This window comes from Rhipicephalus microplus, chromosome X (assembly GCF_043290135.1).
Source record: "Rhipicephalus microplus isolate Deutch F79 chromosome X, USDA_Rmic, whole genome shotgun sequence".
Taxonomy (NCBI): Eukaryota; Metazoa; Arthropoda; class Arachnida; order Ixodida; family Ixodidae; genus Rhipicephalus; species Rhipicephalus microplus.
This window is the reverse complement of record NC_134710.1, coordinates 135,983,961-136,272,318: the sequence shown is the minus strand read 5'-3', so window position 1 is coordinate 136,272,318 and position 288,358 is coordinate 135,983,961. Positions and strand designations below refer to the sequence as shown.

Genomic DNA, 288,358 nt, shown 5'->3' with positions numbered 1-288,358 from the left:
TTCTCTGGCCGCTTGGACGCTTGCGATACGGCAACTTTCTTGAAATTTCGCTCCGCCATTTGAATACATTCCTCAAACGCGTCGCGATTTCTGCCTGCCTGTTTTTACGGCGCTTTCTCCGTTTTGCACGTCTCTTGGTGCCGTCTACGGAGCCTTTCGCCCATCTCTGATGCTCACCAGCACCCACATGCTCATCTGATTTTTCGCGCGGACTGTCTGGATAATTGCCTAGCAATCTCTCCTTCAAACACTGCCGCGTACGATGCGCTTTTCTTTTCCGGCGGTTCGGACGCACACGATACAGACCCGTCAGAGATGACAACGGCACTTTTCTCGCGATTTTACCACGCCGTTTGAAACCCTTACTCAAACGCGTTGTGCTCATCTCGAGCTTTGCCTTATTGTTGCCCTTCGGACGCTCTCTCCCCTGTGCACGCTTCTTTGTGCGGACCTGGGAGCCTTTCGTCCTACTCTGACGTTCTTCATCACCGATATGCTCCTCCGCCATCTCGCGCGCCCAGTCCTGATGATTGCCTATCAGTTCATCGTAAGACCGCGGCCGCGTAGATTGCGCACTTCTGTTCCTTACTCTCCGGCCGCTCAGACGCCTGCGATTTAAGCCAGTCAGAGAAGACAACGGGCCTTTTCTCGCAAATCCGCCACGCCGTTTGAAGGTCCTCGTCAAACGCGCCGCGCTGATCGCGAGCCTTGCCGCGCTTCTGTTTTTCGGACGCTTTCTCCGTTTGGCACATTCCTTGGTGCCAAACCTGGAGCCTTTCGTCCGCCTCTGACGCTCATCAACATGGTCTACAGGGCTGCAAGGTTCGATGGAACACTCTGTTAATCTTAACTTCGTTTCCCCCACCACGGAACCCTCACACCCTGCTGTGACCGCGAGCTCTTTTCCCTCAGAATGGGTTAAAACCTGTTCCATTCCCTTACAGGCACTAGCCTTCTCTTTGGCCTCAAACGGCACCGCCGCTATATCTACAGATATCAGACCCGCAGCACTCTCTTCGGCCCCAAACGGCACCGCTGCTGAAACGCACCGTTCGTGCGGTACATCTGCAAATTTCTGACCTGTAGCCCTCTCTTCGGCCTTAATCGGCACCGCCGCTACGTCGCACCGTTCGTGCACTTCATCTACAGATGTCTGACCTGTAGCCTTCGCTTCGGTCTTAAACGGCACCGCCGCTACATCGCACCGTTCGTGCGCTACATCTACAGATGTCTGACCTGTAGCCTTCGCTTCGGTCTTAAACGGCACCGCCGCTACATCGCACCGTTCGTGCGCTACATCTATGGATTGACCACTCTGCTGCAATGCCACCAATTCACAATTAAGCCTTTCTATCTCTTCATCTAATTCCTGCATCCTTTTTATATGTTCTTCATGCCTGCGCTCAGCTTCCAATTCCTCCTGGCGCCATCTTTCCTTTCTTTGCGCCCTTTGTACTTCCTCCTCCTGGTCCAATAAGTACATATTCCCGAAGTGCTCGATTTCCTCATTGTCACTATTGCTTTCGAGAATCACTTCGCGGAGTTTAGAAGCAGGCATATCATCATTAAAATCTAGCTCCAGATCCCAACACAGGTTCAGCAGGTTCTCTCTCGTCAATCTCGTAAGATCCATGGCGACTACTTTGCTTTGGCTCAGCTGTGACAAAACACAAACCCACCAGCGCTTCAATTCTGGGTCTAGAGAAATTGAAGCCTGGCAAATCTCACAGCGGAGACCACAAGCTTAAGCACCCAAGTAGCACTACGTGGCCAACATCCCTCTCTACTTTTTCTTGTTAATTTTTCACTCCTGCTTTTTACAACATCCTAAAATTTAACCCGCAACGTACCCTTAGAAATTTTGAAACATTACCCCTTGTTCCTATTGAATCATCTAAGCTTTCCTGCTTTAGCGTACTTGCTCAGATAATCATCCAGTGCTGCCTTGTGCTGAGATAACAACCACAGTGGCCAGGCAGTTGGTTATATCTATCTTTTAACGAATTTAGGCTAAAAGACTCGATATATCTCAAGCACAAAGCCAGGCACTCACCCCATTACGTGCGGTGGTGGTACGCTGCTTCGATCCCGCCGAGTTCCAGGGCTTTCGGCTGGCCTCCGGTACATGTCGCTCTCCGTCGCAGACTCGTATCCCACCGCTGCCAACCAGTTGTTGCGACCGGGGTTTCCAGACACCGGAGGTCCGGGATGAAGTTGTCGAGGCAGGAGGAAGAGAGACTTGAAGAGGGTTTATTTACAATATGTACATTGCGAACTCCCTACACGGTGAGCTCTCAAACGTGGCAGGCCTCTACATGTCTCCTAACATAGCGCTACATGGTGCTTGGTTCTACATGGTTCTGCTCGGTTCTGCTCTCGAAAAAAAGCACACACGAATGAGCCGTGGGGGCTCATTATAAAGGGTCTGTCCTCCCCAGATCCCTAGATCGGGGACCGCGTACAGAGGGCACCGTCCAACCACGGATCACACATTACCCGCGAGGGTGACGAGCACGCACGGTCCACGTGAACGTTCAAAATTGAAGCGTGGTCACTGCACGGCCATGTGGCACGAACGTGGCTCCTCCTCGTCAAGGGGTGTCGCTGGGCGAGGGGGTCTGAAGTTGATGACTGCATCCATCGAAAGGGCCGCCGTAAACAAGCTTCAAATGGTCGCCGAACGACTCGTTCAATTAGCGGGACGATTTCCGGCCGCCGCCGCCGCCGTCATCTTCCAAAGAAGAAGCGGCACTTGTGGTCTCCCGAACTGCTCACGGTGTCGTGGCGGCAAGACGCCGCACCCTCCGGCCAGGGGGGAACAATACATGGCGGACACAGGCCGCCAACCCGTTTGGCGACTAAAAAGGAACATCAAAAGGAACGCCGATCCATTGTCAGACCTGGCGCCGGTCCTAACAGTAGGCAGCCGGTCGTTCGGTTACTTGTTTGAAGATTAAAGGAGCGCCGCTCCCTCTTCCGCTCTGGCGCCGGTCACAACACTACGTAGACGCATGCTTGGTTAATTCAGTGGCTGCTGCCACTGATGAGGATGAAGAATGGCTGTGCCCTTTGTATGTATAGTTGACGGGCTGCTTCAAACCACCCACTCGCTATAGTTATAACGTGACGGTATGCCTAGGGCAATTCTACGCTTCCGCCACACAATGTGGCATGTTTTAACGTATTTTTCTATCAAATATGGTGACTGCATATTGTCTTTAATTTTTCGAAAAAGTTTCAAGCACTTGCGTAGTTTTGGCGTAGAGTATTTGACTCTCATACGGTGTGTTTTTTCTTTATTGTATGCGAAAGGTGCGATGGACACCAGTGGAGACGGAGAAACACATCGCCACCAAGCTTGGCTGCTGTTGTGAGCTTATAACACATTACGATACGAAAAAAAAAAACATGACAGATTCGCCGGCACGCAAGGATTGTGGGCAGTAGTACCGTTCCCGTGTAACATCCCTTCTGAAATCACGCCTTCGCTTTTGTACCATAGCGCGCAACACAACCGTTCAGCAGGGGCAAGAGCATGATGGTGGTACAGCTATTCGTAAAAGGCGCTGACATCAAAGTGGGCGAAGGCGAAACAGGCCAAGCCGCTGCCTGGTCGCCGGAATCCCCCACCTCAGAATGCATGAAGCCGGTCTGAGGGCGCTGCAATTTGGGCCCTTATGCGGGAAGAAAAAGAGGGTACTTTGACACCCTCCAATTTAGAGTTCTAGGTATAACGCCTGCTGGTCGAGCTTCGTACAGGAGGGTGACGGCCTACAGTGCTCGTCACTTCACTGACTATGAACCGGGAGTGAATCAGTGTGAACTCACCCGGGTCTTCTTGTATACGTGGTTACATCAGGGGCGGATAAAAGGCTTCCTCAAAGGAGTAGACTGGGAAAAAAGAGGGACTGTTAAGTGCACGCTCTCTGTTGTCAGCGCTGAACTGATTATCGTGATAGGGGGAGGGGGGGGCGAAGGTGTGTACGGCTTCCTTTTGTATGCGACAGCGTGTTGCACGACGTTACTGTCTCGCAATACCACGTAACCATACAAGACACGGAGCCCACATGAGGAACAGTATAGCACGAGCGCATGGGTCCAACAGATATGCGGCTCAGGCAAAGTCGAGTATTTGAAGCTTTTCAGCATACACGCACTGATCCCTGCCCCATGTGCGCAGTCATGTGCACTGTTGAGTTGAATCTGAGAATACGTAGACAAATGTTGGGTCTATTTGGGTGACTTCACAAATAGAAAAAGTTCGGTAGGGCTTTCAACACATGTTGAGATGTTGGAAACGGGAGTGTTATATATGTGTATATACCTCTAAGCATTTTTTTCTCTAACGCGATAGGTCACGATGGCACATTTTTGGGAAAACAGGTTGTCTTAGACGGGGTAGATATGCATGAAATTTGTGCGAAGTTATTCGCATACACGTTCGTTGCAATGAAGCTCTCTATTTAAGACTTCCTGCTTTAATATATTTAGCATAAGCGTTTTGTGTACTCCTAGATGGCGGCTTATTGCGCCGAAGGGTACGTTTGGAATCGTCCAGTAACCTTGCAGCCTACATATGCGAGTGTTTAAGAGGCAGGATTCAAATACCGCATCTTGCGAATCGGTATCGCAGCCAGAAAGTTCGAATACATATATATATATATATATATATATATATATATATATATATATATATATATATATATATATATATATATATATATATATATATATATATATATATATATATATATATATATATATATATATATATATATATATATCTGCAGCCTTCTAATAACGCTATTAACGCTATAACCTTCGAATAACGTTTTTCGAATGTCGCAGGTTCGGTTCCTGCCCACGGCAAGTTATCTTTTCACCCACTTGTCTTTCTTAACATTTGGATTAAAATTTGGTTTAATAACTTCCTCTATACTTACCTTGGCATTATTGTCTGATATATATATATATATATATATATATATATATATATATATATGTGTGTGTGTGTGTGTGTGTGTGTGTGTGTGTGTGTGTGTGTAGGTGTGTGTGTGTGTGTGTGTGTGTGTGTGTGTGTGTGTGTGTGTGTGTGTGTGTGTGTGTGTGTGTGTGTGTGTGTGTGTGTGTGTGTGTGTGTGTGTGTGTGTGTGTGTGTGCGAGTGCGAGTGCGAGTGCGAGTGGGAATGGGACGGGTTTGAACCCTCTTTGGTTACGAGAGTGCATAAAATTCGTGCGTTGTGCAAATGATGAGAGCCTCAGTTTCACACAGCCGACTTAATATGTGCGATTAACACAAAACACGGCAGTGACTTGTCCTGAAGTGCAGAACGATGAGTCCAATAATATACATGCTTGAATAGAGCTACTGGAGCTTTCGCTGTCAGTGTCACTGTGGCGTAGGTTAAGACACATAGGCTCTAATTGACGCAGTTAGATGAAAACGACTATGCTTATTTCGTCGCTATATATTTCCACTTACCATATGTGCATGCACTATACGTTAAAACGTAACGTGCACGTGAGAGAAGATGTCGTATTGAAATAAACGTGCACATCTTGTAAGCGTTCGTTTCTAAACCAAGGATTCAATTTGATGTAGGTACCATGCACTCGCGGAAATAACGCAGGACAGGCACAGCAGGTGTCATACCGCAGCAACGCTGTGGAGTGGGGGATGGCATCTACTTGAGAAGATATGAGAAAGACAAAAATGAGCGTAAATTTAGCAAGGCGGTCGAATATTTGACGCAAGAGGTATATAATCTGCCCAGCATTCGGTTGGGCGCAGATAGCATGCGAAACTGGCTCGCCTTTGCCGACACCTTTACATTTAGCGAAAGGAAGCGTCGGAGGTGCCTGCGTATATACGGTGCGGCGAAGACCTCCGCGAAGCTCTTATCTTGACTCTGAAGGCGTCCGCTGCCTTCCTCTGCAGCCCGAGAGTCTTGATAGGCGCGCATTTAGGAGAGCGAAATGTTGGCTACTGCGCCACATGAGACCTCCGGCGCAGAGCGCTCCGCGTCCGAGTTATTTCGAGACGGGCCGCTTGAGATTCCCGACATTCCCAGAGTTTTCGCCGCTCAGGCCGCCTCGAACGACTTAGCTGACAGGCGTTCCTCCATCTGAAGAGCCGCTTCGCAGCATGGGGAATAAAAATGCGGTATTTCAGGCACGCTGAGAGCACTGCATGCGCTACTGTACATCTCTGTCGCTGCGCAGAACCTCCGCCTTGCAGTTGCGGGCCTGCCGAGAAGAGCGGCGGAAAGACGCTCAAAGAAGCGCGGATATGTTTCACGCCGTCCGCGGCTGCCAGGCGTATACGTTAAGGCGGAAACATTCTCCAGCGAGCCTCTCACGACAAGTAAAGCCTGCTATAAGAGCCCGTTGCGATAGGAAAAAAAATAATAAAATGACAAAAAAACAGCTGCTCTCGTTTTTCAAACTTTTCCTTCAAAGAACCCTAAATGGATAGCGGCTGTCGCTCGCCACAGTGACGCCGACAGCTAGGGGAAAAAAAAAACAGAGACATGCGGCTCTGCCACGTGCTGCCATGTCAAGCAGACTTTTTAGTGGCAACGCTTTGAGTCAGCAATATCAACAAGGTTTAAACGTGCATGTGCCGTTATTATATTTCGTTCTGGTATGACAGCGTTCAAGCCAAAGAAGTTGATAAATATAATACTTAAACCCAACTTATTAATGCTGTTTATGCCGACAATTTGAAAGCATGCGATATGAATATAGCCGTGACACGACGAAAGAACAGCTAATGCTTTGTGCAATTGGTATAGAAATGGTTGGTAGTTTATGGAATCTTATCCAGAAATAAATGGCGGCGCCATCGTCGTAATTCCTCTTGCCTAGAACTCTTCATTTCTTCTGTTATCTTCAGCAAGCGTCAGAGCTAATCTGCAGTTTCCCAGCTAACTCGAGCCAAGCTATTTCAAGAAAAAGTTGAGCAAGACACGAATAAGATACCAACCTAATTTTATTATGGCAGTCTCATCACGCATACTTGTATTTTTTTTTTACTGTCACGCTTTGTTAATTAGTGAGAATCAATTGCCTAAATAGGTGATGGCTCGAATAATTTCCATAATTCAGGCTTATAATTCTGTATTGTTCAAGAAAACATCAGACTAAAAAACGTTTGCCCACTGCGTCATTTCTAATTAAGTTTTCTTCGCTTTAAAGTTGTGGTGCTATGGGGGTGAAGAAAGATATGCGATGCGGGCACGCTCCCGCTACGCACTATTTTCCATGTTATAAAAAAGGGCGTGGAAAAGTGATTTTATGAAAGTGCTCTCATACTTGGTCTGTATGTGTCTTTTTCACGCGACCGCGTTGTTTAGTGAAGCACCCCGGCGTGATAATCCTTCATGAATTATTTTTGATTCAATTGTCATTGTTTCGTACTTCCTCTTTCTCCATATTTGGTAAAGGTGACTTCGCGCCGTCCTAGTGTCAGTAACTTGAGGTATATACACTTCGAGGTACTTTAAATGTATGTGACATCATTGATTAAGGACAGACAAGATAATCTTACTGCGCTTTGAGGCCCGTCTTGTTACAATATACGTGTGAGTTAAGCAACCAGCTAAGGCGTTTACCGGGACGGGCACAAGCTGATTACGGTATAAAAGTCTATATATTGCCTTATTGCCTCTTCCTTCAGCCACAGATACTGGCGTAAGGAATCTTGCCCTTGCGTCATGATGGTGTTCAACGCGAAACATGCATGGATAAATAAAGGAACTCATAGAATAAGAAAGACACAGCAGAATGAACGCAAACATTTCACTGTAAATGTTTGTTGTCAGAAGCAACAAGATAAGTGCATCCGTACACGCAAAGAGACCAAATTACGACACATGAAAACCTGATTGATTGGTATGTGGGGTTGAACGTTCCAAAACCACCATATTATTATGAGAGACACCGTTGTGGAGCGCTTCGGAAATTTTGACCACCTGGGGTCCTTTAACATGCACCCAAGTCTGAGCACACGAGCCTACATCATCTTTGCCTCCATTGAAAATGCAGCCGCCGCAGCCAGGATTCAATCCCGCGACCTGCAGGTCAGCAGCCGAGTACCTTAGTCACTAGACCCCTGTGGCGGAGCCACATGAAAACCTGCCACGTTTAAAAAGGCGGCTTCATTTGCAATCATTTGCGTAAACCGCATTGTTTACGCATGAAACACATGTAGACTAATGCTTCTTTACAGATTATCCAAGTGTTTTAGCTAACGGGACTGGGGCCTTGCGGATGCTAATTAATTTCTGTGGAGCAGAAAGCAGCACATATTCCTTTAATTTCCGTCCATTTTTTTATAAAGCATGTGCCACGTTGTGCACGTACGGCACGACAAGGCTTTTTTTCATTTCACCAGAATTTCTCGAGCACATGCCATTCTGTCTAACTTCAAGCCATTTCTGCCACTGAAAGAAGTACAGGGGGGGGGGGGGGGGGTCAAACTTTCCCAGGCCACGCTCCTATCGGATTTCATGGTATAGTGCCCTGGGAATGAAATCAACAAGTACTGCTAACCGGGCGAGTTGGTGCAGGGTAAAATGATTTTGCTTTATCGCTGCTCAGTTTGAACGTGAAGAAAGAGAGAGATATGGTATGAAGAAAGGCAGGGAGGTCAACCTGACAGCAAGTGTCTGGTTTGCTACTTTGCACTCGGAGAGAGAAAAAGGGAGACAGAAAAGTAAGAAAAAGGGAATGAGCGAAAGAGAGCGGGACAAAAGCAAAAACACACAAACACACTAAAACTTCACAAGCGTTCGACGAGGCGGGTCGATCGCATAAACTTCAACTTTCACGGAGATCTCCGCAATGAAGAAATAAAGTATGCTGCTACGGAACAACACCTGTTCCATAGGGCCAAGTCTCACACATTATTCGTAAGACAATTGCTACACATCCGCAAATAACAAACGTGTTTATATTAGATTCAACATAAGGCATACGTAATCAGCAGATCTTTCTTGTGTAAGTACAAGGTCATTCAAAATTTCTTAGGCCATTATTCCAACTAATTCTGTGGCAGCGTCACCTATTAACTTTTGACTGCACCTGCACATGCTAAAAAATTTACGAAGTGAATTCAAATGTTTAAAAACCATCAAGGACAAGTTTGCTATTTATTGAAATCGAATTTTATTTTCCCATGATCATAAAACGAAATACAACACATACATGCTAGAAACTGTGTGAACAAAAAATTTCAAAAAAAAATTATTTTATTTCGCGGGCTTTGCCTCTGGAATTTAAAGTACGAAAAAGCAAAATCATAACTTTTAGATACCCAAAGCACCTGTGTTGTTTTCCTGTTGTAACAGCATTAGCAGACTTCTTTTCTGAAAAAGAGGAAAAATATTTTGTCATCACAACCACACCAGGCGAGTGCACAGCGAAAAACAGTGTGAGCACAATTATTTACTCAGTTCAAGACTTCTAATAGGCCTCGTTAGAAGCACTGGCTTGCAGCACAAAAATATATGATCACACATAATAAATAATAGTACATATAATACAAAAAAAATGGCAGAAAGCAGAAACAACTTCATAAACACACAAAAATATTGGCTAACAATATTAGTTGAGGTAAAAGGAGCAAAGGAGTAATTCAATGTAGTAAACAATACAACGATTAGGGTTATGCTATGCGAAATCACCTGGCGTTTTTCTGAACATCACAAATATGACGGAAAAAGCTTTCACATTTCTGGAAGTACGAAACTCTTCCTGGTCATTTCATTCCATCGCCAAAAATTTTGCTCCCTAGTTATGAGAGTCTGTAGTATGGCGCCGACTGAGATAAAAGTCGTCAAAAGTCATTTTCAAAAGTCATTTTGGAATGCACCTACTTAATGGCATTTCCAGCAAAGTAATCAAGTGATCTAACTAAAAATAATGACTTACTTATGTATATCAATTTTGGAACGCTTTTCCCACGAACAATATTGAATAATGTTGCCAGGTTTTGGAGTTTTTTTCTGGTAACAGAGAATTCCAAGGACACAAATAAAATATCTGCTGGTGACCTTTTTGACATGCTACAAATTAAAAATAATTTACACACTGAAGTTTAGCAGATAGTCTAAAAATTGTGAATTTCACTTTTTGTGGAAAAAGCTCTCTGTATTCGCTCTCTGTATTCGCTTTCTCCGAGTATCTGCTATAACATTGGCGAGAAGATTAAGTGAGCGTCAATAAGCGATCGCAAAGCAAAGTGTCTAAATTGACGGTTATAACGGCTAGAGAAACAGTGTCGTCATTGAGGGCATTGTCGAAATAAATGGTAGATGTGCTGTCTGGTGCATCGGTTTTCGTTTCGACAGATAAATTAGGCAGATTGCATCACTCCACGGTGATTATCATTGGCTGCTTTTCCAAAATTTTAAAGTGGCTATAGACTTTTCGTAGAAAGGAGTTGAATTTGCCCATTTGACTCGACCAGCTACTACCACTGCTAAAAAAGGTAATTGTCTTAATTGCTATAATTAATGCTGCAAATAATGTTTGTGCTTATCTGAAGATTCATTTTGTCATAGGAAAGGTAACGCCTCAACTAGCACGCAAGTACCTCCTTTCTCTAATGATTGATTGATATGTGGGGTTTAACGTCCCAAACCACCATATGATTATGAGAGACGCCGTAGTGGAGGGCTCCGGAAATTTCGACCACCTGGGGTTCTTTAACGTGCACCCAAATCTGAGCACACGGGCCTACAACATTTCCGCCTCCATCGGAAATGCAGCCACCGCAGCTGGGATTCGAACCCGCGACCTGCGGGTCAGCAGCCGAGTACCTTAGAAACTAAACCACCGCGGCGGGGCCTCCTTTCCCAAATTTTTAAAGAATATTGGACACATTTCTTGAAACACCCTGTATTTAATACACATGTAGACAATGCGAGGTGAAAACAAACAATGAAGAACGAGCAAGAAGAAATAACGAGCTCATAAAGAGACAGTTCTGTAGCCAGGAATGTTTTTCGGAGGGGGGGGGGGGGGGGGCACATGTTGATGGCCATGAAAAATGACTTTCTTCAATACTTATGCTGAGTAGGACCACCCACAACATGTGAATTCAGAGGGGGGGGGGGAGAACTCCTCGGGCATCCTTCTGGGTACAGGCCTCCACTGAGCACACTTCCTTGGAATACAGCAGATGTCACACAAGCAGAAGCATAGTTGTCATTATTAAGAGATGTAAACAGAAGCCTGCACAAAAGAAAGTCTTTAACCCAAGTGAGCACATTCAGAGGAATGTTTTGTGGTGTTAGTAAAATATGTAGTGAGAAACCTTATCAAGAGCTGTAGAAAAATATGGAAACAATGCTTCAACCTGAGAGCCCATGTATAATGTCAAAAAGGCCAGCAAGTCTGGTGTCACATGAAAATACTTACGAAATCCGCACTCATATTTGAAAATGATGTTACGAACTTGCAGCTAGAGGCCTTTCCTTGCAACAGGAAAGCTGCTACTCATCACAGAATGAGCTTCTTAATTGTTATACAAGTTGGCAATGATGCGTCTGATGACTCTGATCTTGATGGTTGAATAGTGGCCTAAGCATGCGCTCTCAAAATCAAGGTATAGTTGCTGACTTTTTATACAAACTTCTTCATGGCGCCACCACTCGTCCCACTGAAGTAATGTGAAATTGCGAACGAAAATTTGGATGCCCTTGTGGGTGCTGTTTTGATTTTTGTGCTCTAGCTGACTAATTTGGCATGCTGTCAAACACAGTAACAATGTGCCAGCGATGTTTACAATACCCATGCTAGGTTACCAGTTTTAAATGTTTGCACTCACTACGGCTCGAGGTTGCCAGTGTGAAATTAAACACAGAAATTACAACTGTGGGTCTTGAAGGTCACCTTTAAAAGGCTATGTTTTGAATTTGCCATGTCAAAAGCAAATTTCAAACTGGATAATGACAACAAAGTAAACATCATGTACATGGTACAGGTTTGTTTCACACTCACTTACATAGAAGAACACTAACAATGAGTATGAAATTTTGACTGTAGTGCTATAACCTCATGCAACGAAGGTATGGGTGTGCTTATGAGCTGCTTGATCACCTGTCACTGTTCCATGCTGCTAGACTGAACGCTGAACCGTCCAGAATCGGCAGTGGAGGATGCAGCGAAAATGATGGCGCCTGATGATTTTCTGGTGGTGCGGTGACACAAATTCCTGCAACATCAGGTCACCGAGGTGCTTTTGGCATGAACAGTCATAGTGGCGCTCACTTGAGAGGCGACAGCTGGCTCAAGAACAATAGAAGCAGCACCTGAAAGAGAATAAATTGTGAGTGTGACATTGTAACTGCTGTGTCATGACCCTGTGCCATGAATAATGTGGCATGCTTGTCTAACACGTTGTCAAACCTTTTCATCAGTCACGTGGGTGCATAACTGCACACTATATGTATACTGGTTTGGGATGTGGGTATGACCAACATGTGATTCACTGCCTATGTTAACTCAGGAACAGCAAGAATGCACTTTGAAAATCTCTGAGTAAGCATTAAGGAGACAGTACAACAGTACATATGTTGTCAATAATAGCAGCTTCACAACGAGTGAAAAATTTCAATGAAAAGATACAGTATATATCATAGTTGTGGCTGCATTTGAACCTTGGAATTCCAGGTGGTGTACATAGCCACACTAGTGGTTGTAAATGCTCTACAAAAGATTAATCAGGCATCGTATTGAGGCAATATCGAGTGTGTTTGCTGTGTTGGCTATACTTGTTTAAAACTATGTAATAAACAATAAACATGTACTCATATATGACTCAAGAAGCTACAATGACGCGCTGTTTTACCTGACAGAAATTATCATATGTGCATCATGTCACCGTGGCATGTACCTGATTTTGATAAACCTTAATTCTGTGCTCTAAAAAACAACAGTTGTGAGTGCAGGCATAATATTCTACCATCAGCTACTCTTTAGACATCAGTGTGATCGACTTGACTGGTAAGCCCTTGGTCGGCTGACAGCTCCTGAGTTTGCATAAAAATATACATCCACTTAGTAACAATTGACTCAAGGAGTAAAAAAAAATTTAAGCCAAAACAGCTTGCCATTGAATCTTTCACATGAAATCGATCTCCACAAATCATGATCTTTTCTGTATTGTATTTGGATTCATTCCATCAGAATGTTTAAAACCACATTTTTTTAAGTTATTTTTCTGCCCTCTGCTGCACTGTGAATAATAATTATATCCCAGGTACAACACTAACAGAACTAAAAAAAACAGTATGTTTATAACGAGTGTGTTTAATCAAATATGTGCAACAAAATATAAAAGTAAGTGTATATGAGCTTCAAAAACATCTTGACACTAATTACCTGAGCCAATTACTTGCCCTGTAAAATTTCAGTTCTCTCTGAAAAGAATACGAGCTTTCCAATTCAGTATACAAGTGTTGGCACTATTGCAAACCATGTAAACCATTTTACTATTTATAATCTAGTAATGACCAAAGCAAATAGACTTGAGAGTGTGCAAAAAAGGCATACCTTTTTTGAATGTAAAAGCTTCTGCTGAAATAAATTGAAAGGTTTTTATCCTCAATTGAAAAAAATAATTGATTATATTTCAGTCACAATATTAAGGTATCAGTTCTGTTCCTGTTAAGGTGGAAGTGAGATCGAAGATATCAAGTAGCTCTCACCCTGCAAACTTCAAACAGAACTGAAGAGAAAGAACACAACTTTATAATGAAACTTTCTTCAGTTGAAAGTTCTCTCTGGCTGTTCGCACCTCGGTGCTACCTGCGACCAGCCGCCTTTTATTAGACAAAGGAGAGGAAATGGAACTTCGGCTTAACGGTGAGAACCCGCCTGTATAGGCTGCAGCGCGGGAAGATTCCACGGTAGATGTCGTCTCGTCTTACGGCGCCACGGAGTACTGGCACCGTAAACAGAGGCTCACCTAACGCGCCAGCACAAAGGGAGACGCACACATCCCACGGCTGCACTACGGTGCTGACAAGCCCGATCACTGTCGGCATAGAGTAATGCGACTGCTGTGGACAAGTAATCAGAGCGAAATGAAAATGTAACGCTCGAAATGTAAACACGACCAAGACAATCAATCCGCGATTTGCGTAAATGCTGTATTTTTCTGCTCTCAGTACGCACTTCGTTTTAGAAAAAAAAGATGAAAAATGATGATATGCGATGGATATACTAGTATAAATTTCTGGAGGTGATCTGTATTGCAAATGATTACTTTCGTCTATATTTTTGTTGACGGAGGGGACAGTTGTTTTTTGCACTATTCAGTGAAACATCATTGGTAAACGTGTGCTCTATCCCTAGTATTTTCGAAGTAGTGAAGTCTTGGATTCTTAAACGTGTGCTGTATTCTTGATGTTGGTGAAAGGGTGGAGCGAGTTTATTTCCTGTACACTGTGTCCGCTTTTTTGTCCGTATAAATACGCGAAATGTTTTGCAGTGCACTTTTTTCCTCCGAGGAAGTTGAAACGTTGGGAGATGGCTATAGGCGCTTTTTCAGTGTGGCCGCATGGGGATTCTAGCAGAGATTTCGATCAATTGCGACTCCCAAGGACCTGTTTGTGCGGGTGTAGCAGACAATTTTTCCACTGGTGGTGATGGGATATGACGCCATTGCCTGCCGCGTGAACGCAACCAGCGCCAATTTGTATGGAGAAATCTCGAGGCTTTGCTTTCTAAAGTACGCCGAAATAGCGTTTGCAGCTTTCTGAAGTTTCGCACGTATCTGCGGACGTATTACACCAAATGCCCAAACACCAATATCGTCTGCATACATACATATCTGCACTGACTGTGGTACAGTTTCCACGAGGCCGATCATGACAACACTGAATAGTGTGGTGCTCAATACAACACCTTGCGGAACACCACGTGAAGAAAGACGCGATACGGTCAAGAAGGGGAGAATAACACGACAGTATGAGCGCTCATAGTGTCGTCTGTTTTTTTTTTTTTTTTTGTCCTTCTTGACCGTATCGCATCTTTTCTTCACGCTCAAACTGAGCGGCGCTAAAGCAAAATCATTGGCCTGGAAACGTTTGACTCTCCCCCCCCCCCCCCCCGTGCATCGCTAAGGTAAACTCTTTAGCAAAAGGCGCTCCCCTTCTTTATCAAAGCTACTAGACATATTATGACAGAACAATATGTGAAACTCGTTGTCGAAACAAAGATTAGCCAATATTAGCCAAAAAAATAGAAAAGAAAGATTTGCAATCAGTGCGTCCAGTACGGTAATTGCTGTGCCACAATTCCTTGGGCGTTCTTCCAGCGGATAAAAATGGTTGTTTTGGTTGTCATCACAGAAGGTGAATTTGCATCAAAAGCCTATGCAGTAGTGATGTCTATAATAAAGAGATCTCATTATGTTTTACTGAAGAAAGTGAATGTGGAATGGAAAAGGTTGTGTTCTGAGCTCCACCTTTAGTGGCCTCCCAGGATGATAGTATCAGAGACAGGCACCTGGCAGAACGCGCTGAGCAATTTTCTTCGTGATTTGTTCCGCATGTTGCATATCCCTGATTGATCCATGGGTTTCTAATAGCTGCAGTCATGTAGTACGCTTTTTAAAAAAAAGACCACTGACAACGGCACTTCAGTCTGATACATTGACGTAAATTAGTTATATTACTCCATGCCCCTGTACCCCTTTTGTCGTGCGTTCAAGAATATATTGATCATTCTGGTGCAATCACGTTTTAAAGGGGGACAGGCATATGAGCTAGCAGGGTCTTAGATCTTAATTTATACGTTTTATTTAGGATCACCTTATGTTAATTGTGATGGACAAGCCCACTTTGACGGACATATCGCTCGCATATGTACAATGCAATGCCAGGTTTTGGGCCCAGGACCACTCAGCGAGGTATGGAGTCGAGTCGCGAGTGCACACATACACAAACATATTTACAAAGGGAAAAAAAAGGATCACAGCATATGCACGGAGTGAATGATGATGAATGGGGCGAAGCGTCCGTCAGTCCATTCGCGCTTCCGTCTGTCCGTTCGTGCGTCCGTCTGTCCATGCATCTGTCCATCCGTCCGCGCATTCGTCCGTCTGCTTGTATGTCTGTCCGTCCATGCACCCATCCGTCCGTTCACCTAGTGAACAATCCAAGTACCCCCATATTGCATCTTTTCATCATATAGTGATCATTTAGAAGTACCACCACCCAGCGGACATTCCAAGGACTAAACGGGAGGTGGCTACCTACTCCTCCTCCTCCTTCTCCTCCTCCTCCTCCTCCTCCTCCTACTACTACTACTACTACTACTACTACATACATCACGGACGCACGACCCATGGCTTAAGGAGCTTCGCCCTTAAGAACGGAACTAGGAAGGAGCAACACCTGAGGTGGTAGAAACATACGATCCTAGCAGTGGTAATTGCCTCTATGAATAAATAGTGTCCCGCCATGTTAGCTTGTTGGACGCCGATGCCTGATCGCTCGGCACGGCGTGCCGTGTGGCTCGTTGACATCCTCAACGTCAGTCGACCCTTGCCATGACACGGTTGCAGCAGCAGTAGGGTAGCTTTGTAGCTCATGAGCAGCCTTCAGCTGCCACGTTCGTCGCACAGCACACCAGCGTCGTGTCAGCCTCCCGGAACAGCAGCAGTAACAGCGGCCACAGTGCACCAGGCACCAGAACTCGATGACCCACTGTCGACGGCAGCGTCACCTCGCCTGATACCTGGGTAAGTCACCCATCCAAAGTGCAAACCTCGTTGTCGCTGGTTCAGCTGTCAGGAACGGCAGCCGGAACCCCCGCGCGTTGCCTGGTCCCTGGACCAGGCACCCAGCCGGAGTCCAGGAATGGTAGAGCATTTAAAGGACGTCGCCTAGTTTCTAGGACCGGACGTCCAGCCGAGAACCACCGGTCTTTGACCGCTGCGCTGTCTAAAACCACCGCACGCACACCGCTGCACGCGTCTTAATTTTGTTCCCCTATAAGCTGCGGCGCACAACCAGTGTGGGGGATCGGCACGCGTCGCACGTACACCCACTTCGTTTTTCTTCATCGTCCCCGCACGGAAACCCCTTAATTGTTTTTTGACGTCTCTGTATCATGACAATGTGTCAGCGGGGAAGATCACGAATGTATTCGGATATGTAGATGGTCATCTTTTATTGTTTGACCCCACCCAACTTGTGATATAGTTGACATATTTACTTACTGTTGAGAAGTTTGTGATAACACATGAGCTATCTGTTACCATTCCAGTTTTAGGCTGAAGAAATTTTCTATTTGAAGGCCATTTGTGTTGGGACTATCACCCTCGTGATAAAAAGATGCTGCGTATCAACTATTCTACTCTAAGGTAATGCAAGGAGCAATTTCTAATCTTTGTTTTGACTACGCGATTCGCAAATCATGCACCGATGAAATGTCTAGTGCTTTGATAAACAAAAGGAGCGCCTTTAGCTAGCAGGTTACCCCAGCCATGTATTTATTTCAGCGGTAGAAAGTGCGTGAAAAAGTAGACTGGTACGTGTGCGAGCAGTTTTGATGGCTGGAATAAGGTTGTCGTGCCGTACATGCACAATGTGACCTACGTTTTACAGAAAATTGGACCGAAAATAAAGGCAGGTGTGCTGTTTTCCACTCCAGAGAAATTCATCAGCATCTGCAAGGCCACTGCCCCGTTAGCTAAGAGACGTGCGGGATGTGTAAAAAAGCATCAGTCTTCATATGTTTCACGCGCAAACAATGAGATATATCGCTTCCCGTTTTCTTGCGGAAAGTTTACTTTGGGCAGTCGGGCAGGTTTCTGAACAATAGTCGTGTTCTGTCTTGCCCGTCCGTGTTTGCTAGTGCTAGGTTACGTTTTGATAAATTGGCAAGGCCTGTTCTTTGACTCCCACTTCTAACTGGAACATTTTCTTCATTGTTGCTACCTTCGACTAGTTCATTTGTTTGCTTGAGTGACGTTTAGGTTTGATTGCGATAAATATTCGCTGGTAATTATGGCTAATAAATGCAGTCTTAAATATTGGAATTTCAAGAAACCTGAATTCCGTTTTTAGAGTTACTGTCTTGTTGCCAACTAGACATTAGCTTGAAGACAGTTACCAACAAGACAGAAATACACCATATATTTCTTTGGTTAAGCGAAGTTTGCTTCGTTTAGCCAAAGCTTAGCTCTCAGAAGCTTTGTGGCATTTGTCATTATTCATATGGCCTCGAGCTAACGGGTTCTCTGCCACTGCACAGCCACCTTTGCCTCGAGACATACGATGTCGACAAAATGAAATAACAACACACACGGTGTTTCCCAGAAAGGTCAAGGTGTGAAAACACTTTACGCGCCAGTAAAAGCGAAAAAGAAAAAAAACAGCGCCCGTCCAAGTGGCACGGGAAAGTCAATTTCAGTGACGAGATTATACCTACCACCTTTCACACAAAGAAACATGCGCACACAGACAAGAAATGCACTAAGAAAAAAGCAAGGGGTAGTACATATACAGGAGAGGTTCAGAGACTAGGTATGTATACTTTGAGTCTCTGAAGGAAGCGACAAAGCCACGCGGACGGTTAGCGGCCAGACGTGCTGGCATTGTTGAGAGGTCAGAGCAGTCTCTGCTGACGACGTGAGGACGGACACCCGCTGCGCGCAGGAGAGAACCCTGGCCCTCTTGGGTGGCCTCGTGCAGCGCTCGCGGCTCCGTTCTGCGGTGCACCCCACTCGGCCACTGGGCACAATGGTCGCGCCGGACCCCTTCCTGGAGGAGGCGTTTGGCGCCTCTCGCCCTCTCCTGACTCGCAACAGCGGGAGTCCGACGCCGTCGCTCTTAGGTGATACTGCGCCGTTCGAGATGCGCCATCGCGAGCGTAGCCCAGAAAGGGTTCCTTATCTCCCGGACGCGTTCTCCAGCGAGGAGGTGTCCCGCGTGCTACGGTATCGGCAGATTGTATCGACTCCAACTCGCGAAAGAATGAATGGGGAGCGTGGATGCTCGGGTGTGCTCAGCGGCACATGGCGAGGAGAAAAAAAAAACGCATAGGCCAAACTGCCTGCCGAATTGACATTCAACTGAGACTACAAGTACAGTTCGCTAAAGGAGACAGCCTGTTCTCACCTTGCGCAAGTTCGAGTGTGAACCAACTTTATCAGAAGGCTTCGGTTGTCTGTAAGCATGCTTATCAATAAGGAACTGAAATAATTTAAGGTTTTCCAATCGAGCGACACTCAGTTCGAGCTCCAGCACACTGCCCGTGGTCTATGAGAATTCATGGGTAGATACGCGGCGATGCCGATATACATGCAGGAAAAAAAAAGTTTAAGAAATGCCGCCATTTGGAAATCTGTGTGATGCTCCTTTTTTTTTTTTTTTTCATGTCAGATTCTGACTCGGAGCCACCACAACTATATGTCGCAGCTCAATTTGACAGAAACTAGATTGTCACCAACAACAGCTCGTAGATCAGGTTTGATTATGTGGGCAGACTATAATTGCGTTTAAAGCGTGGAATTAAGCCGTTCTGACGGAAACCCGCCTCAGGCAGTGAACCTGTGACTGTGAGCTTTCAACTGGAAAGGCTACAGAGTTTAGCAATCGCTGAGCAATTGAAGCATGATAAGCGACCGTATACTCATGGCGCAACTCGCTTGGAATAGAATACCACGCCATGTAGCTAATTATTTGCTGTGGCTATGTGTTCCTTATGGTATGCTTCGTAGGCTGATTCCTGGTTTCATTTCATTACGTTTCACTGAAATGGGAATTCAGATTATCATACACCACACTCTGTAGTAGTGGCAAATCTAGGACATTAATGGACGTTAATGGTAGGTAAAAAAGTAAATAACGATAACGTGAAGCACTCGACTGCGCCGTTCCTTGATGCACCTATGTCGATCGCTCTGAAATGTTGAACACCATTCACTAATTTATCGCGTGCACTTTCTTGCATCGTGCTCGTTACCAACCTGCCTTCTCACCAGGACAAATTGGAAGAAAAAGAAAGTTGTCACCGTTTCATTTGCTTTTAATCTCGGCACTCTCTCCTGTTTTAGGAATTGAGAATGTTGATATAAAGAAAGGGGGTGGGCTGGTAAGATTCCGGAGTATCGATGGCTGTCAAAATTCTTCGCCAGTTGAAAGGAAAAGCCCGTAAACTCGTGCAATACATGCCGTCGCACAACCTGGCCGCCGCTCATTTCCTCGCGGAAGCGCGTGCCGCGCGTGTGCTATCGGATGCGGGTTCGGCGTGTAATTCTGGTGGCCCGGCGCAGCCCTGCTTAGTGTCCTAAGCCGGCGGGGCATTGACGTTCGCCCCGCTCTGATAGAAAGAACGGCGTCTTCAAAGGCCGCCAAGCCTAGGCGCCTCTCGGCATTTTATGCGCGCGCTTAGCCGCCAGGCGCGTCCCTAAATCGGGACGACTTCTCGTGCGTCGGCGGCTCCCGGCGGGCGCCGGCAAAAGAGCGCGGGACAAGGCGGCGGCAAAACACTTCCGATCGTGTTATGGCGTCCGTAACCATCTGCCACTGCTCGCGCGGCGTTATCTCAATGGCAGGATGCACTTTGAAGCTCAAAAGCGGAAAACCCAAGTGGTCGCCGCGCCCCGCCACCGTGAAAGAGAACAGGGCGCCCTCACTCGAGCGCACCGCGGGAAGAACGCCTAGGCGCCAATTGCGACATCAGCTGATAGGCGCCGGTGGCCCTCCTCTCGCACAGCCGAAGCACGAGTTGGTGGACGCTGTCACCGACTCTCCTCCCTGATCAGGCGCCGCGGGCGGGCCTCGCCGGTGGAACTAATGGCGTCCGGCGACGATAACAGCAAGATGCAGCCGCGACACTTCGGTCTAAGAGCACCGGTACCAATTAAAGGCTTCGCTATTTCCCGCGGCCATTCTACAGCAGCAGCGACATCGTCTCGGAGAATGGAGTCGTCGCTACGCCTGCCACATTTGTGGCCCCTGTCGAAGCACCGGATCGGAACCAACGTCACTGTATGAAGATTAATCCACAGGTAAACCTTCAGGGAAAATAAACAACCACAGCAAACTGATAAATTCATTCTGATATATAGAAATAAGGTGAGACACGTTAAAGAACCCCAGGTGGTCGAAATTTCCGGAGCCCTCCACTACGGCGTCTCTCATAATCATATGGTGGTTTTGGGACGTTAATCCCCGCATATCAATCAAGAAATAAGGGGAGAACATAAACTTAGATTTGTTCACAATGCTGTGAAATTGACAAATACCGGTGTGACTGCGGGGCAAAATCTCAGATTCGTACAAAACGCGATAAGCCTTAAAGAAGTGTTATCAACAAGACGCGCACACACGCATTTATGTATGTACGCGGGGGACTTTATACGAGAAGGCTGTACTGCGCTCTGCAGCAGAAAACGTTCTACTTCGCAACACAGCGCCCATTCGCGTGTGATGTGTGCCTGCCATATATATATATATATATGTATATATATATATATATATATATATATATATGTATATATATATATATATATATATATATATATATATATATATATATATATATATATGTATATATGTATATATATATATATATATATATATATATATATATGTATATATATATATATATATATATATATATATATATATATATATATATATATGTATGTATATATATATATATATATATATATATATATATATATATATATATATATATATATATATAGACCAATTCTAAACAGTATACTAATGTAGCCATTCCATTTCGCATATACATTTGTTTCAATACAGTGTACAGTGGAAGGGAACTTTTTTAAAGGTTTAACGCCAACACATGTCGTACTCTTCTGGATCCTGGTTTCTCTGGATGAGTTGTGAGTGACTGTAACAGGGCAGTGTGTGTCGCATGGCATGAGAAACGAGCCCGCCCATATATCAGCCTTGAATGGCGCCAGCTCCTTCCTCCGGTATGAGCAGGAGCTCTTTTCGCATAGACTACTTCTTTCCGGCATCTTGTACAAATGACCGCAGTTTCGTAGCTAATTTATTTATTTATTTATTTATTTATTTATTTATTTATTTATTTATTTATTTATTTATTTATTTATTTACAGCAAAATGTTGCTGGAGACCAGGGGAAAAAAGCTGATACAATCAGCCTGAGGGTGTGCCGGCCACCCTGCACGTGTTACAGCGCAAAAGGGGGTAACGAACGAAAAAAAAAAACTAAAAAAATGTAATGCACACGTAATATGTGGTGCATGAATATCCTTCATGCAAAAAAGTATTGTGTTTCCATAGACATAATAAATAAACGTAATAAAGAAATAGATTGTTTTCTTTTAAAAAGAGCGAAAAATGAAAAAGAAATAGACGGCGTTGTTTATGAGACATACTTATGATAAGGATATTGTGGTGAGAAGTCTCCGTAGTTCTTTAAGGGAGGTTTTCGGAATGTTAAAAAGCTTCTCCTTACTAACTATATTTAACGTGCTGGTAGCGTGAACCGAATCATTTGTTGACGAAAGGTAGTGCGAAATTTCTTAATTTGCCATATTCTTCAGGTTTGTGTATATTATACTTTATTAGGGCGGCCTGTAATCCTGCTAGCGTTTGTAGAGTACTAGTTTTTTCATTAAACTGGATTTATACTGCTGACATAGATCATAGTTAAACATTGACTTTACCGGGACCATATTGTGTGCTATAAAGAGATCATTGGTGTGTGAGAGGTATGAAACCTTGCATGCGAATCGAATCACGTGTTTTTGTAAAACTGCGAGCTTGTCAATGTTTGCTTTTGTAGTAGTACCCCAAACTAGCAATTCATAATTAAGTATGGATTGCTAGTTAAGCAGCTTATGGTGGAGTTCCATACGGGGGTGAGCGGCGTGACCATACTTACTGCCCATACACCAATTCTCCTTCTTCTCCTGCCTCGTCGCAGTGATCTATAGTGACTATGCACTTGGCTGCTGACCCGCAGGTCGCGGAATGAAATCCCGGCTGTGCAGGCTGTATTTTTGATGGAGGCGAAAATGCTGTAGGCCCGTGTGCTTTGATTTGGGTTCACGTTAAAGAACCTCAGGGAGTCGCAATTTCCTAAGCCCTCCACCACGGCGTCTCTGATAATCATATGGTGGTTTTGGAAAGTTAAACCCCACATATCAATCAATCAATCTCCCTTCTCCTCCTGTGAGTGTGAAGAGGTGGGAGGACCCACTTCTCACTCTCACGGGAGGAGAGGGGGAGAGTTGTCGCATGCGCAGCGGGTCGCCGAGGGCCTTGGGAGGAGGTGGCGGTGCCTCCACTTCGTTTCTCCTCCCCCGTTTTATCTCTTCGCCACATCTGCGTGCTCTTATATAATAGAGTGCTCGTTCGCACCGTTGCACTCTCCTAGCAGCGCTGGGTGTTCACTTTGCGCCACACACGGCAATATACACAAATGGGAGGGATGGGGAATTACATAAACAGTACACAACATATACACAATATCCACACACAAATCAAACCTGCACGGAAACATGCAAATAGAAACACAAGTCAACACCAGCGCTGCTTCGCAGTCACACCTATTGCGTTAGATCAACTCTATAATGTTCCTGAAGATGCCAGGTACGCCGCTACTCAAAATATTTCCGAAAACTTTAGTCGTGCACAAATAGCCAGGCCTATAGTACAACTTCGAATATATTTTTAAGTTTGCTTGAATTAACCAATAGCAACCATTCAATTCAAAAACAAAATCAAATATGATTTTACGTTAGAGATTTTTTTAAATACTTGTACGCTTTATACATTCAACAAGTAAAATCACCTGGCATTGCCAGGTGATTCACCTGGATGCCAAGTGAATCCCCCTAATATTGCTAATTAAGTGTATACCGCTGTTGAAAGAAAAAGAGAGCGAGGGAGAGAGAGAGAAAACGTCAGTTTCCATCACTGTTCAATTGCAACTGTCACAAAGCTCTGGGCTGAACGGGAAACGCTCCTGGGTGGACCTCTGCTCCTGCAGATGCTTCGAAGGATATAGGTGCATCTCTCATTGCATCTGCCTCACTCCCTGCGTATCTTGCCGACTGTTTCTGTAGAAATCGCGACATCTGGAGTCTCATATGAAAGTTCACATCTCATTCATTAGGTGAAAGGTCAGGCTTACTAGATCTTTTCTGGTCAGCCACTTGTATTGATATTTCATAACCTTCCTTCGTGACCCGATGGGGTCTGACTATGCCCTTCTTTTTAACCTCCCCAGCCCAACGTTGAACATCTGCGGGAAAGTGGTAGAGGAAACAGACGTATGCCTCATTGTGGAAGTTTCATGCACAGAGATCTAAATTGAGCTCGGTGCATCATCTGAATTTCGCCTTTGTTTCGATTATGGTCGCATCCAGTCCTCGGAAGATCACGCCCGTGGCTACATTACTCCCGTTTAAATGTGATTGTCTACATATACACATACGCTGACCAGACCAATATTTGTGACTGCATAGTCTCCTATCGTTGTACTGAAAACACAATTTCGTTCACATTGTCTTTCTTAGGTACACCAAGTGGCGGCGTTTGCCTATCTTCATATGGTAAAGCCAGCTTTTCGGGATTTCATCACTGGAAGCTAACACCACGGAGAGCCTCGCAAATTCATAGGTTGTGGGTTTATGCAGTACAAAGCCTTAAACGCGCGTGAAAGGAGGTTCTCGCCGAGTACATGGCACACTTTCCTTTGAAAAAAAAAACAGAAGAAAACATCACATTTAGTTGTTTTCGCCAGCGAGAATTCCGGCAGCGATTTCCGCATTGCCCAACCATTATGAAGTGTGGTTGGCCCTGCCAGTCCCTGCCACCCAGTTGCATATTTGCGCAGGAACCCCAGACACGGTCAAACAAACATACTCTGTGCCGCGGTGTGCGCGCGTGGCCGAGCCCGGCAGCCAGTGTGCGGCCGTCACGGCCATCGGGCAGGTGGCGACTGCCGGTATCTCGGCCGGAGCCGCGTCGCCGGCGCCGATTAGCAGGGCGCCTGGGCTCCAGGCGACCGGGTGCTAAACCGAGGGAGCCACGCTGGCGCCGGCCGTCGGTGGGCCGCCTCTCCGGCGCTTTTTTTATCGCGTGTAGCGCAAACACCGTTTTCGCATATTCGACGCCGTCCGGGTGGTCCTCCAGCCGCTGTTGGTGCGAGGCGGCCAGCGAGCCCCTCAGCGCGTTTATGGCGCTGCGCAGCTTATGGGTCGCCTATCGAAGCCCTCCGCCAGGATCCTTTGAGGTGCCCGCCTTTATCCCGCGGGCCCTGGTTACGTGGGTGCGCGTGACGATACGGACGTCTTATAAGGTCGCCAGGGGCAGCGTAGCCGATGCGCTTTACAGCTGGCGGCACACTCTGCGGATGATACGCCCGGCGCGCCTGCATTGAAAGTCGACGCGCGGCGCGGACTACAGCACTTCAGCCGCTCTGGAACGCGCTGTCTGGCTGACTTCGGGAGCACCTCTCGCTCCTGTTATCGAGGCCGCACTCCTGGCCAAACATGCAGCAGAGATCGCGGCGATATCCGTGTCCGGGTCTTCTTCCCCTCGCCTGGCGCATGCCGAGAGAATGAAGACAGCCTTTATGAAGTCATAATAACATAGTGTCTATCTCGCCAACTTTTGGCACCTGTCTTGCAACATATCTATCGGAAAATGATTGATAGACAATCAAGTATGTCGACTGTTTCATGTAGGCGAACATGGAGCGGCATTACTTACTATTTTCTATCTATAGTAAAATTATCTTTATGAACAAAATAATATGGTTACGGAAAGTTAAATTGGAGTAGGAATCAATGGAAATCCTCGATTTCACAAGGTTGTCTGTACGTAGTATTGCGACACCATCGTGACGAAAATTCGCGAATTACTTACAGAACTGGCGTGGGCAAGCCATGGACGCTCCTCCCACTGAGGGCTGCAGGTGGCGCCTATAACGGACACCTCGCGCAATCATGCCATTCTGATCATTTTCTTCACCGGCGACTAGCGCACAGCCGGAAGGGCTTGTCGGCTCGCGTGTCGCGGGCAGCAGCCCCAGGGCTGGAGGCGCACCACAGCGCTGACCTGCGGAACCGTCGCGCCGAGTGCCACTTAGGGGGAGCCCGCTCCCCAGACCGATAAGAACCGAGGGCGACGCTAATAGCTTGCCAGACGTACGCTTTTACGGCTGTCGCTTGAAGATCTGCTGACAGACGACCCGTGTTCTTGAGCGACCACAGCGTATCTTGGCCCAAGACCGACAGAGACGTCGCGCAACCAGAGCGCACTCAGGGTTCTGCCGACGGCGCCTAAGTGCGACGGCGCTGAAAAATAACGTTCACGCATGAAGGAGCCGGTCCCGAGCCCTGTCTTCTGCCCTCTTCCTTGGTGCTCGTCGCCTTGTTTTTGTTTTGTCTTCCTTCTCTAATCGCGGCGGACCACGGTGTCCTCCTGTCGACGCCCCCATCTGGTGAGTCGAGGCGGCCCCTGCGTCTGACCAGGCCGCACGTAACTTTACCGCGCAGATACTACAAACAGCAGACGCGTCAGTGACTCTCAGCTCCACTTTTGCGGAACCATAACAACGTTTTAAAACGAAGACTAGAATGACTTATTGACAGCGCTGCTAAAACGTCGGAATGGGCTATCGGGAAATGTCCAATAGTCACTTCCATGTCACTTTGGGATTCCTAAGCATCGCAGGGGTCAGTAATCGAGCTTGTGTTGTTTTAATGCATCTTTTACTACTGCAAAGATAACCGGGTTTATGATAAGCTAAGTGTAACTTTAACGGTTATGACGATAAAATAAACCTGATGAGTTTTCATAGATTTCGTGGCAAAGGGTTGCGTTACTCTGAGAACTTAAGTATATCTTAGCTGTGACATAGAAAAGTTTTTTCTCTCAGGAATACAGGTAGCGAATTTTCTGCAATAACCACCAGGATTGGTAAAGCGTCAAAAATTAATAACTGCTGACGAGCTCCTAAAAAAAGGACGCTCGCACTCGGCCACGCAAGACTTGATAACGGCGAAGCTGGTCGATTCAAGTAGGAGGCTTTATCGGCGAATGCTGTGCCACTTAACTAAGTTTCAAGCTTGATGTTAGCAGGGCTATTCTTCAGCTTTTTATGGCTCTTAGATAGATCAGCTTCTCTGTCATCCATTCTTGCGTGGTCGAGAGCAAGTTTCATCCTCTAAACTTGGCGCGGTTACATAGCCATTTCGGTAGCTTCGACGCGGCTCCACCGCGACTGTTGCTAAGGTTCATGCGCGGCTTGGGATCACGTGCATGCGTGGTTTAGATTGACGTCACACCAGCTGGCGCGCTTTAGCGAGGCGAGGCAAGGTGGGGCGAAACTGTGGCGTCGGTGGTTGCTAGGCAACGGCGCGGAGAAATTTCTTACGGGGAACAGCAGTTATGCAGTGCTCAAAAAAGGGCCCTGCAACACTTATTTAAAGAGCCATGGAATGGATTCAATGAAGGAGCTTGTTGCCTCACGAGGTCACCGCTGCAAAGACTTTTTAATTCCGTCAAGTACGAGTGAAGTTGCAAGATTTGTCGCACACTGCAATCGCATTCTCCCTCTCGTCCCAACGAAAGCTCTGAAAACTAAGCAGAGAGGGATGGCACGGGGAAAGAAAATACGTCACGTGCGCCTGGTGACCTCCCTCCCCCCGAGGACTTTCTTTTTTTTCTTCAAATACGCTGCTTTTCAGTGCAATCGCGCGCGCATTCGCGCATGTGTCGCAGCCTCCCGCGGCGGCCCTAACGACCGAGCGCGCCATGCTCAAATCAGCCAATGGCTGATCCAATGGTTGTCACAAGGGATTTTTCAGCTTCTCGCGTAATTCGTCGAGAGAAGAGAAAGCAGTTTTCAGCTGAATGAGAATTTATTGCAAATTCCAGGCCACGTGCTGCGCTATAACATTTGGCTCGCACGTTATCAGGAGCCCTAACTACCGATTGGCAGCGTTTTCTGATCATGCTCTAAAAATGTTGCAGGGCCCTTTTAAAAGCTATTTTTTTAAGTGGAAATGGAAGCTTTTCTATATTTCGCTGCTAAAATTTTTTCTCTGGTAGTTCATATGGCACAAACCTTGTCCACGAAAATTCATGCACTTCGTGGTAGTCTAATGTACCTTACATAGTACTCTTTGACGGAACTGGTGGTGCCGTTTTCTGATATCTGTCCCCGTGTTTTAGGCAAATATATAAAAAAAGCTTCAACTAAAAAAATTAAGTGAATGTTACTGACGGTAACCTTACAATTACCAAATCAGTGCTCAGGCTGGTGACCTTTAAACAAATAGCAATTTGTACCTCTATGAGCGCAATTTACGAGGTTGCCTAAATTAATGTTTATATTGACCTTTGCGAGTATGTATTCGACCACTTTGCAGTTTCTCCTCGACATTGTCTTGTCCGGTGATTGCAGTTTGAACGGCCCAATTCTTGCGGGATCGGTGCGAACTAATAATTAGGTCATTTCATTTCGTAGGTCGGTTGAATTCAGAGCTATGCGTGCTCCTCATCCCTTTCTCCTATTCTCTTATTTCACTCTGCTGGCCGCCATTCAGGTTTCATACGTGATGCTCTGTATTCAGTGTGCAGACAGCAGGAATATTTAATTCACTTTTTTCTTTGTCTCATCACAGCAATCAAACAACCACTTAGTATTAGATTACGTGCTACATGAAAAGGAGCATGAAATGGCGCCCAAACAAACGTCCCTATATTTTATAGTATCTTATTATTTTCTTTCCACTTTGGGACATTATACACATAGATAATGTAATATTCGGTACTACCCATCGAACGTCTATTGTAATAAAAACTCTATGGAAACTCTCGACGAGTTTCTGCAATCGCAGTCACCGTCCTATTCCTTACAAAAAACAAGCCTATATAATATCGACTTGTGCATCGTCACTCGCAAGTAAAAGCGCCAGCGCTGGAGACGGACGTGGCTGATGAAACGAGTCTGCTATCTCCATCGCACCAAAGGTACGTGCAATAAGATCAAGACGCGCGCAATGATGATGATGATGAGTGGAATTTAATGGCGCAAGGGCCAATTGATGGCCAAAGAGCGCCATTTCAATAGACTAGAGATATGACCAATGATATGATGCGTGGCTGTAAAGGGGCCTTAACATTCCTCGCGCTAACATGGGTAAAAACGTAGAAGTAATAAAATCATGACAGTGGCGTGAGATATGTGCAGTGAAAGTAGATAGCACAATGTCCTGATAATAAAACAATGATGAAGATGTAGTCACCGCAGCCACGACCACGGTACAGAGGTCGTGCTACGGATCACCTCGAAATATGGGGTGAAAGATATGAACATTTTTTTTAATAACGTGAAAAGCGATTGCAGTTTAAAAAGCGTATCCCTGCCGATGAGCATCCCTGCACTGCAAAAAATATTTTCCCTTGATTACCTAAAAAGGCGTAAGTAACATGCTGCCAACCACTTCTATAATAAGAAAATAGTACACCAGATATAGAACGTACAGCCCGTTCCACTTTCACGGAGATCTCCGCAATGAAGAAATAAAGTAACGGCTGCTACGTAAGAACACCTGCTTCGTAGGGCCATTTCTCACACATTATTCATAATACCATTGCTACATGTCCGTAAATAACAAACGTGTTTCCATTAGATTCAACATGGGGCATGCGTAATCAGCAGATATTTCTTCTGCAAGTACAAGGTCATTCAAAATTTCCCAGACCACTATTTTGAACTAATCCTGTGGCAGCGCCAGCTGGGAACCTTAACATCCTAAGAATTTTATGAAGTGAATTCAAAATTTTTATTTTTTTATTTTATTTTCAAATACTGCAGCCCCGTTATGGGGCTATCGCAGGAGTGGGTACACAGCAAGAAATAATAAAAAAGGTACAAAACAGAACAGCTGAATACACAATTACATTGGCAGATCATAGAAATACAAAAATTTTACAGAGTTATACAAACAATGAAAGGTTTACAGCACACCGTCTTTTAATGCCTTCAAAAATTCATCTTTCTGCAAAGGCCGAATGTGACCTGGTATGAGGTTCCACATTTCAATACATTGAGGAAAAACGGTGTATTTGAAGAAATCAGTACGAGGATGAAACACAGATACATTAAGTGCGTGGCTGTTTCTGGTGGATGATGGTTTCGCAGGTGTTATGTAGTTGTTGTGTGGTGAATATTGCGGTGAATTAAATAAAGAGTGAAAAAGTTTCAGAGACTCAATGGCTCGTCTTTTAGAAAGTGATGATAGACCAAGCTGCGCTAGATGGCATGATGGTGAAAAATTACGATCATAGCGACTGTAAATCAATCGAATAGCTTTTTTCTGGATGAATTCAACGCGTTTTATGTCAGTGATTTTATAAGGGTACCATACAGTGGCTCCATACTCAAGGATCGGTCGTACGAGGGTTTTGTATGTAAGCAGTTTTGTTTCCCTTGGGGCTAAACGTAGTGAGCGGTTAAGGTATCCAAGTTTCTTCAGAGCTTTGTTGCATGTTGTATCGATGTGACTAGACCAAGATAAGTTAGTAGTGAAAAGAAGACCAAGGTACTTATATTGTGAGACCCGCTGCACTACATAGTTATTAAAAGAATAATCAAACACAGATGGGGTTTTCTGTCTACTGAAACGCATAGCAGCTCTCTTTTGAAAGTTAATGCTCATCTGCCAATTTTGGCAGATGAGCATTAATGTTCCTAAGCCAACAAGGACAAGCTTCCTATTCACCGAAATCAAATTTTCTTTTCCCATGATCATAAGATGAAATACAGCACAGACATGCTACAAATTGTGTGAACAAAAATTTCAAAAAAAGATGTATTTTATTTCGGCGGCTTTGTATCTGAAGTTTAAAATACGAAGAAGGAATATCATAACTTCCGGATACCCAAAGCACTTGTGCTGTTTTCCTATTGTAACAGTATTGTGCAGACTTCTTTTCTGAAAAGAAGGAAAAACATTTTGTCAACACAGCCACACCAGGCGAGTACAGAGCGAGAAACAGTGTGAGCACAACTCATTTATTCATTTCAAAACTTCTAATAGGCCTTGAAGTAGGCACTGGCTCACAACACAATAAAAAATGATAACACATAATAAACAATAATACATATCATACAAAATAAAATGATTGAAAGCACAAACAACTTCAAAAACACACCAAAATACTTGCTAACAATATTAGTTGAGGCAAAAGGAGCAAAGGAATAATTCAATGTATTAAACAATACAACGATCAGAGTTGTGCCATGCAAAACCACCCAGCGTTTTTTTTTTTTGACCATCACGAATATGACGGAAAAAATTTTCACGTTTTTTTGAAGTTCGAAACTCATTCTGGTCATTTATTTCCGTTGCCGAAAATTTTGCTCCATAGTTATGAGAGTCTGTAGTATGGCGCTGACTGAGCTAAAAGTTCTCAAACAACAATTTTTTTTATCAAAAGTCGCTTTGGAATTCACTCATCAAATGGCATTTTCAGCAAGGTAATGAAGAGATCTAACTAAAATTAATGACTTACTTATGTATAACAATTTTTCGAGAGCTTTTCCCTCAAGCAATTATGAATAATGTTGCCAGGTTTGGGATTTTTTCTGGTAACATGGCAAATTTCAAGGACGCAAATAAAATATTTGCTGGTGACCTTTTTGACATGCTACAAATTAAAAATAATTTACGAACTAAAGTTTAGCAGATAGTCTAAAAAAATTTTGAATTTCACTTTTTTTTGGGAGGGAGGGAAGCTCTGTATTCAGCATCAAAAAGCTTGCCTTGGTGGTCAGACAAAAAATATGCACAACATTTCATTGTGAAGGTCTATGCACTACCTCAATATAGGTGAAGTTACTAAAAGGTATAATTTTTTAAACTCGAGAAGTATTGTTTAATTATGTATGTCTAGCAGCTTTACCCCTACTTAACTCAAGCAGCATGAAGCACTCGCAAGGGCAATTCTTAACATACTTCCACAGACCTGAAGCACACACAGCAAGCTTGTTGTGGAGCAATTGAAATTGGAATGGGGCTATCATCTGCATTCCATTGCCAACAGAGGTGCGCTACGATAAATATCGCTAGAGTGTGGAGACCAGTAGCGTAGCAAAAAGATATTTTTCGCGTGGAGTGGCGTGATGGAAAGGCGACTTCGGTCATACTTTATGTACATTCTTATGTGTTTGTATGTGTGCATCTAGGTATGCACATGCAGAACTAATAAAATCATAGTATATCTATGAAGTGAATGATGATGTGTGGGGCGAAGCTTCAGAGGATTTTATCTGTAACCGTGAATCTGTCTGTCTGTCTGTCTGTCACTCACACTTAGCACCTTCTGCTGAGTCATCGATAAACTAGGCAGTCATGAACCGGTCACAGTAGAAGGACAATCCACAGCTTTAAGATAAAATATACCGGGACTGTGCGGGGGGGGGGGGGGGGGGGGGGTTAAGCAGCTCCTCCTGCCTTCCTGGCTACGCCACTGGTGATGACTGCAGATGAGCCATCAAGCCGTTAAAATGTATACAGTACAACAATTATCACTTACGCACAACATAAACGAGACTATCGCCTTGCCTAACAGTTCTTAATTTAAGGTTTCTTCCCCTTCTGTATTCATATGACAGGCTTTGGGTCTCAGGATTCTCTCCTGAAAGCCAAAAAAATAAGAAACGGTTGTTTTACGATAGCGTACTGCATCAGTGCTACTAGCATGCTATAAGACATACGTACTGAATATGACTAAATATTTTTATTAGGTGTATAAAACACACCTATTGCATTTGCAGAACTCCCCAGTAAAGCAGGATGTCTGATTTTATATCTATAAAGCTGCATGGCTCACCTGGAAGTCGCCACACTGAACCCAGTCCTTGTAGCACCCCTCTATTGGCAAAGGAATGCAGATGATAACCCTGTTCCCATTTCAATTGTTCTGTAGAGAGCACTGAATTCCTTCTCTGTATTCGCTCTCTCTGAGTATCTGCTATAACATTGGGGAGAAGATTAAGTGAGCTTCAATAAGCGATCACAAAGCAAAGTGTCTAAATTGACGGTTATAACGGCTAGAAAAACAGTGTCGTCATTGAGGGCATTGTCAAAATGAATTGTAGATGTGCTGTATGGTGCATAGATTTTCATTTCGACTGCTAAATTAGGCCGATTGCATTACTCCACGGTGATTATCATTGGCTGCTTTTTGGCCATAGACTTTTCGTAGAAAGGACTTGAATTTGCCAATTTGACTCGACCAGCTACTACCACTGGTAGAAAAAGGTAGTTGTCTTAATTGGTATAATTGCTGCCACAATTAATGTTTCTGCATATATGAAGATTCCTTTTGTCATAGGAAAGGCAATGCCGCAACAAAGACGCAAGTACCTCCTTCCTCTAATTCTTAAAGCAAATTGGACACATTTCTTGAAACACCCTGTATTGCATACACATGCAGACAATGCGAGATAAAAAGAAATGATGGAGAACAAGCAAGAAATAACGAGCTCATAAAGAGACAGTTCCGTAGCCAGGCATGTTTTTCGGAGGGGGGGGGGGGGGGGACATGTTGATGGCCATGAAAAAGGACTTTCTTCATTACTTATGCTCTGTAGGAAAACCCACAACATGTGAATTCAGAAGGGGGGAGGGACAAACTCCTGGGGCACCCCTCTGGCTACAGGCCTCCACTGAGCACACTTCCTTGGAATACAGCAGATGTCAGATAAGCAGAAGAAAAGTTGTCATTATTAATAGATGTAAAAACAGGTCTGTACAAAAGAAAGTTTTTAACCCAAGTGAACACATTCAGAGGAATGTTTTGCTGTGTTAGTAAACTATGTAGCGAGGAATCCTATCATGAGCTGCAGAAAAAATGGAAACAATGCGTCAACCTGAAAACCTATGTCAAGTAACAAATGTATACAGTCAAAAAGGCCAGCAAGTCTAGTGTCACATGAAAAGACTTATAAAAGCCGCACTCATATCGGAAAATGATGTTACGAACTTGCAGCTAGAGGCCTTGCCTTGCAACAGGAGAGCTGCTACTCACCACAGATTAAACTTCCTAACTGTTATACAACCTGGAAATGATAGGTCTGATCTTACTAGTTGAAAAGTGGCCTAAGCATGTGCTCTCAAAATTAAGGTACAGATGCTCACTTTTTATACAAACTCCTTCATGGCACCGCCACTCATCCCAATGAAGTAATGCCAACATTACGAACGAAAATTTGGATGCCCTAGTGGGTGCTTTTTTGACTCTTTGGGCTCTAGCTGACTAATTTAGTATGCTGTCAAACACAGGAACAATGTTCCAGAGATCTTTACAGTACTTTTGGTAGGTTGCCAGTATTAAATGTCGGCACTCACTACGGCTCGAGGTTGCCAGTGTGAAATTCAATGCAGAAATTACAACTGTGGGTCTTGAAGGTCGCCTTTCGAAGGCTATGTTCTGAATGTGTGATGTCAAAAGCAAATTTCAAACAGGATAATGACAACAAAGTAAACATCATCTAGATGGTACAGGTTTGTTTCACGCTCACTAACGTGAAATGACATTAACATTGAGTATGAAATCTTAGTGTAGTGCTATAGTGTCATGCAACGAAGATATGGGTGTGTTTATGAGCGGCTTGATCACCTGTCACTGTTCCATGTTGCTAGACTGAACGCTGAACCGTCCAGAATTTGCAGTGTATGATGCAGCAAAAATGATGGCGCTTGATAATTTGCTGGAGATGCGGTGACACAAATTCCTGCAACATCAGTTCACCAAGGTGCTTGTGGCATGAGCAGTCATAGTGGCGCTGGCATGAGAGGCAACAGCTGGCTCAAGAACAATAGAAGTAGCACTTCGAAGAGAATAAATAGTGAGTGTGACATTGTGACTGCTGTGTCATGACCCCGTGACATGAATATTGTGACATGCTTGTATAACAGGATGTCAAACCTTTTTCATCGGTCAGGTGTGTGCATACCTGCGCACTACTGTGTTTGGGATGTGGGTATGACCCGCATGTCATTCACTGCTTATGATAACTCGGGAACAGCAAGAATGCACTTTGGAAATCTCTAAGTAAGTATTAAGGAGACAGTACAACAGTAGATCTGTTGCCAATAATAGCAGCTTCACAACAGGGGAAAATCTGTAATGACAAGATACAGTAAATATCAGTTGCGGCTGCATTTGAACCTTGGAATTCCATGTGCTCTACATAGCCACACTAGTGGTTGTAAATGCTCCAGAAAAGACTAATCGGGCATTGTACTGAAGCAATGTTGAGTGTGCTTGCAGCGTTGGCTATCCTTGTTTAAAACAATGTAATAAACAATAAATATGTACTTCTATATGACTCAACAAGCTACAATGAAGTGCTGTGTTACTTGGCAGAAATTATGATATGCGCATCATGTCACCGTGGCATGTACCTGATTTCCATAAACCTGAAGTCTGTGCTCTTATAAGCGCAGATCTGAGCTAAGGCATAATATTCTACCATCACCTACTCCTGAGGCATCAGTCCGATTGACATATCTGGTAAGCCCTTGATAGGCTGACAGCTCCTAAGTTTACATAAAAATATACATCCACTTAGTAACAATTGACTCAAGGAGTAAAAAAAAAATTCAGCCAAAACAGCTTGCATGCCATTGAATCTTTCACATGAAATTGATCTCCACAAATCATGATATTTTCTGTATTGTATTTGGATTTATTCCATCAGAATGTTTAAAACCACATTTTTTAAAGTTATTTTTCTGCCCTCTGCTGCTTTGTGAATAATAATTATATCCCAGGTATAACACTAACAGAACTTAAAAACAAACAGTATGTTTATAACGAGTGTGGTAAATCAAATATGCGCAACAAAATGTAAAAGTAAGTGTATATGAGCTTCAAAAATATCTTGACACTAATTACCTGAACCAATTACTTGCCCTGAAAATTTCAGTTCTCTCTGAAAAGAATAACAGCTTTGCAATTCAGTATACAAATGTTAGCACTATTGCAAGCCATGTGAACCATTTTACGATTTATAAGCTAGTAATGACCAAAGCACATAGACATGAGAGTGTGCAAAAAGGCATACCTTTTTTGAATGTAGAAGCTTCTGCTGAAATCAATTGAAAAGTTTTTTTCTCAATTGAAAAAAAATGGTTGATTCAATTTCAGTCACAATATTAATGTATCAACTCTGTTCCTTTTAAGGTGGGAGTGAGATCGAAGATATCAAGTAGCTCTCACCCTGCAAACTTCAAACAGAACTGAAAAGAAAGAACACAACTTTTTAATGAAACTTCACCTTCAAAGTATCAACTACCTTCACGATAAGTGCCCCACTATGGTTTAAATGTTCTTTCACTTTTGCAATCTTTGACCAGCATTCTTTGACTGGAGATAACACCAGCTATATAATCTGCAGAGGCTTTAATAAATGTCAGTAGTTAGCAGTATCTTCACATTCCTTTTTTTTTTCATCCGTGCATCTAAACATTGCTGCAAATACTGAACGGCGGGTAGCATTGCATTGTCACTTTAATAGCAGGCACTGTTACTTTAATACAGCTGTATTGGTTCGTTACAAATAATTTTTTTCTGGTTTCAATAGATCCTTTTCTTATTTGTGGTGTTCTTGCCACTTCCAAATCTTATCGCACAGGTAATAAGTTCTTACATGTATCGGTGTCACTTACCAGTGTTGCATAAGCACACTATTCGAACAGCCAGAAGATAGCTGCATGTGGTTAAATGCACCCTAGTACGGTTTGGATCTCTCGTTTACTCATGCAGGATAGTACTAGACAGCAAACTATTAAAGTAAACACGGACGAAAGTGATATGTTGTCTAAATGTTCGTCATGCCTGTGCAGCTAGTACTCACCGCTAGGACACATTTCTTCAAGGTATATACACGGGCAAGCACCGGGACCAGCAACCACATCAAAAAAGTTTTAATCTCCTAAAATAAAAGTGATTTGATGACTCTCTCTGACAATAACCAAGGAAGGTTAATACTAAATTGTGTTATTTGCCATAGGTTGTTTCTAGGGCCACCTCAACGCTCAATTTAGAACCAAACATGTACAAAAAAACAACAACTTTCTAACTTTTTCACTGGCTATAAAAATTATTTCGCACTGTACACATATCGAATTACTCTTTGCCGACAGAAAAAAAAACTCTGATAATCAGCTAATACGAACTATCATATTTCACCAAATGTTATCTCTATATAAAAAAATCCCCAATATAAACCATTTCCTTCATGTACCGAAAATTCTACGATTGTTCTACACAGAAAATTGTGTACTAACCAAATTGGAGAATAACAGATTTTCAAGAATAATTCCTGGGGTTTTACGTCCCGAAATCACGATATCATTATGAAGGACGCAGTGGTGGAGGGGCCCGGAAATTTTCACCATGTGGTGATCTTTATAGTGCACCGACATTGCACAGTACACGGGCCTCTAGCTACCACTACCCGTCCATCACAACGCGGCTACCACGGCCGGCATCGAACACGTGGCCTTCGGTTCAGCAGCCGACCACCGTAACCACTATACCACCGCGGCAGACGAAGCACAGATTCTTTTTTATTATTTTTAGAACGCGTTTGACGAGTCGTGGTTTCTAGCTTTCGGGAATAATTCACATGCTGTTTTAGATTGCTTGAGTTGAAAGTTCTCTCTGGCTGGTCGCACTTCGGTGCTACCTGCCACCAGCCACCTTTTATTAGACAACGCGGAGGAGACGAACTTTGGCCCGACGGGGAGAACACGCGTGTAGGCTGCAGCACGTCAAGATTCCACGGCAGATATCGTCTCGTGTTACGTCGCCGCGGAGTACTGGCACCGTAAACAGAGGCTCACCTAACGACGCCAGCACAAAGGGAGGCGCACACATCCCACGGCTGCACTACGGTGCTGACAAGCCCGAACACTTTCGGCATAGAGTAATGCAACTGCTGTGGACAAGTAATCAGAGTGCAATGAAAATGTCACGCTCGAAATGTGAACACGACCAACACAATCAATCCGCTATTTCCGTAAATGCTGTATTTTCTGCTCTCAGTACGCACTCCGTCGCATAAAAAGCATGCATGATACAAGCCACACGAAAACGACATCGACAGAAGAGCACTGCGTTTATGGCGTCGCCTTTACTCGAAGCAGCCTAATCTGATATATTGCGTAGGTACTACATGACACAGATCATTAGTGGCACGAGCTGTAACCCAGACGGCGAGTAAATGAGAAGTTAAGCACTCACCTCCAAGATGCAGAACAGATAAAAAAGCAGCGCCATCCGGGTCCCATACCGTGTGTGCGCTAGAGTAGTGACTGCCGACGGATGAGTGACGATGGCGGTGCGCCCGCCGTGGTGGAATGATTCCTCTTTCCGCGAGGCCCGCCTAAACCATCGTTTGGGAACAAATACAGTTTTGTAGAATAAAAGCGGTGCAGAACATGTCGCGGCGATGGATTCAATGACGGTATGCGATGGCTATACAGTATAAATTTTTGGAGGTCATCTGTATTGCAAATGATTACTTTCATCTAAATTTTTTTTGACGGAGGGGACACTTGTTTTTTGCACTATTCAGTGAAACATCATTGGTAAACGTGTGCTTTATCCATAATATTTGCAAAGTGGGGAAATCTGTGATTCTTAAACGTGTGCTCTATCTTTGATGTTGGCGAAGGGGTGGAGCGAGTTTATTTCCTGAACACTGTGTCCGCTTTTCTGTTCGTATAAATACGCGAAATTTTTTGCAGTGTGGGTGTGGTGGGAGCTCCTGTCAGTAGGGCAGTAAAAAGTGCTTATTTTTTAGAGCATCCAACTCATTGCACTGGACGAGAATGTGGAGAACCGTAAGTGGGTCTCCGCATCTCTCACACAATGGTGGATTGCCGGTGGACAGAAGATATTATAGTGTAGAGTGTGTATATCCTGTTCTTAGTTTTGTAAGTGTTACTTATGTGTATCGTGATTTTGATAGTGGTGGCCAATTACCTAGTTGCGGCTTAATAGCATGGAGTTTATTGTATGTGTGTCTATCCCACGTGCTCTGTCAATATCCCCTTAGCTTTCCTTTTAGAAAAGGTTTCAAGTCAAGTGCAGGGATCGGTATTGATGCACTGGAAGTAGTGTCGTTGGCGGAATCAGCCAGCTTGTCGGCCAAAACGTTCCCTTGGATCTCACGGTGCCCTGACACCCAGCAGACAACGACATGCTGTTTTGATGTGTACGGTGTGCTCAGAAGTGAGTAAAGTGACACCGGCACCGGTTTTTGTGTTTTTTACGTGCTTTCAGGGCTTTAACCACACTTAGGGAATCTGTGTATATTAGCACCTTTAGTAATTTTATCTGTTTGATGTGTTTTATGACCGCCAGTATTGCATAAGCTTCTCATGTGAAAACTTGCATCAGGATGAATAACTCCGGCCTAGTAAAAGGATTGGCCTACCGCTGCATATGACACAAAAGTGTTGGACTTTGAGGCATCGGTAAAAAACTCTTGGCTAGTGTATTCATGTTGTAGTTCTAGGAAGTATGTATGTATGTGTGCAAGTTATGCGTGCTTTGTGACTTCAACAAAAGAGACATCAGAGTCTATAAGCTGCCACTGCCATGGTGGCAGATATGCCTCAGGAGCTATCAAACTGTGTTCGAAAAGCGACCCACCTGTTTCTTCGGCCAGGCCCCTTACACGGAGCGAGTAGGGCTGCCTCAACGAAGAATGGTTCTAGGACAAGCCAAAACAAGACAATTCATTAATTGTGAAATGAGAGGGGTGTTTCTTGGCTGCCTTCACCTTCAGAAAGTACAACAAAGACAGTTAACATATTTGTAGGTGGAGTGACCATTCATTCGAATCCACGTACAGGCTTTACACGGGGCTAGTTCGAAAAGCACCCGTAGAGAGGCGCATGCCTATAGATGGTGGACAGGGTCGAGAATATTCAAGGCTGAAGGTGTTGCTGACTGATAGATTATAGCACCGTAATCTAGGCGTGTGCGTAGGAGGCTTTTATATAAATTCATCAGACATTTCTTGTCATTGCCCAACGTAGCGCGTGACAGCACTTTCGAAATATCCATTGTTGTTAAGCACATAGCATTTAAATGCCGTCGATTTCTCTCAAGCAGTATAGCATGAAAAAACGCCGGTGAAGAGGGGAATGCATCGCTCGAGCAGTAACTGCGAACTTAGATCATATAGGGTGCGGTCGCGAGCGCAGGCGCTTTATCTCGGCAGATTTGATTGATTTGTGGGGTTTAACGTCCCAAAACCACCATATGATTATGAGAGACGCCGTAGTGGAGGGCTCCGGAAATTTTGACCACCTGGGGTTCTTTAACGTGCACCCAAATCTGAGCACACGGGCCTCGACATTTCCGCCTCCATCGGAAATGCAGCCGCCGCAGCCGGATATCTCGGCAGACATCAGCAAAGGGTTTCCCTTGTACACTGTCGTTCTTTATGAAGGGCAACACGGGAGCGGGCGATCTGCGCTCTTCAACGACTGCGCACCATCAACCGAGAGCTGAAGAAAGCACGTCCGCTTTTGGCGGCATCGACCACTGCGCGTCCAAAGCGGGAGAGTAATCTTGCAGTGAATGTCCACTGGCGATAAATCATTATTTTCTTTTCTGAAAGATGACCTCGAAAGTGGGCATGCTTTATTTAGCTGTCGGCTGACGGAGGCATGGGCGGCTGCTGAAGAGCTCACACCACAAGCTAGCGTGTTGCGTTTCGTAAAGGACGACAGTGTAGTGCGGGCTGGGGTCACACCACTTACCTTTCGCTGGGGCAATAGGGGCTTTTAGCTTGAACGCACACTTTTATGCGTTACCGTGTAACCGGAATACCGGATTGCGTTTACGGGGTCACCGAAACAGCTGTTCTACAAAGCTTCAGCTCCCCGTGCGTAAACGTTTGCGTACGTTCGTAAACGTATACCTACACGTTTGAGCAAAACCATAAATCGTGATGATAACTACATTTAAACTATAATTCCCGTGGATAAAATGGAACCACGACTGCGGCAAAGTCACGAGAGCCTCATTTATTGTGTATGAAGTATTCTGGTGTGCGCAAAAGGGTGAAGAAATACAAAATTTCTGCAACGATGGTGTAGACAACTTGAAACATTCGTGCTACCACAGTCACAAACACGTTGGCTTACCCCCAATGTTTTTCAGATGAAAGTGATTAAAAAGTAACTCATTCGTAATAATGCCGCTGCGAGGTTTTTACGCCAGACGTAGAATGCACGATGCTTCTTGCTTCTGCAATAAAAATTTTGTGATTACCTGGTTCCATCTGGCACAGCTAGATGGCGCCACCTATACAGCCTGTCGAGGGCTCGCACATTTCCTGCTTCGATATTCTATGCCACTCTAGCTTTGTAATCCGGCTGTAACAATATAATCGGTATTGGCATTCGCACTTCGGCTTATTTTGACTCGACGGCTGGGGTCTCAGCAATCCAGCTATCGCGAGTTCCTACGAAAAAAAAAGGGGGATATGAGAGATAAGGGCGCCAACGTAAAGCCTATCTGGCGGGCAGTTTACGTTACGTAGAGGTTTACGTTCCACAAAAACCCGTGCATACACAAATTCTCTCCGGTATCCGGTAACGTTATGTACAAGCCAGGGGTCGGCACACTGGGCACGTGCCTCCCCCTCCTCGAAATGTTTTTTTTCGCTATAGAGCGAAATTCGCCATTTTCGGGGGTGCCCCTCTCGTAGTCAAGGTGCCCCCCCCCCCCCGAAAAAAATTCTGGCTACGCGCCTGGTACAAGCTAAGTGCATCCGATAAATAGTGGGACAACCGCTTCTCCCCTGGAGTGGCTGTATTCCCATGCACCAGCATTTTGTGTAGTGACGCGAGGTCGTATCGAAAAAAAGTCAGCTGCAAACCTTCCTTCGTATAACGTTATAATAAGTTGACATCATATTCATTGCTTTGCCCTTGAGGCAAAACTGCCATTTTTCTAGCAGCATCGAACATTGACAGTGGTATCGACTCCTCTTTCTTGTCTTAAAGAACTGCCATAGTCATGTTATGGGCGTGCTCGTTACACATAGCACCACAGTGACTTAGAAGCCACTGTACGCATACCAAACGTGGTATCTTTTCGAGGTACTCGCTCGCTGGATTCCGTGCCGACCGGTTGTGCCCTCGCGATCTCCGACGACAGCGCAGCTCTGGCCGACTGGGCTGGTCCTACGCCATCTCCTGTCGCCTACAAGAGCTCTCGCAAGTGGTGCCCCATCCTCGGACTCCTGTGACCGTGTTTCCTTATGTCGTCTCTCGCTGTCCTTGCGCATCTCTCTCTCTCTCTCTCTCTCTCTACCTTTAATCCTATCCTTTTAATCCCTCCTCACCCCCATCCCTTGTGAGCTACTGTTGAGGTGACGCACGCTGATGCAGACAGTTACCGGGCTCACTTTTCTCTTCTTTTCCCTCTTATAACCACAATCTTTTCGAGGTGAAAGTATATATCAAATCGGTAATCTCGTGTGCCTTTAATAGTATGTCGAGTTTAACGTCCCAAAACTACCGCGGGACTGTAAGAGACGCCGTAGTGGAGGGCTCCGAAAATTCCGACCACCTGGTGTTCTTTAACGTGCACTGACACCACACAGTACACGGACCATTTCGCCTCCATCGAAATGCGACTGCTGAAGGCGGGATAGAACCCACGACCTTTGGGTCACCAGCCGAGCATCCTATAGCCATTGGTCCGCCGAGGATTTCATATACCTTTACGTGCCGCCCCGCAGAGCTGATTGCAAAGATGTTTGCCGTCGAGTTGCTATATATCGACCATTACCGAGGTCGTTTACGTTTACCAGTAGAATAACGTAATGGTGGGGACTTTACATCCCAAAACGAAAAAAAAAATAATATCAGACGCCGTAGTGGTAGTGTCGCTCTCCTCATTGTGTGGCTTATGCAGGAGATTGGCCGAGTAGCGGGTGGAACTTTCCATTATTTTCTGTAAGGTAACATTCCTAGATGGTATAGTTAATATATTGATTTCAAGTGCAAATTAGGTGAAGTGGAGGATTCCGGAAATTTCGGCTACCCGGTGTTGTTTAACTCCCAACTAAATCGAAGTACTCAGGCCTCAAGCATTTTCGCTTCCATCGATAATGCGGCCACCACGGTCGGGATTCCACCATGCGAAGTTCAGATCAGCAGTCACGCACCACCTTGGCAGGTTGCTTGACAGTACAAACAAAGTACGTTGCGAAGATGGGCAAGTTACGTGACCATTGACGTCGTTGTGAGGCAAGCCATGAAACTGATAATACAGTAGCTCTATAGCACAACCACTGCACAGGAGAAGCACTAGGTAGGTGACGGGGCATTGATTATAAATATGTACTTACAAACACGAGTGTCTTTAGTCGCAAGCCCTGAGGACGAATATCTCAGTACTGGTGGCAAACTTATCATTCATTTCAAGTGTTAATGACATCGGGTTAACAATGCTTGAATTGCCATATATGCCACGAAGTAAAAACCTTCTTATCAAATGGATAAACATTGTTTCTTTATAAAAAAAACATTACATCTGATATGTCGCGACAACACAGTCCGCCTCTGAGATCAATTAAACTTAAGTGGAACAGGGCTACTGGCATTGGGTTATTTCTTAAAATTTTTTAACAATTTCAAAAAGAAACACCCAAGATATGTACGACTGTGAAAGTCATTATCAAAAGTCTCGCTTGTATATAGGTGCGAAACAAATCATGAAACGGCCGCATGTCTCCTGCTCCTCGTAATGGCGTCTCAATCCTTCGAGCACCTAATCAAAATGTTTCTTTCTCGTCTACTTGGCTCATTGTTAGAGGTGGAGCTACAGTGCAAACCGACACCCATGTGCATGTGTGTATGACGTCGCTCTCGAGATCGTTAGCAGCTAACGTAGGTTCGTCTTGAATTGAAAAAAGCTAACAAATCCACAGTGGCATCTGGATACATATAGCTGCTCTCGGATCTACTTTATTTCAACAAACGCCAGGGAAAGAATTTTCGCATCAGAAGTATAACTGTCAAGTACGACGAAAACATCACCCAAAGACGTTAATTTCGCACAGACTCGCCCTGATCCACTATATGTTTTTTCCATTTCGCCCTCTCACTCTCTTTTATCAGCGCGTTGAAATTTCAACGCGTGCTTTATGACTTGAAGTTTCTTCGCAAATGTTCTGTGCATACTGACGAAGGGAAGTATTTACTGTTAGCAGTGACATTTTTACATTTACAAAACTCAATAAATGAAAAACTTACATGCAGCTTATGACGAACGTTTCAAAGTTACACTATATATGATTCAAGCTGCCGTGCCGTTTTGGGATGCATAAGAAATGTTTTTTTTTTTTTTTGCCTTATTGTTGTGCCAGTCAAAAATGGGATCCTCGTGGCAGGAAAAAGGGTGACTTCGTTAAGAGAGGCTGATTTCTGCCCAGCACAAGAAATAACGCATGCAACAAAGAACCGCCAAAGTGTGCTGTTTGTGCGTCAGCGCTGGAGTATTTCAAACAAGGCTGTCGGTTTGCATATAAAAGGAAGTGCGCCAGGCGCAGCACGTAAGCATTTTGACGACACTCGATCGGGGATCTGTTGTCGGGTGCTCGAACGCCGGTGTGTGTGTGCAGGAATGCATGCTTGATTTTATCCGCTAACGCGCCCGGTGAAATATTGGCACCCGGGCCGAGACGGAGCCTTCCCTGCATGCAGCGCGCGGTGCAACAACGCAAGCGGCCGGAACAAAAAGAAGAAAACGGCAGATTTGGGCCCCAGCATCACAGCCGACCCCGCGGCGGATCCCCCGCCGCGGAGACACCTGCACATTCCATGCCAGTTGACAGCGCTGACGCGTCCTCTCGCATTTCGCTGCTGACGCGCTACCTGTTTGCTTCGTCGCTGCCGCCTTTTGTTGCGTCAGCCGCGCCGCTGCTCTTCTTTCAGCCGCACGGAATGCTGCCGCGGTCACATGCGGCAGGAAAGAAAGCACCGCCGACGTCGGAGACACTGGCTTCACGTTCACGCCCGCGGGGGCGAGCAAAATGACTCCTCGGAGAGGAGCGCACAATGCCGTCTATCTCCGGGCTCTTGTCTCTCCGGACGGAGTGTGAATAAAGTGCTCGCTGTAGTCATCAAAAAAAAAAAAACCACCTCTCTCTCACTCTCACCTGCGCACACAGACGGGCTCCTGCACATGGTACGTGACACCCATTCTCTTCTCGGTGCGATTTCAGAGTTCACGCGACAAAACGAATTTTAGTGGCACAAGCTTCTCCCTCAAGCGCTTCCTGCCGAGCGCTTTCGGTTTGCCGAATATTCATAAAATGGGTTGAAAATTGAAACTGGTATGAATCGATGGTTACGGTTCAAAATAAGACGTATGAAACGTATACACCGCATCGCACATTTACTTAAGGGCAAAAAAGACTGTCAGGATTCATAATAAAAATTAATTGAGCGTTGAAATGGATAACACACTTCTTGTGAACAGCTGGGATCGTTGCAGCCTCTGCCGGAGCAGCTTGGAACCACGTTCTTCCTTCTACGTGGCCTCCGAGGTCCGCTTCGGTAGTCTTCACTGCAAAAAAGCCACAGCTTTGCCGCAAAGGCGAAGCAATGAACGTGATAGAAACAAATGGAAAGGTCACGCGCAAAATGGCAAGCAGATCGAATTGTGTTCCACGTTTCTCACGCACAAATGACGCATGAAACGTACACACAGGTACACATTAACGCGAATAAGCGTCTCAGTTCTTATACTTCACTATGTATGAAAAGCACGCCTTTTTCGCAATTAAAGACTGTGCAACGAATGCAGTGATCTTTGCGAACCCGGTAACTACAACATAATCGTTCCGGTGAAAGCCCAAGGCCAGCCAAGACACACACACACACACACACACACACACACACACACACACACACACACACACACATATATATATATATATATATATATATATATATATATATATATATATATATATATATATATATATATATATATATATATATATATATATATATATATATATATATATATATATATATATATATATATATATTTATATATATCTATATATCTATATATATATATATATATATATATATATATATATATATATATATATATATATATATATGAATCTTTACAAGTAAAATTATCAAAGCGGCAATGTTGCCAAAATTTCACTATGTTGTAACATAGCTTCGTAACAATTTTATTCTCCCATAGGAACACAATTGAGTGATTGCTGTTGTGATGAAAAACTACACCTTGTTGGTTTCGGCAGCGTGTAGCCAAGAGTGATCATGCACTGTCGAAAGGTCGAAAGTGAGGGGGGGGGCTCAGCCCCCCAACTTTTCTCTGTGGGCTGGTGGGGGGCACACGCCCCCTTGTCCCCCCGGCTGATACGCCTATGCAGATGAAAGCGTGCGCCACCACGTCGTGACGATGTGGCGACGCGCGCTCATTGCGCTATTTCGCTGGTATTATTTAAAACACGATAGTTCCCCCCGAGATGCTCGTCTCCAGCGGTAAGTGATAGATATAAATAGCTTGCCGTTTGAACGTTGAAGGAGGTGCTCCTTCGTGGATCAGTGGCGAAAGCCGCGCAATTCAGAGGTTCGACGTTCCATTCCACGCGCTGAAGTCCTCTTTGGATTTTTCTTTCTCTCGTTTATATATATATATATATATATATATATATATATATATATATATATATATATATATATATATATATATATATATATATATATATATATATATATATATATATATATGTGATGAATGACGACAACGCCGACTTCAGCGGCAAAATCCAGCATAGAGTGTCCATGTATTTGCTATCGCAATAAAAAGCTGGTAAGAATGCCTGTCCAGCCCGGACTCTACACAAGGGTATCGATAGTTTCGCTGCAATCCAGCCCTTTGGTAATGCAAAGTTCGTGCAGCAATATCCCTAAGTGACGTGCGGTCAGAATCGTATACTCAGTTGGACTGAGCTAAATATGTTTCTCTGAGCACTGATAAAACAGGCATAAAAAGGCGTCCGCCAACTTTTACTGTCAACATCGCGAAACGGACCTTCAGTGTTGAGATGTATACATTAAAAAGCACACTGTTATAGCACCTTTGGTTGGGTGTTGCATTCGCAAAGGCGTATTCGCATCGGTATGACAGACACCTCTACACGTTACTCCAGCGGAGCTCAAGAAACCATCGAACACGTCTTGCGCAGCTGCGCTCGCTACGACGCCCAACGATGCCCGCTCCGGATGGTTTTGAACCAACTGGACTCCGGACCATTTCCTGTGCAGAACATTCTAGGACCTTGGACGTGTGCTTAGATAGCGCAGAAAGCAACTAATGATGAATTCCGTTGAGAGAACAGGAGCAGGAGCCAGGGCACTGGGGAGTGGGGGACAGAGCACTGAGAGCAGGGCCACTCAACCTGCCACTGGAATGTGCCGCACTCCCGGAGGGCAGGTGAGAAGGTGACGAATAGGGAGGCCATGCGACTGAAACATTCCAAGCCCCGGCATATTTCTTGTGGGACAGCAGAAAAATACGCGTGATATCGGTCAGCCACATATTCTTGTGCAACGACTCACCTAGTATGCTTGTGCAACGACTCATTCGACAACCGTCCACCTGCCCCGCCGTGGTGGTCTAGTGGCTAAGGTACTCGGCTGCTGACCCGCAGGGCGTGGGTTCGAATCCCGGCTGCGGCGGCTGCATTTCCGATGGAGGCGGAAATGTTGTAGGCCCGTGTACTCAGATTTGGGTGCACGTTAAAGAACCCCAGGTGGTCTAAATTTCCGGAGCCCTCCACTACGGCGTCTCTCATAATCATATAGTGGTTTTGGGACGTTAAACCCCACATATCAATCAAATCAACCGTCCACCTGTCATTGTAGCCATCCGTACCAAACAGTGCTGTAAAACTACACATGGTTGCTACTGTTGCCGCTGCGCTCACCGGCTGAAAAAAACATTCGGAGGCTGTGACGTTCAAGGACCACGTGACTCGGCGTACTGCGCCTACTCCGCTTTCAAGGCGAGAGCATTGCAAACTGCTCCTGGCTGCTCTCGGCGCAGCAAAAGGACTCTCGCTCTACCAATGGATGACAGTGCTCCTGCACCTGTTCGACCAGTGAAACACGCCTGCTCTGAAGAGAGCACTGTAAGCGTGCTTTTGAGTGCTCCTGCTCTCCCAATGGAATTCATGGTAATAAGGGCTGCAGCGCGTGTTGTCTTCTTTGCTTTCCTTGCCTCGCCTTTCGTTTCACGTTTCTTCTTCCACCTTCGTGCTCGCGCTGCAGCCCTTATTACCATGAATTCAAACCAACTAGCCCAAATAGCCGTTCTTCTCCAATGTAATTCGCCATAAAGCGCTACTGCAGTACCTGAACTCAACAAATCTGAGCGACCACCTGTACTCTGCATTTGCACCTCCAAGTGTGATCATGATTATGTGCATCTTTCTTCCCTATCATCCATTTATTTACCCCCTCCTTTATCCCTCTCTCCCAGTGCAGAGTAGCAAACTGGACGTGCTTCTGGAATTAACCTCCCTGCCTTTCTATGCATCTATCTCCCTCTCTAAGCAGTAAGGTCGCACCCACTGCTATATGGTTTGCCGTATTCAGTAACCTATTCTTTGTGTACCAGTAGTCACATTGTTCCCCCATGTTTCTCGTAACATAAGAATAAACGCATCAATCAGATATTCGTGCCGGGGGTGCATGGAGAACACGCGTAAGCAGAAATAAGCAGACGCTCTATCACTGACGCATGTTTGCATAAACTTTGGGTCTACACTTTTTATACATACGATTTCGCCTCAGAAACTTTGTTTATTCCATGTTCTGACTTCATATAAAAAGAAATTTCAAGATAGCAGTTTCTGGGCCACGAGCTTGGCAGTCGGTGCCGTGGGACTACCGAACGTATCTAAATGCTGCGTGCTTCCTTGTCTAACCGCTGTAAGTGAGAAGAACGGGTGTGGGTGTGCCTGTAACACACGACGGAAGCCGACCGTGAAAAACTTTCGGATGGGCCGCCAAATTAGCATTGGGTGCTCGCTTGGCTGCGACAGTGATCTCTGGCATTCAGGGCGCGCCGCCGCTCGGGCATGCCTCGCGATCCGCCGAAAGTCATCGAGCATTTCGGGCCCATCCATTGTCTCTGGCGCCGCGGTTTATTTCCGTGCCTATTGCGCACAAGCGCGCGCCTTTGTTTTTCGCCCAGTAGGCCCGCGAGCAGACGCGGTGTTTACTCAAGTCATTAGGAACGGGGTAATGACGGATGGAAATAGCCGCTAAATTCGTCTGCCAGCCCTGCCCCGAGCATGCTTTTTCCTCCGCGACGCACCAGCCGCAGTGGTCTTTGATCCGTGAATGCGCGGCGGCTGCCGGCGCAGCGCCGCCGGAATAACCTGCTCTTCGCCTGCCCCTTTGCTCTGACGCGATCCGCCAGGACTTTCCGAGAAATTCGGTACCAGTCGATGTATTGGAAAGAGCAAATCCGAAACGGCACCGTATGGCTGCTTGCATTCGGCGAAAAAAAAAATGAGGGGAGAAAGATAAATAAGAAGAGAGAAGTCGGATTAGTAGATTCTATCAGTGGCCCCCATTTAGTCCTTCCATTTTTTTAGCCCTAATCTCGCGACCAATGCGTGATCGCAGTAGAAGGCGACGAGAGAAGATAGCCGATCTTGCACGATTTCGAAGGCGTTTTTCGCTCGTTTCGTTTTCCTTCAGTGATGTCGCTTCCATCTTCGCTGATGGCTTCTTCGATTTGTTTTGTTGGTCTTGTCCTCTTTTCTTTCCCCTACCGAATCTCCTGAAAACACGAAAACAGCCTTGAATAATATCGCGCGAAGAGTCGTTACGCCTCGCGTGTACATTATACACCCCGCGACGAGCTTACGATAAAGACGGCAGTCACTGCAGTGCCTCCCGACTCTCAGCCATGTTTCGAAGACTCCGCGCTTGACACGGAAATGGCCAAGTTTATTTGACGTTCAAATGCAGAGTAAAGGGAACAAGGGGTACGACCGGGAAGACGCGCTGGTGCTACAGATCGCGTTTGTCGCCGTTCCTCTCCATGCGATGTGGCAAAGCCTCCTAATGCCATGCGAGTCCTCCACAGGTTCCGCGACGTGCTCCCTTTGGATGCCGCTACACGCACTCATCGTATATGCGCATGGCAAGCAATCTTTCGGATACCAATGCTGCAGAAACGCGCTGGTACGATGGATCGGACTTTGATGTTTCCCAGCTCCGACACATGCTGTAGCGTGTTCAGTGCACTCAGGTTCATCACGTCGATTGCCAAAATACTCTTCCTTGTGTTTATTCTGATGTCGTTAATCTCAATTGGCACAATGTTTTCAAGGTACAAGGACAGTGCTTGCCTGTTGAGGATGCGTAGATTGGCAGTAGTGGTCTGCCACACAAACAGAATGGAGTGAGGCCATCGCTGAGGCGCAGTTCTCACAGTGGCTGTACTTGATGCCGATGACGCGTTCATGATTATTCGTTTGGCCTTGCGGTAGAGCTCAGGTGTAAGGCCGTCATCCGAGGACTCGTCGTCTGATGCGGAGTACAGCTCGGTGTCCTCGCTTTCACTAGGTGCATTACCACGCTTTCTTGAAGCAATGCCCGTGGATTAACTGGTACCGGGCGGGATCTCCGGGGATTGTACATCCATCGCCGCGATGTAGGGGGGTGGAGACCCCGCTGTTGCGCTGTGGAACGCAGAAAATACAGCACAGACGGCAACATGTGTTCCACAAGAGAAGCACTACGTCTTCGTTTTAATAATACAATGACCTATAAGGAGGAAACTGTCGCTGTGATCCCTGTACCACCATGGGAACAATAGAAAGTAGAGGCTTTGGATTGGATAGCGTTAACTAGCGAACTGTCAACGGGTCTTTTTGTGCAGTTTATGTTTTGTTTTTCATGCAGCATGGGTATGCGGTGCAAAGCTCTTAAGCAGCGACTCCGTTGTTCAAAAAGGTTGAAGACCACCAGGTCTTTTCGTTTGCTGTGACGTCACTGCTTTACAAGTCATACATGACTATTTTTGCAAAGCATCGTGCACTCACCGATGCGCATAGATATAGCGTTCTATGCCAGGGCGGAATATCACATAGAGTTCACTTTTTTTTTGAAGAGCGTGTCGTGTTAAAGGTTGTCCAAGTCGGCCGTCACGCTCCTCTGACTTGTCTTCACAGCAAAACGAAAAATGCGTTGCGGGCAGGCCACTAATTACAGAGACGAACCTGGCATCGCAGCACACAATACCATGTTTCCAACGCAATGTAGTGCTGTTAATTTCATAAAACGTGTAACGCGTACTTTCAAAAGAAAAACACGCACCTTTGTTTTCAAGTGTTGTAAAAAATGATTCATCATATCTTGAAGCCAAATGGCAATGGATACTTTGGCAGCTGAATTAGTCCAGGTTTCACTTCTATCTCACGGTCACGGAAGCATTTTCCAATGAGATTTACGTACGAAAGAATGAAGCAAGCTTGAGTTAGAAATAACGTTATATCGCTGTTTCACACTCAAAAAAGATGCGCCGTGAATCCCGACAACGAAAACTATCCGAAGCCTGTAGTTCTCATCATTCACACGCAAGCTCTTCTGAAGAAGCCTGCATAGACACTAGCGCCAGATTCTCCTCTAGGTATTACAGCGAAAGCTGTTATGAAACCAGAACATGGGTCACATGCGGTGCCGTAGTTGTCCGCCGCCGCCGCCGTCCGTAACCAGGATCGCCAGAAATAAGAAAAAAATTCAGTAAATAAAATAACACCAAAAGCACAATGCGATTCGTACCGGGGTCCGCTGCGTGCCAGCTCAGTATGCTACCACTGAGCCGGGGCGGGGCTTGGAACTCGTTCCTGAACTGGCCTTAGGCAGGTTTGTTGTCGGGAAAGGAATTGCGTTATTATCAGTAATAAAGCGTTTCAGAACGTCAAAGCAACAACCAGGCGTCACACAATGCGAATTGCGTAATGAGTGGGTCGTCCAATGCTCCAACCTATTAGAAAACTTGTTCTTGATTTCCTATTAAATGTGGCGCATACCCACTTCAGGCATAACCCTTCATCGTCGTCAGCCACTGCATTAAAAAAATGCGCGAAATTCCTAGCAAGTGGGTAGCGGATACCACGCTTCTCTGAAGAATGACGAAGGATAGCACAGCGAATGCCGGTCTACTATACAAAGATTATGATTATTTATGGCCTAGTGGGTAGCCAGCAAGTGTGCTTGCAGCAGTTACCCAAAGAGTGCTTAGAAAAGACTCTGAAAGGCCACTCTTCCAGCTTTCGCTGTGACTCAGCGGCACGTTCCGCTCAGGTTTGGCGTTTTTTATATATAGTAAGAAACTCTATGTGCCCAGCCAACTAACCGACATGTTCATTCTTATGAAACATAGAAACTGTGTTGGTGTTTCTCTTTTTTCCACTTGCTCAATTCCGTGTTCGAATGTATTCGGAGCAGAACTCTTAAGGTCGAGGTTGGTCATGCGTTGTATAAAGAAAATGATCATCATCTTAAACCTGCACGCACCAGTTTCATCCTCTTCGTCAGCATCTTCCTCCTCTGCTTCCCTACCAAATGAAGTGCGCTGATTTGCCCGGTGAATGATCCAGCAACTTTACGTGCAACAGAACGAGCAAAGATAAAGAGAAAGAGAGAGAGGAGGGAATAGACAGAAAGAAAGAGAAAAAAAGAAATTCTTAACGAGTTTCATTTTTTGCCCAGGCGAGATTTGAACCGGCGCACCCACGATCCAAAGGTGATCGTCCTAACCGTCGGCTATTCATTCACGCTGGAAGAGATTAGCATAGCCATCTATAGTAAAGCAAGGTGATAAGAAAGTAAACTGCACGGTGAGGAGGAGATATGTGAAGGTTACGAGGAGTGAAAGGAGAATCGTAGAAAGAGTACAGAGAGAGAGGGGGGTAGAACTAAATAGAAACAAAAAAAGAAAAGGTCAGAGACCAACGACAAAAAGAAAGAAATAAAAAGAAAAGAAAAAGAGAAAAAAAATAGAATGTGAGAGACCGACTACACACAGACATAGATAGAGAAACAATTGCATAACAGAGAAAGAGAATTAAGAGGAAGAAAGCGAGAAAGACAGAAATACAGCAGAAGAACAAGACAGAAAAAAAAAAGAGTCTGACAGCAACACAGAAACATAGAAAAAAAATCCCAGCATATCCACGGAGTGAAGGAGGATGAGTGGGGCGAAGCGTCCATCAGCCCATCCGTGCTTCCGTTCGTCCGTTCGTTCTTGCTTCTGTCCGTCCACGCGACCATCCGTGCGTCAATCCATGCGTCCGTCCGTCTGCCCTTGCGTCCGTCTGTGAGTCCGTCCATCCGTCTGTTCGTCCGTTCGTGTATCCATCCGTCCGTACGTCCACTCATCCTTCCGTCCGTTTGCTAGTCCGTCTGTCCGTCCGTCCACGCATCCATCTAGGAAACACTCCAAGTACCGCCATCTCCCTTCTAGCAACCCCTGTGGCGCATACCCGCTCTAGAGCAGGTATTTGCCACTGGTGGCTACATACATACATACATACATACATACATACATACATACATACATACATACATACATACATACATACATACATACATACATACATACATACATACATACATACATACATACATACATACATACATACATACAAATTTACTGAGCCCCTGAATCTGCCACAGCAACAGCGGCTGAGTTGCATCGGCGTTACTCATGCTATGTTCCAATTTTACGCTTCACCCATTCTCGAGTATGGGCGTACTCCGAGCCCAAATGGCAACTATTTTTAGGGTAAGAAGATACTCCTGAAAAATCAACAGTACAACACGGAGTTACATAAACCACTATTATCGCCTTAAACACGGTAGGATTAACCTTTCGCAAATTGATATGTCTAGTTAGGTGTGCGGTAAACTGTAGAATGGAAGTAAAATGTACGTGTGGTAAACGTGTCACCCTCGAGTCACGCGGTTTATTTGAGGTCTGTAACTGCTGCACTGCTGATATACGTGATGTATAGTGTCCGCTTCGCACGAACATTGAGGGAGCGGACCTTTTACGAGAGCGTATTGGGCCCAAGGACATACCGTGGCGCCACCATGTGGAGGCGTCCCTGTGACGTATACCTGTTGATTGTTCCACCGCTTTCTCGTACGCCGGCGCTTTCGCGTCTCCTTTTTAAAGACGATAGTCTTTCTTGGGGACATTCGACGAAAAAATATTGGTCTTTCTGTCGGTCTGTCTGTACATTTGTCGGTTTGTCCACTCTTAATGGCGCCGGGTACTTGAAACGACCGACCCCATCCGCAGTGCCCACCAAAGTTAAGTTTCTCAAGATTCAGCGTTCATACTTGTGCAATTGGAAATTAAAAATCACTTATTGCACATGTCTGGGGCACCATAACAACACCTATATAATCTGCATGTGCGTCTTTTACTAGAAAAGGCATACTTACGTAATTTTAGGGACCGTAGCACTTAACATGCAACCCTTGCGCGAAAGGGCGAGTGTTTCCAACGCTTTGCTAAGGTGGTGGCACCTACCCGTCACCTTGCGTTCTACACCTTATCACCTCTGAGACGGGCGCGCACACTCGTCTCTGAGCCACGCGCTTCGTTTTTCAAGAAAACTGCCAGGAGGTGCTCATGTCTCACGTGTGGCGTGACTTTATGCGTTCGTTCACTTCCGCTGCATGCTCGAGGCACTCTGACGCAGTGCCTCCAGAATACCATCCACTGATTTTCTTGCGCAGAACATCAAATAAATGTTTTGTTCACTCTCTCCACACACAAGACTATCGTCTTTCGACGACATTTGCAGAGTACATGCAGATACATGGCCAACTTTTTTAATTGTTATTCTTGTACATCAATCAACAATATCAGTAAAACACTGCTGAAGCTTCTTCTCTGACTGTACGAAGTGCTAAATAACTTCCCCGGAAAAGTGTTAAGCTTCTCACAATGCCTGACTGCCGGCGTCATCGGCTCAGACCACCTAAATGAAAAAAAAAAAAAGAAACACGTTAGCCGAGCGTGCTGCCTCTCTAAAAGGTGATGACTCATTCCGCGTCGAGTTGATTGATACGTGTGGTTTAACGTCCCAAAACAACCATATGATTATGAGAGACGCCGTAGTGGAAGGCTCCGGAAATTTCGACCACCTGCCTCCATGGGGTTCTTTAACGTGCACCCAAATCTGAGCACACGGGCCTGCAGCATTTTAGCCTCCATCGGAAATGCAGCCGCCGCAGCCGGGATTCGATCCCGCTACGTTCGGGTCAGCGGACGAGTACTTTAGGCCCTAGACCGCCGCGGCGGGGCATCCTGTGTCGAGTTGAAGCATCAAATGGGTATTAACGGTAAAGAAACTTATCTTTGCTGCAAGAAGGGCGCGCAACCACGCTACTTCATCCATTGTAGGTTTGCATCTAAACACAGGCCGCGGTTGACATGACAAGCATGCGCAAATTACATTTATGTTTAGCACACATAACCCTACGAAGCACAGCGCCATCGGATTCCCCGCTTTGTGGGAAACAACACATGATTGCGGGCAATAACGAGAATCACGCACGAGCGTGTCACATTCAGAGTTGGAAGTTTTCTCTGGCACGCGTCTAATATCTATTGAGCGATATTTCTGCGGTGGTCACACGTTGCACATTCGATCGCCATCTAGCCACACATACATCATTTATGAATGATTGGTTCCGTTCCAGAACTTCTACAGAGAGGCAAATCGTGATTTAAAAAAAAAAACTGTGGTCAGCCAACCATATCATTTTACACCCTTGAGCATGCTGGGAGGTCTTGCGTATATACTGTGATCTAAATGGCAATTTCATGTTTCAGGAAAATCGCCTGTGCCAAGTTTTTCTTTTTTTTTTTTTGCAGGTTCATTCATAAGCTGCGTGATATTTTACGGCAGCTCCCCGAAGACGAATCAGTTTTCGAAGCAGACCACGTTTCCGCCTGTAAATCAAAACATTACCAGGAAGTGGCAGTGGCTATGGGCCAATTTTACAGGCGTAATCTATAAGCAAGGAACCAAGTGAACTGAAGTCGTGGACGGCAGGTGCGTTGGCAGGATTTTTTTTTTCGGAGGATGGGGGGGGGGGGGGGGGGAGCAACCGTAATTTTGTGCGCTATATACCAAGGGAAAATTTGGGAGGGGGGCGCGGGCTTGGTGTACTAGTACTCCCCTGGCTGCGCCACTGGCGAAAAGAAATTCCGCGTGGTTGGGTACGCACACTGACTGGGACGGACTCCAGGTGAGGAGGGTGGTGGTGGCGCAGACTACGGTAAAAGTTACCGTGGCGAGAAAAATAAGTGTAGCAAAAATTAGCGTGGCCTATATATATATATATATATATGTGTGTGTGTGTGTGTGTGTGTGTGTGTGTGTGTGTGTGTGTGTGTGTGTGTGTGTGTGTGTGTGTGTGTGTGTGTGTGTGTGTGTGTGTGTGTGTGTGTGTGTGTGTGTGTGTGTGTGTATCGTGTAAAAAGAGAAGGTTTCGTCTAATGCACTGGTTGAACACGCAGAAGCAACTGAACACAAAATATATCTGAATAGGGTGAAAATAACGAAAGCAAAGGAACTGGACTTCGGGGCGATATCTTGACTATCTGACAATTCAGAGTCCCATTTTAAAATATACATAATAGAACTGTTTGCACATTCATTTTTCATTTCGAACGAGGATTCATTCCGCAAACGGAAACGTTCTGCTTTTATGTGAACATTCATGGGCTTTTCTAATTGTAACCCCATGGGCCCAAAATAACAACAACAAAGAAAGAGAGAGGTGAGAGTGGCACTGCTAGCGGATGCGACAGTGGCATCGCGTACGTACGTAGCGCACTGTGGCACGCCGCCGGTAACGTTTACTGCAACTTCCCGCATTGTGTAGTCAGCAGAAGTCCGCACAGGTGAAGTCGGAGCAATGCAGCGCTGTTCAAAAATGAAAACACCGCGAAGTCACCGCTAAAAACAACGCATCTAACCGCCAGCTTTCCTTCATCAGAGCAAGTCGAGATCACGTGATCCAACCATAGACGTCACAGCGATTGCAGTGCTCGCGCCTCCAGTGGTGGGCCTCGCGCCCAATACATGAAGTGTGTAGCTTGCAACGGCGAAGTCTGGGATGCGGCGGGAGTCTACCTTAAGGCGATTGAAAGAGAGCCACGGTTGCAGCTTCCGGTGCCTATAGTCGCTCGATGCCAGTCGTCGACTGGAAGTGACGTGAATAGCACGAATGTACAACTTACAAGCACGCGAACAAGTACAGACTCCTTCACTCCGACTCGCCCGTTGTGTTTTCAGCCTGATGTAAACCTCATTAGCCGATTTGACCCGCTTCAATACTGTGAAAATGGTTGTCTTCTTTGCCCTATACTCTGAATGATCATCTCTCCCGATCTTTTTGCTCTCTCACTCCCATCCAGCCGCTGTTGACCAAAATTGTGCGGCCAGCTTTCTACAATATAACTATTTTGTACTGCAATGTTAACTGTTGTACAGCATAGCTATACTGTAGATGCAACGTTCTCCACCTGTTTTAGTCCACTGCAAGACGAAAGCCTCTGCCAATGATCTCCAGTTTAACAATATAAATATATTGTAGAAAACTTTTTCCTCTTTCAGTTTCTTTTGTCAACATTTGGCGAGTTTACCATCTTCGCTTCTCGCCATGTGACATATCATCGAATCCTCGATTATGTGCACAAAAAGTGACAGTGCGATCGAGGGTAACTACTTTGCTTCCTTTTAATATACTAATAAAGAAACAATAATAATGAACATCGCCACCACCATGATCCAGCCTCTACGCGCGTTACCTTATGCATATGATCCTTGCAGACGTCCTACGGGGGTCGCGACCTGAAATCGTTTTATTTTAAGTTACGCGGCACAGAAGAGGAGTCAGTCGTGTTTCGGTTTGTCGGGTGCGTGAAAAAACGTTCGTGGTTGTGGATAAGCAAGCTTGCGTTCAAATTCATGCACCCCACCGATCTGCCCAACTATAACGCAAGTACTTCGTATTCCCGCTAGCATTAGCTACAGGGACGCGCACAGACGACAGCGGCGCTCAGCGGTCGACATCGGTGCAGCGAAAAGAAAAAAAAAAATCTGTTCCCGCCCGCAAGCGTTATATGGTCACAGGCGAAGATGCGCAACTCTCGATTCTCTTCGTAATAGCGCGACTCGCTCGCTTGGGAAGGGTCAAAGGCTGCCGGCGGATAATTCATTCTGAGTTGGACGTTGACTGATCGTTACGCCGGCGCCTTATCCCAGTTTTTTTCTTTATTTTAATTTTTCCTGCTGAGATCAAAGAAGGAAGCGTTGCGCGGAAGCTTTCTAAGCTGTCTACAAATTGTTCCTTAATGCTCGCGGTATCCCCGCGCGTCGCCGGTCGCAAGGCCTTAGCAGATGCTCGCCTCCTTTTCGGCCTAAACCCGTAACGCGTTTCTCTAGGTTTTCGTTTCGTTTTTTTTTTAAGATCGTAGTTTTTATTTACCGATTCAAGTCATTCAACATCTATTCCGACTGTGTAGCCGTGCTTTGACACATATGGATTATCGGATGGAGACACGTCGCCGCGCTTCTTACAGCTTTGAATAAAACTTGAGAAATCTCGAATCGTGCCCGCCACTGCTTGTATAGCTGATGTGGCGAGCGGCAGCTTCCTTTCGGTCTTTTATTTTTCTTGCCCTACCACTGCGGAGGCAGATAAACGGTGCATTAATCGTCGCAACTACGACTACTTCAGAATTAAGGATCCATGATTTATTGTCAGAGTATTGACGTTCCATCGGATGGCGGGACAGTCTTTCGACGGAGAAACTAAGTTTGCAATAAAGATACGGATAAAAAAAATTGCTGATCTGAAAAGTAAGTTATCATTTGAATGGCTGAGTAGACCATTGGGATATAACGATTGCTAGCGATCACCAGCGATACTGCGGTGCGTGAGATAGAAACTGAAGAAAGATATGTCCTAGACGTGATAATCCCAACAACCCTTCCTTCTGATCTATGTGCGTGGGGACACCGCTCCGTGAAAATGATAAAAGTACATTTGACACACGACATTAAAAATAATCGTTCATCGTTTATCACTGGCAATGTGCTTGTTGTTTTAACTTTAATTCTCTTTCACACTTTCACGTAATTTCTGTCGTCATTCAACAACCCGTTACTTCTCTCTTGTGCAGCTTGAATTTTCGCATCTAGATTTTGCCAAACTCTGCATTGCCCTCTACTGCTTGGATCCCACTCCCGCTCCCATACGGAATTAGGTGTGTTTCTTGCAGATGTTATAACTGATGAACTATGAGGTGCAATTTTGCGTACAGAAGTTAAACATGAGAGATACGCTCAAAAAAGCAGGCGCCCTGATAAAACGTCTCTCCAGCTACTTTTTAAGAGCCTTGGCAATGCTTATTGACTATTTTTTTGGCGAAAATAAATTATATTTTTTATTGACTGCGATTTGTCAAAAAATGTCAATACATTAAGTTTTCAGGAATATTATTGAGCCAAAATGGCTCAAATGCGTGGGTCACAGGGAAACTTTATAGCTAGTGTAGTTACACCATATACAAGAGGTATTGTGATTTTGGCAAGAAAGTAAAAGAAAAAATCCTGCGTTTTATGGGCTCAACTATGAACCGACTGACACAAGTGAAAATCTTGCTTAAAAGATGCCCTTTACTTTCTCGTTAATAATAAAGTTGTTATAAAATAACAGACAACTAAACATTCAATTTTGAAGGAAGTCCATCATAAAACTCATTTAGCGTGTCACTTTAAAGTCCGCTTAACGTAAAAAAGGCAACACTGATAAACTGATCTTGCGCTATCAGTGAAACATGCAAAATAAAATTACTTCACACTCAAGAATGAGTATGCCCTTGTTGAAATATACGAATGTTCAAAAGCGACAACATCCTGGCTTCATGTACTTGAGATACGTATTCGTCCTCACGTAAAGTTATAGCATAATATGCACGTGCTGTCGATACTGAAGTCGTCAATTTATTTAAAAATCATGAATGACGTCGTGGTATTTTATGGTAACGTATCAGCACCGCTACCGAAGTTGATAGTTGCTGGTGCATAACATGAAGCAAACGTGATCATGCGCTTTTCTCGCTTGTTTCATATCAACCTTACATAAAAAAGACATTGGTGTCTGAGCAAGCAAACTCAAGTCATTATCATGACTGTTAGTTGCTAAAGAAATTGTCCGAAATATGTGTTAAGAGTCCATATCTTTAGTGTGAACAAAGAGATGGCCGAATGTCATCTACCGCATGCGAAAAACAATTTCAAGTGTGTGAGAAATTGATGTCTTTAGCATAAGTTGAAAATACACCCTCCTTTACTTTTGTAACATTTCCTACAGATGTAATTATAGTCCTTGATTATCAATAAAAATAGTACAAGAAACAAAGGCACCGGGATCATTTTTTTTAAATATCCGTGCTGACTGCATGTAAATATGCGTGAATTCAAGTCCGCGATTTTTTCATCAGTATACTTATGGACCGCAGTACGGCAACCAGACCCTAATGATGGCTTATATACAAAACGGATGACAGTTCTATAAACTCAGTATGTGTTTGAGTTTTTGATTTCTGCTCACTTATAGCATCGAGGCACGAGTTACAGCATGCATTCTGACCCTCCATCCTAGCAGTTAGCACTTTGTTATCTTAAGCAAGCAGTTCGCGGAGTGCACTAATGGACGCGCGGCCATCGAAGGGCGCAACCAACAGTAGCAGAAGCACCTCGAGAGGTTCATCGCGTCGCCGACCTCGGAGACCACGTAATCCACACGTCATACCGAATGTACGAAGAGATCCCTCTCCGCCTTTGGAATATGGCGAAGGGTGAATGTCGGGAGTCGACCGCTTCGCGATGCCGCGAGCTGAAAAACAAAGGGGGCGCCGCGACGGAGACGGGCACTATGCGAGAGCACGAATCCCAGCTCAGCGCTGACAACAGACACCTTCTATCTTTCTTTGGCCCTCGAGGCGGACTTATTTTTCTTGTTCGTGCCGTTGCGGCTCTCCGGTCGATCGCGGCGCTGATGAATCAGTGCTCGTCGCAATAGCGAGCCTCAGTCTGGCTTCCACAAATGCCACATTCCAGGATCAACACAGGGGCTGACAGTGCTAGGCACGCAATAAAGCAGCCACCACAAAGGGAACCGACTGTTGGCTGCCTGGTCGAGCATCTCTCCCATGCACGCGGACTCGCGTCGCATCCGTTCGGGCCGAGATGTCATCGTTCGGCTTGATACTCGAGACCGACGTCGACCGCGCCTGTTCTTCTGTTTTTTTGTTCCCTCCCTGTTATTTCTCCGTAGGCGCCCTTGCGAACAAATAGGCGAACCCCGTGTATGGCGAGCTTTGTGCTCGCCATGCACGTCAACGCCTTTCACTCATCACTGTCGCTCTTTGTCTGCGACACGAACGACTGGTAGCAAGAAAAACACGGATCCTGCCGAAAGTCCCACGAGTATATCGCGTACAAGCGAAGTCTACACATTTCGACGATTTTTCGTGTCCGCTTCTATAGTCGCTGTTTTAGTTCGTGTGGTGATTGTCGTTATAAATACAATGAAATAAAAAAATATAGCACTCTGTAACTTTGTTCATGACTGCAACAACGGTCTGCAGGGCCAAATCAGAAGGTTCTCGTCCACTCATCCACATAAAAAAATAATAAATAAATATTATAGCAGCTTTATACTATGGGTACTAATAAGCCTGAAGGAAGTGCAGAGCTCTACAGCCTTCTTTGTTTACTCTTTGATTTTCTCCTTATTTTCCTCTTCTCTTTTGTTCTTTTTTGTATTTTCTTGTTTATTTGCTTTCTTTGTCTCTTTATTACTATTTATTACTGTTTTTCTTAACTTTTTATGTATATCTTTCTTTTTCTCGCTTACTTCTTCTTCTTCAATTTTTATCTGCAAGCCAGAGAGTTTCCCTCTGGTCTGCTTCCGGTTCTTCACAGGATATTCCACTGGATTGACATCTGCGCAATGGAATCAACAGCGTTCCTGTGGCGGTGGTGCCAACGAATTGAAGAACCCCAAGGCCAACCAATCTGAGCTACGCATAGGGACTCCTCATTATCTACAAATAACCGAGGCTCGTCAGTTTGGATGTGGCGGCATCCCCTGCTGCTCTCATGACCAGGCCTATATGAAGGACCTTCTGAAGTGTAGCAGTTCTGCCTCATCGTCAGTGAGCTGTTTTTCCCCCTCCCCTTGCTTGTTGTAAAGGCCTAGTTCGTGGAGTAGACGTCAGTTTAACTCCAGCGGAAATCTTGGATATTTTCTCGCAGGCAGGTATTATATCTGTCTATTGTTGCAACAGGATTGTCAATAACGTGAGAGTTCCTTCCAAGAGGGTTATTGCCACATTTGCCGGGACACCGCGTCCTTCAATGATCAAGGCTTGCTTTATTCTATCGAGTTGAACCGCTTGCCCCACGCCCTCTTCAATGCGGAAAATGTTGGAGGTATGGACATAGCATGAACAGTTGTCGCTCTAATGTCCGATGTCGCATCTGCGGGGTCGATCACAGTGCAAACGACTGCAAGTTTAATAAGGAGTTGTGCTGCTTCTGTCAAGCCGATTGCGAAACCGACCACTCTGACTGCCCTGCTAGATTTAAGGTATACTGCAAGTTATTGACATAATTTAAAAAAGGCGTTGCTCGCACAGGGAAGCTCTCGCAAAAATACAGAGCAGGACTTAAGGATATGCAGGAGTTAAAGCCCGACTGCCTCTCGCTATGGATGAGTCTATGGCTCAGTCAATTTCTTCACTCGTGGAGAAAGGATAAAAAAGTCCCTTGAAACACTGCTTCATAACATATCTGAGGCCTAGGCTCAAGTTACTTCTTCGCAGCTATCTGGTATATCGGAGCAACTATCCAAAAGCTTGTAAAACCCCATACATCTAAATAATTCATCACTTGGATCGCAGTCGGATGCTCATAGTGATAAGGAGATTCGACCTACTAACTTTCGAAAAACTGAGCAGGACTGTCTGTCTGATTTCGGGTCTCAAGATATTCAGGATGTAGAGATTGATACTCGAATCCTTAAACCTACCAGATCCCTGAACAGCAAGAATCAGAGTTCTAATTCGAAAAATAAGAAAAGTGTGCAATAGCCTTTGACAAAAAATTATTTATTAAAGAGTAGTATTTTGGACCAAGCAGTTGCGGCTGCTTACCTATCATCAAAATAGGGTACCTTAGAGTCCTTCAATAGAACTCAGTGACCGTTCCATACCTGCCGCGATAACAGATCTATTACTCCTCATCTCTCAACAATCTCCAGATGTTATAGTATTACAAGAAATTTGGTTCTCATCTCAAAAAAGGTTTTCATTTACAAATCTTAAACGTTTTTCTTTGGATAGGAATGCGCGAGGTGGAGGAGTAGCATTTTGTATATCATTCAAATTTTGTTATAGAGTGAACGTTGTTTTGCGAGCAATATCATCTGATTACGAAGTTCTAGTAGTGGAACGTGTACTTCCAGGCTGCGCGCCACTTACTTTCGTGAGCAGCTACTTTCCGACTGGAGTAAAAAAGGAAAGTACTTTGGACTCCATTCAGAGTTTCTGCAGACCTACCACATTAAAACAATCCTGCATTTACCGACACTTTCGCTCTCCCTTTGTTTCACTCGTGCGAATTAACGATGCACGATAACTATCTGTATGCGTGTGATATATCTTTTTTGTACATGGAACCCTTAGTTATTTATTTTTTTGGACCCCCAAATAGCCTTCGGCTATGGGTCCAACCAGTCGTAATGTTTCTGTAATGTTTCACGGTTTGCAAATAAAGAATTGAATTGAATTTATGGGTGATTTCAATTCACATCATGCAGCATGGGGATGCCGTACGGATGCATTAGGTAAAATTGTGTTGAACTTAATTAGTAAAAATGACAATAGATGTATGAATTCTAAGGAACCCACATTTATTTGAGGTAATGCCAGATTTGTGTTAGACTTGTTCTTTGTTAACTCTAGTCTTCCAATTTTTTCTCGGGCGGTGGTTGATACCACCACTAATAGTGATCACTGCCCAATAGTGATTGACGTCAAATACTCCTTAGTCTCATTGAATTATCAGACTCAATCTTTTGTAAACTCCTCAAACTTTTAAAAACGTTCGCAGTCAGCTTTGGCCTCTTGTAATAACTCTGAAACTGACATTAAAGCCATGAGTCTGTGTTTGGTGCAAAAGCGCTGTATGAAAAACACACAATTCACCATAGGCTCAGCACAAAGGAAACCTGTAAGTGTCTGGTGGAACTCCAATTGTGAAAGAGAGTGCAGGTGCAGAAAGGCTGCATGGAAAAAAACTTCTTATTGACCCGTGCCCTACCAATTAGAGCAATTATAAGTACGACAAAGCTATGAATAAAGTAACTGTTTTTATGGTGAAAGCTTAACATGAGGAAAACTTGTATGCATTTCTCTCTAAAAGTAGAAACAAAAAAATCCCTCTATAGAGTTCTTAGGTCTACTAAAATTATTCCTTCATCCATCAACATAGAGTCCGTTGTCTTGACCTCTGAAGAATTGGCTGATTTATTAAATATTATTGCAGTGGGTTCGCAAAACCGCTTTACATCTCAAACACAAATAGTCTTTCCCAAACTTTCTTGTGTGGACGATTTAGCGAGAGTATCTATAGACGAACTTTATCATGTCGTCCGGTCTCTCCCCAATTCAGCTCTAGGTCCAGATTGTATTATGACGTGTATGTTAAAAACGCTATTCGAGGAGTCTCCTCCAAATCTCCTTAGTCTCGTCAAACATTTACTTAGGAATGGCTGGATTCCTCCAGATTGCAAGATTGCATAAATAATCCCCTTGCTTAAAGAACAAGGTGCAGGTGCACATATTGATAACATAAAACCTATCGCATTCACTTCGCATGAAATAAACTTAGTTGATGACTATTATACTTTGTAATTAGTAAATTTATAACAGATAACTCAGTACTAAGTCTTTGTCAAATATGGTTTAGACCTGGATGTTCCATTTAGGATGTACATATAGATTTAAAGGGACGCGTTAGGCTCGCTCGTCACAGGCGTCACTTTTCAGCATTAGTAACTCTAGATTTGGCTAAGGCACATGACAGTTTAAAACGTGCCACCCTACTCAACTCATTACAAAGCTTGAACTTCCCGCAGTATATTATTAATTGGGTGTATACGATCTCTTAAAGGATAGGAAATTTCATTGTTCACAACGGGGGTTATCTTCTCCAAATTATAGTCAGGACATAGGGGTTCGTCAAGGTTCTGTCCTTTTTCCCATTTTATTTAATATCTTATTAAGTTGAGTTCCGCTCCACAATAACGTCCAAGTGCATTTATACGCAGATAACATTGCGTTCTTCCCTGCTGCATGTGATGTACATTCCTTGCACTCTACATTAAAATCATATTTAGCAACATTACAAGTTCGGTTTCCACGTATTTATTAGACTCTACATGTCAGCAAAAGTTCACTGACTGTTTTTTTCTTTCAATTCTCCATTTAGTAACCTTCAATATCGCCAAGAGGTGATTCCACAAAATGATTGTGTTAAATATTTAGGGGTGTTTTATGATGAAAAACTGACTTGGCGAAACCAAATTGAACATATTAAATCTAAGGCAACTGATGCAAATGGAACAATTCACAGACTCGGTCGACACCCCACTGGCCTACGCAAGGACAGTGTAATCATGATTTACCGTATGTACGTTCACCCAATTCTAGAATTTGGTTGCGTTTTATATTACGGGGGGGGGGGGGGGCAGCATATAAGATTAACACCTTCGTTTTCTTAGAACGAGAGGCTCTTCGAAGTTGGCTGGGGGTTCCGAAAGTTACTGTGAACAGGGTGTTATATCAAGAATCCCGAATCCCCACCCTAGTTTGTAGATTCCGCATGCTTACCATTAAAGCATATTTAAAATTTTACGCTCATTCAATTAGACGTTCACACTTCGTATTCATTTCCGAACCGAGAACATTTTTAATGAGCTTTGGTCTAGAGTGCATAGACCTCAAGTTTTGTTTGTTAAAGAGCATGCAGCTAAAACCTTCAACCGGTAACATACGCAGAATTGTTTCAAATGACTCAATGGCAAAAACCAAAATTGAATTTGATAATATATTCTCTTTGAATGCCTAACTTCTACCCATTAGATATCTATAGGCTTATTAGAAGGCTATTTACTTCAATTGGGAATTGTTTATGTTATTTCTCTACGGATGCATCCATGTGAGAAAGCGGGTGTAGGCATCTTCTCGATGATTGATTTGTGGGGTTTAACGTCCCAAAACCACCATATGATTATGAGAGACGCCGTAGTGGAGGGCTCCGGAAATTTTGACCACCTGGGGTTCTTTAACGTGCACCCAAATCTGAGCACACGGGCCTCGACATTTCCGCCTCCATCGGAAATGCAGCCGCCGCAGCCGGGATTTGAACCCGCGACCTGCGGGTCAGCAGCCGAGTACCTTAGCCACTAGACCACCGCGGCGGGGCTGTAGGCATCTTCTCAGAGACATTGTTTTGGTCATTCTCAGTACGTCTTCCAGATTACATTCCTATATTTGAAGCAGAGCTTTTAGCAAATATTTTGGCCCTTAGGAAACTTTCAATCAATGATTCCGCAGTTGTTATTGTTGCTGATTCACTTTCCGTATGTAGATCCATAGCCTCAGCTTCTTCATTCGAGTGTTCCTCTTAGAATGCTTTCGTTTCTTTAATCCCAAAACAATTAAGTACAGTGCGGTTGGTGTGGGTGCAAAGTCACCAAGGTACCCACCCATACATAAATGAAATGGCTGGTACCCGATGCCAGTTTTGTCACTGAATCCAGATTTCATAAATATTTTTCACTCCAAGATTTTATAAAAAATAGATTACCAGTTCAAGAATACGGTCATCTTTATTTTGCTTGGAATAATAAATGGTGCCCCTCTCGCTAATTGGAAGTGTGCATCACAAAATTTCTATGCCGCATACCACCTCCTAATTTCTATTTACACAGGTCTGGTGAGGTGCCATACCTCCCATTTACTCTTACTATCAAGAGCCAGAAAAGATCGATCTTTTTTTTTTCTTATTTGCCGACGTTTCACAAGCCACAGGAAGAAAACATTTAGAAAATACAGTCAGAAAATTAAACATTACCCTTAATTCTGAAAATATCCTATCCCTTGGGGCTTTTTCTCTGGGCCACCGCAACAGGAGCGTCTGCGTAGCAGTTTGTAAATTTCTCAGGGAAGAAGAGGATTTGCTTGTTAAATTTTTTTCATTCTTTGTAACTAATGAAATTATACTTCTTTGAAATTACCATTCATTTATTTTTTCAATTATTAGTTAATTACCTACTTTATTCGCAAGTATCCTTATGATTACATCCACTCTTATATTCCCTAGATGACTGAATAGTTTTTTTTTCTTCAAAAATTAAAAATTCGTTTTCTCCATTACAATAACCGCCGGTTTATAGGCCACTCCCTCATAGTGGGTACGAGCCAAAGCATATAGGAGCAAGCAAGCAAACAATCACGCTCAAATGGTTACGGTGCAATCCAAGAACCGACAGTGAAGCACCCTCGGGGGTTTTAGTCTATAGACCCAGTACTAACATTTTTCCCAGGCTCTAAGTTATATGAGCGACTACGCGCCAATGCGGGAAGGGCCAGAGCAAAAGAGGAAACGCTACTCCTTGTGCTAGTCACAAGAGACTTTCGTGAAACAAAAGATTTTGTTTTCTCTTGCAATGGTAATCACCCTGATATTGGGCTGAATAACATACTTGCGGCAGCAGCGCACACTCTCCTCCATGTACGCGTCTGGGGAGACAGATATCCAAAAAGTACAAAAAAACTGCAGAAACATGGCAAATGAGTAGGAGCAGTTTCTCTGCATGTTCTAGATGGTGTGTATGTAAATAAATAAATAAATAAATAAATTATAAAATTTACCCCATTTATTTCGTCACTTTGTCGATTCATCAAATGTTGCTCTTATACATCGACTACACGTTCGATAACGCACAATCTTTCTTACTTCTTCATGAAAGACATGGATCACAGATAAATATCCAAACGGTTTCAAGCGTAATGCAATACTCAAACCAGTGCCTTTTCTGACGCAAAAGGCAGAATAAAGCTGTCATTAAACCGTACATATCAAAATAAAGCTGTTAAGCATGTAAAACTCGCCGCGAACGCTTTATCTTTTAACGAGAGACAATGGTGACGACAAATTAACAGCCTCCCGTATACGCACGCTCGCTGCGGCAGAACGAGTGACGTCACGGCGGCAGTGAGCAGGTCTGTTCTTCAAGGTGGCATTGATTAGCCCGTGGAGATGTCACAAACCCAAGAATGAGCTGCGCCTGCTGGACTAAGCCATTTTGAACTGCGTAGCGTTTAAGGGCGTCCATCCACTGACTCACGTCGCATGATCACGTGCAGTGGACGACGAAAGCCTAAAACAAGGCAACAATGCTCAAAATTAGTTAAAAGTAAACTAAAAAAGGCTTAAAATATTATGAAATACCTCAATACTAAAAATCGATCACTTGAACTTAGCTAACATCGCGAAAAATGCTATTAAAACATCCGGCTTACACCTCCGCTGCGCAAGAGACCACCTCGGTAAGCGCTAATGCCAAGGAAAATGTTGAGTTTCTCATGCTACGCACTTCAAGTTTCACTGCAATGAACACGCATTAAGCCCATGATTTAGAACTACACCATAACCTTCCCAAGAGCGACACTAGCACATGATCTATATAGCGTGTTTGTGGCTTCTGGCCTATTCCACAGGGAACGATGGCACTGGGCTGTGTGCTCTCGCAAAGCAGCAGTGAACCACACCAGTCTATGGATGTTTGCTTAACAGACGAAGCTTCACGAGCAATGGGCTTATATCTCCGAACATAAGCGTGCGCCTCAGACGGAATAGTTAGGAAAAAAGTGAACAGATGTAACGAACATGTAAGAATTAGTGAAAAGGGGGAACCTTGGGGAAAGGGAAGTCCTTTAAAATTTCTAGCAATGCCTACTGCCCAACGTGCAACATCCACAGGATTTGGTGATGTCGGGACGTGGCACCATCTCTCGGCGGCTGCAGTGGCACCCTGCCTGAACTACCAGAAGTTGGCGGAAAAAACAATCATTGACAAAAAAAAATGTTGTCAAAATCAACTTCCAGTTCTAAGCAGCAGGTGGTCAGTTTAAAGCAGTGGTAAAATGAGATAAGCAAGATGAACAGTATAAAAGTGCCGCAGGCAGGCTGGCCGACGTTTCGATAAAGTGACCTATCTTTGTCAAAGATAGGTTCTCTTAACAAAACGTCAGCCAGCCTGCCTGCGGCGTTTCTATACTGTTCATCCTGCTTATCCCACTACACGTTTCCATCTGTCGGCTCCCATCTTGACTTTGGTAAACTCATATTATCATGCTGCGAAGCGCGTGACTTCACAGGACGTTTGAACACCACCTGTAGGAATCACAAGGGCCAAGTTGTAAAATAACATAAAATATAGGTAGTTACACTCGATTCGGAAGCTGTAGGAAGGGTGGGGTAGTGACTCGTGGCTCTTCAGCAACGCTGGCGTTCATGGACAACCAACATTTGGCGTTGCGAACGCGCATAGGCGTAGTCGGCGTTCATGACAGGAAAGACACCTCCGTTTGTGATGCAGCGTTGCCCTCTCCTTTTCTCCTTTCCCTCTTCTCATTTTCGTATTCCTCACATCACTTCTCGTTCCCACCCATTTGCTGTACTCTACCGTTCACGGTTGTTCTATGCATTACCATCTCCCTCCTTTCTTTCCTCACCCTCACCATTCAACTTGGCATCACCTCTTTCCATGTTATACGACAAAGGGCTACGCTATGATTTACTCTTTCCCTCTTTCTCACATTCACATATCTCCTCCTTACCTTCTTCCACATTTCCCACCCCGTTTCTGTACTATACTACACTGCAAAAATATTTTCCGTTGATTACGCAAATAGGCGTACGTAACACACTACCAACCACTTCCGTAAAAAGAAAATAGTACAGCAGAGATCACGTAGAACACTTACAACGTACAGCCCGTTCAACTTTCACGGAGATCTCCGCAATGAAGACATAAAGTAACGGCTGCTACGGATCAACACCTGCCCCGTAGGGCCATTTCTCACACATTATTCATAATACTATTGCTACATGGCCGTAAATAACAAACGCGTTTCCATTAGATTCAACATGAGGCTTACATAATCAGCAGATCTTTCTTCTGCAAGTACATGGTCATTCAAAATTTTCTATGCCACAATTCCAACTAATTCTGTGGCAGCGTCACCTGGGAACTGTTGACTGCACCTGTACATGCTAAAAAATTTACGAAATAAATTCAAATGTTTAAAAACCAACAAGGAGAAGTTTCCTATTCACTGAAATTGAATTTTATTTTCCCATGATCATAAAATTAATACACCACAGACATGCAATAAATTGTGTGAACAAAAATTGTCGAAAATTGATTTTATTTGGGCAGCTTTATATCTGGAATCTAAAATACGAAGAAGGAATGTCGTAACTTCCAGACACCCAAACCACCTGTGCAGTTTTCTTAGTGTAAGAGTATTGTGCAGACTTCTTTTCTGAAAAACAGGAAAAACATTTTGTCAGCACAACCGCACCAGACGAGTACAGAGCAAAAAACAGTGCGAGCACAATTAATTTATTCATTTCAAGACGCCTAATAGGCCTTGTTAGAGGCACTGGCTTGCAGCACAAAAATAAATGATCACACAGAATAAAAATTAATACATATCACACAGAATGAAGTGGCTGAAAGCCCAAACAACTTTATAAACACACCAAAATATTGGCTAAGGATATTAGTAGAGGCAAAAGGAGCAAAGAAGTAATTGAATGTATAAACAATACAACGATTAAGGTTATGCCATGCAAAATCACTCAGCGACCATCACGAATATGGCGGAAAAAAATTTCACGTTTCTCGAAGTTCGAAACTTATCCTGGTCATTTAATTACGTAGCCAAAAATTTTGCTCCCTATTATGGGAGTCCGTAGTGTGGCACCGACTGAGCTAAAATTCGTCAAAAAATATTTTTTTGCAAAATTCGTTTTTAAATGCACTCAATAAATGACATTTGCATCAATGTAATGAAGTGATCCAACTAACAATAATGACTTACTTATTTATATCGATTCATCGAGAGGTTTTCCCACGAGCAATATTGAATAACGTTGCCAGGTTTTGGATTTTTTCCAGGTAACATAGTGAATTCCAAGGACACAAATAAGATATCTGCTGGTGACCTTTTTGACATGCTACAAACTAAAAATAATTTGCTCACTGAAGTTTAGCAGATAGTCTCAAATAATTGTAAATTTCACTTTTTTGGGGGAAAATCTCTGTATTCAGCATCAAAAAGCTTGCCTTGGTGGTCAACAAAAAATATTCACAACATTTCATTTTGAAGCTCTATGTACTACCTCGATATAGGTAAAGTTACTAAAGGGCATTATTTTTTAAACTCTAGAATAACTTTTTCTTGAAATTGTGTGTCTCCACCAGCTTTGCCCCTACTTAACTCAAGCGGCATGAAGCACTCGCAAGGGCAGTCTTCAACGGACTTCCACATACCTCAGGTACACACAGCAAGCTTGATGTGAAGCAATTGAAATTGGAATGGGGCTATCATCTGCATTCCATTGCCTACAGAGGTGCGCTACAATGAACGTCACTGGAGTGTGGAGATCACTAGCTTAGCAAAAAGAAATTTTTCGCGTAGGGTGGTGTGTGAGGGGAAGGTGACTTTGGTCATACTTTATGTACATTCTTGTGTGTTTCTAAGTGTGCATGTAGGTGTGCACATGCAGAACTAAGAAAATCGCAGCATATCTACGAAGTGAATGATGATGTGTGGGACGAAGCTTCAGAGGGTGTTATCGGTAACCGTGAATCTGTCTGGGTGTCTGTCACTCACTATAGCGCCTTCTGCTGAGTCATCGATAAACTATCCGGTCACGAACCGGTCACACTATAAGGACAATCCACGGCTTTATGATAAAAAATACTTGGACTGTGCTGGGAGGGGGAGAGTTAAGCAGCTCCACCTGCCTTCCTGGCTACGTCACTAATGATGACTCCCAGATGAGCCATCAAGCCGTTAAAAAGTATACAGTACACAATTATCCCTTACGCACAACATAAACGAGACTTTTGCCCTGGCTACCAGTTCTCAATTGATTACTTTTTTTTCGCTTCTGTGTTACTATGACAGGCTTTGGGTCTCAGGGAGCAGGGTGGTCTCCTGAAAGCCAGAAAAATAAGAAACTGTTGTTTTACTATAGCGTTTATCAGTGTACTGCATCAATGCTACTAGCATGCTATAAGACATATGTACAGAATATGACTAACTATTTTTATTAAGTGTATAAAATACACCTATTGCATTTGTGGAACTCCCCAGGAAAGCAGGATGTCTGACTTTATATCTATAAAGCTGCATGGCTCACCTGGAAGTCACCACACTGAACCCAGTTCTTGCAGCACCCTTCCGTTGGCAATGGAATGCAGATGATAACCCTATTCCCATTTCAATTACTCTGTAGAGAGCACCGAATTCGCTCTCTGTATTCCAGGTCGGTAGAATTCTGCTGAAGCTTGCCCTTGTGAGTGTTTTTTTCAATTTCCCAGTCTTTGACCAGCAGTCTTTAACTGGAGATAACACCAGCCATATAATCTGTAGAGGCTTTAATAAACGCCAATAGTTAGCAGTGTCTTCATATTCCTTTTTTTTTTTTCATCCGTGCGTGTAAACTTTGCTGCGAATACTCAACGACAGGCAGCATCACATTGTCACTTTAATAGCATGCATTGTTACTTTAATACAGCTGTATTGGTTCATGACAAAAACTTTTTTTTTCTGATTTCAATAGATCCTTTTCCTAATTGTGGTGCTCTTGCCACTTCCAAATCTTACCGCACAGGTAATAAGTTCTTGCATGTATCGGTGTCACTTACTAGTGTTGCATAAGCACACTATTCGAACAGTTAGAATATAGTTGCATGTGATTAAATGCACCCTACTACGGTTTGGATCTCTCGTTTACTCATGTAGGCTAGTACTAAATAGCAAACTATGAAAGTAAGCACGGACGAAATTGATATGTTGTCTAAATGTTCCTCATGCCTGTGCAGCTAGTACTCACCAATAGGACGCAGTCCTTGAAGGTATAAACACAGGCAAACATAGAATCCTGCAACCACATAAAAAAAGTTTTTATCTCTTAAAATAAGAAGTGATTTGATGACTTTCTCGGACAGTAACCAATGAAGGTTAATCCTAAATGTTGTTACTTACCATAGCTTCTTACTAGGGCCACCTCAACGCTAAATTTACAACCAAACATGTACAAAACCCACAACTTTCTAGCTTTTTCACCAGCTATGAAAATTATTTCATGCTGTAGACATATCAAATTACTCTTTGCCAACAGAAAAAAAAACTCTGATAATCAGCTAATACGAACTATCATATTTCACCAAATGTTATCTCTCTATAAAAAATCCCCAATATAGACCATATTCTTCATGTACTGAAAATTCTACGATTGTTCTAGACAGAAAATTTTGCACTAACCAAATCGAAGATTAACAGATGTTTTAAAAAATAATTCGTGGGGCTTTACGTCCCAAAATCACGATATCTTTACGAAGGATGCCGTGGTGGAGGGGCCCGTAAATTTTTACCATGTGGTCATTTTTATAGTGCACTGACAGTGCACAGTACACGGACTTCTACCACTGCCCGTCCATCACAACGTGACTACCACGGCCGGCATCGACCACGTGGCCTTCGGGTCAGCAGCCGACCACCGTAACCACTATACCACCACGGCAGACGAAACCGAGATTCTTTTTATTATGTTTTTAGAACGCGTATTACGAGTCGTGGTTTCTAGCTTTCGGTAATAATTCACATGCTGTTTTAGATTTCTTGAGTTGAAAGTTCTCTCTGGCTGTTCGCACCTCGGTGCTACATGCCACCAGCCACCTTTATTAGACAACGCGGAGGAGACGAACTTTGGCCCGACGGGGAGAACACGCGTGTAGGCTGCAGCACGTCAAGATTCCACGGCAGATATCGTCTCATCTTACGGCGCCGCGGAGTACTGACACCGTAAACAGAGGCTCACCTAACGACGCCAGCACAAAGGGAGGCGCACACATCCCACGGCTGCACTACGGTGCTGACAAGCCAGATCACTGTCGGCATAGAGTAATGCGACTGGTCTGGACAAGTAATCAGAGCGCAATGAAAATGTCACGCTCGAAATGTGAACACGACCAACACAATCAATCCGCTATTTCCGTAAATGCTGTATTTTCTGCTCTCAGTACGCACTCCGTCTCATAAAAAGCATGCATGATACAAGCCACCCGAAAACGACATCGACAGAAGAGCACTGTGTTTATGGCGTCGACTTTACTCGAAGCAGCCTAATCTGAGATATTGCGTAGGTACTACATGACACAGATCATTAGTGGCACGAGCTGTAACCCATACGGCGAGTAAATGAGAAGTTAGGCACTCACCTCTAAGATGCAGACCAGACAAAAAAGCAGCGCCAGGCGGGTCTCGTTTCGTGTGTGCGTCCTGGCCTTTGAGGAGGGTAGTCGGTCTAGTGACTAGCGTAGTGACTGCCGACGGATGAGTGACGATGTCAGTGCGCCCGCCACGGCCGAATGGTTCCTCTTTCCGCGAGGCCCGCCTAAAATGCCGTTTGGAACAAATATAGTTTTGTAGAATAAAAGCGGTGCAGAACACGTCGCGGCAATGCATGCAATGATGGTATGCGACGGCCATATTAGTAGAAATCATTCGTATTGCAAATGATTACTTTTGTCTAATTTTTTGTTGACGAAGGATACACTTGTTTTTAGCAATATTCAGTGAAACATCATTAGTAAACGTGTGCTCTATCCCTAGTATTTGCGAAGTAGTGAAGTCTAGGATTCTTAAAAGTGTGCTGTATTCTTGATGTTGGCGAAAGGGTGGAGCACGTTTATTTCCTGGACACTATGTCCGCTTTTCTGTCCGTGAATACGCGCAATTTTGTTGCGTTAGCTACACTGACCTCGCTGAGTCAATTTCGCGTGGCACTGGTCTGCGCATGCGCTATGATACTCCCCCGCCGCCGTGCGCGGCTCGCCGCCGGTGTGGGCGCAATTCGATGCGCTGCGCAGACGGTCAGTGGTGTCACGTACCGGAGCCGGCACCTCCCTCGCACTCGGCCGCGGCCGCGCGTGACTCGCCGCCGCCGGTGTGCGCTTTCCAGAGGAGTGCCGTCATAGCCTTGGTAGACATATGGACGCCGACGCGCGTGCCTTCCCTGTGCAGTCGCCATCTGACACTGCGCTGGAGCCGCTTGATAGCGCATTTTTTGCAGTGTACACATGGCTATCATCCTCCCATCCTCACCCTCACTTTCCTTTCTTGTTCCCTTGCTATATTATACCATGTCTATGCATACCCTAAATGCTATATGAAGGTACAGCATATTAAGGCTGGTTGTGCCGGAATTATTATGCTTATACATGGTTTCGCCCGCATGACGCCTACAGAGGACATCACTTTAAAAAAACAAGGCACTGTACTTACTAGCTTTGAGGTAGTAAATTGTTGTCACAACATTCACTATCTAAGTAGTAACTGCAGGTAGTAGACCACACATGTTCACTATTTTATAAACAACAAGAGGTAGTAAATGTCTGCGGTCTACTACCTGCAGCTATACTACATTGGTAGTGAATGTTGTGACAACAATTTACTACCACAAAGTTAGTAAGTATCACTGCGTTTTTTTTCTAAAAGTGATGGTGTGAGAGCAGACAGATGTTATGAGACATGAAGCCGACAGCCTGGTTCCCGGTAGTGTGATATTCTGGGAAACTGGCTAGTCTTTGCCACGCAAACGGAGTTTTACCAGACTTTTCGAGCAGATCTGTGGCTTAGAAAGCCCCGCCGGGGTGGTGTAGTGGCTGAGTACTCAGTTGCTGAAAGGCAGGTCGCGAGATCGAAATCGGCTGCAATTTCGATGGAGGCGAAAATGCTCTAGGCCCGTGGGCTCAGGTTTGGATGCACGTTAAAGAACCCTAGGTGGTGGAAATTTCCGGAGCGTTCCACTACGGCGTCTCTCATAATCATGTGGTGGTTCTGGGACACTAAACCCCACATATCAATCATGTGGAGCAGGAAAATAAGTCTATCTTCATGACTTTTTTTTTGCCATACATCTTTTTTTCTTGCTTTTTTCTCATTCAGTTACGTAAACGCACCGCTTCCACCACCATGAAATTGGGACGTGCACATGTGCCCCAATCCCAGTCATGTATTGTACATGTCTACGCACTACACAAGTTATATGCCGGAATACAAACGCCCAGTAAGGCGTAAGCGCAGTGTGAGGTGTCTATATACGCAGCGAGACGGGTTATACATGTGACGCTCGTTGAGAGAAAAATATTAATACCAACTGCATGCGCAAGTCCGACAGGTGCTCTTAAGAAAACGAAAAGAATAGCGGTGACAAAAACTAAATTAGACAAATCTCACGGAGTGTTGGAATTGGTTTCGCGCGATGCAGGCAGCGGGAAGCTGCCCCGGCTGCTGCTTTGGCTTTGAGCCATGGAGGCGTGACCAGATAGATCGATGCGTTTTTGTAAATGGTTTATACCAAGTTAAGTGGGCGGGGGACTACGATTGTAATCAGACGAAGGCGGCTACATACAGTGTGTCCCAAATATCAGACAGCCTTAATAAAAGAAATTGGTAAATCTCGCGTACAGTGAAAATCGATGATATGCGAAGCACGAATGAGGAAGGTTGATATGTCACTTTAAAATCATCGTACACAACGTTACGAGGTGGAGGTAAATTATGCCGTACACGACTTTCGTGTCATGATTATCATGTTTGAATGTGGCGGTTACCTTCGTCATCTATTCACGTCACGTGATGCCAAATTTAGTATATACGAAGCTAGCAACGGCCGCGAGCACGCTATGAACGTGGCATGTTGTCATGTTCTTGCGTGACACGCGTGTGATTATTATCATGTCTGCACCAGTGATACACCTTCATCATCCATTGACATCACGTAACACCAAATTTGGTATATGTGGAGCTAGCGAAACGGCAGCGAGTGCATCCTGAAGGGTCCAATATACTCCAACGTGACGTTGACGCACGCGCACGCTGGGCACAGCGACGCTGTACGTTAGCGAAACGCGAGAACCTTATCGTCTCATGCCAGGCACAACCGGCGCGACCAGCGTCCATCGGCGCGGCCCGATGGCGGTGCGGCCCGATCGGCGCGAAACGCGACATGCTGCATTTCACACCGATGCGTCACTCAGACAGCACTGCGTTTGCCTCTTTTCGTGACGGAGGGATGCTGGACGCGCGGAAACGCACATGCGTGAAAGCAACGCAGCGCGGCGTGCGCCTGCGAGTATACGGCAGGACCAGCGCCTGGCGTGGCAACGCCGGCGCGATGCGACGAAATGAACGCCGGCGAGCACGCGCGCCGTGTCACTTCGAAGTGTATTGGCGCCTTCACTGTGGCATGAAGTCATGTTGTCACATGACACGCATCCCATGATTATCATGTTTGCACCAGTCACATACCTTCGTCATTCATTGACGTCACGTAATACCTAATTTGGCATATGTGAAGCTAGCGAAACGGCCGCAAGCACATCATGAGTGTGGCCTGTAGTAATGTTACATGACACGCATGTCGTGATTATCATATTTGGATATGCCGTTTACCTATGTCGTCCATTCGCGTCGCGTAATGCCAAGTTTGGTACATGGGAAGCCAGTGAAACGGCCGCTAGGGCATAATGAGTGTGGCATGTAGTCATGTTCTTGCATGACACGCATCTCATGATTATCATGTTTGCACCAGTCACGACCTTCACAATTCATTCACGTACCGTAATACCAAATTTTGTATAAGTGAAGCTAGCGAAATGGCCGCGAGCGCATCATGAACGTGGCATGTAGTCATGTTGCTACATGACACGCATGTCATAATATTCATGTTAGGGTCTGTCACTTGTGTTCGCCGTGCAATCATGTCATACATGTCATGTGAACGAAACCACAGCAAGAGCTGCAGGTCCATCAAATGTAAATCATGACATTCATGACGTCCTGCCATGGTTTTCATGTTATGACTAGTCAAATATGTTCTTCATACAGTCATGTTATGCCGTACCAAGTTTGGTATCGATAGCATTATCGAAATGGCCAGGAGAGCTAAAAGTCGTAAGCGGATAGATAGATAGATAGATAGATAGATAGATAGATAGATAGATAGATAGATAGATAGATAGATAGATAGATAGATAGATAGATAGATAGATAGATAGATAGATAGATACGCTCAAAGTCACCGAAGTTCGCTATGAAATGCTCCGCATTTAAAAAAATGGGGGGGGGGGGTGTATAGGCCTCACGCCAAGCAAACCTGGTACATATTGTTGATTGATTGATACGTGGGGTTTAACGTCCCAAAACCACCATATGATTATGAGAGACGCCGTAGTGGGGGGCTCCGGAAATTTCGACCACCTAGGGTTTTTTTCACGTGCGCGCCCGAATCCGAGCACACGGGCCTACTTCCGCCTCCATCGAAAATGCAGCCGCCGCAGCCGGGATTCGAACCCGCGACCTGCGGGTCAGCAGTCGAGTACCTATAGCCACTAGACCACCGCGGCGGGGATGGTACATATTGTTGACAGTATAGAGTGGAGTACCCAACATTAACTATTTCGTTAATGAGGTTTAACTAATTAATTATATTTACATTTGTTACTTGTCAAACACTCACCTAATCATCGAAATGCTAATGAGGCATATGTATGCGATACCAATAATGACCAATCTGACGGGAAGTAGCGCGTTCCCACGTCGCTTTAATCGCTCGTGTTATGCTTAATGAACATGCAACTGGTCGTTTCAGAGTGCTCCAAGAGTTGCGTGATGTAGCAAACAGGCTTTTTAGTCGGTACTATCCAGGTTGCTATGGTAATAATGAAAGGTGAGTGTAGCTCGTTACTTGCTCGTACTTGAAATAAAATTCAAACGTGGCCTTGGCAGAATAAGCATGTCGCCGCCGGTGCGTCGCTATACCCATGCTATTAAATGGAGGTGCAGGTGATCAGGTATACGGATCAGGGAGCCCAAATGCAGAAGCGCTCTTCTCAAACAGGTTCGCCTGAGCACTTCAGTAGACTAGTAGTGAAAACTTCCTGCCACACCTTTCGTTAAATGCGTTCCATACATGAGGGAGAGATTTTGTCTTGCACCCGTGCATTCCGGCTATCGGGGACCATATAGCTATCGAAAACTTGGCGGCCTGTCATGTGGTGCGAACAGGGCTCGCATCGTAAACGAAGGCAGGGACGAGTAAAACCAGCAGCGCTGAGCGGATGCTATATATGGTTAAGGACGAGGACAACTATCAGCCGACTGCCCTGACGAGAGGGAGAGGGGCGACGATATGGTGCCCGTCCGCCCGAATGCGTGGCGGGACCAGTGCGTCTACCAGGGGCGCTCTCGGATACGCGGTAAACTTTATCTCTGCGCTAGGTGTCAATGTTTGGAGTGACCTTTCCTCGGAAAATACCAGTCGCGCGGCGAAGGTCGGCCACGCAGTCTCTACGCAGCAGGAGCTCCACTGGCGTTGTCGACAGCAGGAATGCGGAACCCCCCCTCGCGCTTCTCCCTCTCCGCGAGAAATATAGTGTGATGTGGTTCAGGGCGACGTTCAGCACAGGTTGCGACCAGCGAAGGCATCGAAAAATAGAACTGGGCGCCCAATCAGTCAAGCGTTTAACGCCGTGCGATTTGTTCGACACGTGGTTCATTCGCCGAAGTGGCCGCAAGTTCGTGGGAAATCGCCAACAGGGACACTATATACTTGTTTCTGCGTCAGAGTAGGGCCGATGTGTATCTGGCTTGTTGACAGAACGAATCAACCAGTTGGGCAGTGTGGTTGGTATTAACCCTAAGCGCCAGTGGTTCACAAGGCATATACTTTCCTTCAATGTGTCAGGGGACGGCAGCGTCCAAGTATGTTCTTCAGTGCTCCCTCCGTGTACATCCCACGTACCTTGATAATCGGTGTTATGCGAAGCACGTGCATGGACGCTGACTGTGTTGTAATTTCTAAATCTTTCTTGGGGACCTTCGACGCAAAAATTTTGGTCTGTCTGTACATTTGTCTGTTTGTCCACTCTTAACGGCACCGGGTACTTGAAACGGTCGACCCGATCCGCAGCGCCCAGCAATGTTGCTCAAGGTCTAGCGTGCATATTTGTGCAATTGTCAATTAATAAGCAATTATTGCGCAAGTCTGGGGCACCATAACAACACGTATATATTCTGCATGTGCATCGTTTACTAGAAAATGCATACATGAGTAATTCTAAGGAACATAGCGCTTATCACGTTGCGCTGACCATGTAACGCTTGCACGAAAAGGCAAGTGTTTCCAACGCTTTGCTAAGACACGATGGTGGTGGCACCTACCCGTCGCCTTGCGTTCCTCACCTTATCACCTCTGCGACAGGCGCGCACACCCGTCTCAGAGCCACGCGCTTTGTTTTGCGAGAAAACTGCCAGGTGGCACTCATGTCTCACGCGTGACGTGACTTAATGCGCTCGTTCGCCTCCACTGCAAGCTCGAGGCATGCTAACGCAGTGCCTTCAAAATACCATTCACCGATTTTCTTGCGCAGAACATCAAATTAATTGTTCACTTTCTCCACACGCAATATCGTCTTTCATCGACATTTGCAGATTACATGCAGATACGGGGCCAATTTTTTAATGTGCTAAATGTTACAACTGAGTGGCGCTAAAGATACGTACAAGCGCACGCACATACATACGTTAAACAGCTGCGTATGTTTTATGTCGCCAGTTGTTTACAGTCGCGTAGCAATGTCCACAGCAACACGGATATCATGCAACACCAGAAGCGGTAAGCTGATATGAAGCGCTGCTTGTGAGGACGGTAGCCCTGAACACCAGGGTTGGCACTGGTGGCTACTATTCGCCAAATTGGCAAATTTGAGAGGCCCATGTGACCTAAAATCATGATTGGTGACATGGTAATTTTTTGGCGATTTTTAGCGTGGTCTCGACGGAGTACGAGTGGGCGACAAAATTTGTTGTATTTTTTGTAGTTTTAGACTATCCAGTAGGAGGTCCACTTTACGCGCAATTCAGTACGTCTGTCCTGTTCCTCGTGTGTATCTCTTCAATTCACCAAGATCCTTGAGGCACTGGTGCACTGGTGCATGCACCATTACCTCCAAGCGCAATTTAGGTCAGCGAACTTCTCGAGTGCCGCGAGGTGATGGTGGGTACTAAGTTCTTCAGGGGCTTAAAGAGCTTTAGGCTTCTTAAGGTTCCCTTTTGAAGTGGCTGGGTGATGGTTACGCCACGTGTTCCGACAACCGCTCCAACTGTTCAATATAGATTGTCAACTTCTTCCCGGTTGTAGTACTCCCTAATTTTTTTATGTAGAGCATAAATTATTTATTACCATTCTTTTAGGGCCGGCCGAGAAGTCTGCTTCTTGGGACTGCCTTCAGAAACTGCACTGAAGCTAATGTTTAGCGTGAGCAACACCGCACAAAAAACGTTTTGGGTGCATTGCGACGTTTGCGCCCTTTCGAATTTATTACCTTTGTTTTGTAATCAAGTTGCTCGGTTATCAAACACATCTTTCCACTCAATCAAATTCTAGAAATTTGTAAGAAGGCTACGCACGCCACCCTTCTCTTGTTGGAGCGGCTGCTTCATCCTGTATCCGCTACAACTAAAACCATCGCAAAGTTTTCTTATGAGGTGCTATAGCATTCAGAGACGCTGATGGTGCATCCATACCCTTTTTGATTGATACCACGCTGAAGCGGCTGATGCAACTGGCATTAAAAAAACGTCAATATAAATAAGGGGTGACAGATGGTATATTTGTTCATAGGTCTATACACAATTAGTGATCTGTATTACTAGGCACACCACAAATATGTAGAGTGGCGACTTTTCTGACGAAATTTGAAGAAAAATGGCGACTTTTGGCGACTTTACGCTTGTCGTTTGACGAATTTCACTCGAAAGTCAGTGGCGACCCTACTGAACACTGTTATATAAATCAACAGCAGCGGATGACACCTAAATACAATTGAAGGTAACCCGACGTGACGACCGTATAATAAAAAAACCTATCAAGTTGGATAGTCAGCGCTCGAACCAGACTTGGCGTTTCACGAACATTAGGGTCTATTTGAAAAGTAGTTCTAAGACTTGGCGTAGCTCTGCGGTAGAATACTTGATGGCCACGCACAATGCTGAGGTTACATTCCTGCTAGAACTGTGACATTGATTCTTTGCATTTATTGAGTCAACACCGGCAGAGCTCTTTTTTAACACTCACGCATTGAAATTACCCATGTGTGTTCTCGCCGTTCCTGTGTAGAAATAAAGTATCAAAATCACTTGTGGCATATTCCTGCATACCAGTGGCACTTAACCGCTGACGGGTATGTGCCACTGTCTGGCGGAAAGTGTTTGACGACGCACGTGACGGGATTGGGACATTATGTCGTGACTAACGAGTCGTATTTGTCAAACCATCTTACTCTCCCATACTAATTTTGTTCACCCCAAGTTAAGAGAGGGATCACGAGAGCAACCATACGTAGCCGGCGAGACAGACAGACAGACAGACAGACAGACAGACAGACAGACAGACAGACAGACAGACAGACAGACAGACAGACAGACAGAAAAACAGACAGACAGACAGACAGACAGACAGACAGACAGACAGACAGATAGATAGATAGATAGATAGATAGATAGATAGATAGATAGATAGATAGATAGATAGATAGATAGATAGATAGATAGATAGATAGATAGATAGATAGATAGATAGATAGATAGATAGATAGATAGATAGATAGATAGATAGATAGATAGATAGATAGATAGATAGATAGATAGATAGATAGATAGATAGATAGATAGATAGATAGATAGATAGACGGATGGATGGACAGGCAGGCAGACAGACTGACAGACTGACTGACTGATTGATTGATTGATTGATTGATTGATTGATTGATTGATTGATTGATTGATTGATTGATTGATTGATTGATTGATTGATTGATTGATTGATTGATTGATTGACGCTCAAAGTGCCTGCAGTACGCAAGGAAATGCTTGGAATTCAACATACCGTGAGTTAACCACTGATACTTATTAGGTTACATTAAATGCGTGTATCTCTAATCGTTCAAATAAAACGTCGTAGCTACCCCAGGTGGTCTAAATTTCTGGAGCCCTCCACTACGGCGTCTCTCATAATCATATAGTGGTTTTGGGACGTTAAACCCCACATATCAATCAATCAAAACGTCGTAGCTGTTATTCCCATTTCACTCACGCCGATAACAATCTCTTATGATAGTGATGCACTTTCTTTTCGATAACGTATGTTGATTCAAGTCACTTGATAGGCACAGCCTATAAGGAAGAACCGTAACAGCACGTCTACTGGGGAACAACTCAGCAGTATTTTGAACACATCAAAAAAATTTCGTAATCTTGTACCACTCGTTCCTTACTTTAATTTTCTTGTTTATAAGTTACAATAACGTTGGGAGTATTCAATTCAGCATTCTCATTATTAGAGCCTTAGAGAGTTTGCGAACCATTATAGGTTTAAGGACTAGACGCTTAGAGGTGGTAAACAGTTGAATTTTTAAATAGAAAATAATACAGAAGGGCTAATATATGAAAACTTTTGTGAACATAGGTTGTCGCTAGAGCCGGCGCTTTGACAAGCAGACTTGTTTTTTTGAAGAAGACAAGCCCCATTCTTCAAGTATTCTATCTTTACCTCTTCCTCGATAGTCTTTATATATGCCGCTCTTGAGGGACTGCGATTGGCGTCCCCCTACGAACAGAACAAGCTTCATTGATTGATTGGTATGTGGTGTTTATCGTCCTAAAACCACCATATGATTATGAGAGACGCCGCAGTGGAGGGCTCCGGAAATTTCGACCACCTGGGGTTGTTTTACGTAAACCCAAATCTGAGCACCCAGGCCTACAGTATTTTCGCCTCCATCGAAAATGTGACTGCCGCAGCCGGGATTCAATCCCGCGACCTGCGGGTCAGCAGCGGATTATACCTTAGGCACTAGACCACCACGGCGGGGCTAGAACAAGCTTCACAACAAATGCATTCGGTTAACACTTTCCATGGTGGCGTTGCGTAATTGATAAAATGAATAACATCGGCTTCAATATCTTTGCGGTCAGAAGGTGCTCACAGCTGGCGCGAGTGCAAGCTCGATATGCAACCTCGCCAAGGCTATCTCCTCTCGGTGAACGAGGCTGCCTTTAAATTTTGAACCGCACAGCGACATATGCCGGTTTCCTGCGTCGCAGGTTTTATTTCGAAATCATTTCCGAAAGATGCAACATGCATACACCATGCTGCACAGCATTCTTTTCAGTACAGAGTAAGCACAGAAGAAGCATCCGGACCACATACTTGACGGTAAGGTGTGATAAGCATTGTAGCACTCTCCGGATACGTTTGGCGGCAAAAATTATTGTTGAGCAAGCTGCCGCTGCGACGGCAGCTTATGGCAGCTTCCTACGTGCATTTAGTGACGTCACTGGCCATTCATATGTCAAAGAACTGGCCTATCTATAAAAACACCTGTGATTACAGTCGGCGACGTTGTTGCTGACGGTGGGTAAATCGACACGAAGGACTGGTTGCTGTTGTTTGTCATGAACAAGTTCAAAACATTTTGTAAATGCAGTGATAGTTGTTGCCAAGTCGTCATGGTGCACCACAGAACGATCGTCACTACATTTCCTCCAAAGTCTTCAGGACTCTGGAACATATTGTTAAGAAATCATGGAATGACCTCGGTGTAGGGGTTCATCGCCTCACGAATCGATTGCCACAAAAAAATTTTCTTGAATCCTTCAAGAACTAGCATAGTTGCAGTGATCTGTCTCAAGCGTTAAGCGATTCCTCTTTTCTCTCGCTGGGAAGAGCACGCCGGCAAATACAAAGGAAGGCATGGCGCGGGGAAAATCAGTTACGTAAGCGCGCTCCATGACCTTGAGCGCACCTGATCATGCTCGATCGCTCTGTCCTATTAGGATTCTTGTGCGTGTATGTGGCTCATTGTGTAATGCTATATAGGAGACAATGAAGCGGCGCCAGAATGCGGTGGCACTCCGTCGCAAAAAGCGCTTCTGGTGCAAACGCCGCTCTTTGTTTATGTCGGCTATTGGTCAATAGCATTCTGTCCACAACCGTGAAACAGCAGACGCCGACAGTTCTGAAGAGGGCGAGCGCAGGCCTGTGTATGAAAGAGGGCGCCTGAGAAAATGGCAACTTCTCTCTCTGGCTTTAAACATCTTGCCGCTCACGACTGCAACATTTGGCCGAGATGTTTCGGCTGCAAGAGGGTATAGTGTCTACTATCGGCAAGAGGTGTTTTCTTGGCAAGCTTTCGGGGTGCTTCATGACCCCTTTAAAGCACTGCAACCCCCCTCAGCAATTGTACCACTGGTTTTCTGCAGATTAGCTGGACGTTCACTTTCGCGGGGCCAGGATGGCCAGTCAATGTTTTTAACATATAACGTATATATTTTTTCATTTAGATGAACTTCATTTATTTTTTTTCCTGGAAGAATTGGGGAAGGGGCCGTAGGATGGTCACCTCGTGTAGCTGATGTGACCCAGCTTTTTGTTCTTGTTCATTACAGCCCTCTTGCCATGGAAGCAAGGCTGTTGTTCTCACCAGCTTGTGACAGAGAGTCATAGTGCACCATGATTCATGTGAATATGATTATCTTTATCGGTATTCGAGGCTAAAATAAAACGTAAATGGAGTTTCTTCCGGCCCTCGAAGGGTATACTAATCCTGACAAGCTGAACACCTCAGCTGCATCGAATCGCGACCACGTCAAAAGCAAAAAGAAAGAAAGAAAGAAAGAAAGAAAGAAAGAAAGAAAGAAAGAAAGAAAGAAAGAAAGAAAGAAAGAAAGGAAGAAAGAAAGAAAGAAAGAGAAAGCCAAGCGAGCTTCTCAGCTGCTCGGGAGGAGACGTGAAGTGTGGGACGGGCCTCGGAGTAACACCGCTTCGCGCGTCAGCTCCCGGCGGAACCCTGTCGGTGGTCAGGGAACTCCAGCTGCGCGTGCGCTTCACAAAGACAGCCGATCTTGCCGCTCTGCTGACCTCCGACGCGCTGGTCTTCTCAAAGAACTCGCCGCCGTATACCGTCGAAAACGAGAGCTTCAGTTTAAAAGCGCAGCAAATCGATGATTAAGGGACGTCAACATCTTCTTTCCCCGCTGTCGAGAACGCCCTTTTATCCCCGACAGTATCAAGAGGCGCATTCATGGCTGCCGCTGTAATGCACTGGGGGCCATCGTTTCGTCTCGCTCGTCGTCCGACCGGGCCGCATTCTTGGGCAGCCGCACTTGGCCTCACGCCCCCCCCCCCCTTTTCACACCCCCAATCACCTCTTGCGGCCACTGAGGACCTCGGGCTCCCGCCTGCACCGCCAACCTCTAAGAGGCACAGCGGCGGATCTAGCACCGGTGCTCCCTGTTGTGCACCCTCTTTCGGCACATCGGGCCATTAACCGACGTGCCAACTCTTCAGCCCGGCTCCACTTGATCTGCGCAGTTATAGAATTGTCGAGCCCGCTTGTCTGCACTTTCATCGACCTGCCGAGTGCTGAGGGATGATCATTGTTGCATGATCAATGCTGGAGAGAAAAAAGTGTCAAATTCAATTAGCTTTCAATGACCTTACATGTGCAGATACAATGTAGCGTAATCTGTTGTGTTGTTTGGGGGCTCGCAGAGCATGCACAATGAGGCACCGGCGCTTTCATTTTCTATATATTGATTACTTGTATTCACCGTTATTAAGGGTAGACGTAGCATTGTCCATTGTTATTTGCCTGCCAGCCTCCCTCCTCCCCTCCTCTTTTTTTTTTAGTTTGTCGATCGCAGTGAAACCTTGAAATTTTCTTCTACTTCAGCACCATCGAAAGGCACTATCCATTGCATGTAGTCGACACTTCACGACTCAAAATGACTCATTGTCAGTGTCATGATTTAAGAGTAGGCCATTTACTCCAACTTGGTGTCTCCAATGTACTGATAAGGTTTTGGGGGCGAAGCTCCCTATATCGTACGTCCGCGATGTATGTAGTAGTAGTAGTAGGTAGCCCCCTCCATGGCCGGACTAGAGGAGTGGCACGCGCCCACCCTTGCTAATTGAAGAGAAAACTCACGCACGTTCGTCATAAATAAAAAAGATAGTTGTTTCTGAATAAATAACTTACAGAGACAAGTATTGGTGACTTAATCTGCAAGAAAGTTTGCCTTGAATTTGATGATAACTAAAAAAAACTAGTATGAGAAGGACGCACATTGACACTATCTCAGCAGAACGTGTTGCCACGGTAAACTCGCTGGGCGTAATCTCTTTGGTTTTAGCATAGTTTAGCGAGGGTTGGGCCACAGTACCATGAATATAATGAACTAGTATATAGCCGTGAACTAGAGGCGGTGAAAGGTGGTAAGTAGACACGAAGCGCAGGCCGTTTAAGAAAGTGCGCGAGTGCTACCTCTCGTTTAGTCCTTGGAATGTCCGCTGGATGACGGTAATTCTATATGCACATCTTGCCTACTAAAAGAAAAGGAGTAGACGGTGCCACTGTAATGACACTAACCTCTCCTATTTCATCTTTTTAATAAAAAAAAAAGATGCGAGATGGCGGTACTTGGAGTGTACGCTAGATAGACGAACGGACAGACGTGCAGATGCCCGGACGGACGCACAGATACTCAGACGTACGGACGGATGGACGCATGGACGGACGAATGGACGCACGAATGGTCGCAGAGACGGACACACGGACGGACGGAAGCAAGAACGAACGGACGGATGGACGCTTCGTCCCACTCATCATCATGCACTCCGTGGATGTGCTGTGACTTTTTTTTTTTCTTCCAGCAGTTTGTTCCCGAAACTAACGTGTGCGTTCGACGGCAAACAGTGACAATAGAGAAATGAGAGCGAATTCAGAATTCACAGCCGTGACACCTCGAAACATGCATGCACATGCTCTCCTGTGCCATTTGATGCGAGATTTTTATATCTCTTTGTATCTCTCCCTCTCTCTCGCTTAATCCACGTGAACCTTTCTGCATCAAACTCAGCGTTCGCGAAACGTCTTGCTGTAACAGAATTTAAAAGAAAAGTTCTCTATATCGCTGGTGTGAAAACTTGAAGACACGTTTTCAACAGGAGATGCGATATACAGCTGCAGCGGCGAACGAATAGCAACGCGTTCTGCGGCTCAGCATGTAGCCACAGGTACGATTCTGCGCCGCTGTCTCATGGGGCACTCGGGCATTCTTGCACTTGTAAAGTGCAAGAATGCTTTTGGGGAGTTGCTTATGGATCCATCAAGGCAACAATTCGGCTGCGCAAAACTTGAGGCATTCAATGCTGCTACTACACTGGCCTAAATAGACCGACAGCTGCCGTGGTGACTTATCGGCTATGTCGCCAACGTTGCTGAATTGTAGTTAGCTGGGCCATATGGATAGATCCATGGTTGTAAGCAACGCGAACACACATGACAGAATGACAAGAGCAAGCGCTTAGTTTTAACAAAGCTTTTAATCACAACTAAAACATATATACAGCCAGCACCCGGGCGCACGATGCATGCACAAAGAAAATTTCATACCCTTTTTTTTTTTTTTCAGCAAGCCGCAGCACACACCTATATGGCACATACCTCATGTTATCCCAGTATACGAAAACTTCCATTTCGTGTAGTGTTACCGACGCCTCAATGCCACATACTTGCGACAGTTTGAAGGCAGTGTTTTCAGCTTCGTTTTGGTTTCTGTGTTCGTACAAAACGCACACGAGCAGTAACGGTACTGCAGTGATAAATATGAACTTGCCAGGTCTTTCAAGCAATTGCCATGCTCCCATAACCGCACATTATAAGGCACCGCTCTATCAGCCCCACACATACTTGGTTACATGTCAAAGTAATTGAATAAACAAAGTTGGAGCAGCAAGATATACATATAGCTATGGATATGTTTTGCAGTGCAACTCACCCTTGAAGCAACCACCTTAATGGTTGCCCACCTTGACGCACAGTTTTCTCAACATGTTCCGCGTCGATATTAAAGCGCATCACATCGTTACCTAGTAAGATGACGCGGGTTCGATTTTTGGCCAATGCGGACATGTATACACTTATTCGATGGGGCGAAATGCAAACACACTCGTGTATGTTTAGATTTGGGCGCGCGTCCAACAGCCCCGGTAGGTAAAAATAATTCCGAGTCGCTATTTGTGCCTCGTATTCATAGCTTCGAATTCAGTTAAAAACCCCAGAGCACAAACTTAGCCAACCCTATTGGACATGCTTTAATTATTAGCTGCTTTTTTTTCTCTGTTTCAAGTGACAGTTCTCCATTCTCGTCAAAATCTGTAAAGCAGTCATGTAAAAGGGAGCTATGGGACCGTTAGATGTACGTGCTTTACATCACCTAGTCAACCTGTCACCTCACCTGAAAAAAAAAAAAAAACATTGGTGGGAATTTGATCATATGCCTGCATTGTTACGTTATGCACTAATTTATAAGTGTATATATATATGACAGAATTCTCGCTTGACTACTTTCTTAACACCTCAATATTAAAAAATGAGCTTGTGACATTGCACTCCCACATTATTCAAAATAACGCTGCTGAAAGAAAGTCAGTACTTGAGCATTTTTTTTTTCTTTGACGTATTCCGCTGCGCTTAGTGCAGGAGCCAGTATGTACTTTGATTGGCTAGTTGACGACGACATGCACTTGTCGCGACTAAAAAGGTGTCGAGCACCGGCTTCGCTACAAATCCTATCCTTTCTCAGTATTACGAAATTTATTTCTCGGTGTGACGTAATTACATCATTGAACTAAAAGCGTTCGATAACCTGGTGGTGAAATGCGGCTCCTCTCTTTTCTTATTAGTATTACGCGTCGAAATATGCGCAACAGCTATGGGAGTGACTGAATTCTTCGTGAAATGCGTGGCCGGGCGCCAAAACAGCATCGAGTCTGCGCCGACAACGGCGTCTCGGTTCGCGCACTCCGGAACTTGGCAGCAAGAGGTCCGGCCCGCTCACGGTGAGAAATGGGCGGCACCGACGAGGTGCCGATCGCCGCCGCCGAAGACCACCGAGGCGCCTGCGAAGGAGGCGAGTGCATCCGTGCAGGCCACTCTGCAGGAGACGCGCCCAGGCAGACGCTTCTGCGAACGCCAGGAGCGAAGGCGTCAAAGGTAATACAAATTAGGCTATCATCGCTGAAAAGCCCGGCTCCATCATGATCGCACAAGGGGAAAATTGCGCACGACGCAGCCGTTATTATGACGTGCCGTGTTGTCATTCCTTTCGTGACGAGGGCAGAGGAACGCGTGACGGCCGGACCCGGCGAGAGCTTGGCAAGCGCTCCATTCGCTTTTGACATGACGACGTTATTCGGGCCCCAAGAAAGATGGATGGCCTCCGCCGAGAAGCGCACAAGCATAACAGTCGGTCCTTCCAGTACCATTTGACTAGATGTCTCTTTAGCGGCCCAGATATTGCGGATGTGCACGAGAGTGGTCATCCATCCTTCATTCGGCATGCTGGCCGTCGGAGACCGCGGCCAAATCCGGATGTTTTTCTTGTGCGTGCGTCCAGCCTATCGGGTTCCTGTTGAGCGGCCCAGCCACCCTTGAAGAGAATTGTGCCCCGGAATGTGGAAACGACAACAAAAAAGCCACTTTATGCTGCCAACACCTTGAACAAGACGACTTGTTATGAAGCTTCTCACGACACACGGGCCACGGCGGCGCCCGCTCCTGCGGCAGGAGCCTCGCGTTTTGGAATGCGTGCACTTCGGGCCCAGTTTAACACCGGTACGCTTGTCAAACCATGGTCATTGACCTCGCAGGGTTGGTTGGCAAATGTCCTCCCATTGCTATAGAATACTATAATTGTTTCTTCGCCAGTTCTTTTCAAGTACCCATGCAGTGCGTATTGTGCAAAATGAATAGGTTAGTTTAATTTCTGCCCATCTGGTTCGCATCTATACATGTATTATTTTCTCCACAGGTAGGAGCACCATCGGCAACTAGAGCGAAAAAACGCACCGTTGCAATATTTTTAAAAAGTGCTCTGACTTGTTTATATTAGCAAGCTGCTACGGACGCTGTATTTTTGAGCGAAGATAATGGCAACCTCCAACGTCTTAAATTTACGAAGGAAAGTGCGAGTCCCAATTATTACTAACCACAATGTCTGTTTGAATTAACATGCATTTTTATCGAATATTTCTTGCATTTGTAACAGTCTCACTGTTCTCGAGCAGTGTAGCAAAAGTAGTTTCTGTTAAGTCATAAACGGTTAATACAGTCCTTCGCACACCAAGGATCGCTCTTTGCATTTGACCCATGCTCTAACTACGAACATGTTTACTTTAGCCCTTCAGTATCTTACAGCACAAGATAAAATTCAGATGTGAACCTGTATACTAGATGCTAGCGGTGCAGCCTCAAGGTCGTAGACAAACGTATTATGCATTTATATGTATGTGGGTTTATGACACACGCGGTTATACTTTCAGGCTAATAAAGCACATTATTTAGTAAGTTTTTGCCGGATTTTGAAAGTATTTGTTCACCCGAAAGGAGGTTAGCGATGATGCATTGTACGTGGACAGCAAACGTATTTTGTTGTTTGCACAACCACACAAAGAAATTACACACTCTTTACTTTTTTTATTCAGATACATTTGTATCAGTATCCCGGTCGGCATCGGGCTAACGTTTGACGAGACGCTGTCATGGAACCTTCACACTGCGGATATTGCCAAACGGCTATGACCAACAATTCGCGCATATTTACATGCACAGAGATGCAGGTCGCGGGCTCGAATCCCGGCTGCGGCGGCTGCATTTCCGATGGAGGCGGAAATGTTGTAGGCCCGTGTGCTCAGATTTGGGTGCACGTTAAAGAACCCCAGGTGGTCGAAATTTCCGGAGCCCGCCACTACGGCGTCTCTCATAATCATATGGTGGGTTTGGGGACATTAAACCCCACATATCAAATCATCAATCATTACATGCACAGAGATATTTAAACGATGAACGAGTTTTAAAAACTGGAGAATCAGTAATTAGTACATTAACTAAATAAGTAAATTTGTTATGCCCTGTTATTGGTATTGACACTTATATTTCGTGGTGAGGGTGCCGACTTCACCACGAGCAGATTCAGTACATATTTAAGTGCGGCACAGATCTTGCCAATAATTTGTCTTGATTTTCTCAACAGTCAGCTTTTTTATGTTCTTTCGCACGTCAACAAGAATATGTTTTTAAACAAATATTTCATTGATAGTTTGCATATTTACTTCTCACATATTTGCATGCGCGGAGAACAACTCTAAAGTGTGAAGATCTCTTGATATGGCTCTAATTTATACCAATCTATTACTGCAAAACTAGCATAATTTTTTTGTATTTCTTTATTTGTTGTTGAGTTTTTCGCTCTGTAGCACAAATCAAATCACATTAGTTTTAGTTCATCACATTACTTAGAATGCGGCCATGTCATCACTGATGAGCAAAATAAAAAAACAACAACAACACGATAATATAAAGGAAAGTTACTACTGTTCATGTGATAACTGCATTCAGAAACTACTTTCAAAATAAGGCGAAAAAAAAACACATGCACGGCATAGGTTTCTCCGAAAACCTGCGTTATTTCCAGTGGAGGACATCAGACCAGACTTCTCTCTGGTGGACCTCCCAGCCTTTCTTCTTATATTGCGATAGGAATTATATAGGCACTCCCGTCGTGTTTTTACCATTGCCGTCTGCACCACCGTGACGTTCCGTATATGATTCAAATCGTTAATATCGCTCCACGCGGGCTATGGTGGATGTGAAAGCTAAAGCACGCGAAGGCTGCTGATGATCGCTGATCAAGCGGAAGGGAAGTGTGCTAGCCGTTTTTCGTCGCGCAAAAAGGCTCTTAGAGGGAGGGGGTTGCGCGCTGCACTTTGATCGGTTGGACCTGATCGTCGCGTGCGCTTTATCTTGGCAGGGTTGAATTGATGGCCGATATCTTTCCACATACTGGTTTCACCACTCAGTTTAGAATGAAAGACAGCACGACGATCACTTCGCTCGCTGCAGCGGCCGCGCTCACTTACGTTGGCGTTTCGTTGTGTTAGGCCACTTTGGATGCTAAAAGAGATATATACTAGATTCCGTATGATATTCCAAGTTGTGGCTTGGCATTCATTGCTTTATCCTTGTGGAAAAGCTATAGCTGACTTTGTTGCTTTCTCTCTTCCCTTCTCTCTGCATTTTTACTCTTTTTTTATATTCTGGCATGAAGAGATTGTTTTAGTACTGCGCTTTTCTCAGCGCATTGCGTTCACGACATGTGATGTGTTTACACTGTAGCGTGTGGGCTTGCAAGCTGTGCTTTGTAAGTGGGGAAGGTGAAGTGTGAGCGTCAGTGAGCCAGTGAACAACACATCCACTTTTCTTGTTCGCCTTTTCTTGTGGCTCATGCCGACGGTGGGGGACCGGCCATTATTTGAGTGGTGTTATAAAACCTTATTCATTTTTAATGAAGGTTATAAAATGAAAACCTTACCAATTTCAGAACAAAATTTTTACGCTCGCTCAAATGTATTAACTATACTCTCGAAGCATAACCACGCTGTGCTTCGTTGTTTTTTTCAACAAGACGCAGCGGCGCGTCTCTCTGACAGTGACTCGTCGCAGTCAAGTCTCCAGTCAGCTTGCCCGCAGCAGATGAGCTCGATTACTCAAGCCGGTGGACAAAAATTGATCGAAAAAATTTCAGTCAGCTTCTTCCTATATAGGGGTGCCAAGCCTGAAGAAAGTGCGCGTGCAACTGGGTGGCCTTCTTTGTTTGTCATGCTTCATCTCTAACAGTTCACTTCTCTCTCTCTCTCTTTCTCTCTCCCAATATATATATATATATATATATATATATATATATATATATATATATATATATATATATATATATATATATATATATATATATATATATATATATATATATATATATAGTTCTCGCTCCCATATTCCTTTTCTATCTCTTTCCACGTCAAGATTTAATTTCTCCCTCCTCCTCGTCCTCACTTCCTTTTCCTACCCGCTTTGTATACTGTATACCATACAAATCGTGGGTAGGTGGGTTCGAATCCCAACTCATCAAAAATTGCTCTCTTTCCCTTTTTTTCCCCATCACACTCTTTCTTCCTCTCCCAGTTCTCGTTCCCTCACCCATCAGCGTTTTTCTATCCTACGCCGGACTAATGGGCGCGCGTGTTCTGGAGAGAAGCAGAACAGCGAAGGGGAAGACGATCACGCATGTTCGTTCACAACGATGCTAATTTTCTGTTCGTTACTTACAACAGACGGCTGGCAAGCACCGCTGTTAAAAATTGAAATACATCATCAACTCGCCAAGTTTTAAAGTAATTGCTTTACAATACAAATTGCAAATGACGAGTTTTAGCCGGTTAGCTTGCAATCAATATTCACTTGAGTTTAATTGGGAGGTCGGTGATGATTCGAAAATGTGCGCTGTCAGGTTCGCGGTAAAAATGAACTGTTGTTACAGTAAACTTTCCTTTTTAAACAAAACTCTGCATTGTGCATCAAAGCAAAAAGCAATTCATTCAACGACTATACTGCCCCGCCGCGGTGGTCTAGTGGCTAAGGTACCCAGCTACTGACCCGCAGGTTGCGGGTTCGAATCCCGGCTGCGGCGGCTGCATTTCCGATGGAGGCGGAAATGTTGTAGGCCCGTGTGCTCAGATTTGGGTGCACGTTAAAGAACCCCAGGTGGTCGAAATTTACGGAGCCCTCCACTACGGCGCCTCTCATAATCATACGGTGGTTTTGGGACGTTAAGCCCCACATATAACCAATTCAACGCCTATATACATTTCTTCGCTCAGTTAAGGAATAAATATCAAACATTCGATCTATGATAGGATTTGCGAGTTTGTTGGATACTCTTTGTTAATTTAGCAAACAAACAATATATACTAAGAGATTTTTGCTTAGCCGTATACTTAAGTTCAAATTCTCGACCAAGTAATTTCGAATAATCTAGCTCAAGAACTACAATTGTGCTATCTCGCAGAACATAGTGTTGTACCTAAAGGAAAAGAAATAGAAAAGCTGGCAATTATTATCTCGCGTTTTTACTGACTTCATGTTTTCCACCATGTTATGACCGGCACCAGAGCTGACGGGGGAGCGGCGCTCTTTTAATCCTCAAACAAGTAGCTGGCCGGCCGGCTGCCTATGCCCGCCAGGTATTGTCTCAGCTAGCTGGAGGATGAGACGTCGTGTCGCCACGACGCCGTAAACCGTTCCAGAGAAGACAACAAAGACAGCATCTTCCTTGGAAGAAACCACGGCGGCCACCACAAATCGCCCTGCTAATTGAGCGAACAGATCAGTGGACCGTTTGATGTATGCTGTCAGGAGCTTGGGACCCCTCGACCAGCGGCACACACGCGACGAGGAAGATCCCCGCTGGTGCCACCTTGCATTGCAGTGATCACGACTCAATATTGGATGTTCACGTGGGCCGTGCATGCTCGTACCCCTCGCCTGTTGTGTGTGTGTGATTGGTGTTCCACTCAAGAAGGAGGAGCCCGACAGGGCTTAAAACGACGCCGCAGAGTGCTGGACGTCGCTCTGAACCATATAACGGTTCAACCACCACGTTCGTGGTTTGTGAAACTCCTAAACTTTCGATGCTGTAAATAAGTGTAAATAGTACCATAAATCTGTTTGTTTTTCGCATCCCCATCTTGTGAGCATTCGTTTCCTCAACCCGAAGCTACACCACGCTACTACAAGAGACCGGGCAGACCCCGGTCCGCCACAACTGGTGATCAGCGCTGGGATTCGGAGCGACTACTGGTGAACAGCGCCGAGAGCCGCAACAACCATTACAACTTATAGCATCTTCCGCTTGACTCGTATTAAAAAAAAAGGCCAGATAGATAGATAGATAGATAGATAGATAGATAGATAGATAGATAGATAGATAGATAGATAGATAGATAGATAGATAGATAGATAGATAGATAGATAGATAGATAGATAGATAGATAGATAGATAGATAGATAGATAGATAGATAGATAGATAGATAGATAGATAGATAGATAGATAGATAGATAGATAGATAGATAGATAGATAGATAGGAGGAAAGAAAAGTCACCGTTGCCATCGCGTGGCCATTCCGCACTTGACATCTGTCCTGCGGCCAAAATTAATGCAGTGTTGTCGTTCCTTAATGCAACTTATATGCGCGGTTACATGTACCTGAAATTTTGTCGGCGGCGACGCCACGGTACTGGTGCCAGTGCTCTCAAGTAATGGAGCTCCAGGCCAGAAACTAAGGAGTTCCTGGTGGGAGAAGAACCCCAGCAGGAACACCAACTCCTTATTAAATTGCGCACTCGCGTGTCTATTCGAATACGCTAAACGAATACATGCCAGCCTTTTCATGGAAGGTGGCCATATTCACAGAATTCATACAGGAACTAATCAAGTACACAAAAACAAAAACAGAAATGTTGCATCAAGCTTTACGGCAAATGTTTTGTGTGCGGGTAGTTGCCTTCCATAAGTTCTATGTCTGCCAACAGAGGTTTCTCGTGCATTGTTCTCCTACCCTTCTGCTGTCAAGCCAGCTAGGCTTTGCCATGCTGACGTCATGACTATAAATTATTTCTAATTACATCATTCGTTTTACCTTTAAGACCAGATATTCTCTCAATGAAATTTCTTAAGGCTCTAACGAGGAAGCAGTCTGAACTGAATGCGTGTTTGTCTCCTGGAAAAGGTGGGCTTTGTCAGCTATTTTGCGCCAAACTCGATGCTTTATGGCGTCGTCTGGCGGCAAAAGTTTCATATCGGCGCCATGGCTACCTTCTGGCTACTCTTAACTCCTGTTTTGGCATATTTAACAGCAATTCATCCTATTATTTTATCACGAAACTTCGAGAGCAAGCCTAACAACTACGATTTGTATCTAAGCTTTTCTGACGTATTAGCCGATAAATGCTCATATGCTCCCGCCGCGAGCAGGATGCTGCTCAGAAAGGCACCTGAACGCAACGTGCGGCGCGCCTACCAAGACGGAGTGACTAAGTCCTTGTTCGCCTATCAAGGTGACTCACACACCTTGTGGGACACTGGTTAAGAATGTTTCGGTTATGAATTTAAACAAAAAATAAATTACAAGTTATAACTCGCCTATTGGGAAAGATAACTTTGGAAATTAAATATAATATTTCAAGGTGCCTAGCCTCATAGATCACAAAGCTGCGTGCATGTTGAAATGTATGCACTAGCAGTTTGTTGACGCTGTCCACCACTAATGCCACATCTTTATATATATATATATATATATATATATATATATATATATATATATATATATATATATATATATATATATATATATATATATATATATATATATATATATATATATATATATATATATATATATATATATATATATATATATATATATATATATATATATATATATATATATATATATATATATATATATATAATGAGATCTAACAGACAGTAATGCAAAGGAATGTACAGGGGAAGTTATTAGAACCAATTGAATGTAAATAAAAAGAAAGAAAAGTGGATGAAAAGATAACCAGCCGTGAGCAGGTTCCTGCTCACGGCTGGTTATCTTTTCATCCACTTTTCTTTCTTCTTATTTACATTCAATTGGTTCTAGTAACTTCCCCTGTACATTCCTTTGCATTACTGTCTGTTAGATCTCATTAATATTGTGTTCAAACACGGAAAAACGAGCCCTTAGATATACACTTCTTTCCCTTATTATTATTATATATATATATATATATATATATATATATATATATATATATATATATATATATATATATATATATATATATATATATATATATATATAGGTGTGTGTGTGTGTGTGTGTGTGTGTGTGTGTGTGTGTGTGTGAGAGAGAGAGAGAGAGAGGCAGTTTCTGGTGCTGATCCACAGCGCGTGTTCTCGTGTGAACATGACGAAAATTGATAGCCGAAATAAAATACCCGCTCGACTGTTCATATTGATACGTGTATAGAATAAATCTCCCCCGTAACAATATTTAACCATATACATCGTCAGTTGAAACTTCGCTGGCTATATGGTAACTCGTAACAATCTTCAAGTACAACCTGTTCTTGGGATTGTTTTTACAGATTGGTTCGCTGAAATATTCGCATGTTACTCTGTATCTGACAAATACTCCATCTATTCTATATATACTATATGCATGAGCACATAGTTTAACTTGTACTCATTTATTTGAAACTTGCTTATGGATTGAAGACCACTCAAAAGCAGCAAAAAATAAAAAAAAAACTGTGCTCTTATTAGTATTTTATGGTGGATTCAAATACACATTATTCCTTCTTCGATAATAATGCCATTTTTTCCATAACTCTACTTTTATACCATCTGGCTACAAATTTGCTGGTAACATTAAATGTATTGGCTACTTTGACTACCTTTAAGCTCGGCAGCGGGCACACAGATTTTGTATTTTCACTTCGCACTGGGGTCATGCGAAAATTGTAGTCGCGTTCAAATCCCGCCACCACCAGAACCTCCAAAAGAAAAGCTATGTTTATTAATAACGACGATGAATGAATAAGGCTATACCTACTGTTACAACAGCTCACTTGAAACAAACCCACGTGTTGTAGTACAAAGAATATATGTATAACGCAGTACAACAACAACACAACACCATTTGCCATTGATGATATGTGGCAAAAGTGCGCATTGCAGCTAAACCAACCGGACAGACCCAACGTCCAAGATGAAGGCCTTCAATGGCTCACACCTATAGCACGTGAGGTCAACTGGTCATGTAGCTTCCTCCCCAGTGAAGCCATTCTTGAAGTGACCATAACCTACCTACCGAGAAGCAGCTTGGAGTCATTCGTTGTGTATGTGGAGGCTGACGCCCCGGCTAATGTCTAATACCTGTTGCGCCCTTTGGCCCATTCTGCTGCCGAGACATGTAGCGAACTGCAGAGGTGGCACGCGTACAGGTTCGCGAGCTTTTTCTCGCCACGTTCCCCAGAATTCGCACGGCCTGCAGCGCTGGGTGGGCTCTGCCGAAAAGAATTTGCCTGCATCAGGAAGAAAGGGAGGCCATTAAGCACGCGGCGTGGTGTCGCGTTAGCTAGTCACAGGGACGGGCTTATTCCGGTGTTCGGCCGGCGCTTTAATTCAATTGCCGGGCCTTGGCGAGGCTGACCGGGTTCCATAGCCGACCCGCCTGCACCGGGAGCGCGGCGTGCATGGTGGCACCGCTTGGAGGAGAGGAGGACCTCCTCGCCGTTCCTCCTTGTTCTTTCTTTTCAATCGGGCGTTTTTCTTTAATGGCGATTGGGGGGCTGTTAGTCGGCTCCCTTTGATGTGCCGCCGCGGTGACGACATAAGGAGGGTATTATAGGGGGCGCCACGGGCGAGGCAACGCCCTCTGCGGACCACCGCTGCAGATTAACAGGAGAGACTGGTTTCGGCAGCCTTCTCGCGCGCGTTTAATGCTCCGCGACGTCTTAACGCGCGGCGACTCTTCCCCCAAGGGCGTCGCGCGGGCCTCCCGCAACCTGGACGGATAAAGTAATTAAATGACAGCTAAAAACATCTCCTCTGTCTTTCTCTTCACCCCGGCTTCGGCGATCCATTATTTTAGCACTTTCTAGAGACAGCTTATGTAATAAGGCTCATCCGCGGCCGCAGTCGCCGGCTTTTGACTGGCAGGGGCCCACCTCGCGGGAACGAGCGGTAATTGTTTTGCGCCTTCCGCTGGCTCGCTGCCCCGGCGGCGACGCCGGCACATCTGCACGCGCCGTCGCATCGCTGCTCCGCCCCCGCCATCAGCGCCGGATGTAGGCGCCCACAGCGCGGACGTGTTGGGCAAAACGGAAGAACAGCCTGTTCGCGGACCTGCTCGAATCTGGAGCTGGGCCACTTACGTCGCCACCGAAGTATGCCCCACACGGAAGGCTTAAAATGCCACTCACGAGCTATTTGAGCGTCGCGGTCCAGTGAGAGAAGAAAATTGCGGGAAACGGTCACTTGCAGTCGTTGAGATGTGTTGCTGAACGTACTATGCGGACAAGCCTATGTATGTGTGTGGTCGAGGGGTAGGGTGTCCCATTATTGAGTACTTGAAAGAGCATTCAGAAAGCGGCATAATGAGACTATAAGCAGGCAAAATCGACGGCCGCCTAGCACATATAATCCTCAGTATGATCTCATGGCATTGTGATCATGATACATCATGAAGGCGATATCAAGACTAATGACTTGTAACACTCGCGTCACGTGTTAACCAATGACTCTGTGCCGATAGCTTGCTAATTGCTCAATCTAATCACTGTCTGTAAAGTTTCTGTCCTCTAGTCTGTTTCACAGCTTTGTCAGACCACTGCCTATCTACTCTCTTAATGTAAGCTCAGTTTCTCCAGCGTATCATATATTTGCTGTCGATTCATAATCCACGGAGTTGTCTTTCTACATCGTTTGTTCAAGTAATAGCATGTATAATGGTTCTTGCAGACATCTCCTCTTTTTCTTGCCGCTCTTCATTCAGCTATTCGTTCAGGATTTCATAACAGCAAGCAGGTAAGCTCAGTTTTTTTCACCTGCGCTTTAAAGTAGTTCAGAGGTTATACGCTATTGAAATATGTTCATGAATTAAACGTCAGTTATTAGTCAGAGTGTCCTCGGGTTCTTTCTTTCTGTCCGTCTAATGTTTGCTGCACGAGCAATGTTACCAGTTCGCATAAATACAAGTCATTCTAATGTTGATTAAGTGTGACTGATAAAGTCGGCAATTCAGCCCCACCGTTATTTTCCTACAAGCATCCCTATTACACTCCACTCCAAATCGTTAACCATATGCTTCCTCACCATATCCAAAATATATTTATTTCATTAATACTGTAAGCGTTAAAAGGATCCTTCAGGAGTGAGAACAAAAAGATACAGATTGGCAACTGCGAAGGGGTGCGGGTGAATATACTTTGACGATTATTTTGGAACCAATACCTTCCCCGGCTCAGGTTCACACAACTTTGTTGTGTTAAATAAGTAGGAGGATGATGTAGGACAATGCCCTTTGCAAACCATATATTGTCAGACAATCGGCAAAGAATACACCTGTTTGTCGCTAACACATTCGGTTTATATCATGGAGGATGAAAACTGCAAACCCTTGTACATTACGCCATGTCAGTGCACGTTAAGGAACACCAGAGGGTCTAAATTTTTGGAGCCCTCCACAACGGCGCCTCATATCGTGTTTTTGGAACGTAAAGCCTCACATATTATTATTATTATTATTATTATTATTATTATTATTATTATTATTATTATTATTATTATTATTATTATTATTATTATTATTATTATTATTATTATTATTCGGTTAAATAAATAACTAAACGACTATGCGCGGTACCCCTGCACCGAGTGCAATGCCTTCGTTACTTCACTGATGTCATTGCAACGTGCAAACGTATATACTGTCGAACGCTGTTCCCCTCCTGCCGCTTCCTTCGTCAAACCACGGCCTCCTGATGAAAACACATCCAGCGGCCGGGGTCAAACATGCCCTAACGTCTCGCGTGCCGTATACGTTTCCATCCACAGCGCGCTATAGGCGGTTTGCCTGCCCACGCCTTTGTTTCTACTTTTTCTTTCCTCACTCTTGTAACACAGGAGGTCGCGGCGAAAGACCCTTTCGTAAATCAGTGGGCCCTGCGGCTGGCGGCAAACCAACCACCTCTGTTCCCTTCCTGCGATCAGCAAACACCTCCCACACCTGCTTTGCAAAGTGCGAAAGGCGCTAAATCTCGTCGGAAGCGGACTTTTTGCAAGTGCCGCCGTCCGCGATCGCTGTAGGCTGCGTGTTTCCTCTTGCGCAGAGCTGCGCCAGTCAGCAGCTTTTCCTTTTTCTTGCCCCCACGAGTTCTCGTGCGTTTTACTCCCGTCTGCAACGCTGTCGCACGCCGCCCCGTAAGGCAAACATCGCATCCCCCGCTAATGCGCCCTGCGAGTGTCTCTTCCCGGCATCTTCATATTCGGGCACTTCAAAAGTACGGCGCGTACGCGTGGTCGCCAGCGCCGCCACCGGTAACGTCGTCCCGCAAACAGCCCGAACGGACATCTTTACATGTTCTGGGCCCACGGGAAAGAACGGCGACGGGTACCTCGAGGCGCTCATCCAAGCGCGGAAGATTCGTCCGGGCAAACGAACGCGCCGCTACGTGCGACTTTGCCGCCGCAGCCTTTCGCGCACCTGGAGAGAGAGGCAGCTATTTCGGTGCCCGCATGGGACGGCTGGGCCTGAAATGAGCCGCGGTGTCCCTAGGGCGTCGCCGCATCGGGGTGAGCTGCTGTGTCTTTCCGTGAAGAAGTGGGCACACGTGCGTCCGGCCTGGCGCGAAGTAGGTGATATGGGGCGAAGAAAGGACCAACACAAAATTTCGTTTCAGCAGAGTGTTAGGGCAACAGCGAGGCCATTTACGCCCATATTTTGTCTAGATTTTATTGAAATTACGGCAAGGATATTGTATGCAGATACATCTCTCGATACTGTTTCTCATATCATCACAAAGTGTTTCCTTTGATATCATGGATAATGTTGACCACAGCGTCACAACAGGGTAAAATTAATGTGTAGTGCACACAAGTTATGAAAATGGCGCTATTAACTTCTTGCTATAGCGTATAATGCAAATATACACACAACGCTTGCCCTACAGAAGAAAAGGGGTTATTTGCAATTATTGCCCATAAAGTGCGGCGTAGCAGTCAAACCAACACCCATAGGAGGAGAGGACTCGCCTTCGATTTTAGGAAGAGCTGACTTCTGGCCTTGTTGATTTACATAACAGAAGTGGATTAGCGCAGGTTTTTTCGAAGCGAGACAAGTCTTAATGCTCTACTCGGGCAACATTGCAACAATGTAAGGGAAGGTCGGGATGGCTGGTTACCCACACATTGTTGCACGCGTGGGTGCGTTCCACTTCTTGATACGTGTTCCATGGCCCGTATGTACCTTGACGAAACCACTCGATTAATCCTAGAATCAGCAGCTATTCATAGGCTGGGTAGCGATTGTGTTAGTACCACGTCACTATCTATGACAAAAAAAAACTTTTTCCCCAATGAAACTGTATGCATGCGGGAGGGTTTTTTTAATGTAGGAGTATGTGTCATTCAAGTTCAGGCAAATCAGTTGTTGAAAGTTAGCACCAGTGTGTCCCCTTCATCTTGTCCCGTTTCGAAAAAAAAACCTGAGCTAAATTTCTACTGCAATTTTAGTAAGCAACACCGTCTAGAGATCATATTTCTCAGAATATTTGAAGGCGAAGCATTTCTTAGCGAACCAAAGATCTATCTATCTATCTATCTATCTATCTATCTATCTATCTATCTATCTATCTATCTATCTATCTATCTATCTATCTATCTATCTATCTATCTATCTATCTATCTATCTATCTAATCTCCATAACTTGTAACATACCAATGTTGGCATATCACGGAATCAGTGTATACGGCGAACACGATTCACTGGTCGGGAGATGAATAAAGCGAAATTCTCGTCGTCTACGTCATGAAACGCCTTCTCCCAGTCACGTGAAGCACATACCCGCTTACCACCGTTAATGTTAGGCGGGTAAGCGCCACAGGTGATTAACAGTCTCAGTGGTAGCATTCCAGGAGATAACGCAACATTATCGTGTAAACAGATTAATCTATCCCTTGGCGCGCAAAAGTTTAAAGGAAAGAGAGGAAATAATTTGGAGGCAGGTGCAAACGCTGCGCTTTGCCGATGACATTGCATTGCTGAGTAACTCAGGGGACGAATTGTAATTCATAATTACTAAACAAGACAATGAGAGCAAAACCGTATGTCTCAAAATTGATCTGCAGAAAACGAAAGTAAGGCACAACAACCTCGGAAGAAAACAGCGCTTCGAGATAGGTAGCAGTGCACTTGAATCTGTAATATAGTACGTTTACTTAGGACAAGTAGTTACCGCGGAACCGAACCACGAGATTAAAGTAACTACAAGTATACGAATGGGGTGGAGCACATTCAGCAAGCATTCTCAAATCATGAATGGTAGATTGCAACAGCTACATCTTACCAATACTTACCTATGGAGCACAAACCTAGAGAATTGCCCCGCCACGGTGGTGAAGTGGCTAAAGTACTCTGCTGCTGACCTGCAGGTCACGGGATCGAATCCTAGTGGCAGCGGCTGCATTTCCGATGGAGGCAGAAATGTTGTAGGTCCATGTGCTCAGATTTGGGTGCACGTTTAAAAGAACCAGGTGGTCGAAATTTTCGGAACCTTCCACTATGACGCCTCTCAAAACCATATGGTGGTCTTGGGAAGTTAAATCATATCAATCAAATCAGGAAACTTGGAGAATCACAAAGAGGGCTCAACTTAACCTGAGCACAACGCAGTGGGCAATGGAGAGGAAAATGATACGCGTAACCCTAAGGGACAAGAAGAGAGCAGAGTGTATCAGGGAACAAACGGGTGTTAAGGACATCTTAGTCGAAATCTATAAAAAGAAATAGCCGTGGGCAGGGCCCGTAGCACGAGGGCAAGATAACCGCTGGCCGTTAAGGATCGCAGACTTAATTTCAAGAAAAGGCAAGCGTGGGAAGGGGAGAAGTTAGGTGAGTAGATGAGATTAGGAAATTAGCGGGTATAAAGTCGCAGCAGCAAGCACAGGACCGAGTTGACCGGTGGAACATGGGAGATGCATTTGTCCTGCAGTGGGTGTAGTCAGGATGATGATGATGACGACGACAAACCAATTTCTTTCCAACACCTTTTATTTTATTGTGAATTAACCCATCAGTTTACTCCGGCAGCTGTAAAATCTACCGAAGAGAGGACGCAACTCTTCACTTTATCCTTCGGGGCTGCCCTAAACCGCATTAACTTAATAATCCTAGGGTTGCGAATATCCCTCAGCAGTGGAAGACCACGCTGCCCAGCTTCGCTCCGGCAACGCAAGTCTGCGTCACCGAACGAGCAGAGGCAGTCATCAGGACCCAAGGTGTCCTGACCGAGCAGTGGACTCTCGCCCGCTGAGCATCAGCGCCATGAATATGGCGCCCAATGAATGTTTTTCCTTCTCAACGAAGTAGCAGGCAACATACAGATTCAAAATTTTCGCAGATCGTGATGTGAGAATCGTTATCATGCATGATGACTCCGAGTCATTGAGTATAGCAAGCTGTGGTGTAACGTCAGTCGTGTTTGTAGCATTGGCTATCCGTTCTTGCAATTCATAATCAGCTGTCTCGATAAATAAATTTATGTAAAAATATACGCACAAATAAAAATTTGGCTGATCCCACGCCTCGTGAGTATCAGTATTGTGCGAACAAATCTGCCAGCTGGCAGATTTGTTCGCATAATGCAGCCTAGACAATCACTAGTGATTGTCTAGGCTGCATTTCTTGGCTTTGAGCGAAGCGTTAGTAAGAGGTAGATCAACGAATTCTCGCGAATTGTCGTGTGCACATCGTGGGATTTCCAAGAACGTATACTGGCGTTTGAAGGGCAACTTATAGAGTGAAGTAATATCCGAGCTCGCGTTAGAGCACAGATGCCAATGTCATCGAAACTCCATTGACTCCATGCTGTTATTATGGGAATATCATGCGTAACTTTAGTTAGCGTGTTCCTGCGAGGTGGAGCATTGCTTGCTTGCTGGAGTCATAGCCATACAAATGTAATACTTTTATAAGACTCCTATAGAAGCGTAGTCGATCCTGGAACCACAATCACCGTTAACCCGACATGAAGCATGTATGATTGTGTGGTGTCATGCGAAGCCTGTGTGGTGTCACGCTGATAAGCTCGGTGCATCATTGCTATATATAAGCACTGCAAACTGGATGCTCAGTGTTTTTTTCTACTCAGCATTCATGTATTAATAAACCATTTTACTGTTCCCCGCTCACGGCTACTCTGGCTCTGCTCGTCCCTCGAGGCTACAGCAATAGGGGCAAATATGCAATGTTTATTGCTTCGTTATAAAATTAGATAGTCAGCACTGTAACCACAAGTGACGTTGCACTGACATTACTTCAGCACAGTGTCTTTGGCCAAAGCAGTTTCAAGACCTGGCGTGGCTCTGTGGTAAACTACTTGATTGCCGGGCTGTTTGGGTTAGTGCCGTTGATGTCAGTTTTTCTTAATGCCCTCACATCCAAATTAGCAATGTCAGTTTTCGCCGTGCCTGGGTATATAGATATAAACTGTCAATCATATCTGGAGCATTCCTGCATACCTTGACCAATGCTATATAGGTATGTGCCACACGTGTCCACGGGAAAGTGGTCGACGACTTACGCGGCGGGATTTTCACGTCATTCATGTCATGACCAGACAATTATAGTCGGCAAACCCTGTGACCACCCTACTCCATTTTTGGTCTACATCAAGTCAAGGAGGCGACCACGAGACCATGGAGACGTATTCGGATAGATAGATAGATAGATAGATAGATAGATAGATAGATAGATAGATAGATAGATAGATAGATAGATAGATAGATAGATAGATAGATAGATAGATAGATAGATAGATAGATAGATAGATAGATAGATAGATAGATAGATAGATAGATAGATAGATAGATAGATAGATAGATAGATAGATAGATAGATAGATAGATAGATAGATAGATAGATAGATAGATAGATAGATAGATAGATAGATAGATAGATAGATAGATAGATAGATAGATAGATAGATAGATAGATAGATAGATAGATAGATAGATAGATAGATAGATAGATAGATAGATAGATAGATAGATAGATAGATAGATAGATAGATAGATAGATAGATAGATAGATAGATAGATAGATAGATAGATAGATAGATAGATAGATAGATAGATAGATAGATAGATTCAAAGTGTCTTAGGTTCGCTTATAAATGCTTCGAATTAAAAAAATAAGTACAAATAATCTTCACCGTATGCAATAACCCATCGGTCGGAGTTGGCATCACTGTGGCTCACCACACAAACAGCTGCCACGTGGTCTGTAGACATTCTGATGCGTTGCTGCCACGTACATTGTCCGCCAGAACGACACCATGTTCCGTTAATTTCTTACGACGTCCGGTCCTTACACTATACATCACAGGACATCGTTTAGATGCGCAGAACAGGGGGCGTCATATATTATTTCTTCGTTGGTGACACCCCCAATTTCCAACAGTTTTACTATACGTAATTCTTCACCACTCATCAACCCTCGTTGCCGCGATCACGAACGGATTCGATAACAAGGCCTGTCTAGCTGATGGTGCTCTATGAACACGTGGATGATGACCTTCTTCAGCAACTTCCAAGAACTCTTCTACACACGCATATGGGCTCGTGAAACGTGGGCGTGTCCTCCGTCATATAACGGACAAATATAAACGCTGGATACCAGCTGACCACTTGTCTTGTTGGCAATACCTATGTTCGCTGTTTGGCATCGTTGCGCAACGTAGGTAAACAACTGACTATAAGTACGTGCGAGTCTTCAACATGTATGCGCCCGTATAACACTTCAGAGGCAAAGCTCCTCTTAGTCTAACCTTGTTCTGCGTCAGGCGTATCCGGCAGTATCAGACAAACAGGCACACAGACAAACAGATACACAAACAGAGAAGACAGGCCGACGAACGGATGAACACACGGACGCACGGATGGACGGATGGTTGGACGGAAGCATAGAGGGACTCACGGACGGACGCATGGATGAATGGACGGATGGACCGACGGACAGAAAGATGAACGCTTCGCCTTAGTCATCATCATCACTGCGGGGATATGCTGTGATTTTTTACATATCTTTAGTGTTATTTCATAATGTTTCACTCGATAAAAAATTGCGCTACATTTACCTCCTTGCCGCAGGCTTTGCGTAACATCAATTCCCACGGTACGTGCAAATTCATTTAGACATTGTCAGAAAACGTTGCCGACCCGTGGTCGAGGCTCCTGAGAACACGTAAGCCGTATATATAGATTATAGCGCGCTGCCGGTAATTTACCATGAATTCTCAAATTGAGCTAGAGATCATTCCCTCTCGTTTCTACAAGTGCTGGATTCGCGCTTTTATATAACCTCCCACTGGTTTGAAAACAGTCAGGTCAAGCTGTACGAAAGGCGGAGTGCATGTTTCGGCAAAAGAAGTTCCGATACTCCCGGTCACATTAGCGCTTGGGAAGACCAGCAATATAAAAACTGAACCTTCCGAAGCTTCGGGGTGTATTCATAGACGCAACACCAGTAATGATCGTTTTGCATGCAGATTTTCATGTAGCGTACATGGTATATTCACAGCGGTGACGCTGAAATATTCTTCTTTGCGCAGATGGCCAATGAAGCATCCAGGCAAGGTTACAAAGAACTATAGGTCGAACACATGCTCGAGCGAAACGCTGAGCCGACCAAACTTGGCACTCCGCATTAGCACTCGGCATGCTCTACCCTCGCGATGATGCCAGCACTGCCGGGTCTGGCACGAAAGCTGCGCACAATTCTTCACTCTGACCCGCACTGCTTCTGCAGTTCTCCTGTCCAACTACCTCCTGTCGCACCGCAGAAGCAAGAGATATGCAGAAGGGTGGAGGCGGTTGCCCGCCATACATCTGAAGACTGAACGTCACGGCGACGGCTCCGGGCTGGTTACAGGCGCGTTTTATATGGTTACCCATTTTCATTGCCAGTTTTACGCTGTGCAGCAGATACGTTGGGCGTTCTAAAAACGAACATCTAAATCTAAGTTTTTCTGAAAGAATGAAACACGCGCTGAAAGGGCATAACAAAGCAGGCACAATTTGCGCTTTTTCTTTTTTCAATGACCTTCTAGGACAAATCCTTAGTTTTCCTTCAGAAGAATGCCATTCTGTTGCACATGCGACCCTACCATTGCTGTCGAGAGTACAGTAAACGGAGATGTTATTGATATTGACATTATGCCACCGAAGCCTAAGCAAAATAAAGCAGACGAAAAAGGACACAATCATAATTCAGGAATTTTGACTGAGAAAGACATGTGGAGTAAAGTCTAATGAAAGCTTACAATATTCCGTCAAGATTACCCACTTCAATGACATGACCAGGACACTCGGTTATCTTGGGCGTTTCTCTAGAGCATAACCATGCTTGGATCGAACACCTCATAAATACATGTACGTATCTGCATGTGCCACGATAGGAGGGCAGTGTGGGTAATTCGCTGATCAAACGTTAGCCCTTTCTCCACCCATAAACGTCTCGAGAAAGGGAGAAGGCTAGAACACTACTATATTTCTTAAACCGAGGTATTTCGCACCGTGGTTAAATGGAATGCAGTGAAAACTACCAGAAATAAATTGATGCGTCCTTACAATAATCTATATCATGAAAATTGAGCAGTTGCCATGATTTCCTTCGTAAATTAGGCCAAAATAAGTGCACTAACAAAAAAATATTTGCTTTCGGTGCACTCAGAAGATCGGGGCGCTGATCCTTGTACGCGAAAAAAATACCAATGTGCACGTTGCTATGCCATGCGTTTTGCTTTCGGTCGCGGTCTGTGCTGCTACCAGAATCCTCGTTTAGAGCGCCATCTCGCGGTAGCCGGACACGCCAGGTGCATTACTTTTTTTCTTTTCCTTTTTTTTTTTGCTGGAGAAAGACGGCCCGAGAAACCCCCCCCCCCCCCCCCCGGCGCGCAATCTCGGAGGCCATGTCCTGAGATGCATAGACAACACATTCCACAAGACACAACTTCACTTCATACACAACACTGGCCGAACGGCGCACATTTAATATACATACATACATACATACATACATACATACATACATACATACATACATACATACATACATACATACATACATACATACATACATACATACATACATACATACATACATACATACATACATACATACATACATACATACATACATACATACATACATACATATACATATATCGCAATAAAAGAGTTGCGCGCGTGCTCGCGATCACACGGAAAGTGAGATGCAAGTTCAAAGAGGGAGAGAGAGAGAGAAAACATTTATTGTATAAAGGCTTGTGAGTGAACATGGGAGGGTTGCTTATTCCAAGAACCCTCTGACCTGGACCGCCCACCGGGCTCGAGCAACGAGTTAAGGCTGACCAGGTCCGGCTTGAAGATCGCAGCCTCTCGCGCTTCACTGAGGAGACGTTCGAAGAAAAAAATAGTAATAAAAAGTGCTCAAGGTAATGATGCGCGTGGGAGGTAACTTCTTTTTCCCGTGTCATCCCTCCCTGCTTAGCTTCTAGCGTTCTCGTCTGGACGAGAGAAAGCAATGACAGCGCGCGACAAATCTCCTCTCGCACGTGACGAATCCTAAACATTTGCGCGGCAGTTGGTTCGTGAGGCAATAAAGTCTTGTAGTTTAGTTAAGTCTATTATGCGGTTTCTTGGCAAAGTATATTGCAGGGCCTCTTTAAAATCAGTCATATAAAGCTGAACTTTATGACATAGGAGCTAAGCTTATTGTAATCCACCAGCGCTAAGCGTAAAACATTATCGACGGAGGTCGACAAAATATGGACAGATGCTATACTACCCCTTGATACAACAGCGTTAGGCGCAGAAAACAGGCTCGTTGAACTAGAAGTACGCCTTAACAAAGTATAGAGGTTCGATTAGGTTGGTGCTCCATAATCCACCAACGTTATCTATACGCTGGTTGATTTGGAGTGCCAACTGATATAATCAGCGAACCAACTAGCTTTATTGGAGTACCAACTATAGCGTAATCCTTAACCGATTGTGGAGTGCCGTCTGGTTCGAGCCCACACGTTGTGAAGCTTATCGTGCAGGCATGCACGCTTCGTTAGAAGCAACCAGCTGCGTTTTCCTTGTTTTGTATTGATCTTATCCGGCCGTTATACATATATAGTCAAAACGCCTGGTGACCGCAAGGGCATGCCTTCGTGCACGGAGTATTGCATAGCGAAGGGGGTCACGTAGGAGTGAGCTGTCAAGCTTGGCGAAGGCCACTGTTTACTCTGAAATCGTTCTCCCGCCGCGCATTAACAAAGCGTTTCTCGGTACTTTTCGGCGTGCACGGCAGACATTACAAAGAGCTCGGCAGCGCTCGCACATGCAGAAGAGAGTGCCCCCTTCCAGTGCTCCGCATCTCGTGACGGCCAAAACAAGTGGCGTGCCACAGCCAGCTACCCCACACGTGGCGCCATTGTGGGAAAGCAGCTGTCAGGGGAGGGGGGTCATTCCGTCCGCCGGAGGAGCTGAGAATCCTTCACATGGCGTTCGCTGCCGTAATTGAGCGCGGCCCCAGAGACCCATCCACGATACCAGGATGCGTCCAGGAAGTGTTGGCTTCGGACCGCGGCTTCTGCTGGTCGCGCGCGGTTTCCCAGAGCGGGCAGTGAAATGCCCCGCCACCACAAAAGAGAGGGCGTTAATGATTGATCATTACCGCTCTGCCGACGCCCGTGCGCCGGTGGCCCGCGACTCGCGCGCAGGCCCTGTTGCGAGGCGCCATGATTGATTTGGCTTTGCGCGTCGTGTCAATACGCGGCCGCCGCATAAAAGAAGTTTCAGGATACGCGGTTCGCTTTCTGCGTACACGGCTCGAGCGAGAGCGGCGGGCTGCCTTTTAACGTCTCCGTAAATGGCGTCATGTAAACCAGGCCGTTGCGTGCTCAGCGGACAAAGAGGGCGCGCAGCTTAACGCCTGACTTCGATGGAATTGCCACTGAAGTGCGCCGGGAAAAAGAATCGAAGACGAAATTTCCGGAAGGGGGCAGAGCAGGCCGGCGCTTCGAATGTTTGCGCTGAGCTTCAAAACTTCTTCTGAGCACCTGTTATCGTCGGACCAAAGTTTGGGTATGGCCTGCCCAAAAAACATTGGCGCTATAGGCGATTACTTGAGGATCCATGATCACAAGCTTACGTTTTGTGTGTGTGTGTTACAGTGACTTTGCTTCCCAAGGCTTTCTGCTAGCAGTCTTGTGCTAAGCAAGCTTGTGTTAATATGTTTAGTAGAAGTAAGCAAGGATGTTAGAGTTTAATAGTGGCGTTCATTATCCACAGAAATCCAAGTAACGAAATTATAGAGTTACTGATGAAAATTGATGAGAAAGAGTGTTTTAGAAGCGACTAAAATGGAATGGAGCAAAGAAAATAATACTTCACCTATACTCATCGCCACTACTACGCACTACTAATTAGGACAATAGGGAGTTTCACAAAAGCGCATCCAAGCGCTTTTGTGCACGCAAGAACCCAAGTTACATATTAGACTCTGCATTTTTATGTAAGTCTTGTGGTTTGCCCCCCTAGCTTATGATCCGTGAAATCGAAACCTTCCCATTGTGCGGTCGAGCAACGTTGGAGCTAATTTGCGACAAAGTAATGATGACTTCCGCCGGCAGAATTTAACAGTGAAAGTGAAGGTAACTATGAACAAAGCAAAAGGTAATATGCAATAACTTTGGAAGAGAAAGAGAATTCGTGACATTAGGCTAGCCTTCGGAACTTGTGCAGCATCATGTTGAACTAGACCAGTTACAGAGCATCCCTCAACCCGATCATGATAAATGATTACGGTAAAAGAAGAACACTAGGTTGTTGAGAGGAGGGGGGTTAGGTGAGGGGGGGACGCGTTGTGTATCGTTAGCATAGCACGGAGCCACGGTGTGGCATCGGGATGGCTCCCTTCCTCCCATCCACCCCCCCCCTCTCCTAATAGTAAAATAAAATCATGCACATAGCTGTGATGACCAGGTCATGACAGGTAGGTTGTCATCGTGTCCAAAACAAAATCGTGTAGTATTACAGGGTAGTGTTTCCAAAGGAACATGATCGTTAACTTTTCATTCACCAAACACTACAATCAAGCGTTCGACACAATATGGACGCCTTAATTTTGCCGTGTGTCTGCTTCCTCCCCCGTAAACTTAATCGGCAGTGGGAAGTGCCTCATCGGAAATTTTGGGCAGTAGTGGGCCTTACACCATCTGTTATCGGGGCAGTAAGATCGACAAAATACGACCAAGTATAGCGTGCCCAAAGAAACAAAGTTGGCTGATGTTCAAGAAGTGTGTGCACTGCTCATACGTGTGAAACCAAAGACGCTTGTTCATCGAGTCTGATCTTACTCGTGGTGGCGGCACGGACTTCATCATTTTGTAATAATAATTGTCGGGGTTTAACATCCCAAAGCCACGGAATGATTATGAGAGACGCCGTGGTAGTGCTCCAAAAATTTCGACCACCGGGGATTCTTTAACGTCCCCCTAAATAATACCGCAGCAAGCACTTTTGCCCTCATCGAAAATGCGACCGCCATGACCGGGATCCGATCCCGTGACCTTTGGGTCAGAAGTCGGGCACTATGACCACTAAACCGCCATGGTTGGGTGGAACTTTACCATGAACATCAATCAAACAGCTCAGTTTATCATCTTAATACGACTCTGAGCACTTGTAACATTAAAATATAAGAGGTCAAAAGCACCGCTCCAATACAGCTGGGCGAATTGACAGCACGTAACGTGAAAAATCAAACTGCATCGTCCCCGACTTGAGAAATCTAAGTGAACGGCTGCATTCACACGCACGGGGAACTTCATCATTGCGACAAGTATCATCGTGGATATATTTATATATGGAAAAGAAAAACGATGGGCTCCCAGGTCGCTTTATGTGGAACCAGGCATTTCCTTGGTTTGTATTACGGAGAAGTAGAGTTATTGTTTAAAAGTTATTAATGTGTGCTTTACATGGAACCGAATATCACATCAACGTAGTTCATCAAAATTTGCAAGCGCACGCCTCCGTATACACTCGATCCTAGTATAAACTTCGTCGTCTATTCCTCTTTCGCCGTGACTGCGCCATGCTTCTAGTCCATCTATTGCCTGGAGCAGCATGCTGAAATGCGCAGATGTTACAGTCTCGGAATGAACAATAGCCTACATTGTGACTTCTGAGAGCACAGTGCAACCGCCGCTACAAAGAGCAGCGCTTTCATTCACACCAGACCAGCTGGACTATATAGCGCCTATACTTTGGTAGAAACAATATTCTTGGACGCTGGCGTATACAAATATCAGCCTAGTCGCACATAAAGGCAAGCGGCGTCCAGATGCAAAAAAAAGTTTTGCAAGGAGAGCTTGACACAGTGAAGCACGTGCATCTCGTACACCTCATCAACAGACACGTCTAGCTTCGGATGCCCGGCTTCCTTTCCGGGAGTGCCTGCTTTCTTAGGACGCCTTATGACTCTCTGCACAAAATCGAACGAAGCCAGGCGATGAACTGCACAGCGGCGGTTGCGCACGGTGCCGCCGTCAGTGTGCACGGCTTGCTTGCTTCCTCTTTTTATCTTGTTTTTTCTATCTCTACTTCTTTCTCTTCCTTCCGTTGATGTTCTCTGTGTCTCTCTCTTTCTTTCGTGCTTATTGCTCATTCTTTCTGTGCAATACTTTTTGCTCTCTATACCCTCCCGCTTTACCTCCTTCTCACCATGTGTCATTTGAGAGGTCGACGCTGCGTATGACTGTGGTGCGTTCGCAAACTGCGCGACAGACAGACAGCTGTATTGTTTATTCTTGTTTTATCTATTTCCGATTTTTTGTGTTTTTTTTACTTCCCACCGTACTGGGCAGCCAACCACACATATCAGATGATGAATTCTGTAGTTTGCCTCCCTGTGGTCACTATGCGCACATGTCTGCCTGCTGTATGTTTGACTGTGCGTCTGTCGGACAGGCGCACAGTCGTGGGATGTGTGCATATTAGCATACAAGAGGCCTGCGCGTCTCCGACGTAAAGAGGCTTATTGGTTGTCTCGCCAGCTGTGCGGCATATAGCGTAGCGCAAGCGACTGTTCTCCTTCAAATTGAGGGCTCATGTCTATCTTTCCGCACTGTTTCGGACGGAAAGCGAACTTCACGACCTCTCCATTGCTCTCCTTCTCCATTTTTTTAGTGCGGAGCTGTTAAAGAAAATCTTTTATGGCTCATCGGTCGAGAAATCTAGTGACCACCGGCGTGGTGAACAGAAATAATTCTAAAGGGTCTCGTGAACTTGAATGAAAATGACGCAACAAGATTAAAAGGATAAGTCCAACTTAATTCATAGTGAATTAAATGTGAACCACTGCACGTTGTGGGGATGCTCACGCGCCATGTTAAGTTATTTTGGCACCACGGCTCATGCATGCGCGTCCGACGGGACGGCTTCACCGCGGGACGGGCCTTTGACGTCGTAACTATCGTGCCCGCTGCCACACGAGGGATGGCACTGTTTTCACTTTTGTGGCATCTTCATGGCGAGGTTTGCTAGGCGCATGAGGAACATCAATCATTCTCTTTGGTTAGCGGCACTGCTCATCGACGGTCGTCTCTGGTGGCGAGGACCGTAGAGGCGAGTACGTGGCTCGTTTCCGCGGACTGCCGTGTAGTGAATCGAACGTTGCCAATGGTGGTGTTGCCTTGTGTGTTTGACATTTGTAGTGTGTTGCCATGATAATGTAGCTAATTGTAAAATTAGGCTGGTGGGCTCACCGTAGCGTAAAATCTGCAAATAAATGTCAATGTGTTCGTTGCATTACGGCGTGTACTGAATTCATTTCCTGCTTTTTAGAACCCGCGGCATTTAAGCGAATCTAGAGTGAATAAAGTGAAGCAAGTGTGAATAAAGAATGAATTGAATGAATTTACTGTGAGTGCACTGAAGTAAAAAATAAACAGTGGATCAACGTACATCAAAGTGATTCAAGTGAATTAAGAGCATGGTATTCCGCCTGTGATATCCTTTAGCGTTAGCCAAAGTGAACCAGTGACTTTTAGCTAAGTCAAAAAGAAAGAAGTTTTTAATTTTAACTTCTTGCTTAACTTGTCATCGTGACGAAAAAAAAAGAGACGAATGAAGAAAGGAGGATAATGTTAGCCAGCTCACGCTTGGTCTGTTAAACTGCACTAACTAAAGACGGGGATAAACGGTTGAAAATTAAGAAGGGAGGCAGAGCGCTGTCTGCGTGAAGAATTGGTGCAGCATATTTAACGATCCGAGGTACCAGTGTGCAGTTATAGCAACACTCTCACAGCTTTCTGCGCTGGGGACGAGCGAGACCAAGGGCCCTACTTCTCTGGAGGTGCTCGACTGGTGAAGCGCTGTGAACTTCCTCTACGTCTTCTAAAATAGACTGATGCTCAAAACCTTGAAGAACATCAAGAAGGCGACAGGACAGCGCAAGTCTTTATGACCTCTGTCCTCCAACCTGCATCGGTTCCTTCTGTAGTTTAGCACACTTTAGCACACTGATGAATTGGACTAGGTGGTAGTCGTTCATGATTTGCTCTTTCGGGAACAAGACAGGTTCTACGAGGCAGGTCGACTGTAGTCCCTGCTCTGTCCACCATTTTGCTAGTCCCTCTCTCGTTCCCGCCTTGTATTTCGAAGCGTAAGAAGTAATCAGTAGTTTGCGCTCTAAGAAAGTGCTTATTCCTCTGAATTTTTGTAAGCCTACTCATTTTGTTGAATAATGACATAATCAGGTGTACGCCTCGAATGAAACTTTTGGCAATCTCACTAATACATTGCCCGTACAGTGTTCGCAATATTTCAGCAGAAATAAAGATCAGCCTTCATCTTCTTTTTTATATTTCCAAATTAGAGTGCACGTTTCTACAAGTGTTATGTGAACCTTTCTGTGATACTTCAGACGCTGGATGTATAGAATGCTAAAGTTCATTACAAGAGGCTTTCACGGGTATCGTGCCAATATTGTAGGGGTGTCTCACTCTTGTTTCTTCTGTTTGTAGCATTTCTCTTCTATTAACTTTTATTACCCCAACTGCTTTCTTCATCCAGGAAGGTTAGCCAGTTTGAGAACTGACTAGCCTTCTCATCTTTCCATCTATTTCTTCCTCGTACTTGTCGCAATTATCAGATATCACACTGCAATGTAAAATAGACGACAAAATGAGGTCCTTCCCAAATCATTCGTTCTTAAGCTCTTGCAATTTACTGAACTGCACTCAACCTAGAATTCACACGCACTGCTTATCCCTTATCGCAGTAAAATAGAATGAGAGGAGATATGCTTGCCAGCTTACGAGCCACCCCACAAAAATGGCGATTGTTCGCAAGAGACATTTACGCTGAAATTCAACACCCCCATTATGTGTTCACACCTGTAACGACTCAACACCGCAATGCGGTGAAAGGTGTGGCGCTCTTTGCCAACGCCAGCGCGGAAAAGACGACCGAGTCAAGCGTCCAAGCAGGGGCGTGCTGTAGAGAAGTCAGTTGCGTCGATTGGCGATCCAACGTTCTGGGACAACGGGCGTAATGACGCAGCGGCCGGCGACTGCTGCAGCCGGGGCATTCCTGCTGGCGCAACTTTGTTAATGACGATTCGGGGCCGGCAGAGGGCGGCCATCGCGGAGTCAGTGCCTCTGCGCACAGCATCGCCCCGAGAAAGACACGCCATTGACGCTTTCTTCGGTCTGCAATTATCGGCGCCGAATTCCGGGACTGTTGGAATCGAGGGGGCCTCTCAAATTAAGCCATTTGGACGAAGCGCGCGCGCCTCCCCCGGCGCTGCGTGCGGCGGCGGGTTAGAAGCGGCCATCTTTGAGCTGGAATTCGGCGCCGCCGCTGCTGCCTGCGCGCCTCCTTGCCTGCGTGTGTTCCAGCCGGAGGTGAAAAAAAGGGGCGTCGCCCATTACCCGGCTCTTGTTTTTTTGTTTGGCCGCGCGCTTGCTAGGCGGGCCGGCGGCGGCGTGCGCAGGCCGGGATCACACTTAACAAGTGCGAACTTACGCCCCGGGCCATTCGCGGTGTTTTGGTGCTAATGAAAAGGGAAGACGCGCGGCGGCTTCCTTTGAGGTAAAGCGGCCTAAGTGGAGGCTGCTGTGGCTATTCCGGGGATGTCTGCACGTGTCCTGAAACGCGCATTAATCTAACCAGAGATCCCCTCCACCTCCTTCTTTATGTCTACTTCGCGCCGCAGCACAGGTGGAACTTGCCCGGGCTAAATGCGCGCTCTATTGTACGCTGTTCGTGAGCACTAAAAGCCGCGCCATGTAGCGAGAAGCATTTCCGTCCGAACCAGTTCTTTCCCTTGCGCCGCCGTTGCACCAGCGGACTTTGCCCCGCGAGTCAGCCACCGCGCGACAGTCGCTGGCCGGAGGTCCAGCTGAGTGCCGAACACGCAATGTTCGAATCGTCGCTGCTAGAAACGGTGGCACTCTGCAACGCCTGCGGGGATCGAATGAGCGTTTGTTCTCGCGCTTACCTTTTCTCGTCAGAGACGGTATAGGAAACAAAAGACCGACGATATCCCTTATTGCCATTCATCTTGCATGCAATGTCGTCAGAAGGTACAGTTGTAAGCGTGACTAGGTGGGTGTAAATAAGTACCACAGCTGAAAGGAACGCAGTGAATAAGCGATAGTTTGAGGATTTTGCGCTCTCAGAGTTATAAGGAACGCTAACCACCGGTCTTCCGAATCAAGTCACAAGAGAACGAAGAACGCAAGCAAGGGCACGGTTCTGCAACGCAAATATACTTGTGAGTGAACATTCGGTGCACAAAACCTATATATCCCGAATAACGGGCTCCTAAGGCCTCGCGAGTATATAAAACACGTCCACAGAAAATATATGACATGATTGATTGATTGATTGATTGATTGATTGATTGATTGATTGATTGATTGATTGATTGATTGATTTGTGGGGTTTAACGTCCCGAAACCACCATATGATTATGGGAGACGCCGTAGTGGAGGGCTCCCGAGATTTCGACCACCTGGGGTTCTTTAACATGCACCCAAATCTGAGCAAACGGGCCTACATTTCCGCCTCCACCAGAAATGCAGCCACCGAAGCCGGGATTTGATCCCGCGATCTGCGGGTCAGCAGCTGAGTACCTTGTCCACTAGATCACCACGGCGGGGCAGTGAAGGGGAGACAGGAAGGCTAACGAGGTTGATACCATTTTGCTACTTTCTGCTTGGGAAGGGAAGGAAGAAGATGTATGGTTGCCTTAGAAAGGTGCGAAGCACAAGACTATAATTAACTAGTAATAATTATTAGGGTTTAACGTCGCAAACCTATGATATGAAAATGAGAAACACGTAGTGGAGGGCTGCAAAAGTTTAGGCCACCTCCATGGGGTTCTTTAACGTACACCTCAATCTAAGCACATGGGCCTCAAACCTATTTCGCCTCCATCGAAAATGTAGCCGCCGCAGCCGGGATTCGATCCCGCGACCTGCGGGATCCACAGTCGCGCACCATAACCAGTAGACCACCCTGGCGGGTGCAACACAAGCATTTGATCCTTAAACAAGTAAGTGGCCAGTTATGTTACAGTTCCCACCCTTTAAACGCGTTTGACGCTGGAGACCCCATAGTGTTTCCAAGCCACTGTTGATGACATAACAAGCTTATACATTGGACCTCGCAGGAGCGGTAAAACTGAGTCTGTAAATATAAAGTTTCTGCAGAAAAAAAATGGCAAATTTGATTTCCATTTGTATATAGCACATAATTTTCATGCGCGTTATTTATATGGCTTACAAAGTTGCTTACGAAATAAGTGCATTTATGTACATAGCTGCCGGAAATAACCAAAAAGAGCGTCGTATATATTGGCAACTTGGTTGAGTTGTCCTACGTCTCGCATAAAACAATGTTTTTTTTTGTTTTGTTTTTCATGATGGACACGTTTCATGAAAGTGCTTTTCCAATGATATAATAATGTATCCTTGTCTTACTTTTTACCTAAGCAACACGCATTTTTCACTTATCAATTCTCAGTCTGACCGAGGGTAAACGTAATGGTATTTAACCTATTTATTGTCCGAATACGTATAATAGTATTATATAATAGCATTACAATGTCTTCGCTACATATGTGGGTATGCATGCGTGTATACATGTGGGTTACTTTTTTTTTCATTTTTTAAAAGCTTTACAAACTTTGGCCGGAAATCTTAAATAATGGCTGTCAAAAATAGTTTGATCAACATTGAAACAATGTATCGACACACAACATTGCCATCGCCTCAGTGTGTCATGTATGAAGCACGTATGCAGCCATGTGCCCCTCGACACCCTCTGGACACCTTGCGCCATCTATCGGCGCTGCTGCGTGACTGGACGTCACTACTACTATTTTGATTACGTACAAAATAATCGTAGTGTGATTATGGTACGCAACGACAATCAGAATATTTGACACTGAAATACGCACAGAAACTAAATTAGCAAAGTAAAAACTAACAAAGTGCAACGGTGCAATCGTTTGGAGTGTACACTAAGAAATTGTTCACAAGAAAAAGAAAGTATAAATGAACATTGATTTGTTTGATTGATATGTGGGATTTAACGTCTTAAAGCCACCATATGATTATGAGAGACGCCGTAGTGGAGGGCTCCGGAAATTTCGGCCACCTGGGGTTCTTTAACGTGCACCCAAATCTGAGCACACGGGCCTACAACAATTCCGCCTCCGTCGGAATTGCAGCCGCTGCAGCCGGGATTCGTTCCCATGACTTGCGGGTCAGCAGCCGAGTACCTTAGCCACTAGACCACCGCGGTGGGCCTATAAATGAACATGAATGAAAAAAAAAACATGAGATGCACTGTAAAAGCGACAAAAAATCAACGACAGTAACTACGAATGATTCAGAAATTCAATTTAGGTATGCACGAAACATAAACAACGCATGGCGTTGCCAAACAAAAATGCTAGAAAAGCATGGTGCACAATAAGAGGCGCAATACTTCGAATACAGCATATCTCAGGGTAAATTCAATGCAAGTTACACAAACACACACTCACAAAAAGAAGAAGAGAAGTATTGCGGCGGGACAATGCATAAATTAACAAAATAAGTTTCGAAGAGAATTGTAACAAAGTTCGCGGATGTAGAGGAGAAATAAGAACTTGATAACCAGAGAAGGCAAGGTATTGTTTAGGGTTTAAAAATCGCAGTGCGTGGGTGAGGCACGTGTGGACAAACACTCGTGGTGCCTTGTAGGGTAGTAGATAATGTTTTGGTGTGGAGGTTAGCGACTCCAAATACGAGCGATTTGCCTCTAAACCTCTGCTTTCTTTGTCCCCCAGAGCTCCCTGCCTTACGATTCTTCGTTGTCACTCTCACTATTTCACATACACACGTCCAGCGCACGTCTTTCGCGCGTGCTGCAGCGTATAGCAGCACAGCCCGAGTAGAGTGTATCAATACCTTGGTGTCTGTGCCGTCAGAACGTTGTCTGAAAGCAAAATATAGTTCAAGTTCAGTCGAAGTATGTTTGATATCGGAACATGCTTCAGAAAGGGAGAATTAAAAAAAGAAATAAAGGTGAAGAAACGCAATTGGTTAATCAGCGAATCCACTTTTAGGCTTACACATAATAAACATTCAGAATGAAATGAAATGAACTTAGTTTGAACTAGGCTCTTTGTACTTCAGCCCTAAAGAAAAAAATATTACTAATAAACCGCCTGCACACGAAGAACAATTGCATGCTTCACAATGCGGGAGACAAGACATAGCAGGCGTCTTTCCAAAGGTGAGTTGACCCTGATGGCCAGCTATTGAGATCTGCAAATTTCCTTGGCAGATTTGTCAGACTGGTGATTGGTGGCTGGTGGTTAAGCCTGGCAATTTTCGTTTTCAGAGCTGGGCAGGTTAACACATATAGCATTACGAAATGTTCAGTCATAGTACCTCGTACTGACATTGCTTTATTTCTGTTATTCAGTTTACACGAGTAAGTATTTGCCGTAGGCAGGAGATGTCCTCTTAATCATATCTAGATTCTGGCATGTGAAACCCAAGATATTATTAATATATATTGTTCAGAAAAAATATACCAATGAATGCTGTTATATGCGCACCTTATCATCAGATGAAGCGAGCTCTAAGTGGTCGTGTTTCGTTGAAGGGAAAATACTGATCAATAGGCCAAACAATGAATCTATAGATATTTTATGAAATGAAATAGAAAAAAATAAACAACTTTGCCGCAATATTTCAGCGAAAACTATGTAGCGGTCGCGGTATTTCTTGTTTTTTTTTTTTTCTCGCCGCTCCTAAAGGAAGAACGCAGACAAACTGCATAAATAATTACGGTGGCGGCGGCCGCTAATCGACTGCATGGCTTCCCGCTGCGCCATCTCTCAACATTTCGTGTGCTCGCGCCGTCAACGTATCCGTATGCCTATGCAAGTCCTCCACCACGACCTGTCCCTCGTAACTGACAGCTCTGGTGGCAAACATGCCCAGTAATTTTGAATATATTGGCCCTTCCTCTACGTGCTGAGCTTCACCACAGTATATCAACGTATACTGATCTGATGAACAGTAGCTAAATGTCTGTATATAGAATTCAAGAGATCACATAACCTCGACATCATATGTATATATATATATATAAGAAAGGAAAGAAGTGTATGCTTAGGCGCTCGTTTTTCCGTGTTTTCACACAATATTATTGAGATCTAATCGACAATAATGCCAAGGAATGTACAAATGTATAAGGGAAGTTATTAGACCCAATTGTAATGTAAATGTGAAGAAGGAAAAGTGGATGAAAGGATGACTTGCCGTGAGCTGTAACCGAACCTGTGACACAGAGAGAGAGAGAGAAACTCACAATGCGATAACGCTGATGTATTGCAGCGAAAACTCATGTTCAATGCTACTGGTCATATAGGCCGTTTTCAGTTGGTTATCGAACGGAGCTTATCTCCCGCGTTACTATATAGGTAAATAACCTTAATATACTCCTGACACCTTTACGTGTGTACACTAAATTATTTCAGAGGCCATGGATGAGCCGATCTCCTGTCATAACTGCTCAAAAGGATGACCAACGAGAATAGAAGGGCTTCTGCCTGTGTGTCCCCGAGGTTCGAGGTGACTATATTGCCACGCGCTATACTGGCAGTCGCAGATGAGAATGAAGAAGTTGGTGGCTGCTATGACTGAAAGTAACCAGCCGTTCGCTACGTCCCGACCTCGTTGTCGTTTCCTCTGGCGACAATATGAAAACAAACTTTGCAGTTGTTTCAGGTACCAGCGTATAGTATAGACATCCACGAAAAATTCATAACGATATCCATCGCATCGTAGAAAGCTGAGCAGGAGTCGAAGTTTTGTCCGCCTCGGTGCATCAGTGGCTTGCTCGGCTACTGATCCGGAGGTCGCGGGTTGGATCCCTGCCGTGACGGTCGCATTTCGATGGAGGCGAAATGGTAGAAGCCCGTGTGCGATGTCGTCGTACGTTAAAGAAAAGCTGTTGGTAAAATTTTTCGAAGCTGTCCCCTACGGCGTCTCTCGAAATCATCTCGCGGTTTTGGGATGCAAAACCACATGTATTATTCTATTGGCAGTCGAAGCTTTTGCATTATCTGATCGGGATGCTGATAAGGCACAATACTTACAGTAAAACCGTGGTATCTAGTGGCTCTAGCGTCACTCTGCAGAGATCGAAGTCGTGAGCTAAATGCCGGCAGCGGCGGCTGCATTTAAAAGAGTGTGAAACTCACAAGTTCTCATGTGCTTTAATTTAGGTGCGTGTTAAAGAGGTCAGTTTGCTAAGAAGTGATCTAGAGTACCTCCTTACGCATGTTTTATAACCAAATGGCTCGCGGAGACGACGATTTTATTTTTCAAGTGGTCCCATGAAAAACTTAGGAATTGGGGAGCATATGCTTGCTTTTACAAGATGACATGTAGATGCAGCCCGTTCAAAACAAGTAAACCGTGATAGGAAATATGTCACGAGTTAACGCCTTATAATTGTCGCTCGCACTGACCGAGTTGTGAGAGTACATGCTATTCTGCGAGTTCTTACAAGTATGAAGAAAGAGAACATAAGGATGAAGAAACATAACAAAACGAAAGGGATGAGTTATTCGTTGGCGTGATGTGGGTCGTAGCCAGGAAGATATTACAAACCTACATACGAATGTGTATAAAAGCTCGACTCCTCTATTTTCTTCTGCTTTTTCATCCTCTTTACTCCCTATATATATACTTTCAGAACATAGGGGGTGAATCTAGTTCACTGGGCGATTTCCTTTCATGTCGAAAGCAATCCTTTCACGGCTAAAGAGGTGTTAAAAATGCTAAAACAATTAAGTTTAAACCTATATGTTCATTCATATAGAGGAAAAGGGAGGATTGTGAATGGGGCTCACATAAGGGAGTATCCCTTCGGTTGAATTTAGCGCCGAAATCTGAGGATTGGTTAGACCTTGTGAAGTAGCGAATTTCAATAAAATTATTTTGCATTCGAATCATCATGGCACCGTGGAACATTGGCAAAATTACAAAACTTGCTACAGTATCTCCCCGCTTTATATATATTATTTTTTAAATAAAATGCTATGTGGTCGTTCTGGAATGATAAACGATCAGCTAGACTCGAGCATACTATCCCAAAATGCATGGTGCAACGGAATCCTGCTGCAAGAATTCCACTGTGGCTTAATTTGTGTGTCTTTTCTTGACTTTTTAAACTTGTCTAATATGCACATTCTCAGGCTCGTTGTGTAAACAATGGACTTTTTTGTGCTAAATAAAAATTATGTCTGCTATTTGTGAAGCCGTAAAGAGATCGTGTTAGGGTTATGCGGCTTGTATGAAACGACGTTGTCATATTGCCAACTTCGTGTCACCTGAGAGCTTGGATCGGCTCAAGAGCATCAGCATGTCAGACATAAAAACTAAAGAAGATAGGAACACAAGAAATGTCGTGATTCTGCCTTTATAAAAGCTATGTCTGAAAACTCGTCTCCCAATACACTATTCGAAACGCTTAATTTGTGTTATTGTGTGTTATCCTCGTAGAAGCGATAAAAAGAGACCGATCCGGCGCATCCCAATTCAAGGTAGGTGTGCGTTATATTGTTTCAGAAAAGCCCGTTTCTGTTCGCCCGTGGAACATACTCGGCGCGCATCTCTTTCTTCGAGCGAGCGCAGTATACACGCGTCGTAGAAGAGACGGAACGAACGCGGCCTCGGAATTAATCAAAACCAAGGAAGAGGTCAAGTCCGCGTAGAGCCTCGTCGCTCAGATTGTTTCTCTACGGGCCGCATTTTACGGTTATCGCGTCGTAAGTTAGTCAGTGCCACCCAGCAGCACGAGGTGGCCAACCGGGCGGGGCGTTGCGGACGACGACGAAAACACTTAGTCACACAATGTGTGCCTTGTCTCTGGCTTCCTCGAGAGGGAGGTGTTAAGAGGAAGCTTTCATAACGTACGAGGCGATAAATAAACGCCAGTGGTGAAGTCTATCTGCGGGTCAAATCGTGGGGGCACACCGAGGAAGGAGGATGTGGCGGCCATGCCTGCCGGCAGGGCCCGCGGCTTCATGTTCATCCTCGCCCCTATGTGCGCCCGGGCGTCGCGGATCTGCGTCTTCGATCATCGGCCGCCTCACGGGGCGCGCTAAAGTGCGCGGCAGCCAGCCAGACAGCGAACCGATGTTGCGGCAAGCACGGTTTTACAGTCGCCCGCTCGTCGCACTCCCAGTTCGGATCAGGAACCCGCGCCGGTGCGTCTTTCAAAGCCTAATGGAATTTATGCCGCCGCTCGAGGCGACGGCTTCGTACGCGCCGTATAATACGCGCCCGCCGTGCCCGCATGTAACCACACCGGCCCGCAGGCGATGCGCCCTGAAAGAACTCCTTGCCGCCTCTTCCCGCTGAGCTGTAGCGCGCAGTGTGGCGGTGGCGCTCGTTGGTGGCTTGACTATAGTGCGAAGATATGATCAAACAAATGCTTCGAAATGCTTAGGTCCCAGTTCGGTAAAGGGCTTCAGTGCAACGCATATCGTTAACGGAAGCTATTAGACTATAGGTACGGTTCATGCGGTGTATACGCACACGCGCAGCGCTATACGTCATTTCGCATCTTAGATGGCGCTGACAACGCATGACATATGGTGAGGAGAGTGAGAGAAAAAAGAAACCAAGCAGGCTTTAGCGCCTCTATACATGTGTGGTTGCAGCTACAACGCCGCAAAAAATGATGGCGGCGTTGCCAATATCAAGCCTGCATATATTTCATAAATGACGGGGGCACAGTCTTCTTTAGTCAATTCAATAAAGAAACAATTAATTTTGCGCATGCAACACGATATCGTACATTGCGGAAAGAGGGAAAGGTTAACCGAGGTCATGTCTTGCTAGCTACACTGTACGATTGGGGAGAAGGAAACGGATGGCGAAAAAAGTGCCGCCATATCCACGAAGTGAATGATGATGAGTGGGCGAAGCTCCGGAGGTAAACCTGGTAAACCCAGAATCCTCCGTACATTTTGCCCACTCGATTTTATTACAACGCTCCCCCTAGCGCACGTCGCCGCACTAAATCGAACGGTTGCCTTCCACCAATGACACGCGCCATATGTGATATCACTCCTGTTTTATAACATCTCGCATCTTTCATCATAAACTACAAGTACCGCCGTCTAGTCTATAACATCTTGCATCTTTTCATTGTCATCTACAAGTACCGCCATCTAGTGAACACTACAAGAACTAAACGAGAGGTGGCTACATACAGGGGACGCACAGCCCACGCCTTAAGGAGCTTCGCCCCTAAAAGAGTGAGTTTGCAGGCTTCGTGCAATCGGCTCGTGTTTGCTGCTAGTGCAGCGAAGCTAATGGCCCACGATTCACGCGCAAGCTTTGGTAATATTCAGCATTGCTGACATTGAAAGCAATCTCATCCATATTAAGTACACGTATAGACTAAAATGCGTTCCGACAGTCGTGGGACAAGCGTAGCCCTGTAAACTACGTCGAATATCGTGCGTTCATCTTTTCCGGCTATGACTATCCGCGCCTTCTACGGCGGGCCACACTAGATCAGCGGAACTGCGCAACATTATCAGTCACAAAAGAAATGTATCTCGATTGTGGCCCCGTGCGTCACTGGCTCAAAGAGTGATGCATGCACTGATCCAGTTTTTCAGGTCATTTGACCCCTATAACTAACTCTCAATTACAATAGCAAGTACCAAGATGTACCTCAAGACATGATGCAACACTACTTCATTGGTGGCGGGTCAGATTAACAGGCTATCGCGCTGGAATGATTGAATTGCCGATGCGCCCTTAGTTCAAATGTTAAAAGGCCATCAATCTCCCCACCTGCTACTGTTCCTCGCTTCTACGAACAATGTAGACCCTTTTCAATGCACCTTGAGCAAACTGGACGATTGGACGATTTACCGCACCTAAGCCTGATCTCTCAGCTCATTGTCCCAGAAAGACGCACGAATGCTGCTTCGGCTACTGAAAGCAACAGACTTCAGTTTCCGACTATGCAGTAACTACAAGCGCCGTGGTTCATCGTCCAGGGCACATGTTCGTTCGAACGCTTGCTTTCCCTCTCTTTCTTTGATTCCGCAACCTCCTCCACATGCCTTGGAGGACAGATCTGGACTAAACGGGTAATTTGATTGGGCTAGCTGTTTGTGGTGGTACCTATACAGTGATGAACTAGACTAACTCTATGGCATCTCAACTCCTGCTTCCCTCTCTGTCCCATGCGCAGCTACGCTATATATAGCTATGCTATATGAATGTGCGCGCACTATATGCTCTCTCTTCTTGTTTTATTTCTGGTCTTTCCGATTCTTTAAAACATTTTTCTGCTGTGTAAGGTTAACCTGGACTCCCGTATTGTTGGACTACTTTCCTTTATTATAAGATCTTTATGTGCATGCGCGTATGTTTTAAGACATGAAAGCTCACAAACTGCAAAATCAACACCTCGTAGAAACAACGAGTGTTTCAGTTTGCGCGAGGACGATACATCACGGTGGTCTATAGTAGCTAAGGCACTCGGCTGCTTACCCGCAGGTCGCGGGATCGAATCCCGGCGGCGGCGGCTGAATTTTCGATGGAGGCGAAAATGCTGTAGGCCCGTGTGCTCAGATTTGGGTGCACGTTAAAGAGTGGTCGAAATTTCCGGAGCCCTCCACTACGGCGTCTCTCATAATAATATGGTGGTTTTGGGACGTTGAACACGAACAATTAATACTAGTTTGCGTGAGGTCAGTCATCAACAAGAGTAGCATGAACGTAGTTTTTAGCAGCTATACCATGCATAGCATTCGAGTTGTCAAAACACTCCTGTATAGTTGTGTTGAGCCTCCGCTTTGTGTGTGAGGTCACACATTCCCACATCGTCGTTTTGTGGTTATCTCTGCCAACAGTCAATGCTGCATTTCCAACGTACCTTATGCGGGTTTCAGCTCCGCTTAACCGTGCCCTAATAATATATGTATACTTGCTCTGGATCATCCAAAACCACGGTGCCCATGCTGCTCTTCACATTTGACGTTCGCGTTGTTAACGAAGCAAAAAAACACAGTGCGTAACACAGGACAGTGACAGAGACGGACGAAGCGCTGACCTGTCTCTGTCACTGTCCTGTGTTACGAGTTGCTTTTTCACTTTGTTTATCATGTACCAATCGGCCCAAATAAGCACTTTAGTGCGTTTTTAACTTTCCCTACCCAACCCTCAGCACATCGCGCATTATTTTTTTTAAATTAATAAGTGTACTGAGGCACGTTCATAATGTACGTTCCACGAATCAATAATTGTCATCGTTCATTATTTTATACGGACACTTCTGCATGAAGAATTGGGGAATTGGAGCAATGTAGTCATCAATAATGCTGTTTTTTTAATAAAACTTGATCTGTTACATGTCTTCTATGCGTGAAATCAGACAGAATCACGTATATGCCCTGAATGATGGATAGCAAAAAAAAAAAAAAGATCCACGGCGATGGAAGGGATGGAGAGAATCGACGTCATGCGCGACAGGAGACAAGAAAGCCCAGATTATAGGGTCACAAATTCCTTCTGCAGAGGAAGAATGATGGAGTGCCGGAAGTACGGCACTTAAAGATATGGATGCCCATTTTCGACGTCAATGGTGCTAGTATTCCTTAATTTACCTCTTCCCCTGGAATAAGATAATAGAGGAAAGAACGGCGTAAGAGCGAGCCTCATGATAACGAGGTCACACATCGAGGCCGACGTGCCTCACAGGAGATCCACGCATGCGCTGAAATATTCATGGCCCCGCGAGCACAAACGCCGCCGTCCGGCGAAGTTGGCGCTCATATTTTCGTCGAGGCATGATTGATCCGACGTTTTTCGCACGTAACCTGCGAAACAGCGTGGATTGGTGCGAAATCTAACGGATAGGTTGGCATCTAGCGTGGACCCCGGAGGCTACTGGCCGACACACGCTTCTGTGACGACAGGGAGATGTACGAGGCGACGGCCGCTGCCCCTAACAAGAGGCGCTCACAGCATCCATCCGACGGGCGCTAAGGGGGAAAAGGGGGGGGGGGGGGAGTATTCCCAGCAAAAGCGGCCGCGTTTCGGCGGAATGCGACGCCTCGTTGCCCCGAAAGACTGTTATCAATAGCGCGTCGCTATTAAGCGTTTTGTGCTTTTGCGTGGGACCAACCGAAGCGGCGTGCGTCCGTCCGACCTCCTGGCGCATCTCACCACAGCTGGGCCCAGAAACGTGTCTGCGGGCGCTTACCGCCGCAAGACGGACGAGCGCGGATGAGACGGCGTCAATTAGGACCCCACACCTTGCCGTGGCTGGGCATTACAATGGCGGAGCGGACCCGCGTGCTGCACGCCAGACGGCGTGCCTCGCCTGCGCTGCTGCCGCCGCGGCCATTATACGAGCGAAGGACCAAGGCGGAGTCGGCAAATCGGCAGGTGCTGCTTAAACTGCTCGGGAATTTGTAATTGAATTTGGAGCAACACTCATTAGCCGGATGTCGCTGCGAGGCCGTCCAAGTCGCGAAACGATTACGAGGGCACCGTGAGACACGCTTTCTTGTGAGGGGGGGAGGAGGGGTGACTGCGGCGGCGATTACTATGCGCCACTGAAATGAGCCCGGTGCACGCTGGGCTCGCCAACGGTTTCACACGCACCCCGCTTGCGCGGTACCAATGTCATCGAGCACCTTCTTCGTCCAGCTGCGATCGGATTCGGACGAGCGGTTTACGACATGGGGAGCTTGTTCCCGGCCCCCCTCCATGGTCGCCGTAGCTTCGAAGCGTCGAGAATGAAGACGTAAAGGCGATATTTATTGCATATATATGTATATTCCTAATTAGGGCTGCCTCCTCGGCCCCTTTTTCTCTTTCGGCTGCATAGCCACGTAAGCAGGGGACCTGTAGCGGCTTCCCGTCTATTGCATCGTAAATAAGCAGGGGTATACAGTCACGTTGAAATTTTAAAACATGAACTATGAATAAGGTGAGGATGAAAAAAATTTTATCAGAAAATTTCACGAGCAGTTCAACGAATTGACATCGAAGCTATGAATTGCAATGCTATAGCGGAAGCTGTAGGCAATACGCCGCGTTATTCATGTTTGTCTTCTCGACGCAGTGCTTTGTAATTTCCGAAATAATTACACACAAACCAAGCAACTGCTGGCCATGGTTGACATGCTCTATAGCGCGGAATTGCGGCAGTTTATTCCTTTAGCTGCTTAAATTTGTCACGTCGCTCGCAGTACAGTAAGTTAACTCATGCTTTAAACAAGACTATACGATGACAAGCTTCCAGTATATACAGAAGTTATACATGCACTTTCATTGACACGTAAGTGCGTTAGTAGCTGTGTGCAAAGAGTTATGTCCATGCATAAGCCTATAGGTAATATGCTTTTGCCTTACATATGAACAACTGCAGTAAGTAAAGCATTGAGTAAGAAGATACAAGGAGATAAACCTGACTAATAATGTTGGGGGTTACAACGCATGCGACTGCATCAATTACAAGGAGAACATTCTGAGTGACCGCAAAAAACGCGTAAACAATTCTACCCTCTTCTTTCACCGTATACTGGTTCATTCAAAGCCTTCTGGCAACCTTGCAAACTTTTTTTTTATTTCTGTAAATGCGATCATGTATGGAAAGTCACCTCTACCTTTTGTGAGTTATAGTGTGTCCGAGCATATGTGGACAGAGGTATGCACAGTGATTTATTATAGGTATGTGAGATCCCAATGTATACCTATACCCGGATATGCTCGGGCACGCTGAGACAAAAACAAATCAAAATTCAATTCCCAATACACTCTTGGGACATCCCTTATTCTTGTCGTAGATAAAATGCAAAAGTGAACATTTTGTTGACTCTAATCATTTTTAATGATTAAAACAGAACGTTTCAAAGATTTAGGCATGCAGTATCTGACGCACTATAAAAGGCTCGTGTTCGTGATTTCTCGGAAATTATATTGAATTATATTGAAATTATATTATATGTAAATTATATATGTGTCATATCTGAGCTCGACCACACGGGCTCGGTTCCGCATCGGCAGCCACATTTTGATGGGAACAAATGCAGAGAACTCACTTTTGTGCATATATTAGGGTGCATTTTAAAGAATACCCAGTGGTGTAAACTAATTTTCAGTCCCCGGCTACGGCGTGTCTCATAATCATATTCTGGTTTTGGCGCGTGAAACCCAAGCAGTTATTATTAATGCCCAAATAATTCACAGCGGCAACTATACTGTCGTAATTAGTTAGGGCTAACAGTATGCTAACATTAGGGCTAACAATATGCTTTATCAAGCTTGTCAAGGCGAGAAAATTGTGATTTTCAGTGATGCCTCAAGTATATTAAATGTCTATGTCAGCAGTGTTGCAGAGATGTTGATATACCTTCCAATGGTGACCTCAATTGTCGAAGGCCAAGTGCACTTGACCCATGTCTGCAGTCAGCGGTTGCGGTGTCTTCGAACCTTCACCACACTTCGTTTGCCAACCCAGTTAGCTAATTGGACCACACACGTAAACTATGAAAAAAGCGGCTGACTGCTTTGAAAAAAACACTATGAAGAAAGCGGCTGCTGACCGGGTATTGTTTATTGGATTCCTGTGATACAGCCAGCCTGCAATATACAATACTCGCAAAACGAACCTGTGTGTACGAGACTCTTAAGATATACCTTGCGTTTACCACGCTGCACATCAACAGCTGAAACAATTGACATTGCTCAGGACTGCACTCGATCACGCCGCACGTCACCCCTGAAACCACCTCAGGCAACATGCCAGGATCCTTTCCCACTACCTGGCGAGCCTCGCTGCTGAAAGACCCCTAGCGACATTCAGTGTAACAGTCGCTACATTGCTTACGTCAGGGTACACGCCTGCGGAGAAGTCGGTATTTCCTGTTCGTACAATCCACAAGCACATCTAAAAATTCCAGAGCTGAAGAAGAAGTCAGGTTTACCTGCCCCAGCCCTAAAACAATGAAGCATGCATTTTTGCATGCGATCTATGGTGTAGCTACTAGCCCATATGCACCGATTGGGTCGACCATGGTGTCCATGCCCGGTGGTGCGGTCGTGAGACGTGAAATAGCATTGCAACTTAACGTACCCCATGTAACTACACCTATGGCGGCAGAACTTACGGCTCGGCGCTGAGCCCTGTGAAGAAACATCGATTCTGAGAAACGAAGCAAATGGACTGATTTTTTTCGACTCGAATCTGACGTTACAATGCGTGCAGTCAGCTCTTCGAAGCGGATGCCATGAACAGCTTACATACGAAATTATCAAGATTCATCACCACGTCAAAGAAAAAGGCTACGAGGATGACTTTCAGTGGCCACCTGGTCAGTGAGGGTTCACTGACAATGCCTCCGCAGGCAATCCGTCTCGCACATCTGGCACAGTGGAACACGACGAGTATAAGACATACTAGACTCCGCCAAACAGCACAGAAACATTTTAGGGAATAAAAAGAAGCTTTTCATTATCTCTACCAAACAGACTGTACGCTGGAACTCCAACCTCCTCTCGGACATCGATGAAGTTTCACTTCTTTGTCGGCTTTGGTTGGGCGTTGTCTTCACAAAGGTATACACAACATTAAGTGGAGTGAACGGCAGTGTGGCATGCAAAGTCTGCGGCACCGAGAAAGACATTGATCATTCAATTTCTATGCCACTGTCCTAAATTTCTCTCCGAGATACACTTTCTACTGAAGGTGCTAGTGTAGAGCGCCTTTTCCATCGCTCATCGGCTCACAATTAAGGAAGTTAAAGCGATTCTGTGTTTTTAAAGACTATACGGGTCTTCGTGAACTCCTTTGACTATTGTACAGTGCCTCCACCACACACGCATCAACGATTTTGTTAATAATTTCCTTTGCTCCTCTCTGTGATCTTTTCACTCCCCTTTCGCTGTCCCCTATAGCTTATGGCTGCCAACCTGGCTGGTGACTGGTTAAGCTCCATGCATTCTTCTTTTTTTTCTTTTTGTCCTTCCTTTGTTTAGCTACAACTAAGAACTAGTAAACCACTCAGAAATTTTCACTGAATACAGTTAAAGCATTTTATTTCGATAGTAAGTATATGGGCACTTCCGGAGGGTTTGTTCCGTCGTTGTGGTGTCCCGTATATGTATATGTACATAAAAGCCACAAATAAAAATAATTCAGAAGAAAAATATAAAAAAAATAATTTGAAAGCTCTGCTGCACATCAGTGAAGATGTTCCGATTGATATGAGGGGTTTAACGTCCCAAAACCACCATATAATTATGAGAGACGGCGTATGGAAGGGCTCTGGAAATTTCGTCCACCTGCTTGGGGTTCTTTAACGTGCACCCAAATCTGAGCACATGGGCCTCAGCGTTTTCGCGACCATCGAAAATGCAGCCTCCGCAGCCGGGATTCGATCCCGCGACCTGCGGGTCAGCATCCGAGTACCTTAACCACTAGACCACCGCGGCGGGTCATCGACGTGAAATGAAACGCGAACAGGAGTGCTCGTGCATCCAGTTTGACAGCGCTGCGAATACGCGCACCTGTCAATGGTGATGCCTGGACAGCGCGCACTATGTGCCACTGTTCGCGATTCACTTGACGCTGATAGCATGTGAGCATTATGGCGCTTTTACACTGCGCGATGGCAGTCACAAGCTGTATACTGTCTGTCGAGTGAGGTGTCGCGTTGCAGTTGTCTTGTCGCCTAGAAGATCTTGGCTCATACCCAAGGATGTGCTGTCTAAACACGTTCAGAACGCGATAAAGAAACCAGACGTTGACATTATGGGATTATATGAAACGTCCTATTCATTCGTTAAACACTGCTCTTTACATATACGCATTTCCTTACCCAAGGAAGTGGACTGGCGAATGAGCGCCTAGCATCCGATGGCACTCGCTGTGCTCAGCGCTGCTCCAGGAACGCACAATCTTTTCAGCCGAGGAGTGAGAACGTAATTTCGCTGACTTATTACGAGTTCTCGGCGTAATGCAAGAGCGGCAAAGCAACATCATAAATAGTATAAGCATTACTCCTAATTTCACAACGATGGCGGCCAAAAACGACACAAACGAAGCCTCTGCACAAGCTCTTCAGAAGTAGCATCGTTGTGCTAATAATTTTGCCCGTTTCATCCGTGAAGGAGTGCAATGTAGGCGTGATATTGTACAATCTAGTATTTAGCCTGTTTTATTTCTTCCTCGTTAAAGCCATCAAAGCAAACGGCTTCAAATTTATACAGTACAGTGCTTCGTGGTAAGGTACTGTGAGGTTTACACTAAAAGGCAACTATACATTAGGTTTTGTTGGGGTTAAAAATTTTGGAAATAACTTGTTTAGCATAGGATTATATTAAAAAATATTTTTTAAACGCCATGCCATCGTACCAATTTACGATCTTGTGTAACAGAGCGTATATATAATGAGATCTAACAGACAATTTGGCAGCGCTCATTGGTCCTTCCATCTTTAATGCATATATACATCTCATAAAATGAACGGGGAGATAGCAACCGTGGTAACTCAGTAGGTAATTGTACGCGTTATTCGGAGGTCACAGGTTCGGTTCCTGCCAGCGGCAAGTCATCTTTTTCTCCACTTCTCTTTCTTCCTATTTACATTACAATTACTTCTAATAAATTGCAAAAGATTGGTATTCTTGTATTGCATTTTGAAAGAAATAAACTTTCTTAGTACGCAGGGAACGTTTCAGAAAGAAGGCAGATAGGACAGAGCGCACACTTACAACCATTTTATTGCACCGTGAAATGGCAGAAATATGTATACATGCACCTTCAAGAGGGCGAGGAAATGGCACACAGAAAAAGGTAAAAATGATGGCGCATGCTCTCAGGCATATAGCACATGATTGCTCACAGGCATAGCAAATGGGTTCTAAATGAATCGAAGCAGGCAAAGAATGCAAAGCACGCATCTCAGCACAAGCCAAAGCCGAAAGTGTCTGCTATTCCTTATGTGCACAAAGTTTCGCGCTGCTTAAAGGCCAACTTCAGCGATTTTTCGACCATGTCAAGGTAATGGTGTTTTTATGTTCATGAAATGCTCTTGTCACGAGTCTAATAGCTTCAATGCTCAGGAACTTTGAAAATAATTTTTAATAAGCAAAAATGTGCAAAATCAAAATGAAAACCTGACCGGGCGTTGTGTCTGCGTATAACGTAATATTTGGTACGAACCGGAGGCGGTATGCTGGTCCCGAGGGCGTGTAGTATTAATACTGTGAAAGACAGACCAGCGAAACGCTGACTAAACACCACAGAGGAAGGAAGAAAGCTTTCCCGCGCTATACCCGTGTGAAAGACCGACGCCGTCTCTTTGTGGACAGCACAATAAACGCCGTAGTGGCCGAAGTAGCGATGCCATCGGCTGCCTCACTTCGGTTGACATGCCAAACATGACGTCACACAGACAGTGTTGCCAATAATTTTGGCAAGCGAGGCGAGCTTCTCGAGGCAATCTTTAAAATTCATTTGCCAACAATCAACGCATCTCTCAAGCCTGTAATTTGGCGTAAATTACGGAAGTGTGCAAAGGAACGCACTCAGCGAATTTCATTGAGATTCATTGACCTCGAAAAATTGCCGGAGTTAGCCTTTCAAAAGAATTCTTGAAAAAACTGGGGTGAAGGTTGTTTTCACGGCAAAAAACAAGCTTGGGTCTCTATGTTAAAGAGTGAACTACGAAGGGCCTTCAAGTGTTGTGTGTAATAAGAATCACGCAAAAATAATCGTAGAATGTAATATAGGCGTTGTGTGTAGCATTTCTTTATCAAGTGGTCGGTACTACATCGGTCAGACGGGGCGCTATCTGAACAATCGCCTTAGGGAGCACGCAAATATAATACTCAGATCAGTAGCTACCTGGGAAGTCACTGTGTCAATTGTAGGTGCACCCATATATTTTCAATGTATGCCAATTGAGTAATAGCAAGAAGCTTGCGGGTATAAATTGGCAGCAGCAAGCACAGGAATGAGTTGACTGGCGGAACATGGGAGATGCCTTTGTCCTGCAGCGGACGTAGTCAGGCTGATGATGATGATGAAGATAGAGGGACAAGAGGGCACGTGAAGTATGGTTGGGACTCGCAATGGAGGAACTTATATATAGTGCGTAAGTGTCCCGTCTATTAATCTGAAGGACAATGAGTACAAATATATTTCAGTTAAAATGTCATTTCAAGATCTGAATAAGATGTTCTGGTGCATGCGCCATCATTTCTCTTTTTTTCTGTGTGCCATGTCCTCACCCTATTGACTGTGTTTATATATTCCCGCCATCTGTGCAATAAAATAGTTCTTAGTGTGAGCTCTGTGCGCTCTGTTTGTTCTTCTTTCTGAAACGTTCCCTGTGCACTAAGAAAGTGTATTTCTTTCAATATACTTCTAGTAACATTCTTTATATTGTCTTTTTTGCATCTTTGTCTGCTATTTCTCATAACATTGCGTAGCTTACATTATATATATATATATATATATATATATATATATATATATATAATGGAGGACAGATGAGGCCTATACGGTGCTACAGAATGGGCACGTCCTTTGCTACAGGGGCTTGGCAGACAGAAGAGAACTGGGAGTGGGGTTCCTAATTCACAGAAACATAGCTGGCAACATAGAGGAATACTATAGCATTAATGAAAGGGTGGCAGGTATCGTAATTAAACTGAATAAAAGATACAAAATGAAGGTAGTACAGGCTTACGCGCCTACATCCAGCCATGATGACGCTTCAGTTGAAAGCTTCTATGAAGACGTGGAATCGGCAATGAGTAAGGTAAAAACACAGTATACTATGGTGATGGGCGATTTTAATGCAAAGGTAGGGAAGAAGCAGGCTGGAGACCAGGCAGTAGGAGATTATGGCATCGGTACTAGAAACGCCAGAGGAGAGCTACTAGTAGAATTCGCAGAACGCAATAATTTACGGATTTTGAATACCTTCTACCGAAAACGAGAAAACCGCAAGTGGACATGGAGGAGCCCTAATGGCGAAAATAAGAACGAAATAGACTTTATAATGAGTGCACACCCTGGAATCGTTAAGGATGTGGAAGTGATTGGCAAGGTACGATGCAGTGACCATAGAATGGTACGGTCTCGAATTCGCCTAGACTTAAAGAAGGAACGACAGAAACTGATACGCAAGAAGCCAATCAATCAGCTAGCACTGAGAGGGAAAGTACAGGAATTCAGAGTGTCGCTGCAGAACAGGTATTCGGCTCTTAGTGAGGAAACCAACCTTAGCGTAGATACAATGAATGATAATCTGACGAGTATCATTACGGAGTGTGCAGTGGAAGTTGGAGGCCGGGTAGTTAGACAGGACACTGGCAAGCTTTCCCAAGAAACGAAGAACCTAATTAAGAAGCGTCAAATCATGAAAGTGTCAAGTACAACAGAGAAAATAGAACTGGCAGAGCTTTCAAAGTTGATTAATAGACGTAAGGTATGCGATGTAAGAAGGTATAACATGGAGAGAATTGAACACGCTCTGAAAAACGGAGGAAGTGTCAAAGCATTGAAGAGGAAACTTGGGATAGGCAAAAGTCGGATGTATGCACTAAGGGACAAAGAAGGCAAAATAACTACCAATATGGATAGGATAGTTAAAATAGCGGAGGAGTTTTACACAGATCTGTACAGTAGCCGAGACAACCACGACCTTAATACTATAAGAACTAGCAGTAACCCAGATGACACCCCACCAGTAATAATAGAAGAAGTCAGAAAAGCTTTGGAGAGCATGCAAAGGGGCAAAGCTGCTGGTGAGGATCAGGTAACATCAGATTTGCTGAAAGATGGAGGACAGATTGTGTTAGAAAAACTAGCCACCCTGTTTACGAGGTGTCTCCTGACGGGAAGAGTACCAGAGTCTTGGAAGAACGCTAACATCATCTTAATACATAAGAAAGGAGATGACAAGGACTTGAAGAATTACAGGCCGATCAGCTTGCTCTCTGTAGTATACAAGCTATTTACAAAGGTAATTGCTAACAGAGTAAAGAAAACATTAGAATTCAATCAACCAAAGGAACAAGCAGGATTTCGAACAGGCTACTCAACAATTGACCACATTCATACTATCAATCAGGTAATAGAGAAATGCTCAGAGTATAACCAACCACTATACATAGCCTTCATAGATTATGAGAAGGCGTTTGATTCAGTAGAAATATCAGCCGTCATGCAAACTCTGCGGAATCAGGGCGTAGATGAAGTATATATAAACATTCTGGAAGAAATCTACAGGGGATCAACTGCTACCATAGTGCTTCATAAAGAAAGCAACAGAATACCAATCAAGAAGGGTGTAAGGCAGGGGGACACAATTTCCCCAATGCTATTTACCGCGTGCTTACACGAGGTTTTCAGAAGCCTAGAATGGGAGCAGTTAGGGATAAGAGTCAATGGAGAATACCTTAGTAACCTGCGCTTCGCCGATGACATTGCATTGCTGAGTAACTCGGGGGACGAATTGCAACTCATGATTACGGAGTTAGACAAGGAGAGCAGAAAGGTGGGTCTTAAAATTAATCTGCAGAAAACGAAAGTAATGTACAACAACCTCGGCAAGGAGCAGCGCTTCGAGATAGGTAATAGTGCACTTGAAGTTGTAAAAGACTATGTCTACTTAGGGCAGGTAATAACCGCAGAGCCGAACCACGAGATTGAAGTAACTAGAAGAATAAGAATGGGGTGGAGCACATTCGGCAAGCACTCTCAAATTATGACAGGTAGATTGCCACTATCCCTCAAGAGGAAGGTATATAACAGCTGTATCTTGCCGGTACTTAGCTACGGAGCAGAAACCTGGAGACTTACAAAGAGGGTTCAGCTTAAATTGAGGACGACGCAGCGAGCAATGGAAAGAAAAATGGTAGGTGTAACCTTAAGAGACAAGAAGAGAGCAGAGTGGATTAGGGAACAAACGGGGGTTAAGGATATCATAGCTGAAATCAAGATGAAGAAATGGACATGGGCAGGGCATGTAGCGCGTAGACAGGATAACCGCTGGTCATTAAGGGTAACTGACTGGATTCCCAGAGAAGGGAAGCGGGCTAGGGGGAGACAGAAGGTTAGGTGGGCAGATGAGATTAAGAAGTTTGCGGGTATAAATTGGCAGCAGCAAGCACAGGACCGGGTTAACTGGCGGAACATGGGAGAGGCCTTTGTCCTGCAGTGGACGTAGTCAGGCTGATGATGATGATGATGATATATATATATATATATATATATATATATATATATATATATATATATATATATATATATATATATATATATAGTTATAAACTTCGAGAATACTGCAGTATAGGAAACAAAACAATAAAATATTTATTTAATCCTAACAGTTTCGGCGGAGGATGTAAGAAACTCTGATCATCTATATATATATATATATATATATATATATATATATATATATATATATATATATATATATATATATATATATATATATATATATATATATATATATATATATATATATATATATATATATATATATATATATATGTTAGCGCACAAGTACGGCACCAGCTACTCCTTAGCTCTTGAGTCAAAGTTGAACGTACATCTTAAAGAAAAACATAAAGATCAGTCATGGAAAATACAACACTTGAGCATACGTATGCAAGACATACACATATGCACATATCATACAACGCTAACACAACGATAAAGAAATGTTCGAAAATCAATGAGTATCATGGTTTGAACAGCGTGCTGCAAGCGTCGAGTTGTGACAGTTGTTAGTTTGCACTCACCCTTTGTGTGTTCTTTTCCCGCGTCTTTTTGTGCTTGAGCAGCCCGCAGAAAGTTTGCAGCTGCTTGCCATTCTTCGTGTGACGTTGCAGTTTCTTACTATCACATTCATTGCTTCACTCTTGAGGCAAAACTGTGACTGTTTTTCGTGGTGAAGCCACCGCTGTCCATGTTTTTTTAAATAGCACGTGCGAGTTCCATGTATTTTTAGGAAATAAGTGGCAATTTAAGGGCTCGTTCTCATTGTTAGACACGATATTATCGAGAACTAACAGACAATGATGGCAAGGAAAGTATAGCGAATATTATTAGAAGCATTTTGTAATGTAAACATGAAGAAAGAAAAGTGGGCGAAAAGATAACTTTCATCGTATGTATATGGACATATATGTATGTTTGCATTTTTAAATATGGAGCGTTCGTCAGCGCCACCAGTAGGCATTACGGCAAGTGTGGAACACAGTTTTTTTTTTTGCTTGTTGGTGTCATATGATTTTATTACAAGTTACGGCTAACCAATATTTTCCTGTATACTACCTGACGGCATCAAGCCGGCCAGAGCGAGACACTTGTTAAGAATTAACGAAATAAGCGTAAATTCAATGGCTAATTTTTTTCGTTAGACACAATATTAATAAGAGCTAAAAGACAAGAAAGAGAGAGAGAAATTTAAACGACGAGTTGGAGATGTTTCTCCGGCTTTTCACCTGACGTGCTACTCCAGGTACTGGGTGATGATTACGATATATGCAGCGATAAACCTATATAACGCATGCAGCCACAGACGTAGAGTATACATTTTTTACAATGTTTCATTCAGGCTTGTGGCCCGCAAGAATGTCAGCAGCGCTTTTGTGGCGTGTAACGCACGGGAGCTGCTTTGCCGGGCGCCCAGAATATGTGTCAACTCCAAGTTCGTGTCCCGTCGAAGATTCAAAGCTTAGGTTCTTCAGAGACCGTCTCTCTGACGCGCACAGCATGCCATCACAAAGGACATGATTCAGATCTTCTGGAACGTTACATTGGACACACAGTGGTGAATCCGACAATCCAATCTTGTTCGTCATAAAGTAATTGGCGTATGCGACGTTTAATCGGATGTGGTGTAAGCATGTTTCCTCCTACCTGTTGAGGTCTCGTGGCTTACCGAAGTGACAGACAATGATGCCAAGGAAGGTATAAGGGATGTTATTTGATGCAATCATAATGTAAATGTGAAGGAAGAAAATTGGACGAAAAGGTAACTTTCGCCCACTTTCTTTACATTTACTTTACAATTACTTGTAATAACAACCCCTATATTATCATTGGCATTATTGATCTCATCATCATTGACATTATCATTAGTTCTCGTTACGTGTATTTTTTATTCTTGAGGGCCTGTTAACCGTAGACATAGCGTTCACACTGACTACATACAGTAATAGATATTATCTTATTATCAGCAGTGCAAAATAATGACGAAACCATGGCCAGCACAATAGCAAGCACTCTGTGCTTCTCGCAAGCCATATGTGTAAGCTATTGCTCGGTAAACCATGCAGGCTTGATCGCGCGACTACGCTGCAGGAAAAAAAAAAGCGTCTCAGCGGAGTCAATTTTCTTTTTTTTTTTTTTTCATGATTTACTCGGCGGTTCGATGGCAACTCAGAAACTGCGGGCGTTTCTCTTGCATCATATGTATAGCTTGTTGCTTTAGTGTCAGGTTCAAGATGTATGTAGAAAACACATGTCGAGACTCGGGACGGTTTCAAATTATGGTGTAATGGTAATCGAGTCTACATCCTTCGGCAATCGCAAGATGAATGCTTGAGGATGAACAGTACGGCGTAATGCGGTTTGTAAGAGGGGGAGTATAAATTTGGCTCAGCCATGCATGTACATGCGGCTACGGGAATGCGACAGCCAAGGGTATACGCCGATTCGTTGCGCCATTCTCGAAAAGGGCTCGGGGTTTCCGACGCGCGGTTCGATTCAGGCGGCACGAATATTTATGTGCAGCATATTTTGGCGCCCGGCCTTTTTGTTACCGCGCAGGACACCCAGGGCGCGCCATCCTTGAGGAGTCGCCCGTAGACGACAGCGGCATGCATCCTCGCGCCGGTGATGGATAATGCCCGTTTTATTTCGACCGTGGAAATCCGGCGCTACCGAAATGGCCGTCCCGACAAGGATCCCAGTGACACGGCGTGAATTTTCCCGATGCTGCCAGCCGATAAAGAGGGTCGCGAATAAAGTGTCAAAAACCGTTTAACTGCCGCGAGCAGCGAAAGCGCGGGGCCGACCCTATAAAACCTAATCTCGGTGGCCAATCTCTCGGCAGCTAGAAATCGCTATTCGCGGCTGTCAATTATTATTCGCCGCGCTTCAAGTCGATAAAGATCGCGGTGCCACTCGCTATCGGCACCCCGGATCAGCGCACGCCCGGCGCTACAAAAGCGGCGTTTTGTTCGGGGTGGCCGGAGTGGCTCCTACCGTGACAAATCGGAGCCTGATCTGCTCTTCCGCGCCGTTTAAAAAGTGTCAAGAGTCGGCGTCCGGACTCACCGCGCGACACGCAGCGATTGCGATCGCTTGCTGCAGAGTCGACTCTCGATCGGCGGGGGTCCCCCTTTGTTGGGGCCCATTCGCCGGCTCCAGATGTCCGCCCTTGCACAACGCCAGTGGCGTGCGTCTTTGTGACGCGACCTCGCCGGAAGGTTGATACAACTCGCGCGCTGACGGCGATCGGCGAGCCGCTTTGCTTACAACATTGCTGGAGGCCGCTGAATATCGGTCTCGACAGATCACCAGCCAAAGGCCGCGGCGGATCCGGAGAACTTCGCTTACGAAACAGGTCGCCTTGGGCCAGCGCCAGTCACCACGACGATAGTTATAGCGCGAGAACAGAACGACGACAAAAAGACAAGAAAGACTCTTTGTCGTCGTTCTGTTCTCGCGCTATAACTATCGTCATGTCATACCAACTAGCCCAAACTGCCAGTCACCAATCACGAAAGCCAATTAGCTGATGAGATTGTATGAACCGGTTGAAGCAACAAGTACCAGATTGAAGAAGTTTTTCTTTCTGTTTTTTTTTGTTTGCTAGACAGGCCTCCATCCATTCTTGTGAACCACGTACGTCAACTAACGGCATTCCTTAAACCTAAACAGAAGGGGCTATGTGGCGATAGAGTACTCACAGAAACGTCCCTATACGATTCTTCGGAAGGGAATACCTCAGCCAGTCTCGATAAATGGACATATTGTCGAAGCCGGCTGTCCAGTGATAATAAGCACTCCACGTTGCGACCACAGATTAAGGAAACTTTTGGTACGCAGGAAGTCTTTGTGAGAGGTCGCATTGATTATTTTGCGATCAGGGGCGTAGCTAAGGTTCTAATTTCCTCGAATATTTTCAATTTTTTGTATATGTATACATGCACACAAGGTATGTTTACATGCACAGATACACAAAGTGTGGAACGGCTAGTTCGAGAATACGCTCAAACTAGCCGTTCTAACGTATGCAGAATGTCCTGTGAATAGGCACCCAAAGCCATCTGGATCTGGAGCACAATCAACAGAGCTGTTGGTTCGTAAGCGTAGTTATTTTTTTTTATTTTCGGTTCACTTTCTCTAATTATCTAACCCACGCCACCATTGGCTGGAACTTGCTCTCAATACAGTATCAGCGTCAGAGTATTATACAAACTCAGGCAATGGCTCCCAATCTACTTGTGTGCTGAAGATATATGCTTTAGTCAGTCATATACAGCGAAGCGCCACCAATATTTGTAGACTATTCCCAAAAAACTTTCATGCTAGATTTGTTCTTCAGAGAAATTTTCATTGAATATTGTTAGATACCGCGAGAAATTTCATCTGGTCATTGACAAATAACGCGCATAAACTAGCAAAGCTTTCTTCATTTAGGATTAAGTGGGAATGAGAAGCGGTGCTTGCCGACCTTTACAGCTTTACTACGAAAAGTACTTTGCTTTATTTCTCCATTTCAGCGACAGATAGTCCGCCTTTTTGTATGTAAACGTTGATGATTTCTAGCGTTCACGCGGTGTTAATGTGTTCGTGATCAGTCAAAAAAGGGCGAAATTCTGCTCGGCCAAATTTTGCGATCAGTGCACTGCTCCGGCCTCAGTACAACAATGTATGTATTTATTTTCTTACATTTTGTGACAAATTTTTAGTTCAATTGATCGCCGAGGTCAAAGCGGATTTTTTTTTTAATTTAGGCTTATGAGCGACACTAAGCACGACGAAAAGGCATCAAATTACCTTAGACAGCCTCTTATAAGTGAACCATTTACAAACGCTCATGATATCGTTTATGTCTTAGTTTAGGAGGGTTCGGACGTACAGTGAATATTATATATGGAGAATCTTGGGAGAAATGCCACATAAAAAAACACTGATTGCTGCTTAAAACAGTACTCGCTCAATTCGCGCAAAAAGAGGCTAGGAAGACGCGTCAGAACATATATAGCCTCCTAACTTTGAACAGACCAAAGAAGTGCAAGTATTCAAGAAAACATAGCATTACTACAAAGAAGGACATGGTGGTGTTAGATCTGCAAGGAGTTTTAGTGCAACCCAGCACCGGGTTCTGTCTGCATTCAATGCATGGAGTGCAAGGACTGCGTTCGTGAAGACGACGTGGGGGTCCACGGAGTGAATTTCAGGTGCTTCTAATGCAAAAACTGAAAGGATGAAATTTTTTCGCTGTCTCGTATTGCCCCACGCAGCGTCACGTTTTGTCCCGCAGGATGGGGCAAAACAAGACACCTGGTGCATTTTTTATTTCTTTTTTAAATAAACATTTGAACTGGGGCAACATGGTCATACTTATGTAGCACATGCATTGTACTGAAACGAAAGTTTCTACATTGACGTTTAATGGTAGGAGTGAACTAAAGATAAAGCTTCGCCATCTTTAATATTTTTGTCGCATCCTTACCCTATACCTATAAACTGCCTCGCGCTTCACTTTCTTCCTTGTTCATGTTGCAACAAAAACTTTAATGTATCCATATCCCGCCAGAAACAGCGTCTTTAATTGCGCAAGTCCGGTGATACGCATGACACAACTGACAGCGTAACCGGCAGACGTTTTGCTTAAGTGCACATAAACGGCGGCGCATGCTGCGGTGTACAATAACGTGTGAACTCCACACGCTGCCGCGTTAAGCGGGACGTGGAGATCACTCCAGACAAAAGTTTCATTAGCGCCTATTATTCGAGCTATTTTCCAGCATTTTCTCACACTAGCACCTCTCGAGGCGGTCAGCTTTTATGAGCGCGCACTCGGAAGTGTGTTTCTTTCGCCGTGCTGGGCGAGGAGGCGCTTCTCTACTTCGAGGCGATAAGAGGTGGCGAGGAAGCTGGAGGTAAACCGAAAAAAAAAATCCCCAGCGCGTGCGAGTCAACACCGTTCAACAATGGAGCGACCGCGACGAGCGTGGACGGTATAATACACACAGGGCCAGACTGAGCTCTCTTCCGCTCAGCGGGGTTTATGCTCTGGGCTCGGAGCACAAAGCGTTGGGGCGCGCGCTCGCGGACACTGGAAAGAAACAACATCCGTAGAAACTGCAGGAAGCAGGTACGCCTCTCCATTGTCGACTGGGAGGGACTGGTGGGGAAGAAAAGGGTATATTTGGCGAGCGAAGAATACGGAAGGGGGCGTTTTGTTGTCGCCCCATTCTAGTCAAGTCAGCGGCGCCGGAGTTTATCAGGCCACTTGAAGCTTCCCCGAATGAACCGCACCTTCCCACATGATCGGTGCCAGCCAGCGCTCACCGATCCGCTCGGCCTCCGCGCGCCCGAGTGCGAAGTGTTTTCAAGCACGATTTTTTTTTTTTTTGCCACTTCTCTGTGGACTTCGGGTATGCACCTATGTGCCGTATAATAGAATATAGTGATGCTGTTTGTACGTTCCTTTCTTACTTACTATCGACTTAGGAGGTGTACCAGGGTGTAGAAGACATACAGTGAGAGATAGCCATGTAGGTAATAACGAGCTGCTCACTTCGGATGAAGTTCACACCATTATAATGTTAGGAAAAGGCAGCACAAAAAGCTTGTTGAAATAACTGCGAAGACACAACGCTGTGCACGAAATATCAAACGCATAACGTCCACAAACGCAGCTGACCTATCCATCCACATGCGTGAATGCATGTATTACCAAAATATTCAGATATACTAAACGTTCGTTGACGTCATTCTCTTATTATTACATAATCTTAACAGACATGAGCGTGCCCGTTACCCGTTGACATGCAAATTTGTACATTCGGCAACGATAGGCAAGATGTCTCTACACGTGGAACCTTGTCTAGTGAATCAGTCATAGTGACCGTGTAAGTGTTAATTAATTTATGCGACTTCCAAGTGTATACCAGAGAAGCGGTTATGCGTTGCCGAAATATCATAACCATTTTTGCAGCTTAAGGCACATGTTGGCGATGCTACGTTAATCATAACCATGTTATACTCACACGCATACCAAATTGCAACGAAAAAGGTTTTCTTTTTCTCTTTTTTTCTTGAGACAAGTCTACTTCTTACGTTCTCTATTCACTCGTTACATAATTTACTGAGCTTGTATGGTGCGCTAAAATTAATCAGCTAAGATGATAACCCGTTCAGTGTAGGAAGCAGAACAGGGGGCAGAACAGATGATTTCTGTACCACCACAGCACCAGCCCAACACCTATACGTAGCCCCCGTTTTGTTTTGTTTTTTGCATTAGCTTATTTCACTGGGTTAGTTGATCTAATAAGTTGTACCTACTGATAGCTGGAGTAATTGAGAATGTGAGCCATATGCGAACATGTATCAACTTCAAGTATTTAGACTTGTGACGCTAAAATGCATTTGTATTTCGCGAGCATAATGTAGATAGATGGTTGAAAACTCCTGCGGCCGCATTTCGATGGAAGCGGAGTGCTAGAGATCCGTGTGCTTAGATTTTGGGTGCTCGTTAAATAAACCCCACGTCAGTAAAATTTCCAAAGTACTCTACGACGCCATGCCTCGTAATCAAATCGTGGTTTTGGCAGTGGAAACCCCAGGAATAGCTATCGCTTGCTCGGTTCCTTTTGGAGAACGTGCTTTATGTCTATTCGTATTCATACCTGAAGCAGCCCTTAATAACCCGAGTATGCCGAAATAAACAAAAACAAATACATAAATTTTTCTTTGTGGCGACAAAGGAATGTACCATAGACGCGGCAGGGCGGGCATCGCCCGCGCAACGTTACGCCCGTAGCACAGTATATACCTGCCCACCCCGGCGGCCCACACGCCGAATGAAAAGCTCCATGCCGGTATGCACCGCAGCATGCATGGTCGCACATGCAGCGTTCTGCCCCTTTTTTGGCCGCACGTAGCCAATGAAAAGGCAGGATCCGCCCAGAGGCCCAACCAACGGCGCGGGGCGACACATGACGACGTCGGCGCACGTCAAGTGGTGTGCCGCGTGCCCATCACGCTGGCGTCCCTAACGATGCAGCGCCACGGGAGAAGTGTGCGTTTCAGCGCCTGCGCTGGCCGCCCTAATAGCAGGCCCGGACGTGTCGCGCGGACCTTGGCACTGCTCTGACGGAAGAAGCGACGGCGTGTTTGTTTGCTCGCACGGAAGCTCCCGAGATTCAATAAACATGCCCGACCGCTCGCGTGCTGCGGGAGCATCAGGCACCTTTCTTCCACTGTGTTCTTCTTCACTCCTTCCCAGCGGCCCCACACACACGCACGCACACGCTGGCGGTGGCCCGAACAAGGAGCTCCTTGCAACAGTGCCGTCAGTTAGGCAAAGTCTCTTTGGGCGCACAGCAAATGGTTGCACGCCCATTCTCAGTCACGAAACGGCTCCCCGTTTCCCGCCCTCCTTCCACGCTTTAGGACACGCGTGCTTTGGCGGCCCCTCAATGGCAACCAGCACGTCACGTTCGCTGAAATCTGCACATGGCGGAAACTATTAAGTTCGGCGTTCAGGCAGTGCCGCCTTTTTTGAAGAACCGTCGCTCAGCAAACAAGGCGTCCCGTGTTTTCCGCCCTCTCTCTTCCTCATCACTATGGCCAACGGCAGTGCACGCTATCGGAGACACGGTACCTGAGAATGGCACCGAGGTCAAAAGTAGGTAGAAGAATTGCGTGCGGCTCTCACCAGATGTCACGACATGTGCAAGTGGTACGTCAGTCGTTTGTATACAACGCCATCCGTAATAGCATGGCGGTCCACGCTAATGAAGTTTGGCCTGAGTGGAACGACGATTGAATTAATGTAGTATGATGCCGTGGTTTAAGAAATCACTCATGTGATGCATGACAACTTAACCAAGTTGTCATGCATCACATGAGTGGCCATCACATGAGGGCAGTCCGATTCATTTCTCGTAATTATAATTTCTGCTGCAGCGTAACACAACTTAAAATGGATTATTCACTTCAATTATTATCCACTCGCCGCAACATTTCTCTTTTATGCCTCTTTCATAAATACGTCAATAGCACTAAAATGACCAGACTTCCAATTGAACGACCCTCCTATTTATCAACTAGACTACACAACCGGCTTAGTTTCTCGCGCATGTACGGCAAAACAAACTCTTTTAACGCTTCCGCTTTGCCTCGTGCCATCACGTTGTGGAATGATCTTCCCGATAACTTGGTAACTGACACTAACCCTGTTTCCTTCCGCAACAAATTGGTCTTACATTTTGGTTGATAATTTCATGTTCATAGCTTCGTTCCTGTATGTATATGACATTCATAATGCTGTGCAAAAAGTTTTTTTTCTAATGCGCTTATTGCCCCTTATTTTTTGTGCTTTATTTTTGTTTGCTTAGGACGAACTGTTCACCCTTCCTGTAAGCGCTTTCATGATTTTCCCAGTGTATTATACCACAATCTGTGCCAATTTAACTTACACGTATTGTACACTTCCCAACTGCTGCGTGCCATGAACTGCATCTTTCTTGTTTTTTGGTAACGATGTTTGATGTCAATTTATACTTACTTATTTCTTGTTTATTTGTTACTCATGTCTCGAGCTTACGTTTTGGCACCTTTCGCCCTTTTACCTGTTGTACATGTCTTTGTTAGCCCCCCTTACTCAATGCCCTAACCAAGGGCCTGTAAGGTACCTGTAAATAAATGTAAATAAATAAGTGATCAAACAAATGAAGCATTCATCAACGCAGCAGTGAAACAAATGCGAAATAAATGTCGTTACAAAGGTCTCTCTGGATGGCGATCTTTGATGATGCGATAGCATTTTTGCGTTACTGTGCCTAACGGTACACGAGTCATCACGCCCGTAGCCAGAATTTTTTTCGGTGTGTGTGACTTGCTGGAGCCCATGACTATTTTGGGAAATCATCTATTTTCATCGCTTATTTTTGGTGAAACACCCTTTCTGACAAAATTTTATAGTCCCGGGCTCTGAAACGACCCCACCCTCCCAAGGCTATAGGGGTGCGTGAGTTGTAAGTTAATGTATTTTTATAGCGACATTACAACGTTTAAGGCGATTCGGGTGCTATACGTCGAGAGTTTGCTCCCATGAAAGTAAGTATACAGCGTACACCAATGTACGCTACATATCTTCACACTTTATTATTATTATTTTTTAGAGGCAAAGCGCCTTACGGGGCCGAGACTTGTCCGTCCACAATGACTATCACGGGGAGACGCAGAAGGCAAGAGGAATGCATGCACAGGGCACTCAAGATCTCATCTGCCGAGATTTGCAATATACGCTCCCTGAAAATGAAAAAAAAAAATTCAGACTGAATGCCGCTTGACCTTCATATCACGGGTGCGCGCCCCAACATGGTGGAGGTGACACATACAATGAGGAATGGTCCTGCATACGTCGAGGTAGTATATATACGTGACACTGCGAAAATTACTCGAGGCGACGTGTGTATTTTGTGCAACCCTGAGTAGAAGTATGAATGTTGACAGAAATACTAAAACATACAGACAGTATCTATGTACGTTATCTTTTTTAAACTTCGTATATAGCGAGTTTCCAGACTAAGATGCCGTCTTTTTTTTTTTTTGCATTGGTGTTCTCGCCGTTTTCGCATCGTGTCAGTGCCATCATTTACGACGCTTGGCATGTTTTTTTGTGCGTAGTCCTCTAGAGCACATCCAGTGGTGCGACGCTGTGTATCGTGGTAAGGACACATGATCCATTCCAGCCTCTCCCAATGTGAGCGCATGTATAAGTATCCATCTCACAAAAACAGGCAGCACAGTACAGAAAACGCCCAAACGACACAACACGGCTTGCGTGCATGACCTGGCATGTGCATGCCATGCAAATGTAACCTTGCGTGCGCATGGAGTCTTGATGCGTCTGCGTCGTGTGCCTTCCGGCTCCGAGTTGCTCCGATACCGAAGCAGGCAGGGAAGGAGTTCGGCTTGCGAAATCTACACCGGGCGAGTGGCAAATGTTTCAAGCTCACCGCCTCGCATCATGCCTTCGCAGCCTGTAATGAACTAATTAAAACTTTCTAGACGCAACTATCAGTGTCCGAGTAAAATTCCTGATGTGACTTAGTGCAGCACCATTTAAGTATACATGATAAACAAAACACTTTTTTATATATTGACTCTCCCGTAAGCACGTGGTATATAGTATTGATGAGATCGTGTCCCCTTGTCTTAGATACTTTTTTCATTAATATTCTGTGGTTTTCTTTATAGAGCACTATGGTGGCAGTTGATCCTCTGTAGATTTCTTCCAGGGGGCTTATATATGCTTCGTCGACGCCCGGATTCCATAGTGTCTGCATGACTTCTGATATCTCTGCTGAATCAAATGCTTTCTCGCAATCTATGAAGGCTATGTATAGTAGTTGGGTGTATTGTGAGCATTTCTCTATCACCTGATTTATAATATGAATATGACCGATTGTTTAGTAGCCTGTTCAAGAACCTGCTTGGTTCTTTTGTTTATTGAATTCTAGAGTTGTCTTAATGCGTTTAGCAATTACTTTTGTAAATACCTTGTATACGAAGGAGAGCAAGCTGATTGGCCTGTAATTTTTCAAGTCCTTGTCGTCCCCTTTCTTATGTATTAAGATGATGTTAGCTTCTTTCGAGATTCCGGTACCCCCCCCCCCCCCCCCGTCAGGAGATGCTTTGTAAATAGGGTGACTAGTTTTCCTAACACAATCTGTTCTCCGTCTTTCAGCAGATCTGATGTTACGTACCTGATCCTCACCAAAAGCTTTGCTTTCTTGCATTCCCTCCAAGGCTTTCCTGACTTTTTCTGTCACGTTACTGGTGGAATGTCATCTTGGTTACTGCTAATTCTTACATTATGGTCTTGGTTGCCCTGGCTACTGTACAGATCTCTGTAAAACTCCTCCGCTATAATTTAACTACCGTACTCATATTCGTAGCTACTTTGCCTTCCTTGTACCTTAATGCATAGATCTGTTTTCAGAGGCCTATAGAATACATGGGAAGAGTTATAAATAACATTTAATGAAGAGTACCTTGTAACCTGTGATTCGCCGATGACATCGCGTTGCTGAGTAACTCAGGGGAGGAGTTGAAATTAATGATTACTGAATTAAACAAGGAGAGCAGAAAAGAAAGTCTTAAAATTAATATGCAGAAAACGAAAGTAATGTGCAACAACCTTGGAAAAGAAAAGTGCCTCGAGAATTTTTACAAAAAGTACGTCTACTTAGGACAGGCAGTAACCGCGGAGCCGAACCACAAGATTGAAGCAACTAGAATAATAAGAATGGGGTGCAGCACATTCGGCAAGTATTCTCAAATCATGACCGGTAAATTGCCACATTCGCTGACGAGGTACAGCTGCATTTTACCAGTGCTTACCTACGGAGCAAAAACTGGTATTACAAAAAGGGTTTGACGTAAGTTAAGGAGCGAGCAATGAAAACAAAAATGGTATACGTGTAACTCTAAGGGACAAAAATAGAGCAGAGTATATCAGGGAACAAACGGGTGTTATGAACGTTATAGTCGTAATTAAGAAAAAAATGTTGATTGATTGATTGATTGATTGATTGATTGATTGATTGATTGATTGATTGATTGATTGATTGATTGGTTGGTTGGTTGGTTGATTGATTGATTGATATGTGGGGTTTAACGTCCCAAAATTACCACATGATCATGAGAGACGCCGTAGTGGAAGGCTCGGAAAACTTTGACTACAGGGGGTTATTTAAAGGGCCACTCACCAGGCTACATACCCAATTTTAGTTAGACAGCGGAAGTTGTTGGGTGTCCAATGAGGAACATTTTGCCACAAAAATTTTTCGAATCGGTTCATCACGAGCGGAGAAAACAGGTTTTTTGAAGCGGTGTGAAACGAGGATGAGAGGAGGCGAGCTCGAAACCCTTGCCGCTCCTCCGCGTAGCCTTCGCAAGCCAAATCTCTTTGCCATCCTTTCCGGCATCCGACCAAGAGGTGACGAGCGCATGACGTGCCCAAACAAGTCCATCCCCCGAGCACGCGAGCAGCGTTGCTTTTTTGACCACCATTATTTTGTGGTATTCTGCCTGTTTCTGCGGGATGGTTTGGAAACGCTGGCTTATACCCCTGTCACATGGGCAGCACCCGCGAAGACCGTTTAACTCCTTCGTCCTTACGACAACGAAGATGTGGTCCGTGTCACACGGCCACCCTTACCCAAACGAAGGTAAACGGAGCGTCTCGCAAAGGACGTTCAACGATCTCCCTTCGCAGCGAAACGAGGTACTCTCGCCCCAGCAGTCTAGAGGTCAGAGAAAAATTTCGAGCACTAAGTGGCCGCAGTGAAAGAATAATACATTTTGGCAATCTTAAACGTTCTTTCGTTGTAGTACTCATTCACAACGCGTGTTTGTTTACATATATTTACGCCCGCCAGAGTTCACTTACTCTCAACACTGATGCTCTGCACTCCGTGCCTCGCACGTGGTGCCTCGCGAGTCGGGCCGGCCGGCGCCATTGAAAAATATTTCGTCCACGCGTGTGGTTGTGGTCGTCGCTGTGTCACTCATGGCTGAAGAACACAAAATGTGCGCTTACGAGGCAAGGAAGCACAAGAACTTTCGTACACAAACATAAACACAGGCAACAAAACAACTAAAAGCACAATGTGGCCAGCGTCACTAGCAGCATCGCTACATTTAGCGAATTCGTTTTTATTTGAAAATATTTTTATGGTTTGTTAGCCTCTTACCTCCTTAATAGTGTTTTTTTTGTAAAAACCCCAGAACGAGGATTCACAAAAAATCAGTATAGAGATGAAATTAGAATACTTTTCCGAAAATCAAAACAGCGCCAGCTGAGCCCCCTCGCGCCAACTGTTACAACCTTTTCATTGCCATGTGACTCTGCCACAACTCCTTCTCCGTCGAACCACCTAGGGGAGATTTACGTTGACGGTGTTCAACGGAGTTTATCGGTGGCCGTGTGACAGGGGTATAAGACGTGGTAGAATAGATGAGCACAATGAGTGCGCGAACGCGTAGGTGGCGTTCCACGGCGATCATCTGCTCAATGCGCTGACCACGGGGACACGAACGCATGCGAAACGCTGGCACATTAGCCCCGCATCATAAAGCATTTCACGGGAAATAATGAAAGAAAAACGCGCACAATTTTTTCTTGCGTCTCATTATTTATTTCAAGTTTTATTAATCTCTTAAAGCAACAAATACATAAACTACGCATGCTGTGTTAAATAATTTTTGCCATGTCACGTGGTATACTGTTGACAACGTCCGAGCAGAGTCATCTACGTAGAAGACCAACGTCACAGCATCGCTGTGTACGTAGGGCCATTCATACGTCCACGTCATGCCCTCATTCACTAGGCGTGTGCCGATAAAGGGGAAGGGGAGCAGCGTTCATCTTGAACTTTGACGCATTTCCGCGGCGCGTAGCGTTGCAAATTTTGGCAGACGTGATCATGAACGCCTCGTCTACGCATTGCGCTTGTCAGCTCAAAATTGTCAAACCTGGTGAGTGGCCCTTTAACGTGCACCCAAATCTGAGCGCACGGGCCTACAGCATTTTAGCCTCCGTCGAAAATGCAGCCGCCGTAGCCGGGATTCAATCCCGCGAACTACGGGTCAGCATCCGAGTACCTTATAGCAACTATAGACCACCGTGGCGGAGCTAGAAGAAATGGTCTTGGGCAGGGCACGTAGCGTGGAGACAAGATAACCGCTGGTCATTGCGGGTAACTGACTGGGTCCCCAGGAAAGGCAAGCGGGTGAGGGGGAGACAGAAAGCTAGGTGGGCAGATGAGATCAGGAAGTTTGCGGGTATAAAGTGGCGCAGCAGCAAGCACAAGACCGAGCTGACCGGCGCGGAACATGAGAAAGGTATTTGTCCTGCAGTGGGCGTGGTCAAGATGATGATGATGGTGATGATGGTGGTGGTGATGATGGTGGTGGTGATGATGATAATGCACACTCTTCTTTCCCCAGATGACACTTCACGCACGATTTCGCATTTTTTGTCAATAGATCATCCTGCGGCTGAGCAAAAGAACCTCCGGTTCTCTACGCATGCGAGCAGACGCCGGGAAGATGCTGAGCAGACGATGCGATGCGAATGAATGCATGTGTAGACTCTAATCAGCCTTCCTATTGGCTAAGAGGCCTTGTATAGCATGGACAGTGTTGAAAGGAACTTGTGAGATGGAGTATAGGTTGCACCCCGTACTCGGAGATCCGAAAGGTCAATTTGACCTGGGTAAATAAATACTGGGCACGAACTATTTGAAAGCAACATTTCATATTAAATGACGTTCATATAGGCTCCATTATGGAAAATATGCATTTAAAGGCACTATAAAACAATATATGCTCCTATATATAAATTAAAGCAGCACAATAGGAACGCAAAAAACAAAATAGGCATTTGCCTATAATGCAGTCTCTAGACACTACTAAGGGATGCGTACAGGGCTCCTATCGATACCATATACATGTAAAAATAAAGCGCTGCATTAACGGAGGTCTGTCTGCGGCGGCTGATGTGGAACGGACCCACGCGCTGCCTTTGGCGGTCTCTTAGTTAGTGGAACGCAGTCACGCCACCACTTACCGCAAAATTAAAGCACCCAAACAGCCGAACTCAGAATTCGCATTAGGTGGTATGACAATCGCAAGTGAATTTTCCAACACACTTCCTATATACATATATAGAACGTGTGCTTTGTGGTGTGGTGGTCAGCGTCGCGCGCTGAGGAGCGCTGCCAATGGTTCGATGCCTCGCTGCCAAACTTTTCCTTCTCGTTCTTTCTATGCAATCTGTTAGTGCGTATTTTATAACGTCATATCCGTCACGGAAATACGTCAGCTGAGCCGTGCTGGAACCCGACCTAAAAGACTTTCGTGCTAAAAAAGAACTTAGGTACCAAGGGTATGAATTGGGCTAGTTAGTACTAGATAACAATTAGCGGGAAACATGAAACACACACTGAGATGCTACAGCCAAAATAACATTTGGAGAAATTTGGAGCAGCAAAATGCTACTTTTGGAGCACTCAAATCTAAATTTGAAGCAAGTTATGAAAAAATTATCTTATGAAAGAACAAATTTGGAGCAGTACGAAAAAGACAGACAGACACGGAACTTTATTGGGTCCTGAGAAACGCTGCTCTTTTTAGATCAACGTCGCGGGCCGCTCCCACGTAGGAACGGAGAAGCCTATCCTCACCGTTGCATCTTGGGCTCTCTTGACAGCCCGTAGTTGTGGTAGTAACTCTGAACTTCGTAAGGCAGAGTCCCAATCCTTTTCTGTGAGCCGACTTCGGCCCCGTAATGAGGGGCACCGCCAGAGTATATGTTCGAAGTCATTAACCTCACCACAATAAGGACAAGTAGAGTACGAAAAAGAAGGCTTACATCTTTAAAAAAATATATGTACAGAACACTGAACCCAACTAAATCGTGCATAGTGAACATGAGCACTGCTATTTCAATGAAATTAGTATTCGCAAATTACCCCACCGAGCAAACAATGAAGTCCGCATTCGCATTTGCGGTGCCGGTGGAATCCTTTGACAGACTCTGCGATTCCAAATGTGGCTCTGCCAAGCTGGAGAGCTTGAAATCGAGGAGATTCGAAAAACCAAGGAGTAGGGATGGCGAAAGAAAAACTGGCACACAAGGTTCCTTTTTTGTTTTTTCGGGGGGAGGGGGGGGGGCAGCAGAAGTGTCATTCGCTGCACCAAATCATTGCTAGAAACTCTTTTAGATGCCATGAATCACAGTATAGTACTCACAATTGTGCTGCACATACACGCATGGGTAATTTAACAAAATCTGCTACGTTGCGTGAGTAGCGCTAACAGCCCCTTCTAAATCACAGTACACTTTTCCGCAGGACATTAGTGTCCTTGCACCAATGACACAGAGTGGCTTCAACCTGGGTCCACTGCGTGCCAGCCTAATATTCTACCACTGGGTTGCGCCGTGCTTATAACTTGTTAGAACTTGCCCTAGGCATGCACGAACTATAGCACCAATGCCACAGAGGGGCGTGGGGCTCGAACCTGGGTCCGCTGGGTGCCAGCCCAGTATTTTACCACTAAGCTACAGCGGTCTTTTTTTTTTCAGCAACGCTTGATGAAGTACCATATGATATGTTTTTCCTCATGGGTTTGCACAGCTTGTGGAAGACACGAATGCAAGACCGCAATGCAGAGCCCACCACCTCTTCAAGCGCACACTTCATTCAAATGGCTATCCACCTAAAAAACATTTACGACGAGCTAGACTTTAGACCGGACTAGTACTCCGTCTTAGAGAACTGTTTGACCTCACCCCTTTTTTGTTTGTATAACACGATGTGAAGAACTCTCCATGTGAGGAACTCGCGCTGTGTTAGCCATTTAGTGTTTATGAGTAACGCTTGAACGCTTACTTTCGCGATTTGATTGTACTTTTGTTCGCTTGATTTTGTCTTTATTGCCCAAGTACTTTAATAAATACCATGAAAAAAAATAATAAGCTACAGCGGTCCTAGTGATTTGTTGTCAAACTTGCCTTAGGCAGGCTTGATGTCGGGAACGCAATCGCGTTAATACGACTTATAAAGCATTTTGCAACAGTGAAAGAACACCAGACGTCGCATGGTGCGAATAGGCTAACGAGTGGGCTGTCCAATGGTGCAAACCATAACAAAAGCTTGTTCTTATTCCCCTATTAACTGTGGTGCATACCCACTTCAGCCATACCTCCTCATCGTCGTCAGCCACTGCATGGACAATTGGCACGAAATTCTTTGGAAGTGTTTAGCGGATACCACGCTTCTCAAAAGAATGATTAATGCCCTAGTGGGTATCAAGCAAGTGTGCTTGCAGTAGTTACCCAATGAGTGCTTTGCCAAGGCTCTTAAAAGGCTGCTCTTCTAGCTTTCGCTGTGGCTGTGCTGCGCGTTCCGCACAGGCCTGGCGTTTTTTTTTTTTTTTGTTCCACACACTTCAGAAACTTTATTTATTTAAGCTCTCAAAAGAGTTGCTTTGTCATGTGGTATGCAGTGTATGTGGTGTTGTGCAGTGCATCGACGAACATAACGAAACAGCGGAAATAATGAAAAAAATTATTTCGATCATTAGCAAGCTGGCATGAAAAGAAGAGAGGATAAAAAATAAGGCATTGCAGCCTATGAGAGAGGAATTGAAGGAGGCAGTTCCAGGTCGCAGGAGCTTGCAGTGTCCTTTCGCCCTACAATGCCCATTGGGCGCTGTAGGTATCTCAGTAAATAAATCCTGAAGCCTATAGCCGCTACCTAGTTGATCGACTTGCCTGCCTCCATTTTGCTTGGAACTTCCAGCTCCAATTCACTGTACCATTATAGATCTGGGACATACTCCAGACCTCTGCCTTCTTTCTGTTGGCTGTCTGGCACTTGTTTGTGGCACAACTTTCCCGACAGTCTATGCAAATAAGTTTATCGCGAGGAGCAACCCACCGACCTATCGACACCATATCGCCAGCTAAATGTGAACAGTCATAAATTTCACTACAGGGTGATGTATAGCTTGTTGGTGAGGCTTCATCAGTGTGAAATAGTGCACAATGAAATGAGGACACGGAAAGAAACGGACAGGGCTGAGCGCCTAGCATGTCTGTTTCTTTCTATGTCCTCGTTTTTTTTTCTTCTTCGCACTGTTTCACACTGATGGAGTCAAACACTATGCCTTTCAGTTGCAGACTACAAAATTAATTAAGTTGATTCTTTGGATAACATAAGCCTCGTGCAATCCTTGCCGTGCATATTTGGTGGTCACTTACATGTCATTCCTCTTTTTTATTTAAATAGCCGTTTCAAATGCGAATGATTAAGCTGCTGTGATTCCGCGAAACTTCCCGCGCTTACCGACAGCATCAACAAGATGACCAAGCACTGTGACCTATACATGACAAAAATGACATTTTAAACACTTTAGCTTAATACTAGCATTTGTAGAGTGGATATAGTCAACTACATGCCTTGTGAACATAGGTGAGAAAGGCCGATGTATTAATTAGGCAAATAGACAAGAGGAAACAAAAATTAAGGAACCGATCATTCATTCAAATGCTGGTACTTTAGGTAATACAAATGGCATGCCTTAAACTTGTACAGCCAAATTTTGGTAATGAAGGTGCTCATCTCTTGCTTACTTCTATAAAAGACAAATGATGAATAGCTGGCCTGAAGGTCTTCTAGAGAAAAGTAACACAATTTATGAAGTGAATCATCTATTCGTGGCAAAAAGTTTAACATCCTTCATGCCAAACCAACTCCCTCCAAATTTAACGTACTGGATAAGCTCATTACTCATGGACATCATAATCTCGCTATATTAGTCCACCCGCAGTCGACGCCAGGTCACTCTTCTTGGGCAACTCCCAAACCCACGCTGAGGCCTTGATACCTTGGTGTTCCCATATACTTTCCAGGGTTGGCCTGAAATTCATCTGCCAATATTAAACTGTGCAGAACACCACAAGGAATGAAGGGCCTGTCTGAAATCCATCTGAATGACCCGAAGACAGTTTCCTATATATATACCGCCTGAAGCTTTTTCTAAAAAATAAACCACGCTCTTGTGGCAAGCACAAACACACTCCTTGCCGGATTGCTTTACAGTGCACAAAATGTAAGCCCCGAATACACCTCATTACGAAGTGTGCGGTTCCATACCGACTCTATCCCACAAATACTGGCACAGCCCCAGAGTGAATATTCCACAACACCAATCGCTCCACTCTAACATATATTTACATAGGAGGCCTGGGCTGCAAATCTGGGCAAAACAACCTCCTCGTGGACAATCCTCCTTAACCATGTACTTAGGGGATTTGAGTAAATCCTCATCCTAGAGCTGAGACAAAGACTAGATCTGAGGCCAAGATTTTGTAAACTACCACTCTAATTATGCAGTGGTCTGTGGTATCCGCATAAACTGTGTGACATGGAGGCTCTTTGCTTTTTTTACAGCATCAACACTCTCTTATCTAATCGTGCCAACGGTTCAGCAGTCTTTGCGTAAAAGTACATTAATGTAGTCACAAGCAATCTCCTTTAGTTTTGTCAGCTTCAAACATTTCTTTGTCCACTTACCAACATAAAGCAAATATGCAGCCCCAAATGGTGATGAATTTGTCCTCATTTGTTTAGAACCACACGCAGGCCATTCCATTCATACAGTATGTCATGTTAACCAATATAGGAGTTTGGTGACACCTGTCAGTCTTGTTGGCTTGCTTCTACTTTATCAGGTGATCTTTAACAAAATACACATTATTGGTACCGCAGAAAGTGTCAGGATCTCTGAGATCAGTCAGAACAGTCTGGGTTATATACTTCAAGACGAGCTAGTTGGTATGAATGTGTAATAACTTCCGGTGGTGTTGTTCCCCCTGTTTGTCCGTGTGCGCTAAGAAAAAGTTATTATGCAGTCTGCATGGCTGGGTTGAGCTATGGCAGCTATGCCCAGCGGACCTTTCAGAACTGACATGATAGAACAGCCGACGCATATGTCAGCTTCAATTGAAGTTTTATGTGCTTTCGACATGCAGATGTTCTCCACCTAGGCTGTTGCAAGAATATATATGCCAGAAAGTAGGTAGATTCAGACTGTATAGACAAGGACGGAGAACTATATAGACCCAACAAAAATAGGCAGGTTGGAATAACGTAGGTTCGCAGGCGTTGCTTTAGTTGCGGGCACTATATGAGTTTTAGAATAACGTTTGCTCCCCCAAGAGAAAAGTCTAGGGATTTTCACCCCGACCGCAAATCCAAATGCACGGAAGCTACACACAGCACTTTGCAGGCCTCACGGGCCGCGATCGCCGAAAGCGTGAACGACGGCTTGCGTTACGACACATGCGCAGTGGCAGTGACCGCACCGCAAGGGCTTGCTGTGCGCTATAGAATAGCGCACCGCGAGCCCTTGCAGTGTGGTCGCTGCCACTGCACATACGTTGTAACGCGAGCCACCGTTCGCGGCACGCCCGCAGAAAATCCGAAATTAGCGTGCGGCGCTTGCCCCTTCCTTTTCTTGTCCGCCGTGTATTTTTTCGCGCTGTTAAAACTCCCTATTTTAAAACTTGACTTTAGCATTCACACACGTACGTATATCCACTGAATCGGCACAGCGTTTTGCGAGTTTCAAACGTTAAGTGGTCCCTTTGACAACATGCTTCCGAAAAAAAAATCCGAAATAGCGTGCAGTGATCGCGGCCCGCAAAGTGCTCTGTCCGTGCATTTAGGTTTGCGGTCGAGGCGAAAGTACCGAGACTTTTCTTTAGGGGAAAGCTCATATGTTGCCCACAACTAAGGTAACGCCCGCGATCGTTAATTCATCTGAACAAAATGTCACGGCTCCAGCAGCGGCTCTTATGTCACGCTTTGCAACAACAATTAGCCACATCGTGGTCTAGGCAGAGCTAGGGCAGCTAGAGACAAAAGGTTGAAACATTGTTTTCCTCAGTTGTGCCACTTTGTACCTAAGCGATATTGATATGTGAGGTGTAACGTCCCAAAACCACCATATGATTATGAGAGATGCCGTAATGGAGGGCTCCGGAAATTTCGACCACCTGGGGTTCTTTAACGCGCACCGAAACCTGAGCACACGGGCCTACAACAGCTCCGCCTCCATCGGAAATGCAGCCGCCGCAGCCGGGATTCGATCCCGTGACCTGCGGGTCAGCAGCCGAGTACCTTAGCCACTATACCACCGCGGCTTTTTTTTTTCTTTATTACCACTAGACCACCGCGGCGGGGCTGTGAAACACCGAAGACGAGGCATCCCTAGACAGCGCCTCTATTTTTATATGCCTGCTGCGTGGCCGCCGGTGAGTCTGCCAAACCCTCTCCCGTTTTCTCGTTTTCACGTGCTTGGCTCCCGCAGGGTGGCGCAACCATATGACACTACCTAAGGTCCCTATACCAACACTATCGGCCAGCCGCCAACGTACCGGCGCCAGTGCTAGTAAAGTACAGGTGTTCTGTGGAAGTGCGTTGGTGCTCTCTCGGCGTGTCTGTCGGTGTACAAGCTCTGGTGTGCTGCTTTGTGTTTTACTGCACACCACGTGGTTACGAAAAATGCTTTATTGTTGCGTGCCCTTCTGTGCATCGAGCCAACGTAAGAAAAAAAACCCGGCGTATCGTTTAACGAGATCCCTGCGGAGACAACGCTGAGGGAACAATGGCTCAAAGTGATATCGAAGAAAAACTGGCAGCCAAATTCAACGTCCAACTATTCTGCTGTCTGCAGTCTCCACGTCCTCGAAAGCGACTTCCGAGAAGACACCAAGAGGCGCATGTTGAAGCAAGGTAGCGCGCCCAGCGTTTTTCGATCCTATCCTTCGTACCTCCGGCCAATAATACCACCTAGGCCGCGGAGTGACACGAGCATCGCCAAACGCAAGCGCGAACCATCGCCGGTAAAGACAGCTCACGTAGAGCGTATACTCGCGCTCCTAATGTAGACCTCCGTACAGGACCAAGTGTTGTGGACAATGCGACTGTGGATTGCTTGGATGCATCTGCACCTTAAACAGCAGCAGCAGATGCAGAGACTGCGTGATGCGGCGTTTCCTGTGTCACAAGTGAGTTTTTGGAAAATCATCAACTGCCTCAAGCCAGCAATGTGCCGCATCTCGTGCCTACGGCGCGCGCTATGAGGTCTTTTGGCACACAAACGAACGGATCAAACTCGTCAGCTGCCTACTTGCAAAAAAAGAAGTGGCGCGAGAAAGAAAAAAAGTTTGAAGGCACAAAATGAAAGGTTGCGCCTCACTGTAGATAGATATAAGAAAGAGCGTGAATGCCTGAAAGACGAGTGCCATGTAAGCAAGTTTCTGCAAGTTGTTGAAGACTCAGAACTGCCAAGCCTTAAGGCCAAGCTAATCTTAGATCAAGTGATCAACTACAAGGCAAAAAAGCCGGCATGGTCCGAAGCAACAGACAGCTGCACTATATTACGGCACCTATCAACAAAACCCTATGAGCACATTAGGATTGAGAAGCTGTCTCCCTTCCCTACCAAGCCACTCTGCAGAAACACCTGGGAAATTCAGTAGGTGAGGTCGGATTCAGTGATTTGGTGAAGGCACGGCTGAGTACTGAGCTGGAGTGCCTCACATCTCCACAGTCAAAACACTGCAGCTTCGTCGTGGATGAGATGCGTATCAAACAAAAACTTCGGTATAATAAGCAGAGGGATGCATTTCTGTGAAATGTTGATTTAGGTGCTGACCTAAGCCACCTTGTGCCTACGTGGGGAAAAAGTCAGCTTGCGAACTTCCTTTTATGTTTTCTGCTTTGTGGTCTGCACGGCAGATTTAAAATTCCTTTAGGCTACTTCTTTACTAAAGGATGTTCAGGTGAGCTACTTGCTAAAGCAATAAAGCTCATCATAAAGATAACTGAAGAAGTGGGATACCGCATTGTGCGGTTAGTGATGGACAACCACAAGATAAACGTTCTTGCAATGGAAATTCTGTCAAAAGGATAACTGCGAACCCGGATACCCCACCCAATTGATGCTTCGAGGCAGCTGTTTCTGACTTTTGACCGAAGCCATATAATCAAGAATGTACGGTCGCAGTTCCTCTCAAAAGAAATGGGTGGGAATAAAGAAATCTCATCTGTATATATCAAGGACTTGTACAAGATGCAGCAAGGCTGCACAGTGAAGCCAGTTCGCTTTCTTACTAGAAAGCACATTTTCCCCACAAACATTGAAAAAATGGGAGTGAGAAAAGCCATCCAAGTGCTCTCGCCTCTGGTCACAGCTGCCTTGCACTTCACGAAGGATCAGGCAGGTCACACTTGTGATCTAAAGCTCCCAAATGTAGGTCCAACCGTGGAACTCATTTCGAACATGTACAGGTGATTTGTGCTGATGGATGTCAGCAATTTCCAACGGCACATTCACCAAAACAATCCTGATACAAAACAATTTTCTGACCCCCGAAGACAGGCTGCACTGGCTTGAACTTGGTTTTTTTTTTTTTGAGTATGTGGAAGACTTGAAGGAGGCCAGCTTATAGGAGAACTTTTTAAGCAAGGAAACATACCATTCACTAGTGTTTACAACCGTCTCAAATGTAGAGTGCATAAGATTTCTTTTGAACGAGTGCAACTTTCAGTTTGTTCTCACAAGAAAGTTTTTTAGCGACCCAATAGAATCATTTTTTTTATTTTTGAGACGAACGGCAGGCTGCAACGACGTGCCCTTTGTGGGATAGAGAAGATGCTGAAGACAGGAATCGTTGCAGCACCACAGAAAAGTAACGTGAACAGTTCTGCATCATTCTGCTCTTCACGAGCAGTAACTGTTGCTCAAGTGGATGACAGCACAGTCACGCTATCTGTAAATGTGAAGCTTGCTCAGCAAGCACTTCGAGAACTGTGCATGTCGACAAGCAGCTCCCTACCTACTCCACACATGGCTGCCATTGCACTTGTCGCTGGATACATATCTCATGTAGTGAGCGAAAAAACTGTGTGTGACAGTTGCATATCTCTAGTCCATAAGCCAAAAGGGGACTTTGGTATGAATGGGCTGATCGCACACCAAGACAATGGTGGTCGGTTCTATCCTACACAGCAGCGTATCAGAGTATTCCATGTTCTTAAGCGGTATGTAAACATTATGCTGTCTGACCGCAAATCTTTGCGAAAGCCTCTTGAGGAGTGCATGAAGCACAGCGTCAATATTGTGACAAATTTACCTGTGTTGCGATGTGGTCAATGTGATGAAAGCCACAGGAGAAGTTTTGTGGAACCGATATGCAAAATATTTATGAAACCAGTGCTTCCTATCCACCCATTGGACATCACTGACCGAAATGCAGTGGCCAATTTATACAAAAGAAGCCACTGTCGCGCAAAGTGCTTAAACTTCGAATCACTTGTATGAAGTGATGCCTCGGGTTTCTCTTTGCTTTTTTTATGCGTACACATGTGCTTCATCAACAGTGCCTTTCCTACAAGCTGATATGTCTGTTCATTTCAGTGTGATATGTTATGTTCAGTGCTCATTCTATGAAAGTGGTGCTTCTGCTTTTTTTAACTTTTATTAAGAATGGAGTTTAATTTTGTTTCCTACAAGACCATGTCTTTCAGTAGGAAGCATTTTCTTGCCTAGCTGAGATGTTCTTCATGCGTTTCTTACTTAATTGATGCTAAGTCATTGTCTGTTTGATTTGAAGAATGTCGAAATAACGTCCCTTGCCTGTTTGTTTTCTTCTTTTAAACTCATGTGCAAACATATTGTTACGTGGAAAATAACAGTTGTCGGTCCGCAGCCACAACGCAGCTCACTGACAACGTCCACTTCTTTACTCTCAGTCTGAGGCACCTTACTTGGGTATGCCCCACTATGCCCTCTTTCAGTCAGACGAAATCACGTAACACGACCCCCGGCGGCAAAAGCGCCGACCCGGCGAGTTTACGGGGCCACAGCAGGAGCAGTGTGGTAACGCTTGAGCCTTGATACGTGGACGATGTCCCTTGACAGCAGAGCGGAAGAGGTTGATGGATTATCAGGGACAATTTCATATGTAGTGTCGGTCACTCGTCTAAGCACGCGGTATGGGCCCGTGAAACGAGAGAGAAGTTTTTCTGACAGGCCTGCATGTCGCGTAGGGGACCAAAGAAGAACGAGGGAGCCTGTTGGAAAGTGTTCGTCGCGATGCCGCTCGTCGTAACGATGCTTCTGCGAGTCTTGGGACGCCATTATTCTGCTGCGGGCAAGCTGACGAGCATGGTCATCTCGGGTAATAGCGTCGCGTGCATATTCAGAAGTATACTGCGCAGCGGCTGGCAGGAAGGTATCCAACGGCAATGTTGGTTCGCGTCCAAACAGAAGGTAAAATGGCGAGTACCCGGCAGTGTCATGCCGGGAGGAATTGTATGCGAACGTCACGTAGGGTAGTGCAAGGTCCCAATCACGATGGTCGGCCGAGACGTATTTCGATAGCATTTCTGTCAAGGTGTTGTTTAAACGTTCTGTAAGCCCGTTTGTCTGGGGGTGGTACGATGTCGTGAGCTTATGTTGGGTAGAGCAAGAACGCAGGATATCGTCAACCACTTTCGAAAGGAACGTACGGCCTCGGTCTGTCAGCAGTTGACGAGGGGCTCCATACACTAAAATGAGATCGCGTAGTAGAAAATCAGCGACGTCTGTAGCGCAGCTTGTTGGCATGGCTCGCGTAACTGCATAACGGGTCGCGTAATCCGTAGCCACCGCGACCCACTTGTTTCCGGAGGCGGATGTTGGGAAGGGACCGAGAAGGTCCAAATCAACACGGAAGAATGGCTCCGATGGGATGTCGATGGGCTGAAGATATCCGGAAGGTAGTCTCGGCGGCTTTTTGCGACGCTGGCAAATTTCACAAGCGTTGACATAGCGACGTACAGAACGTGAAAGGCCAGGCCAGTAGAAGCGGCGGCGCACACGGTCATATGTGCGAGAGACACCAAGGTGACCCGCGGTTGGCGCGTCATGGAGCTCGCGTAGGACTGTAGAACGCAGGTGCTTTGGTATGACCAGAAGTAGGTCGTGACCATGGGGCGATAAATTACGCCGATATAAGGTGTGGTCCTTTAAGGTAAACATGCGAATGGAAGCGTCTTGCGGTGAAGATTCGAGCTGTTGTATTAGGCGGCTGATATCCGGATCGCGACGCTGCTCGTCCCCGAGATGAAGCAGCTGGTAGATGGAAAGGACGCAGCCCACAGAATCAGTGCTCGTAGGATTGCAGTCGGCCACAGGGTAGCGTGACAGACAATCCACATCTTTGTGCAGTTTTCCTGATTTGTACACTACGGTGTAAGAATACTCCTGGAGGCGGAGTGCCCAGCGGCGAGACGACCTGTGGGATCTTTGAGGGAGGCGAGCCAGCAGAGAGCGTGGTGGTCGGTAAGAACTATAAATGGTCGGCCGTATAAGTAAGGGCGAAATTTCGCGACCGCCCACACCAGCGCTAGGCATTCGCGCTCTGTGATGGAATAATTACGCTCCGAGGTGGACAGCAGCCTGCTGGCATAAGCTATCACGCGATGCTGCCCACGTTGTCGCTGAGCCAACACAGCGCCTATTCCGTAACCGCTGGCATCGGTGCGCACTTCCGTCGGTGCCGTAGGGTCGAAGTGAGCCAGCACAGAAGAAGAAGTGAGCCAAGTGGTCAGGTCGGAAAATGCTGCTGCTTGCGAGGGACCTCAGGTAAACGTCTCATCCGGTTTGAGTAAATCTGTTAGGGGCCGAGCGATTTCCGCGAAGTTCTTGATGAACCGCCGAAAATAGGAGCAGAGCCCCACAAAGCTGCGGACATCTTTGGCGGTTTTCGGCACAGGAAAGTCCTTCACAGCTCGAACTTTTTCTGGGTCAGGCTGTACACCGTAAGCGTCAACAATATGTCCAAGTATTGTAATGCGACGGCGACCAAACCGGCACTTAGATGAATTCAGCTGAAGGCCGGCGAGACGGAATACATCAAGAATTTTTGACAGTCTCTCAAGGTGCGCTTCAAAAGTGGGAGCAAACACAATCACGTCATCCAGATAACAAAGACACGTAGACCACTTGAATCCATGGAGCAGGGAGTCCATCATTCGTTCAAAGGTGGCGGGGGCATTACATAAGCCGAAAGGCATGACTTTGAATTGGTAGAGGCCATCGGGTGTTACAAAAGCCGTCTTCTCTCGGTCCATGGGGTCCACGGCAATCTGCCAATAACCAGAACGAAGATCGATGGAAGAAAAGTAGGCGGCACCATGGAGGCAATCAAGGGCGTCATCAATGTGGGGCAGAGGGTATGCGTCTTTCTTGGTGATGTTGTTAAGGTGGCGATAGTCCACACAAAATCGCCACGATCCGTCCTTCTTTTTAACTAATACCACCGGGGATGCCCAGGGACTGGAGGATGGTTCAATAATGTCCTTCGCTAGCATCTTGTTCACCTCCTTCTAAATTACGCTCCGCTCAAAAGCAGACACTCTGTAGGGACGGCGGTGAACAGGGTTCACATCACCTGTGTGTATGCGATGCTGGACAAAGGACGTCTGCCCAAGAGGTCGGTCACCAAAATCGAAAATATCCTGGTAGGCCTCGAGAAGATGTTGTAGGGCTTCAACTTGCGGAGGCGGAAGATCAGTGGCGATCATGTCTACAATTTGACGGCTGCCCGAATGTGTTGCGAGTGATGTGCGCTGCGGTGAAGCAAGTGTGTCTAAGGCAAGCACTTCAATTTGTGAATCGAGCAACGGACACAGGTGGGCCACAGAAATGCCTTGTGGAAGCACATGATTCATGTAGCCGAAATTGACAAGAGGTAGACAAGTTTTGTTATCTGTGATGCTGAGCACCGTATAGGGCACTGCAACATTGTGCGCAAGGAGTACGTCGGTGAGAGGTGTAGCGTAATAGTCACCGTCGGGCACAGCTGGTGAGCACAGAAAATCGACGTACGTCACAGTTTTCGAGGGCAGGCGAACAAAATCGCTGCATTGTAATCGGCATGTAGGTTGGTACGGGGCGGCACTGATTTGTGGCAGTTCAAGGCGGAGCACACCAGCGGAGCAATCAATCAGAGCAGAATTGGCGGCAAGAAAATCGAGGCCTAGTATGAGGTCGTGGGGACATGTTTCAAGCACGGTAAAAAGGACGACCACTTGATGACCGGCTACGGTAAGTTGAGCTCTGCACATACCGACGACAGGGACTTTTGCACCATCTGCAACTTGGACGACACTGGTCAAGAGGGGCGTGAGGACCTTCTTCATGCGACGACGAAAACGCGAACTCATAATACAGACGTGAGCGCCCGTATCTATCAAAGCTTCAACAGGTGTACCATCAGCATATACTTCTAGGGTGTTCCGGTTCAAACGTAAGGGCAACAGAGGATTTTTGGGTAAGGTCGACAGGGCAGCTTTACCTCCAGAAGCTGCGCAGCCTAGTTTTCCGGGGACGCGCGGCGGTTGAACGATGGCGAGGGAGAGTGGCGACGCGTGTTTGAACGAGAAGGGCGGCTTTGAGGCGGTGGCGACGACGGGGCAGGGTGGCCGTAGTCCTCAGGGGCAGTAAATGCTGTAGACTGAGTGCGGGTCGGATAACGGTGGTTTGGTGGACGGAATGAGTTACTGTAAGCGGGGTACGAGCCAGAAGACATAGATGGCCATTGACTGCGGCAGTAACGAGCGATGTGTCCTGCGCGACCACAGCGGAAGCAGATTGTCTTATCATCAGCTGTTCGCCATTCAGACGGGTTCCTGGTTCGAATAGAGTACGGACGGCGACGTCTCATGTCCACAGAAGCTATCGAGGGACCAGTATTATCCAGTGTGGATGCAGTGGACAGGATACCAAGGTTAGCGAATTCCTGGCGGACAACAGCCTGGATCAAGGCGACAGCTGGCGTTGAGGCGTCGGGCAACGTCGGTAGTTTGTTGGCAGCCGGGTAAGCGGCCTCGAGTTCACGTCGGACGATGCGCGTCACGTCTTCGGTTGTAGACGGATGACAAGGAGTGGCTTCGCAAGACGACGTTGCCGCGGTGTTGGGTAGGCGCTGAAACTGCTGCAAAATGCGTCGACTCTTCGCCTGCTCGAGACGGCGGCACTCTTTGATCACGGCGTCCATGGTCATTACGTTGGTGAATACAAGCAGGCTGAACGCATCGTCGGCGATTCCTTTTAACACGTGCGAAATCTTGTCGGCCTCAGTCATGTTGGGATCGGCCCTTTGACAGAACGCTAAGACGTCTTGAATATAAGTCAAGTAGGGCTCAGTAGACGTCTGTGTACGGACAGCCAATTGCTTTCGGGCATCAAGTTGTTGACCAAACGGGTTGCCAAAAAGGTCGCGGAGCTGTTGTTTAAACATTTCCCAGCTTGTGATTTCGTGCTCGTGGGTCTCAAACCAGGTGCGAGGGGTCTTGTCAAGATAGAAAATGACATTCGCAAGCATAACGGTTGGGTCCCAGCCATATTGCTTGCTGATGCGCTCGTACATGCTAAGCCACTTGTCCACATTCACGTTGTCCTCTCCAGTAAAGATACCGGGATCACGGGGTTGCGTTAGGGCGACGTACCGGGTTGCTGTCGTTGCTGAGGTAGGTGGCGAAGCAGTATCCTCACCCGGAGCCATGGTAGCAGACTTAAGGAGGCGTCCACTGCGTAGCTCCGTTGTCAGAAGAGCACCCACCACGTTGCCAGAAGAGCACCTCCACCAAAATGTTACGTGGAAAATAACAGTTGTCGGTCCGCAGCCACAACGCAGCTCACTGACAACGTCCACTTCTTTACTCTCAGTCTGAGGCACCTTACTTGGGTATGCCCCACTATGCCCTCTTTCAGTCAGACGAAATCACGTAACAATATTGATTGTTTTCTCTTGTTATTTTTCTGTTTTATGCACATATATGTATGTATAGTACCACGCTGGCAGGATCTTGTAGAAGATTGCAGTATTTATAAAGAAATGAATTGAATGAATTCATCATACTGGCTCTTGTCTGCCGTCATCCTGATGTGTTTGTTTGTTGCATTCTTGGATCCTCTGCTTTATGTATTTTCAAGCCGACAATGAACTTTAGTTATGCAGGTGACCTTGCAGATACAATTTAAAAAAAGAAAGCTGGCAAGTACGGGCTTTCCGTGCTTTTTACTCTGCCATGAAAGTGTACCCGACGGAGGAAGGTGTACCCTGACTGAACAGGTAGTGTCAGAACCTCGCGCCGCCTTGTGGTGGACCCGAGAAGCGGTCACGCCGAAGCAGGACAATGGGAGAGTGGGCGACGCAGCAGGCATATAAAAATAAAGGAGGCGCTGCCCTAGATTAGTGGTCAACGCCTCCTCTAGAAAGATGCCTGCCGCATGAGAAGAAAAACAGCTGCCACACGCTTTCCCTCCTTTATTTTAAAATGTTCTCGGTCGCTAGCGTCACTAGTGGCGGACGGTTCAACAACGCAACACTTTGCATAGCCTCCGAAAGACTAGTGCACAGTTGCACGTCTCAAACAACTCTCGACTGACGTGCCCCTATGGGCCGCCGATTAAAAACGCTAAACTGGTACCGCCCATAGAGTTTCCCACAATACTTACTAGAGGGAACTCTGGCGCTAGTGTCTATGGGAGCTGCAACACACGGCGCTTAGCGAGCACGAGAATGCTGGGTAGTACACACATTTGTCTAAACTTCGAACTTCTGGCCTGCTTTTGGCTCCGTGTGTGTTCGTGTGGCTTGAAGCTGTTTTCTCGTGAAACAAAAATCGGCAAATGTTCAGCGATTGCACTTCACCACACTATTTTTTTAATTACCTTTCCAAATTGGGTCACAAAGTTTAAAATGGTTGAATCTTTCTTTCAAAACAAAATCGAAACACAGCAATAAATGAAGCCGCAAGTACGATTCGCCACCCGCAAGCACGAAGACTAGGCAAATGTGTGAACTACCCTGCTGTACCCATCATTCCCATGGTCGCTGAACGATCGCAGCGCCAGATTGCCCTCTAGTTAATTTTGAGAAACTCTATGGTATCGCCCACATAGAGTTTCTCAATATTAACTAGAGGGCACTCTGGCGCTGCGATCGTTGAGCGACCATGGGAATGATGGGTAGACCAGGGTAGTAGTACACACATTTGCCTAGTCTTCGTACTTGCGGGCGACGAATCGTACTTACGACTTCGTTTATTGCTGTGTTTCGGTTTTGTTTTCAAAGAAAGATTGAACCCTTTTGAACTTCTTGAGCCGATTTGGAAAGTAAGTCTAAAAAAATAAAACGGTGAAGCGCAACCGCTGAACAATTGCTAATATTTGTTTCGTAAGAAAACAGCTCCAAGCCACACGAACACACACGGAGCCAAAATCAGGCTAGAAGTACGAAGTTTAGACAAATGTGTGTACTACTACTACCCATCATTCCCATGCTCGCTAAAGCACCGTGCGTTGCAGCTCCCATAGACACTAGCGCCAGAGTTCCCTCTAGTAAGTATTGTGGGAAACTCTCAAGGAGGATACATAAAACTTGCTGGAGTGGAAGCCGCCTATGCGCCGCTACGGGAGAGAGCACGGAGGAAGGAAAAGGTAAGGAGAGGCCCTGACTCACTCGTTGTGAAGCCGGAAGTTGGCCATATTGAGTAGGCAAATTCTCCTCTCTTGTTTACATATGAATGCGAAGCAGAAGGCGCGACTCCCTCTCCGGCTCGGAAAGCACGTGGGCTGCGCAGCGCGTGTGTCGCGACGATCCGAAACTAATGGAACTGGGCTCATCACTCAGAGCCAGCGGGACACCTTCAGCGAAATCGCTTCGTCCGAATAATAACAAAGAGTAACAGCTCGCTGACAACGAAGCAACTACGAAAGAACGCGCGCTAGATGCACTGACAACGGCGAGTGCTTTCACGTCAATAATTGAGCAACTGTACAGACAACACGATCGGTCGTGCGCCTTCTACGGTTGCATTCCGCCACGCGACTGACGCAGCGTCCTGCCACTGTGTCCGTGTTCGCGTGAAACTCACCTGCGTCAGCATTCTGCGACCGTGGTGACTTTGAGCACGGTGCTAGTGACAGTTGAACGTGGTTGCTGTTACGTTGAGATTACATGCAATGCTGGTGGAGAGTGTACCAAGCGGAACAGAAAAGGTGTTTTAATACGCACATGCAAGTTGTTACTGTACACACACAACACGAAACTACGTATGTGCACATGGTCCTCACGGCGTCTTGCTGGGCTCAACAGCGTCGTCCGTTGTCACAAGCAGGAGCACTGCTCAACCGTCACTGACCTCCAAGGCGTTCGTCGTCATTCAGCTTCGTCATGGTGCCCAACGCCATTTCGCTGGACACTAACTGCTTCATCCGCGTCATCCGCCGCACGACACATGGATATGCACTTGTTCTACGCAATGTTGAAACCCCGTGATGGACAAAGAGATGTGTAAACGTTTGCTAAGAGTAATGTAACAGCCAGACGAACACTGCGTAACCAATAACGCGGCGCAGAGCACCGATATTGTCCGCCACGGCTCAGCACGAGACCTGGGGAGGCACACATTCCGCCGCCAGCCGCGGCCGCTCACTGCTAGACCAGCTTCACTGCGCAACACGTAACCATAACAACGCCGCCATTGTGCCTACTGTATATGGCCGCCATGATGTCATTTCCGCCACATTTTTTACGCCCTGCGCGGCTGCGCCGGCTGGGCATGCCCTCTCCTTACCTTTTTCCTTCCTCCGTGGGAGAGAGTGAAGCCGCGCCGAGCATGCGGCGGCCATGTTGCCAGTGGCTGAAAAGAGCCGAGCGCTGCAAACTTAATGTTTCATCGCGCTGCGGCTGAAGTGACTCGTGTTTATATAAAGCAACGAAAACAAGTAACTCTGGTTGTAAATGTATATTGCGACTTGTACGCAGCCAAGTGGCATGTAGAGAACTCAATTAAAGTGCATATGCATCAAATCGCGATGCCTAAAGCAAACACACAATCGAAAACATAGGTGCCCTACTGGTGGTTGAAAATTATTGCCCTTGTCAAAAGTGGTCCCACTTCACTTTTGACCGATTCTAGGTTTTTTTTTTCCTTCGTCATGTGTTGTATCCTCACTTTTACGTATTGTTCGGCGATTTGCCTGCACAAACTGTAAACCTGATTATCAAACGTATCAAAGTCTAGGACGTGCTGCTCTAGTTTATGGAACCAGTTTTTCTCGGAGGAAGCTCATAGAACTTTCAGGATGAGGTGTCTTGCTCTTGACTTCACCGTTGTGATGGAATCACATTCAGCCTGCAGCCGCCTCAGTCCTCGACTTCTTAACAGGGGCTAATGACATCTCGCGACGGTAAAACAAGACCACCTCGCCTCTTACATTTAATTAAAGGCGTCAGCTCATCTGAGTGCATGGCTGCTATGCACTCTTCACAGGTAGTTGCAGTTGGACCTTTCGAACAGTGAAGCCTGCTATGTATGGCACCACGGAACCGACAAAAGCAGAAAAGCTTTCGGGCTAGTCAATGCGATGCGGATTGTCATGGTCATCGAGCTGCAGGACTGGGGCCTAGCGCATGTCAGTGAGATTGCTTCTTGGATGTACCATGGCAGCAGGAGTCGTTGCATTCAATACGGAGAGAACATCTTGGGAGCAGTGTCCAGAACTTGAAGACTTCCGTCTGAACCAATAGACGCTTGTATGTAGCCATAAACTGCGAAGCTGTTTGGTTGTTATTATGGCCGCCTCATCCACGTATTGATTCAAAGACGTTTTCGGCATAGTCTTGACTGAGTTTGTGTGTCAGTAAGTATTTCAGCTCACCCTGGCTGTCAAGTCTGTCAAACATTCTTTCCGTGCTTGCCATGCGTATTCAAAAACCAATGAATCCGTTTTTTTTTCTGTCCTTCTGTCATTGCTGGATCTCTCAGCCCGTTTATGTACGCTCGAGTCTCCACAAAAAAAAAAAAAAAACGACTTCCAGAATGATTCGTTCCCCTGCCGAAGGGGCGCTTTGTACGACCTTGCCAGCGGGTTCCTGGAGTTTAAGATGTCAAACAAGCCATCAAAAGTTCTAATAAACGTAGATCTTGTGCTGGCACCCTTGAATTGCGGCAGCTTTAGCTTTTGTTCGCAGAAGCCCAAAGCGTCGGCAACTGAGGCACTCGATCAGCTGTACAGCATATCACACCTTCATTTTCTTGCTTTTCCCATTGGACGTGGACTTTCGTAAGTTTGTTTCCGAGCCACAACCCTTCTTCACGTTGAAGTGCCTTCAATGCCACTTCATAACCCCATTTCACATGCTTCCCTTCAATGTCAAAGAGGTGGTCAAAGCACTCTGGCGCGAAGTGCACAGAGCGAAGTGATCTCAGTCTTTCGCATTATACTTCTCACGGCGAACGGCCCACTCGCAGAGGCTCCGCGTTACAGGATTTTTAGTAAACCTGTAAAACAAATCCGGACTGTTATGTTTTGCACGCTTGGATCGCGTCAGCTATAGCTCCCTTTAGTAACGAGCGCGGAATGGCTATGTCGAAGACGTTTTCGTGTACGTACAGGTGGAATGTGAGGCCACAACCTTTTTTCAACCTGTTGGCACATCCGTAAATGACGCAAGAGGCAACCATTGTAAACCATTTGTCTTTACAAGCCGACAAGGTGAAACAAGAACGGACGAAATCAGCAGCTCGCGAGGGCGCTGAGCACGCTTTTTGCCACTGGCAAGATGGCGGCGGCTGGCTTCACTCGCACAGCGCCCCTTCCACTCCAGCAAGTTTTATCTATCCTCCTTGGAAACTCTATGACCGCGTGATGATGAATGGATGGGTGGATGTGGCTGTACCCTTTACATCGGGCAGCGGCTAACGCCACCTAGCCATATTACTTAGTGAACTAACCATTAGATTTATCTTTTTTTCCCCTTAAATAGTCAGGTTAAGGATTCGCACTTGGCAGTGAAGGGTATAATTTTCACTCGTGCCTTGACTTTAACCACCAATCAGATAACCTCCTTCTAGTTAAGTCTACCCGCTTAAAGTCTATTTTGCCTTCCCTGTCCCTAAACCCCAGTGCTTTGAAAAACTCTGCGCCATCATCCTGAACTATAGGGTGAAGCCCTTTACAGAACATTATCAAGTGTTCGGCAGTTTCTTCTTCCTCTCCATACGCACTGCATACTGTGTCTACCTCATCGTATTTGGCCCGATATGTCTTGGTTCGCAATACTCCCGTCCTGGCCTCAAACAGTAGAGAATTACCCCGAGTATTATCATAGATCCTTTCCTTGGCAATTTACTGCTTAAAAGTTTGATAGATCTCTAGTGCGGACTTCTTAATCTTGAATAGGAGAATATTCTCCTATTCTTAATTCATAATTGATAGTGTCGGTCGCGAGCGCCATTGCGCGAAAAATTGCTGAAAACTGAAGGTAGGCCAACTTCGTCTGGAGCGCGAGCCATTTCTCAGGCATCTTTCTAGAGGAGGCGTTGTACTGACGCATGCCTTTTTTTTTTTATTTCTTTATGCGCATGCGCCGGACGAGCGCTGGCAACATTGGGCCACCGGTTCTCCAGGGCTAGATCGTTCATTCTCACCTTTCCTTCCTCCGTGGTTCATTCTCCTCCGGTCTGATCGTTTTTTTTTTTTTCTCACGATCTGCGCGCGTTTTCTGAAGTGTAACTTGGTGCGACCAGCAAACGTACGCGGTAAGAAATGCAGCCAATGCATCCTTCAAGTTGACTACTGTGCTAGCGAAAAAAGTGAACTTTTTGTTGTGCGTCTCTCGTGTGCTCTCATTGTATTTTGCCTCTCGGTCTTTGTCTTTTACAGTGATAAGTAAAATCAGCATCGCCTTGGACAAATTCTGCTACCACTTGAGTTTTATCGCCGTGGATTTGACATGCTGAAACGTCACGCAGAGTGGATCTTCGCAGCACACTCAGCCGTAAGTTTTGAATCATGTTTTTGTTGTGTGTCACGTGTGGTCATGGGTATTGCGGGCAAGATTAATGACTTCTACCACATTAATGAAAGCCATAAGAAAGGCCGAGCGTCGAAACGATGAAAAATTGAAATGTCGAAGAGAGAATGCCGAAACCACATGAAGTAACTTTTATCGAGCCATGTGAAAAATAAATAACGCGCTTTGTAAATTGTGACTGCCACTTGTTCGTCTTCCGCCGTGTCACTGTCTCCTGTTCTAGCTGTAACTTGTTCTGCAAATGTACCAGTATCAGCATACTAAAGTGATGTAAAATTTCGTAGGTGTTAGCTGTTGCGAAGCTATAGGCATATCAGTTGGACAGGGTGGCTCTTATGGATAAGCAGAATAAAAAATAGCAGCGCTGTCCAGTGTTTAGAGTACAAATTCAACAGCAATGTAAGGGAGTTGTCATTTCCATGGAAATTGGAGAAGATGCTGTTGTGTTGTTTGAAATAATTCAAAAATTCTTCATAGCAGGCTCAGTGAATTTATCTCTCGTCAGGGTATTCTTTCGCCAAGGCAAATAGGATTTAGACGGGGTGCTCTATATGTTCGGCTCATGTTGATTTGGAAAGCCTAATTCCACTTCCAAAAGTAAATGGTGAGCTTTCTGCAATAGTCACATTAGATACTGCAAAAGCCTACGATAGTGTTGAACACAGTATATTTATTTCTAGATTAGTGAGCTGTGATGTGCCCAATTACATTATATCTTGAGTTTGAGAGTTTCTCTTCGAGAGGCAATTCTGTTGTTACCACGAGGGAATTAATTCTGCCTCATATAAGCAACCAAGGGGTGTTCCGCAAGGATCAATTCTTTCACCTGTTTTATTTAATATTTTATTATCATCAATTCCAGTTTACAAAAATGTTCCTCTTTACGTCTACGCCGACGATATTGTTTTTTTTTTAATCATCCCGAGATATCAATACTTTTTATCAAATCCTAGTCTTACTTTAGTGAACTTGAGGTATGGCTTGGCAAACCGTCTTTTTCGCTTAATGTTAGCAAATGAGCTCTACTTGTATTTCCTGTATTCGTTCCCATATTTCTTTCGCTGCATTATCAGAATGATCCGATTCTGCAAGTAACAGCACCAAAATATCTAGGCATTGTTTACGTAAACAATTTAAATTGGCAGCAACAAATAGGATCAAACACCCGTAAAGCAGAAAGCGCCTTAGGATTGTTACGCCGGTTTTGCAATAAAAATGCAGGGATGCGTAGGGATATGTTATTTATAATATACAAACTTTACGTACGCCCTAATGTGGAGTTGGGTTGCGTTCTTCTTTCTGGAAGTGCTAAGTACAAGACCTGTAATATTGCTATAAAGGCAACTGTGGGTGTGTCTCGGGCTACCTAGGTGTGTTGCGAATAGCGTGCTTTATTTGGAAGCTCGAATTATTCCACTTAATGCAAGACTTTGACAGCTTACCGTGCAAATTTTTTTAAAGCTCTACAATGCGCCCCTCTCCTGTTCTCAGACAGTTTTCATCAAATCTCCAGATTCTTTCTTCAAGCACCTATTGTATCGTTGTCAAAGACCCCAAGTCATTTTCGTGAGGTCTCGGTTATCAAATCTTCACGTTTCTCTTCAGAATTTAACTCCACAAACCTGCTCGATACAGTTGCTCGATACAGTTGACTTAGCTTTCGATGACATTTTTCCTAAAAATGCTAAGTTACTTCCAAAGCACGTTCTGGAGGGCCTCTTTCAAAACTATCTCATTCATTTTCCTACTCATGTGGTAATTTCTACGGATGCAATGCAAAGTCTTCAGAAGTCCAGAGTAGGCATTTTCTCTCATCAGCTTAATTGGTCCTTTGCGCTCGGACTTTGCGCCAATTTATCTTGCAGAATTCCTGGCAAGTACATTGGCTTTTTGAAAACTAATTTCTCAGCAATCTATTATCTCAGCAAAAGCTATTATTATTTTGGATGCCTTGTCTGTTTGTACGCATTTAACGTCAGCCAAGCAGTCTCCTCTTCTCGGGATATTTTGGTCCCTCGTACCGCGTAGCCTATCAGAAGTTCGGTTTCTTTGGGTACCGGGCATGCACGAATTGTACTAAATGAAACTACTGACTGGCTCGCTCTGGCGTCTTTAAATTTCCCAGTGGTACTAGTTGCTCCAGTTTTATTTTATTGCTGCAGAACAGTTCAAACACCTTTTAGTCTTAAAAAACAACGAAACATTACTCCTACTATCTGAAAAGTTTGAGCTCTTAGAGTTCACATGGAACACCGCAAGGTGCCTTTCCCGTCAGTGTGAGGTGACCCTAACAAGCTTTCACTGTAGAGTTCCTCAGTTAAAATATTACCTTAACAAATCGGGACTTTCATTAACTAATCAGTGTGCAGTTTGCAATGAACTAAAAACAATAGAACACTTCCTTTTTTCATGCCACAGTTTTGCCTCACTCCGCAGAATAATACTTAAGAGGCTGATTGGTATGCTGAAATGGGCATTTAATACATCCACCCTTTTATTGTTTCGAGCCAGTCGGGTGCTGGCCGCAGGGCTATTGTGTCAGCGCTACATAAATTCATTCAGGCAATCGGAAGGATACGCTGCTAGTGGTACCGCCAGATAAATCCAATTCTTTGTTCTCCGTCTTTTTTCTTTTACAATTACAAAAAAATCTGGTTAATTGGTTCCTTTTGTCTTTTTCACTTTCTTTTTTTAAGGCACGTTATTATTCATCTTGTTTTAATCCAATCGCTCTCTCTTTTAACAAGCATTGTATAAAAATTTGCCATATGAGATAGTGTGGCCAATCCCCCTTGTGGGTATGAACCAATATCTTATAAGCGACAAAACAAAACAAAGGGAAAAGCAAAACTTAGATCCAAAAAGTGTGACATGACAAAAAAGTACATTCCAGACGCTACTGGAGATGTGAGAAGCAAGGTGAATGTAATTCTATAGAGAAGGTACTCACAAGATCATCTCGTGAAAAAGTGGTCCATGCAAGCTATGCTCCGAATGTCTATAGAGCGACAGTTTTTCGCACTCAAGAGTGGATCAAAGCTCTGGTGGTGGCCTCGGGCAAGGGCCTCGTGAACCTTGTGCAGGAAGCCACGGCAGATGTAAAAGCATCGTCAAGGCAACACCTACCGAGTGATGAAGCCTTCCTCCAGATTGTAAGGACAAGGAAAACAGACTGCCCACATGGGCCGTCTGTCTTGCGTGAGCGGGTCATCGAGCGTGAGTCCCGAACAACCTTAGAAGGTCGTGAGTTTCTGCGACGGGTCGTCACCAGCGCAGATGCAGCTCTACTTCTCATTTATTTCATGGACGAAAATGTCTGGAAGCACCAATGTGGCTTATGGATGGAAAATTTAAAACTGTGTCCCCGCTCTTCGAACAGTTTTACAAAATTCACGGTTATCTTCATGTCCATGTGTCCCCTCTTGTTTGCTGTCTAATGACTCGACGACCGAAGGGCTGAACCATATGCGATGGGAACATGGCTATTGGAAACGAGAGCGAACATGCATGTATTTCGTACAAAGCCGGCGGAACCTTTATGTTGCTTCGATACAGTATCTTCTACAATAGCTGGGTAATGTCGGCATTTTGATGCTTCAGTGTTTTAGTTTTTGTCATTATTTACTTTTTATATTTTTGGCATTTAGACTTTTCGGTGCTTCAGAATTCAGATAGTTCGGCCTTTTGATTTTCGGCATCTGAATGCCACCCCAAGGGGGCAGCTGCTTTGCCTAGTCACCTAAGAGTAGGGAGGGGGAGGGGTTAATAAGGAGTAGGGATGCTTTGCCTAACCCCCCCTGAGGGTAGCCTGCGCAATTATAAAACTTAGTAAGAAATATAGCAGACCAAATCAACAAGGATGTCCTCCACGGTGGAGCAGTGGCTATGATGCTCGGCTGCCGACTCAAAAGATTGCGGGTTTAATCTTGGCAGCGGCGGTCGCATTTTGATGCAGGCGAAACGGCAGAGGCTTGTGTGCGGTGTCAATGCACATCAAAGAACACCAGATAGTCAAAATATCCGGAGCCCTCCACTACGGCGTCTGATATAGTCATATCCTGAGTTTGGAAAGTAAAATCACAGGTATTATAGTTCTACAAGAATGTCAGGCTAGCAGTGTAAAAGGTACAAATCTGCTACTCCTGGAGGCATTGACCATAGTCATGAGCGACTTAAGTAAGGAAGGAGAACTGGCAGTCATGGCCTTCACTCCAGAAATAGTGTGATAGAGATTTTAGTAAAATTCACGGATAGAAATCAGCTCCATGTAATGAATATATTCTTTTGAAATCATACAATTGAGAAGTTGACATGGCAAAGTGCCACTGAGAAACAAAGGAAAAAAACTATAGTTTTATTATGTAAGGATGCAGGTATATTACATGGCGTTAAAGTACTATGTGAGGGAAAAGGTAGTGATGACACATTATCACGTTATTTGATGTAAGGATTGGCCTCTACATGAAGAGAACAAAAATACATGTTTCCTTATTGCTGCCCCTGAAGCCGTCTTCGACAAATCGAACCGGTGCGGCCCAGGCCAACTATGATGATTAGACGAATTAATATTCTCGGGAGTCCTTGTGTTTAAAACTAAGCCTGTGATTCTGCTGGAATGGGAAGTGCTGTGCCTGTGTCTGAAGTTTTTCTATATTTGCACCTAATGATTTAATTTATTAGAAAGCGTGCCTGCCAACATTGCTTTGTCAGTTCTACATCAAGGGTTCATGTGGGTCCTTGAAATTCTTGAATGCCCTTGAATATGAAAAGTTAGTTTTCAAGGCCTTGAAACAGCTGGAATTTTCACAAATCTTTGAAAATTCTTGAATTAAAAAAAATAATTATCTAACTTTTCATAGTGCATTATTGGTGATGGCATAAATATAGTAGGTGCCATATGTAATGTGCCCATCACAAAAGAATTGAGAACATTAGTAGCTTCTTCTGCACGAAACCAACACCATGAATTTCTGGAAACTCAGAAAAGGCAGAAGCAAGAAGATGAGAAACGAAAAAATAAACGTTGCATTGAGGAGGAGGTTGAAATGCTTACAAAAAAAAGAAAAGAAACTAGAAGCTGCTGATAAGGAATTAATAGCTACAGCAGACGCATATGCAGGAAAGGCAGAGACAATTAGCAACTTGATGTGCATCATCGAGTCAAACAATCTTAGGACGACTGCCAAAACCAAGCAGCAAGAGATAGTAGATATTGTTGATAAAAAATCCAGATAAAGAAAAAAAAGCAACAAGGTGTATGATTATTGTTCATTAGTTTTTCCTATTTGAATAAAAGATTGCAACTTGTGTCATACTGAAGGCGATTACCTATGCAAGTGTAAGAAACTGATTGAAAGTTGTCTAAAAATAAAATGTAATTGAAGCCATGTTTTTGACATTTGCTCCACGGATGTTACCCTTTTTTGATGAATACATTCTTTCAATCTTAATCCTCTCCTAAACACGTACAATTGGGTTTTTAACAGACAATGCGGTCCTTGAAAGTTCACACACATAGCCTTGAAAGTCCTTGAAAATCCTTGAATTTTTGTCATGTAAATGAGCATGAACCCTGTAGATTTTAATGGTACTCACATTTTTCAAATTTTATGTCTTATTGTTAAAGTGTCCTTAAACCACCTTGAGGTAGAAATTCAGCTGTGGTGGGGAAATTGTGCACTAGTGTACAACAAACACGGAGCCGTGAGAATTTTTCTAAACGGTGCTGTAATAGCGGAGTTAGACGTGTTTTATTATCGAAACAGTGACTACCACACCTTTTGCTCTCTCCTGCGCTTCCCTCCACTGGTATCCTCTACCACGCCGCTTTGCCCTCTAGTCGAGTGCCCCTCCCAATCTTGCATGGCATACGTCATCGCTGATGCGCTCTTCGAAACACCGTCTACTTCCGGTTGCCGCGACTCCGGCCCTCGGCTTCGTCAGTTGGGTGCGTGTTGGGGAACTGTGGCTGCTGTAATCGTGCCGGTATGAACCCTGCGTTGCGCACACGCCACATGCACGCAGGCAGCAACAAGCAGCGTGGACAGCTGCTTGCAAACTGACTGGAAGTCGTAGGCTCTTGCATGACCAATCACAGCATATTTGGAATATTTGGCTCTGCGCGTCAGAGAGGTGGCACGGTGCATCACGCGAAGGCTTGAAAGGCTTGGAAAGAAGGAGAACTGTTCCTTGAAATTTGTGGCATGCTGGCGGCTCATAGCGCTGCCATTTGTAGAATCGTTGATCGCGATGGCATTCTGCATACGATGTGCCCATTTACTTGAAATGCTTGAAAAAATGACGGAGGTGGTTTATGAGCCCTTGAAGGAGACTTGAATATGCCTTTATTAGTGACCCCGACATTTTTCTCGTTCATTGGCCTTGGTTTCACAAACCCCACACAATTTTGTACAAAAAAAAAAAACTGGACAGTTTAAATGTGGCATTAGAAAGTTAATTGAAACTAATGGCTTAAATCCAAACAAGAGGATAGAATAGCACGAGATTTTCCCTCCAAAATCTGAATTCCACTCTTTTGAATTCTTAAATAACAGGTTATGAGATTAAGGGAAAGTCGGGGGGGTTCAGTACAGTTGAAGGAATGGGACAGCACGTCTACCTCTCCTGCAGTTACATTGAAGATGTTAACCAAGGACTCATGAAGTGGTGCTAACAGACCGATTGTAGGAATTTAATGGCGCGAGTCTGGCAATTTCAGCTCTCTGTAACTAGACGTCGCCTTTTTCATGCGTCAAAGTTGAGCTTGTGCTATTGTAACGTTATCACATTTTAACCGCTTTGCGGACGCCGTGGCGAGTTAGCAGTTACGGTGCTCGGATGCCGACTGCAGGGTCGCGGAGGTCGCATTTTTATGGGGACGAAATGGTGAGGCCCATGTACTGTGCAGTGTCAGTGCACATTAAGGTGGCGGTTCCACTGTCGTCATCTTGTCAGTAATGCCGAAAACACCAGGCACCGCCACTAAGTCAGGAATAGAAGGACAACGATTCAGAGGTCAAACTCTCGAACTTGTGGTGGCCCGTAACACTGGACTAGGAGACGGGAAGCGGGCTGTCACGGTTAGGAGAAATTTAGGTTAGGTTAGGAGCAGGGGCTTTTTTTTCCCTCCCCTTCAACACTTCTATCGTCTCTAAATCCCGTGCTCACTTTAGAGTGCCTTGATGGGCGTGCTCCCACAAGAGTGGTGTCAGCCTTTGTAAGGCCAGGTGCCGCCTCCTCAGCCTTGGCGGCAGCGGAGCCGCCATTCTGACTCCTCCGCCCTGTCGTTTGTGCGTGTTCACTGCGCCCGGATAATTGTGCCAGCGCTCGTTTTTCTCCAGTTTCATGCGCTTGCTACCATCACTATGGCGGGTGTTGTGTGCTGCAGGGCACTAATCATTCCAGAAACTCTGGAAGCTGTATCGTCTTCCAAGATACCCGAATGAAGGCGTTTTCAACAGTGAAAATCAAACATGACTAGTGGCATCCAATGAACAGATCATCCATTTGCAGCGTAAGTTTACGACCGGTATTTCGAATAAACATGCACGCATAATTTGTTCCGGCATCAATTTTGTGTAAGAAACGGACACGCTGACGGCTGCATTCTTGATTCTCGTGTGCATGAATCCTATATCTTACTTCGTAAACATATCTTCCTGCTCTGGTTGGTCCTATATCTGCCTTTCATTCTTGCTTTCTCCGTTGGTCATGTCAATTGCATCGTGAAATATATATTATAGGTGTTTGTCTGCAGATGATATCCTTCTTGTTTTTCTCATAATAATCATTTGAGAGAATTTATATTCCGGAACCATAATATGATAATGAAAGACGCGGTATACAGTGGAAGACTTCAGAAATTTTGAACAGATGTTTTTATGTAACGTGCACCTAAGTTTAAACACTCCGGCATTTCATCTTCATTGAAGCAGGGCCACTGCGGCCGGAATTCGATTCCCGACCTTTCAAGCGCCATAACTATTACAAAGCCACGCAGGTTCTTTCTTTATACATTCCTTTTCTTGGTTTAGGTACGCCTTCCATGTTGGTCTGACGCCCCATGTACGAATGTGTGCAGTTCAAAAAATTTTTTTTCACTGTTTTTGTACTTCAAGTTTTCTTTTCTTCCTGTCTCAAATCATAACGCAATTATTGTTATTTATCATTTACAACCACTGCGAAGCGACTAGTGGCAGCCCTCAGTGAATTTTGCCATAGATCGTATCATTTGTGTAATTGCTTTTGTCAGCGCTACAATAATGCGCAAAAATTATTTGTACACTGCATATCAACAGAGGGAACGGCAGGCATTTACACATGGACACACACTCAGTATTTAAACTCTTTGAGCGTGTATTATAATTAAATGACTAATTTATTTATTAGTAGTGTAAGCTACGAAGGATTATACAGAAGGGCTCATACAAACTGTACTCGGGAGGCGTCTATACAAAGTAGAGGCATGAAGACAAGATGGGGCACCACTGAGTAAAAAATACAAGTGAAGTTGTGCGATGAGTAGATCGTAGGGAAGCAGTTAATACAATGAGAAAGGTGTCCGCCTCGATTGTATAGTGGTCACAGTGCTGGGTTGCTGACGTGAGGCTCGTGGCTTCATTCTCAGCCGCGGCGGTCGCAATCACCAGAGGCTCGTCTGCTGGGTCAGTGCAGGTTAAAAAGCCAGTTCTGGAGTGAGGCGTGGCTTTGGAACATAAAACCCTCATATAATAATTAACATTTATAAAAAAAAGCAAATAAAAGACACTGCCAATATGCCAAACAAGATGCGAAACAGTATTGGAAACACTCAATAACATCTACAGCACTTGGGCATGCAAAAAAAAAACTGCATATCTATAAAAAGAAGCTGAAGGCACTCATAGACACGAGAAAAAAAAAAACAGATACTGTGCATATGCAAAGTACATCTTACGACATATTAGACAATAACGTATTCATCATTCTGGCAAGAACTCAAGGGGAAACAAAGAGCTACTGAAACTGTGGACGCAAATTGTGCGCTAGCAATGTCAGCAATAATAATGATAAAGTTTTTCTTTCATCCTAGCAGGATGTATTTGCACAGCACTGTCCCTCTGCTTGTTATAATGTGTACAATACGTAAAATGCCATTTAAAATAAATGAGTAAATCGTTGGTAAACTTAGCAAAGTAAGACACTTGTTTGTGCTTAGTTATAACTTCACAAAACTAAAATGCATTTGATGGGTACACTCGGTCCTGCAGACATGTCTATGAACACTTTCGGCAACTCTTTATGTATTTCGAATGCATAGTTCAAAAGAAAATTAAGTATTTAGACTCCCCTCTGTTTTTTCCGGCGTAAGGAATAGGATTCGTTCTCAACATAACATAGTCAACGTCTGCCTCTATTGCATAACTCATGCGCAAGCTGTCAGTTTACATGAATTACGTGCTCTCTCGATGAGCATGCATTTAGGCAACATCAACTCTAATAAAAGATTTCCAAGCCTCGACAAGAAGAGAAGCAAGCTAGCCTGCTCCTAATTCCGGGCATATCAGGGCACCACAAGCACGTTTTGTAGTGCGGTTTCCATACTGCTGAGCTGCGGCAGGAGGTGCAATGGTGGCCGTTGTAACAGACGATGCGCCTGTCCTCACCCTTAGCGGAGCACACGGGCATCGAGACACCCTGGCTCACTTGTCCTCGCCCACTTGTCCTCGCCCACAATGTTTTTCACACGAGGAACAATGGTGCCGCAAACCGCTGAAGTTTACTTGTGGTTTTCTGGCTCTCGACCATTCTTGCCTCACTGGCCAGCGGCCCTACATGACAGTGAGTGCCGGAATGCACGGCTGGCTGACAAACTCTCTTGCATAAGTCGCATCACAATCGAACCATGAGACATTGTTCGGTGTACATGTGTAAATAATCCCCCTTTGTAGCTTACTTCTGCCTGGCCATCTTTCATTTGTGATAATGTTGAGCCAGACAGCGGCCATCATAACGAAATCGCCTCTTCTCTTTATTCATTTGTGTGTAGTTTCTCAAGTTCGTAGCAACTCATTTCTATAACTCTCTACCACGCCACCAATGATAACTGTCTCTCAAAAGGGACGCCTCAACCGGAACACACACAGGAAAGGGGATGAAAATGTAACAGAGCGGGGGAAGACGACAAGGGGGGGGGGGGGAACTACTCTACCCCTCTTGTGCCACCCAAACATGTGCGACACGCCAAACTGGTTGAGGAGGGGGCGCGAAAAGTGCCGCGATCAGGTAAAATGAAGCGCTGAGCAGGGGCTTCTTTTTTTTCTTTTCAACGACAAACCTCTGTCTCTCTCTTTGCTTCTCTAAAAACCGTGGCTCACTTGTCCTCTGCTGAGCATTGTTTTTCACGCTGCAAACCACTCACGTTGGCTGCTTGCCCAGCTATCCTCCGTGACAAATAGCGCTGGAATGCAAGGTTCAGTGATGAGCTCTATTGCAGATCTTACATCCCAAGTGAACCATGAGACGTTACATCCTTCCGTGTACATGTGTAAATGATTCCTCCTGTCGCTCTCCTTTACTCTTACCTCATTTACTGATTTCCATTATTCAATCGTAGTCTGAGCTAGGCAGCGGTCATCATATCAAACTGTGGATTTCCTTTTCTCTATTTCTTGCCATCCCTATCCGGTAACACACCTTGACACAAGCAATCTATTCACTAAAGATTTATTTCTCTCGAGAAAGAATTGAGGTCAACAACATGTAAATCCAATGCAATATTTATGGAGTAATCACCAGGTAATATACGGCGGCTGCATTTCCGATGGAGGCGGAAATGTTGTAGGCCCGTGTGCTCAGATTTGGGTGCACGTTAAAGAACCCCAGGTGGTCTAAATTTCCGGAGCCCTCCACTACGGCGTCTCTCATAATCATATAGTGGTTTTGGGACGTTAAACCCCACATATCAATCAATATCAATCAATCACCAGGTAATATAATATGTCCAGCTACTCTCTCTCTCTCAATATGTGTTTGTCACGGTGTAAGAATGTACATGTGCTGACACTGTCCCCGCAATGCGTTGAAAAGCACAATTATAGCACGTCCAGATAATGTTCGGGCCGTTATCAGTTATCTCGTAGATGGTGCTACGAGCGGATCTAGCCGTCTTGGTTTCATCAACACGCTCGATGGAAACGTGCATGCTGCTGATTCTGGGTCTTTTTGTTGGCATGTGTGACCGCATTGTTTGTAAGCCAGGCTTTTTTCTTCGCGTATGTTTAATTCTATTCTGTTGACGAAGATGACACCAAATTGCTAAAAGGTTCTCGAAAGGCTAGAACGTGTTTTGTATTGAATTACTGAATTGCCGTTCTGGTTTTGTAATTGTGCGGGCATGTCTCTCTCTTCAAAGTGACGTCTGACAGTGATAGTTGATATATATATTGTCATATATATATATTGTCACTGATATATATATTGTCATGTTGATATATATATCAGTCCGGTTTCATTACGACAATAATATTACCCGCTAACAAAGCTTTTGGCCTACGCATCTGACAACATAGAAATGATTTGCCTCATCAAGCACAGCCGGAACGCACAGATAAGTGGTCGCGGATGTCGTACGGTTTCCCCCCCTCCCTTTTTCTTTTCTTTCTTTTTTTTCTTCTTCTTTAGGTTTTAACGCACATTCTGTTCCTTCACTGACAAGGAGCTGACAGCTAGGTGGTTTCGTTAACTTTTTCATACATGCGCGCATGTCTTCCCAGTGAGCCGCAACTGTGTGGTGACTGTCCCGGATGTCGTACAGTCCCCCCCCCCCCCCCCCCCTGTTCTTCTTTTTTTTTCCTTCTCTAATTTTTAACGCACATTCTGTTCCTTCACTGACAAGGAGCCATTGCATATACTGAATATCAATGGCGGTGCCTCAATTACCGGCTTTTTCATTCCTCCCGACGCCATCAGCACGCACTCGAAGCACTTAAGCCCTCCCCATTAACTTGTCCTAAACTTCAAAGAGGAACGAGCCGCCAGCGGACTACACGGAAAGGTGAAATACAAGAACGGCGGCTCACTGCCCACTTGGGGAAGAGTGGGTGCGGGGGAGGTATTGTTGACAATGATGACATTGCTCATCTACCTCTGCCCTACTCTGTTGAGATGCTGCCCCTTTCTAATTACGCCGTGTCAGTCTTGCTTCTTCTCCTAGATTTTCTATATTTTATTTAATGTTTGTCCTCCCGTTTCGCTGTTTCTTCTTCTTTTTTTCTCTCTCCCTCTCTTTTCTTTCTTTTTTTTTCCTTTTTTTACTTTTCTTTTGACCCCTTCCCTCCTGTCTCGACAGGCTATAAGAAGACACGGAACATGTGTAAATAGTATTATGCCTTGAAAAAGACGGGGTTCCCGTCGAAACGTCGGCACAATAAACAGTTGTTATGTGAAAGCGCATCTACTTTCATATATATATATATATATATATATATATATATATATATATATATATATATATATTCCTGTGCCAAAGCAATCCAGGAGACAGGGTGTGGTCGCACAAAAAGAAAAAGAAGGAATAAATAGCAGCCAGCTGCTCACATAGTTGTCGACTCGGCCACTGTCAAAACTTTGGCCTTTGTGGACCTTCGTGACACCCAGTAGAAAATTGTAACGCTATTCCTGCAGCCCTTCCTGGGAACACCGCTCAATCGTAACCTTCAGGCTTACAACACCGGGATGTGAGCAAAAACCCTATGTTATCCTTCCCCTATGCAGGAAGCGCACCAAGTGGCCCTCTCCCTCGAACCAAGTGGTCAAAATTTTCAGAGCCCTTCACCATGGCGTCTCATAATCATACGTTGGTTTTACATATCAATAAATCATTATACTCGAAACACCATCTCATTCTTTTGTAGGAGAAGGCAACTGATTTTTTACTAAACGTGCTGTTCTCTTATCATGTAATCTAAGCTTCTAAATGTTCGAAAGACTGTCAGTTTGGCAAATTACGACTGGTTGGAGTTGGCGTATCCTGTCAAATTTCTACTTGTAGCCTAATCTAGCAAGTTTAGAGCCCAGCAAGCGCAGTTGACAATACTCTCGCGAGATACACTCTTGCCACGCCGTAGTTCGACTGGCCCCCATTTGATTGACGCAGAGGTTGTGTATATTTGTTGAGGGTGTTTGGTCCGTAACAATGACAGAAAAGAACTCGGAAAGTAAACAGAAACAGTTTTTAATTATTCTTTTATGTGTGCCTCGTCTTGTATTTATGCTTTTTATTGATATAAGGTAGCTTGCACATGACGTCACAGACAGGTATTCTGCACTGGGTACATGAAGATGGCACACACCATGACTTTTTATCGCGTTTGAGAGCGCCAGTACCAGGAGTGACAAAGAGTCATTCAAACCTTGCATCATTTTGTGCTCTCCCCGCTTCCTTTTGTTCGTCAGCCGCGTCAAGGGGGAACACAAAGAATTGGGAGGGTCACCAACACTTGTCTGATATCATAGTTTCTTGCTCTGGACAGTCGAGCTAGAGTTCACGCAGCATCTCGGTTAGCTGTTACCTGAAAAGGCCGACCAAAGTGACGTCAATGCAAGTTCTGTGATTCACACCAACGAGCCCAGCCAACCACATTTCTTGTCAGTGTTTCTGCTTTCTTTTGTCTGCCGTTGATCTCTCCTAGCTTCTTCAAAGTAAAACCCTAGTGTGGTCGCAAACTAATGCCCACACCCACAAGGGGCATTCTAGGGACAGGCTTTCCTTTCCACCTGATGACCTTCACCCCAGCCTTTCAGAGGACAGAACACCTGCTTTCCGCTATTCACCTGAGGAGAGGCGTGAAGAAAAGACAGATTCAAGAAGCGGGTGTTGGAGGGCTAGTTGGGGGGGACTGAAGGAGATGCAAGGTTTTAAGTTCGAAAATACATTTTCTCCTGAGATAAAATACTTTCACGCCACCCTCGGAAAAACGGGAAGCTTTTCGATGCACTGCTTTCGTTTTGTCTGTCTAGATGATGCCAGAGGAAGTTTTTCGATGCAGTGGTGAAAATAAAGTAGATTTCTAGTGGTCATGCATTATTTGTGTATGATTTGTGTGTATAATTATATCAGGAGATGGGAACTACTGTATATTAAGCTATTAATGCTGATATTTCAATGCAGTTTGAAGATTAATGTGGTTAAGTTGGCGTTTGAGGCATGATAAATTTAAACAATTTACGAGCTTCGGTTTGCTTTTCTGCTAGCTTTATTGAAAAGTGCTTCTTTTAGGGAATAGACCAAGTGCTCTAGTTTGTCTATGTGCAAATTCAGCCACAGAGCTTCAGTAGCTTGCCATGAAAATGGGCAGAAGTAGCTTTATGTGTTAAGAAAATTGCCCAATTTAGATCACTATAAATGAAAAACCAGAAAGCGTAAATCAATGAAATTGAACACTAAGATGGGGAATGTTGTTTTCTATACATGTCCCAAAATGAACCTTCTCTAGCGATTAGTTGGCCGCCAGTCTACAACTAAAATGACTAAACTTGGCTTCTTTCAAAAGAACACCAACAATAAAGTAGAAGTCCTACATAAATTTGCTACGTTGAGGAAATAGATACTAAATATTGATAACATTGAGGGAAAATAGTTAGATATTGACAACCTGAACAAATTGAATGACTACACATTCGCTTATAGAGTAGTAAAGGACTCCAGCCTTCTAAAATTTCTTTTCATTGAAGACGTTTCTAATTCGAACATTACCCATTTTTCCTCAATTAATAACTTTTTACTTCCAAGAGTGTGAACTAACTCTGATTCTTAAAGACTAGCTTTTATTTTAATCAAGCTCTGGATTTCGTTGCCATATAATATTCAGTGTGCATTTTTTATTTTGTCATTGAGACATCAACTTCGAAAATAATGTTTAATGAATAGCATCCTTTATTCAATGTTCTTCAAACACATTTATAACTATGTTGTTGTGATTAGTGTCTGATTTTATTATACTACAGTTCCTTCTCCCGACATTTTTGTGCTTTAAATTGTATAACTCGTAGAATCGCTGTTGTCTGTATTTTTATACTCTTTACTATGAATATTATGCTGCATTTGTTTTGCTGTTAAGTAGTATTTCCTTTTTTTACCATTATAATAATGTCCCCCTACAGTGTTTACACTATGGGACCTTTTTTGTAATTATATGTCAATATTCTGTATATGTTTTGAATACTGAATAAACTTCAAATATGTCCTTATTGTGCCGTGCAAGAAACAGTGCTGTAACTGTAGCAGATTTTTCAGAAAATAGTCACAATTGAGGCACAGTCAGCCCAAACCACGTAACTAGTGCTTGTTGTTGCCTGCCCACCTTCTAATAGTAGCAGTTGACTTGATTTTAATAGACATATTTGAGATGTGCTAAAATCAAGCTTTTCAGTGATCTATAATTCAACTATACAAAACCAGGAGAACAGCCACCATTTGGAAAAGTGGCAGAAATGGTGTGTACGTGCTGCCAGAGTCAGACCACTGCCTTAAAGAACACCCAATCGTCAAAATTTCCGGAGCTTTCCTCTACAGAGTTCCTGATATCATGGTTTTGGAACGCAAAACCCTAGATATTATTATTATTGTGGACACTAATATCAATTTTTCTCCGAAAACACGCATCAGCGCTGTACTTTAAAAAAAAACTGTTTAGGTATTATGATTGAACTTCATCTGCTGAACATTGTTTACTTTGGGAAATGTAGTTTGGGAGAAAAGGGACTCTTGAGTTGAGGGAGAAACAAGACGCTGGCCCATTCTTCTCTATTCTGCAGCCATTCCTCGTTACACAATGCAAAAAGTAACACAAAAGTCTTTACGTGTACATTGGGAAAGCATATGATTGAACTAGAATTCAGAGGTTAGCACGACAGTCCTAAAGAAGGACCACAGCACAGTCAAGACTGCCGCCATAGCCCATCCAAAAAGAAAATGGCATTTGCTGAAAGATTGCTGTCCTTCAAACGAAGATATGCTTGACGTTGCCTTTGACGAGTCTTGCATTGACATGTCAGGTCAGATATAGGAGCTTTGCCAACTAAGGACATTGTAATCAACCTGCCAGTTTCAAAAACTATCAGTGCAGCAAAGTTTGTTTAACATCGTATATCTTGTTATTTATTTACACATACTGCAACCAGATTACAGGGCTATCGCAGGACTGGGTAGAGAGCAGTAAATAATTCAGGAAACTCGGAATAAGTGAGATAAACACAAACAGTGACAGGTCAAATGATTACTAAACATACCATAAACATAAATAACTATTGAAAATGTAGAAGTAAGGATTAGTCTGTACAGTCTATTAGTGCCTTCAAAAATTTGCCTTTTTCTAATGAACAAATGTGACCTCGTATGGTATTTCACATTTCAATACATCGAGGAAAAAAGTGTATTTGAAGAAGTCTGTGTGGTGGTGAAACGTAGATACGTTGAGTTTGGGGCTGTTTCTGGTGAATGTTGTTTTAGCAAGCATTTTGTAGTTGTGCATATAATATTGCCACGATCCTTTCCTCAAGTTTTGTTATCACCTCGTTACACTACGTTCAGCGCAAACCGCACCTACGAGGTTCGAGAAGATTCGAGGCTGTAGTAGGTCATTTTGCTAAAATTACGCCCACTTCATGAACATTGCAGATAAATCGGGAATCTACATCGCTGCTAGCAATAACGCTAGAATATTCGATGGCAAGAGTATAAGTGCTGACACGCTTTGCTGCTTGTCAGTTGATCGACGGCCGACGCTCTGCTCGCCACTACCAGTGCCAGTGTCTCGCTGTAATCAAACTTTCTTTTTACACAGCCACAAGTTCGGCCCGAATAAACAGATTATTTGACCTGCAGTCTGCTCCCTTCATCAACGTCACGATCTGGTGGAGGTGCTTCCCGTCCATGTACCGAACGCCCCCCTCCAGTCGAGAGCCAAGCCCCAACCGTGAACCAAACATCCCCGCCAACCTCGACCTGCGAGCAAGCCGCCGGCAACAAGGGGCTACCTCTGGAGTACGGGGCTCTACGCGATAACAGTTGCAAACCGAAGGTGACTACCACTACTGCGTCAACTATGACAGACGCTGTACCAACGCCCGCCATGGTCGTAATACAGCAGCCAAAAGAGCCACCCACCCATCTTCCATGGATCTTCATTTGAAGAACCAAAGCCCTGGCTCGAGATGTACGACCGAGTGGCAGCCTTGAACCAGTGGGACGCAGAACAAAAGCTGCGCTGCGTCTACTTCTATCTGGAAGACGTGGCGAGTACCTGGTTCGAGAATCGGGAGTCTGCACTTCGCTCCTGGGATCTCTTGCGCGGTGCATTCGGGAAGCTTTCATGAGCATCCCCTGCAAAGAAACGGCCTATGCTTTGCTGGAGACCCGGGTACAGCTACCAAACGAAAATGTCACCATCTTCACGGACGAGATAACGAAACTGTTTCAGCACGCCGATCATGCCATGGCTGAGGACAAAAAGCTCCGCTTCCTCATGCGGGGTGTGAAGCAAGAGTTGTTTGCGGGACTTGTTCACAACTCGCCCAACACTGTTGACAAATTCCTCACTGAGGCCAAGACAATAGAGAAGGCGCTTGAGATGCGCACAAGGCAGTATGACTGCCGCTCTTCAACAGCCAACTTCTCCGAAGCCCATGCCCTCAGCACGGACGACGTGCGTGAGACGATCTGACAGATCATGCGGAAGGAGCTAAGGAGCCTGTTGCCTTTGTGGCAGCCCCAAGTGGATTGGATTGCCGACACTGTCCGCGAAGAAGTTCGGCAATCTTTTGAAGTTTCCAATGTTCCGCAGCTTCAGCTGCAAGTAATGAGTTACGCTGCTGCAATCCGACGCTACGCTCCCCCATCACACCCTCATCAAGAGGCCGCACCGTCGCAGTTCCATCCTCAGCCACCGCCGCCGTCGACACCATACTGTCCACTCACCGGCCAGCGCAACGCTCCAAGGAAAACCGACGTGTGGCGTCCCCCAACCACCGACCTCTCTGCTACCACTGTGGAAAAGCAGGCCACACCTACCGCTGTTGCCTGTACTGTCAGATGGGAATGGGTGGTTTCACTGTAGATGGGTCGCGTCCACAGAGGGGGGAAAGACCCTGCGACATCCCAGACTACCTTGCAGCAGTGCAATGGACCCCCCCGAGGATCTTCCCGTTCGCTGTCACCCAGTCACTACATGTCGCCTCACCGCCGGCCATACACTGGCCCGATCCAGGGCCGGTCTCCTAGCCTTTATCCAGGAAACTAAGAGCATAAACCGTTAGAGATACGGTTGCTGTGCGATGAACTACCGAAGATCCTCCGATGACGACGCCACGATGGTACTCTTCAAACACCACGCGAACCAGGCAAAGCCCTGACGATGCAACCCGATGCATTGATGACGACCTGACGACGCAAAATGGAAGCAGCTGAACCAGCAGACGTAGCCGTGACCCAATGCCATGACCTAACTGCAACGCGAGACGACGAACTAGCGACCTCGACATTCTTATTGATGGCCACAATGTGACAGCTCTCGCCGACACTGGAGCCGACTATTCTGTGATTAGTGGAGCGTTCGCTACGAAGTTAAAGAAAGTCTAGCACGCCTAGGAAGGCCCCGAAATAAGAACAGTTGGAGGCCACCTAGTAACGCCGTAGGGAATCTGTGCAGCGAGAGTCTGCATTAACAACTGTATTTACCCCGCAAGCTTCGTAGTACCACAGCGGGGCTCGAGAGATGTGATTCTTGGTATGGACTTCTTGGGCCTTCATAGTGCAGTCATAGATTTGAGATCCAAGTCGATAACGCTATCAACAGAACAAGCCCTACCGCCACACACGCCGCATGGGAAGCAGGCCTCGAATGTACTAGAAAATCAAATCACCATTTTCCCTCGATCCAGTATCAACATTTCCGTCGGCTCTCAGAAATCAGCATGGTTGCAAGGTGTCGTTAAAAGTGACCAGCAGCTGTTAATCAACCGTGAGATTTGAGTTGCAAGAGGAATCGCCAAGCTGAGAGAGGAGAAAGGTATAGTGGTGCTCATAAACTTCAGCAACCAGTACAAACACGTGAGCAAAAGCATGACAGTTGCCTATTTTGAAGAAATTGTGGAAGCCAGCAACATTATTGCCCTCGCCGAGTCTACTGAACCTGCTTCGACGAATGGAGGTCTCCATGGGAATTTCGACGTCAACGGCAGACGCTTTGCTCTCGGCTACCAGTGCCAGTGTCTCACTTTAATCAAATTTTTTTTTTATGTGGCTACTAGTTCAGCCCGAATAAACAATTTATTATTTGACTTGCAGTGTGCTCCCTACATTCACGTTATGACCCCGTGACAATATTGTGGGGAATTGAAAAAGTAGTGGAAAATTTTCAGAACTATCTGCTGAACTGTCCGCTTTTAATTGTCCTTCAGGACATATGGACCATTGTGTTACATATGCCCCACTGCTCCCAAGTGGTGTCCCGCTCCACCCACAGAGGCGGGTGCAATGGGACAGATTTTATCTATCCAGGCATTTTTTTTTTTTTTACAGCTGCATCTGGAGCAGCAGGAACTAATGTGTCTCAGAAGCTTTGTGGCTTGTTCAAACCTGTATTATAAGCATCATTCTGTGTTCAAGCTCAACAAAACTAAAAATATAGTTGTGGAAAGTGTCCCAATCCTCCCAACTGTCTCCTACCTAGCACATGCACAAACAAAGAACAAAATAGCCACAGGTTCTTCCGTGAATGATCAAAAGGCAGGTATAGAAATTGCCTCCCACTTGCTTGGCTTGTCATACTCTGTAAGGCTGCCAGATTTCACTCCTATTTTCAAAGCTGAGCCTATGGCTATTATTCTGGCCCTCCCTTCGAATGAAATCAATGCGACCACAGTAACAGATTCTGAAATACAGGGAAGCTAGTCTGGTCGAGAAAGTTTGCAGGGAGAAAAATCAAGTGATGACCAATTGTTAAAAGCACACACACACAAAGACGAAGATGTTTTGGTCCTACTATGTGAACCTTGTTCACGGTCTTCTTTATAAAAGATTCTGAATAAGGTCGCCGTAACATAGGTGTCTCAAACACGCAGGCCACATGTGGCCTGCCAACTTCTCGCTAGTGGTTAGCGGCCGGCACACGATGGTGTTTGTTTCTTTTTGTTACTAATATTAATAATATTGTTATTAATAATTGTTATTATTATTTCCTGATAAGTATGTTAAGAAATAATACAAAGGTCAAAGCAACACAAATGGTCTAAAGTTTTTTTTTTCTTGAGGCACCCGTACGGTCATGACGTGTGTATACATAACCATGAAGCAAAAGTATATTTTCGTATTGACGCACAGATTTTGGTCATATTGTTGGAAGGTTTATCAGTATGTTGTTGGAATCATGGTGCCATATCTCTTGAGGAATGACTGATATATGACATGCGGAAAAGGTCGGCTTTCAAACAGCAACATTATGTATTTATAATCATATGTACGATTCCCTTCTTCCACGCTCTCATCTTCATTGCTGTCCTGGCTCTTGGGGGAGTAAATGTGCGTTACTTTGGTTCCTTAGCTGAGGTCAGTTTGAGATGCCTGCCGTTATAGGGCAGAAAGCCTTTGTCTTTGTGTGTTTTTAATGATTAGTTGCTGCTTGATTTTTATATCAATAACAGATTCTCTTTTTTATTATGCACACCCTTACAGCTTTGCATAATTAATGAGTCGTAACGACATTCCACACATTAGTACCACAGGGCATCGAAACGGCCGCCGCGCCGCAATTGTACGGCAAGTGCCGGAGCTTTGAAACGCTACTAAATGTAGCCGTGAAGGTTGAATACATCTTCAGAGTGATGTTACTTTCAAGAATATTCGGGAAAGCTCTAATACAGTGAAATTTAGTGTCGAATGAGGTCTTGAAGCTAGGAATTTGACGGCATGCTAATTCTACCGCTATAAAAGGCATGCTTCTTTTTTTTTTCCTGAAGCATCTAGTGAAAATTTGTGGACAATCCAGAGTTCTTCAACGACTCTGGTGGTTCTTGATGCGTCGCGGAAGTGGAGTGGTTGCAACTTTTGACAGCACATATCCAACCTTTCAGGCTATATATACATTCGCTGTTTCTATACGAAGATATGTATCTTAAGTTTGTCTTGCATTTATTAAACTAACAACCACTTTGAATGAATTAGTGCTTTGAATTTAGCAAGTGATGAGGATCAAGCAATCCCTAATGACTTTTGCCTCATTTTGGTGTGTTGTTTTGCATTGATTATCACTACGGTGACATGTTCTAAGTTCATTTGGCCGTGCAATGTAATTTCCTAGTTCTTTACTCTGCTGTGTAGCTTACTCATGCTGTGTTTCTCCTATCCTTCTTGATTGTGTTCACTGTTAAGGTGCAGCCTTACATGCCTCCTCAAGCGAGAAAATTGACCTACTGCGTCTTGCGTCGGCGGCGTCAGCATGTGAGACAAAAAGTTATCTTCTCGTGCTCATGACGCATTGATATAGAAAATTAACTTTTCACGCTTTTACCGCTTGCGCAAGTTTTGTACAGCATTTTGGTGCCATCGCTCTTGTGCTGTCATCCTAGCAAGCTTCTACTGGTAATGCTGAAGTCTCTGTTCCATGCAACGGATGTGTCCTTTGTATTTTTCAAACTGTGAGGAGCTGCATGTAACTCCGCCTGTTTGGCATATCACCTCTGCAAATATGGTCATCTCAGTGCCTATACAAAAGAAAACGGCGAGCATTTCACTCATGGAGCTTCTGTATTACCTACTGGAGTGCAACAAGAAAGAGGCGGCAAGTATGCTCACCTTCATTAAATGCATCGTTATCTATTGGAGCTATGTCAAAAGGGCTCACGCATAGTGTCCATGCAGCCTCAACAGTCTCCAGCTGAGCTGATGGTTCCCGGCGAGGTTTGGTAGACGGGTGAGCTCTGCATCTTTTTGCATTATAAAGTACGCCGTGAGGCCGTAGAAAATACTTGGCACAGCGTCGACAAAAGTTTCGGAACATTACGCAGTGACTTCACAACAACACCTCCGATTAGCCACTGGTCCACGCGAATTATGTCACTCTCATCGAAGTGCTTTTCGCACACGTGCACATTCGGAGAATCAAATGTGAAACCACTAGTTTCTTGTTGCGACATTCTGTACTTCTACTTTTTCTAAGAACTTGGAGGGTTTTTCATCATGTCCCTTGTAACCAGCTAAACAAACAGGTCCACAGCAGGTATGCGGCATCCTTCCCAGTCATCAGGCACAGCACACTAGGCACAATAGTAATCATATAGTGAAAACCGCGCAATGACATGGCACAATATTATGCAGTGACCCCATAGCAGCACCAGCAGCCAGCTTCGCTCCAGTCTGCCCGATGCCCCTCGCGGGGATGCGGCGTGCCCCGTGGCCTCCGCTCGCAGTACAAAAAGCTCTCCTATACAGTTTTGATGAAGCTTCACGACGAAAAAAAAATATTAAAGGACTCTGGTACCACCTCAGCGACAGCTCCTAAAATGATTAAGGCGAAAGCCTTAGGTACCTTATGAAACACGAAAATCGACAGTTGACAGCATCAACGTGAGTGATGCAAAAAATCATGATAATGTAATGACGTCACCATGATGTCACAGAAATTTATGATGTCACCAAAATTTATGCTGTCACGTGATGGCATCATCACGTAAGATTGTCATTAGGTCAAAGGTGAATTTTACAGTAAATTTATGTTTAAGGAGCTTGAGATGCTGTATTCACTGTGCCACAAGGTTTCAATTGTGTGAATGCCGATGTTATATTAATATGCAGGAAGGGAGATGTAAAAGACTTTGAAGAGCTATGGACCCAACAGTCTATTTGTAGTATTAAAGAAAATATTCACAGTGGTTATTTAGAATAGGTTGAGAGAAGCAGTTCATTTTAATTGGTCTAGAGAGTAAGCTGGCTTCTGAAAAGCATACTCTGTATGGTAGATGACAGTCATGTGATCAACCAGGTAATTGAGACATCCGCTGAATATAACAAGCCCGACCCTTTATATAGCTTTCATAGTTTATGAAAAAAACATTTGACTCTGTAGAGTTTCTAGCAGTCGTAAAGGCATTAGGTGTGCTAAGTTAAGGAGCTCGAGTGCGCTCTAGCCAGCAGAGTGCACTCTGCCACTGTTGTAAACTTAACGGTCAGAAAGTGACATGTGGTGCGTGATTATGGAGTGTGCTTTATGCGCTCCAACCCTGAGACGGTGCACGAAAGCCTGCATGAGAGCTCATGCCTCCTATGGCTTTTGTAAGAATGACGTGTTTCTGACTCTTTCCTTTGATGAAGTGTGTTCTCTTTCCCTACTCATTTCTACCGCAGTAGCGATGTAACATTTGCTACGTAACACTTTCGTGCGCCCGAAAGCAGTCTGAGAAATTCTCAGTTAAGCTATGCTTCGAAGGTGTCGCATCTGACTGTTTCGAGCATGTTCCTTTGGATTTCAGAGCATGCTAACTTGACGAGCCTACTGTGTCACCATGGTGCTCTTGAAATGTGGATACATCAGACAACGTGTACAAGAACTCCACAGCTACGTTGCTCTTGAAAAGCAAAGAAAAATCCTCTCAATCACTTAAAGGCCAGGCAAGCAGATTCAATGTCTTCATGTTTATGTAAACAACTATATTGGGAAGAAATTAGAATAATGATTAACAGAAAATATCTTGACAACTAGCACTTTGCAGATTACATTGTGTTTCTCAGCAATACTAGAAGCGAACTTTAACAAATGGCGTGGCACCTCAACCAACAACAACAAAAAAAGCAGATCCCACGTACAGTGGGAATCGATGATATGCGAAGCAAACCAGCACATGGTGACCATGCCGGTCACGTACATGTCAACCTCCCGACTGAGCCAGGACAAACAGGAAAATGTCTTCGGGATTATTCGGCGATATTGTAGTAGTAATGACCATCTGAATCTCACGCAATGCCTAGTGAATGTAAATTGCTTATCTTTTTATAATCTTGCGAGACAACCCAAGGGCGGGAACTCCCTAGCAGAGCTTGAAAAGCTCTCTTTAACACTTTGTCGCCAGCCTGAAGTGATTCCATTTTCGGCATACGAGATTATATAGAAGATGTCAGAAGTTGGAGATGTAGACGGTGTTATATCTACACTGCAGTCTTTAAGGGGTGATCACAGTAGCTATGTCGTTCAGAAAAGGTGGCTCTTGCCACCAGGAAATCTGGAGCCATTGTCACACCGAACAGTGAGTGAGTGAGTGCCTTTGACAGGGGAGGCTTACTGTATCCTTGTGAAAGTCTGGTCAGACTGGTGAGAACGTTTGAGGATGCATTTACTTTCTTTATCTTTTTGCTGAAAAATTGCATTCCTTCAACATATATGATTTCATGAAGTTATTCGCAGAAATCAAGCTGGATAGAGTTGGCTGCAAAATTCACAGCAAAAAACTGACCGCAAAAATAGTCCAGTTTTTTTTTTTTTTCGCACATGCATATACAATTGTGGGCAAAATTTTTAACAAAGATAGGAGTGTCCAAAGGGAGAAAACACTTCTAACTTAGCCTCCTAAAGTAATAGGGAAATATGTGATAACAAATGTGTGTCAGAACTATGTGATCACAAATGTGCCATAAACACGTACCGTTTCTCTTGCGTGTATTTATTTTGCATCTAAGGCCATAAGTTACAAATATCATGTGTCCCAGCATAGAGAGAATGATCGCTTAAATAAGAAAGTGTCCAATGTATAAAATAGCCTCCAGATGCAACGTCTATTGCCTGTCCAAGTTTCTTAAAAAAAAAATGTGCGAGAAAATGCAAATGATTTGAATATTTCATGCTGAATGGAACCCAACTTCTTATAATTACAAAGGAATTAGGCCGCGTTCACACTGAGCATTCCTGCCGCCGAAAGTGCTCCGAATCCGGTTCAGCGGCGGCGAGATCCGCCGAAAGGGCTCTCTTCGCGCCGATCGCTCTCGGACCGATTTTAGCGGCGTCTGCCGCCGAATCGGTAACTGCGGACCAATAGGAGCGCTAGTCAAGGAATTTTGAAAAATGGCGGCCAAGGCCTACTCACTTGTTATGCCGCAGTGCACCTAACTGAATGTTGAAACCAACGGGAGTTTAACCTTCTCTGTGCCTACTTAGCTTCCGTATTTTGTGAAAGAGGTGACCGAGCTTGCTGTTGGCGTGACCGAGCTTGTTGCGGTCTTGCAGAGCGAAATGAACCCACCAACGCCGCTGGCGTCGGTGGTTTTTCTGCTCTTCGTGCATTACAAGATAGCCACTTGCCAGCGAAGTAAGCAGTACTGTCTTTTCTTGCTTCTTACGTACGAGAATCGTCAAAGTATACACCACCGGATAGCGTAGTGGCGCTTGCGAGCCGCGACAACAACCGGGTGACAGCGCATCCATTCCGCGTTCGCCCCGTATTAGATGGCATATTCGGCGGCGCGGGGCACATCCAGTGCGAACGACGTTGTGTTTCGGCGGCAGGGTAATTTCGGTCACTGTAGAAAGTAGATGTTTCAGTGTGAACTAGGCATGAAAGTGGACTGGGGGGGGGGGGGGGGGGTATATAGAAAAAAAAGCAGAACACTTCAGCCATGTATATACGCTATGAACAATTGTAAAGAGTTTACATTTAACCAAGAGAGAAAACACTCTAAAGTCAACTTAGCTATGCATGCGAGCAAGTGATTTTTCTCAGCTGAAGCACACTAAATGCAGTAAAAGCAGTGCAAAAAGAACGCAATGTGATAATAACGGCTGAACATGTCTGTGCGGCACGCCAGTTCCGTCAGACTTTAAAGCACTCTGCGCTATTTCTTTTTTTTTTTCCAATTGCTTAATGCCACTAGGAACTTGCAGCACATTATTCTTAGTGAAATAAAACACACAGCGCCTTAAAAAGCATGGGCGCGGTGTGTAAGTAGTTTAATATGAGTGAAATTAATGTCTAGCGGCTATGTACAGTGCAGGCAGATGCGACCCCAAGAACCTATTGCACATGTAGCACCATCTGGTGTGGCCACCATTTTTCATTGTGAAATCATGCTGCCCTTTACTCTCGCCCATAATACTTCCCCGTCTGTCCACCATATATATACATTTAAACATGAGAGCGTCAGTGTCACCTGTAGCCATTGCGGGTGAGTGTGCGGAACTTTCATTTGCCTGTTGTTAGAGTAAAAAAATATGTACTAAGATATGAGAAAGGCAGACAGGGACAGCAGGTGGTTAGGTGGGGTGTTGAAATTAAGAAAGTTATAGGTATAACATTGAATGAACTAGTGCAGAACAGGGTAAATTGGAGATCATTGGAAGGAGTCTTTTTCTTGCAGCGGAAATAAATAGGCTGAGTATGGTAATTTGTCTGGACCACTTTTGGTGCAGATGCTATGCGTCATCTTCTCCTGTTAGTAGGTGTTGAAGATTGCTTTTTTCATCTGAACTTTTAGTGACATAAATGGCAATGTCTATCAGTTACTCATTGCAAGACATACTTATATATTCATCTTTTATTGTTTCATTATACAGGAAGGAGGGCTCCATTGTTTTGAGAGACAGTGATAATGATGGCCCACAGGTAATCTACATAAGCAGTAGTGACAGTGACGATGAGTTCGTTTTTCACCCTGACGGTAGTTTCGAACTAAGAGAAATACCTGGTAAGCATATCCGCCAATAATCTTTTAGTTTCTCGTACTCCTTCACCACCAAATTCTTTAATGTTCCCCGTGAAAGTGTTGACATAAAAATTAAAAGAACACTTACACAGATTATCTACAAGGCTCTCATCAGCAAAGCTGAAACACCGTCTTCTTTCTAATCGTCGGTGTTGCTTTTTTACTTTTCTTACTCTCCAACTGCACGGGCTTCTATCAAAGCTTCAACTTCATGTTGTGACATTGCACTGATGGAGATCCAACAATTTAATTCAAATTCTCTACTGTGTTGGCAAATTTGGGCTTTTTTTGCGATTTACTTGTGGAAACAGCGATTTACTTGTGGAAACAGGGCTCGAGCATTCTGGAGGTGTAAGATCGACGCTAACGTTCTTGAGTTTACTGTTCGTAATTTTCTTTAATTAAAAGTCAAGGGGTTTATGTTAACATATTTACTGAATGAAATTAAAAAAAATGTAAATCGCTGCTGTTATCATTTAAAGTTCACTGACTTCACTTTAGGTCTCGTTTAGGTCACATTTTCAGCAAGATTTGCTGAAGCACTGCCTTTTTGTCATTGTTCTATGTAGCATTTGTCAGTAAATTATTTGCAAAGTTTTTTTTTAAATGTTGCCACTGTATCATATTCTGGTTACTTAGAAAAAATCCTCTCAGACTAAAGTGACTAAAAATTTAGTACTCTTTCACATATATTTGTAGTAATGTGCCCCCCCCCCCCCCCCCCCCCCCCCCGCCTTTTTTTTATCATAGTACAGTGAAGTCAAAATGTGTAAACATAGAGGGAAAAGCAACTCAATGGTCAAAATATGGGAAAATTAGACCCCTGTGATGGCATGTATTTGTTTATATGCTGTAAATTCATACGGATGAGTAGTGGCTATATAAATATAGTATTTCATTTTGAAACAATGTACAGTAATTGTTTGAAAATTTAGTTGAAGCGCACCGAAAAGACGCGGATAGAAAGACAGTGCTTGCCAAGGAGAGGTCAGCCTCTTCTGTTTGTGTCTTTTTAGTGCGCTTCAGCCAAATTTTATACATGGACGTAATCCAGCTGGCCCAACTTGCCATCTTGCTGCAATGTACAGTAAGCCAGCTAATGAGGGCACTGATCATGAGGACACTGATCAACTACTTAAAACAAGCAAAAAAAAGCAAAAGCAAAAAAAAAAAGCAAAAGTGTTGTGCACTTTGCTGGTAGTTCACTCCAGTCCACAGTTAAAGGGCCCGTAACCCACCCAGATGTCGAAATTCAGTTGTTGTGGGAAAACTGTGCACAAGTGTACAACGAATACGAAGCCGTGAGAATTTTTCGAAACGGTGCAGTAATAGCGGAGTTAGACGTGTTTGATTATCGAAACCGTGATGACCATACCTTTTGCTCTCTCCTGCGCTTCCTCCCCTGGTATCCTCTCCCACGCTGCTTTTTCCTCTCGCCAAGCGCCCCTCCCGATCTCGCGTGGCATACGTCATCGCTGACGCGCTGCTTGAAACACCGTCTGCTTCCGGTACCCGCGAGTCCGGCCGTCGACTCGGTCAGTTACGTGCTTGTTGGCGAACCGTGGCTGCTGTAACCATGCTGATATGGAACCTGCATTGCGTGCACGCATTCAAAAGATTGCAACGCAATGGAGCATGTCCTGCACGTGCTTCACGCACGCTGGCAACACGACGAACAACAAACAGCGCAGACAGCTGCTTGCAGACTAATTGGAAGTCGTAGGCTCTTGCTCGACCGGTCACAGCATATTTGGCATATTTGCCTCGGCGCGTCAGAGATGCGGCATTGTGCGTCACACGGAAGCCTGAAAGGCCCGGAAAGTAAGAGTGATTGTTTCTTGGAATTTGTGGCGCGCTGGTAGCTCGTAGCGCTGCCACGCGCAGAATCATTGATCGCAACAGCATTCTGCACACGATGCGCGTGTTTATTTGAAATGCTTGTAAAAATATCGGAGGTGGTTTACAGGCCCCTTAATACAAGCAACAGTGGTTTATCGTTTTTCGTTGGAAATAGAATGCGTGCAAGCTTGGTTGTAAGGGCTGTTTATTGAGGCATGAACGCAGCAGTGAATGCATAGAACTTGAATCTAATAGATCATCAGACAGAGCTTGGCAGAAGAGACATGATTTTGTAAAGGACTAATGCTAAATGTATTGCTATGGGTGAGAGGGGAGCTTTAAGAAACTATGCAAGAACATTCAACTAGCTTCTTCTGTAGTGACTAGACTTGTGGCCATAGGCACCAAGAGAAAGAGAGAGAAACTAAGGGGAAAGGCAGGCAGGTTAACCAAGATTTAATCAGAGGCACATAGTTTTCATTTTACCAGGCTTTGGGAGACATAAAGCATGAGATGCATCTATGCATGAGATGCATGAGATGCCAGATAAAACATGAGATGAAGTAACAATGCCGTGCGCCCGTCGGTCCGTGGACCCGCCAATGCGCCCATCGGTCCACGAACCATAGCGAATACCTATCAGCGGGTCGACGAAACGTCAAGCAAAAAAAAAAAAAAAAGTGTTACCGCAGCCACCATTGATTCACAAAAAATATGAAATTCTCAGTCGGCAAATGAGGGTATGGCATGTTAAGAACATACGCTGCGTTTTCTGCTCGCAAACAAGGTAGATGTTTTGCGAATGCTGTCATTGCCAGCCACCATGTTTGTTGCCATAGCAACGACACATAAATCATTTTTCTGGCTTGATGTTGCGTCATCCCGGTGATGGACATCCGTCGCCGGCCAATGGGCGCAAGCCGTTCTGGTCAAACGCCCCTGGCAAGCAAGCCGAGAAGTTGGGCCCTAACCCTAACCCCATCGTCCAGGGAAAACAAAGTAGGGTTTGGGGGGGGGGTGGGGGGTGTAGCAGTTCAAAAATTTCCCGGCCTAGTTCTAACCTGAGGAGAATGCTGCTTAAGCCACCTTGCCGCAGTATTTTGGTGTTTGCTGAAAAGTGTCTCGTGATTTGGAAGGAGCTGTTAGCACGAGTCTCTGAACGCAGCACATTTTACATTTTGTTAAATTACTCATGCGTGTATGCACTGTGTAATTGTGAGTACTAGTGTGATGGCTGGCGTCTAAAAGAGTTTCTCGCAATCATTTAAAGCAGCGAATGACACTTCTGCTGCCCCCCCCCCCCTCCTCAAAGAAAAAAAGAAAACCTTGTGCACCAGTTTTTCTTTCACTATCCCTACTTCCCGGTTTTACTAATCTCCTGAATTTCAAGGTCGCCAGCTTGGCAGAGCCGCATTTTAATTTGCAGGGTGTCGAAGGATTTGCAGGCATGACAAATGCTAATTTGGACTGCATTGTTTGCTCAGTGGGGTATTTCAGAATACTACTATTTATTGAAATAGCAGTGCTTATGTTCACTATGCACGATTTAGGTGGGTTGAATGTTTTGCACATTTATAAATGTAAGCCTTCTTTTTCGTACTGCTCCAAACTTGATGTTTTATAAAGAAACTCTTTACTGTAGCCTGCTCTAAATATGGATTTTAGTGCTCCAAAAGTAGCATTTTGCTGCTCCAAAAATTGCTCCAAATTTTATTTTGGCTGTTGCACCCCTGCTTTGTGGGTGTTACAATTTTCAATTTCGAAGAGTCATGAACTCAGTTTTTTTTTTTTACTATACAAATGACCTGATTTAAACTACATAATTAGAACAGGGTCCCCTCCAGTTACTGGCTACTTGGTAGTTCGCTCGTTTGATCTTTCTCTGGTGTGCTGCATTTGACTTTTCTCAAGAAAGCTTTGCTCACTTTGTTAGTCCAGACTTGATGTGTCATATATTTCTTTGCTAGTGCAAGTTTCTGTGTTGTTTGTATGTGCTATAAGGAAGCTTGTTCATTTTGTGCTATTGTATTTCTCTATTTCATATGCGAGCAGCCAAAAAAAAATAAACTTGAAAAGCAAGAGCCCACTGGCCAAGAAGAAACAGCGGGAACAAGCACATCGCCCGAAGCACAGCTGCCCTCTGTGGATCCACGGCGTGCAAGACAGTTGGTTGCACCAATCATCTGCAGCAACCATGGTGTCTTCTATAATGCTGTGCTCAACCAGACTTGTCTCGAAAAGAATCGGAACAAATTTTACTACATGCAGCTTGTGAGGGATCTGTGCAATGACAACCACTACGTGTGGTTTAGCTGGGGCCGTGTTGGAGAAAGTGGATCAATAATTTTGATCCCCTATCAGAAAGACATCTTGAAAGTGCAGTTACTGTTTGAAAGAAGGTTAGTGAGCTTTTATATTTAAGCAATGAATGGATGTGGAAAATCTGTGAAAATTTTATTATTTAACAGAAGTGATAACATAATGCCCACACATTTTGGAAATTGCAGCTTCTACTCGAAGACCGGCAATTGGTGGGAGGTATGGGCGAAAGACAGGAAATTTGAAAAGAGGAAGGGGAAGTACGACATGCTCAAAATGGACTACTCTGGTTCTGTAAGTACATGAATGTCACAGCTTGAAGGTTGCATATGTTCACTGAAAAACTTTTTGCACTTAAAGAAAACCCAAGAAGAGAATATTCAGCAGCTGTATGAGGACATTGCCAATAATTTTGCATCAAGCAGGCTCAAACCCAATTTACTGGTTGGTTCATTTTCTCTCTTGGTGTATGCTTGTTATTCTAACCACAAAGAGGAGCAGCCAGCTTACTGTGTTCTAACTTTTTCAGAAACTCATGTCTCTGATATTTGATCTCGAAGAAAATGAGAGAAACTGTTGTTGATATGAAGTTTGATTTGGTAAAATTACCCTTGCGTGAGTTCCTTATCATGGCTCGCTACAAATTCACATGTTTTTTATAACCTCTAATGCATTTGTTTGTGTTGTGTTACAGGAATGCTCACAAAGGAACAGATCCTCACAGGTTATAAGGCACTTCATAAGATTGAAGATTGCATTAAGAGGGAAAGCGACAAAAGTGAACTTGTAGAGGCCTGTAGTGAGTTTTACACCTGCATTCCTAATTTATTTTCGTAAGTACTAAAATAGAAAATAAATGCCACAGTTATAAAGCAAAGCATATAATAATAAGAGTGCTTTTTTCAGGCGAAGGGAAAGGCCCACTTTGATTTGTACTGATCTACTTGTACAACAGAAGATGGAGCTGCTTGAGGTGGGTGCACAGTATGGTATAGAGGCTTTGGTTTGATTACAATCAGATGCTGCAGCACTCCCTTCGTAGTTCGCAATTGTAGTCACACTAGTAGAGTGCCGTGTCAGTATACCATTTTTCAGTATCTGCAAGTGAGCTTTCCTGCGCTTATACATTCACCCCAACTAATGGCAACACCAGTTGTGCTTCAGGTGGAGAGTGAGGTCCTAAACGCGTGTAATGTGGCTGGTCTGTTATGTGTGTTGATGTCAAGAGAACTGAGTCTACATTTTCTTCATCATAATGTCAGCTCACTGCGCCTGAACACACGCCTGCAGAAGCGACTAGCCTTCATTAGTTTGGCAATCTGCATCGCAGAAAAGCTAGCTTTACAATAAAAAGGGGGGTATTCTTGAGTGATTGCTCTTGTCTTTTTGGTTCATTCTGGAGTGAGAGCATGCACTCGTGCATAAGGAATATGTTAACTTATTATAATTAATATATTAGGTTTTCAAGAGTTTTTGTATTGCTAAGGGATCGAACTTGACATTTACTGCCACAAAGGTACCTGCATATTGTGTTGATAAATTATTTTGTGTGTGTGTGTAGATGGGGGAGGGTGGGAAACCATGGTATTTTACTTTACTTTTCATTTTAGCACATGTACAAACTCTGCAGAAATATAGTTGGTATCTATAGAAGCTTCAAGAAGACATACCGTGGCAGGTTTGCTGTAAGTACACGCTGCATGCAAGTCAGCAGCCAGGAACTCAGTGGAGATAAAAATTATGCTACATAGTTTTAATGGAAGTGTAGTTATGGTTTAACTGCTTCAGCTTACAATATTTTCATTCTTTTCTCTCAGAAAAACTCTCTATGTTAATGATTGTTTGGGAAGAAATGTACTGAATAACCCTACATCTAGTGTTACTCGAAATGTGCAAAGGGTAAATAGTTCCCTTAGCAATGAAAGCGGTTCATGTTAGTAAGACCATAGAGGGCTCTTATTTATGTTGCTGTGCTTCAAAACAATGAATTGGGTGCTGGCTTCATAGTGTCTCATAAGCAGAAACAAAAAAAGGTTGAGGGTCCTCTGCTGGATTCGCTTGCTGCAAGGGTCCAGGTCAGTATCTTGGTGGTAGGACCAGGCCATCAAGATGCAATGAGTTAGTTTTTAATGATTATCATAGAAATGGTGGTTGGTGCACAACACGAAAATGATGCATAATGTAACTGTGCAAAAAACGGGCGGAAACAAGAAAGGAGAGAAAAGGACAAATAAGCGCAGATAAAGATGATGCACTAACAGTAGACCTTCATTACTGTGTTACCTTCCTGTTTGTAATAACGAGAACTATCAACTAATGTTTATTAGCTCTCGTTAATACTCTATCTAACAAAGAAACGAGCCCTTAAATCCACAGTTCTTCCCTTCCTTTATATAGTCATGATGAGCAGTCTTTATGACAGTCAGTGAACTATTGCTATTGCTAGTCAGTGAACCAGTCACTATTGGCTCTGCTGTGCACATGCTAAGGCTTTCTAACTCTTGTTTCCACGCCTATTCAAATCAATCACTGGTGATCGACGCTTTTCGGTCATCAATTTTGGCATGTTAAGTTTTTTTTTCTCGTGCACCCAGCACTTTCTAGTAGTTAGTTCAGCCACTCAACTTTCAGATTTTTTTTGAATTTGCCGACTTGGACAACAAGCGATTTTTTATTTACAGAATTTTGCGCAAACCAATGTGCATGTGTAGTTGGAAAAATGCACTAGGTTGGCGAACTTGACAGAAGTACGGGCCCCTCGTGATTATGCTACAGTAACACCGAAGTTCTGTAATGAAAAGAAACTTTGCAAGCCAAATATCGAATTGACGTGTTAGCTTCGCAATTTGACAGAGTTGAGCAGTAATAATTGTCGGAAATTGATGCCAGCTAATCAATACCAAGCTGTTCTCAGAAGTCTGGGAAAATTAATTTGACAAAAAATATTTACCAAGATCCGCCGCATGTATAAAGTGTGCAGGTGGCTCTCACAGCCAGTTTTCAGCCGCTTTGGTTTTACTTGTGTCGTTATATCAGACAGGGTCACATCTGGTGTCACTAATCGCTCCTATTAGGCAACGGTCAGGGCGCATGGGTGCGTATCAGCACTGCAAAACACATTTGGTTTTACTTGTGTCGTTATATCAGACAGGGCCACATCTGGTGTCGCTAGTCGCTCCTATTAGGCAACGGTCAGGGCACATGGGTGCGTATCAGCACTGCAAAACACTTGCACTGCTTGAAACTGTCTTGCGATCCCACCTGAATGGAGTGAGAACGAGCTGAGATTTCGTGGATGACAGCACCTCAGCTTCAAGTTTTATGGGTACGATGTTTTGCGTAAGCCTGAGACATCTGTCGTCGTTCATGGGTTTGTTTTGTTTATATCCTCCGCGGCAATTGCATATAGCTTCTGACCTTTGTGCATGATCCTATAGTTACTCAGGGTACGTGCATGGTCCACTTTTTTGCTAGGGCACGGTGTGGTGGCGCTGGCTGCTGAGCTTCTCCTTACGGCAAGAACGCCCCCGGAGCACATCTTGGCCCAGACTATAGAGCAGTGCGAAACATTTTGGGACTGCATGCGATATTGTCCTTTTTTTATTACGATACATGTGCAAAGAGGCAAAGGAATATACTTGAATGCATATATTGGAATGTTAATCTATGCGGAGTGAGGTGGCTCATAGAAAGAGGTGACGCTAGACAAAATAGTGAAGTTCAATGGACATCTCATTTATAAAGGTATATTAACATCACGGGTATCCATCTATAATGGAGTACTTAGAGACTCTTATGCAAAGCATTGAAAGTTCACTGAGAACAGTGTACGAGTACACTTGTGTCTCAGAAAAATCATGCGATACTTCACCACATGGCCTGAGCAATGAAGCAGCACCTCGGTTCTGATTTTCTTTGTCTATGTAAAGAGAAACATTTTGTACATCATTAATTATTTTTATACTGCTTCTGAGTCGTTTATTTACAAGATGTATATTCTGAATTTTTCTTGTTTTGAATATTTTTGCATATATAGTGTTTTTAATTCCCCTGTTTACAAGCTGGTGAAGAAAGTTTTCACACTTTTCACATTTTTTTTTCGTAAATATTTTTGTTGCTCTACAACCTATATTTTTTGGAAAAAGCATTTCATTCTGCAAAGTTTGGTATGCTGCAATGCGTGCTGGAGTACTTTTCAAACTGGCAAAAACGATCTTCCTGAGACATATGAAAAACAACCGTTCTCGCACGGTAACAAAAAAGCTTAAGAAGCTTGGATGTTTCAGTTCAGTCAAGTGTGCATTTTTGTGTTTCTGGATATTGCCCATGGACCCGTATTTCATGCTTCATGTTACTTATTTGAAAATTATGAATTTGACACCTGGGTGTCTAGTTTTTCTGCACAGTTTACTACACAACAAACAATGTTGGTGTAATTCTATTTTCCTATTTGTGTTTTGTCAAAACGATGGGCACAAACTGCGAAACCACCTACAGTATACTTATATGGTCTTATACTCAAATGACATTTTGTTGGCAAGCTTCTAATATAAATTTTTTTAATTGCATCATTTCTGCTATTTGTGACCTAGACAATTTTTTTCCCTTTCATTTGTGAAGCTACAATATATTATCAAAACTCAGACAGTTTAACTATTTTGCATTGCACCTTTGAAACACTCTTCTAAAATATGCACCATTTTTTAATGAATACTTGATGCCACGGGTGCATTTGGGCTATTCATCACTCTATTGGCTTCTGTAGCCATGTGGCAGTAAAATTCTTGGACATGATTCTTTCTGGCCCCTTTATGCCAAAAGCGAGGCTCAGATAAAAGTTTCAAGACAAGCTAAATTAGCATGTTCAAATACAATACTTCTCTGTACTACACATATTAACCCTTTAATGCCTGAATTATGAAACTGCCAAACAAAATAAAAATTGTTTCCATTTACCAGCTTTATATAGTAAGCTTTAAATGATTCCACAGTTAGATGATCTAAAATGCAACTTTAATGCATATATATATGTATGTTGCGAATTCTCCATATACTACAAAAATGAGGACCTTGCCACAATAAATGTACTTCAGAAGTATCATATTTACTCGCTTAATGAACGCACTTGCATAATAAATGCACCTCCAACTTCAGTCGTCAAAATTTAGATTTTTTTTCTACATAATAAACGCACCCCCTACATTCATCGACACTTTGTGCCTCCTCACCCATTGGATCTCTTCCATTTTTTATTATTAGGCCAACCCCCTTGCCACCTTGTCTCGCTCCCTCTCCCTTCTCCTGTTGCTGCGTGCCGTATCGTTTTTCTTTCTAGATGCGCGCGGCACGTCCGCAGTCTTTTTTTATCTGTGTGCCACAGCGGGGTTCACGAATGGTGCGAGTGTAGAGACATCGCAGCTGATAAGCGAACAGCGAGCAAAGGTCACGAAACTGCCCGCGCCAACCGACAGCAGCTTCCTGCGAATACGAAATGGGCCCAACCACGTGCACGCGAGTTTCGAGCGACCACGACAGGATTTGCTCTCGCGAAAGGTCATTCGTCGCTATCGCGTCGCAGGTTTTTCGAAAACCAGAAAAAGTCCCTTGTTGCCCAAAAAATATTGTGACAATTTCCACAACATGGTAACACCCCCGATACTCGCTTTGCTTGTTCTCCACGCGTACAGGAGTTTCTCATGTGGAAGTGAGGTGGCGGCCATATTTTGCAATTAATCTATGGATGGTTTGTTTTGATGCTGCGGGGGTAGCCTGCTGCAGTGTTGGTTACTTGCTACAATGTAAACGGCAGTGGCACAGTCAAAGCGAGGTTGCTGCGAAGTTGGCAAAGTGCACCGTAGTGCATGCTTCTGGGTGCCCCTTGTGATAACAGCAGATACCACTGTTGCGGGTAAACGATTGCGTTAAAAGATAGTGACAAAACGCTTTTATGGTATGCACCGGCAGTGCGGGGACAGCTTGCAGAAGATAGCCTCATCAACCACCGAAGATAAGTGAATTACAACAAAAAAAGCTGTTTCCAAACAGTTTATGGTTATACCACTTGCAAAAGGCTAAGCGAACTAGCTGTTTTTTTGCATTATTGCAATTTTTACTCATCCCGAGAAAGTTTTCATAAAATTTGCCCTGCATAATAAACGCATCCCCAACTTTGCTCTCATTTTTCGAAAAAAAAAAAAGTGTGTTTGTTACGCGAGTAAATACGGTATGCAACGTGTTGTGTCTCGCAGGGGCGCCTGCGCAAGTAGGCGTTTGGTGTGTAGCGACACCACGGACCCGAGCTAACGGGGGAGTTTTGACTCTCTCGCACGCCTAGCCGTGCGTGGCTTTGTCGTGTCCGGGGAAAAGGGGATCCTGGGGGTTGAGCCGACGCTGGGTGATTGGACCTTTAAGGCCCCCCAGCAGAGGCAACACACCCCCTTGGCCCCGGCTTCAAGTAGACAACACCCCTGGGGCGACCCACCGAGGGGAAATCGGCAGTCGCCTTTTCCTATCTTTCTCTCCCGACATCTTCGTCTTTCGTTCTCACTTTACATCTTTCCTGTCTTCTCCTCACTTCATTTTTCTTCCAATTTTTCCTGGCGGCAAGGGTTAACCTGGTGTAAATATCCAAACTTGGGTAGATATATTAGGTTATGGCAGTGGCGTACTACTGGCGTTGTGCAGACATGTTTACATGTTCTGCCACGTCCCCTTGTTGGGCTCCGTGGTGGGTGGTAGGCGCCATTACTGAACGAACTGCACTTTTCTATGGGATCACGAAACCCCTTCTCCATTGATCGCCCCTTCAAAAGGTGGTGCACTGAAGCAAACGTAATGCCAATTTTGAAAAAAGAAGACCATTTCCCTAAGTATCACGTTATTCAATGCGAAAACTCTGACAAAAAAGCTCGCAACGTCTCCCCATTCCTCGTGTCCAGGTGCCTAACCGAGACTATCGGAACTGGCTATAAGGCTACAAAGATGGCAAGTGGGGACTTGCTGGTAGAAGTTAAAGACAAGACACAGTTTCAGAAACTAGAAAAATTAGTAGCATTTGGGGACAAGCCCGTAACCGTCTCTGCGCACTGAACGATGAACACTGTCAAAGGCGTTGTGTCTGACGATGACCTAAAAGACCTAACAAACGATGAGCTTCTGGCTGGCTGGAAGGACGAAAATGTCATTCACGTACAGCGTATCATAGTGAGAAGAGAAAACAAAGAAACTCCAACCAAGCACATAATTGTGACCTTCGGGTGCTCCACACTACCGCATGAATTAGTTACCGGCTACATAAAACTGTCTGACCCTACATTCCGAATCCGCGGCGCTGTTTGAAGTGCCAAAGATTCGGACATGCTTCTCAGAGTTGACATGGGCAGCTTACCTGTGCACGGTGTGGTATCACAGGCCACTCTACAGATGATGACTGCAAGGCCGAACCCCACTGCGCGAACTGCGATGGGGAACACTCGGCGTATTCTAGATCCTGCACAGCATGGAAAAAAGAAAAGGAAATGATTACCATCAAAGTCACCCACAACATCAGTTTCCGCGAAGCAAGGCATCGTGTCTCTCCTTACTATGCAACAAAATCATTTGCAGAAGTGGTGGAACAGGGGGCAGCACCACGACGGCATCAGGTGGCCGCCCAAGCTACGCACAGCGTGCTGGAGCGACCGCCGTTTGCCCCTAATGCGGGAACAGCCAAGACTGCTCCGGCCTCAGCCAACAAGGCCTCACCACAGGCGTCGACATGCACTGGCATGAGCCAGGGCAACGGGCAGACTGCGGGAGCCTCGTTGACGTCCGGTGTAGAGAGTTTGAAGGCTTCGTATCTTGAGCCGAAGCTTACAACGCCCAGGGATCGCTCGGCAAAGCGACGGTCCAACGCTTCTCATGAAGCTATGGACACGACGGCCTGTCAAACGGCGCCTGCAGCGCCGAAGGAGCGGCGAGTTTCTCTCGACCGCTCCAAAAAGGACAAAAGACAAATTACAGGGCCTCCAAAAAGCCCTGTAAACTAAGTTTCGTTTTCCATAACCTGAAAGGTTATGGTACCATTCTGTTTTGACTTTAGTATCACACACATGTCACCAATGTTTTATCGCCAACAAATCAACTCTAACTCCACTTTTCCGCTCAAGTTCACTGCCCAAAATGGCTTTTCTTCTCCATTGGAATTGTAGAGGACTCATTCACAACATAGGTGACATAAAAGCTTTGCTAAGTAGTCTCTCTCCAATGGCTATGTGCTTACAGGAGACCAATCTGGGAGAAAAACACACCAACTTCCTCAGAGGTTTTACCGTAGTACGGCGAGATCACGTCCACGCTAGCTGGTTGTCTGGCGGCGTGGCTATTGTCGTCAAAAGTGGTATTGCAGTGAGAGAGATCACCATCAACAGTCACATTGAGGCCGTGGCCGTCACCATTTTAGCTCACAAAACTATCACCATATGTTCCATTTATATCCCCCCACACACGCATTTTACAACTAAAGATATGGAGCATATTTTGGACCAACTGCCTGAACCGTTTGTTATTGCAGGGGATTTTAACGCGCACGGAACACTTTGGGGAAGCAGTACAACTGACACCAGAGGACAAACCCTCGAAGATTTTATTCTGAACAATGACGTATGTCTTAAATACTGGAAGCGTCACCTACTGCTCCCCAAGCACAGGAGCCACTAGCTGCTTAGATCTAGCGCTGTGCTCACCGTCGCTCTTTTGCGACCTAAAGTGGAGCGTGATAGATAATGTTTACAGCAGTGACCATATGCCTGCTCTCATAAAATTAACACGAACCCTCCCCACCACTCCATCCCGACCACTGCGTTGGAAACTACATCTGGCAGACTGACCACTGTTCACTGAAAAAGCTGCCCTAAAAAAAGAGATGCTTGATGGCCTAAGCATAGAGAAAATGAACGAGACAGTCACCGCCTGCATACTCGCGGCAGCCGAACAAACTATACCACAATCCTCCGGCGTTATAAAGAAAAAACTTAAACCCTGGTGGACAAAAGAGTGCACACAAGCTAAAAAAATGCAAAACAAGGAGTGGGGCGTTTTTCGTAAATATCCTACAGGAGAGAACCTCCTAGCATGTAAAAAGGCGAGAGCAAAGGCAAGATTTATTCGCAGGCAGGCTGAAAAACTCTCGTGGAAAAAGTAAATTTCATCTATTAACAGTTCCATTACATCTAAAAGAATGTGGGATCAGGTGCACAAGTTGAACGGCAACTACAGTTCATATACCATCCCCATTCTCTCAACCCCTAGCATCCAGACAACTTTAGGCGAACAGGCAGACCTACTAGCGCAGCACTTTTGTGCTATTTCGAGCTCAGCAAACTATTCGGCAGCTTTCCTAAAACATAAACAATCTATAGAAAAACAAAAGCTTCCTATTACAGGTTATCACGACAGATCATACAACTCCCCCTTAACCCTGCAGGAAATTAACCGAGTGCTTTCTCAAGGTAAAACAACAGCACCTGGCCCAGACAAAATACATTACCAAATGCTCGCCCATTTGTCCCAGGAAACGGTGAAGGCATTGCTGCACTTCTTTAACGCTAATTGTATCACTGGCAGAATGCCAACAGAGTGGAAAAAAGCCATTATAATTCCATTTCTCAAAGCCCGAAAAAACCCTACATTACCAACAAGCTACAGGCCCATAGCACTCACAAGTTGTATGACGAAATCCTTCGAAAGCATTATTAATATTAGGCTAACATACATCCTAGAAACCGATAACTTGATAGATGTCCACCAATGTGGTTACAAGAAAGGATGTTCCACCACCGATCACCTCGTTCGCCTTGAACATACAGTACGAGAAGCTTTCTTGTACAAGCAACACTGCTTAGCAGTATTTTTCGATCTTGAAAAGGCATATGACACAACGTGGAAGTACGGTATCTTACGAGACCTGGCAGATCAAAGAATTCGCGGAAGGATGCTCAACTGCTTGTCCGACTTCCTATCGAACCAAACTTTTCAGGTTCGTTTCGGTACCACACTTTCAGAAACTTTTACTCAAGAGAACGGTGTGCCTCAGGGCTGTGTCTTAAGCACAACTCTCTTTATCGTCAAAATGAACTCTGTGAACCAGGTCATACCATCTACTCTTAAGCACTCACTGTATGTGGATGATCTCCAAATAGCGTGCCGGTCATCTAACATGGCGACGTGCCAGCAGCATATTCAAATAGCACTAAACAAGCTAACACAATGGGCTAACAAAAACGGCTTCCGGTTTTCTGAGGAAAGGACGATTGCTGTAGCGTTCTTCCAGAAACGAGGCTTACAACCAGACCCCGTACTCAAAATAAACGAAACAGTATTGCCAATAAAACAAGAACAGAAGTTTCTGGGGGTCGTATTTGATAAGAAGCTCAATTTTCTTCCACACATTAATAATCTCAAGGTGAAATTCAACAACGCCCTCAATGTCCTCAAAGTCTTGTCCCGAAAGCACTGGGGTTCCGACCGTAAGTGCCTCCTACTCATCTACCGCTCTTTAGTACGCAGCAAATTAGACTACGGTAGTATAATCTACTGTTCAGCAAGAGACTCGTACCTTAAGCGCCTAGACCCTATCCATAACAAAGGGTTACGCCTCGCAACAGGTGCCTATCGTACCTCACCTATTTCGAGCTTATACGCCCAAAGTAACGAACCATCCTTGGAATATAGGAGAATGAAGCTAATGTTCACATATGTCCTTAGAGTTCGTTCTTCACCAGATCATATATGCTACAGTATTGTCACACGCTGTGACCTACGACAACACTACACCAACAAGATTTGAAGAAAAATTTCACGCCCTAAATGTCCCTAACGAAGCACTCTTCATTGCCAGAAGGCCACCTAGTTTGGTCCCATGGAGTGACTTCTCTAAATTCTTGGATTTTTCACTCACACATGTAAAAAACAAAACACCCCACGTGAACATATACTACAAGAATTCCTTACATTACAAGAAACGTACAACACTTACGAAGAATTTGACACTAATGGTTCGAAGACATCTGCTTATGTCGGAAGCAGCGTGGTAGGAGCAACACACGAGCAAATAACTAGACTACCGCAGTTTGTATCCATCTACACCGCCGAGTACTATGCATTATGGATGGCAGTACGATGCATTATAAGCTCAAAACATAAAAAAGCTGTAATATTTACAGACTCGTTAAGCGTGCTGAAAAGTCTCAATTATAAATCTCAGTATGAGCCATTCATAGGCGATATTTTAAACATGCTATCCCACACACCTGATGACCACACCATACGCCTCTGTTGGGTCCCGAGTCATGTTGGGATCCCTGGCAATGAAAGGGCAGACCAACTAGCTGCAACAGCAAAAGAGATGCGCGAGTCAAAAACCAACATGCCTGCCAGAGATAGGATTCAAGCTGTTCGCCGGGCCACCACCTTTCACTGGCAGCAGGAATGGAAATCACGACAAAACAACAAACTTCACCTAATTAAACCTGTTCTTGGTGAATGGAAGACCTGTCTTCATCAAGCACGTTTTATCGAAGTAGTTATATGTCGACTACGAATAGGTCATACGCACATCACACATAACTATCTATTGGCAGGCGAAGAAGCTCCAACATGCGATAAGTGTCAAGAGCAACTAACTGTAATGCACATTTTAATAGCTTGCCCACATATGGAAACATTAAGAGAAAAACATTTCCATATGTTTTACAGGTTAAATATTCCCTTTCATTCAATGCTACTCTTGGGCGATGACGCCCTAATACCCATAGCTGATGTGATCAGCTTTTTAAACGAAGCACAACTTCTGAACAAGGTCTAACTACACTAAACTATCCTACCACTAGACATTGCAAAACTTGACTGATGTGACTCGTAGCACAGCTTTTTTGAAGAGGCATCTGCTGCAGCTGGAATTTACAACGAGGCACTTGCCTCCCGGACCTTAGGTATAAGGACACAGGTATGGCATTAGTGCTATGTAAAAGCCGTTAAGATTTTGACATAATCTCATGCACCAACCATACACATTGACCACCCCGAGCATCACACACATAATCTTAGAAGAGATATATACTTTACGCGTTTACGGAGCCAATCATTTTAGGCCTTTATACAGCCACGCTTCACCGCTCATCATATCTCATATGGCATCGCCGTCAAAACATTTCAGAGTCATTGTCATAGCCGTGTCCGCTGTAGGTATTCTCGCCATGAGTCTGGCGCAGCATAGCCTTAGTTGCTCTTGCGCCACAAAACCCAACATAACTAACTAGCAACATGTTGTGTGGCACCTCTTGCATTCGTACACACTAAATAAACGAAATTATTGAAGATGAAACTTACGTCATCCAGGTGAGAAAACAAACAAACAAAGAAGTTAAAGCTGTTGCTTGCACTTCGCGCGCTCCGCCATCAACTACAAAACAATTTGATCTAGCATAAAATATCTTAGATGGGACGGCGCTAGATTTTTTATGCTGAAAGCTACATTCTTCGTGAGTACTTGCCAGCTGGCATTAAAGGCAACAACTATTTTGTGACTTGCTTGAAGTTTCTCGGTACATCTGAATTCACGACACTCGGCAGTAAAGGGTTAAGGTGAAAACTACAGACAGCAGCCATAAATACAGTATAATATGTTAATGGGTTAGTATGCCTTTTTTTCATATTGAAGATTGAATCCACATTGAAGATGATGTCTTGACCAGTTCTGTAAGAACAGTCCCACCACCGTTTTTTCTCTTCTTTTTGTGGGAATTGTTATTTAGCAAACCATTTGTAGTTGAATTCTACTAATGGTGAACTTGTCCTGTTCACATTTCTGATTGTTTTCTTTGGGTGTTAATGTGTTTCTGTTCTTTAACTAAATTTTGTGAATAGTACATGCTCGGAATTTTCCGTTATCCTGGAAGTGCATTCTGAAGGGAGCAATGCACTATGCAATTCGAAGTAGACTCTGAATAATTCAAACATTTGGGTAATTAAAACAGATTTTAAAAATCTGGTGTGCCCACTGTGCTTTAATTACATTTAAACTGCCTTATTCAAACTGCTTCGTTGAATTTGGTTCACTTGAAAAACGTCTGCTGCCGTTGTCGCTTCTAGCAGAACATGTGTGTTCTTAAATTACTAAAGGTCGCAAATATTGTCGGTTGCCTTGCTACAAAGTGCACAAACTAGCCAAATCATGTGCACCAAGAACTTCATGTTGACTGAGCTAAAAAGGGGGCAAAAACACGAGACGTTTTGGCCTTAGTCGATTGTGTGCCAAATGCATGTGCTTAAGTCATTGATCGTAGTGCACTAGTGTCATGTGGAAAAGCGCAGTAGAATTGGGATGGGTTTATATTGGTTGTCACAGGACACAGCATTGTTTGTCCCTTAATTACAGATGTGTGTGCCGAGGTGGAGCAGTGGCTAAGGAACTCAACTCCAAACCTGAAGGTCGCGGGTTCGATCCTGGCCGCGCCGGATGCATTTTTATGTCGGCGAAATGGTAGAAGCCAATGCGCTGTGCGATGTTCAGGCACGTTAAATAACACCAGATGGTCAAAATTTCTGGAGCCCTCCACAACGGCATCTCTCATAATCATGTCATGGTTTTGAAAGATAAAGCCCCAGATATTATTGGTTATTAATTTCAAATGTGCCAACATGTATGATGAGTACCAGTGTGAATGCTGACATCCAAAATCTTCACTGATAATCATGCAGAGCTGTCTATGCTGTTTCTGTGGTAATAATAAATAATAAATATTAGAATACAAGGTGTTACATTGCCCCAAGTCATCTTTATGACAACTTTTAATAATACAAACTTCTCAAAATTCAAACAAAATTGTGGACCCCTTCAAGTTCGTACCATCAAGAGCCTACTGTATACTGCTTAACACTTCTGGCAGCAAGTTTGTCATGCCTGCAATTTATGTTCTTTTTCTAGCTGCTTCTAAGTGTTTTAGTATGCCTTTGCTCAGTGTTTTTATGGACACATGCAATAACGTTTTTTTTTTTCTAAAGAAAGAGAAAACACGAGTGGATTTTGTCAATACATCATACTACCCAAAGACTATCGCACATGTTGAGAACATGTTTTGCCTATAATAATGAAGCTACTATTGATGAATATATTCCTGAAGAAGTGTATTGCATTCGATTATTGGCTACTTCTTGATGATTTGGACTCTTGCTGTGGGGTGTCTGCCATTTCAGCTGCTATTTTGGCTGCTTATAAATTAGAAGGCCATTAGAATATCTAGGGAGTTTCTAGTTCATAGTGGTGCACCATGGCAATATAAACATCTGCTCTCCTATGTAAGCCAGTGTATCATCATTCCGGTAAGAAAACATGGGGGTTTACTCTTTGCTATAGTGCTGAAGTCCTCTCACTCCTTTTCAATTCAAGATCATTGCTGTGGCTTCGACTTGCATTGTAGAGCTCATAGTAAATGTGAAAGCAACCTCTTTTCGCAGCATGCACTTTGGTAAAACCACACTTGTATTTTTCCCCTAACAAAGAAATTCTGCTAGATTTCGAGGGGGGGGGGGGTATGCACAGCGTGAGACATTTGACCGTGAAGTATTGTAGCGGTGGCTGTGTTGCTTGCTCTACAGTAAGCGCTGCAGTAAGGTGTAGAGCTGCCACATCTAATAGTTTGTTGTGAAGTTATTACTCGCACGTGTCGCTGTTGCTTATTTTCTGGCAGGTAATTTCACTGAGCTATTGTTTTTGTCCTCGCACTTCTGCAGGGACTTCTTTTTTCAATTCTTCTTTACTTTTTGCTCCTCTCTACATTTTAGTCAACAGAAAATACAAATAATGATAGGCTGAGCTATAGCTGCGGTTGTTATTAGTTGTGATTTATGCAGTGACGTTCATTTTTATTATAAGAACTAAAAGAGTTTGTTTAGTGCTTTCTTGTATAAATTTTAAGTTTTTAAAGAAGACGACTCTTTGTATCTTAATTGTTCAAAAGTCACTTTACGTCCTTGTTTTTTTAGTAAAGTGGGATACAAAAGGAAATTACATTTTATGCATGCTTTACCATTTCAGAACGAAGCATCTGCAGATGCATTAACTGGTATCAGTACTTGTTGGCTACTGAATCGTTTAGAAAAACAGTCATGTAAGTGTTTTATTGATTGATGCAGATGGAAAGATGACATAATACTGTGAAACTTCAGCAAAATAAAAGGAAAACAACCACTCTTTGAAGTTGTCTTAAAAAAAAAATATTGGTTGCTATGGGTTTACCACAGGGACTAACATTGCTTTAGCTTGAAAAACAAAAGTAAAGGTTGTGAAAGTAAGCTGGAGTAAATTTCTTCCCAAATTGGGAAATTCAGAAGGTTCTTTGTGTCTAAGCAAGGCTAGATTTGTTTATTTCCAATAGGAACCATCACTGTCTTCTTGTAGTTGCTCTGGAAGAAGATGCCATCAAATCGATGGCCGTTTAAGACACAAACTTAATATACAGGACTATATTTGCATACACATAGCAGCAAGACATTGACCCATAGCAGGGCTTAAAGCAGTGGTACTGAACCTTAGCAATACATTGTAATCGGCAAAAGATCTCCCGACATCCTGCAACAGCCCTTTCATTCCCTTTGATGTTGAATGACCTTATTGCCTGCAGTCAACGACACCAGCTGCATCTGGGCCAGTAGTTTTATGGAAGATGCGGGGAAGTGAGACCAGGCCCACATTGGGCAGACGCATTCACAGAGCTAGAAAAAAAAGCCCAATTTGCGAAGCACCACAGGAGCTTCATAATATGGGCAGGCAGCCCTCTCTGTCACAAGGCCATTAGCACCCAAATGTTACCCCGGCTCATTCCATGATTTATTGTGCAGTCGAGTCAGTGTGCCAGCGTTGGTGTGCGTGCTGAGATGCTTGGATGTTTCGTGGCACTGAAGCCCAACATGTCTGCTTTGCACCTGGAGGCATGCTGCTTTTAGGATACAAGAGCTGTCTTTGTCGCACCATGTCTTCGTAGTGCGAGAAGATGTGCGTCAAGTGGAACTACTCAGGTTCAGTGCTTCCACATCTGCCTCCGCTGTCACTCGATGCGGTCGTTTCTATTGCCCGCGGCCTAAGCTGCTGCCGACCCACCGTGTCTTGGTGGTGCAAGAAGATGCGAATGAAGTGGTACTATCCGGGGGCTTTTGCACCTGCTTTCACTGCCACTCGATGGAGCCATTTTTCATGCCCGAGGCCTGAGCCGTAGCTGACACACGATATCTTCGTGGCGTTAGAACATGCACATCAAGAGGAACTGCAGCTTCGGTGTCAGTCTGTCACCAAGCAACACTGTCGGTGGCAAGGTTCCGTTACAGCTGGGCCTCTTAGAATGTTGGGATCTCTGCACAAGCTCTCAACCCCAGATGCGGCTTAAGAGGAGCCCTTCAAAATGAGTTTGTTTCGCATTAATGACTGCGCAAGCAAGGATGCTCTGCCTGGCGGCACTGACAAGAGCACTTTCCTGCACAAATTTTATTACGGCAAGGACAAGAAGAAAGGCAGCCACCAGGAACTTGGCAAGAGATGCATGTTGGACGCTTGGTGGCCGAGGCAGTGCGCAAGGAAGCACTTGTACAGTTGTCCTCCGTGCCCCTGGATGTTAGAAAATATCTGAGCCTAAATGTTGTCAGGAGGTGCACATGTTGCCACGCTCTCTGAAGACTTTCCTCTGTGCCGTCACCAATAGGATCAGGGGCATCATCTACTACGATCCCAAGGCAGAGGTAAATGGTGAGTTTAATAGGCTACTATGCACCAAGCCTCTTAGGAACCATTAGTTGTGCAGCAACAAGGTCTTCTCTGATGCGTTGCTTTCGTGCTTTCCGTTTCCTGGTCACGACCTCTGTGGCAGTGATTTCAAGTAAGAGGACAAGAAGCGGTCATTGAGAAAAATGTGGTTGCACGGAATGTGCCCTGCTGCAGATGTGAAAAAACCACAGCAGTTATTTTGTTACGAAAGGTGCTGTCAAGTCCAGTGCGTCAGAGGCTGTGTCGATCGATTGTGGCTCACCGTTGGTTAGCAGCATTCTTGTAGAACCCGGTGTTCCAAGCAGCGCTGAGAGAAGCAACAAAGGCAAGTTTCTTGTTGCCCATTCAGATACTTAAGGCGAGATAGTGTCAAACAAAGCTAGCAAACCATGTGAACACAAAATCTCGCTTTCTGAACAAGATGGTGAAGTTGCGTCGAACGTTATCTTTGGTGACGAAGTCAAAGAGCAGTACCTAGACGACTGCTACCAGCTTGAACAGGTGCCCTACGGTTAGAATAATTGAGAAGATGCACCACCACCCATGGATGTTGAAGACAGATCTCAAGGATTGTATAGGCAGTCATGATGTCACATCTAGAACGTGTCCACTTGAGTCGAACGTGGACACAAGCCAATGGGTAACTAATGAAGACACCAAGATGACAGACTTCGATTAGAGCTGCTAAAGGCGACGATGATTCACCATCGACCATTTCAAACTTCGTCGATGAAGTATATATAAACATCCTCGAAGAAATCTACAGGGCATCAACTGCTACCATAGTGCTTCATAAATAAAGCAACAGAATACCAATCAAGAAGGTTGTAAGGCTGGGCGACACAATCTCCCCAATGCTATTTACCGCGTGCTTACAGGAGGTTTTCAGGAGCCTAGAATGGAAAGTGTTAGAGATGAGAATTAATGAAGAGTACTTTAGTAACCTGCGCTTCGCCGATGACATTGCATTGCTGACTAACTCAGGGGACGAATTGCAACTCATAATTACGGAGTTAGACAAGGAAAGCAGAGAGATGGGTCTTGAAATTAATCTGCAGAAAACGAAAGTAATGTACAACAACCTCGGAAGAGAGCAGCGCTTCAAGATAAGTAATAGTGCACTTCAAGTTGTAAAAGACTGTCTACTTAGGGCGGGTAATAACCACGGAGCCGAGCTGTGAGATTGAAGTAACTAGAAGAATAAGAATGGGGTGGAGCTCATTTGGCAAGCACTCTCAAATTATGACAGGTAGATCACCACTATCCCTCAAGAGGAAGGTGTATAACAGCTGTATCTTGCCGGTACTTAGCTATGGAGCAGAAACCTGGAGACTTAAAAAGAGGGTTCAGCTTAAATTGAGGACGATGCAGCGAGCAATGAAAAGAAAAATCGTAGGTGTAACCTTAAGAGACGAGAAGAGAGCAGAGTGGATTAGGGAACAAACGAGGGTTAAGGATATCATAGTTGAAATCAAGAAGAGGAAATGGACATGGGCCGGGCATGTAGCGCTTAGACAGGATAACCACTTGTCATTAAGGGTAACTAACTGGATTTCCAGAGAAGGCAAGCGAGTTAGGGGGAGACAGAAGGTTAGGTGGGCAGATGAGATTAAGAAGTTTGCGGGTATAAATTGGCAGCAGCAAGCACAGGATCGGGTTAACTGGCGGAACATGGGAGAGGCCTTTGTCCTGCAGTGGACGTAGCCAGGCTGATGAAGATGATGATGATGATTTCAAACTTGGTGTCCCACAGGAGACAAATTTGAATTCAGTCGCGAGAGTGCCTCTCTCATTTTGGACATAGCCATCTCGTTCCATGCCAATGAGAAAGCCAGCTTTATCTTTCTCAAGCCAGGCTGCATCAGCCAGTCCTGCGTGTCGATTGCTCGAGGAGATTTGGTCCGAAATTAGGAACTTTGTAAGGTTCTTTGTAGTGAAGCAAGACCAGACTTGTTGTTTCGTGATGGAAATCGCTACCATCTTGGTATATAGACTTGAGAAAGAGCTAGTTTCACTAAAAATTTGTGTTATTGACTGGAAGCACATGTGCATGAACTTGGCTTTTGGGCATAGCTTATCCATTCTAATGAGTGAGAAAGTTGGAAATAATGGCAAATAATATTTCAGACCTTGAAGAATATCGAAACAGCCTTGGATCTTTTTTGGAAGACCGGAATCAAGAGTTTACATCCTCTGGACCTTCTCTACAGCACACTGGATTGTGTATTGGCGGAACTGGACTGCACCAATGATGATTATAAGGTAATTTGTGGTGAAAAACTCGGCACTGCATGAAAATCAGCTGTTTGACTTGCAGGTATTATTGCTTCGAACTTAAGGGGTTTTTTTGTTAGTACAACCATAGCGGCTGGATAAAAAACAAGCTCCCGACTGTTGCAGCCAACCTAAACATATGGTAAAGTGCAACTTGTGCGGCAAACCGGGACACACAGCTGAAAATTGCAGAGGTCACCGTGCAGATAACAAACCGACTTCATCCTGCGCATTCACAGAAGCACAACCGACTGGACCTCGTCAGGGCAAAACATCAAAGTGCCTACGAAAGCAAGCTAGCCGCTCAAGTAACGACGACGAGAGCAGGAAACCCGCTGTACATTTCCTAAGCGACGGGATGCCAGTAGTTGAAGGGCGATTGCTAGGACGAAAGGTTCGCATGCTTCGGGACACAGGCTGCAATACAGCAATTGTCAGGCGAGAGTTGATTCCTGAAGAGTGCTTGACGGGCAAAACAAGCAATGTTGTTTTGCTTGATGGCTCGAGTAGTCGCCTCCCCGAAGCCATCGTACAAGTGAAAACGCCTTACTTTTCAGGCAGTATAAAAGTGGCTTGTATGAACCACCCACTGTACGATGTGGTTTTAAGAAACCTTCCAGGCGTCAGAGGACCATACGATCCTGATTTGGACTGGGAGCGAGCAGATGCAGCTGAGGAAGAGTGGAAAGAAACGAACGTGACCAGGAACCCTCCACAGGCTTCAAGCGTAGCTAAATCCAAAGCTCCGCAACAAAAACAAAACAAGATGCGTCCCTTGTACGTCCCGGAAGTTGTGTCGAATGACATTACAAAAGCGCAACTCATCGCAGGACAGCAGAATGACCCGAAGTTAAAATCACTTTTTAATAAAGTGAACAAAGAATTTAAGTCTGGAAAAGGCCACAGCTATGATTTCGTTGAAGAAAATGGATTACTCTACCGTTGTTATCACCTTGCGACAGGTAGAACATTTAAGCAGGTGGTAGTTCCAAAGGTGTTTCGACGAAATATTTTAGAAGTTGCCCATGAAAACATCATGGCTGGGCATCAGGGAATCAAAAGAAGAACCGATCGTATTTTGCAAGAATTCTACTGGCCTGATTTACACGGAGACGTAAAACGCTTCGTGAAGTCATGTGACATATGCCAACGAACAACACCTAAAGAAAAAATAGGAGTCGCTCCATTGGGCAACATGCCTCTGATTCGCACACCTTTCGAAAGAGTCGCAGTGGATCTGATTGGCCCCTTTTCATCAATGTCAGACCGAGAAAACCGATACGTTCTGACCTTAGTTGATTTCGCAACTAGGTATCTGGATGCTGTAGCACTTTCTGCAATTGATGCCGTTCATGTTGCCGAAGCGCTTTTAGAAATGTTTTCTCGCATTGGTTTGCCCAAAGAAATAGTGACCGACCAGGGAGCAAGCTTTACCTCCGACCTAATGAAAGAGGTTAGTCGGCTCCTCTCCGTGAAGCTCCTCAAGACGACGCCATACCTTGCCATGGCGAATGGCCTAGTCGAGAAATTCAATGGCACCCTGAAGATGATGATATTAAGGAGAATGTGCCAAGAGAGACCACGAACATGGGACAGGTACCTCGCCCCACTGCTTTTTGTGTACCGAGAAGTACCACAGGCAAGCCTCGGGTTCTCTCCCTTTCAGCTTATCTATGGTCGTCATGTCCGAGGACTGCTGACAGTATTAAGAGAGCTGTGGACGAATGAGGAACTCGACGGAGAAACACGTACAACATATACGTATGTCTTTGACTTGCGGAATCGGCTGGAGGAGACGTGCAAGATTGCGCACGAACAATCGGAGAAAGCTCGCGCCAAGCAAAGAACATACTAAGACAAGAAGAGTCGTCCTAGGAAATTGTGTTCAGGCGACAAAGTTCTCATATTGTTGCCTACTGGCTCCAATAAACTTCTAATGCAGTGGAAAGGACCATTCCCCAGTAATTGAGCAAAGAAATGACGTGGATTACGTCATTGACGTCTTCGGGAAAAACAAGATATTCCATATAAAGATGCTCAAGAGGTACGAAGAACGGGAGCCTAGCGAGCCCCAACAGGTGTCAGTTGTCACAGAGGTTAACGAAAACACCACCGAAGGACAAGATGAAGTGAACCCTATGCCAGTACTGAACCTGCATCGCATGCAATTTCGCACCGATGTCAACGTATCTACAGACCTTACTGCTGAACAAGTTGAAGAAGTGGAATGCTTATTGGAAGGGTATGCCGACATTTTTTCAGACCTGCCTGGAAAGACTGCGCTCGTGGAGTGTTCTTTACGTCTTACATACGATAAACCGGTGCACGTCCCTCAGTAACCTATACCATTTGCCTTGCAAGAAAAGGTCGAAAACGAAGTGCAAGAGATGCTAAAGTTGGGTATCATTGAGAAGTCTAAGTCGCCGTACCACGCACCGATCGTCATGGTGAAGAAACCTGACAACACGCTTCGACTCTGCATTGACTTCAGGGAACTAAACAAGGTACTCATCCCAGATTACGAGCCAATACCACGCGTTGATGTTGTACTTGCACTTGTTGGTCAAAAGCGGATTTTTTCCAAATTTGACTTACCCAAAGGATATTGGCAAGTACCAATGTCTTCAGTGAGCCGTGAGAAAACTGCTTTTTCCAGCATGTCTGGTCTCTACCACTTTCTTTACATGCCTTTTGGTATCAAGACGGCGCCGGCCGTATTTGCACGCCTGATGAGGCATGTACTGGGTGGTGTCAAAAACGTTCATCATTACTTCGACGATGTTGTCATTGCTACCGACACATGGCAAGAACACATCGACACCCTCAGAAAACTGCTTGACCGAATCAAACAAGCCAATCTCACGATCAAGCCAACGAAATGCGAAATAGGAGAAAGCAGCATTGTGTTCCTGGGACATCGCATCGGGAAGGCCACAGTCGAACCCCTTCTCAAAACACTGCAGAAGATTCTGGCTGCTAGGCGTCCTGCAAGCAAGAAGGCAGTACAGTCATTCCTTGGCTTGACTGGCTATTACTGGAGGTTCATACCGAACTATGCCGAATTAACAAAGCCATTGACAGACCTTACAAGGAAGGGACAAAGTCACAATGTGTCGTGGGGTCCAGCTCAAGAAGCAGCATTCACAACACTACATACGCTACAAATTCGCCTCAATGCAATTTCTGAAAGCTGCCTCGACAAATCGACTTGTTGGTCGGCCGGAAAAGTATGTTGACAAATTTACGTTCTACATACCAAATCAGGAAGTACTACCGCAGTGAACACAACGACAAGCTATTGAGTACAGTGGGAGCTGTGGTCGAAACACATGGCCTAGCTGTCACCTAGCCACTTAAGAAGCGAAACATTAAAGAAGCTTAAAACTCTTAAAATGCTATATAACTTATACCACTGCTTCGCGACATGTTAAGAGGTCCGGGACGGAAATTGTGGTGGGAGGTTATTGGCGGACGCACCAGTACGTCGGTGCATCAAGGATATTGGTGATTGACAGACATACTGAATTGCGAGTAAAGTGAGCCTTCTAATAGAGGATCTAAAAATATGAAAAAAATCGAAAAGATATTGTTGCCCATACGTTTTGAAAGTACTGAGTATATAATAGATAACTCAATCGACAACTAAGCCGAAAATTGCAAAAAATTTGCCATGTCGCCATTCATAATTTTAGGTTGTCACGGGCCTCTCGAATTCGCCAATTTAGTGAAAAGTAGCCAGCAGTGGCAACCCTGGGTTGCGGTCCAAAGACCGAGTTAAAAAGCACGAGTTTACAACACAAGCTAAATAGGTATTCTCAGCCAAGGCATCACTCAAACTTGCACACACGGCAGCTATCAATTACAACTCATAAAATCACTTAGAAGGTACTTAAAAGAAAAGGAACAAACTTGCCGTGCTACAAATGCAATCTCGCGCATCATAAGCTGTGCAAGAACACTTAGTGGCCTCAAATATTCACCACAAATGTGTACCTCACAATTGTTCAAACGTGTCTCGAAAATTTATCTTCAAGGAAACACTGAAACGAACTCCAGTGCTGGTCGTTGTCCCGGTGACACTCTTCAACAAAATACTCCAGCAGCGTCATAACTTGATCCTTCAACATCGACTGACTGCACTGCACGACTCACTCACACTGCTCGAATATCACAACTTCTTGGCCGATGTTCAACACCCATCCTACCCTCCGAAACCTCTAGTTTGTATGCTTCCCGGCTTCGGGAACATATCAAGTAATTGTACTGGGCATAGCACGTACCAGGGCGACAGCCAGGAGAAAGGGTTTTGTCTCGCCGGTTCGTCTGCGAAAGTGGTCGCTCCCAAAAGAGGCTCCGCTTCGATGTCTCGATTTCTCCTCATCTGTGCTGTTTGGCTGTCGCGTGTGTAAAGGGTAAGGGCATGCCCTGGGTGCCTTTTGATACTTGTTTTGTGGTTTCATTGTGCGCGCCCGTGGAGGGAACGTTTGGCAAGGTGATTTGATGCTGTTGTCTGGAGGCAGCAACATGTCTCTGCTTCAACGCTCATTTGTGACAAAAATAAGTGCCCTGTTACGAATAATACACATCTGGAGGGAACGTTTGGCAAGGTGATTTGATGCTGTTGTCTAGAGGCAGCAACATGTGTCTGCTTCAGCGCTCGTTTGTGACAAAAATAAGTACCCCGTTACGAATAATACACATCCCGATACGCTTCTTGAAACTGTAAATCGCAGGGGAATACGTTGTGCTTCAATGTAGCATCTTTTTTCGCGTTAGAGCTGCTCAGCAGCACACAACAGCTTCGTGGCATCACACCACTGAAAAACCGTCTGCCACACATGCGTGCATCAAAGAATCGTATTCGAACACAGAAAACATGAGGCAAACTGCCCCCCACACACGGACACGCACAAATCCTCACGTAACTACATTGAAACACGAAGTGTCATCTGCTTTGACGGGTTAGCACCCTTCTCAAAAAAGCAGCCGAAACTGTGAACTCTGCCCAGTCATTCTCACCTATTGACGGCGACGCGACGCAACAGGCCGCACCTTGTTTTTTTATCCAGCAGCCGTAGTGCAACATTCACGACAACCAACGTACGATCAAGCCAAGTAAATTGTAGGCGATGCTATTTGTATTGTAGACTTGAAAAAGGAACAACAGAAACTGATACGCAAGAAGCCAATCAATGAGCTAGCACTGAGAGGGAGAAAGTACAGGAATGGAGAGTCCGCTTCAGAACAAGTACTCAGCTCTTATCGAGGCAAACAGCCTTAGCATTGATGCAATTAATGATAATCTGACGAGTATAATTACGAAGTGTGCAGTGGAATTTGGAGGTACTGTAGTTAGACAGGACACTGGCAAGCTGTCCCAGGAAACGAAGAATCTCATTAAGAAGTTTCAAAGCATGAAAGCATCAAGTACAACAGACAAAATAGAACTGGCAGAGCTTTCAAAGTTGATTATTAGGCGTAAGGTATGCGATGTAAGAAGGTATAGCATGGAGAGAATTGAACACGCTCTGAAAAACAGAGAAAGCATCAAAGCAGTGAAGAGAAAATTTGAGGTAGGCAAAAATCGGATGTATGCACTAAGGGACAAAGAAGGCAAAATAACTACCAATATAGATAGCATAGTTAAAATGGCAGAGAAGTTTTACAGAGATCTGTACAATAGCCGGGTCAACCATGACCTTAATACTATAAAAACTAGCAGTAACCCAGATGACACCCCAGCAGTAATGATAGAAGTCGGAAAAGCTTTGGAGAACATGCAAAGAGGCAAAGCTGCTGGTGAGGATCAGGTAACATCATATCTGCTGAAAGATGGAGGACAGATTGTGTTAGAAAAACTAGCCACCCTGTTTACGAGGTGGTTCCTGACGGGAAGAGTACCAGAGTCTTGGAAGAATACTAACATCATCATCTTAATACATAAGAAAGGAGATGACAAGGACTTGAAGAATTACAGGCTGATCAGCTTGCTCTCCATAGTATACAAGCTATTTGCCAAGGTAATTGCTAACAGAATTAAGACATTTGAATTCCATCAACCAAAGGAGCAAGCAGGATTTCGAACAGGCTACTCAACGATCGACCACATTCATACTATCAATCAGCTAATCGAGAAATGCTCAGAACCGGTATACATAGCCTTCATAGATTATGAGAAGGCGTTTGACTCAGTAGAAATATCAGCAGTCAGGCAGACACAGCAGAATCAGGACTTCGAAGAAGCATATATAAACATCCTAGAAGAAATCTACAGGGGGTCAACTGCTACCATAGTGCTTCATAAGTAAAGCAACAAAATACCAATCAAAAAGGGTGTAAGGCAGAGGGATACAATGTCCCAAATGCGCTTTACCGCGTGCTTACAGGAGGTTTTAGAGGCCTAGAATGGGAACAGTTTGGCATGAAAAGCTAATGGAGAGTACCTTAGTAACCTGCGCTTGACCGATGACTTTATATTGCTGAGTAACGCAGGGGACGAATTACAACTCATGATTACGGAGTTAGACAAAAAGAGCAGAAAAGTAGGTCTTAAAATTAATCTGCGAAAATTGAAAGTAATGTACAACAACCTCGGAAGAGAACAGCGCTTCGAGATACGTAATAGTGCAGTTGAAGTTGTAATAGACTATGTCCACTTAGGACGGGTAGTAACTGCGGAGCCGAACCATGAGACTGAAGTAACTAGAAGAATAAGAATAGGGTGGAGCACATTTGGCAAGTATTCTCAAATCATGTGAGGTAGATTGCCACTACCCCTCAAGAGGAAGGTATATAACAGCTGCATCTTGCCAGTACTTAGCTACAGAGCAGAAACCTGGAGACTTACAAAGAGGGTTCAGCTTAAATTGAGGACAACATAGTGAGCAATGGAAAGAAAAATGGTAGGTGTAACCTTAAGAAACAAGAAGAGAGCAGAGTAGATTAGGGAACCGGGGTTAAGAATATCATAGCTGAAATCAAGAAGAGGAATTGAACATGGGCCGGGCATGTAGCATGTAGACAGGATAACCGCTGGTCATTAATGGTAACTAACTGGATTCCTAGAGAAGGCAAGTGGGGCAGAGAGAGACAGAAGGTTGTGTGGGCAGATGAAATTATGGAGTTTGCGGGTATAAATTGGTAGCAGCAAGCACAGGACCAAGTTGACTGGCGGAACATTGGAGAAGCCTTTGTCCTGCAGTGGACGTAGTCAGGCTGATAATGAATTGTGACTAAGCTAAAGAAGATGAAAGGCAACTTGCTGCCAGCATGGATGAAACCTGCTGAATTAGAGCTGTAGGATATAAAATGACAATGTGTAGGAGTTTCATTTCAGGCTACTATTGATTCTTGTTGTAAAGCCTTTTTGACACATTTCTTGTATGCTTAGCATTGTTGAGAAAGCATATTGTCCACTAATGTAATTTGCTAATGTAATGTCACTAATATCCACGAATGTAATCAAATCAAACATTTCAAGTGCAAACGTGATGTGCTGTCTTGCAAAAATTTCACAGACTTGTTGAGGGTACCTGTGGATCATACAGGAAGCAGCAACAGTGATACATTCAAAGGACAAAATTTTGAGACTATACAATACTGTGTATTGTTTTAGATGGTGGCAATATATTACAATGTAAACAAATTTATTGTACAACGTAAACAAATTAATTTATGGCAGTTACAATCGTAATCTTGTGCATGTTTGACACATTAACAAAAGCAATTAATATAGTCATAACAACGCATTTCAGTTACAAAAGGTCTTGACTCATTTACCAAGACAAAAAAAATTTATTTGCAATTTGATTTCACTAAGTGGTAGTTTGTTTAGTTAGTTTATGTACTTGATAGGCAAGGACCGGCCTCCCATCTACCTATTTTCAGGGAATAACATTTTGATGTGTATGCTGTATGCTGTTGGTTACCTTGTGTGTGTACAGGAGGAGTTTATAGTTCATAGTCCTGCATGTCAAAAGGTCTTGTTAGCACCATTGATGACAGAGGTGAATCTATTCACTAACAGACATAGTGTCAAGTATTAGAAATTGTGCCAGGAAACGCCAAAGCTGCTAGGCGTAGTCTTGTAGAGGGCACAACAGCATGAAATGATCAAACACCAAGCTACACATCTGTGAATCAAAGTAGATGTCTAGATCCCATCTCATAAAATTTGTGTGTGCAGCACCAACATACTGCACAAGGCCTTTCCAGATATTACTGTTTTTTTTGCTTTGGTGTGACAAAGATTTATGATAATGGCCATCAATTTGGAGGAAGTTGCAACTGTGTCCACTAAGGCTAATCGTCACAAGAGCTTTGAGATGCCTGTTAAGCGTCGAGTAAAACAGAGGCATGGGCAGAAAGTAAATATGAAATTTGAGGTGAAGAATAATCTGATTGAAAAATTTTGAATTGAACAGTTCACATGTTACAAAGAAAATAAGCATATTTGCCATGACACAACAAACTTGCACAATGTTTCTAAGAATTAGTACTAGGTGTGTGTGAATCTGATCTTTCTGGCCCAAAGTCAAATGAAAGGAACTTTAAATAGTAGCTGGATTTTAAAGCCGCAAAGTATGTTACTGTTTTAAAATTTCAATACTAAGCGGACATAAGCCAGCGATGCAATAGTGGCACCAATTGTGCCAAAATGTGCTTAGAGGTAAAAGCTGTTACATCCTGCTACCTTCTTTAAAAAAATCTTGTAATTTGTGCTGAGGATACGCCACGACATTGTTCTGGCGGTCTTTCGAAGAAAAGGAAGACAGAACAAACTATATTTAATTACCATTGGGAGGCCATAAATTATGAAAGTGTTCAACAGCCATGCCAGCCACCCACCATGGAGCCCTTTATGGGGACATGACAGCACTTAAGAGTTACATAAGGCGTGCCATTTCCAGCTGTACACAGCCAATATAATCAAATATAATGCACGGCTAGGCGTGGGTATCCCACGCCTAGCCGTGCGTAGCTTTGCTGTGTGCGAGGAAAAGGGGATCCTGGGAATTGAGCCAAAGCCGGGTGATTGAACTTTTAAGGCAGAGGCAACACACTTCTTTGGCCCCGGCTTCACGTAGACGACACCCCTGGGCTGACCCACTCAAGGGAAACCAGCAGTCGCCTTTTCCTGTCTTTCTCTCCCCTCATCTTCGTCTTTCTCCCTTACTTCTTATCTTTCCTGTCCTCTCCTCTCTTACATTTATTTCCACTCTTCCTGCCGGCAAGGGTTAACCTTGTGTGTGTGCACTGTCTTGGGTACATTATATTTAGTTATAGTGGCTGTGTATAGCTGGCGTTGGCATGCCTTATGTAACTCGTGTGCTGTCACGTCCCCATGAAGGGCTCCATGGTGGGTGGCTGGCATGGCTGTTGAACACTTTCATAATTTATGGCCTCCACTGATTTCCCCCTGCTGTCTGATCGTCCTCTTCTCAAGAGGAGGTGCACCAATGAAACCTTCAATCTATTCCTGAAACCAAAATAAATATTCCCACGCTGCCACGTAATCCATTCTGAAACTGCTGAAAAGAACGCGATAGCGATCTCTCCTTTCATTGTATCAAAATGCCTTACAACTACACTTGGTCGAGAATATCAGGCTACCAAAATGGCTAGTGGTGACCTTCTCCTTGAAGTAAAAAGCAAAACCCAGTAAGAAAACTTGCCAAAGCTTGTCTCTTTTGAAAGCACCCCTATCTCTGTAACACCTCACCGTTTTCTGAACAGTTCCCGAGGTGTTGTGTCCGACCAAGACCTGCTGGAGCTCATTGAAAATGAGCTTCTCTAGGGTTGGAACTACCTACATTTGACACAAGTACAGCGAGTAAAAATCAGACGAGACGACAATAGAACATCAGAGGAGTGACTGAAACCTCGATGACGTCCAAGAACTCCTACACAAACATTCACCAAAAGTGGTGTGTGTACAAGAGACACACTTAGTCAGACAACACCTATTTTCTACGCTGTTATGTAATACTGCCGTGCGTATGTGCCAGTGGTGGCGAGAACGAAGCAGCGCAAGTGTCTGACCGAGGGCGAAAGACGAAAAAGTCGTTGCAGTCTTTTTCCTGCAATCGATAAAGCGTATTTGTTCGAGGTGCCTTGTGTGCTCGTCACACTGCGTCGTCACACTGGTGGAGGTGCTGGGTATTCTTCATGCTTGGCACCCCTTCGCGGACCCGACATTGGAGCCCGGAATCGCTACCACCCGTCGATACACCAGTCCACCGTTTCAGTTGCCGTCTGCGAGGCCTGGCTCCCTAGCTTAATCCCTTGCCAGAAACTGCCAGCAATCGCTTGCCGCCTTCAGCAAGCATGGCTTCTGCAGCTCCATCGCACATGACACTTCAGAATCCCATGACTCCTGACCGCTTTCATGGTGAGATCTATGAAGACGCACAAGACTGGCTGGACCAGTTCGAACGCTGCGCGAAGTACAACCAGTGGGCCACCCCAGAAGACAAGCTTGTGAATGTGTACTTCTACCTGAAAGATAACGCCCAGATGTGGTACATCAACAGGGAAAGAAGCTTGGCTACGTGGGACGACTTCCGCAACCAGCTGATTGACACCTTTACGAGTCTCGACAGAAAGGAGAATGCGCAACGTCTCTTGGAAGCTCGAATTCAAAAACCAAATGAGAGCGTTGGTATGTTCGTCGAGGACATGACCCGTCTTTCCGGCAGGCCAAATCCCGAGATGCCGGAAGATGGGAAGCTGCGGTATCTAATGCGAGGCGTGAAGGAGCAATTGTTTTCTGGGCTAGTGTGAAATCCACCAACCACAGTAGCTGAGTTCACGAAAGAAGCCACAGCTATTGAACAGGCCCTACAGCAACGGTACCGCCATTAGAACCCGGCCAACTTTTGAGCGAGTAGTCCCGTTACGACTGCGGCGAGCCTCTGCGACAACTACAGGCCTCTGCGGGAAGTCATCCAAGAGATTTTGAGGGAGGAGCTTCGGCAGCTTGGTTTGATTCCAGCAACCGAACCGACGCCGGCATTGTCCTTTGTCGCTGATGTCTGTGATGAGGTCCGTCAGGCCAGTGCCTCCTCTATAACTTTCAGTGCCTGGTAGAACACCCTCTCGCGGCCGTCGGCGCTTTCGTTTCTCCCGCTCGCCGCCACTGCGTAATGGCGCTGTGCAAACAGGGTCGGGTGCTCTGCCGGTAGTGCTGGTGCGGGCGCGGCCTAGAGCGCTTGTTTGCTTTGTTGTGCCTTGACACGTGCGGTTGGGTTTGGCGAGTTGAATGCGATGGAAGTTTTTTTTTTTTCCTTTGTCGTGACCACGTACCTTGCATGACTTGCGATGTCGTCATGCGATGCCGCTGTGCAAGTCGGACGAAAAAAAGAAAGTGCCTGGACTATCTTTCGATGAAGTTCCTGCTGCCGCCGACGTACAAGAGAAGTGGTTGGCCGCTATTCGGCGGGACGGCTGGTCGCCAAATGCAACGTCCTGTTACACGAAGGTATGTAGCCGTCATTTTCGCGTCGAAGACTTTCTTGAAGGAAAGAGACGACGGTTGAAGAAAGGTGCAGTGCCTTCAGTTTTTGAAGATTACCCCAAACACTTGCAGCCAAAAGGAAGTGCTGAACGAAGCACAGCAAGCATTGAAAAGCAAGCTTGTGCTCCGTTGAAAGTGGGGAGCGGTCATGCGACAAGCGGCGCTACTGGGCTGTTGCCACCTGCAGCACCCACACCACCAGAACCTGAATGGGAGGAACCAGAGCCTATGGACACCGCCGATAGTGTCAGCCAAACGGATCAGCGCAATGATGTTACGCATGATAAGGAAGGTGCACTCAAGCCTCGTGCATGTGACCGAGGTATTCAGGTCGACAGCAGGCAAAAGTCAAGTTTGCTGACCACGAAAAAAGTCAAGTGGAAAAGAAAAGAAAAGGACCTGAGGAACCAGGCACTTACGACTGTGGAAAAGTACAAATTGGCGCTAAGAATTTTTTTTTTTCCTTGTCACCTGGTGATTTAATCCTAGACAGCAGGTTGAACCCTGGACAGAGAAACAGCACGCCTTTTTCTTAATGTTGGGTTAATATTTCACGAGATATTTTGAATTGGGACAGCAAATTGGTTCAGTTGGATTTGGTTAATGGTGGAACGTAGACTGATTTTGAATCAAGTTTTGTATAAACTTGCTCCGCGGCCGAGCGCCAATTCAGCAACTGCGGGTTTTGCCAAGTCTTGTGTTTGTTGCGAGCAAGCTCAAGAGCTTAGCGATCGAGTAGGCCTTGCTGCTACTGATCATTGTCAGCATCTCAAGAAACCCTGAAGTCGAAAAAATCGCGACACGAAACTAGCAGCCGCACCTGCGCAACTGATGCGCGGGCAGCGAGTGAAAGCGGCGAAAGACCGCGAAACCCTCTTAGGTGGCGGCACATGGCGGTAAACGGTTGTACTCGCGTTGATGGTCGCGCCTTTTGTTCTCCTCCCCATTCACCAGGCACTGAAAGTTATAGAGGAGGCACTGGTCAGGCTCTCTCTTCATCGTGCTATGATGATGTGCGACGACATTCGACTTACGCTGATGCAGTCCCACGCCCCGTCTTCGCGCCTTCAGCACAGCGGACTCCAATGACTGGACCACTACCAACCCTGCAAACACAGCCGCTCTCAGCGCCGACGAGTTTCCCAACCGCACCGATCTCGCTGACAAGGCGAATGCCGTTTAGCCAAAATGTGAAGCCCACAATGTGGTTCAATAGTGGGTCCCCGCTTGCCTACCAGCGTCGGAAAACCGATTTGTGGCGTACCGCTGACCATCGACCGGTATGATTTCATTTTGGCGAAGCTGGGCATGTTTGCAGAGTTTGCCGTTATCGCGACGCTCGGTACTTGATGTTTCCTCGCTACCATGATTACCCTACGTACGACGATTGACGCACGTACGACACTCCTATGAACACACCTTCGCAGAATCCAATGAGGCTCAGGTCACGTTCTCCATCTCCTGCGCGGAGTACTTGACCTAATCGTCGCAGTTTTGCCGACGTCACCAGGAGCAGGTCCCCTAGCCCGCGACGGGGAAACTAGACGCAGCGACCTCGGGGGGGTGGGGTTGCCAATGATAGAACTTCCGAACAGCCCCCATTGCAGACATGTGACAGCTCGAAGCCACCGATGCCGAAGACGTCGACAGCAACGACTAATCCGACGAATAGAACAACTGCTGACGTAACCGACGTTATCAGCACTGACCTCGTCATTCACATTGATGGCCACCAAGTGACGGCTCTTGTGGACACCGGCTCCCACTTTTCTATAATAAGCCTGCAGCTAACCGACAGACTAAGGAAGGTGAAGATGCCATGGCACGAACCCACTATAAGAACTGCAGGTCAGTTCAGGACACCAGTTGGAAAGTGCACGGCCCGACTCTTCATCACTGGTTCCACCTTTGTTGCCACCCTTGTCATTCTTCACGAGCGCTGTAAACAGCTCGTATTGGGAATGGATTTCTTGCACGAATACGGGGCTGTAATTGACATCTGTGACAGAAGCGTAACGTTTGCTACAAACTCTGAGACTGCTGCAGATGAGGAACACCAGCCACCTCGCTTCCGTATTGCCGATGACGATGTCATACTGCCACCACAAAGTTGTTCCCTTGTATCCGTGCACTGTGACATCTTACAAAATAGTACTGGCATCGCTGAACACATCAAGGAGCTCGCATTCACTAGCGGCATTTCTGTTGCCAGGGCTGTCATCACTGTTATTGACAGATGCGCTGAACTCTTATTGACAAATTTCAGTAGAGAACGCCGACACATAGTTAAAGGCATGGCTATTGCTTATTTCGACGAACTCTCCCAATCAGAAGGTTGTCATTTAGTAGAGGAAGCAGCGTCTACTATCACTACATCGACACCTGTCAACGTTGGTCCAACGTTATCTCCCATTGAGCGAGACCACCTTCTTACGCTGACCAACAAGTTCCACAGCTGCTTCTCATCCACATCAAGAGTTGGTCAAATGGCACTAACGAAACACCGCATCATCACGGATTTCGACACCAGACCCATTCGGCAAAATCCTTATCGAGTCGCCCCAAAGGAGCGTGAGGCAATTAAAAAACAGGTGAAAACGATGCTAGAAGATGGTGTTATTCGGCCATCTAACAGTCCTTGGGCATCACCTGTAGTACTCGTCAAAAAGAAAGACGGCAGCTTGCATTTCTGAGTCAACTACCGGAAGCTCAATCAGATCACAAAGAAGGGCGTTTACGCTCTGCCGTGTATTGATGATTCATTGGATAGACTACGAAATGCACGCTACTTTTCGTCCATGGACTTGAAAAGCAGCTACTGGCGAATTGAAGTGGATGAGAGAGATCGTTAGAAGACCGCCTTTGTTACGCCCGATAGACTTTATGAATTTCAGGTACTTTCTTTCGGTTTGTGTTCAGCGCCAGCAACATTCCAGCGTCTCATGGACACGGTTCTGTTGGGACTGAAGTGGCAAACCTGCTTGGTGTAGCTCGACGACGTGATTGTCTTTTTGGCGACTTTTGAGGAACACTTACGAAGGCTTGAAGCAGTTTTTGAAGCAATACGCTTGGCCGGTCTTACTCTAAAACCTGAAAAGTGCCACTTCGGCTTCCACGAACTTCAATTCCTCGGTCACGTCGTGAGCAGCCAAGGGATCCGACCCGACCTGGATAAAATTGCCGCTGTGGCGAACTTCCCGACGCCATTAGACAAAAATCAGTGCGACGTTTTTTGGGACTCTGTGCCTCTTACCGGCGGTTTATTGCTAATCTTTTGCGCATCGCATGGCCATTGACACAGCTTACTCGGGAAGATACCCCCCTTCAGATGGGGTGAAGACCAACAGCAGGCATTTCACGACCTTCGTCAGCGCATGCAAACACCCCCTGTGCTGGCCCACTTCGATGAAGACGCACCAACAATACTTCATACAGACGCTAGTAATGTGGGTCTTAGAGCAGTGCTCGTACAGTCGAAGAACAACAACGAAAAGGTGATCACCTACGCCAGCAGGACGCTGTCACGAGCGGTAGCTAACTACACTACGATGGAGAAAGAATGTCTTGCAATGGTATGGGCAGTCTTGAAGTTTCGTCCTAATTTGTACGGCTGCCCATTCACCGTTATCAGCGATCAGGACTCTCTCTGTTGGTTAGTCAACTTGAAAGATCCGTCTGGCCGTCTTGCACAATGGAGTCTTCGGCTCTAAGAATTTGACTTCACTGTTGCCTATAAGTCAGGAAAACGACACACCGATGCCGACTGTCTTTCTCGGTCTCCTGTTGAGATGGCATTCCCGGACAACGACGATGACGACACGGTCTTTCTGGGACTTGTGGACAGTGCCACGTTGTCTCAACAGCAGCGTGACGATGCTGAACTGCTACCTATTACCTGCAAGGGCGAACGAATAGTGTGCCGAAGTTATTTGGGAGAAGGCTGCCGTTGTACTGCTTGCGAAATGACGTTCTTCATAAGAGGAACTTTTCACCCGTCGCTTTGCCGTGAGGTACTGCAAGCCTGCCACGATGAACCTACCACTGGTCACTTGGGTTGCGCAAGAACATTGGCAAGGATAAGGCAGAACTATTACTGGCCGAGACTTGCCGAAGTTGTCAAAACTTACGTGCAGGCATGTCTAGATTGCCAGCGTTGCAAGCCACCATCCATCAAACCAGCTGGTCTGCTGCAGCCTGTCCAAGTGCCGGTGACACCGTTCACACAAATTGGCATGGATTTTCTGGGCCCCTTCCCAAAGTCTGCCATCGGAAACGGGTGGATAATCGTCGCCACGGATTACCAGACCCGATATGCGGAGACAGGCACTCTGCCACGGGCAACGGCACCTGATGCGGCACAATTTTCATCGAAGCCATCGTCTTAAGACACGATGCTCCCGCACTAGTAATCACCAACATAGGTACTGCGTTCATGGCCGAGCTTTTGGACACCTTTTTCCGACTAAGTGGTACAGCTCACAGGAAGACAACGGCGTATCATCCCCAGACCAACGGGCTCACCGAACGGCTCAACAAGAGCCTGGCTGACATGATAAGCATATACGTAGATGTAGAGCGCAAGAACTGCGACGTCATTTTACCGCACGCCACGTTTGCGTACAACACGGCTCGTCAGGAGACCACTCGGAAGACACCCTTCAGTCTTCTTTATGGACGCGAGGTTACGACAACGTTAGACGCAATGCTCCTTCATGAAAATGATGGCAATGACACGGACGCTGAAGAGTTTACCCAGCTAGCAGAAGAATCCAGATAACTTGCCAGGTTGCGAATCACCAAACAACAAAATGACGATGCCAAACATTACAACCTCCGGCACAGACCCGTCATATACAACGTGGACGACATAGTATGGGTCTGGACACCTATTTGTCAGTGTGGGCTCTCCGAAAAGCTGTTGTGAAGATCCTTCGGACCCTACAAGGTTCTGCGACGCATCAGTGATGTCAACTACGAGGTTGTTCCGTACGGCGTGCAGAGTTCGAAGCGCCGCAGACATTCACCAGAAATTGTCCACGTGCTTCGAATGAAACCTTACTTTAAGTGACTAACTGTGCAGTTTTGGTTTCGCCTTGCTTCTCGAACGTTTAACATCAAGGCGATGTTTTTTTTTAAAGGGGGAATATTGCCGCGCGTATGTGCGAGTGGTGGCGAGAACGAAGCAGCGCGAGTGTCCTTGACCGAGGGCAAAAGACGAAGAAGTCATTGCAGTGTTTTTCTTACGATCGATAAAGCGTATTTGTTCGAGGCGCTTTGTGTGCTCGTCGATCCCGCGTCGTCACAATATTGAGAAAGGACCGCAATGATGCCATCAGGTCATCTAGTGGAGTGGCCATTATAGTTAACTAGGGAGTAGCGTGTACACACTTACCACTCAGAACATCGCTTGAGGCAGTGGCTGTTCAAGCTGTCTTTTTCAATAAACTCGTCACCGTCTACTCCCTCTACATACCTCCATAGTACCGTCTCGGAAAACATGAATTCCAGTCCTCGAAAGATGAAGTGGTGTGGTTCTTGGGGACCTGAATGCACATAATGGTCCATGGGGAGACTCTCGCTGCAATGCACGAGGTTGCCTTATCGAATGGTTCCTCTTTTGTTCGTGTGCGTGTTTGTTGAATAGAAAAGAGCCAACAAAACCTACTCATCCATAGATCTCAGCATTGTGTCCCCATCGCTTGTACCCCTGCTTCCATGGAAAGTGATCAACAATCCTTTTGGCAGTGACCACTTTCCGGTCATTTTAAGTACATCAATAGACAAAGGTCCTCCACAGGTTCCGGGATGGCAGACAGACAAGGTGAACTGGGAAAAGTTCAGAGAAGCGACTCGCTTAAGTTGGTTGGACATAAGTGAATTAAGTATAGATGCAGCTGTAGACCTTTTGACAGCATTTCTTATTGATGCTGAAACAAAGTGTATCCCATAAACTGGACTGTCTGCCAAGCGACACGTTCCTTGGTGGAATGGTGAGTGTCCAAATGCACATAGAAAGCAAAATAAAGCATGGAAACTGCTTCGGGACTCTCCGACAACGGAGAATCTTACAAATTTTAAAAACATAAAGTCTCAAGGCAGGAGGACGCGCCAACAGGCCAGAAGGGAAAGTTGGCACAAGTTTATATCAGGCATCAATTCATATACACAGGAGGCTAAAGTGCCCCGCCGCGGTGGTCTAGTGGCTAAGGTACTCGGCTGCTGACCCGCAGGTCGCGGGTTCAAATCCCGGCTGCAGCGGCTGCATTTACGATGGAGGCGGAAATGTCGTAGGCCCGTGTGCTCAGATTTGGGTGCACGTTAAAGAACCCCAGGTGGTCAAAATTTCCGCAGTCCTCCACTACGGCGTCTCTCATAATCATATGGTGGTTTTGGGACGTTAAACCCCACAAATCAATCCACAGGAGGCTAAAGTCTGGAACATTGTTAGGAGGGTAAGCAGGAAGACGAGTACATTCACTCCCTCTTGTAAACACACAAGGTGACAGCTTGGAAGATCAAGTGAACTTCCTCTGCGCACACTTCGAACTGGTGTCCAGCTCATCACACTATAATGGAGCCTAAAGATACAAAAGAAGAATTGAAAAGCAGAAACTAGAACGCAAATATATAAAATATGAGGATTACAACCAGCCTTTTAGCTTGGCTGAGCTACAAACATCGCTGGGCTGCTGCACTGATTCGGCCCCTGGTTCTGATCGCGTGGTTTACGAAATGTTGAAAAGCTTATCTCCTGAAACTCGAAAAACCTTACTCTTCCTGTATAATGCCATATGGTCTTCCGGTGAGATCCCTGCATCTTGAAAAGAGGCCATTGTAATTTTAATTTTGAAAAACGGCAAGGATCCATCCTCTGTAGCGAGTTACAGGCCAATCACTTTAACAAGTTGCTTGTGTAATATTTTCGAAAAGATGATTAACCGCCGAGTACTACATTTCCTGGAAACAAACAACCTACTCGACTCGTACCAGTGTGGTTTTCGCGAGGGTAGATCCACCACTGACTACCTGGTACGTTTTGAGGAAGAAATCCGCGATGCTTTCGTTCAGAAAACAGTTTTTTCTTTCAGTATTTTCAGATATAGAAAATGCATACGACACCACATGGTGCTTTGGCATACAGGGAGATCTCTCACATTTAGGTGTCCGAGGTAACATGCTGAAAAAAACTGTCATCACCAGATGCTCCAACAGAAGTCAGATGATGCCATCTTACAAAGTATTCTTGTTTCAGGCACGTCTTATCATCGAAGCGTTTCTGTAGCATGCTTACAGCGTCGTTGTAGCATACCTCAGTTGTTGGAAGACCAGCCGCAGCTGAAGCAGCTTCTCCTTTCAAGAACTGTTCCAAATAATGTAACTTCTTTGTCGTGGTAAGGGTGGTGTTGTCGTGGACAATCTAGGTAGACTGCTCCCAGAACTCAGTCTATTTACACGCATCCCCAGAGAAGGACGAAATCCTGAGTTTCGGTAGCTTGGGGCCAGTTCTGTCTCAAGGTGTAGCGATTGTATGGGTAGCCGTCACTTATTCATCTTCTACTTGTGCACTTTAAATACGTTTCTGCCTGCCTAGGAGCTCAGACAGGCTTCGCGTCATGTTGTCTTCATACTCTAGTGTGGTATCGTACTTGGCTTGGAAGTTCTTGTCCGAGATGATTCTCTCCAATTCAGAGTTAATTTTGTTCAGCTCATCGTTATTCGTTTTGAGTGTCAGAGTCTCTCGTATATGAAAACGAGCTGCTCCTGCGTCACAGAGTCATTGCAAAGTAGGAAACTACCCTCATTGATGATCCGGCTGTTCAGAGATCTTCGTGACATTCACTTTGCCTTGATCTTCTCAATGTCTTCCAGGACATTCCTAGCCATCGTTTGGTCAATCTAGGGTCAATCAGTAGCAAAATGTGTGGGATATGGCGTGCAGCAGCCACGGAAAGAGCTTGATTCCGTTGAGGTAATCAAAAAGAGGCTTTTATTTGCCTTGCAGAGGCCACAAAGACCCTGCTACTACTTTGATTACCCCGTTTATTCTTTCGTGCTTGTTCGTACTTCATCCTCTTCGTCTGGTGGTCCATCAGCGCTCGCGACAGAATTAAGAGAGGTGCTGGTAATATGTACATTTAACCTTGAAGTGTGGCTTCTTGGCAGTGCAGACTTTTCCTGGATAGGTCTTTCAGGCATAGCAGCCCCGTGCAGCTGTGAAATCACTTCTTCAGGCAGTCTACATGCAGTCAAATATACATATATTTGTTAGTTCCATATGCTTTAATGTTTAGGAAAATTTTAATTTGTGTCGAAGTGAATTCGAATACTGAAATGTTCTTTGTATACTTTAAGTGCTTGAACATTTGCACTGCCTAGTTAAAACCTTCTTTCTTGTCTAGGTAAGTGGCGGTTGCTCTACTTCAGGAGTAAAAAATACATTTTTATGAAAGCAGTGCAAAAAAAAAATGAAAAGGCAAAGAAGTTCATGGAGAAGCACTACACTGAGAACTGGGGTTTATAAAGTGACAGACAGTACATACCCACAAAAAAAGGAATAAATAAATAAAAATTTGCCAGTTTCAAAGCGATATGTTTTGAAATGCAGGAGTCAGCAGCAAAATTAAAAATTAACCGAGGCAAGAACAAGAACAGAAAGTAGCACTTGAAGCAAAATCACTGATTTTATATGATTCCCTGACTTTGTTTGCTTTAGAGCAATACAAATGCCTAGCTATCGACATTGCTTCAGGGAAGATGATGTGACATGCTTTCATAGCGTTTGTGATTTCCTTATTAGAATGAGAAAACACAAAAGTAGGTTCGCAGAACAGTGCGTTGTATTCACATTGATTGTGGCGGGAAGGGAAATTGCAATATGGGGTTTTTATGTGTAGTTGCATCACTGATTTTATATGATTCCCTGACTTTGTTTGCGTTAGAGCAATACAAATGCCTAGCTATCGACATTGCTTCAGGGAAGATGATGTGACATGCTTTCATAGCATTTGTGATTTCCTTATTATAATGAGAAAACACAAAAGTAGGTTTGCAGAACAGTGAGTTGTATTCACATTGATTGTGGCGGGAAGGGAAATTGCAATATGGGGTTTTTATGTGTAGTTGCATAGTTCTATTTCCTGGAAAAGGACCCACCCAACGATTGAGGGCCATCTCTTAAATATGATGTAATTCTGAGCACTATTTACTCCACTGTATACCTAGATCTTCGGATAGCTCGTCATCCTATTCAACTTTTCTTTTCCACAGCTCCTGAAATAGTAGCTTCGCTTGTATAATGAAAGCTGCTATCGCCCCCATTGCTTCAAATATTCTTGACAACATCTGCAGCACTGACCACTTGCACGTTCTGTTAGCAATCATCCAAGTACCAACTATGAGGCAACCCTTGTAACGATTTTCACAGGGCTAGAAGAAAGGTCTGTTTCCTCAGTCCCAGGGAAAAGTTGGCGTAGAGCCTTCAAGTTTGATGCCCATTGCACCACTTGTCAAATAATTAGTCATGGCAGAAGAAACACAACCGTATTTATTTTATTTACAAATAAGAATTCGAACGCAGTTCATGGCAAACGCTTTACTTCTTTTACTCTTTCTTGATCAGCGCTCATGCATGCTTCTCGACAGATTTTTATTTTCGTCTGTGAAAAGAAAATATTCAATCTTAATGTTATGGCCTTTATAATGGGTTGCCGAATGCTTTACTTCGAGGCGGAGCTAAAAACTAAAGATAAAAAGAAACGGCTAATAACATAACAAGGATTGTTCTTTCTTACAGGTTACAAATTTGAGCTTGATCATTACTCTTGGCCTATAGGGGAGACCCACGCCGAGGGAGGCGCTGCGGAGCGTGGCGCTGTCAGTCAATGCGGGGAGAAAACTCGTTACTCGAGTCTTCGCCCCTCCGCTGTCCCATTCAACCTGCCTTGAAAACGCGTTTCTTTGCTCGCGCACTGCACGCGTTCTGCACGCGTTCTGCACGTGTTTTTGAGAGTGTCGCGTCGCGTGCTGTGCGCTCTGTCCGCATTTATTAGGATGCCGCAATTGAGGATTTTTTTTCGTGGCAGCAATTTAGTAAAAGGGCAGCGAAGCAAGTTGTAGCAGACGACGCCGTCCTCGTCAGAGCGAAGTGCGTTTCGCAAGTGAAAGACGACGCTGTTTACGAGGTTAGAGGTGAATAAAACTTTCTGTACGTTCATTATTATATACTTGTTTTATTTAATTTACTCTGTGTACTATGCACTATGTTTGTTTCTGGATGGATGGATAAGGCCGCTTCTCGTGCTTTAGGTTAAGCGGTTTTTGCGCTGTGACTGCTATTAGTTGGGATACCTTAATTTACTAGCACCTACCCAAGTTATCGTGCGGTGTATACACAACACTTCAAAAATAAATGGTCTATTTGGGGCTTCTTTCTGACTCGCAACAATAATTGACATCTATCTCGCGTGTCTTTCCTTGCATTATCACCGTTCTCATCGCGGGTACTTTGAGTTCACGAACAGCGTGCGTACCATCATGATGAGCGCCCAGCTTTCAGAGAAACTTTTTTGTGTGTGTCTAATCTGCAGGGGAAGAGCGCATTGCTATAAAGGCATTTTATCTTGGTCACGTATAAAAAATGCACAGTGTTGTTCGGACTGCCCCTACACACTCAGTAACCACTAGTTCACTGTATCTGCCAACGGACGTGCAACAACGGCTAATGCATTTTTTTCTTTTTTTCATAGTTGCCCAAGCTTTTGGCAACCACACACTTCCGTCGGCGCTACGTAGATTTAAAAATATATAACAACACATTACCAATACCACATGTGCACACAGCTTCAACTACTACGTCCCCAACAATATCGAATAATAGTAGCAGCATAAAATATTTATTCACTATTTTTTAACAGTGCTCTAAAGACGGGTGTTGAAAAATCTATACCTTTAAGATGGGGACGTGCATCTCCCAGTAACTCGATAGATTAGAGAAACAGTGACGCTGGAATTAACACACGTAATTTTGAATGTATTGTGCGCGTGGTAATGTTTATGAAAAAAAATTGTTTACATACTTTTTTCGGCGCACTGCTTTAATCCATTTCTGTCGTCTGCTTGTTTCGTACCATCGGTTGGGGAATCGGTAGAATTTCACTGGTGGAGTTGACCTCTTCGTGTTTGCATGGTTATTGTGACAGTTGATGACGCAGCGATGTCACCCCCTTTTCTGTTGGGGTGACATCGCGGAACGAGGGACGTTTCACGTGCAGCGCGTGCTTCGCAAATGCGTGGAAGCCAAAGGGAGCGGAAGGGTCGGAAGACTCTATTATTGTGCGCTTTTTCTGGCAGGGGAAAGGCAAGCGCTGGCGTAGCCGGGCAAACTTGAGCGGGTCTCCCCTATTTCTATCTCCACTGCAAGCTGAAGGCCTCTCCTAGTGATCTCTAGTTTATCGAAATCAATTTTCAAAATATTGTGCTTTTGTAACACACATTGCTCACCAAGTTTCTCACCTTCGATGGATATATTTATTTTAATAGCAATTTGCGTTATCAAGAAAAGCTTAGTGTACATTTTAACTGAAGAAAAAAAAAAGAGAGGGGGGGGCTCTTTTAATGCCATACTGCTTCTAAATGGCATATGCTGCTGCAGCAGCTATGCAGATAACATTCCTGGTGGCTACTTATCACTTGACAAAAATGTTTTAACATCTCGTGTTATGTGTAGCTCAAAACGAGCTTTCTTGCATTTTCTCAAAAGAAGCTTTTACTTGTCCTGCTTGTTTTGAGCATTAATTTCATGAGCTCTAGGATGGCTACAGCTGTAATGTTTTTTTACTATGAAGGTGAATGCATAAAACTTGGAAGTGCTACAAGCACGATCTTCCTCTATAATTCTTTATCTGCTTTTATTCTTGATTGTAAGTAACTTCTGTAAACGACGGACTTGAGTGAGCTGCTTAAGTGCTCATTGTTGTGGGATTTGACAACTGCTTGCAGTAATTCCTTCCTTATGCATTCTGCTTTTAACTGATGCATTAAACATAAATTTCTGCACACTCAATTTTTATCTTTTGCCTCCCTAAGTAATAGTAATTCAAATTTATTCATTATGATAATTATTTGAACTACCAAAAAAAACTTGTATTTTTAAAATTAGTATGAGAAATACATGTATAGGTGCTTCTAGATTGAATTTGGTGAAAAAAAAAAAAATGAATGAGGTAGCCCCAAGAACTATGTCCCCTTAATATTGTTACAAGCCCCGGGTGATATTGTCACCACCATGACAATATGATTCCAAATATCAGCTGCCCCTGTTGTCGGACCCATTATGATATTTTATAATCTGTTTCATGTGTTTTGTACTTTGCCATGTTTCCATCACTGTTCAAGACAAAGCTTTGTCATGTCATTATGCTATGGATGCCATGTGTGCCATTGCTTTCAAATCTTGTCCATCTGGTTTCGACCAGGTTCTTCAGAATGCAGATTTGGTTTCGTATTGAATCTGCCTCTTCCACAATGTCATGGCGGATGCGCCCTTCCCTTGCGGAAACGTCGTGAACTGCCTTTTATCTCGGAACCTTTCCTTTGATTGATATGTGGGGCTTAACATCCCAAAACCATCATCTCGCTTCTTCAAAAGCGTTGGTCAACGCAGGAGGCTCGCACGTTGTGCACAAGACAGCGTCAGCGTGTCCACGCAACGTGCTTTCATAGATATTGGTGTCGTGCCGGATTCGTGGCTTTTTAGCGCCCGTAGGCACAACTTGCTTGTCCTTCTAACATAAATAATTGATTGATTTGTGGGGTTTAACGTCCCAAAACCACCATATGATTATGAGAGACGCCGTAGTGGAGGGCTCCGGAAATTTTGACCACCTGGGGTTCTTTAATGTGCACACAAATCTGAGCACACGGGCCTACAGCCCTTTTGCCTCCATCGAAAATGCAGCCGCCGCAGCCTGGATTCGATCCCGCGACCTGCGAGTAAGCAGCCGAGTACCTTAGCCCCTAGACCACCGCTGCGGAGGAGTCTTTCCTTCTGGTAATACCAGTTGTCCCGGCCCCTGTCACAGCGCTTCCAAAACGAGAGAGGTCAGCACAGGCAAATTAAAAAAGCAGATTTTACCACCCTGAAATATTTCGGATGGATATTCTCAGGAGGGGGAGGCTATACATAAGAATTAGAGAAATGCCGTAATAACATGTCATGCGTCTCTCATATTCATATGGAGGCTTTGGGACGTTAAACCCCACATATATCATCACTGTAATAACACATCATAAGCTGCCGTCTTTGTGCTGAAATTCTTTGGGGCCAGTCAAAAATAGGAAATTTCAACGGGCATTAATGTATGAAACCAATGTACTTCAGTAACCGTTGATGTCGGGCATACGTAAAATGGCCAGCCAAGTTCGGTTTATTTGTTGTAGGGTAGTTTCAGGATCGAGATATTTAAAATTTACCCCCTCTATAAAGTGTGTGGGTGCCAGGCTAGGACCCTTGTCCAACATTTAATTAACTGGAGTTTCTATAATGGAAATATAATATTGTACATTTTCTGTTTGAGGGTACATTTGCTAAAATAAAAGGTTCTGAATCCATTTATTTTTATTTTTCTCTAAATTGACAGTGAGTGCCACTGTAATATTGACTTATAAAGTGATACAAATCATTAGCTTGCTACAGTAAATAGTTTTTTACTTAGTTTTAATCTCGTAGTTTTAGGGTGAAATGAAATAGTACACTTTGTGTAGGTGAAGATAAATTTTTTTGCCTCTGTTTTCCAGATCATTCAAACCTCTCTTGAAAAAACGCATGGAGAAACATACACTAACTACCATCTGAAGCTGCAGAATGTGTTTCTCATAGAGAAGATGTCTTGCAATGAGAGCTTTATTTTTTGGAAACCACAGAATGCTATGGCATGGCTCAAAGAACAGAAACTTTGCAGGCATTCTGAGTCGCGGACTGTGCATCACCCCCCGAGCTGAACCCGCAAATGGGGACATGTTTGAAAAAGGTGTATACTTTGCTGACTGTGTCAGCAAGAGTGCAAACTATTGCTTCCGGCAGCCACAGGAAGAAGGCCTGATGCTGCTTTGTGAGGAGAACAATCTTACATCTTTAAATAACAAACAAAAATGGTGCAACATCACTATTTTTTATCGCAGCCAAATTGTGTACTCTTGTATTGTAAATTGTTTATTTTGAAAGGTGTGGTTCATCCATTTTTTAACTCTTGATAAATTTTTATCTAAATTTATTTTCTCTCAGGGAAAAAAACACAGGTTTGTAGTTGCTGTTTGCTTGGATGAATTAGACTTAAGTTTTAAATTGATCCTGGCTAAAATATTGGTGAGCACACACATATTTATATGGAGCAATACTTTCACAATTGCACCCTGATATTGGCCATTGCCAGATAATTTCAATTCGACTGAACAGAATAGCAAATTCAGTTCAGGACACCTATGGCTGTGTCGTTAAAAGGACGCTAAAGGCAAATATTATCTTGATGTTGCTTGTTGAAGCAGCAGTTCAGAAACCTCGTAGTGCTACTTTTGTGCCAAAGAAATGCTTATTTTCAAATGAAATCACATTTAATGGTCCGCACAGCACTTCAAAATCACCAGTCTTAACAGGTCATCTGGCATAGCGGTTGCCTTGCCCAACGTTGCCCTCCTTTACTGGGCGGCCACCGACAATAGTAGCAGTAGAGCACTGCTGGGAAGAGCATATTGCAAGCCTTGACCAAGTTGCACTTGATCTTGTAATCCTCTGCAGGAAAGGGCAGTCAGCAAACAAGCAGATTTTTTTGCATACTGGCACAAAGGCACGTCACTCCGCTGGCCTTTTCAAGCATAGTGGTTCGTTTTGCGGCACCCATTCGAAAATAGTGTTGGTTTCTTTGCTGCAGTTCAAGCGGTAATTCTACAAGGGCATCTGGCAACATCACATGGACGGGATATTTTGTAGAACTTTGAGTCTGTGAGATCTGAAATGATCGCTCCACTTTAGAAACAAACAGGGACAGCAGACGCAATCAAGGGAACTAAAAATGTGTACATTTATTAATCTGCTTTTACATCGATGATATCACCAGCTAAACCTGATACATCACTAGTGACACGCTAAATAACTTTATACAATATGCCTATGCAACACACAAGCATACAGTATAATTCAACGGGCTACATAAGCCTTATACAAAATACCGCAAATGCGGTGTCACTGACATTAAACTCTCCACAAGGGATCCACGGGAAATGACCTATGATGTCGTCCCCCACAGTCTGCCAACTCCAAAAAGGTACTTTACTGTTTTCTCTGTGCCAGCCCAATAGGCTCTGCTGGCGCCACTGCGCTAACCTTAACCCGGATGAGCAGAGCATCCCCTTTCACTCAGCGACTGCTAAACCTAACAGTGGCTAATCTGCGAGACTCACACATGCCATGAAGCGCAAACAACTTTACAGGAGGGGTAACGTCCTCCACGTCACGGCGACTTTTGCAGGCGTGCAAAGCACATGCTGCACTCCGCAATGCCGAAACTACCACTGATAGGCGACTGCCTGAGCGAAGAACAGTTTAATGAAAACAGAACTTTTGAACCACTCGTGTCGTTCGTAAATAGACAGGCATCATTTCAGTACGTGTTGTAATGCACGGAAGGTTCTTATTTCTTGCAGCTGGTTTGATTACTTGTGATAAATTGTACTCTGGACTCTTGATGTCATTGGGATTATTCCAAAGTGTCCCACTTGTGGCACATATAGTGCTGTACACCTTAGGTTCTTGATTAGTAGAGCACTGCTGTTGATAATATTAAAGTTTTTGGCATTCTCAAACATTGATCTTTTACTCTGACTTAAACTATTTGCCTTTAAGGTCCTTTTAATTAGGTGCAATTGGGAGAGTGAATACATTTTACACATGCTGTATTCAGCTGAAAGTGCCAGTTTTCTTCTGCCGTTCATATCAGGTAGTAAAATCGCCATTACAAGTGGCATTCTATTGAACCAGCATTGTCATAAGGCGATGACAGAGCAAGATTTTATGCAGGTTATGGTGACTGTGCCATTGTAGATGCTTGTACATTAGAAAGTTATTTTTCTTGCGAAATGAACATGAACAGAACCACATGATAAACTTTCAGCATGATGGAGTTCTGTATGGCTGAAAGCACATACTTGAAAAGAGTAACTAGTCCTGCGTGATCATTCAATTTGTAGTTTGCAGTGCCATTCAATAAATGCATGATGTCAAACTCTTCTCAAACTGTTTGGAAGTTGGGCTGTAGCTACGGAAAACTGCTGGAGAATGACAAGGATGAACATGAAAGTGTGAACAGCCTATCATATGGTACACTCATTCATTTTTATTGAATAAAATTTGTTAATTTTAGTGTAATTATTATTGCTATATGGCAAAACCAGATGTCATTTGAAAAATTATGACAATATGACAGCTATATCAAAAGGAAAGGTAGAGATAGAATCATCCGGGCGGTCATGTAATTATTATTCTGCCATAATTAAAAGTTGCCTTGAAATGTATTATTCCTTCTTTGAAATTAATTTCTGAAAACTGCGAACCCTATTTATCTGAAGAAAAGCCAAGGGTTAGGTGGAAAGCAAGGATTGAGGGTGCAGCAGATATGTCAGCTACCTCCGCTTAGAACCGAAAAGACAGCATGAAGGAAAGAAGAAAATGGGGAGTGGCATAGCCTGTAGGGAAAGGTGTTTCAGCTTTACTAACAGAGGGGTGAAACGTGCAATGTGAGAGATGTTTCTTTGATGAGGCACGAGTAGTGCCAAGCCTGAAACTGGGCATTGTTATGCCGGGAGCGACACTCAGGGCGGCTTAAAATTACAATGGTGGTGCAGTGAGTCTGCTGGGTCTAAAAACCCTTTCCCCCTGACTACCCGGAGGCACCTTTGCAGCCTGTGCTTCCGCCTCCTCCTTTGGGTGGTGCACCGAACATTGGGCCTCGCATCTGGACTTGTGCCAAGAGCACGCTTTCTACATTCCTGGGCCAGCGACCGCGCCTTGGTGCATTGTGTTCAGGGCCTGCAAGGAGCAAGCTGAGCCAGTGGTGCCGTATTGCTCTTTCGCGTGCCACCGGGTGTGCGTGTCCTCACACTTTTCTAGAAACTGGTTTGGCAGACTAGTCTGCACGGGGTCGGAGTGGAGGAGGACAATCCCATTGGAGGGACCTGACCTGACTTGTCTTCCCTCACAGTGAATCCTGGGAAGGCAGTGTATAAAAACGCGAGCGCAGAGACGCTCGGGTGTGCTTCATCTGTTTCATGCTGTTCTACGCTACTCTCAACATAACATGTAAATATTGTACATAAACGTTTTCTTCTCATCTACGCCGGCTCCTCGACTCGTCTTCTCCCGGAAGTCGGATGGCTCCAGCCGCGACCACGCTACCCAAGGTCGCCACAGTCACAAACGTGGCGGCATGTCCCGACACCTCCTTTCTAACAGTGGATGGCAGCTCGGTGGGATCGGCCACCGTCAGCTACCCTGGCGTGGTGAGTGCTTTAAGTTAATCTCTCGTAGTGCCAGACCTAGCTAGCGCTGTTTGTTAGTAGGTTTTGGTGTGGTAACTTTGTGGGTCGGCCAAGGATTCAATGATTCGTCTGCATTGTTTCACTCGAGGGTAAATAAGGCGTACTGAAATGCTCGTATGGCCAGCCCTAGCTAGCGATCTTTGTTGGTAGGTTTTGGTGTGGTAACCTTGTTGGTCGGCCAAGGATTGAATGATTCGACCACATTGTTTCACTCAATGGTAAATAAGGCGTAGTGAAATGCTCATAGGGCCAGACCTAGCTAGCGCTCTTTGTTAGTAGGTTTTGGTGTGGTAGCATTGTGGGTTGGCCAAGAAACAAATGATTCGACCACATTGCTTCAATAGAAAGTAAACGAGGCGTAGTGAAAAGCTCGTAGGGCCAGACTTAGCTAGCGCTTTTTGTTAGTAGGTTTTGGCATTGTAACTTTGTGGGTCGGCCAATAATTGAATGATTCGACCGCATTGTTTTGATAGAGCATAAACGAGGTGGAGTGAAGTATTAATATGGACAAGTTCAAAGTGCTGGACCTTCTCGAAATCTGCAAGGAGTTAGGGCTTGCGGTTGGCTCTGCTAAGCGGAAACAGCAGATCATCGCGTTTATAGAGAAAGAGAAAGTGACTCTCGAGGAAACCCAGGAAGCTGTTGGAGCAAATTCGAGATAGAAGGGAAAGATAGGAGAAAGCTCAGGAGGATATTCGAGCTGAAAAGCAAAAAGAGCGAGAAGCTCGGGAGGAAAGAGAAAGAAGGGAACATGAGCTGAAACTGGGAGAGCTGGAAGTTAGGGTATCAGCCGGGAACCATGTTCCCGCAGTGAGATAATAGGGAGACCCAAACAAGATAAGAGACCTTGTGCAGCCGTTCAAGGTTGGTGGAGACATCGCGCTATATTTTGTCCATTTTGAGCGACAATGCGAGAAAAATAGAATCCCTCTCGAGGATTGGCCGCAAAAATTGCTAGCACTGCTTCCCTGCGAGGCCACCGACGTGATAGGCGACTTAGTAGAGAGGACGCGGAAGTGTATGACAAGGTTAAAAGGGCAATGTTGCGCAAATATCGCTTTTGCACTGAGGCATTCCGACAGCGTTTCAGGCATGCATGTAAGGCCAAGTGACACAAGGACTTCGCCTATCGGATTAATTAAGACTAACCTTGTAGAATGGCTGAAGAGTGCGGAAGTTTATGGAGACCACGATAGAGTAATAGAATGCATTGCCCTAGAGCAGTATTACAGTGGCATTCCAGAAGAAACACAGCTGTGGCTCCAAGATAGGCTCACAGAAATGAATTTGAGCAAAGCGGCTGAGCTTGCCGATGACTATGAACTGCGTAGAAATTTGTGCGGAAAGGCAGCGCAGCCTGAGAAAAATCCAAAAAGATTCGCGCCTAAACAGTTTGAAGGAAAGAGGTTTTTTCCACGTAACAACTTCCGAAAGGAAGAATCGCAGGCGCAGGAGCCCCCGAATGAAAAGCGTGAGAATGAGTCGAAAACAGGGGGCACTTTAAAGGCGTCTGCTGACGTGAATGGCACATTTGATGCGCAAAGATCTGCAGTATGCTACAACTTCAATGAACCAGGCCACTTTGCTAGAAGTTCTAAAATGAAAATGGCATTTGCAAGCATACGTGAGTCGGACGAGAGCGTGAGACTTTTGCAGCCGTACACGCAGGAAATGCTTGTCAACAGCAGGAAGAAAAGGGTACTGCGCGACTCAGCCGCCACGATGGATGTCGCACACCCAAGTTGCGTTTCTCCTTCGGACTTTACCGGAGAGTGTGCTTGGATCCGACAGGTGGCTGAGGAGCAAAGTGCATGCCTGCCAATAGTTCGAGTAATTCTAGAGGGCCCTTTCGACCGACTAGACACCGAGGCAGCGGTATCCGAAAATTTGCCGGAGAATTTTTTCTATTTGTTCTCCAACAAATCTGCCAAACTTCTTAGAGAGCGAGGCGAGTCGTTTTCCAACGAAGTTGTGTTCATGGCCCTCACGCGTTCTAAAGCTCGTGAAATTTTTGGAAAACTAGGGATGACGCAACCAGTTGAGCCGCCAATGTCAGTAAGCACCGAGGTAGAATCAAAGGAGGACACTAGCCAATCGCTCGTGCCAACTCGGGCGGATCGGGACGTGCATGAGGAAAACGGGAGGACCGTGAGCCAACACGCTGAGTGTCCGGAACGAGTGGAAGGGTCAGTTGTAGCACCCATGTCAAACTCTTGGCAGCACCTTACTCAAGTAGATAAACCGCACTTTGTCGCTGAACAAAGGGCAGATCCATCCCTGAAATCCCTGCAGGAACATGTAAAAGAGGGGGTAGCGAAAAAGAACATTCCGTGCTATATGAATTCAGATATCATGCATCGAATATATGCAGATGCAAAAGGGCGCGTGTACGACCAGCTTCTAGTACCGCAGAAACACTGCCGACAACTCCTCGATCTGGCACACGGCAATGCATGGGCCGGACACTTAAGGATTAAAAAAACCAAAGCCAGGCTAGCTCAGGAGTATTACTGGCCCGGCTGTTGGAAGGACATAGAGGAGTTCGTTTGCTCTTGCGACACATGTCAACGGGTCGGTAAAACCACTGGCAAATGGAAATACCCCATGACGTTGGTGCCAGTCATTTCATAGCCATTTCGTCGGCTTGTGATTGACATTGTAGGCCTTTTACCGGAATCGCTGTCTGGCTGTCCCTATGTTTTAACAGCCTTGTGCGTGGCCACTAAATTTCCCGAGGCCATTCCTTTCAGGGAGCTAACTTCAGTTGCTGTCGTGGACGCTTTGTTGTCCATTTACTCTCGGGTAGGATTTTCGTCCGAGATTCAATGTGACAATGGGAGCGTTTTTACAAGCAACTTAACTAATACGTTCTTTTACCGTTGCGGGATAAAGATTGTGCATAGTTCGGTGAACCACCCTTAATTGAATCCGGTTGAACGAATGCACTCTGCATTAAAGCGTATTTTGGGAGCTCTTTGCTTTGAGAACGAGTGTGACTGGGAGGCATGCGTGCCTGCGGCATTGTTTGCGATAAGGTCCGCCCCTCACGAGAGCACTGGCTTCAGCCCCGCGAAGCTGGTTTACGGGCGCGGCTTGCAAGGTCCTTTACGCCTGCTTCGCGAGGCATGGGAAAGATGTGGGGAAGAACCTAAGGTTGACGCGTACATGATGGGTCTCTTAGAGAGACTCGGTAAATCAAGAGAGCTAGTCGAAAAAAAACATGAAAGCTGCTCAGGTCTTATCTAAAACGTACTACGATAGGTCAGCCCGTCGGTACACGTTTAGTGTGGGCGATAAGGTGATGCTGCTGCATCCCTCCAAGAAACACAAACTGAAGTGCAGTGGGAGAGCCCAGCAAAAGTAATGTCAAAGTTATCCGACACAAACTATGAGGTCAAATTGGCGAGGAAACAGAACAGAGTTTTCCATAGTAACCTCATAAAACCATATGTACACCGCCAGGCTATCGTAAACCTGACGGTGAATATGCCGGTAGAGGAAACTGCCGAAATCCCAAGCTTGAAAAATCCTGAGATACCCACCATAGAGGGCTTATTAGAGCAAGTAAGCAAGGACCAAGGTCTCGATGAAGACCAGAAAATGGATTTAAAAGTGGTGGTTCCGAATTTTCTGGCAGTGTTCTCCTACAGACCAGGAAGAACTTCAGTGGTTGAGCATGACATCGAGTTGTCAAGTGATCAACCTATTCGAAGCAAGCCTTATCGTGTGTCCCCAAGGCAAAGGGGAATTATGGATGCAGAGGTCAGGTGCATGGGCGAGCTGGGAGTGGCTATTCCCTGCGAGTTTGACTACACCTCACCACTAATCCTCGTAGAGGCGCCAGGCGAAGACCCAAGGCCCTGCGTGGATTATCGGAGGTTAAATGCAATAACAGTAGACCAGACATACCCCATACCGAACTTGGAAGAAAGGGTGGAGACTGTATCTAACTCGATGTACATTTCTACTTTAGACCTTGTTAGAGGTTATTGGCAAGTCCCTTTAACGGAGCCCCAAGCCGCTACGCTGCTTTCATTTCCCCCATGGGAACATTTCGTCCGGTAATGTTAAGCTTTGGCTTGAAGAACACTCTGTATTGTTTTTCTGCCCTAATGGATAGAGTTTTACATGGGCTGTCAGACTTCGCGCTTCCCTATCTCGATGATGTAGCTGTGTTCTCCAATACCTGGGAAGAACACATCAAACATCTTCAGATTGTGCTGGAAAGATTGCAGAAGGCAGGGCTCACAGTACGGGCAGAAAAATGCCATTTTGGTCGCTCTGAAGTCAGCTATTTGGGACATGTTGTCGGGCGCGGCCAATGGAGGCCGTTGGAGCTGAAGGTAGCCGCTGTAGTTGACTATCGCCGTCCGCCGTCTACGAAGACCGAGGTGCGGGCGTTTCTAGGCTTAGCAGGGTATTATCAACATTACATAAAAGATTACTCTAATCTGGCTAGCGCTCTGACGCCCTCTGAAAAACGGAACCTGTGAAGTCGTATGGGATACCAAGAAAGAACTCGCGTTTCAAAAGCTAAAACAGGCATTGAGTGAAGGACCTGTGCTCATGGCACCGGATTTCTCAAAAGGCTTCATCATTCAGTGCGACGCCAGTGACCGTGGCCTGGGGGCATTGCTGTGCCAGGAAGATATTGAACGGAACGAACGGCCAGCCTTGTACTTGAGTCGTAAACTCAGTAGCAGGGAGGAAGTGTATAGCACTTCCGAGAAGGAATGTGTTTGTCTTGTATGGGCAATTCAGAAATTGGCATGTTACGTCGCCGGGTCGCGCTTCATCATAGAAACTGATCATTGCCCTTTAACTTGGCTCAACAAAATGTCCTCAAAGAATGGCCGCCTCCTCCGCTGGAGCATGGCACTTCAGCAACACAATTTTGAAGTTCGCTATAAGAAGGGTAAACCACACGCTAATGCCGATGGTTTTAGCTGTGCCTTCTGAGCTGTGGCAGCATTCTCAGGAAAAGTTAATGTACTGCTACGCATTTTTTTTTTCATGTGATTATGCTTTTCAAATATTTTTTTCTGTGTGTATCATGCACAGTGTGTTACCACTCAGCGAGAGTGTTCAGGAGGATTAGTGAAACCTGATAGTTTCCGTTGGCTTCCTTAATTGTTCACTTCTCTTCCCCGAGTAGCTATAGCGCAATTGTGATTCTTGTATCCTCTCGACGTTGTTGTTGTAGCAACAACTGAAATTGAGGTCTGTTTTGGCTTGTCGCCATGAGATACGTACTTCTCCCCGTTGAAGTTAAGTGCCGAAACGAATCAACAGGTTTTTTTTGGTCTAGTTTGGTATTACGTCTGGTTTGGCATTGCGAGGGGTGTGCTGAAGGCGCTTGCAGCGTTAGGTGTGGTTTGACAATGGTTGTCTTGTCGAGTTCGTCGTATCCACAGGAAGCTTGAGTCCGTGCAAGAGGCCTGATCGTGGGGAATGCCTGCGGAGACGATGGCAGTCTGGAGGGCTTCGCAACGAGACCCAGGAAGAAGCCAGGTGTCCGATCGCATCAATTCAGCCGAGCCACCTGTGGCAGCTCGTCCTCATGATACATGGTTTGGTGGCGGGGGTGCTGTTATGCCGGGAGCGACATTCCAGGGCGGCTTAAAATTACAACCCTTTCCCCCTGACTACCCGGAAGGACTTTTGCAGCCTGTGCTTCCACCTGTTCCTTTGGGTGGTGCACTGAACAATGGGCCTCGCATCTGGACTTGTGCCAAGAACACGCTTTCTACATTCCTGGGCCAGCGACCGCGCCTTGGTGCATTGTGTTCGGGGCCTGCAAGGAGCTAGCTGAGCCAGTGATGCCGTATTGCTCTTCCCTGTGCCACCGGGTGTGCGTGTCCTCGCACTTTTCTAGAAACTGGTTTGGTGGACTAGTCTGCACCGGGTCAGAGTGAAGGAGGACAATCCTATTGGAGGGACCTGAACTGCCTTGTCTTCCCTCGCAGTGAATCCTGGGAAGGCAGTGTATAAAAACGTGAGCGCAGAGATGCTCGGGTGTGCTTCACCTGTTCTATGCTGTTCTACGCTACTCTCAACATGTAAATATTGTACATAAACGTTTTCTTCTCATCTACGCCTGCTCCTCGGCTCGTCTTCTCCCGGCACTCGGATGGCTCCAGTCGGGACCACGCTACCCAAGGTCGCCACAGTCACGGACGTGGCGGCATGTCCCGACACCTCTTTCTTAACAGCATGTAGAGAAGGGTGACATCACTGTCCGAGATTTCCGCAGGAAATTTAGAAGGCAAAGTTTTCTAATCGAATAATGACCATATAGTTGTGAAATTACTGACATGCAAATTTTCTTAGTAAAATTAATCAGTCTAAACTGATTGTTTCATTGTCTTTCTTTGATGCTTTATTTTCATGTCTATTCATGTGCAGCAGCATACCGTGTTTTACATAATGCTCGTTTAAACATTTTATATGGTCGCCTGTCTCGCACTGAGCCTTCTATAACAGTGTATATCAACACGTGTTGTCAGCTCTGAAACCTCCAGTACGCTTGCCTGGACTCACTGCTTTTCTTCTATGTGTCTTGCTAGCCAGATGTCTTGGGAGAGATTACTTTCATTCCTGGAAGTAAACAGATTCCATCTGTACCAGTGGTATCGAGGAAAACCATGAAGTTTTGTTTCTAATTTTTCTCATGTTTATTAAAACACTTGGCATAGTATGTACGTGTAAGTGCCCATGTGTTATATGTTGCATTCATTCCTCTGTTATGTCACAGTTTATGATCTCTTATATGGTCGAGTATTTCTAAAAATGCAGGTGTCCCTTGGAAATACGAAGCAAGAAGCAAATGCCAAGTCATATGACACATTGCCCAGAGGTATTGACAGCATAATGGGGGTTGGACAGTACACCCCCCGATAGGGTGGGAGACCATCCCATGTAGGTCACTTGCTTTCTTCTTCTACCATACTCAGTTATATTTAACTTCTTAACAGGCTTAGTGGTGACCTCGTCTGTATATGTGCATGCACTGTTGGTTGTAATTTACACGGGCCTGCGTGTTGGAGTTATTTAAAGTGTTCTGTACTGCTGCTCTTATAGTCTTTTACAACTGAAGTTGTAAAAGACTATGTCTACTTAGGGCAGGTAATAACCACAGAGCCGAACCATGAGATTGAAGTAACTAGAAGAATAAGAATGGGGTGGAGCACATTTGGCAAGCACTCTCAATTTATGACAGGTAGATTGCCACTATCCCTCAAGGGGAAAGTATATAACAACTGTATCTTGCCGGTACTTAGCTAGGAAGCAGAAACCTGGAGGCTTGAGGACGATGCAGCGAGCAATGGAAAAAAAATGGTAGGTGTAACCTTAAGAGACAAGAAGAGAGCAGAGTGGATTAGAGAACAAGCAGGCGTTAAGGATATTATAGTTGAAATCAAGAAGAAGAAATGGACATAGGCCGGGCATGTAGCACACAGACAGGATAACCGCTGGTCAATAAGAGTGCTTAACTGGATTCCCAGAGAAGGCAAGCGGGTTAGGGGGAGACGGAAGGTTAGGTGGGCAGATGAGATTGAGAAGTTTGCGGGTATAAATTAGCAGCAGAAAGCACAGGACCGAGTTAACTGGCGGAACATGAGAGGGGCTTTTGTCCTGCGGTGGACATAGCTAGGCTGATGATGATGATGATGATGATGATGATGATGATGATATACTACTGCTCTGTAAAATTACCACAGTTTCTGTACTGGATAAAGCACTGTAGCTGAGTTTACATAAACATGATTATATGTTTGTTGTTAAAGAAGCATTGTAAATTGCCTACTATCTGTTCAAGTTTCAGTGGAACTGGAATAATACACCCAGCAACAATATTTTACCTTATGGATGGCTTATGAATAACCATCATACAGGAAAATTAAGAACAACGGAATTCCCGCCAATAAAGCAGTATCTGTGCTGAACAGTATATTGCCATGGCTAATATGAGAAACTGTCAAGATCAGAAAAGGAATAGAGAGGCTATATTTAAATGCAGTCTAAAATGTAATGGAAATGTAACATTGCTAATAAGTTGAAGAAGAAAAAGGGGGTTACATAGTTTGCATACTTTTTTTGAATCAGAGTTATAAATTTTTCACAGTTGGAAATGGTAATGGTGTTTGTTGATAGTAACGCTGAATGTACAAGGCAATAAAAGAGCTATGAGAAGTAAAGAATGTCTTCAAGAGAATTGGGAGGGGTAAAATAGTCAGTGAGGATAAGATAACAGCAGATCTGTTGAAAGAAAGACAGTGGATAGATTGTTCTAAAAAAAACTGGTTGCCCTATATATGAAATGTCTCTTGCCTGTGGGCTTACCAGGATATTAGAAGAATGCTAACACCAACTTAATGCATGATAAAAGGCACTTCAAGGACTTCCAAGTCAGTGGTTGATCAGCTAGCTGTCTTTTGCCTACAAGCTGTTTACAAAAGTAATTTCTTATATAACTAGAGCGGCCTTAGAATACAATCAATTAAAGAACCAAGCAGGATTTTGCATTGGCTGCTCCACAATATAATACTATATTTACACTATCAGTGATACGATAGAGAAATGCACACAATGTAACGAACATCTCTATATAGCTTTCGTCGATTACAAGAAAGCACTTGATTCATTTGAAACCTCTGCAGTTGAATAGGCATTCAGGAATTAGAATGAAGACAAACTTACATTGAAATAGTGGAAGAAAGCTACCATGGCTCCAAAGCCATGATGGTGCTCCATAAAGAATGCAATAAAATTCCAACACAGAAGGGTATAAGGCAGGGCGATACGATCTCTCTCCTGCTATTCACCACTTTTTTAGAGAAAGCTTTCTGAGCTGGACAATTGGAACAGTAGGGGATAAGAATTAAAGGGCCGACAACTGCCCAGAACATGAAATGAGATGACGGCATGGATAGATTGTCCCTCATCATCATTAATTTTAATTATTATGAATATTAATTATGACTGAATATTAGTCTGAAATCCAACTAAAGTACCCTCTACACTGGAATTTTATGTGGCATAATTAGGCTAAATATCATAACTAAGCTAATTAGGCAAATGCCAAAGTAACTATAAAAAATCTGATTAAGCTTGGTTGGTCATAGCATCATCAAACCAATTGGAATATAATAAGCTTTATTTGAGCAACAACCTATTAAAACAAATAATTAATGTAATTGAAGTCTAATTCTCATGAGCTCAAAGAATCAAGCTCAGCAAGATGCTGATTACTCTTGACTGAGTCAAGTTTCATTTACCTAAATATAAATCTTATTACCCTTAACATTGTTTATAAATATTACTGAATAATGTGCGTGACATCGAAGCCCACCTTTAGTACTCGAGTTTGATCTCGCAGAATTATGCAAATCACGCCTCGATCCGCCTAATATAGACATCTGTTGCTGCATAGAATGCTTTTGAGAGTAAATACGTTTAATGCAATGTAATTAGCTCTAACTAGACAAATTATTCTAATTAGTATGAAGTAAATAAAGAGTAATTAGTACCTTCCTGGCCTTGACTTTTGTGGGCTCATAGGGAATTCGACATGGATTAATTGGCCGTGATAATGTTTGCTTTGTATAAGCTAATTTTGCACGGCTAGGTTAAGGATGAGCATGATCAACTTTGCCTAATTAGATTTGGCTATACTTATTTCGACTCACATGGGCTCATCTAAGCTTAACTTCGCTTAACATGAAAACACCAAGCTGGACTGGGCCTAACTAAGCCTACTTAAGCCTGACTTATTTAGGTCATAAAGTGCTCGACTACATTTGAATAATTTTGGCTACATTAACTTTGACTTAACTAAGCTCATTTAAGTGCAACTTGGATTAGCCCGACAAAGGCAAGCTGGCCTGAGAAAATTTAATTTTGCGCATTTGGCTTCGTCAGATTGTGCGATGCTCGCTATGCTTGCTTATCCTAATCAACCCGTGTCAATAACAACGCGAGCTGGCGCTTGAACCAGCCCCGTCACAGCTGCTATGTGAAAGAACAGCACAGGTTCGATGGAACAAAGAAAGCGACACTCAGCTGTTGTTCTGGCTACGGGTTCCATAACCGCGTCCAGCAGAGCGACATGAGAAGCCAAGTAATAAAACGGGAAGCGCATGCGCCCTGCAGCAGGTGTCTCGTCGTGTCTCGTCGCTAGCTGGCGTGTCGATGCATTCTGCCACGCGATCCCGCGGTCTCCACACTTTTGATCGCACCTGTATGTACAATGCAACAGAGAGAAACTATGCTTGATCTTTAAAATGACCAATAATAGTTCAAGGAAGCGTTCGACAACCTGAGGACAAGATCGGCGGTACGACATATGCTGATGAGGTGCAGGGCTGGGCGCTGTGGAATGCGCTTACGTGTCAACGTGCAGTGCTCTGGTGATGGTGCCTGACGTTGTGGGTCCGACCACAGAAGAAGTCACCCCGCATCGCAGACGTGGTGCTCTATGCGGGGAATGGCCAGCCCGTCCAGCAAACAGCCTGCGTCGAGACGCGATGTTCAGCACAACCGTGGCCATTGGCCAGGCCACGTCTGTTGCTGTGCGGGACGGCTGACTGCGAAGATGTCTCGCCGAGATCCGCGATGCTCTCGGAAAGGAACAGAACAGCAGGCCAGGCCACACTTTAGATGCAGTACTTGGGCCGCAAATTGCGTCTCACCTGGTGGTTGAACAACAGTAGCGTGGACAGCCGCGTTTTTTAGGCAGGAATCTGGATCGCCGACGTCCGACGCTTCGGCCCGCTGTCTTTTGTCTGCCGCTTCTTCGGCTCGGCCCCAGCCTCAAAGCTTACTACACCGTAATGCTCACATGTAGCGAAATTGTGCCATGCCACCTCTATGGCCAACACAGGTCATCAGCTGATCGGCTGATCCTGATCTCGCGCGCAAAGTTGGCACGAAATCACACGCGCCCACTACCGCACCTTCGTCGTCGTTGGTTTTGCTCAGTCATCACAGATGTAATCATCTCCTGCTTGTCAGCACGTCTTGAGCAACCTTTCAGTGTGCTCATAAAAATGTGCACACAGTTTCCAGGTCGCTAAGATTTTGGAGCGACATAGTTTTTCTATCTACACTTGTTAGAAATGACGTGTACTGCCACTCGGCACGGCCGCGCATATGTCCAGTGACGTTTTCGGTAACTTGGCTTGGCTCTTGTGTCGAGAGATTAAAGACAACTGGAGAAGCCATCTACGACACAGGCGCATCAACCTCTGGTGTGCAGCTGCACGCACTGCAGTACAAATACAGGGAAGCTGTACAAAGCAGCATCATCTCATTGTAACGGCTTGTTATTTTCAAAAGTAGTTGTAAAGCTCAGAATAAGCGTGGTTAAAGGGGCATGCGGCCCTTGAAAACCGAAAAATCACGAAAAAGTCTGTTTTTGAAACACTATATTGTTGGATTGTATGTGACATAAACTACCTATTCTGTAAATATTAGTGCCTAATTCAACCCCAAAGGGCAAAAGAAATGCTATTTTTGGGGCCGCCGCAGTGCCCAAAACAAGCTCAAAAGCCAAAATCAAACCAAACTTTGCGTGCGCGCTATTCTGAGACCATGTGGCCGTCCCGTGTCATCTTGGTCTTGCAGGGTGTCCATCAACCTGGAAAACCTGGAAAAGTTAGGAAATTTAGACCCTTTTGGAAAGTTCACGGAAAAGTCTGGGAATTTTCGAAAAACCTGCCCAGGTCATGGAAACTGACGGCAGTCTGTGCGACCGTTACGGAAGTGTTCATTATCATTGATGAAAAGTTGAAAAGTGGTGCTTTTGGCTGCAATCACAGTGAGCAGTAACAAAAGGCGTGAAAAAAGAAAAGGCAGTGCATAACTGTTTTTTTTTAGTGTAAGTGCGAAAAGATACACTGAGCAAAAGAACACAAAGTTTAGTGACGTTTGGGCATCCCATAAGGCAGCCTTGTTCACAAAGGCATAATAATGCACAGCGTATTTAATTACGCCTAAGTACATCCCATACACACTGAGAGTACATTCTTGGAAGCGGCCCACCACTCCTGTTCAGCGTATGTGCAGTTGTCTTTTTGTGCGAGAATTTTAGATCCAGGGATGATGCAAGCTTATTTTCTTAGATCAGAACATGCGCGCTTGACCAGCCAATTTCGTGACCTGTGGATTCCACTAGTTCAGTGAGGGCATTCGAGGCCAGGTGTCCTTTCCTGATGTCATATGGGGGGGTTAACTTTTTTTCATGAAATCACCTCACCAATCGTGGTGCCGCCATAGAGCTGCAAAAGCAAAGGGTGAGCCACAACCCAGGCACAAGCACAACCTACCAGACTAAGTTGCTGAGGCCGTGCCGCTGGTTCATGAGCTGGGGGCCAGGGGGCGCCGCGATCGACTGGAGCGCCGTGACTGCGGAGTATGCATCACTGAGCGGCTGCGGCGAAGAGCAGAGACGGCAGACTAGCCAGTATTCTAGGGACCATAGTGTTAATCTGGCTATGAAGCTAAACAACAGTGGCAATAATTTTTCAATTTTTATATATTGCCAGTACCTCATCAAAATTGAAACAACTCTGATTTTTGTGGCTGTTGACTATGCTTAAACCACAGAACAAGTGAAGGCAAGCCATTAACCCATAAAAGCTGCATTTGCCCGGTTTGTCATGCATTTAGCATGTCATGGATTTATCAACACTCTTGGACAACTTCAGTCTGTTTTATGTGGCATGGACACTATTCTTGATGTCTGCACTTATGAAAGCAACAAGAGTAGTTGCATACAATGACTGTTCCAAAGAAATGCGTGATCATGCATCAATTACGACGTGATTGACAGACCACAATTTTGAATTAATGCCTTTTGATTTATTCAGTGTCATTCTTGTCATCCATCTTTCACAACCGATACGATTATTAACCTAGAATTAAAAATCTTAAGGAGTGCCAGAGAAGACGGAATGATTTGTGGATGTGAGGACTGTTCAAAAGGATTCCACTGCAAAATCTACACACAGTCATACCATTGCCTACCCTCTTCAATATTATCGCAGTTGTACAAGGGCTGCAATATTTTTATGAACTTCCACTCAATGATTTTGTGTTCAATTACTTGCATTTCTTGCAAGGAATTACTTGCATTTAAATTACATTTAAATAGACAGTGTTAAAAAATGGTATTTTCTTTCGCCTTGGTCCCAGTACCTAGCCCTCAAATAATGTAGATATAAAGAAGCCTTTGTGGAACATTTTACATTTTAAATACAGGCGGAAACATTAAAAAAAGCTAGCAAAAGTAGCCATTTTCATACCAAAACTTTAAAAAGTGCTGCCATTATCCATAGGAAGGATGACCTTTAAAGGGTTAATGATTCCAATTTTTGAAGCTGAGTTTGCTTGGTCACATACATCTGTATACAGTGACCACTCTGAGCAAGTTTAAAGCTATGTAAATGCTGATAATATATTTTACTTTAACATTATTATGAATTTACACATGGCATGCTTACTGGCATTGACACTAACATGACACCAGGCTGCAGTGTGGATTTCCGGGACTTCACGCTCTAGTATTTCTAGTTGGTGAAGTTGCGTGCCGAAACATACAAAATGACCACTTTGTGTCGCCAACATGCAGCGGAGCGATCATAAAAATGTTACGATATCTTCAGCAAACATGTGACAGGAAGCTCATATCGCGTCGGAACATCAGGTTACAGTAGGAACCAAAACTAGCTTTCGAAACATTTAATTAATTTTTCAGGGTGCACTCACACTTATCAGTACATTCTTTAGGCTCCTGTGAACTCGGGCCTTTCATTTCATGGGACAGAAAAAGAAAACAGCAACTAAAAATTTTTTTGTCGGTACCCTTTAATGCAAGGCTTCTCTGCTCCTTTGGGGTTGCGAAATATCTTGGAGGTGGTGTACCTAAAGCTGTGTCAGAGAGACTCCTCAACTGTTTATGTGCTGTTTAAAATGTTTTAAAAAAAACTACAACATTAGCAACCTTGCAGCCTTGCCACCTTGCCAAGATTGCTTAAATGGTACATGCAGTTAAATCAGATGTATCGAATCTGAAGGCGATTATCGCAAAAGAGCTCTGTATATGCATTGTTTGATATATGAAATATTTTATGAATCAAAAATATATTTCAGGGCATTTTACAACTGCATGATATGTACACCCACCAATTTTTTTAGCCAGAACGCGTGAGACTTGACCACCGAGCTGATCAGCACCACAGAGCGGAGTGTAGTGTTGAAATGAACGAGAATATGTGCATGCTCGCTTTGAGAAGTTCTGAGAAGCTATAGTCTGCTAGGCTTTTCCGGGAATCGGACACCTAGCCCGCTTTTTATGAGCACCGCTGTCGTCATTATTTTTTTTTATGTGGTTCACGCAGGGCTTTTCTGAGGCATGAAGATTTCCGTCACTGCAAGCTGAGCTGATTAGAAACGACCATCTTCCAAAGAATAGCACAGACGCTTTGTCACTGTCTTGCAAGAAACAGGTTTATAGCTTTTCTTAAGAGAAAACAAAAAGGGGAAACAAAGCCTCAATAAGGATGCCCTAACTGGCAGTGTTGCCACGGCGTATGAGATTTTTATCATTTCACCTGCTTAAAAAATTCAAGACTTCTTGTTCCAGCTTGCTTCTCTTTCATTACCCTCTAAAGGCTCTACTAGCCTGAACAACCCCTGCCATGCGTCGTGGAAGAGAGTCGTACAGCGCTGGTGTGAGGTCGCAGTATATTTTCAAGAGGTCCCATTCAGCGTGAACATTCCGTCGCAGTTTGTCGCAGCCCGCGTTGTAAAGGCCGTTTCTTGAAATGTTACTCTTCGTTATGCCCCACACGTATTTAGTAATATTCATATCCGCTCCTTGTGGCGGCCAGTCAGCAACTATGATGCTGAGTTCTTCTCGGCAGTTTTTGGCAGCGCGAGACGTGTGCATGGGAAACAAGTCCTGCTGCAATATGAAACAGCCATCAGGCAAACGACTGTCAAGGAGATAAGGTGTCAGGAACAGGAGCTCCTGTTCTCTGATGCTTAAGTAAGAGTCCGCGCAAAATCGGCCCTCTATTTGGTGTAGTGGTCCAAGACCCTCTTTCATTACTGCCCCCCAAACGTTGACAGTTCTACGTCTACTGGCTCTTTCTTGCTGAACGTACTAAGGGGCATACCTACAAATGTGCGGAACAATCAGTTAATTTTAAACTGCGATAATTTATATCACTAATGTGCTGTGAAAATAGCAATAACAAAAAAGATTTGCAGCAATAATACTGTGAAAGCAGAAACGCCCAGAAACTAATCACATATATTTACTATAGGAAGAAACGAACCTTGTCAGGCCTGGTCTGTATTCTCGATGGTGTTGGTTCTACTGCGTGCAGATTGTACACTCGTCGGTGAAAACGACATTTCACCAATGATATACCATCCAGTGAAGATGAGCCCGGCCAAAAGCCAGTTGTGTTGCTTTTGCTGCGTCCAAAAAAAGCGGCATTCGCGCAGCACATCCACTTTTAAGACCACCTTTCTAGAGTCGTTTTCTGACCAACTCTTCGCTGACAGCCAGGCCAACCACATCTCTAATCTTTCCAGCAGTCATGAATGGATTAGCCTCGGCTACTTGGACCAAGACAGCATTCTCTTCTGCTGTCGTCTTTGTCACGCAGTTTCTTGCCGCATCACATATGCGCCCTTCAACTCTGAATGCACAAATTATTGTATTTACAGTAGCTAAATGCAATTCCGAAACCCTCGCGATATTTATTTGGGATGTGCCACTCAACGACATCAGTATTGCAGCTACTCGCTTTTTACCAGGGACTCGAGCTGGCATCATTATTGATGCCAGCTCGAACTGCATTCTCGAGAATTGCATCGCGTGAACTGCATTCTCGAGAATTGCATCGCGTGAACTGCATTCTCGAGAACTGCAACGCGTGAACTGCATTCTCGAGAAGGCAGGTGAAGGGCGTTATAACTGTGAAGTGCGATATAACAATGACGTCTGATCAGAGTGTCTCGCTTATCAGCTTGCACCTTTTAGCAGACAGAACAAAGAAAGGTCATTCTTTGGAAGACAGTCATTTTTAATCAGCTCGGCTTGCCGTGACAGATATCTTTAAGCCTCAGAGAAGCGCTGCATGAACCACAGAAAGAAAATTCGCCCCGTATCTGCATGTTAATCTGCAAATTTCGTCGAAACACGATAGTCTTGCGTGTGGAGAGAGTGAACAAAACATTTATTTGATGTTCTGCACAAGAAAATCAGTGAATGGTATCCTGGAGACGCTGCGTTAGAGTGCCTCGAGCGTGCAGCAGAGGCAAACGAACGTATCAATCTACGTCACACGTGAGACATGAGCGCCATCTGCTGCGCTCATGTCTCATGTTTTCTTGGAAAACGAAGCGCGTGGCTCTAAGACGGGTGTGCGCGCGCGTCTCAGAGGTGACAAAGTGTAGAACGCAAGGTGACGGGTAGGTGCCACCACTGTCTCGCCTTAGCAAAGCGTTGAAAACACTCGCCTCTTCGTGGAAGCCTTTCATGGTCAGCGCAGCGTGATAAGCGCTACGGTCCTTGAAATTACTTACGTATGCCTTTTCTAGTAAAAGACGCACATGCAGATTATATACGTGTTGTTATGGTGCTCCAGACATGCACAATAATTGCTTTTTAATTGACAATTGCACAAGTATGAACGCTAAATCTTGAGCAACATTGGTGGGCGCTGCGGATGGGGTCGGCCGATTCAAGTACCCGGTGCCGTTAGGAGTGAACATACAGACAAATGTACAGACAGACCAAAATTTTTATGTCGAAGGTCCCCAAGAAAGAGTCTTTAAAATTGGCCCCGTATCTGCATGTTTCTGCAAATGTCGTCAAATGACGATAGTCTTGCGTATGGAGAGAGTGAACAAGACATTTATTTGATGTTCTGCGCAAGAAAATCGGTCAGTGGTATTCTGGAGGCGCTGCGTTAAAGTGCCTAGAGCGTGCAACGGAGCCGAACGAATGCATCAAATCGCGTCACACTTGAGACATGAGCGCCATCTGGCAGTTTTTTTGGAAAACAAAGCACGTGCCTCTGAGACGAGTGTGCACGCCCATCTGGGAGGTGATAAAATGTAGAACGCAAGGCGAGGGGTAGGTGCCTCCACCGTCTCCTCTTAGCAAAGCGTTGGAAACACTCCCCGTTCCGTGGAAGCGTTGCATGGTCAGCACAGCGTGATAATCGCTATGGTCTTTAAAATTACTTATGCATGCCTTTTCTGGTAAAAGACGCACATACAGAATATATACGCATTGTTATGGTGCCCCAGACATGCACAATAATTGCTTTTTAATTGACAATTGCACAAGCATGAACGCTTTATCTTGAGCAACATTGGTGGGCGCGGTTCAAGCACCCAATACCGTTAAGAGTGAACAAACAGACAAATGTACAGACAGACCAAATTTTTTGCGTCGAAGGTCCCCAAGAAAGACTATTGTCTTTAAAAAATGACAGCGGTGCTCATAGAAAGCGGGCGTGGTGTCCGGTTCCCAGAAAAGCCTAGCAGCTACCCAGAATTGCTCAAAGCGCGCATGTGCATGTGTAACGTTCATTTCAATGTTGCGCTCTGCTCTGTGGTGCTGATCAGCTTGGCTGTCGACCCTCGCAGTTCAGGTTAAAGAAATGGGCGGGTGTACACCCGTAGACAAAATGTCTGAACGTGCGAGCGACGACCGCAATCCGATAAAGCTGCATCTCGGTGCCATCTGACGTGGAGTCTGTCTCTTTACTCTGTTGCAGCGTACCAGTGATTACATGTAGTGTTTCGTGCTAGGCGTCGCTTTCTTCATTTCGTGACGCGCTCAGTTCAACAGGGGCACGGTGGCGGTGAAGTGTACGCGACTCGCTGTGCCCCAATTAAAGAGATACCATATCTTGTCTCAGTGGCAAACTGGTGCCACACATGTCATTAATTCTCTTCTCTGCACGTTCATTTTATTTAAAGCGTACCATGTGGTAGTGAAACACAAAAGAGGGCATCGAAAACGAAATGGCGTTGAGCGTAAAGAATGTTTCAGTTTATTAATATAATATAACAAGATGCAAGCAGATCATTTTGCACATGCAACAAAAGAGGTGAATGGATTAGAGAGAAAAAAAAAACGATTGCTGTAATAGGCGAGGTCATTGGTTGGCCTTCAAAGCACAAAAAAAAAAGCAACTGACGGCGAGCGAAAAATAGCAATGGCGAAACTTATCACCTCTGCTCCCTTCACTCCCTTTGTAACAAAAATTTATTGGTGCGCGAAGTGGTCATTCACGGAAATTATTTCCGACATCCTTCTTGGCATAGATTTGTGTAACAAGGCGACATAATCATCGTTCGACCGAAGGGCCTCCCGCTCTTCTTGAATCGCATTCCACAGTGCATACGACGTTGCCCTGGTCAAGTTGTGCCTGTGCAGACCCCACTTCATTCGAGCCCACACATTCTCGATCGGGTTTGCGTGCGCCACAAGGAGGCCACGACAAGGTGCGTACACCAAGGTCTTCAAACATGACGGTCGCTTAATGTAAACGCGGCTTTTGTCCTGCTGGAAGATGAAGCAGCCGTCGGAGAAAAGTCCGTCCAGGGCATATGGAAGCATGTTGTCTTGTAGCAGGGAACTGTAGTTGGGGCTGTGAATTTGCCATCAATTCGGACAAGTGACCCTAGCCCATCTTTGCTTATAGAACCCCACACGGACACTGAACTCAGCCACTTGAGAGGACACTCGTGAGTATAATCAAAGTAGTACCCACAATTTTAAAAGAACCAGAATGGGCTAAAGGTCTAAAAAATTGATTTGGGAATTGGTTATGCACATTTTGCTTAACACTGTAGTGTGCTTTAAACCGTCATGCGAAGAATGTGTGTGACACGCTGTGTGAAAAACTTAAAACATGTGTATTTAATGTGCTGCTAATGAGGAATTATCTGTGGATGTTCTGTTATTTGCAGTGCATTTGTTTCTATATAGACATTGTAGGATTAACACCATGAAAAGTGAACGTATGGGTTACCTCGAATTCAAGGGCCGCCACACCCTCCTCTGCTGATCCCGGCTGTGGCGACTGCATTTTCAATGGAGGCGAAAATGCTGTAGGCCCGTGTGCTCAGATTTGGGTGCACGTTAAAGAACCCCTGGTAGTCGAAATTTCCAGAGCCCTCCACTAGGCGTCTCTCATAATCATTAGTGGTTTTCGGATGTTGAACCCCACATATCAATCACTCTCTGCGGGACACCTTCCACAAAAAGTCTGGCGATGTATCGCCAATCTTCAATGAAAACCCGAGGCGTCATTTTAGTGGATGACAGACTTTTGTCCGGCGCTTGATATTTCTACATGTTTAACACGTATCGCAAGCCAATCGAAATCCCGAACGCATGACGGACGAGTGCAGATAAGGGAATGGCGTGACAGCAGTATTCTAGTAGAACCACTGAAAATCAGCTCATTGACTGTGCAGATATAAATCTCTGGTCACAGGGCACACATTTGGCTGGCTCTTGATAAGTACAGTTTTAAATCGGCGTTTCACTGGCGATAGGTGTGCCATTCAATTTTTTATTGAGAAATATGTGTTCGTGAGCAGGAAATTTGCCAGCTTAAACATTTGATGCCGTATTGATTTGTTATTAAGTACAGTGAAACTGTTGCATCACATGCGGGGTCACGCTCAGACACTGATCTGCAAGTATTCCAACAGGTTACCAAATGATGCAAGTCTTCGGAACTATTAGGTGTAATCACACTTCTTCGGAGTTTTCTGTATTCTCTATACAAAGCATGTAAATCACAACGTGTTCCATGTGGCTGCAGAAAGTTTGAAAACACGTGAGAGCAGTGAACTAAAAGCTGAGTGACAGCTGAAAAAAAACAAAGCGTGTTTTTGAATGAGTAGACGTACCCTGCTTCTCTGTACTCTAAGTGTGAGCTCTTCGAACCACGATAAAGGAAGGACGCTTGAGATTCGCGCCCAAGAATAAAACATGAGAACCTGATCGAGCTAACATAGCATTGCCTTCTCCATAATTAGCCTCAATGTGCCGCGAGAAAAAGAAAGCCTGCAAAAAAAGGCTGCATTTCCGATGCAGGCAGAAATGTTGTAGGCCCGTGTGCTCAAATTTGGGCGCACATTAAAGAACCTCAGGTGGTCGAAATTTCCGGAGCCCTCCACTACGGCGTCTCTCATAATCATATGGTGGTTTTGGGTCGTTAAACCCCACATATCTATATTCAGCAAACCCCTAGGCCACGCCTCAGAAATCGAGTGACTATGAGTGAGCAGCGTTGACGTCGTCAATTTTATTGTCATCATGGTGCCTACATGTGGTACCATCTGGTGGTGACACCTGGCTGCCGAGCAACGACTTCACTTGCTTTTTTAGAGACGATAGTCTTTCTTGGGAACTTTCGGCGCAAAAATTTTGGTCTGTCTGCCTGTACATTTGTCTATTTGTCCATGCTTACCGGCATCGGGCACTTGAAACGGCCGACCCCATCCGCAGCAACCACCAAGGTAGCTCAAGGTTGAGCGTTCATGCTTGTGCAATTGTCAATTAAAGAGCACTTATTGCGCATGTCTGGGGCACCATAAAAACACGCATATATTCTGTATATGCACCTCTTTCTAGAAAATGCATACATAAGTAACTTTAAGGACCATAGCGCTTATCACGCTGCGATTACCATGCAACGTTTGCATGGAACGGAGAGTGTTTCCAACGCTTTGCTAAGACGAAATGGTGGTGGCACCTACCCGTCGCTTCGCGTTCTACACCTTATCATCTCTGAGACAGGCGCGCACAGCCACGCGCTTTGTTTTCCAAAAGAAACTGATAGGTGGAGCTCATGTCTCCTTGATGCGCTCGTTCGCCTCCGCTGCACGCTCGAAGTGCACTAGCGCACCGCCTCCGGAAGTGCGGCTCCGGAATGCCAATCACCGATTTTCTTGCACAGAACATCAAATAAATGTTTTGTTCACTCTCTCCACATGCAAGACAATCGTCTTTTGGCGACATTTAAAAGTTTTACAGATTGCATGCAGATACGGGGCCAATTTTTTTGTTTGCTTCGTGCAACGCGCTCGTACAAATCGAGTGTTTTATATGTGGCACCTGGTTGATTTGTCGTAGAGTCATAATTGCGAATGTGATAACTTGAAGTTACGGTCATCGCAAGCATGTAACATGCACGCAGGATTCGAATGCCTTAACAACTATCGTGGCCCAGGCGTATTTCTCCAGCTGCCTCATCGCTCCTCAATCCGGTGTCGATTTCAGAATCACTACTCAGAAAAGAATTGAACTGAAAATGATTTTGCCATGCCGCGAATCACCGCGATTCCATATTCCTCAGTGTTTTCATCGTCGCTTGAGGGCACTGATGACGGCGACAACGACAGTGTGAGTGGCAAAGACATGCCTATATATGTGCGCACCATGCAGACGATTGGTCAACTGAAGATCGCATCACCATCTCGTGTGGCCATGTGATCAGACGGGACTGCGGGAGGTGACCACTTAGCAGCGCTTGCAGGGCTAAAGAATTGGCCCGAATCGATATGTTACTCTGTAAATGTCATCGAAAGACGATAGTCTTGCATCTAGAGAGAGTGAACGAAACGTTTGTTTGATGTTCTGCGCAAGAAAATTGGTGAATGGTATTCTGCAGGCGCTGCATTAGAGTGCCTCAAGCGTTTGGCGGAGGCGAACGAGCGCATCTAGGTACGTTAGACACAAGTGCCATCTGGCAGTTATCTTCGAAAACGAAGGCGTGCAGCCCGCGGAGAAAAATGCGCGCCAGTCTCGGAGGCGATAAGGTGTAGAACGCAAAGCGACGGGCAGGTGCCACCACCGTGATGTCGTAGCAAAGCATTAGAAACACCTTTTTGAGCATCGTGTTGCACTGTCAGCGCAGCGTGATTAAATGCTACATTCCTTGGAATTACTTGTGTGTGCCTCTTCTAGTATAAAGACAGACATAGAAAACATCGAAGAGTTGTTGTGGCACCTGAGATATGGGCAATTATTGCTTTTTAATAGACAGTTGCACAACTATGAACGCTAAACCTTGAGCAATATTGGTGGGCAATGCGGATGGGGTTAGCCGTTTGAGGCATCGTTAGGGCGGACAAACAGACAAATGTACAGATAGCCAAAATTTTTTTGTCGAAGGTCCCCAAGAAAGACTATCGTCATTGAAATTGGCGGGCTTTGCAGCCGTTTTAAATTGGGCTTGCTACTGGTCATACTGATCGATATTACATACCCTTTTATGCATGAATTATGAAACCGTCGTGCAAAATAAAAAATTGTTTTCATTTTCCAGCTTTAAGTAGCAACCTTTTAATGATTCTGCAGTCAAGTTATCTGAAATTCAACTTTGATACATACTTTTGCGTATCTCACAAATTCTCCATATGCCACATAACTGAGAACCTTGCAACAAAGAACGTACTTCAGAACTACGTAACATGTTGTGTGCCTCCTCTTGAGTGTGCACACACCAAATAAAAAAATTATTGAAGATAGAAGTTACGTCGCCAAGGGGAGAAAAAAAAAACGAAAGAGTGAGAGTTGTTGCACGCGCTTGGTGCTCTCCGCCATGAGCATCAAAACAATTGGTTCTAGCTTGAAGTACCTTGGACGAGACCGCGCTAGATTTTTCATGCTGAAAGCCGAAAAATCTGCCTCGTGAATACTTGGCAGCCGGCAGTAAAGGTGGCACGCATTTCATGACTTACTTGCTCGAAGTTTTTCAGTATGTCGTGAATTAGCGACATCCTTCAGCAAAGGGTTAATTCGTCCCTCTGTTGCATTATTAGAATGGAATCAATACTAGAGGATCGATGACTACGTGTTGATGCAACAATTGTAACATGTGCATAGTTCGTGTCACTGCTCCTTTAATACATTCATTTGCACCCCTGTGGTTGCTTTAAGAATGCAGTAACAGGTGGGAAGAACGACTTCATTAGTTAGTTGCAAGCCATATGCAGAATTTTTCCATGCCGACAAGAATTATGTAGTCAATACAGGATATAAATAAGATGGAGGCTTTCAAAAAAAGCTGAAGACCAAAAAATTGTATGAGCTGTTATAGTGCTAGTTAAGAAACAAAACTGTGCATCTTACCATTTTGAAAAGTTATTATTGATTTCATTTTTAAATTATTATAATATAAACATTGAGATTTTACTTACTGGTGTCACAATTTAATAGGAGTGCCATATGGGGGAGCTGTGGACTAATTTCAGCCACCAGGGTTTCTTTACGTGCTTCTAAATCTAAGAAGATGGGCATTTTTGCACTTTGCTTTCACAGAAATACAGCCGCTGTGGCCAAGAATCTGTTAAGCTTCCCATTTCTTCTGCGAGAATGAACATTCAGTGTATGCTATTGCTTTGTTTTTTCAGGTCGAATGGTGTCGTGATGGCTTGTGGGAAGCTGGTGAAGCAGGACCGTTCAGATTTATCCCTTTTGTACAATGAATACATTGTGTACAACATCAACCAGGTGAAGTTGGTTTATCTTGTCAAGGTTAAATTTGCCGAGAATGATGCCAGAGAGTGAAAGTTTTGTGGCGAATTGGTTTTGATGCTGTTTAACTGTGATAAATCATATGGTGGTTTTGGGACATTAAACCCCACAAATCAATTAACTGTGATAAATTCATCTACATTTGACTTAAGAGTAATGAATAACGCATATATTATAAATAATATCCTTCATCATGTGGAAATATGTGCGTAGTGTGCCAGCCTTGTGACCACTCATTTTTTTTTAACACTGTTCTACGAAGATAGTAGAAAGTGGCTGTGTTTACCGCTTACCCTAGTATTTGTGATAAGTTGTTGTGTGTTCATCAAGCATTTCTTTTTGAGCCTGGCTACTACTCAATTTTGTGAGCACTGTTCTGCGAATATAGTACAAAGTGTGTTTATACTGCTTACCCTAGTATTTGTGATAAGTTGTGTGTTCATCAAGCATTTATTTTTGAGCCTGGGGACCACTCAGTTTTGTGCAAGGAGGATACATAAAACTTGCTGGAGTGGAAGCCGCCAATGCGCCGCTACGGGAGAGAATGAAGCCGCGCCGAGCGTGCGGCAGCCATGTTGCCAGTGGCAGAAAAGAGCCGAGCGCTGCAAATTTATGCTTTATCGTGCTGCGGGTGAAGTGACTTGTGTGTTTATAAAGCAACGAAAACAAGTAATTCTGGTTCTAAATGTTTATTGCGACTTGTACGCAGCCAAGTGGCATGTAGAGAACTCAATTAAAGTGCATATGCATCAAATAGCGATGCCTAAAGCAAACACATCATTGAAAACCTAGGTGCCCTTCTGGTGGTTGAAAATTATTGCCCTTGTCAAAAGTGGTCCCACCTTACTTTTGACCAATTCGAGGTTTTTTTTTTCTTTCGTCATGTGTTGTATCTTCACTTTTACGTATTGTTCGGCGACTTGCCTGCACAAACTGTAAACCTGATTATCAAGCGTATCAAAGTCTAGAACGTGCTGCTCTAGTTTATGGAACCAGTTTTTCTCGGAGGAAGCTCATAGAACTTTCAGGATGAGGTGTTTTGCTCTTGACTTCACCGTTGTGATGGAATCACATTCAGCCTGTAGCCGCCTCAGTCCTCGACTTCTTTACAGAGGCTAATGACATCTCGCGACGGTGAAACAAGACCACCTCACCTCTTACATTTAATTAAAGGTGTCAGCTCATCTGAGTGCATGGCTGCTATGCACTCTTCACAGGTAGTTGCAGTTCGACCTCTCGAACAATGAAGCCTGCTATGTATGGCACCAGGGAACTGACAAAAACAGAAAAGCTTTCGGGCTAGTCAATGCGATGCGTATTGTCGTGCTCATCGGGCTGCAGGACTGGGGCCTTGCGCATGTCAGTGAGATTGCTTCTTGGATCTACCATGGCTGCAGGAGTCGTTGCATTCAATACGGAGAGAACATCTTGAGAGCAGTGTCCAGAACTTGAAGACGTGACTTCCGTCTGAACCAATAGACGCTTGTATGCAGCCATAAACTGCGAAGCTCTTGGGTTGTTGTTATGGCCGCCTCATCCACGTATTGATTCAAAGAAGTTTTCGGCATAGTCTTGACTGAGTTTGTGTGTCAGTAAGTATTTCAGCTGACCCTGACTGACAAGTCTGTCAAACATTCTTTCCGTGCTTGCCATGCGTATCCAAAAACAATGAATCAGTTTTTTTTTTCAGTCCTTCTGTCACTGCCGGATCTCTCAGCCCATTTATGTACGCTCGAGTCTCCGCAAAAAACGACTTCCAGAATGCTTCGTTCCCCTGCCGAAGGGGCGCTTTGTACGACCTTGCCAGCGGGTTCCTGGAGTGTAAGATGTCAAACAAGCGATCAAAAGTTCTAATAAATGTAGATCTTGTGCTGGAACCCTTGAATTGCGGCAGCTTTAGCTTTTCTTCGCAAAAGTCCAAAGCGTCTGCAACTGAGGCACTCGATCAGTTGTACAGCGTATCATACCTTCATTTTCTTGCTTTTCCCATTGGACGTGGACTTTCGTAAGTTTGTTTCCGAGCCACAACCCTTCTTCACGTTGAAGTGCCTTCAATGCCACTTTATAAACCCATTTCACATGCTTCCCTTCAATGTCAAAGAGGTGGTCAAAGCACTCTGGCGCGAAGTGCACAGAGCGAAGTGATCTCAGTCTTTCGCATTCTACTTCTCACGGCGAACGGCCCACTCCCAGAGGCTCCGCGTTACGGGATCTTTAGGAAACCTGTAAAACAAATCCGGACTGTTATGTTTTGCGTGCTTAGATCGCGTCAGCTATAGCTTCCTTTAGTAACGAGCACGGAATGGCTATATCGAAGACGTTTTCGTGTACGTACAGGTGGAATGTAAGGCCACAAGCTTTTTTCAACCTGTTGGCACATCCGTAAACGACGCAAGAGGCAACCATTGTAAACCATTTGTCTTTACACGCCGGCAAGGTGAAACAAGAACGGACGAAATCAGAAGCTCGCGATGGCGCTGAGTGCGCTTTTTGCCACTGGCAAGATGGCGGCGGCTGGCTTCACTCGCACAGCGCCCCTTCCACTTCAGCAAGTTTTATGTATCCTCCTTGGTTTTGTGAACACTGTTCTGTGGAGATAGTAGAAAGTGCATTTATACTGCTTACCCTAATATTTGTGATAAATTGTTGTGTGTTCATGAAGCATTTTTTGTTGAGCCTTGCGATCACTCAATTTTCTTAACACTGTTCTACGAACATAGTAGAAAGAGTCTGTGTCTACTGCTTACCCTAATATTTGTGATAAATTGTTGTGTGTTCATCAAGCATTTTTATAAATGAAGCCTGCAAATAAGTATTGCTCATAATTTCATATGTTCACCCTGAAGTGTCACTCGTTGTGATTCCATGTTGTTTCAGTACTAGTCTTTGAATAAAAAGTGACCTGTGCAATACTTGTATAAAACAGGGCCTTGTGTGGTGGTGCAGTCTGCTGTGAAAATCTGGAAATTGACTTTCAATGCATATTAGTCTGTAACTCTATCAGTGGATGGCAGTCAGGATCACTTGCTGCCTTTATCACTCAGCTCTGCCGTTTGCACAATGATTTATGTTTGCATTTTTACTAAATAAGTGTTTTGGTTTTACAGGGATGCAACAGCTGGGCCAATTGTACTAATTTGATACAATTTCCGATTGTTGTGCCGAGCTGCACCTAAACCGTGAAATTTGCTTAAATTGCACCACGCTGTGCCAAAAATGCTAAGCCAGCCTCATGTTTTATCAGGTGCACTGATTTCGGCAATAAATGCAGGCCATGTCGGCCACCTGCAGTTTGCGCTGTCAGTGAAAACCATAGTTTTTTCTTCCTCCATGGTCGAAGCGCATAGACCCTATTATGCCTAGAATATTCTAGGCACCTGCCCTACGCTCGCAAGAAGCGCTCTACCAGATAGAGTAACAAGCCTGCATGCCTATCAATTCGAAGACCACAGCTGATACTACAGTGTCTAGAGATATTTCTAGGCACTACACTGATACTTATTGGCGGGACGACAAAACTTCAAGACAGAAATGTGTTGCTGTAGCCACTGACGCTTCGCGAGAAATACCTAGCCTGAACAGCTATGCTTGTGAGGAACTAAAGTTAGAAGCATATGCTGCGTTTTTCTCGTGCGGCGAACACCGGCGACCACGTCGATTGGCTTAGCAGTGGCACTTTTTTTTTTTATGTTGCGTCGTCCCGCCCAAGGTCCTGGCGATAGATATCCGGTAGTGTTGCCGGACAGACGGGCGTGCACCATGGTTACTTTACCTGGTCGAGTGCGCCTTGCAAGTGAGCCGAAGTGGCACCTAAACCAATAGTGAAAGAAAGGGGGGAAAGGAGTGGGGGGTGTAGCGGTTAAAAACTTCTTGTCCTTAGTTCTAACCGTAGTGCAGAGAATGCTGGTTAAGTCACCTTTGCAGAAAAGCGTATTGGGATTTGGAAGGGGCTATTAGTGCGAGTCACGGGATATTGCACATTTTGTTCAGTTACTGATGCATTTGTATCTGCATACTTCTGAGTACCAGTATAATTGCTGAGGTCTAAATAAGTTACTGGCAATTATTTGGAGCAGTGTATGACGTTTCTGCTTCCCTAAAAAAACAAACTAAATTGTTGGCCAGTTTGTTTTTCCGCCACCCCTACTCCTCGGTATTGTCACGTGCTAGGAGCTCAAAGAAACGTACAAGTAGACACGACTGTCAAAATCTCAGACTTGAAGAAGGACGTCTCCACTGGCATGGGTTGCTCGTCTTCGTCTTCTTCGTTCTTCTGGCACAGAACTGGCTTACTGTTCACTGGCACGGAACACCAGGTGGCATTACTGCTCCTCCCAAGAGAGCATCGACCCGATGCTCAAACAAAAGTGTGCACAGCAGTGGGTCGAAGTAGGCAACATAAACAAACATTGAACAAACTAGCACACGAGAGAAAGCGTGTCCTGGGCCCGGCAATCGGAAATAAACGGCATTCACTGTTCACATGAAAAGTTCACTGGCACACGAAGAAAATTCGCATCACCGTGTAAAATATGCTTTAGGCAGACAACATGTACAGTCTCTGGGCGTGGTAACGTGCGCTGGGAAGATGGTGAGCCTCCGTCTGGAACCACTTTGTAGTTCACGTCGCGCACACGTCTGAGTACTTTGTAAGGTCCTAAGTACTTCTTCAAGAGTTTCTCACTGAGACCTCGCCGCCTAATGGGTGTCCAAACCCAAACTTGGTCACCAGGTTCATAATTAACTTCTCGGTGAGGGATGTTGTACCGCCGTGCATCTGCACACTGTTGAGTTCTGATGTTCACACGGGCCAGCTGACGTGCTTCCTCAGCGCACTGAATCTACTCATTGATGTCGGGGGCTAATTGGTCGAGCTTGTCGATGTCCTCATACGGAATCATGGCGTCTAGCATAGTTCTGACATCTCGACCATAAACGAGCCGAAATGGTCTGAAGCGTGTAGTTTCCTGCGTTGTAGTGTTCTACGCAAATGTTACGTACGACAGGATGTTGTCCCACGTTTTGTGCTGCACATCCACGTACATAGATATCATGTCGGCTAGCGTTTTGTTTAGCCTTTCTGTTAAACCACTAATTACTCTGAGGGTGATATGCAGTGGTCTTTCGATGGGTTGTGTAACTCAACCTGAAGATATCATCTAAGAGCTTCGCTGTGAATGATGTCCCTAGATCAGTGATGACATATGACAGGGCGCCATGTCGTAGCACAATTTGATGCATAAAAAAGCTGGCAACTTCAGATGCGGTTCCTCGTGGCAATGCCTTCGTCTCAGCATAACACGTCAAGTAATCGATTGCTACAATAATCCATTTGTTTCCGGAAGAAGACAAAGGAAACGGGCCTAGGAGGTCCATTCCCACTTGATCAAACGGTGTACGTGGTGGATGGATCGGTTGTAGATGGCCTGCAGGCCTTAAGGGTGGTGTCTTGCGACGCTGGCATTCACGGCATCCCTTCACGTAGCATTTGACACGGGCAGACATTTTAGACCAGTAGTAGAGTTATCGCACCCGATCCATAGTTCTCGAGTAGCCCAGATGGCCGGATGTGTGCTCGTCGTGGCAAGCTAATAAGACATCATCGCGGAGGGCTTCAGGCACGACGAGAATATAAGATCTGTCACCAGCACCGGTGTTTCTTTTGTATAAGACGCCATTTCGTAGGCAAAATGATGGCAACATTTGCGACATCGGACGAGGAATGGGCATGGTGCCACCTTCTAAGTGATCTGTAATTATTCTTAGATCGGTGTCATTTCGTTGATGAGACATCAAATCCGGCCCGCTAAGAGTTGTCACGAAGGCGCCGTCATCTTGTGCGCTTGTACTGGCGGCTTGAAGAGATGCTCATGGCAGTGTGTCGGCATCTTCGTGCTTTTTGCCTGACTTGTACACGATGGTGACATCAAATTCCTGTAGGTGCAGACTCCATCGTGCTAATCGTCCTGAAGGGTCTCGTAGATCGGTCAACCAGCACAAAGCATGATGATCAGTCACCACTTTAAATGGTCTTCTATAGAGATACGGCCTAAACTTTGTAATTGCCCAAATGATTGCGAGGCATTCTTTCTTTGGTGTGGAATAGTTAGATTCTGCGCGAGACAGCGTGCGACTTGCGTAGGCTATTACCCGTTCCATGCCGTCTTGTCTTTGTACCAAAATAGCTCCAAGACCAATATTGCGGGCATCAGTGCGTACTTCTGTGTTAGCATCTTCGTAGAAGTGTCCGAGCACAGGAGGGGAAGAGAGCTGGTGCTGTAGTTCTGCAAAGGCAGTCTGCTGTTCGTCAGCCCAGACAAATGGTGTGTCATCACGCATGAGACGTAATAGTGGCTCCGCAATGTTGGAGAAATTTTGAATAAAGCGCCTGTAATACGCGCACAGACCCGAAAATCGTCGAAGACTTTTCTTGTCGGTTGGAGCTGTAAAAGCGGCGATGACAGCAGTCTTGTCAGGATCAGGCCGAACACCAACGGCACTTACGTCACCAAGAAACTTTAATTCTTCGTAGCCGAAATGACATTGCTTAGGCTTTAGTGTGAGATCGGCCGATCTAATAGATCCGAGCACATTCTGAAGGCGACGAAGATGCTCGTCAAACCTTTCTGAGAATACAACAACATCATCGAGATAGACAAGACAGCTTTTCCACTTGAGGTATGCCAGAATAGTGTCCATCATTCGCTAGAATGTGGCTGGAGCGGAACAGAGGCCGAAAGGGAGCACTTTGAATTCATAAAGACCATCCGGAGTTACAAAAGCAGTCTTTTACCGGTCACGTTCATCGACCTCTATTGGCTAATAACCACTGTTCAAGTTGATGGACGAAAAATACTTCGCGCGCCGCAGCCTGTTCAGAGAATCATCGACTCTGGGCAACGGATACACACCTTTCTTTGTGACATTGTTCAACTTCCTGTAGTCTACACGAAAGCGAAGCGTGCCATCTTTCTTTTTCACAAGAACGACTGAGGATGACCAAGAGCTGCTTGAAGGCTGTATCACGCCATCCTGAAGCCTTTCCTTAACCTGCGTTTGAATCACGTGTCGGTTTGTTGGCGAAACACGATAAGGCTGCTGCCGTATGGGATGCGACTCATCGTAGGTGATAATACGGTGTTTCGTTATCGGTGTTTGACGTATCTTCGAAGACCGTGCAAAGCATATGTGGAATTCCAGCAACAGCTCGCTCAAATGTTGCTTGTTCGCTTCAGAAAGCGTTGGATTGATGTCAACGCTGCAAAAAGGCGCTTCAGCAGTGTCGATGGCCTCGGAAGCAAAACACTCGATGACATTGGCAACTGGGTCGGCGTAGGCGATGACAGTGCCTGGAAAAAGGTGCCGGTGGTCGTAGCTGAAGTTTGTGACAAAAACGTCGCAGTGATCATCACGAAGGTCAACAAGGCTTCTCGCTACGCAGACACCCTGAGACAACAGAAGCGAGTGATTGCTTTTCATGACTGCTTCACCGTGCATCACTCCGTCCCACCCCACCTGAACCACAACAGTTGCACGGGGTGGTGACGTGGCAGCGTCGTCGATGACGCAAAGAGGCACTTGGGAGTGGCTGGGGTCCGCGTAAGCGGTTGTGGCGTTCGTGGTCGCGAAAGTGACTAAACGTCGTCGTCGAATGTCAATTATAGCACCATGCTCTCTGAGAAAATCCATGCCAATGATCAGGTCTCGAGAACACTGCCGGAGACAACTCAAACTGGCAACAAACGTACAACCGCGGACTTGCAATCTTGCCGTGCACATATCGAGGGGCGTGACCATATCCCGCCAGCTGTACGAATTGGTGTTCGGTTCCAAGGCGTCGTTACTTTTTTCAAAAGGGTGGCCAGTTTTTTTCTAATTATGGAATAGTCTGCACCAGTGTCCACTAAAGCGCTGACTTTGCGACCATCTAGCAGAACAGGAATATCTAAGGAAACTCTTCCGCAATCAGCCAGTGATGTCGTTGTCGATGTATCGTCGGTATTTTCAGTCCGCGTAGATAGCGGGCCTTGAGCATGACCAGTCTGAGCGGCCTTGCCCCCGAAGGTCGCTGTGGCTAGTTTTCCCGACGCAGGCTAGGTGACCGGCCCTGCACCACGCCCGAATAGGTGCGATGATTCGGCGAGAACCGCCGCAGTGATGGAGAACGTGAGTGGTGCCGAGATGTCAATCTGCGCTGCTGGGCAACGTAGTCCGCAATTTCCGGAGGGCCGCTGGCCGAACCTAGGAGGTGGAGAGTTGGCCGAAAAACTACGAAGTCCCAGCTCTCGTTAAGTGCACTGCAGGTACATGTGGCCAGGTTCGCCACAGTGATAGCAAAGAGGACGTCGATCGGGGGCCCGCCACATGTCTGACTTTCGCGGAATCGGTCAGCGGTCGCTGAGGTACGGGCCCACTTGGACTGCCTGAAGCATGGCTGGGGCTGTGGTATGAAGCGGAGTGAAATGTGGTGTAGGTTGGCGCAAAGTTTGGTCTGCCGGAAACATTGCAGGGGCTGCGATGGGAAGTGGAGCCAAAGGTGGTCTGGCTGGAGCAGAGTTTGCGCATACGACATACGAGGGAAGTCATTTAGGGGCTGCAGCTCTGTCTGACAGGACGGTTCTCGTAGTGCCTGATGAACTTCATCTCGAACGATGCCGGACAAAGAACTGAGAGTGGGTGCCGAAGGTACTGATAACTTCCGCAGTTTTTCGCGAATTACAGAGCGTATGAGTTCTCGGAAGAAGTCGACGTGGCCCCCATGATTGCCCATGTAGTCCGTAGCAGAAGCAAAGTTCACTTGTCGCTCGTAGGTCTGGGTCCGTTGCCGAAAAGTGCTTTCAATTAGGACGGCTTCAGCAAGAAACTCTGATGTAGTCTT

At 44.9% G+C, this 288,358-nt stretch overlaps 2 protein-coding genes and 1 long non-coding RNA gene across 9 annotated transcripts; 1 reads left to right on the top strand and 2 right to left on the bottom strand.

Annotated features, from left to right (window-relative positions):
* Positions 1 to 9,257: 9,257 nt before the first annotated feature.
* On the bottom strand, positions 9,258 to 26,339 carry LOC142776986 (uncharacterized). Its single transcript, XR_012887890.1, has 3 exons — positions 25,908 to 26,339; positions 12,106 to 12,317; positions 9,258 to 9,368 (listed from the first exon to the last, which is right to left on the bottom strand). It is a non-coding gene; the product is annotated as an uncharacterized LOC142776986 (long non-coding RNA).
* Positions 26,340 to 69,669: 43,330 nt separating this feature from the next.
* On the bottom strand, positions 69,670 to 268,344 carry LOC142775779 (uncharacterized). 7 transcript variants are annotated; one of them, XM_075877806.1, is made up of 9 exons: positions 268,220 to 268,344; positions 266,585 to 267,540; positions 266,282 to 266,404; positions 265,957 to 266,131; positions 215,114 to 215,215; positions 204,944 to 205,159; positions 74,864 to 75,039; positions 73,477 to 73,524; positions 69,670 to 70,892 (listed from the first exon to the last, which is right to left on the bottom strand). In XM_075877806.1, exons 6-9 carry the CDS (start codon positions 205,039 to 205,041, stop codon positions 70,789 to 70,791), a joined length of 426 nt encoding a protein of 141 aa, XP_075733921.1. In that variant the 5' UTR covers positions 205,042 to 205,159; positions 215,114 to 215,215; positions 265,957 to 266,131; positions 266,282 to 266,404; positions 266,585 to 267,540; positions 268,220 to 268,344; the 3' UTR covers positions 69,670 to 70,788. The 7 variants fall into 7 exon arrangements, 4 of the variants coding, with proteins under 4 accessions (XP_075733921.1, XP_075733920.1, XP_075733922.1 ...); XR_012887001.1 differs by lacking the exon at positions 268,220 to 268,344 and having other exon boundaries at positions 266,282 to 267,079; XR_012887003.1 differs by lacking the exons at positions 204,944 to 205,159; positions 268,220 to 268,344 and having other exon boundaries at positions 266,282 to 267,080.
* Positions 175,083 to 222,955, top strand: LOC119176519 (poly [ADP-ribose] polymerase 2-like). Its single transcript, XM_075877803.1, has 9 exons — positions 175,083 to 176,574; positions 176,699 to 176,813; positions 207,460 to 207,806; positions 207,915 to 208,020; positions 208,087 to 208,170; positions 208,256 to 208,341; positions 208,421 to 208,559; positions 208,633 to 208,699; positions 221,141 to 222,955. Exons 2-6 carry the CDS (start codon positions 176,769 to 176,771, stop codon positions 208,307 to 208,309), a joined length of 636 nt encoding a protein of 211 aa, XP_075733918.1. The 5' UTR covers positions 175,083 to 176,574; positions 176,699 to 176,768; the 3' UTR covers positions 208,310 to 208,341; positions 208,421 to 208,559; positions 208,633 to 208,699; positions 221,141 to 222,955.
* Positions 268,345 to 288,358: the final 20,014 nt, after the last annotated feature.

What these genes read in the sequence shown, in the direction of transcription:
- LOC119176519 (XM_075877803.1), top strand. Translation starts at nt 176,769, where the DNA reads ATGCTGAAACGTCACGCAGAGTGGATCTTCGCAGCACACTCAGCC. An exon ending in TCTTCGCAGCACACTCAGCC is followed by an intron (nt 176,814 to 207,459) that starts GTAAGTTTTGAA and finishes ATATGCGAGCAG; the next exon opens with CCAAAAAAAAATAAACTTGA. An exon ending in CAGTTACTGTTTGAAAGAAG is followed by an intron (nt 207,807 to 207,914) that starts GTTAGTGAGCTT and finishes TGGAAATTGCAG; the next exon opens with CTTCTACTCGAAGACCGGCA.
- LOC142775779 (XM_075877804.1), bottom strand. Translation starts at nt 266,442, where the DNA reads ATGGCCACGGTTGTGCTGAACATCGCGTCTCGACGCAGGCTGTTTGCT. An exon ending in AACCCGTAGCCAGAACAACA is followed by an intron (nt 215,216 to 265,956) that starts GCTGAGTGTCGC and finishes CATGCTGTGCAG; the next exon opens with GATCTAGAATACGCCGAGTG. An exon ending in TGATACCACACCGTGCACAG is followed by an intron (nt 205,160 to 215,113) that starts GTAAGCTGCCCA and finishes CACGCAATGCAG; the next exon opens with GTTCCATATCAGCATGGTTA.